The sequence below is a fragment of the Haliotis rufescens genome, unplaced genomic scaffold (genome assembly GCF_023055435.1).
Source record: "Haliotis rufescens isolate VD_foot unplaced genomic scaffold, xgHalRufe1.0.p SCAF_7, whole genome shotgun sequence".
Classification (NCBI taxonomy): domain Eukaryota; kingdom Metazoa; phylum Mollusca; class Gastropoda; order Lepetellida; family Haliotidae; genus Haliotis; species Haliotis rufescens.
In genome coordinates this window covers 20,244,466-20,529,138 of record NW_025964361.1, presented here as the reverse complement: position 1 = coordinate 20,529,138, position 284,673 = coordinate 20,244,466, and the positions used below count along the sequence as shown (strand labels likewise).

The window sequence follows — 284,673 nt, the reverse complement described above, 5'->3', positions numbered from 1 at the left end:
TAGTCGCCCCTTACGACAAGCATCTATAGTCGCCTTTTACGGACATGCATGTAGGACATGCGCGAAGGACATGCATGTTTCGCGCTTCTTTTGGTCTATACTGCACACGTGTACCCTGGTAGAACTTTCTAGATGGACTATGCACGTTGTACAAAGTGTTGTGTGAACACTTCGAATCAAAATTTCTTGAAATGCCAATTTGCCGGAAACAACCTCTTCCCCCTCGCTGCGAAAGTTACCTCCCTTTGGCCATAGTGCAGACTCTCTGAGACAACAATCACTATCTACAAGCAACACATGATCGATAGCCCGCAGCTAAACGCCTTTTCAAACATATACAATCTTTGCAAAATTACTTATGTAGATATTATATGACAGCCTTGACTTTGTAATATCAGACCCACGGAATCGTTTTGTCACTGAAGCTATTCAGTGTAGGAATAGACAAAGATCGATTAGACGATGATTGGAATGTATCTATGGAAATATCATGCATGCATTCATACAATTTACTACAGTGGCGCTATTTTGTTCTGGGTAGTACGGGTAAAAATCAGGAGCACCGTGTCTCGCAGTTATGTCCCCTTACTTATCAGCAGGAGCTTCTCGCACAGCAACATTATTTAGTATTCCTATTAGTTACCGCTGATAATAGCAGTACATAATGTTGATATTTGTATCTTACATTACAAAGTTGTTGACGGGATAATTGATAAGTATTCATCATTAATGTATAAAATGGTGTCTTAAATTTTTTTTAAAGGTGATAAAACCCCACCCGCTTCATAGGTTTTCACGTCTCCATTCTCTCACCTCTCAAATTTTGCTGACCCAACCCCCAACTGTAGCCCCCCCCCCCCCCCCCGCCCATGTAGCATTTCCACTGACTCCCCTCCTCACAACATCATAACACACACTGCATCCACATCAAGCCTTGGGTGGAAATTGGGTTTAAAATAATCTTTTCCGCTTTTAAGTACATTGCCTTAAAAAACCGTTTATACAGAATAATGTAGATATTGATTGATTTTATTATATCTGTGACGCTTTGATTAAATACAGCAACTCTGTGAGCCAAGGGTCTCTCATTGTTTGCTTGTTCATGTCAATGTGACCCGATCCGAAAGTCCCGACGCCAACTTTTGTCCCATCATGCAATACTGCCCATGTGAAACTGGACAAGATGGCGGCCAAGTTTAAAGTTGGAGATCTTGTGTGGTAAGTTTTCGCGAATTTTACAAATACGATATGAGAATCGCTTGTCATTTTATTTGCATATCAGAATATTTATGTTTCCCCTGATTTCGTTTCAGGGCAAAGATGAAGGGGTTCCCGGCCTGGCCAGGAAGGGTGAGTTTACAGCCATACCGGCAGCGGTTTGGGCTTTGCTGGCAAACGCATTGTGTGTCAAACACCTTTCACCGGAATACGCATATTTACACTCTGATCATCGAGTAGACTCATTTTTTCTTGTTGTATATGGTAATAGGGGTCTTTTTTCATTATCGCATAAGCAACATAATGTATATTTACATCTAGAAACAGCAAAAACGACACGAAAATATTTTGTCTTACACAGTTATCTCCCCTTAACCGACACACCAAGCACCTGCCAACAACCTGATGTCAAATGGGTTTCACTGTTATATTTTGATCTTTTTTCTCTTTGTATCTTGGTATTTTGATACAGTCAGTTCATATTAAGTTTGAATTATCTTTTCAGTTATTTTGAGAATAGTTTTCATTCATGTCTAGTTTACAATAATATATACGTTCTTACTATCTTTAATACTCTCAATATCACTGGTGTGTATATATAAAATATTTGTCATACAAAGACAGTCTACCTAAACTCAGCTTCTATTAGTACCTACTGTCCATGGTTTTTACCTAATGTAGGATGATGCGATTTTTTTGTTTTTTTGTTTTGAAATTACATATATGTATTTAAGACGTAGGCAATTCTATTTTACAAATGTGTGTGATTCTTCAAATTGAACTTAGTTTGGGGTTTTCTGCAGTTAGAGATTAGAGGTTATGGGGTAGCCTTGTGGTTGAAATGGTGGCAGACCCATCCTCTGTTATGATGTTTCTGGAATATGCTAAAAGTTTCATAAGTCCCAACTCTGACACTCATTACAAACTGACACTAATGTTAGTGTAGAAACCTCAATTGTCCCAAGATGAAAAGTTCTGACCAATAAAACATATGTGCAAATATGAAGACGGCCAATAAAGTAATATCCTGTATGTTAGAATCTACATTCTTGTTTCCTCTACACATAAACATAAATTTCCCACAGGAGTTATTACAATCAAGAGACTTGATGGAGAATTGTTCGGTAACAGACTGATCCTAGAAATCATTCAAAGAACTTAATTGTTGAAATTAACTGTACTCAGCTGCAACAGAACAGTAACTGAGCATCTCTGTATCTATGATCATTGAAGCTAAAAAATAACTGGAAATAACTGTTTATAATGCTGAGCACCAGTAAGTTTCTGGGGAGGAAGATGGCCATGGACCTCAGTCACATGTATCCACAGGTCCTTGAAGCATGTTAAGACAATTTATCAATTGTTCTTGTGTTTCAACCCTGACACATTTCTGAAAATAGGAGGATGAAGTTTTGTAGGTAATACATTACAGAGCCTGTTTTGAAATCATTTAGAAGAATTGTAAAATGGTAAACTATGAACCAAATATATTTGTGTATCATGAATGTGTTGGTTTTGTAATGGCTTCAGTTGATCCCCTTTAAAGGTCTCTTCGGGTTCATTTCATTTGAAATTCTAAAGGGAAATTCCCAAAATCAGTTTGTCATATAGATCCTGAAACTGTAAATACATGTTGTTTTGACATCTACAGATAGGAAAATGTGCCCAAACAGGAGTGGTATCAAAAGTTGAATGAAATAAAACATTGGGAGCAAGTTTTTAAAATAGTTTTCATGACAGAGAATGAGTTTGAAATGTTCGATGGACACTTTATATTGATAATGTTTACCATAATTTATTCTCCTAGTTTCCTGCACCAGGTATAAAAGACATTCATGGATTTCAACCCTATTTTCAGTACCCTCTATAGTTACATATCTCATTAGTGGTTGAAAAAAGGCTGACAAGCTCGTACAAATGTGAGTGTTGCTGTGATTGCTGTATCCGACTGCTGTGCTAAGATGGATCATACAGTCTGTAGGCTGCTTGTGTAGAGTTCAGCATCTTAGTTCAGTGTAAGAAGTGGTCCTTCGCAGGGATACCCAGCTTCAACTGATTGGGTCCATTTAATGAGACTGGTCAGAGATATCCTTCTGTATGTTATGTTCTGAGACCAGTAACAGATTTGAAGTGCTAAGTGTTTGACACTGTCGTGAACATCTTGGAAAAATGTATTTTGTTATTGTTATTGTTTTACATTATTTGAAATTCAGCTAAAAAAAATGTCCTGCAGATGTCTTAATTTGTATCATTGTTTAAATAGTTCTTGCTTTATCAACTACTCTAGAATGTAGTGGGTTTCAGCAGATTGTACTGTAGCTACAGTGTTGTGATACTGATGTCAAACAAAAACTGTGCCTGTAATACAGCTGAAAAACAGATGCAGAAAGATTTTCCTGCACTAATCATGGTGTGTTTTGTGTTTTGCAGGTCATCCAACCCAAGGATGAGGTGAAGCGTCCATCCAACAAGAAGCCACATCATTTTGTCTTTTTCTTTGGGTCTGAGAACTAGTATGTATTAATTGTATTGCTTGCTCATAGCATTGATTTGGATTGCTGTCTTTGGTTATGTTGGTCAATCACCAAGCCTTGTCAGTGTAAAATAGAAAATAGTATGCCAGCATGATATATTTATGGTGATACATTCTTCGGGAGTTTTCTAAGTGTGTCTCCTATGCTTGTCATGTCACATGAGGCAGCTAAATGAACATGGTGGTTGAGCTTGGAGACTTGGTTCATTGTGTACACCCCAACAATGGGGGATGCTGCTCATTATATCAATCACTACATTGTCTGGTTCAGACTATTAACAGGCCACAATCATATACCTGGTAGTTGGAATATTGGTGAGTAAAGTGTAGAGAACAAACAACCTACTGGTGACAAATGACAGACTGATTCACACATGTGCATGATGCTTGGCTCACACTGACATTGCAGCCCCTCATCTTCAACATACGCTGTCATACTGTAGTGGCAAGCAATGCAGCAGTGTTATCACACATAGCACCATATACAGGTCAAGATGCAATACACATTTATGTCAAAACATGTGGAAACTTGAATATAAATATTTCAGAGCAGGTTTATGAAACATTGTGTATCTAACTGTTTGACTGGCCTTCTAGAAGTTGGTGAGTAAATAAGAAAACATACAATCAAGACAACTTATGGTTTATTGCATTTAGCAATGTGTAATATGATGTTTTGGTGTAAGATACGATATTGATAACAGTGTAAGAATCTACATCGAAATGTTGCTAAATGCAATAAACCAGAAGTTGTTGTCCATAGAGTTGTATGTTTTCTTATTGTCATGCATCATTAATATTTATAATTCAGGTACCTCCTCACTGTTAAGAAAACAAGCAAAACAATTTTAGCAAGTGTATCATCTTGTATTGACACAGTAAAAATGTGCAGTGCACACGTCTTGTGTCACCAAATCATATTATGTGCACAGCAGGGATATAGATGTTGAAAACTGAACATATATTAGTCCAAGTGTCAGCAACTATGTTGTGTGATGTGATCATGTGGATTGTCTTTTGACAGAGGACTGTTATGGGTTTGACTTGGGATTGATCCTAGCTGTGTGAGTGTGGCCAGATGACCAGATAAGTTGCATATCAATGATATCATGCACTGAGTCAAACAGCAAAAATCACCTATATTACCAAATTCATTTTGAGTTATGACTGTGTCAAATCCCAATAGGATAACAATGCTGTGCTTATGATTTAATAAATGTAGACTTTTGGCAGGTGTATATGTTTTTCCTGTCTGATCTATACCGGGGTTTCCTTGATGCAGAAAACCTGCATATTTGATGCAGAGTAAATATAAAATACCGTATTCGATGTAATAAGCGCTCAGGGCCCTATTAGAAATAGGGGGCTGTTATTAGAATATAATTTTGGTGAGAGAAAAAAACAGAGTTGAAAGATTGTAAATTTCGTCTGTGCGTTATATATATTCCAGAATAGATATATTTTCCAGAATTTAATTGGCCATTCATATTATAAACAAATGAATAAGTCTTGTGTACATTGATCAACCGGAAAGGGTGCTAATTGGGATTGTTCACTAGCCAATATATTTGCCTATATCGCCATGGACGCTTATTAGAGTGGGGTACTTATTACATCGAATAGGATACACAATATCAATATTTCCATTCTGACAGTTGTGATGGAGATCATTCAGTTTATCAAAATCAATAACTTAATTGCTCTGTGCTGTTGGACTTTTTAAATTTAAAACAGATATATCCCATGGCAATAAAATACAACCGATATAAGCCTCTTCTAATACGGGAAAACCCAGTGTCGAAAAGTAGAACAGCCTTACTGGCAAGCTCTTGAATTAAGTTTCAATATTTACCTGGTTGGGTGCCTTATTTTGCTGTCAGCCACTGACAAGAATCGGTTACAACACATCTTGGCAAGTCATCATGATATTGTCAGGAAAAAAAAGGTGACACTGGTACATACGTCGATTCAACGGCAGTATCAGATGAATCAAATACTGATACCAGTCACTGTGACTAAAATTGCTTTAGCACTTAACTATTCACTATCATATGCCACAGCCATAGTAACAGAGGCATTCTAAAGAATATTCATGTCTATGTCAGTCTGAATGGCTTCATCACATGGAATTCCTCCTTCTAGCCTACTAAGAAAATATACTTTCAAGTCTTTCACGACCAAAGATATGCAGCATAAAAATAAAAAAACACAAGTATCTCTTCCCGTTTAATTGTAATTTATTTTCCTAAGGCATAATTACATTGACAAAACCCAGTTCTGATTTTAAATGTTAAACTGAAGCATCATAACTTCCGTGTGCAAGACAACAGGCTTACTTACCACTGGACTCCCAGAATGAAATATTGATGTTTACAAGTCATTGGAATTCTTTACTGTTCTAGATTATGTTTTGTGGTTAAGAATAATGAAACAAGTAGAGGCGTTGTTTATGCTTTATTGCATTCTGTACCGAGCCTGGCGAGTCACATGACGAGTTATAATACATGTATATACATAGCAGTTTGACAAATTGGAGCCAATAGTTTAATTGGATTAACAACTGCATAGATTGTAGATAAATACCTTAAACATTATTTAAAAGCAGGATTAGTGAAACAACATAGTACTTTTTAGATTATAAATTAAATATATTTCAAAGTTTTGTTAAAAGACCCCCTACAAAAGACCACAGTTCGGGAGTCATAATGACCCTCAGCTTTTATAGGCTAGGGCAAATGCTGCTTTATTTAAGAAATAAAGGATGAGTGGGAGTTGTTTATTGTTCAATAAAACACTGCAGGGAGATTAAAGTTAAGTTTGGTACTTTCCGGATATTTTCACATTTTTTACATTGATTATCTGTACCTTATCTCCTCATACTGATTGTCAAATCTCTTCCACTTTTGGATGCGATCCTTCGGCATTGTGTTTATCTACATTGCACAGCTACATCTATGTGCAACAACTCCCTACCCTCTCAAAAAACATCGTCAAAGATACAACTTCCATCAAGTTGCGAGCACATATTCAAATCTCCATATATGACGTCATGATAGAACAATGTTTTATCGTGAAATAAATTATGCTTTGTTCTTCATTGTTCTTTTTAATTGAACGCGTAGCTATGTTATATTTACTGATCGAATGGCCTCTGCTGCAGTGAGTAATGGTACAATTATTAACAGTTTCACTATTAGGGTTATTATTAGGTTTACTATAGGGAGCTCATAGGACTGCTGGTGGCCGTGTATAGGGTATATCCTTTGATGGATAAGCTTCTTTACACGTCCGTCATTTATCATGTCTCAAGTCTCTATCCATAGCATAGTTGATAAATAGAGGAGTTATCACATGTGTCTTTGTTTGGGAATTATCAGCTGAGTCTTAATCAGCATGTGCCCAAACCTTTCCTATTTTGGGAAGAAAGAAACTCCAGTCTTAAGTTACATAAGTGAAGAGATACATGTATTTATTTGCAATGTGAAGCAAAACAAACTAGCTACTAACTTCTTTTGGGAATTTTATCTGTTGAGATGTAAGTTCCTTAGGAATATAAATAATATTAAAACATTAAGTTGAACAGTGTTGTATCATATTTCAAAGTTCAATAACTGTATGAAACAACACTGCAGGATCATTCTATGACATTTGATCATGTCCATCTTATTTATCAAATTTATTGTGTTTTGATTGGAACCAGGGTTTAAAAAAAGACAGTATTGGCACAACCAGGAACATCAGCAAGGTCAGCAGTAGTAGCCTACCTAGGCACCAGCCAAGAGCAACTTTCAGAACTGTTGTTAATCCCATGACAAACTATGACCAATGTGTTTGCAGTGCATGGATCCCAGAAGAAAGCATTCACCTGTATGCCGACAATCGCAACAAGTACAGCCTCACGTCCAGAATCCCCCGCGGCTTTAAGGAGGCCATTGAAGCTATAGAGGATGCGCTCAAAGCTCTGCCCGCCAGTGTAAGCTGATGTAGAATTGTCCCCACCATTGTGGCCTTGTTTCAGACGTCTTGTATTTTGACATTAACAGACAGTTTGAGGAATCTCCTTCTGGATAAACTTCACGCTCACACAGTATGATGAGAATTGCTTCATCAAATTTAGGTTAGGCCCTCATCTGTCAAAGACTTTATGGTTCTGAAAGTTACAGTGGTGTGCAGCTTATTTTGTCACAACCACTTGGTCCAATTTCTTTGCCTGATGTTGAGTATGTGACCATACTATTTTGCTTGAAGTTGTATACTTTAGTTTGGAAAATAGATTTTTATGACTGCTTATAACAAAAACCCAAAAAGTGATTATGTCCAACAAAAAGAATATTGTTTAACAGAGGAGTATGTGTTTTATGGAGTGAATTAACACTTTCTGTAATGTCAGAATAGAAGTTTGATCAAGATGATTAGATTGAGTTAACACTGAAGATTTTGATCCTTTTGTTGCTTCAATACTTGGGCTACGAAAATCCCAAACAGACATATTTGGCCTGAGCGAAGTATGTAGCTACAATGCTATGTATATTCCCCTGTTTGACAAGTGTTATGTTGGACTACATGTGCAGCCTAGCAAGCACTGATAGTCGGGAACAAGGTATGTCCTCTTTCAGGTGGCTGTAAAGACCTGTGAACTGCCATCTATAGATGAAGAGCTGGCTCAGATATTCCCTACAACCGGCACGAAGAAAGACGGAGCAGCTCACAGAGACTACTCCAGGGAACCTCTTGCTGGCAAGAAGGTAAGTGCACTTGTAGGGACTACTTGCAGCATCAGCTGTGTTGTCTATAGACAAACAACGCACAAGGCAGCTCACAGGTCTGCTAGTTGATAAGTAGGATCTAACTGAAGTGAACCATCAGGCTCAAGGCAGCTCACAAGTCTGCAAGTTGATAAGTAGTATCTAACTGAAGTGAATCATCAGGCTCAAGGCAGCTCACAAGTCTGCTAGTTGATAAGTAGGATCTAACTGAAGTGAATCATCAGGCTCAAGGCAGCTCACAGGTCTGCTGGTTGATAAGTAGGATCTAACTGAAGTGAATCATCAGGCTCAAGGCAGCTCACAGGTCTGCTAGCTGATAAGTAGGATCTAACTGAAGTGAATCATCAGGCTCAAGGCAGCTCACAGGTCTGCTGGTTGATAAGTAGGATCTAACTGAAGTGAATCATCAGGCTCAAGGCAGCTCACAGGTCTGCTAGCTGATAAGTAGGATCTAACTGAAGTGAATCATCAGGCTCAAGGCAGCTCACAGGTCTGCTGGTTGATAAGTAGGATCTAACTGAAGTGAATCATCAGGCTCAAGGCAGCTCACAGGTCTGCTAGCTGATAAGTAGGATCTAACTGAAGTGAATCATCAGGCTCAAGGCAGCTCACAAGTCTGCAAGTTGATAAGTAGGATCTAACTGAAGTGAATCATCAGGCTCAAGGCAGCTCACAAGTCTGCTAGTTGATAAGGTGTCCTCCCATTAGTTAGACGTCCCAATAGTTAGACAGCTTATAACAACACTTTAAACGGTTGAGTGCACACTAACCCTTATGCTTGTTACCTCAGACTTTAAAATGGAATAGTCTAGATAAGATCTGACAAACAAAGCAAAGCAGCTTTAAATAGATACTTTAATATTATACTTAACATTTAATGACACTTTACATTTGATAAATTATATACAGTTTGGTGAAATGATGGCATCACTGGGATGCTGGCTTCATCTACTTGAGTGACTTGCTCCTCTAGAACAGAACAGAACTTTATTACGCTCAGCCCGAGATCCTCGGCATAGGAGGTACAAACTGACAGCAAAATACACATTATAATTGCGGATTGTGGTTAGCCGGAAGATTTTACAATTTGCATTACATATTTACAGAATTTACTAAGGTTTTTTAATACAGATATCTCTTTACAAGTGAAAAGTCTTTGAAATTTAATCATATTAGGTCTTTTAGAATATGTAGGTGGGATATACAAAATTCTTTCTTTAGTAAAATATGGACATTTAAAAATATAGTGAAATTCATCTCCAATATCATCAATAAAAGGCAGTTTACATTTTCTTTCACAAATAGGTATCCCATTCCATCTTCCTTTTTCAATTGGTAAGTGGTGGCATGAAGTACGAAATAAAAGTAGAGGGATAGCTTTATTTAGGGGTAGGGACGTCAGATAATTTTCTAATTCAAATTGTGGTTTCAAGAGAGAATAGACTACACTTTCCTCGTGCAATGCCTGCATCTGTGTGGTTTCTTCTCGCGCTCTTTTACGAAGATTGCTGACAAAGTTCACTCTGGTTTCATCTTCAGGCGGATGGTTATGTTCCGACTGATTGCAAAGAAAGTCACCGACAGTCGTACATTTCCCATTGCACGTCTTGACGACACATCTCGAATGTGAGCAGGTTTGCCTCTCGCGGTTTCTGTTGTAAATATATCCATCTAATATCAACTGCTCACTTCCACGCCGAGAGATGATGTACTCTACTTTCCTTAAACCATCCATATCGATACTGATAATGATACGTACCCCAAGATCATTTTTATTTCTTTGATGAGTACGTAATCTAAACTCAACTCCTTCAACTGATCATACAGTAAGACAATTAAGCTACTCCATAGTTTACACAGTTAATCTCATGCCTATTGAACCTGTGCTGAGAGTAAGGTAATTTAGGTTAATTAAACGAAATTATAACATTTATACTCCCTAAACTGTGAGTCCCCTATCCCTACTCAGTACTTTAATCTAATTAGGACTGATCCATTACACCTGTAGGTATATTCCCTCTTTGCCTAAATAGAAATGTCTAACAATTGGGACGTCTAACTAATGGGACGTCTAACTAATGGGATATAACCGTTGATAAGTAGGATCTAACTGAAGTGAATCATCAGGCTCAAGGCAGCTCAATGCTTGTTGATAATTAGTATCTAGCTGAATTCAATTGCCTGACTCAAGGTAGATCATAAAACTGCTAGGTAAGAGGCTTAAGATATTACTGAGAATCTTCTCTACCTAGTAGTAATATTTGTTGAATATTGAGGATCAAGATATTTAAATGTTCAGTCAGTCAACTGAAGACTCAGTAAAATAAAGTATACTTTTAACCAGGTTCTGTTACAAGTCAAGATTGTGCATAAAAGACAATTGAAATAATTTGTATTAAAATTCAAAACCAAGGAAGCAGCAGAGTGGCTGAACTCTGTTTTCAGATTTTTATTAAGTTGGAGTGTATTTTGCTTGGAAATCTACCTTTTCATACGATGTACCTGCACAAAACTGCATTCAGTCTTATTTGTGACACATTCATTGATCTGATACTTAAATTTATTTTACCTTCTAAGCTCTTGCCTTCTGCGTGTTCTCCATGCATCGCATGAAAGAAGGGAAGTGATAAAAAGAGGAAAATCTGTTATTGGACCATTTGCATTTAGGTTGCAGACCTTCAGAGTATATTTGATTGGTATACTTCTGCTCAAGGGGCATGACTGGTTTTGATTACACTGGGTAGGTTTGTTGACATGTGAAAATTCTGAGCCACGTAGAGGGCATGGATCAACTTGTGAATGTTGGCAGCTATGTACGCATCCAATCCTCCCACATGATCTTGTGTGTAGATGTTACTGTACAAACATGTCAGTAGGCAGCAGGTAATATGTTCCCGCCACCCTTAACCACTAAACTGTGGTTACACATGGTGAATGGGGTGCTGAGTGTGTGACTTTGTCATATGCCTGCAGTCTCCATCACCTACGTCCCCGTTTTCCTGAGATGCTGGCTGACCCGCAGTGCTAGATCTACACTCCTTCCCTCAACTTCTCAACCTTCTCTCTATCGCTGCAGTAGCTACTCCTCTGTACATCTTCATTTTGTTGATCACCCAGGATTTCTTCAAAGCAATTTTACATCATTTTACTTCTTAATTTGTTTGTTGGGAGATACACCCTTGTATGTTGTAAATTTATTTTGCGTAATCTGAGTTAATATTTAAAAAGAAAAGTTTGTTATTGTCAGAACACTGACCATATTACCAGGAAACTGAATTATTTTTTTTTGCCGATTGAAAATTGTTTTTTTTGTCACACCAACCTGACATTTGAAAGTTACTGGTGAATGTTCATGTTTGAAAAACAAAAGATTAACATCAAGGGCCACATTCATAGCATATACCATGTTTTAGTCTGTTTTCAGTCGTACAACTGGGTATCTCTCGTACCCTCACGTCTAGTCGCACGTTTAAAAGGAAGCCAGAAGCTGGAATGTAAACATTAAACTTGTTTCCGTCCGGTTGCGCACACACCTCCCTATGACATGTCACAAATCTCTCAGCGCGCCTCTTAGCTGGACGCTCAAGAAAGGCTTTTGCGGTAGACTGCTAGTTTGTATTCTGCTAGTACTTATCACTTGTCTACAGTTGTTGTTCTAATAAAGTAATGATAATATGTCTTCCCTGTAGACTCCTAGAATGTAATCCTTGGTAATCCATTGTTTGTGTTCAACACGTGTTTCACTGTTTGACTTGATTATACACGTGGCAACATGTCGGGCATTGGTGCCTTGTATCAAAGAAAACTGTCTTAAGTAGACCCTCACAAGTTTTGTCCTTTCTGCATCATTAAGGACGGGTTTCAACGTGTTCGTGGGATAAACGTTGTAAAGAATGTGAGCACCTGTCTTCAATAAACTTTAACTTGTATCTTCGTGCATTGGCGAAGCGGACTGCTGACCAGGGCTACAAGCAGAGAAGGTCATCGGGTGGATCCTTGGACTTTGCACCCTCCACATCAGGCCCTGGGGGTGGCTAGTCAGCCACACCCATGGCATCAGTTGATAAATACCCGCCTCACAACTTCTTTTTTCTACAAGACACTTGACCGTTCACCTGCTGATGATACTACCCGCACGACTGATCTTCGTCAATCGGTTGATCGAGAGTGTCACTCAGCCTCCCCAGTTACGATGGGACCGGGTGCTGACGAGGACCATGAGGGAACTACGGTCCCCAGTCTGTCTGTATCTCGTCCTACGAACGATGATAGGGACGTCGTGCGGGACGACAGTGGACACAGAAGTCGTTCCCGTTCAAGTCGGTACGACAGGTCGAGTGCCTCGTCGAGAGACAGTACACGACACGAGGGCGTTCATCGCCTTTGTGGTCGTCGGGAGTCCGATTCGGACGATAACTACGATGGGGATCGTAGTACTTCTACAGTTAGAGATCGTAGCCCTCGTCCCCACGGGGACGTGCAACGTTCTCGTTTGGATTTTCTGGAAGTTCAGCGTCGTAGTGAAGATAATGACAGAATGACGCCCTCGTCTCACTTTCCTATCGACCCGGCTTTGATAGCCAAGATCACGGCGGCGGTCCCCGCCTCGACGGCGTCGACCAAGAAGGATTTGACTGCGTCGGGGCTCCATGGACCGTCAACCAGTACACCAGCTCCTTCATTCAGCCTCCACAATCGATGTCGACAATGGATTGTGACGACAGCCTCTCGGATGTCCTCGCCTAGTCCCGATATGTATCGGGCCAGATTACTACGGCACGTCGCCATGGTAACATCAACTGCACTAAACTACCTGATCGTCATGGCCGGACACTGTAACGGGCCCCGTGGTCATCGCAACAGTTGTTTGACGGTCGTACCAACGAAGTTCTGGACAAGAACTCCAGGGAAGCCGAGCGTGACATCATCATTTCGGCTTCATACAACCTGTACCGGTTTCGAACGCCCCACGACGACGTTACCGAACGAGAATGTACGTGCCTTCATGGTTGAAGATCAGTCAAGTAAATTCCGACCGCCGGCCCGGGACCTCTGCGCAACCTGTCTAGCCAGACTTACGAGCCTCTAGATCAGGTCGCGTTTGACTTATGGTCTCAGAAAATGGCTTTCCTTCTCTCGCTGGCTATTGCTATGGCAGCGAGAGTATCGGAAATACAGGCCATTGACATCGGTCGAATAACGTTCGATCAGCGTAACCATGGCAACGTCCAATCTCGGGGGAAAGAGCCAGCGGGGGAAGAAGTGAGGACCCTTCCCTCGCCGTCTCCCTGGTTGCAGTCTCCCCCGGTGACACTACCTTTAGATGTGCTACCGGTAGGGGGGAGACTTCATCACTAAGCGTGGGGCGGTCAGGTAGCCTAGTGGTTAAAGCGTTCGCTCGTCACGCCGAAGACCCCGGTTCGATTCCCGACATGGGTACAATGTGTGAAGCCCATTTCTGGTGTCCCCCGCCGTGATATTGCTGGAATATTGCTAAAAGCGGCGATAAACCATACTCACTCACTCACTCATCACTAAGCGCACAAGTGGGCTTTCCTCAACGACCCTTACGTCAGAACATTTTGACAACAGGCTACGCCCAACGCCTGAGATCGACGCCACCACTGCCATCATCCCCGATATTCCACACTCAACCAACGGATCGGCTGACGGAGGCCATCGATTCGTTGGTGGAAAAGGCGGCCGTACTTCGCCTAGGGACATCGACACCATCGCCGGGGTACTACACGTCCATCTTTCTAGTATCCAAGAAAAACTCCACAAAGATGCGGCTTATTTTCTATCTCAAAAAGTTCAACGCAACATACCTCCAACAACCCGACACATTCACCATGATATCCCTCAGCTCTCTGCGTCGGATATTATTACCGAACGACTTCCTCATCTCGATAGACCTTCAGGACACGTATCTCCATGTACCAATAGCTTCCGAGTTCCAGAAGTACCTCCGATTTGAATACCAAGGTATTCAATATCAGTGGGCGGCCGTCCCGTTTGGACTTTCTACGGCCCCGTGCATTTTCACACGGATCATGAAGACGGTCGTAGAATGGCTCCATCGGCAGGCGATCAGTGTCGCCTTCTACCTAGACGACGGGCTCCAAGCTCACCAGTTCACAGAAGCCCTTCAAGGAGAGTTAGGGACCACCCTGAGTCTACTACGGTACCTCGGGCGGATTGTCAACCTTCAAAAGTCGGACTTGGTACCAACTCGGGATCTACAGTACATCGGGATACGCTTCCAGACGGGAGTCAATCTGGTCAAGGTACCACAAGACCGTTGGGACAAGATTGTCAGCAATGTTCCAAGACTTCTACATGCCCCGGCGTCGGTGCACACGTGGCAGGAAGTCCTTGGTCTGTTGACATCGGCCCAAGACCTGACTCGCTGATGTCGTCTCAACTTCGTCTGCTGCAGAGATTGCTGGAGTTTCCCAACCTCCTGGTTCCACTTTCGGCGCAGCTACGTTGTCATCTGGAGTGGTGGCTCCAGCCTTCGAACGTTTACGAAGACGTCTTTATTGAGCGAGCCTCCGTTCATACTACCCCTATTTGTAGACGCGTCATTGGATGGCTGGGGAGCTCAATTCGGGGACGACCACGCGGCTGGGCTGTGATCGATAGAAGAAAAGGTCCTCCACGTCAACTGCCTAGGGATGGAAGCAGTGATTCAGGCGGTCGAGTTCTGGAAACTTAGACTCCGTCGGAAACGGCTGATGATACAGTCGGACAACTCCACATCCCGGGGGCCAAGAATGTGATAGCCGACGCCCTGTCGAGACCATCGAGGCCATCGAGGCCGTCCCCACGGAGTGAATGATCCATCCGACAGTCTTTCACCTGCTGACAGATCGACTCTGGTTGCCCCAAGTAGATCTCTTCGCAACCCGTTACAACAACCGCCTCCCTTGATTCGAGTTGCCGGTTCCAGACCCACGGGCATGGGACCACGACGCACTAGCGATATCGTGGGAGGGTCTAGACGCTTACGCGTTTCCGCCAACAGTGCTTATACCATCGATACTGGAGACAGTTCGTCAAACGGACAACTTACGTCTGCTTTTGGTCAGGCCTCATTGGCTGACCAGAATGTGGTTCCCGGAACTTCTTCAGATCATCGATCCGCCACTGTTCCCGTTGCCAGATCGAGACGACCACCTTCTTCATCCTCACACCGACGACTTGCATCCGGGAATAAAGAACTTCCAGCTTCACGTCTGGGTTTGGTTAAGACCTCTTTAATGAAGAAAGGGTATTCGGCTAAAGGGGCAGCGCTTGTCTCGTTGGCACATCGAGTTACGTCTCGTAAGCTGTACGATGACAAGTGGACCACTTTCTCCATTTTCGCCAGGTCTCATGGCTTCAACCCGGCGGTAACAACCCCACCACAGGGGGCGGAGTTCCTAGTCTATCTCCGGTCATCTCACGTCGAAGACCCGGTTTCGATTCCCTACATGGGTACAATGTGTGAAGCCCATTTCTGGTGTCCCCCACCGTGATATTGCTGGAATATTGCTAAAAGTGTCGTAAACCATACTCACTCACTCACTCACTCCGGTCATTTCGGCCTCTGAAAGGGTCGACGATCTCAACTTATCTGGCAGCTTTGGCTTCAGTGGTGCCATCTCCTACGGGCGACAAGCTCACTAAAGTACTGGAGTTGCAGAAGATTCTACGTGCCTATATGGTTGAAGATCAGTAACGTTAATTCCGACCGCAGGCCTGGGACCTCGATATCGTTCTGCGCAACCTGTCTTGTCAGACTTACGAGCCTCTAGATCAGGTCATGTTCGACTTATTGTCTCAGAAAACAGCTTTCCTTCTCTCGCTGGCTACGGCAGCGAGAGTATCAGAAATACATGCCATTGACATCGGTCGGATTACGTTCAATCAGCGTAACCATGGCAACGTCCATCTTGGTCTCAGATGGGATTTTTTAGCAAAAAATCAACTTCCTGGCCAAGATTCGAGAATGTTCCACATTCCTTCCTTGTCTGCCATTATGGGCCCTCATGATCACGCTGATCTCACCCTGTGCCCAGTTCGTGTGCTTTGTATTTACCTGCAGTGATCTGAACAGCGACGACAACATTTTCGATGGCTGTTCATACCGCTCTCAACCAATGCAAAGAAAGAGATTACATGTAATACTCTCTCTTAGCGGTCATTCTCAGAGCTTGCGAGGCGCAAAGACTCGCACCTCCCACCTCCTCCTCACCCGCACGAAGTCTGAGCCATAGCTTCAGCATTAGCACTCCACAGTAATCGTTCGCTGCAAGCTATTATATGGAGGGCTGCTTTTGGAGATCTACTTCAGTGTTTGATTTGCATTATCTCAGAGATATCTCAACAGAAGATGTTGAAGGACTCAAACAGTTTGGCCCACTCGTGGTGGCACAACAGATCGCCCAGAAAAGACAGTGAATTTGTGCTTTATTCACTTTGGACTTTTTGATCGACACTTCGTGCCAGATAACAGGTTACAATAAAAACTGTTGGTGAATGTACGCATGCTTATGGTTTTTTGTTGTGTGCAGTACTTTGGCTTTTTTATTATGGTTATTTGGTGTATGCATCGTCTTCCCATACTTTATAGTACTGCTTGTATTTTTTAGTTACCTTGTATACTGCTCTGTAACTAAATTATGCGCCGACCACACTTCGATCGCAGTTCAACTGACGTGTGCAGTTGTCCTGTCGCATCGATATTTAGTTGTGTGTCGAAGAGCATTAACCATGGTATTTTTAGTTACCTTGTCTACGGCGAGTTCTGTAACTAAATTATACCCGACCACACTTCGATCGCAATTCAACTGACGTGTGCAGTTGTCCTGTCGCATCGATAGTTACTTGTGGGTCGAAGAGCATTAACCATGCTGTTTTAGTTACCTTGTATACTGCGAGTTGCTCTGGACCTTAACTATACGTCGACCACACTTCGATAGCAGTTCAACTGACGCGTGCAGTTGTCCTGTCGCATCGATAATTAGGTGTGTGTCCAAGAGCATTAACCATGCTCTGCGTTCGTGATAAACAACTTGTCTCGTCCGTGCATCTAGTAGAATGTTCTATTGTCACTACAGGGGTGAGGAACTTGGTACATTCGACGTGAAAGAGGTCACTTCCTGATTACTTTCCCGACCCTCCTTCCAGTGTTCCGTCGAATTCTACCCATTTGTACGACTGAAAACAGACTAAAACATGGGTTTTTCAGATTAAAAACGATGTTTTATTGGTCTGTTTTCAGTCGTACGTTCCCATCCTGCCATCCCCACTGGGAAGTAATCCAGTCCAGTCCTGCTTGATGGCTTATTCTTCGAGATTTGTGACATGTCATAGGGAGGTGCGTGCGCAACCGGACGGAAACAAGTTTAATGTTTACATTCCAGCTTCTGGCTTCCTTTTAAATGTGCGACTAGACGTATGAGAGATGAGAGATACCCATTTGTACGACTGAAAACAGACCAATAAAACATCGTTTTTTTAATCTGAAAAACCCATATTTTCTGGAGTGTAGTGCACATTATTTTCTCCCATAAAACACACCACAGTGAGTTTTGATGTTTTTTCCCCACCACACACTAAAGACATTACCGTGAGCATTACCATAACACCGGAAATACCATGTCAGCAAATCCGTATTGAATTACACAGTTTAATCCTGCATAACACTATCTGGTAATCAAAAGTGTTTATTGTATATATGGACTTATGTTTGTAATTTATTTTTTTTAAATTATTCAGAATTTCATTCGATATTGTTTACATTAATTTCAGCAAAAATGTTTGTGAAGTGACTCACCATTATTTACAGCAATCACGGTCAGATTACCGATATTGACACCTTGTAATAAACTTTAGTTGACAGAGAATGGATTAACAAATAAATTCCACACCTTGACTCATAAAAAGACATATTTGTTGTGGTTTGACTGACCGCCTCCGTGCACTAGGAGAGTGGAAGGTCATGGGTTTGAACCCCGGCCGCGTCATACCAAAAGATGTTACTTGTTGTTGCCCTGCCTGGCACTCAGTATTAAGGGGCCAAAACAAGGACTGGTCAGCTGGGAGTCAGTATACTGTGTCTGAGTGGGGTGCTCATGTTAAACTTTGGCATGGTATCTCAATGGGCAAGCATTGTAAAATCGGCATTAGTCCGGACAGGTAAAAGCAGCCACACACACAAATGCATGCCCGTCACTATATAACTGCAATAATCTTGGATGCAAAGTCACCTCACCTGTAGTCTGACTATTGTATGTCAAGATAGCGTTTTTGCAAGTCTGTGGGAAGTCTCAACAGCAACAAGTCAACTTGTTCCATACGGGGAAAAAATCTGTCGATATCAATCAGCTTTTCCAAAGTGGTACTCTTATGGTTTTTATTATATTTAATACACATGGTAAACGTTATGACTAAAATACATGATATTTGAATACATTGTTTTTTTGTACAACAGTATGCAATAATCCTTCTTGCTTCGATCATATAACAGTGTAGAAACATTGTGCAAACAATCCTCACCTCACGACCTCGCTCCCAGCATGCTACACTACTCATCACTTTTTCCTTCATCGCCCGTAGTTAACAGACTTGTTTTGCTTCCACTCTACATTTATGATTGGATTTGTTTTTCTTTTTGGTTGAGCTCAAGAGGTCATGATCCCTCCAGCCTTTGCCCTGACTGACTGGTCCCCTGCTCCTTGGACCAGCGATGCTCTGAGTGTACCCACTTATCCTCCGACCTTTTCTACATTACACCTTCGGACTCCGTCCTTCAGGCTACCTCACCTGCTTTGTCGCCTCTTTCACGGTCGTCCCCTCCTCGTATCTGTTTGCTACGGAGCTTGTCCAATGGGTACTACGATGGCTTTTACCTGTACTGCCTGTGCTCTTCAGCGACGTCACCTCGCCTTCTGTTGTCTGCTGCTGATGCCTATTGATGCCTTTAGACGCTCTTTAGGCTCAGGCGCCTCTTTAAGCGAACACCATCTGTATCTCTGGATTATTTGCAATGGTTATTGTTACCAGTGGAAAGTCCTACCTCTCTACAGGCCCTTTTCACTCGTATCAGCAAGCCCCTAGGGATGTTCCTACATCAGCAGTTCGTACATAGACGACTGCCTGATGAGTTCTCGTCTCGGATTTACCCACCGATTTCTTCACCATCTTGTTTGGCAAATCAACTTCGAGAAGTCAAGAGTTGATTCCCTCCCAGACCCTTCACTTCATCGGGGGAGGGGCTATTCAACTCACATCAAGGTCTCCTCCTCGCCTCTGGTCCAGACAGACCTGTCGACAGGACTCCTGATTCACAGTTGGCCTACTTGGCATGCTCACATCAGTGTAGGATTTGACTTGCCACGGACCCTGCAGTTATATCCTCTGCAGATTTTTCTTCAACCGTGGGTCGATCAGGACACGCCAGACCTGGTTGTAGCTCTCCCAGCCTCGCTTAAGTCTTACCTCCATTAGTGGACCCTTGGGTCGAACATCTACGAAAGGGTCTCTTTGACCGACTTTGTTCCCTCTCACCACCTGCTTTGAAAGAAGGGTTGGGGACCCATCTAAGGGACCTATGTGCCTCAGGATTGTGGACTGTCCCGTTTCTCCACTGGCACATCAACTGTCTGGTGTTTCAAGCAGACATATTGGCCATTCAGACATGGCGGACGATGTTGCGACGGAACTCGCCTCATGACAGCGACGGACAAGGTCTCGGTTGCTCATTACATCAACTGGATGGGATGAACTCACTCACAGTCTCCTGACCTCATGTTCACGGTCTATCATTTCAAAGACGGCGTCCCGTTGGAGGTGAGAGCTCGCCACATCCCGGTCATTTCTAACGTTCTCCATGATGCCCTATCTCAGTCCAATCAGGGCCGCCCAGACGGAGTGGCAGTTACAGCCAAATGTTTTCCAGATGCTTTGCCAGACCTTTGGCCACCCAAACGTTGACTTGTACGCCACACGTTACAACAACCAGCTGCAGACGTCTGTGTCTCCAATACCAGACGCTCTGGTTTTTTTTATCACGATGCACTCGCCATGGAGTGGAAGGACCCCCACGCAGATGCCTTTCCACCTCTGGCGCTCCTTCCCCGTGTTCTCCACAGGAAACATCCAGATTCTTTTGGTAGCGCCTAATTAGCCCAGTCGGACTCGCCGGAGAGCCAGACTTAAGACTTCCCGTATTTCCAGGTCTGCTCAGAAATCCATACATTTGTCAACCACACCTGTGTCCAGAGTTGTTGGATCACATTGACGTCTAGGGGTTTCTCTACAGCTGCGGCTCATGCTACGTGTCAGACGCACCACCCTTCTATGGCCTCCTTGTATGAGCAGAAATGGTTATCTTTTGAGACTTATTGTCGTTAACATGATATGGATCCTACTGTGGCTTCTACTCCATTCATAGCTGATTTTTTCGTCTACTTATGCGAGACCAAACATTTGTCAGACCGTTCCATTACCAGTTGTCTCGGCCATTAACTCGGTCCTCTGTGTATCCAGCTTGCCAATGCTTCTGAAATCGCCGCCATCCTTCGGAGTTATTGTAGAGCCGATCAGCTCATGATCCTCCCCAGCCTTTGCCCTGACTGACTGGTCCCCTGCTCCTTGGACCAGCGATGCTCTGAGTGTACCCACTTATCCTCCGACCTTTTCTACATTACACCTTCGGACTCCGTCCTTCAGGCTACCTCACCTGCTTTGTCGCCTCTTTCATGGTCGTCTCCTCCAACGTATCTGTTTGCTACGGAGCTTGTCAAATGGGTACTACGATGGCTCTAGCCATTACTGCCTGTGCCCCTTCGGCGATGTCACCTCGCCTTCTGTTGTCTGCTATTGATGCCGCAGGCGCCTCAAGCACCTCTTTTAGCGCACACCGTCTGTATCTCCAGATTATTTGCAATGGTTGTTGTTACCAGTGGAAAGTCCAACCTCTCTTCAGGCCCTTTTCACTCGTATCAGCAAGCCCCTAGGGATGTTCCTACATCAGTGGGGAATCCTCTTCAGTTCGTACATAGACAACTGCCTGATGAGCGATCCCTCGTCTCCGTTGTTCTGCCTTTTTGGTTACATTCAACCATTTTTCAGGCTTATGCCCATACTGCCATGGATCCGCCTAGGGCTTCCCATCCACAAGAAATTCTGGTGTTGGCACCCTAAATGGCACTCCACAACATCATCTCCGTCACAGACATCGTCCGAGGTTGTTTTTCGCCAACTTCTACTCCGAGATCTGTGCATTAAACTCTGTACCAAGGTTCCTACGTATTCTAGTACCTCCAGTTGCAACATAATTAAGACCCAGCCTTACCTGTAACCAGGCATAGTGGTGATGTATTACGGGACTAGTGAAGTTGAACATGACCATGGTTTGAAGACAAAATGGCAGTCTAGTCTAGTCTAGTCCGTGCTCTGGCCCGACAACTCAATTGCAAATGGGGATATGCAGTTGAGGTTTAAAAATATAGGGAATCAGAGTATTGTACTTATCCTGACACAACAGGTCATGACCCCCACCCGTCCACCCCCTAGCGTTGGATCCACTTGTCACCTGCCTACGGGTGATCATGGAAAAAGTGATGAGTAGAGCAGGAGCATGCTGGGAGCGAGGTAGTAGGAGGATGTGTTCTGGTGAGGATTGTTTTCACAATGTTCTACACTGGTATATGATGGAAGCAAGAAGGAATATTGCATACTGTTGTGTCAGGATAAGGATATAAATTAAGGGAATTCTCTGATTCCCTATATTTATGATAATATAATGGTTTCAATATAATTCTTTGGATCGTTGCATCAAAATTCTTGAAGTAATATTATTGTTTGTTTTTTAGCTGTTTTTTAATAGAAAATGAGTTGCTATTTCCAGCTTTGTTTACGTAAAATATAAACGGTAATCTTCATTTCTGCTTATTAAGCAATGTGAAGCAGAACTGGAAATACAATTTAAATGGTGAATCATCATATCTACTCATATTTTATCTCAAATTTCACTTTTCTATTAGCCAATTGAAGTTTGTTATCCCCTGAATACCCTGAAGGGATATTATGTAGTTTTTTACCATGCATAATATGATGTTGACCGATAGCGCTCGGTGACCCCTGCATGCTGTGTATACACTAATCAATAACAAAAACACATGTCAGTCTGGCTGCACCTCTTTATTTCATATCGTTAGTTATGATATCCAGTCTCAGATTGTAATGTCCAGCAAGTACTTTTTTGAAAATATCTAGTTGTCAAATTTCGAAATGTCTGGTTTGCATTTTTTCTAATAGGACATTTTGATTTCACAACTGGCCAAGTCCGGCGCACAGACCAGTTTCTGGATCCCTGCTTACAAGTGTAAACATTTACTAGAACATAGAATATAAATCTTTCAGAAATGTAGAAGGCATGAAAATGTGCTTAAAACCAGCAAAGGGGAACTCATATGTTTTTTTATTAATGACGTGAAGTGCTGCATCACAGGTTACTGAATGTATAATTGTGTGATCCTAATCATCAGCCTTTACCTGGCATTCTGCTTATAAAACCAGAGGTGTTGGCACACAATATTGTTGATCATCTTTCATGAGCTTCCATCCTTGGCTAAAATACCCTACACTTCATGTGTGACTCTTGAATGTTCTGTTAACCTCCGCCTCCACCCCTGTACTTGCATGATCTACCTCCCAGTTCACTCAGCAGGGATGCACTTGATATGGTTCTCAGCCAGCTGGGCACACTCAAACTTTTTGGATTGCCAATACTGTCATTCATGATACTAGCTTCACAACCTGCTCAACTGTTGTCTCTGATTGCAATAAGTGCATTCCTGCATGTGTGTCTGTCTGATATTTTATAATCTTTGTGTGCATGGCTCTAACCTCTTTAGTTGCTTTGCTTTGTCCCAACTAGTCAAAGAAAGGCGTAGAGGAGCGCCAGTCATCGGCTCCTGTCCGGAGTGGCCGGAGGAGCCTGGACAATAGGCGCAGATCAGGGGAGTCTGCAGAGAGACGCAGGTCGTCTAGCGTTATCAATGGCACAAGCAAATCACGTGATTCGTCAGTAGATAGCGTTGTCAAGAAGGTGAGAACCTTGGCAACAACATTGTCATAGTAATGATGAGCGTAATTTGGAAGGTTTGTTCTGTCTAGTGTTGCCTGTTAAACACATGGAAACCAGTAGCAGCTCAAGTGAGTGACTGGAAGGGTTAAATGTGAAGCATGTTTGAAACACAGCTCAATCATGTATAAGGAAGGATGATATGTGTTTAAACCTCACCTGCACCAAAGGTTCTTGTGAGCTTATGTATGGTCTATCGTCTGTTGTGCAGTACTTTTACCATGGCATTTTAGATGCTTTCTTTCTGAATCATCCCCTAAATCAACTCTGGTCAAATCTGTTAGGTTGGAAATTTGTAATTTAGAATGACAGAAAATGTCTTTGAAGGAACTTCTTCTTAAACCCAAGCAATGGACACTCACAAACACTGTTTTTCCTGACTGAGCAGTCTGAAATACTGCATAGCTGATCAAGAGGGAGTATTGTCAAATTTACAAACATTTGGTTCTACTTGTGTCACAATGCTTTGACTTTTATGTGTTGAATTTTATGACATCATTATAGTGAAAAGTACTTTAGGACAAAATATTTCAATGGCAGTTTCATTTGCTCTTAGGTAATCAGTATGAAGAGTAGCTGTGATAATTAATTATTTCTTTTCCTGTAGAAATTTCCTCCTTCACTTCGATCGTATAACACTTAACCCCAAACATGCCTCTTCTACATCCAGGGTGACCGTTGCCCTTGATCCCTATTTCCTTCTCATCTTTGAGCAAGCTGAGATCTGTCTATGGCATATCAAGCCGAGGAAGACCCAGCAAGCGTAGATGGAGAGTTTGTGGAGAGAGGCAGCAGCCATGGTTACAATCTCCGCATTGATGATTATGGCAACGACATCACTGACTGGTGCTGTTTCCTCCCCTGGACAGATGTTTCAACATCTACACTATACTATCTACAACCTTGAGCCAGGTGTTTGGCTCACTGGATGTCATTGCCACCAGGACTGTTTTGTACCAGCATCTGTATTGTCAATGATTTGTCCATGGCTGCAAATGTCTTTCTTGCCATGGAGACACAACCGTGATATGGCATTGGTGACTGGTTCTGTTCCCTGACTTGGACAGGCGCCTTCACTCTCCATGCACTCCAAGCACATTGGTGTCTCGGATGCTAGTGTACCAGGACTGTGCTACACCAGCACCACTCCTTTTCCTGTATCGTAGGACACCAAAGGGGATTCTACTGCAAGACAAGAGGATTGATCCTATGTTCATAGCTAACTACTTGCTGTGAGCAGTCAAGAAGTTACATGCGGTACCATAGGGATATTGTGAGCCATCACCCCCGTCCTAGCATCTCTGGGTCTAGCACAGTGATGGGGATAAGAGCCATGATGAAGCTTGAGGGTTGGAAGAAACACCTATGGCCAGGGACCTATGAGTAGGCCAACACCAACTGGTGTCACAGCCATACGAACTGATATAGAAGACAGTGGAACAGTCTCTAACCCAATAGACTGTTTTTCATATGCTTGGTTACGGCAGCTTGTATTGGGGGAAATGATGCCTTTGTGTAATGCCGATAAAGTTTAACAGGGGACCAGATGCCAAGTGTCACATAGGCCTCATGGGGCATGTTGTCATGAAACACTCACAACTAGGGGAGGATGCAACTGTCACCAGCACTGGGGCATGACATTGCTTAACTTGCATTATGTCCATTTCGTGGAAGACTTGGAAGATGTCATAAAGATGTCTTTGGTGAATGGACAGCTTCTTGGCCAACTATTAAAGCTCTTGTTGATATCCGATACACCTTGAGAATGCCAGCACAACACTTGTGAAAGCATTCAGATTGTCATTACAGTCTCCTGCTGAGTGCCAGATACTTCCCATGTGCCACAGTAAGTAATCAGGGACTGTTGGGCTCTTGTTGGTTGTTTGCAAAAACTTGAAGTTCTGATCCTCTGAGCGTCACATATCGGAAGCTGCACAGATACTTGACCATGGAGTATAACTTGGCATATTAGATTAAGGATGTATGATCTAGTCTAGTCCAGGCATAATCCGGCACCTGTTACCAATAACGCAAGCTGCAGATCCCACCTCCAACTGTGGGATAAACGTTGCAATGTGTTGTGTCAGGATAAAAATTTATCTACATTAATGCTGTATCCGTGATAATAGTACAATTATCCTGACACAACAAATCCCGTCCCTGTTCCGATATCAAACTATGTACTGATGAGAGTGTCATGAGGGATCAAGAACAGATAACTCTGATTGGTAAGCAGTGGTAACACGCACCTCAGATGTAGAAGAGGGACATTGTGGGTTCTGGTTTATATGAAATTGCAATGTGTTGCAATAAGTATTCTGATATCATGAATATCAAAATTCATGTAATATTACAACTTGTAAAATATTTTGTCTTTAGAGCCTCTATAAGAAATTAAAGTTGACCTCTGAAACGTTTTGCCCACTACTCAGCCATTTGTTTTTATATCAATGCTCAGATGACCATGAATTAAGTGTGTGGAATGTGCAAAGAATGTGTGATATCATATTGTCAGGTCCATTGCACAGAGGGTATTGGCTGTTTTTTTATGTATAAATGTGTCATTGACATGCAGTGAGAATGTTTATAATGAAGAAACATGGGATTGTGATTTGTCGTTTGATTTGTTACTTTTCTGTTGACTCTATTGATCTTTAAAAACAAAAAAAGAATTCTATCTGTGATAAGTGAGCTGCAGAGTCTTATGGCTATGAGTTGGTCTTTGACATGGACCGCTATTGTTAATGCTGAACTTGAACTCCAGGCCTTGTCTTGGTTCAGATGGTAGCAGGAGTCCATGACAGATAAACTGTGCCCATCAACACATATGCTCATTTCTTGTCTAAGATAGATTATTGCTCTACTATATATTATTCTCATGAATATCACTGGAAAATACCCATAGTTTTGGAAAATGTTTTTATATTATCCAAGTAGATATTTAACTCTTTCACAAACCACGTATGAAGATTTCACCATGTTGCGTGACCTGTGAGGCTTAGTATTGAAGATATTCTTAATGGGGAAAAGGGATGTGGCTTCTGTTGCAGTCAGTGTTTCACCAAGCTATTATGGAGCATTACAGCAAGGTTTGGTTATATGTCCAAGTATTGATAAATCACAATTCAGATATTCTTGAGATGTTAGCATGAAGCTTGACATCAGCATGTTTGTGTTCTTGCTTGTTTAAAATCTTCAGTGAAACTCATTTGTCATCTTTGTTTTATAAGTAGTTTGTCCACATTGTTATAACCAATGCCCTGGAACCATGTAAGACATGGCTGACACACAGCCTCATTGTCGAGGAACAGCATACATGTGACTCGTGTTTCCCAGGGTCCACATGGTCCAGGCTGTTAATTACAACAATGTGGAGGTACCGAGGGGGAAATGTTAGTCCAGATGGTGATGCAGGATTGCTTCATCAATAGTCAGGCTGGTATTTCAATGGTGTTCAATGTCTTATATTTGTGGGAGACGCACTGCTGTGATGGGCAGGTAAGCTCATCTCTCACATCAGACAATGGTCAAGCTAAACATGCATCCAAGGAAATGCAATCATACCTTTCCGGCCAGACACAGTATATAGTAAGCTGATAACATTTGCAGGTTTATTGAAAACATGTTCTAAAAATGATATGAGATACAAATGAACTGATTGCAACTGATGTTTTAAGAACATTCTCATTGGTGAAATACCAGCCTGACAATAACTACATGCTACAATGGTGTCCGAGAGTGCAGTGAGTCTGGGGACCATGGAAACACGGTGTAGAGAGTGTATGACATCAACATGTATGTGCTAACTGCTTCAGGTGACCGAGGAAGCTAGGACACATTCAGATAAACAGATGTACAGCTTGTTAGGAAATCATGCCCTGAAATTTGGCTGAAGATGACATAAGATTTCCTGCCTGCAATATTTATCAAAGTTGGCGGCACATCCAGTTCAGTGTGGCAAAAGGCTGTATCATGCCGCATATTCCATTATGTATAGCATAAGGCAGTGTCATGCAGTATATTCCATTATGTATAGCATAAGGCAGTGTCATGCAGTATATTCCATTATGTATGGCGTAAGGCAGTGTCATGCAGTATATTCCATTATGTATAGCAAAAGGCTGTATCATGCCGCATATTCCATTATGTATAGCATAAGGCAGTGTCATGCAGTATATTCCATTATGTATGGCGTAAGGCAGTGTCATGCTGCATATTCCATATATTTTTTACTTATCCTGCATTACTCCTTAATGCATTCACTGCTTACTTATGACAACTAGAAGGACAGCGCTGCGAAGGTCCTGGGTGAAGAAATTAAATTGTTGTTCTCAAGTCCCAATCAGTGGCCTTCCGTCGCTGTCCTGTGACCTTGATGACACCTAAGGTCATCTTCACATCACTGCTTGTTGCAGCACAGCTAGGACGTGTCCCAGCGGAGCTCTCCTTTAGGATTAATTTTAGACCTTCAGTTTTCGTCTACAATACAATGATCTGCGATGGGTTATGTATTCTTTTCATATTACTTTCACCATGTTGTGTAGTTTTATGTGAATTAATTAGGCGTGAAAAGACTCTTGTCTTTTTTCCTGCCACAATATTGTTAATCGCCGCCATTTTGAATTGTGTTACAATCGTTTGCCTGCCAAGGTAGTCATATTGTTTACAATTCTCAGCTACGTATGTATAACATATTCTTATGTTCTTAAATACTACTAGCTTTGGCGTAACAGTGAGTTGCATATACTCAAATTATTGTATACTTTTTCAACTCGTTAAAAATATGGTTGCCGATAGATTAATATCAAATCTACGGCTTTCTTCCAGTCCCGCTTCATCAACAATTCTTTTATTGCGTACCTATGTTTATGCGATTAAGTAGTTTTTTGTTGGTCTTTTTGGTTCACATTGAGTTGCGTACATATGTACTATTGTATACTCTTGCAACTCGTAGTTTTGCCGATAGATTATTGTTCAATTCTATGGCATTCTTCCAGTACCGCCTCATCAACAATGGCGTAACTGTGTAAACTTATGATTGAGCGTGGTACTAATTGTCGTGGGAAAAATCTTACAAAGATTATCATCCACGTTGTTTGGTCTGTACGCAGATGTGCTCTCCAAACCCTACATGAAAATATAAATACCCTTGGTTTACATTGAATTGCGCATACAAAAATATTGTATACCCTTGCAACTCATAATTTTGCCGATAGATTATTGTTCAATTCTTCGGCACTCTTCCAGTATTGTCTCATCAACAAGGGTTTAACTGCATAACAAACCTTTGAGCATTGTACTAATTGTCGTGGAAAAAACCTTACAAAGATTATCATCCACGTTGGTTGGTTTGCGTGCAGATGTGCTCTCCAATCTCTAAATGTAAATAGCCTTGGTTTACATTGAATTGCGCATATAAAAATATTGTATACCCTTGCAATTCGTATTTTTGCCGATAGATTATTGTTAAATTCTACGGCATTCTTCCAGTACCATTTCTTCAATGGTTTAATTGCGTAACTTATGTTTGCGTGGTGTACATATTGTCGTGGAATAATCGCCCAAAGATCTTTATCCACGGTCCTAGGCATGCACGTAGATGTGCTCGCCAAAATTCAAAATGTAATTTTTGTGTAAATCTCTAATCCAACGAGTTTACTATATGAAAGCAGGTTACTCACAATCATATTTTGCAGTTATTCCGTCGTGAGACGAGAGGAATGTCACTATCGCAGAATAGCGAAAGACATGGTTCGGTCATTACCACCCAACCGTTATTATCGGCAGTTATGACGCCTGTGACTGCAGAAGTACACGATCTACAGAAATCAACAATACCGGAGGATTTTGTGAGTATCATAACTGCTCCTATTTTTTCAGCCGCCGGACACTTCCAGATACATGTATGTTAATCTGCGACGTCGGCGACAGCACCAGCGTATCAAGATGCTATGATTGGGGTAGATTAGACGCAAGCCTTGATCCAGTCAATACCTTTGAGCTTTGTGTCTCATTTATCTGCGCCGAGCGCAGCACTTGACTACAACCCAAGCACTCCTATTACGCAAGCAACGCACAATCAGCTTAGCGCTGTTCCAATATATCCAGACCTGCGCTGAACGCAGCGTCTGCGTACCAATCAAGGTCCCTACAATGACGTTAGCCCAAAGGCTTACAGTGTACTCAGTTATGTAACCGGCACATGATCAGCTTAGCACATGTACCCGATTGGGTAGCAGACCATCTCAGTAATGCCCTCCCCTGATAACGGGGTAAATAAGAGGGACACCACGAGGTCATTGGAGGAAGACTTCTCCAAAACTCACATTTGCTCCGTCATTTAAGCGACCAATATTGTCAATGTTTGCAGTGGATCAGAATCTATTAGAGGATAACCCTATCTTCCAAACTATGGTGTTTTTCCTACAGCGTCAGTTTGACCACAGGAAAATTCATCTTGAGACCGTTCTGACGGAGATTACCGTTACACCCAAGACTTTATAGTGTTTCCAACTGAGATTCTGGTTTCAAGGGCAGTCTATTACGTCAACCTTGGTCATCTACTGCCCTGTTCAATGAACAGATCGCAGACACGCACGTCAAAGTTCCCAAAAAGCTTGGAAAGTCTAAGCGGGCTGGCAAGTCAGGAAATTATAAGCCTAGACGCGCGTTTCTCAGGGAAGACCAGCATTCCCTTACTGGGAAAGGGAGTGGCAGAGACAAGTCTCAAGGACCATTTCGTACTTATCGCACTATATCATGGTGTCCGTATAAGGGTAGAGATAACCCCACCGTTGACCACAGTTTGATTGGGAAAATCCAACATAGACATACTGTTAGTAAGAAGAGCTGTAGAGTGGGTTCACAACCCAGTCTTTACACCAGGGTTTTATCCTCACACCTACCTGGTACTCATGAAGGACCCAGACAAGATGAGAATGATCCACAATCTCTCTGTGTTCAACGAACGTTTGAGTCTTGATCAGTCTCGACTATCCATCCCATCCATAGACTTTTCAGGTCCAGTTCATTGGGGTTCACTACCAATGGTAGTATTTCCCATTTGACATGTCAGTGACACTTATGGCTATTTACAGGAGTAATGAAGCCAATAACTATCTACACTTGATGAACACTTGGTTCGAGTCGTAGATGGAGGGCGGTCTACTGTATCATCAACACATGTCAATAACTGGGATAGACAATCAACGAGGCGAAGTCGGGAGTATTCTCCTTCCTATTGACTTCAGTTCATAGGAGACCTGTTCTAGACAGACCAGGATATCTTATCTGTACCGAGGGACAGATGGCACAAGTTTCTACTTCTGTTGTCATCTACTCTACACCAACCACACACACTTTGCCAGTGGCAAGTGTTGCTAGGGTTAATCACCTCGGCACAGGAGTTAACTAGCATGGGCCGCTAACAAATGCGACCAATTCAATTTTTTCCTGAACCCTTACATCAGGAGTCAGGATCCACTCAAGGCCATCACTCTACCGACTAAGCTAGAGCCTTGCCTCAATTTGTGGCGTTGAATGTCTGCGGAGTCTCTTTATTCGGGTTTTCCCCGAATACACACCTGTTTGTGGACGTCCCCCTTCAGGGGTGGTGTCTTCACTTACAAGACCAGATAAGCTCAGGGCTATGGCCTGGCGCTCAATGGAAGTGGAGTTGGAAGCTTTAATTCTGGCTATATCACATTGGCAGAATCAACTACAGTAACCGACTCGCAATATCAACAGACAACAGCACTGCGGTGTGGTGCCTGTGCAATCGGGGAACAACACACTCCCACTCTCTACTTCTAAGGACATTCAGATTTGTTCCATGTAGTGGATCGGCTGTGACTAAAGTTAATATTTCAGCACATCCCCGGATGTAGAAACATACTGGCCGATACTTTATCACGTCCAGACAGGGTGGCTCCCACCGAGTGGAAATTTCTCACAGAAGCATTCCAGTTACTGCTTCAGGAATTCAGGCAACCAAATATTGACTTGTTTATTACTTGCCTAGGCCACCAACTCATGACGTATATCTCCCCGTTGCCGGATCCGCAGACTTGGGCGGTGGACGAGTTCAGTATCACTTGGGAAGGGCAAAAAACTTACACTTTTCTGCCACCACTTTTACTTCCCAAGGTGATACAGGGGATCAAGGAGACAAGGTATCTCGATCTCTCCTTTGGTCGCACCCTGGTAACCGGCGAGAGGGTAGTTCGTCAAGCTTGGAAAAATCTAGCCGAAAATGATTTACTACCCCTCTCACAGTCGTCCAACCTACTCATCCACCCTCAACAGAAAATTGCCTCACCTAACGTCTGCACGCATGGTTCGTCTTTAAAAGGCGTTTAAGTGCGAAGGGTTATTTCGACACGGGCAGCAAAGCTATAGCTTTAGTTCATTGTTACTCTCCCAGAGACTATACGATGACAAGTGGGGATCACTTGAGACTTTTTACAGGGAAGAAAAGAATCAAGACCCTACGATTGCGTCACAATTCCTAGAGGAATACCTCCTACTTTGCGTACCCCAAAACACTTGGAAGGTAGCACCATTGCTACGTAATTGGCTGCAATTATCTTAGTGTTGGCCGTTTCCGGAAAATCACAATGTGATTAAGGTCACGGAACTACAGGCCATATTATGCCCATTCAGGCTTGAGGATCAGAAGGCCAAGTTCCGCCCTGATTGGGACTTGAACGTGGTACTTCGAGGTTTGCGAGGGCCCCCTTCGAGCCCCTCATTGCATCCTCATTTTCAAGCTCCTTCCCAGCGAGTGACACCTTCGTTACACTCTCGGTATAGTATAGAGAGCTCTGCGAACAGGCTATCGCTGTGAGGAGCTTGCCTCATTTCATGACTCTCACCAAAGGAACAATGGTTTCTCTTGGCATTAGCAATGGCGGTACGGGTGAGGGAACTACATGTGATCGACTCAACCCGGATCCGTTTTGAGCATGGGACGCACGGAACGGGACATCTGGGGTTATGCTGGGATTTTATTGCTAAAATCTACTACCAGGCCAACCCGACCGTTCCTTCACCATCCCACCGATATCGACTAATGTGGGAATCGTACATGATGAAGTTCTCCTGGGCTCAGTGCGAGCAGTTCGAGTTTTCATTCGACGCTCCAAGACTATGCATGGTTCGAGGAAGCGGTCATTGATACCCCTATTTACTTCGTCCACGACCAAAGTTAGTCGCATAATCGCAAACACCATATCTCTATGGTTACGCGCAGTAATCCTTCAGGCCTACGAGATCGCCAAACGGAACTCGCCGAGAGCGAATTACCCTCAAGATCTCAAGGTGTCAGCCTTACCAGGGCTCAACACGGCAATTGTGGTTTTGGAACAATCACGGAAGGATATTTCTGGAGATTCGACACATATTTTCGTTAGTCATAACCTTCGCATTGGGGCTCTCGAGGATGAGACGTTCGAAGTTTGGCCCTCTGGTTGTTATCCTGCAGGTTGCCAACCCCTGACGCAAATAATGAACTCGCCCTATACAGAGCCAGTCAACTTCCATGTGCAGTCACTCAGTCGCCACCAGTGGAAGAATATTAGACAATCTTGTTTGTCAGCGACGGCTCTATGACGTAGTTAGTAAAGAATTAGCTGAAAAGTTATTATTTTCTTTATTACTAAGCGTGTATAGGGAATTTCTCTTTAATGCCTATGTTCAATCTTTTTGATTTTTGAACAACCCTACCGTAATGGCTTTTTTTTCTGAACTTTTCCGCTTCACGGTTTATCGACCAACTGGTGTCGTATTGCAGGGTGTGAATTATTGAGGTTTCTGTATTCTGAAGTTTACCCACCTCCAAACCGTCCGATACAGATGCATTAAGGAGTAATGCAGGATAAGTAAAAAATTTAGTAAAATCTAAATATTTTTTACATTTGTATACTTATCCTGCATTACTACGTTAAAGGCCCACCCGTCGTAAGACTTGCCTCCCCACTTTGGCTTCAGAAACCTCAAAAGTATGTTTTTCTAAGAGCTTGGGCGACAGGCAGTGATGTGAAGATGACCTTAGGTGTCATCAAGGTCACAGGACAGCGACGGAAGGTCACTGATTGGGACTTGAGAACAACAACTTTATTTCTTCACCCTGGACCTTTTCAGCGCTGTCCTTCTAGTTGTCGTAAGTAAGCAGTGAATGCATTAAGGAGTAATGCAGGATAAGTATACAAATGTAAAAAATATTTAGATTTTACTAGGTATGGCATAAGGCAGTGTCGTGCCACATTCCATTATATATGCCATAAGGCAGTGTCGTGCCGTTCATTGCAAACACTTTGTCACCCTTTGTGTAATGGTTAAGATTACCAAGCTGCTTCCTCTCTCAGCCACTGAAGCTGTGGTGGCATCCTGCTGTAGCCATGACAACTGTGGTGGATCCTGTACTCAGGAAGATGGGTTCACAGCCTCGGTTATTGACATGCATTCCTTGTGTTTAAATCTATGGATTTCCTTTTGCAGCCGGCTGAGTCCACAACCAAAGGAAAAAATAAAGATTCAGCTAAGAAGGTAAATATGCAGGGAACGCAAATATTTGTCAAGTTAAACTTCCAATAGAAAATAAGGGGAGATGAATTTCACTTGAGTCCTTTACTGGCTACTAAGTCCAGTGCTGGCCCACCAACCAAACCAACGTCATAAGCACTATGCAACTAAATTATTATTCACATGCTTTGCAAATGGTACAACTGACCTTAAAATTTGATCAGTTCATTTTGATGGGTCAAAGCAACAGAATCTCTCTCCCACTTCTGATGCTTTGTCTCACCTGCCAGTAGTCATGTGATGTGTCAAAAGCTCCTTGCTTTCTGTCGGTCGTGTCTTGTGTATTTCTTGTGTGTAGATTGACAGTCTCCCTTGTACCTTTCTGGTGTCCCCCGCCGTGATATTGCTGGAACATTGCTAAAAGCAGCGTAAAATGATACTCACTCACTCACTCTAATGACTACTACACAAAAATTATGGACACTAGAGATTATTCTTACATTGACTTCTTCCAAATGGCCAAGTTAACAGGGATGTGAAATCTCCGCAGAAACGCGGAAAATCACATTTTATAAAGCAGTAGTGCTCGAAAAAATCATCTGTTAAGGTCTCAAGTTAATACAAACTGATTATGGGTACACTTTCTTCAAAAGTATTTATACATATATCATTAAACTTAGAATGTACCAGCATTTGGATATGGACCTGGTTTAGAAAGGTCAAGGTCAGATTAAGGTTCATGTAATACTTGTAGTATTGTCTGTCCTCCAGTATATACACACACAGATACAGGTAGTGTGAAGTCCTCCAGTATATACACACACAGATACAGGTAGTGTGAAGTCCTCCAGTATATACACACAGATCCAGGTAGTGTGAAGTCCTCCAGTACTGACACACACAGATACAGGTAGTGTGAAGTCCTCCAGTATATACACACAGATCCAGGTAGTGTGAAGTCCTCCAGTATATACACACAGATACAGGTAGTGTGAAGTCCTCCAGTACTGACACACACAGATCCAGGCAGTGTGAAGTCCTCCAGTATATACACACAGATACAGGTAGTGTGAAGTCCTCCAGTATATACACACAGATACAGGCAGTGTGAAGTCCTCCAGTATATACACACAGATACAGGTAGTGTGAAGTCCTCCAGTATATACACACAGATACAGGCAGTGTGAAGTCCTCCAGTATTGACACACACAGATACAGGCAGTGTGAAGTCCTCCAGTATTGACACACAGATACAGGTAGTGTGAAGTCCTCCAGTATATACACACAGATACAGGTAGTGTGAAGTCCTCCAGTATTGACACACACAGATACAGGTAGTGTGAAGTCCTCCAGTATATACACACAGATACAGGTAGTGTGAAGTCCTCCAGTATATACACACAGATCCAGGTAGTGTGAAGTCCTCCAGTACTGACACACACAGATACAGGTAGTGTGAAGTCCTCCAGTATATACACACAGATACAGGTAGTGTGAAGTCCTCCAGTATATACACACAGATACAGGTAGTGTGAAGTCCTCCAGTATATACACACAGATCCAGGTAGTGTGAAGTCCTCCAGTACTGACACACACAGATCCAGGCAGTCTGAAGTCCTCCAGTATATACACACAGATCCAGGTAGTGTGAAGTCCTCCAGTATTGACACACAGAGATCCAGGCAGTGTGAAGTCCTCCAGTATATACACACAGATCCAGGTAGTGTGAAGTCCTCCAGTACTGACACACACAGATACAGGTAGTGTGAAGTCCTCCAGTATATACACACAGATACAGGTAGTGTGAAGTCCTCCAGTATATACACACAGATACAGGTAGTGTGAAGTCCTCCAGTATATACACACAGATACAGGTAGTGTGAAGTCCTCCAGTACTGACACACACAGATCCAGGCAGTGTGAAGTCCTCCAGTATATACACACAGATACAGGTAGTGTGAAGTCCTCCAGTATATACACACAGATACAGGCAGTGTGAAGTCCTCCAGTATATACACACAGATACAGGTAGTGTGAAGTCCTCCAGTATATACACACAGATACAGGCAGTGTGAAGTCCTCCAGTATTGACACACACAGATACAGGCAGTGTGAAGTCCTCCAGTATTGACACACAGATACAGGTAGTGTGAAGTCCTCCAGTATATACACACAGATACAGGTAGTGTGAAGTCCTCCAGTATTGACACACACAGATACAGGTAGTGTGAAGTCCTCCAGTATATACACACAGATACAGGCAGTGTGAAGTCCTCCAGTATATACACACAGATCCAGGTAGTGTGAAGTCCTCCAGTACTGACACACACAGATACAGGTAGTGTGAAGTCCTCCAGTATATACACACAGATACAGGTAGTGTGAAGTCCTCCAGTATATACACACAGATACAGGTAGTGTGAAGTCCTCCAGTATATACACACAGATCCAGGTAGTGTGAAGTCCTCCAGTACTGACACACACAGATCCAGGCAGTGTGAAGTCCTCCAGTATATACACACAGATCCAGGTAGTGTGAAGTCCTCCAGTATTGACACACACAGATCCAGGCAGTGTGAAGTCCTCCAGTATATACACACAGATCCAGGTAGTGTGAAGTCCTCCAGTACTGACACACACAGATACAGGTAGTGTGAAGTCCTCCAGTATATACACACAGATCCAGGTAGTGTGAAGTCCTCCAGTATATACACACAGATACAGGTAGTGTGAAGTCCTCCAGTATATACACACAGATACAGGTAGTGTGAAGTCCTCCAGTATTGACACACACAGATACAGGTAGTGTGAAGTCCTCCAGTATATACACACAGATACAGGTAGTGTGAAGTTCTCCAGTATTGACACACACAGATACAGGTAGTGTGAAGTCCTCCAGTATATACACACAGATACAGGTAGTGTGAAGTCCTCCAGTATATACACACAGATACAGGTAGTGTGAAGTCCTCCAGTATTGACACACACAGATACAGGCAGTGTGAAGTCCTCCAGTATATACACACAGATACAGGTAGTGTGAAGTCCTCCAGTATTGACACACACAGATACAGGTAGTGTGAAGTCCTCCAGTATATACACACAGATACAGGTAGTGTGAAGTCCTCCAGTATTGACACACACAGATACAGGTAGTGTGAAGTCCTCCAGTATTGACACACACAGATACAGGTAGTGTTTAGTCCTCTAGTGTTGACACACACAGATACAGGCAGTGTGAAGTCCTCCAGTATTGACACACACAGATACAGGTAGTGTGAAGTCCTCCAGTATTGACACACACAGATACAGGTAGTGTTTAGTCCTCTAGTGTTGACACACACAGATACAGGCAGTGTGAAGTCCTCCAGTATTGACACACACAGATACAGGCAGTGTGAAGTCCTCCAGTATATACACACAGATACAGGTAGTGTGAAGTCCTCCAGTATATACACACAGATACAGGTAGTGTGAAGTCCTCCAGTATTGACACACACAGATACAGGTAGTGTGAAGTCCTCCAGTACTGACACACTCAGATACAGGCAGTATGGAGTCCTCCAGTATTGACACGCACGCAGATACAGGCAGTGTGGAGTCCTCCAGTATTGACACACACAGGTTCATGTAGTGTGAAGTCCTCCAGTACTGACACACACAGATCCAGGCAGTGTGAAGTCCTCCAGTACTGACACACACAGATACAGGTAGTGTGAAGTCCTCCAGTACTGACACACTCAGATACAGGCAGTATGGAGTCCTCCAGTATATACACACAGATACAGGTAGTGTGAAGTCCTCCAGTATTGACACACAGATACAGGTAGTGTGAAGTCCTCCAGTATTGACACACAGATACAGGCAGTGTGAAGTCCTCCAGTATATACACACAGATCCAGGCAGTGTGAAGTCCTCCAGTATTGACACACACAGATAAGGTAGTGTGAAGTCCTCCAGTATTGACACACAGATACAGGTAGTGTGAAGTCCTCCAGTATATACACACAGATACAGGTAGTGTGAAGTCCTCCAGTATTGACACACACAGATACAGGTAGTGTGAAGTCCTCCAGTACTGACACACTCAGATGCAGGCAGTATGGAGTCCTCCAGTATTGACACACACGCAGTTACAGGTAGTGTATCACGCGCATCATGAACCGCCTACCTGCATCTGAGGAGTGTCCAGTTCAAGGCGTACATCGACGCCTCCCTCCTGAACCACCAGGACACGGCCACACTGATCCGCCACAGAAACTTCACTCAGCGTCTTCTCCATCAGTTGGACTGGATCATCAATGTCCAGAAGTCAGAGTGACTGCCCTGGTACGATCTTGAATACATTGGAGGCTGCTTTCAGACCGGCCCAGACCTCCTCTCTGTACCCAGGGACAGGTGGCGCCTAATCCAACACCACTTTGTTGCTCTACAACAACCCCGCACTCTCCGCCAATGGCAGGCGCTCCTGGGTCTTCTCATGTCAGCACAGGACCTGACATCCAGAGGAAGGCTTCATCTATGCCCTATCCAAATGTTCCTTGCTCCCTACATCAGGTGCCATGTCCACGCCATCGTCCTCCTGGACCACCTCAAGCCACATGTCCAGTGGTGGACGATGGAGTCGAATGTCTCCATGACAGAGATCACAAGCACACTTGACCTGGTTGTAGACACCTCACTCCAAGTCTGGGGAGCACATCTAGAGGGTCAAGTCGCCTCAGGGCTGTGGTCCGCCGCTCAACAACAGGGGCACATCAACAACCTAGAACTGGAGGCGCTCATCCTGGCTCTATCTCACTGGAAGCAGACGCTTCAACATGCTTGGATCACCATATCCACAGACAACATCACCATGGTATGGTGCCTCAAGAACCAGGACGTGAATCACTCCTCCCATGTTACGGCAGACTTTCAGGCTCTTCCATTTGATCATTCAACTGGACCTCCAGTTTTAGATTCAACACATCCCAGGTTGACATAACATCCTTGTGGACGCCCTCTCCAGACTGGACAGGGTAGCCGCCACAGAATGGAAACTCCATCCTGACACCTTCGGTGTTATCTGTTCACACCTTGGAGATCCTAACATACTAACATAGACCTGTTTGCCCCCAAACCTGGGATCTGAACGTGGTCCTGACTCTGCTGAGAGGTGTGCCCTTTGAACCACTCCACTCAGCGTCATATAACAACCTCACCAAAAAGACCATTTTCCTCTTGGCTCTGGCAACAGCGGCATAAGTAGGTGAACTACACACCTAAGGCATCACCCATGTCAGATTTGAGCGCAGAGTGCATGGAGTTGTTCATTTTGGGCTAAACTGGGGACTTCATCGCCACGACTATGTCTGGTACGGGCCCTGCGATACTTCATCCGATGCTCCAAGAATAGTCGTGGAAAATGTCATCACCTCTTCATACCGATATCTCCAATGTCGCAGACAGAAGTTAGTCGCAACACTATCGCCCTGTGGCTTCACGCCCTTGTTCTCCAGGCCTACAAACCCGGGGTCCGGAAACCGTCATATGCGCCGGACATGTCCGATTGGGAATCTCAAATGTCCGTTTTAAAATATTGCTTACCGGACATTTTAAAAAGTATTGTCCGTACATTCTTAAATTTTGACCGGACATGATCAACAGTTATGACTGAGCAGTTTCTGTCTGCAGTTGCAACACAATGAAGATTAACTACACTGACAAGCTTTGTTTGTTTTGATTGCTGTAAATACATCGTACCTACATGATAGTCCAATCGGTCAATCACTGTAATAGGCAATAAACTGAGTTGACACTGATTAATCGAGGATTAATTACTGAGAACATCTTGTTAATTTGAGTGAAAGGTGTTTACATCTGTACATTAATACCTTGCATCATCGATGTACCTCATTATCCTCACAATGCTACGATACGTAACCTCAGACAAGAAGCGAAAGCGCGACGACAGCCAGTCGACCGATGCAGATCAGTCGAGCGGATCTGCCAAACCCTCAAAGTCTGGACGATCATTTTGTAAGTCGTGGCTAACGACTTTCACTTGGTTGACATACAATGAGGATTTGCAGATTTTATTGTTTTCAGTAGCTAGTCGTATATTGAATCTTGATTGACCGCCATGTTGCTTTCTCGGACAATCGATATCCAATTTTTTTATGGTCAATGATTAAGTACAGATGAAAAAAGTATTCAAATAACTATTGCTATCAACGATATTTTAGTATTTTTGATTAAATTATCTGTCTTGTTTTTTAAAAAAATCTTTTGTTTAAAAAAAACACTTTTCCCGTGAGGTCACGTGATAACCAAATATGGGATAATATTCTCGATCCAAATGTTACAACGCGTACACTTGAGCAGACTCATGAATATAACTCATGAATATTAATAAGACCGTTCACTACGTTAACAGATCGTTATTATAACAGAAACAAACGTATGTTTTCCATGTAAATCTAAAATAATATTATTTGTTATTAATTGTCCAGTGAATTAAACAATTTAAATTGAAACAATTCATAATTCATCATATTATGAATACGTAAACTTGTAATGTGTGTGAAAAGTTGTACTAAAATACACTATTTGAAGGGGGCGTGGCCTACATGCAAATGTCCGATTGGGATTTTAAATTTTCCGGACCCCTGCTACAAACCCGTGGGACTGATTTCACATCTGATTTCATGTTGTTTTTTCATTCTCACAATATTTTTTTAGAATTATGCCAAATGAAAATCTACCATGCATCCAACAACCAATCAGTTACTCAGTTGCCATATACCCACCTGTCATCTTAGTTTGAAATACAAAAAATACCCATATTATTCTGCCATTTATAAAATGTGTCCCATCATTTATTTTGAGTGCTTATCATAGGTGTTAATTCATTGATCCACTATTTCTTATGTAATTATGATACTCCTGCCCTTAAGATAGTAGTAAATTACAGATATTAGTCGCAAGAAACAACAAATCCACCTGACTACCCCTCAAGATGTGTATGACACATAAATAGATGTAAACAAAAGTTGTATCTTCATATATTATATTGACAAGTTATGGTGCCCCCAACTACATGGGTGGGGGTATATAGTTATACCAAGGAATTCTGTCCGTCTGTCCTTCCTTCCGAAGACATTTGTTTGTGTGTGTGTGACGTATAACTTGAAAATTGCAGGATACATGATTTCCAAACTTGGTGAACTGCAGTGCGAAGTTTGATTTCAATATTTGGATTTTATGAAAAAATACAGCTTGTTTTCTACTTAGACTTTTTTTACTTAAACATTTGTGCGACCTATAACTTGAAAACTACTGCATGGATTGCTTACAAATATAGGGAACAGTTTCCATACTAATAGGACATGTGAAGTTCCAGGGTAGAATAGGTCTTCAGCAACCCATGCTTGCTGTAAAAGGCGACTATGCTTGTCATAAGAGGAGACTAACGGGATTGGGTGGTCAGGCTCGCTGACTTGTTTGATGTCATTGTATCCCAATTGTGTGGATCGATGCACATGATGTCAATCACTGGATTGTCTGGTCCAGACTTGATTATTTACAGACCGCAGTCATATAGCTGGAATATTGCTGAGTGCGGCGTTAAACAACAAACAAAAAAAAACATACTAAGAGAAGTGGGGCACTACACAGATTGATTTTGATATGTGTATTTTCTGAAAAAATATGTTTTTCATGTTGTGAACTTATGAAACATTTAACTTCAACATATGTAATCTAATACAAGTACACATGTACAATTATAAAAGATATCAAATATAATTATGACATTGTGCAATAGAGATATCTATTGATGTTAAGAGAAAAAAGAATAACATTATTTATTTGTGTGTGCAAGGCTATTTGAAACATGAGTTTAGAATGTGTATGTAAAACATAAAAAGCGAAGTCTAAAGAAATGAAGAATGGGCTCTCTCAGTTATATACCTGATAAGTACTTGTGTTGCTGTCAAATGTCACAATATTTACTGATGAACTTTAATTGACATTGCATAAGACCTTTACATTTTGTGTACCACATCGCCTGTACTCAACTGCATGCATATTGCCTGATCGGCGATTATACAACATAGATGTGGGTACCCATACAATGAAACTATACTTCATTTTTAAAAGCATGACATTCAGACATCAAATGCAGGGCTTTAAGTACTGATAGCAAAACGTCAACAGAGGGACCTGGACTGAACGGTCAGCTGATCGGATCCATTTGTGCTCAGATTACTGTGGCCATATTTCCCATGTGTGCTCAGATTACAGTGGCCATATTTCCCATGTGTGCTCAGATTACAGTGGCCATATTTCCCATGTGTGCTCAAATTATAGTGGCCATATTTCCCATGTGTGCTCAAATTACAGTGGCCACATTTCCCATGTGTGCTCAAATTACTGTGGCCATATTTCCCATGTGTACTCAGATTACTGTGGCCATATTTCCCATGTGTGCTCAGATTACAGTGGTCATATTTCCCATGTGTGCTCAGATTACAGTGGCCATATTTCCCATGCACCCATGAGTTATTCAGGGCCTTATTTCATTACTGTACTACAAGAAGATACTGGTCTCTACGACACCTCATTCCTGCCCTGGAATGTAGTGTACATACACACATGTCATGTATTGACGACAAGTGTGTATATCCAGCAGTACTTTGAGATGTCATTGCCTAAATAGTGTGTTTACATATATTTATAAATGAAGAAAAGCAGAGACGTACAAAATGCCATTGTTTTGTTCAAAGAGTTTTAATCTGTTGAGAATTACCAGCAATTCATGAAAGCAGTAACACTCCTTCATGATGTCACAGTTGAAAAGAGACGTTATGTAACATTCCTGAGAATCACTTGTTAGATTAAAGCCTCAAGCTAATGCTCTTGTTGAGTGTTAAGGAAATGATTTTCTCTTTGGAGATGTGGACCCAAGTTATGTCTCCTGTGGGAACCAATATTTAAAAATACAAGGAAAATAAAGCCAGTATTGATGTTGTGAAGTCAGTAATTCCTACTAGACATAAGGTATGTGAAAATAATCACAGTTGATATGCTTCCTGCTTCTATGCTGTTGTACTATTCATTTATCTGGGTATATTTTCAGCCAACACCAGTTCGCAAACCAACTCTCAAGCGACCCCTGTCAGCATCCAAAGACGAACCCCGGCCTTCAACATCTAAAACACCTCCAACAAAGAGACAAAAGATTCTTGTTAATACACAAACAGTCAAGTCGCCTGTGAAATCACCAGAAACTCCCAAATCCTCAGAATCCATTGTGATTCCGGACTATTCTAAGACACCAAACATTTCAAAAGATGAATTTTACCAAGAAATAGGCCTTTCACCAGAGCCCACCAAAATCAAATCCAAAGATGTTTATGATATGCCGGATGATGAAGAAATGGATAAGGTGCGCACTGATGTCCTTTTTCATTTCCATGCTCTTAGAAAGTTCAGACCTAGAAACAGAAGAAAATGTTGAATGAAGTTGTGGTACAGACAGGTAGTCCTATCCTGAACCCATGTGTACAGGCAACTGGGGGGACATTCTTGTGCTTCAACCATTTGGAATACACACATTTTGTGACATGTACAGGGCTCGATTTAGCTTTATAAAACTTGCACCAGTGCAACCTATCATTGAAAAACACAACCTAATATTTATGTCAACATGCACCAGGTGCATGTGAAAACAATTTGTCTGCCTTACTTTTACTTTTCCACACTACAATGATCTTGGAACACATTCAGTACCTCTGAGGTATACTTCCCGTACTACATCAATAGTCTCTGCGTTATGTGTAACTTTTTATGCTTTCGTGGGTTTGACATCATCACACTGTGGGTGCTTCAAGATTACAGTTCACATGTTCCTATTACGTTTTACAGCAATACCTCATTAGTGTATGCAACACTGGCGGCAGACCCACCTATGTTTCAACTTTGACACATTCATGGGACCAGGGTGCAACCTGGTGTTGTTTGGTGCAACTAGTTTTTCATGTCAACATGCACCTGGTGCAAGTAAAATCAAGTTCCTTAAATCGAGCCCTGATATATAATTTCTTGAAATTTCTTACTTTGATTAAGATTGCTTCCCAAAGATATGCTTTGGCAATGATTAGTAATGTTTTCTTTGAAAAGAAATACTAATGAACTCTCAAGAGTGATGACAGGTGTGTTAGTTGAAGTGGTATGTCTGATAAGTGTGTTTAATGTCAATAGCAAGGAAGAACTTTAACAATGATTCTCTTTCATGTGCTTGTTTGAAAGTTTTTTTCCCTGAGCTTTTTACAACCCAACTATGGAGGAGAAAGTGGCCTCTAGCTTTGACCTCTAATTTTCTGTGAATTCTCTCTCGCTTCATGTGGATACACTCTTCCTGTTGATGTAGTTACTTGTGTAAGCAAGGTATGTATCCTTAGTAACAGAGCGCTAATGGTTTGGGGAAAGTTTGCCATCTTCATGGAGTAAAATATTCAAAATAATGTGATGAACTTGAGAAAATTGTATGTAGGAGTTAATCCATTCTCATCAGGAACACTTTATAGAAAACTGACACTTCGCCCTGTGATGTCCCACATCCTCCAGGGTAATGTACCCAGTGTCCCTCAATACACAGTGTCCCTCTAAACAGTGTCCCTCCATACACAGTGTCCCTCCATACAGTGTCCCTCCATACACAGTGTCCCTCCATACACAGTGTCCCTCTAAACAGTGTCCCTCCATACACAGTGTCCCTCCATACAGTGTCCCTCCATACACAGTGTCCCTCCATACACAGTGTCCCTCTAAACAGTGTCCCTCCATACACAGTGTCCCTCCATACACAGTGTCCCTCTAAACAGTGTCCCTCCATACACAGTGTCCCTCCATACAGTGTCCCTCCATACACAGTGTCCCTCCATACACAGTGTCCCTCCATACCCAGTGTCCCTCCATACACAGTGTCCCTCCATACACAGTGTCCCTCCATACCCAGTGTCCCTCCATACAGTGTCCCTCCATACCCAGTGTCCCTCCATACAGTGTCCCTCCATACACAGTGTCCCTCCATACCCAGTGTCCCTCCATACACAGTGTCCCTCCATACACAGTGTCCCTCTAAACAGTGTCCCTCCATACACAGTGTCCCTCCATACAGTGTCCCTCCATACACAGTGTCCCTCCATACACAGTGTCCCTCCATACCCAGTGTCCCTCCATACACAGTGTCCCTCCATACACAGTGTCCCTCCATACCCAGTGTCCCTCCATACAGTGTGTCTCCATACCCAGTGTCCCTCCATACAGTGTCCCTCCATACACAGTGTCCCTCCATACCCAGTGTCCCTCCATACACAGTGTCCCTCAATACACTGTGTCCCTCCATACACAGTGTCCCTCAATACACTGTGTCCCTCCATACACTGTGTCCCTCCATACCCAGTGTCCCTCCATACAGTGTCCCTCCATACACAGTATCCCTCCATACAGTGTCCCTCCATACACAGTGTCCCTCCATACACTGTGTCCCTCAAAACACTGTGTCCCTCCATACACAGTGTCCCTCCATACACAGTGTCCCTCCATACACAGTGTCCCTCCATACACAGTGTCCCTCCATACCCAGTGTCCCTCCATACAGTGTCCCTCCATACACAGTGTCCCTCCATACACAGTGTCCCTCCATACACAGTGTCCCTCCATACACAGTGTCCCTCAATACACTGTGTCCCTCCATACACAGTGTCCCTCAATACAGTGTCCCTCCATACACAGTGTCCCTCAATACACTGTGTCCCTCCATACACAGTGTCCCTCAATACAGTGTCCCTCCATACACAGTGTCCCTCCATACACAGTGTCCCTCCATACAGTGTCCCTCCATACAGTGTCCCTCCATACAGTGTCCCTCCATACAATGTCCCTCCATACACAGTATCCCTCCATACAGTGTCCCTCCATACAGTGTCCCTCCATACAGTGTCCCTCCATACAATGTCCCTCCATACACAGTGTCCCTCCATACAGTGTCCCTCCAAACAGTGTCCCTCCATACAATGTCCCTCCATACACAGTGTCCCTCCATACAGTGTCCCTCCATACAGTGTCCCTCCATACAGTGTGTCCCTCCATACACAGTGTCCCTCCATACAGTGTCCCTCCATACAGTGTCCCTCCATACAATGTCCCTCCATACACAGTGTCCCTCCAAACAGTGTCCCTCCATACACAGTGTCCCTCCATACACAATGTCCCTCCATACAGTGTCCCTCCATACAGTGTCCCTCCATACAATGTCCCTCCATACACAGTGCCCCTCCATACACAGTTTCCCTCCATACAGTGTCCCTCCAAACAGTGTCCCTCAAAACACTGTGTCCCTCCATACAATGTCCCTCCAAACAGTGTCCCTCCATACAGTGTCCCTCCATACTGTGTCCCTCCATACAGTGTCCCTCCATACACAGTGTCCCTCCATACACAGTGTCCCTCCATACAGTGTCCCTCCATACACAGTGTCCCTCCATACACTGTGTCCCTCCATACAGTGTCCCTCCATACACAGTGTCCCTCCATACACAGTGTCCCTCCATACAGTGTCCCTCCATACACTGGGTCCCTCCATACACTGGGTCCCTCCATACAGTGTCCCTCCATACACAGTGTCCCTCCATACACAGTGTCCCTCCATACAGTGTCCCTCCATACACAGTGTCCCTCCATACAGTGTCCCTCCATACAATGTCCCTCCAAACAGTGTCCCTCCATACTGTGTCCCTCCATACAGTGTCCCTCCATACACAGTGTCCCTCCATACACAGTGTCCCTCCATACAGTGTCCCTCCATACACTGGGTCCCTCCATACACTGGGTCCCTCCATACAGTGTCCCTCCATACACAGTGTCCCTCCATACACAGTGTCCCTCCATACAGTGTCCCTCCATACACTGGGTCCCTCCATACACAGTGTCCCTCCATACAGTGTCCCTCCATACAGTGTCCCTCAAAACACTGTGTCCCTCCATACACAGTGTCTCTCCATACACAGTATCCCTCCAAACAGTGTCCCTCAAAACACTGTGTCCCTCCATACACAGTCAGGTATCAGTATTGTCAGGTTCCAGTATTGTCAGGTTCCAGTATTGTCAGGTAACAGTACGATCAGATATCAGTACGGACAGGTACCAGTATGGGAAGGCTCCAGTATGGGAAGGTTCAGTTGCTTGTTTTGTTTATATGTTACATCAGTTAACAGCCCAGTTAAATATTGACTACCTTGATAATGGTGATTAGTACAGACTCTGATATGAGACCCAACATGCAGACACTTGACACTGCCCATCACTTCGGCAATGGGAGGGGTAGGCACAGTGACCCAACCAGCCGGCCTATTACAGTTACTAGTCCTTCTTTTGTATTAAATGGGATTTGTGTGTTGTTTATGTTAGAGATCTTAAGAAGATACGTGTTTCTGATTCCTATTAATGCCAGATTTATGGTGTAAGTGATGATTGCCCACATCCAGTCCAGCCTGCCAATCTAGCACAGCACATCTTTCTTGCCTCCACAGGATTTGGTTCATTGTCAGATATTTTAGCAAATTTCCTGTTGCAACTTTGCTCAGGTTAGCTGGCTGTCTATGACAATGTCTCTACAAGTGAAGGGAAGGCAGGGGACCTCAGGCAAATCTCAAGGATATCAACATAAGGTCAGGGGCTTTTGAAAAGTCATGGATTTTGGACAGGAGGTTCCAGGAACAGTGTTCAATTGGGCTGATCTCTGTTGGGGAAGGACAAAGGCTTCATACTTCTTGCAGGGGCATAGAAACTACACTGTCCAGTAGCTTGAAGTATGACAAACATAAATGTCCCTAGGGACCTCAATGATTGGCTAAGAAGCATTAAATATTTTCACTTCATCATGAGATTTCTGTCCTGAATTGAATCATCGTGAATCCAATTCCTGTTTTAAAAAATAAGAAATCATTTGAGAAGTAGCATGGTGATTTAAAGTTGTCATGTACGTACTCAATGTGTGCTCATGCCATTGCACAGACAGCTGGTACTGGTTCTACTGAACACCATTTTACATTAACCAAAGGGGAGGTTACTCTTTCTTCTACATAAGTTGTATGTCCTTAAGCATGCCTCCTGTGATGATGGTGTGACAGTGTAGTTGGAGTTGTAAGCAGGAGTTGTGTATTTCAGGACCTGGGGGTCCCATCTACCACCACCGGTACAGCTGTCTCCTCCTCCACACAGATAGACGACGCTCTCCTCACACGCAACTCCGCCAAGTCTGTCATACCCACACCCCTGCGCATCGGCTTCCTGGGACTGGGCATTATGGGCCAGGGTATGGTCATGAATCTGCTCAGGTCAGGCCACGAAGTCACAGTCTGGAATCGAACTGCATCAAAGGTATGTCTATATTTCTCAGTATTGATTCATAGTCTAACACATTTAAGGGTTGTTGTTTTTACTTGCTGGAAATTATTGTTGAATTCTTTACAGATTTATTTCCTCTTTTTACCAGTCCTCAGTGCAGCTCCATTATTGATGTCAGTGCCCTGTTCCACAAGACAGTTTTTCATCTAGTCCTGTCTTAAGGATCATTGCTGGATTGTTTTCAGAGTATTTAACACTTTAGGTAGTTAGAAAACCCAGATGATTTAGTACGCTTTTCAAATGAAAAATGGAAGGGTGTTAGTGTACATTTTGTTGCTAAATACCACACTAAGTTCACACTGTACTATAGAGGCATACTGCATGTCACTCTCCTGTTTTGCTTAAAAGTATCATTGATAGTTTATAACCTTAAAAAAACATTTGTCCACAAATGGGGAAAATGTTCATCTATAAAAAAAAATGCTTTCAATAGATTAGTGTGCTAAATCTTGTGCAAATGGACACAAATGTTTGCGTGGAATGATTTCCCTCAATGTTTGAAGTGCAGCACTGGTTTACTAATGCCATCATACAGCGCCATGACATCATGCGGCAGAGTTAGGGTGCAATGAAGTCACAGTCAGAGGAATGTTGTCTTGCTACCCTCATTCACATTGGTTGAAACCAGGAAACTACCTGTCTAAAATAGATTTAATTACATTTTTATTTCTGATCATACATCATATCATATCTTTGATTTGTCTATTAGTCTGTGATTCTTGTCTCCATATGATACATCACTCGACTGGATATGCATCCATTTGTATCAGTGATGGATTGATTTAAGCTTTGTTGTTAGAACACTCCAAAAATTGTCCGTTTTGCCTTTGTACGAGTTGCGTAGTGATTACAAAAGCACGCCAACTTGCATCCTTATTTTGCATTGGCTGTGGACACTTGTAGGGCAAGGCCGACGCACACCCAGGATTAGAGCGGGAACACCTATGCCTGTAATCCTACACGTCCTGTCTCAGACAGACATGCTGATTCAACCCTGCTCAATGCTTAAACTCATGATGCCTTTTACTGAGTTAAGTTTGTTATGAATAATAATAATAACACCGTACAAACACAGGCACTTTATGTAATCAGGGGCTACTGTCAGATTTTTAACTACAACTACAACCCTTTCTGACAGGGACATGTTTCCATGTCTGCATCAGTGATGGAGTTGTGTCCCCTGGTGATCATTTGCATGCGAGGGGGAGTATATGACAGAGCAGGGTGCTCCATCCGTACTGTATGGAGTGGTGTACTCAACCATGTTACATCACCGTCACAATACACTGTACTGTCTACTTGATACTACACCATCACAATACACTGTACTGTCTACTTGATACTACACCATCACAATACACTGTACTGTCTACTTGATACTACACCATCACAATACACTGTACTGTCTACTTGATACTACACCATCACAATATACTGTACTGTCTACTTGATACTACACCATCACAATACACTGTACTGTCTACTTGATACTACACCATCACTTGATACTGTACTGTCTACTTGATACTACACCATCACAATACACTGTACTGTCTACTTGATACTACACCATCACAATACACTGTACTGTCTACTTGATACTACACCATCACAATACACTGTACTGTCTACTTGATACTACACCATCACTTGATACTGTACTGTCTACTTGATACTACACCGTCACAATACACTGTACTGTCTACTTGATACTACATCATCACAATATACTGTACTGTCTTCTTGATACTACACCATCACAATACACTGTACTGTCTACTTGATACTCCACCATCACTTGATACTGTACTGTCTACTTGATACTACACCGTCACAATACACTGTACTGTCTACTTGATACTACACCATCACAATACACTGTACTGTCTACTTGATACTACACCATCACAATACACTGTACTGTCTACTTGATACTCCACCATCACTTGATACTGTACTGTCTTCTTGATACTACACCATCACTTGATACTGTACTGTCTACTTGATACTACACCGTCACAATACACTGTACTGTCTTCTTGATACTACACCATCACTTGATACTGTACTGTCTACTTGATACTACACCATCACTTGATACTGTACTGTCTTCTTGATACTACACCATCACTTGATACTGTACTGTCTACTTGATACTCCACCATCACTTGATACTGTACTGTCTTCTTGATACTACACCATCACTTGATACTGTACTGTCTTCTTGATACTACACCATCACTTGATACTGTACTGTCTACTTGATACTCCACCATCACTTGATACTGTACTGTCTACTTGATACTACACCATCACTTGATACTGTACTGTCTACTTGATACTACACCATCACAATACACTGTACTGTCTACTTGATACTACACCATCACTTGATACTGTACTGTCTACTTGATACTACACCGTCACAATACACTGTACTGTCTACTTGATACTCCACCATCACTTGATACTGTACTGTCTACTTGATACTACACCATCACAATACACTGTACTGTCTTCTTGATACTACACCATCACTTGATACTGTACTGTCTACTTGATACTACACCATCACAATACACTGTACTGTCTACTTGATACTACACCATCACAATACACTGTACTGTCTACTTGATACTACACCATCACTTGATACTGTACTGTCTACTTGATACTCCACCATCACAATACACTGTACTGTCTACTTGATACTACACCATCACTTGATACTGTACTGTCTACTTGATACTCCACCATCACAATACACTGTACTGTCTACTTGATACTACACCATCACTTGATACTGTACTGTCTACTTGATACTACACCATCACAATACACTGTACTGTCTACTTGATACTACACCATCACTTGATACTGTACTGTCTACTTGATACTACACCATCACAATACACTGTACTATCTACTTGATACTACACCATCACAATACACTGTACTGTCTACTTGATACTACACCATCACTTGATACTGTACTGTCTACTTGATACTACACCATCACTTGATACTGTACTGTCTACTTGATACTCCACCATCACAATACACTGTACTGTCTACTTGATACTACACCATCACTTGATACTGTACTGTCTACTTGATACTACACCATCACAATACACTGTACTGTCTACTTGATACTACACCATCACAATACACTGTACTGTCTACTTGATACTACACCATCACTTCATACTGTACTGTCTACTTGATACTACACCATCACAATACACTGTACTGTCTACTTGATACTACACCATCACTTGATACTGTACTGTCTACTTGATACTACACCATCACAATACACTGTACTATCTACTTGATACTACACCATCACAATACACTGTACTATCTACTTGATACTACACCATCACAATACACTGTACTGTCTACTTGATACTACACCATCACTTGATACTGTACTGTCTACTTGATACTACACCATCACAATACACTGTACTGTCTACTTGATACTACACCATCACTTGATACTGTACTGTCTACTTGATACTACACCATCACAATACACTGTACTGTCTACTTGATACTACACCATCACTTGATACTGTACTGTCTACTTGATACTACACCATCACTTGATACTGTACTGTCTACTTGATACTACACCATCACAATACACTGTACTGTCTACTTGATACTACACCATCACAATACACTGTACTGTCTACTTGATACTACACCATCACAATACACTGTACTGTCTACTTGATACTACACCATCACAATACACTGTACTATCTACTTGATACTACACCATCACAATATACTGTACTGTCTACTTGATACTACACCATCACAAAACACTGTACTGTCTACTTGATACTACACCATCACAATACACTGTACTGTCTACTTGATACTACACAATCACAATACACTGTACTGTCTACTTGATACTACACCATAACAATACACTGTACTGTCTACTTGATACTACACCATCACAATATACTGTACTGTCTACTTGATACTACACCATCACAATACACTGCACTGTCTACTTGATACTACATCATCACAATATACTGTACTGTCTACTTGATACTACACCATCACAATACACTGTACTATCTACTTGTTACCAGTGTCACAATACACTGTACTGTCTACTTGATACTACACCATCACAATATACTGTACTGTCTACTTGATACTACACCATCACAATACACTGTACTATCTACTTGATACTACACCATCACAATACACTGTACTGTCTACTTGATACTACACCATCACAATACACTGTACTGTCTACTTGATACTCCACCATCAAAATATACTGTACTGTCTACTTGATACTACACCATCACAATACACTGTACTGTCTTCTTGTTACCAGTGTCACAATACACTGTACTGTCTTCTTGATACTACACCATCACAATATACTGTACTGTCTACTTGATACTACACCATCACAATACACTGTACTATCTACTTGATACTACACCATCACAATATACTGTACTGTCTACTTGATACTACACCATCACAAAACACTGTACTGTCTACTTGATACTACACCATCACAATACACTGTACTGTCTACTTGATACTACACAATCACAATACACTGTACTGTCTACTTGATACTACACCATAACAATACACTGTACTGTCTACTTGATACTACACCATCACAATATACTGTACTGTCTACTTGATACTACACCATCACAATACACTGCACTGTCTACTTGATACTACATCATCACAATATACTGTACTGTCTACTTGATACTACACCATCACAATACACTGTACTATCTACTTGTTACCAGTGTCACAATACACTGTACTGTCTACTTGATACTACACCATCACAATATACTGTACTGTCTACTTGATACTACACCATCACAATACACTGTACTATCTACTTGATACTACACCATCACAATACACTGTACTGTCTACTTGATACTACACCATCACAATACACTGTACTGTCTACTTGATACTCCACCATCAAAATATACTGTACTGTCTACTTGATACTACACCATCACAATACACTGTACTGTCTTCTTGTTACCAGTGTCACAATACACTGTACTGTCTTCTTGATACTACACCATCACAATATACTGTACTGTCTACTTGATACTACACAATCACAATATACTGTACTGTCTACTTGATACTACACCATCGCAATACACTGTACTGTCTTCTTGATACTACACCATCACAATACACTGTACTGTCTACTTGATACTACACCATCACAATACACTGTACTATCTACTTGATACTACACCATCACAATACACTGTACTGTCTACTTGATACTACACCATCACTTGATACTGTACTGTCTACTTGATACTACACCATCACAATACACTGTACTGTCTACTTGATACTTCACCATCACTTGATACTGTACTGTCTACTTGATACTACACCATCACAATATACTCTACTGTCTACTTGATACTACACCATCCCAATACACTGTACTGTCTACTTGATACTACACCATCACTTGATACTGTACTGTCTACTTGATACTACACCATCACAATACACTGTACTGTCTACTTGATACTACACCATCACAATATACTGTACTGTCTACTTGATACTACACCATCACAATACACTGTACTGTCTACTTGATACTACACCATCACAATATACTGTACTGTCTACTTGATACTACACCATCACAATATACTGTACTGTCTACTTGATACTACACCATCACAATACACTGTACTGTCTTCTTGATACTACACCATCACAATATACTGTACTGTCTACTTGATACCACACCATCACAATATACTGTACTGTCTACTTGATACTCCACCATCACAATATACTGTACTGTCTACTTGATACTACACCATCACAATACACTGTACTGTCTACTTGATACTACACCATCACAATATACTGTACTGTCTACTTGATACCACACCATCACAATACACTGTACTGTCTACTTGATACTACACCATCACAATACACTGTACTGTCTACTTGATACTACACCATCACAATACACTGTACTGTCTACTTGATACTACACCATCACAATACACTGTACTGTCTACTTGATACTACACCATCACAATACACTGTACTGTCTACTTGATACTACACCATCACTTGATACTGTACTGTCTACTTGATACTACACCATCACAATTTACTCTACTGTCTACTTGATACTACACCATCACAATACACTGTACTGTCTACTTGATACTACACCATCACTTGATACTGTACTGTCTACTTGATACTACACCATCACAATACACTTTACTGTCTACTTGATACTACACCATCACAATATACTGTACTGTCTACTTGATACTACACCATCACTTGATACTGTACTGTCTACTTGATACTACACCATCACAATACACTGTACTGTCTACTTGATACTACACCATCACTTGATACTGTACTGTCTACTTGATACTACACCATCACAATACACTGTACTATCTACTTGATACTACACCATCACAATACACTGTACTATCTACTTGATACTACACCATCACAATACACTGTACTGTCTACTTGATACTACACCATCACTTGATACTGTACTGTCTACTTGATACTACACCATCACAATACACTGTACTGTCTACTTGATACTACACCATCACTTGATACTGTACTGTCTACTTGATACTACACCATCACTTGATACTGTACTGTCTACTTGATACTACACCATCACAATACACTGTACTGTCTACTTGATACTACACCATCACTTGATACTGTACTGTCTACTTGATACTACACCATCACTTGATACTGTACTGTCTACTTGATACTACACCATCACAATACACTGTACTGTCTACTTGATACTACATCATCACAATACACTGTACTGTCTACTTGATACTACACCATCACAATACACTGTACTGTCTACTTGATACTACACCATCACAATACACTGTACTATCTACTTGATACTACACCATCACTTGATACTGTACTGTCTACTTGATACTACACCATCACAAAACACTGTACTGTCTACTTGATACTACACCATCACAATACACTGTACTGTCTACTTGATACTACACAATCACAATACACTGTACTGTCTACTTGATACTACACCATAACAATACACTGTACTGTCTACTTGATACTACACCATCACAATATACTGTACTGTCTACTTGATACTACACCATCACAATACACTGCACTGTCTACTTGATACTACATCATCACAATATACTGTACTGTCTACTTGATACTACACCATCACAATACACTGTACTATCTACTTGTTACCAGTGTCACAATACACTGTACTGTCTACTTGATACTACACCATCACAATATACTGTACTGTCTACTTGATACTACACCATCACAATACACTGTACTATCTACTTGATACTACACCATCACAATACACTGTACTGTCTACTTGATACTACACCATCACAATACACTGTACTGTCTACTTGATACTCCACCATCAAAATATACTGTACTGTCTACTTGATACTACACCATCACAATACACTGTACTGTCTTCTTGTTACCAGTGTCACAATACACTGTACTGTCTTCTTGATACTACACCATCACAATATACTGTACTGTCTACTTGATACTACACCATCACAATATACTGTACTGTCTACTTGATACTACATCATCACAATATACTGTACTGTCTACTTGATACTACACCATCACAATACACTGTACTGTCTTCTTGTTACCAGTGTCACAATACACTGTACTGTCTTCTTGATACTACACCATCACAATATACTGTACTGTCTACTTGATACTACACCATCACAATATACTGTACTGTCTACTTGATACTACATCATCACAATATACTGTACTGTCTACTTGATACTACACCATCACAATACACTGTACTGTCTACTTGATACTACACCATCACAATACACTGTACTATCTACTTGATACTACACCATCACAATACACTGTACTGTCTACTTGATACTACACCATCACTTGATACTGTACTGTCTACTTGATACTACACCATCACAATTTACTCTACTGTCTACTTGATACTACACCATCACAATACACTGTACTGTCTACTTGATACTACACCATCACTTGATACTGTACTGTCTACTTGATACTACACCATCACAATACACTGTACTGTCTACTTGATACTACACCATCACAATATACTGTACTGTCTACTTGATACTACACCATCACAATACACTGTACTGTCTTCTTGTTACCAGTGTCACAATACACTGTACTGTCTTCTTGATACTACACCATCACAATATACTGTACTGTCTACTTGATACTACACCATCACAATATACTGTACTGTCTACTTGATACTACATCATCACAATATACTGTACTGTCTACTTGATACTACACCATCACAATACACTGTACTGTCTACTTGATACTACACCATCACAATACACTGTACTATCTACTTGATACTACACCATCACAATACACTGTACTGTCTACTTGATACTACACCATCACTTGATACTGTACTGTCTACTTGATACTACACCATCACAATTTACTCTACTGTCTACTTGATACTACACCATCACAATACACTGTACTGTCTACTTGATACTACACCATCACTTGATACTGTACTGTCTACTTGATACTACACCATCACAATACACTGTACTGTCTACTTGATACTACACCATCACAATATACTGTACTGTCTACTTGATACTACACCATCACAATACACTGTACTGTCTACTTGATACTACACCATCACAATATACTGTACTGTCTACTTGATACTACACCATCACAATATACTGTACTGTCTACTTGATACTACACCATCACAATACACTGTACTGTCTTCTTGATACTACACCATCACAATATACTGTACTGTCTACTTGATACCACACCATCACAATATACTGTACTGTCTACTTGATACTCCACCATCACAATATACTGTACTGTCTACTTGATACTACACCATCACAATACACTGTACTGTCTACTTGATACTACACCATCACAATACACTGTACTGTCTACTTGATACCACACCATCACAATACACTGTACTGTCTACTTGATACTACACCATCACAATACACTGTACTATCTACTTGATACTACACCATCGCAATACACTGTACTGTCTACTTGATACTACACCATCGCAATACACTGTACTGTCTACTTGATACTCCACCATCACAATATACTGTACTGTCTACTTGATACTACACCATCACAATACACTGTACTGTCTACTTGATACTACACCATCACAATATACTGTACTATCTACTTGATACTACACCATCGCAATACACTGTACTGTCTACTTGATACTACACCATCGCAATACACTGTACTGTCTACTTGATACTACACCATCACAATACACTGTACTGTCTACTTGTTACCAGTGTCACAATACACTGTACTGTCTACTTGATACTACACCATCATAATATACTGTACTATCTACTTGATACTACACCATCGCAATACACTGTACTGTCTACTTGATACTACACCATCGCAATACACTGTACTGTCTACTTGATACTACACCATCACAATACACTGTACTGTCTACTTGATACTACACCATCACAATACACTGTACTGTCTACTTGATACTCCACCATCACAATACACTGTACTGTCTACTTGATACTACACCATCACAATACACTGTACTGTCTACTTGATACTACACCATCACAATACACTGTACTGTCTACTTGATACTCCACCATCACAATACACTGTTCTGTCTACTTGATACACAGACATTCCTCACCCAGCCCAGTGTGTTGTTCAGACATTCCTCACCCAGCCCAGTGTGTTGTTCAGACGTTCATCACTAATCTCAGTTCAGTGTGTTGTTCAGACATTCCTCACCAAGCCCAGTGTGTTGTTCAGACATTCCTCACCCAGCCCAGTGTGTTGTTCAGACATTCCTCACCCAGCCCAGTGTGTTGTTCAGACGTTCCTTACCCAGCCAAGGGTGTTGTTCAGACGTTCCTCACCCAGCCCAGTGTGTTGTTCAGACATTCCTCACCCAGCCCAGTGTGTTGTTCAGACATTCCTCATCCAGCCCAGTGTGTTGTTCAGACATTCCTCACCCAGCCCAGTGTGTTGTTCAGACATTCCTCACCCAGCCCAGTGTGTTGTTCAGACGTTCCTTACCCAGCCCAGTGTGTTGTTCAGACGTTCCTCACCCAGCCCAGTGTGTTGTTCAGACATTCCTCACCCAGCCCAGTGTGTTGTTCAGACATTCCTCACCCATCTCAGCCCAGTGTGTTGTTCATACGTTGTCACCAATCTCAGCCCAGTGTGTTGTTCAGACATTCCTCCCCCAGCCCAGTGTGTTGTTCAGACATTCCTCACCCATCTCAGCCCAGTGTGTTGTTCAGACATTCCTCACCCAGCCGAGTGTTTTGTTCACAGACATTCCTCACCCATCTCAGCCCAGTGTGTTGTTCACAGACATTCCTCAACCATCTCAGCCCAGTGTGTTGTTCATATATTCTTCACCCAGCCCAGTGTGTTGTTCACAGACATTCCTCAACCATCTCAGCCCAGTGTGTTGTTCATATCTTCTTCACCCAGCCCAGTGTGTTGTTCACAGACATTCCTGACCTAGCCCAGTGTGTTGTTCAGATGTTCCTCACCAATCTCAGCCCAGTGTGTTGTTCAGACATTCTTCACCCAGCCAAGTGTGTTGTTCAGACATTCCTCACCCATCTCAGCCCAGTGTGTTGTTCACATTCCTCACCCATCTCAGCCCAGTGTGTTGTTCACAGACATTCCTCAACCATCTCAGCCCAGTGTGTTGTTCAGACATTCCTCACCCAGCCCAGTGCGTTGTTCAGACATTCCTCACCCATCTCAGCCCAGTGTGTTGTTCACATTCCTGCCCAATCTCAGCCCAGTGTGTTGTTCAGACATTCCTCACCCAGCCCAGTGTGTTGTTCAGACGTTCATCACTAATCTCAGCCCAGTGTGTTGTTCAGACATTCCTCACCCAGCCCAGTGTGTTGTTCAGATGTTCGTCACCCAGCCAAGGGTGTTGTTTAGACGTTCCTCACCCAGCCAAGGGTGTTGTTCAGACATTCATCACCCAGCCAAGGGTGTTGTTTAGACGTTCCTCACCCAGCCCAGTGTGTTGTTCAGACATTCCTCACCTCGCCCAGTGTGTTGTTCAGACATTCCTCACCCAGCCCAGTGTGTTGTTCAGACATTCCTCACCCATCTCAGCCCAGTGTGTTGTTCAGACATTCCTCACCCAGCCCAGTGTGTTGTTCAGACATTCCTCACCCATCTCAGCCCAGTGTGTTGTTCAGACATTCTTCACCCATCTCAGCCCAGTGTGTTGTTCAGACATTCCTCACCCATCTCAGCCCAGTGTGTTGTTCAGACATTCCTCACCCATCTCAGCCCAGTGTGTTGTTCAGACATTCCTCACCCATCTCAGCCCAGTGTGTTGTTCAGACATTCCTCACCCATCTTAGCCCAGTGTGTTGTTCAGACATTCCTCACCCAGCCAAGGGTGTTGTTTAGACGTTCCTCACCCAGCCAAGGGTGTTGTTTCAACATTCCTCACCCATCACGGTCCAGTGTGTTCTGCTTCACAGAAAACAAAACACTTGTGTCGTTTTTGTGATATTTACTAATATCTGTAACATACTCTTTAACATTGGAATAAAATGACAAATCTTACACTTTCAAACATCTATCGTCTAACCAGTAAAGAAATCCATGTTGGACAAGACCTAACTGATGCCATATCCAATGACAATGTAGTGCAGTGTCATGTGTGAAGAATGGAATAATAACTGATCCTATTTATTCAGGGTATCTTTCAGGGGGACCTTAGGGTTAGAGTCAGGAAGTTTACACAAGATAAAAACAGCAACATTTCAATGGTTGTGATTATCAAACATGAACTTGCATACAATGTGTGAAAGTGTCAGAGGCTACAGGCAACCCTACTTATCATCTTATGTTTGGGATAACAACTTTCTGAAGACAATATGAAATCAACACACATTACACACAACAAGAGAAAGTAAATTTCCAGCTTCATAATTTGTTACCTCTTTTTGTCCTGCCTAAATGTAACAAGTGTGATTTGATACATCTGAAGAGCTTTCGTCAATTACCAGTGGCTGTTAACAATTTGATGTTTAGTGCAAACTTGAAACATGTCGTCGGATGGAAGTTGCAATCAGCCAACCTTTGATGAACGTCAGGGACACCGTTGTACATGTTAATGTGATTACCACAGCCAGAGCTTTATCACTTACCAGTAGATGGCATGTCAAAGGTGTATCAGTAAAAGGTGCATTAAGTGAATAAAGTTGTTCAAGTGCAAAGGACAATAAAGTAATTCACAATACAAATAACATTGAATCAAATTGTATTGGAAGTGTTTTTTAACACACTAGAATTTCGACTTCAACTTGTTGAACTGGAATATATACTGAAGTTGACAGGCCAACAAGACAAGAGGGAGTCAGAGCAAACTTGGAAATAACATCTCCATGTAATACAAAACTCATCTTGTATACGCTTCACTCCTTTGTATCTAGGAAATGAGGAGTGTTTACAATCATCTGTAGCTATGTGTTCCTGAACTATAATATATGGCGCAGGGAATTCTGTATGCCATATGTATGAAAACATAATGTGATTACTTAATGACATTGTAGTTAAAGATAAATGTTACATGAGTTTCAAGATTTCCTATCAAATCAGGTCACTCTTCAAACTGATTCTGAACTCAGTCTCAAGGAATTTATAGTGTTCACAAAATTAAGATTGAACTCTTCAGCTGTAACATCATGAGTATCTTCGATATCAAGCATTTGTCAGAATGAATAATTTTGATGATCTTAAACCTTGACTAACATTGTTTTAATAATGTTCAGTTTGTGTTGAAATTTTTGAAATGATCTCTGTAAATACCAAAATTGATACAGCTACCTCTTTTTGTGTAAGTGTGTCATTCGCTGATGTTCTGGTGTGAGGAGTTATGCCTTCTCCACAACAGCACAGCAGCCCCACAAGCCTACCCAAATCAATCGGAGCCCATTGATCTTACAATCAATACAGTGCTCACAAAAGTGGGCCATTTCTTGCTATCCTAGAATAAGTCAGGTCTAAATCAGTCAAATTGGGAGAAATCTTCTCGACATAATTCTAGGTTGTATGCATGTGAACAACTTGCGCAGGATTCTTGCATCCACTAATTGATCTGTGTGTCAGCTTATGTGAACTTCAGAGTCTAAACACAATAGTGTAACGAGAAGTGGTAGCAATATTGGTGCTTGATCTCCAAGGACTGTCTGTGTTGGCAACTCCTAATGAAACTATGCAGACAGGAAGCCATATTAGCTTAGTCGCTGTACATTTATTGGCAGTGCCATGTTACACTTACATCAGAACAAATATGGATAATTTAGATGGAGAATATTTTGAAAAAGGTATTCAATGAACTAGACACAGGCCAAGTAAACGAGTACAATAAACGTATGATTAACATTGATCCTGTGCTCCATTTGTTGTGGGGCTGTTTGTTCTGATGTGTGTCGCCTGGCAATCAAAGTAGGCAAGTTGGACAAGCACAAGAACAACACCAAACATAGGAGCATCTTGAAACAAGGAAACAGTAGTAGTGAAACAAATACCAAAGTGACAAATGTTCTGAATATTGCATATATTTCATTGTTTAAAATATTGTAAACTGAGTGTTTGCCATGAGGTCTGTTCATGCATTACACAGTTTTGGTCTCTGGATTAGAATTTGTATGTCTCTTGACTATATACATTCAGCCCTCCACAGTCAGTCCTGCTCCCTCCGGTAAACACATATCCACACTGTCTGCAGGTGCTCATCACACAATTACAAGTTCCTCCAGCAGAGGCAGAGAACTTCTGATTTTACCACAGATACCGAGATCGGTTATTGTATAGGAAGTAACAAGCACAGACAGTTTGGAGAAATGTTTACTGGTGGACACTTGTTGACCAGACCCAGTGGGTCCTGGACTCTGCAACATTTATACCGGATTTAGTCACACTCATACTATAGATTCCGTGACGTTGTCCCCTTCTTCCACATTCATATCTATCACAAAAGAGACATTGTCATGGTCCTGTAAGCTACTTAACTGTGCTGAAACTACCTGAGGTTCTTCTACATCGGGTAGATGACTGTTGAATTCCTGAGTATTTAAATGTCTTTCAAAGTCATCATCATCAAGACATGGTGACATTCGTAAACTGTCCTGACTAGAATTTTCCGAACTAGATGCAGTGATATATTCTGAGTCGCTTCCAGAGAGAGGTGGGAGGGAGCTGTCCTCTGTATCCTTCAGTATGTCCACATCAAAGATCATGCTCTCAGTCCTCAAGCACTCAGTCTCTATCACAGTCTTGCAGTTGTCCAGGTTCATGGTCTCCAGGAGCTTTATGACATGCTGCTGCTGGAGCTTGTACTTTTCATGCAGACGGACCATCTGCAGAGACCCATAGTCCCGCATCTTCAACAGCTGGTTGTTATACCTCTCGCGGATCTGCTCAATCTGATGTGAGCTGTAGTTGCGCAGCCGCCCCACCTGCGTGGTGTAGTTGTCCCTGATGCGGACCACCTGGTACGTGCAGCCCCGCCTCACCCGCTTCAGCTGGGAGTTGTAGTTGTCACTCAGACGGTGGAACTGATTATGATACTGGTCTCTGATGCGGTTCAGTTGACCACTGTAATTTTCACGCAGTCTTGCAAATTGTGTTGTCTTGTAAAGATCAAGGTTTTCAAGGAGTTTTCTGATTGCTTCCCTGCGACGTTTGTTGACTAGACGTCGAGCTATTGCTCTGATGATTGAGTATATGATGTTTAGTAGAAGTAAGGAAACAGCACAGCCTGAACCCACAATAATACTCATGACTTTGACATTGAATAAGACACTGTAGTCAAGTCTGATCAGGATTACATCTGAAGAATTGTAGTTTGCATTCATCACTAAGCACTTGTAAGGACCGTTGTCAAGGCGGAGGACATAGTCGATGTAGAGTGAGCCGTCATTGAGCAGGACGATCCTGTCCTTGTAGCTGCTGAGACTGGCTTGGTAGGTGGAGCTGTTGTGCCAGTAGTGGGAGGCATGGTAGGAGCTGTTGAGAAGGGTGTCCTCCTTGCTCAGCATGTGGGATATCACCTCGGGGTGGAAGGCATGGTAGGTTAGGATCTGGTGACGGGGCGTGGTCCATATCACCACACTATCAGGATCTGGCTCAAACTCACATGTGATGCGAGCAGGAGATCCAATTGCAAAGTATAACAGTTCTGTTGTATTAACCTGTGGAATTTCTTTACACATTTCATGGAGAGTTGTAGCTTTGGTAAGATGTATTCGTTTACCATCTGAAAGACAGTGTAGGTCCCTACTGAAAACAGTAGAATGGTTGGTGACATATTGTGCTAACCAGGCCAAGCCACAGTTACATGTAAAGTGATTGCCATCTAGCTTTGCTGTTTGCAGGTTGTGATTGTTGTGGAATGTCAGTACTGATAGGCTGGATAGGTTGTTGTGACTGAGATCAATGGATGCCAACTTAGGAAGTTGATCAAATAGGTGTGAATGCACCAATGTTAGGCGTGGATTGTGACTGAGGTTAAGGTGTTTGAGTGATGGAAGACCGTGGAAAGCGTCAAAGGCTACATTGGTCAGTGAAGGCATTCTGCTGAGACTGAGCTCCTCCATCTTGTCAAGTCCCCGGAACACTGGAATGCTTATGTTGGGGAATTGGTTATCATCTAGGCTCAGCTCCTGGAGCTTTTCATTTGTACCAGTGAAAGTTAGAGTTACTTCTTGAAGTTTGTTGCCCTCGAAAGAAAGAGAGATGAGATTTGGCATGCTGAAGTATGTGAGAGTATCAATAGCAGTGAGTGAGTTGTGGCTCAGGTCTAGTACCTGAAGACTTCTGAGAGATAAGAATGTACCCTTCTCAATATATCTAAGTTTGTTGTGCTGAAGGTTAAGTTTCTCCAGAGTTTGCAGGCCAAGGAAAGAGAAAGCGAGTAGCTCTGACAGGTCATTGTGGCTTAGATCCAGGACTCGAATCTGTCCCAGATACAGAAACGTGTCATTGTCAATGCTGGCAATGTTATTATGGCCTAAGTTCAGCTTCTCCATTGTGGTCAAACCTGACAGCATATCACTGTACAAGTGTGTTAGATTGTTGCTGGACAGATTCAACTCTTTCAAAAGTCCTAAAGCTTCAAAGACATTTGGCTGGATGGTAGAAATTGCATTTTGACTTAAGTCAACCGTTTGTAAGTTGTAGAGGTGGTCAAAGACACTAGTATTCAAAGACTGCTGTAAGTTAAAGCTCATGTTGACCTCTTCATGAGAGCTTACTCCTAGCAACACAATTCTGTTGCCGCTGAGGTTGAGAGATGTAACTTCATGGGGCAAATCTTTTGGCACTGTGGTAAGGTTTCCTTGAGCACATACGACCGAGGTGATGTTTGTGATAATGTTTGTAGAGTTTTGGCACACACAGTATTGTGGGCATGAGGCAGAGAGCTGCACCACAGTCCACAGGATGCTTAGTGCTACAGGGACTCTCCTGAACACCCATGATTCCACCTCCCCCATCCCTGGTCCACAGAGGTTGCTACTGCTGCTTCTGCTGCATGGTCACATGCCTGTCTCTCCACACATCAATGGCTGGGCTGGCTGTCTTGGAGGGGCTGAAAGTGGACACAAACAATCATTTAATCATATCTATCAATGCCTTAACGAGAAATATCTTATATATCGCTATGGAAATATTTGGGTTGTTTAGTACTCAATAATTCTAAATTAGTTTTACCTGAAACATCCCACTTTAAGAACTGACTTATAATTAACCAGCAATTATAGATCTTTTTTCATGGAGACATATACCCTGTTGAACATTATCACAGATTTAAGTGAATTTCAGTATTTCAGTTATGGTGTGAAGCTCATACATTAATTACCTGCCATATTGTCACCTGGACCAGAAATCCCTACCTAGTGTAGTAGTATCTTGTGTGTCAGTATTACATTTGAATGCTAAGTATAAAATGGATTGCTAAGTATAAAATGGATTGCAAAGTCGGATGCTGGCAACTCACACCATCTAAAACCCTACGCTCTTGGCCGACAACAAGCACAGTGTACTGCATCAGTAAATACCAAATATTTTGTGATTGAAAAGAATCTAATGAGTTGATAGGAACTCTCTGAACACTTGTCTGTGTCGTCAGGCCAGCTAGCACATAGCACATACATGTGCTGTTGCATGAAGCTGAAGGACTGGAGTAGTCTCCCCAGAACCAGTTTGTACATGTAGCATGATCTCAAAGAAAGTCTGCTTCAGCATGTTAGCAGTGGTAACTGGGCTCCCCACTTGCCACCACACATGGCAGAAGGCTCACCGCACTCAGTGTCCCACTCCACTGCCATATGCTCACATTGTGTCTGCTGCTGTTAGCTATTGTTCTCTGCACCAGTTGCTGTTGTGTTTATTACATACAGAATCAGGTCCTGAAACATTTCCGTGGCACTAGTTTATGTGTGTACTGTTGCAGTATCTTACAATTAACCAAGGTACAGTGTTACTCAATCTTATTAAAACCAGATCTTAGTTCTTGCTATCGCTAAACAAAGATCTGAGGACATCCCATTACGGGTCACGTCAGACCGACCTTGTGCGAACTTTGATCGACCAATGGAATGACCAATCAGAAGGCAGCTTTCTCGTGCTTTACGGCACAAATTTCAAATTGGCAACTATGCTTCGAAACATATTTTGACAAATTCTCGATTACAAATTTGAAACCTGAACAAAAAAACATTCTGGAATGGCTAATAGATGGTCTAGATTGTAAGGATTCAGTCGTTAAACCTGTAACTATTGTTCGGAATACCCCATGTTAAAGTTTTCGTGATTGCATGATTAGAAGTCACATTCCGACTGTCACTTTCATAATCTGGTAAGCGACGCACTGATTGGTCGGATGAAAGGTCATTCTGACGTGACCCTTAATGGGATGTCTTCAGATCTTTGTTTAGCAGTAGCGAGAACTAACGTCTGATTTTAATGAGATTGAGTGTTACTTGGTATTGGAATTATAAAACACAATTAAAAGGGAAAACATCTCTCAGACATACAGAAGGTTACAGTGTATTAAAGATTACAAATAGATATGGTAGAGTATAGATTCCAGCTATATGACGGCGGCCTGTAAATAATCAAGTCTTGATCAGACAATACAGTAATTGACATCATGAACATAGATCTTTGCAATTTGGATACAATAACATGCATTAAGTCAGTGAGCCTTACAACCCAATCACGTTAGTTGCATCTTGCGACAAGCAGCTGTGGAGGCAGCAAAAATTGCAAAAGCAGTTTGGTTTTAAATAACCATGTGAAATTTACCAGTATTGATTTCCTGAACTTGAAATTTAATTGAAAGGCAATCTCCTTTATCACAATGATTGGTTGAGCTATTCTGTCTTTCAAGATATTTGCGTACTAAGTCTTAAGTAACTATCCTTGACGGAGGCTGGGACAGCGGCATGTGGTCAGGAAGCAGGGTCGGCTGGGGTATTACAAGTTCAGTAATGTCACTGTTAACTTGGGATTGACAGTATTGCCAGTTGCTACTGCTGTGAACAGTACTGCCTCCATGCTAAATGATACTAAATCAACACTAATTGTCTATGCAATTACCAGATAGGTCAGATGTTGAATGTAGTGGACACCAGGGGTGAAAGGCCTTCATGAGTGCCAATGTTGTGTAGTGTATTGATTCGCAATGGGAAGATAGGCTGGGAAATATTCACATGATGAATAAAACATTTCAGTGCAGATGTTCTATGTCAGGGGGAGAACATGGTGGTAATTGTAGCCTTCCTCAGATTGTTTACCAACGTTGTATGTTTATGAATGCTATTTCACCATTATGAGGTTAGACTAATACACAATAATATTTAATGGACCAACTCCATCGGGGAGGCATGGAAGCATTACATGATGCACCAGTTGAAATAGTATTAGGCTTGTATGATGGCTAAACTGAGGGGAAAATAGAACTGTAAGACCTTATGTAATAGTTCCTTCTGTTGGCTCATCGTCGGGAGTCGTTTCTAATAGTAGGGAGCCTCTTAGATACATTACTACCTTTTCATCCTTTTCAACAAACAACTGAAGTATGAGGAGTAGAATATATGTTCTAGCTATTTCCCAGTGTTATGTAGGTTGAACTTGTGGGTGTATAGAGTCACCCTCCCACACAATAGTATGGTTAGTATACATGTGACCTCAGATTTAACATTGGTTATCAAGTGACACTTTCTGAGATTTCTCATAGAGAATCCATTACCGCCACACTTTTCTCCATATATGTTACACAAGTGGAATACAGTCGATAGAACGAATAACTATCCTAATTATTCTACTGCATTTGCCTTTTAGAACGGAGTCAAGTATTCATACTTTTTAAAAATATTACACTGTAAATTTTGAAATATGTCATGTTTATTTGTCCCAAAACCAGCTGTCTGTGGTAAAGTCGGTTAGATACTAATAAACTGACAGTTGAAGGACAATATTTAAGATTGATCCTACTTAGAGCATGTGTAATCTCAATTGACCTATGAGCTGTGGCCTGTTGAGATTGGGTGAAAGAGAATGATATCACAGATAAGAGATGGCTGATTGTTTATGAAATGGTGTTCCTCGCTTCATATTTGATATAAACAGGCATGAATTAAGTACAGAATTTCACTGTGCAGAAGCATGTCTAATGCAAATTATTGATCTTCACAGTGACATTACTCTCTGGTACTGTAAAACTGAAACAGATCCTCAAGCACATCTAATTCTTCCTTCTGATAGTGAAAGTGGCGAATATTGAATGATGGGGAAGTAATTATTCAGTGTGGTAGTGAACGAGGACATGTCATGTTGAGGGGATATTGCCTACTACATTGACTGGGTACTGGGAATCAGAAGAGCTGTGGTGGAAGACAGAATAGCCAAAGCATAAGAAGGTAAAACAATGGGTGGAGGACAGAACAGCCTGGACACAACAGGGCACAGATATGGGTGGAGGACAGAAGAGCCTGGATACAACAGGGCACAGATATGGGTGGAGGACAGAAGAGCCTGGATACAACAGGGCACAGATATGGGTGGAGGACAGAAGAGCCTGGACACAACAGGGCACAGATATGGGTGGAGGACAGAAGAACCTGGATACAACAGGGCACAGATATGGGTGGAGGACAGAAGAACCTGGATACAACAGGGCACAGATATGGGTGGAGGACAGAAGAACCTGGATACAACAGGGCACAGATATGGGTGGAGGACAGAAGAACCTGGATACAACAGGGCACAGATATGGGTGGAGGACAGAAGAGCCTGGACACAACAGGGCACAGATATGGGTGGAGGACAGAAGAACCTGGATACAACAGGGCACAGATATGGGTGGAGGACAGAAGAACCTGGACACAACAGGGCACAGATATGGGTGGAGGACAGAAGAACCTGGATACAACAGGGCACAGATATGGGTGGAGGACAGAAGAACCTGGATACAACAGGGCACAGATATGGGTGGAGGACAGAACAACCTGGACACAACAGGGCACAGATATGGGTGGAGGACAGAAGAACCTGGACACAACAGGGCACAGATGTGGGTGGAGGACAGAAGAGCCTGGACACAACAGGGCACAGATATGGGTGGAGGACAGAAGAGCCTGGACACAACAGGGCACAGATATGGGTGGAGGACAGAAGAACCTGGATACAACAGGGCACAGATATGGGTGGAGGACAGAAGAACCTGGATACAACAGGGCACAGATATGGGTGGAGGACAGAAGAACCTGGATACAACAGGGCGCAGATATGGGTGGAGGACAGAAGAACCTGGATACAACAGGGCACAGATATGGGTGGAGGACAGAAGAGCCTGGACACAACAGGGCACAGATATGGGTGGAGGACAGAAGAACCTGGATACAACAGGGCACAGATATGGGTGGAGGACAGAAGAACCTGGATACAACAGGGCACAGATATGGGTGGAGGACAGAAGAACCTGGATACAACAGGGCACAGATATGGGTGGAGGACAGAAGAACCTGGATACAACAGGGCACAGATATGGGTGGAGGACAGAAGAGCCTGGACACAACAGGGCACAGATATGGGTGGAGGACAGAAGAACCTGGATACAACAGGGCACAGATATGGGTGGAGGACAGAAGAACCTGGATACAACAGGGCACAGATATGGGTGGAGGACAGAAGAACCTGGATACAACAGGGCACAGATATGGGTGGAGGACAGAAGAGCCTGGACACAACAGGGCACAGATATGGGTGGAGGACAGAAGAACCTGGATACAACAGGGCACAGATGTGGGTGGAGGACAGAAGAGCCTGGACACAACAGGGCACAGATATGGGTGGAGGACAGAACAGCCTGGACACAACAGGGCACAGATATGGGTGGAGGACAGAAGAACCTGGATACAACAGGGCACAGATATGGGTGGAGGACAGAAGAACCTGGACACAACAGGGCACAGATATGGGTGGAGGACAGAAGAACCTGGATACAACAGGGCACAGATATGGGTGGAGGACAGAAGAGCCTGGACACAACAGGGCACAGATATGGGTGGAGGACAGAAGAGCCTGGACACAACAGGGCACAGATATGGGTGGAGGACAGAAGAACCTGGATACAACAGGGCACAGATATGGGTGGAGGACAGAAGAACCTGGACACAACAGGGCACAGATATGGGTGGAGGACAGAAGAACCTGGATACAACAGGGCACAGATATGGGTGGAGGACAGAAGAGCCTGGACACAACAGGGCACAGATATGGGTGGAGGACAGAAGAGCCTGGACACAACAGGGCACAGATATGGGTGGAGGACAGAAGAACCTGGATACAACAGGGCACAGATATGGGTGGAGGACAGAAGAGCCTGGACACAACAGGGCACAGATGTGGGTGGAGGACAGAAGAACCTGGATACAACAGGGCACAGATATGGGTGGAGGACAGAAGAACCTGGATACAACAGGGCACAGATGTGGGTGGAGGACAGAAGAGCCTTGACACAGGATATGGCAGATATGAACACAATAACATTTCTTTTCTCACATCAATAAAAACAAACCTGAAAGTATTTCTGAAGTAGTATTCCAATCCAGAGCCTATCATGTATGTTATGTACAGCAGAACTCACTCTCTTGCTCAGGGGTTGTATGTCGTATTTCATTCATATAGCATTATATGGCAGGGAAAGTAGCTCCCCCACTTTTATGGTGATTAGCTTAGGAGATTTAGGATGTAGACGCTTCAGACATAACACTTGGTTCACACCAGCTGGGACACAGCAGACATATCTCCAATACGCTAAGGTTACTGTTGCTATATTTGTAGTAATGTCAAAATAAACCACTATCAGCTTTGACTGAGATGTGAGAGCTAATTAGCGGTAGTTAGTTTTAAGGAATGCAGCTGGTTGGAAGATTGGGCCATAATTAGGGGTAGACACTGCTTGTCAAATCCAACTCCTCCTCAGGTCATTTCAGACTGGTGGTTCATGTAAAATTGTTCCTCTCAAATTTCACTAGTCCTGGACTAACAGACGAGTGGCCGTGTCTATCCCTGATAATCTGTATGAGAGACATGCTTGGTGTAGCAACACAAAACACATGCAGCCATGGAAGTATAACATTAGCATAGCTGTGTTGTTTGTTATAGAGTGTCTGCACATGCAGTTAAGCCTTGTGCAAAATGTTGCGACTTGCTCACTCTGTAAATATATCCAGCAGGAACTGAATTGCAGAGAAGTGTTGTGTAGGAGTTGTTTAACTGGAATCTGCAGGGAAACCTTGATCAGGATTTGTAACACTCTCCCTCATGTCATGATTGACAACTGGTTCTACTACTACTACTACTACTACTGATAATAATAATAGTGAGTGAGTATGACTTTACGCTGCTTTTAGCGATATTCCAGCAATATCACGGCAGGGGACGCTAGAAATGGACTTCACACATTGTACCCATGTCGGGAACCGAACCTGGGTCTTCGGCATGACGAGCGAACGCTTTAACTACTAGGCTTCCCAACAGTACACTTATATAGCACATGATTCCACATAAAAACGTTATATTTAGGTCAGTGTGAATATGCAGTCAAATGAAGTGAGGCAATAAAGAAAAGAGGTTTCCGATGGAGTTGGACAGGCATGGATACCATATGCTGTGACCCCCAACTTACAGCCTGGTGTTTAGTAGGGCAGCAGGGGTGAAGCGTTGCCTCCCCAGTAGTGAGCAGAAATAACATCCCCACCAGGAGGGAGATGGCAGCAGGGCTCAACAATCACAGTACTGTGGTATGAGGGCACACACATTAAAAACATCCATATACTTCAATGAGCTGCCTTCTTTTTATCACAAGGTTATGTGTATACATCACTATCACTATTATTGTATGGCTAATAGCAAGGTAACCCACCAGTTCAAAGGACATAGTATGATAAAGGCCCTTTCTTGGCACACATCATAAGCATAATTTAGGAAGTGAGACAAACTTTTAGAACTTGGCATGAAAGTTATCATGTTTGTCCATAAGAGTGAGAATTTTTTTTTGTTCAACACTGGCATCTGTTGAACTTGAAAATTTATTCTAAATGACAGACGTGTGTACTTGGACATGTCAGAAGTCCAAAAGTGCAAGTGAAATAAAGAAAAAGGGCTGTTAGTCAGCTATTAATCCATGTCTGATAATTTCAAACTTGTGTGTATCGTTGAGATGTACTGAATGAAACCACAGCACCATCTTTTGGTTTACTACACGTTCAGATGTTTGAGAAGTGAGGGATAGCCTGTGGATGAAGGAGTGTACAGTAACATGATCAGCACATTTACAAGCAGTCGCTCACACTGCTGGCTACACAGAAGCTACCACACCCAGACAATGATATAGCCATGCCCCAGTAGCTGCTTACACACCTGCCTCCTGCCATTGATCAGAACTAGGCTGTTAATGGCACTTATTGAACTGGGCTATCATGCAGCTATCGATGAAAGCCAGATGTAGTACAGTTTAGTAGACCTATTCGCAGCAGTAGTCACTGAAAGTCAGCTTAAACTAAGCATTATGGTCAAAACTGAATAAGTTAAACTTTACTTCCACTACATTTGATGAATGGTCCTGAATTCTGGTACAGCTTGTTGTCAGATCAATCAGCTAAAGTAGTGTTGTGTCTTGGATAGATTCTGTCTACACATAGTCAATGTGTCCATCACCTCTATTTACCCTCTTTGTTCACTGTGAGCATACAATGCATTACCTGGCAAGAGAGAGCTGTCTCCACACAGGGTCCTCATGTGTGACTGTACAATGTTGAGAGAGGCAGAGAGAGGCCCCGTTATGTTGTCACTGATGCTGTCCTATCTGGCCTCATTAATAGCTCCTCGTGCTATCTGTGACACATCTTTATCAGGGGTCAAATGATTGTTTGCTACATAACTGCACAAACAAAATGTATTTGATGGTGATTCTTTCAAGGAGAAATATTAATATCATGGAGATATTTCAATTTCCTTGTGACATTTCATGTCCGTTTGTGCAGTGAGAAAGGAAAAAGCTTAGCCTGTGTATGGAATCATGTGAAAGTGTTAATATTGATGTTGAATACCCACAACACAATTGGCTCCTATCTAGAGCATGTCCTGATTACCTGAATGTTAATGTGCTAACGACCGACCCTTCAGCTGAAACTTATCTTTGACAGTTTGTGATAAGAAAGTCAGTTTATTTAGAAATCGGATAGTTAATACAACCCAAGATTAGACTGATGATTGATTCCACCATTAGACCATGATAGTCCAGACTCGATTATTTACCGACCGCCATCATATAGCTGGAATATTGCTGAGTGCGGCGTTAAACAACAAACCAACAACAACAACCATGATGATTGATACAACCCAAGATTAGACTGATGATTGATACAACCCAAGATTAGACTGATGATTGATACAACCCAAGATTAGACTGATGATTGATACAACCCAAGATTAGACTGATGATTGATACAACACAAGATTAGACTGATGATTGATACAACACAAGATTAGACTGATGATTGATACAACCCAAGATTAGACTGATGATTGATACAACACAAGATTAGACTGATGATTAATTCCACCTTTGGATCATGATGATTGATACAACCAAAGATTAGACTGATGATTAATTCCACCTTTAGACCATGATGATTGATACAACCCAAGATTAGACTGATGATTAATTCCACCATTAGACCATGATTGATTCCAACATTAGACCATGACAGATGATTCCTCCATTAGACCATGATGATTGATTCCACCATTAGACCATGATGATTGATTCCACCATTAGACCATGATGATTGATTCCACCATTAGACCACGGTGATTAATACAACCCAAGATTAGACTGATGATTGATACAACCCAAGATAAGACTGATGATTGATACAACCCAAGATTAGACTGATGATTGATTCCACCATTAGACCACGGTGATTAATACAACCCAAGATTAGACTGATGATTAATACAACCCAAGATTAGACTGATGATTGATACAACCCAAGATTAGACTGATGATTGATTCCACCATTACACCATGATGATTAATTTCACCATTAGACCACAATGATTGATTCCACCATTAGACCATGATGATTGATTCCACCATTAGACCATGATGATTGATTCCACCATTAGACCATGATGATTGATTCCACCATTAGACCATGATGATTAATTTCACCATTAGACCACAATGATTGATTCCACCATTAGACAACGATGATTGATTCCACCATTAGACCATGATGATTGATTCCACCATTAGACAACGATGATTGATTCCACCATTAGACCATGATGATTGATTCCACCATTAGACCATGATGATTAATTCCACCACTAGACCATGATGATTAATTCCACCACTAGACCATGATGATTGATACAACCCAAGATTAGACTGATGATTGATTCCACCATTAGATCATGATGATTAATTCCACCATTAGACCATGATGATTGATTCCATCATTAGACCATGATGATTTTGTACGAAGTCCATAAGCACTGGGAAGTATTGACCATTAGTTAGGATCTGTGTGTGAGTCCTCCTACAAATTGTAAATGATAATCAGATGTCCGCCACATCTGTAGCATGTGTAGACCACAAACTGTATTTGATGGTGTCCACCTAGACAGGCCATCTCTCAGCTTTCAAGTGACTCCTTGTCCTAACAGGTTTGCGTTATATGGTTGCACCTTAGCCCTAATGAGGAATGGTAAAGCGTCCGCTCAGAGAGTGGAAGGTCCAGGGTTCGTTCCCAAAAAGACGTTAAAAGATGGTACTTGTTGTTACTCAGTCTGGCATTAGCATTAAGGGGCTAAAACAAGGACTTGTTGGCTCGGAGTCAGTGCGTCTGAGTGGGGTGTCCATGTTAAACTGCGGCATGGTATCTCAATGTGCTAGCACTATAAATCAGCATCAGTCCGGACTAGTACAATAAGCCACACAGACACACCTCACCTCAACTCACCTCATGAGGACCAAACTACTGTAGGTCTTGCTCATGAAGCATATGATATTCATGATGAGTATTATTGTTTGTGAGGGATAAGTCATTATTGATTTCATGCCAGTTACACACTAAAGCAAGCTGATGAGAAAGGTAAGGTAATTACCGTGAGTAGTAATTCTATTTGTGTGCCCCCCCCACAAGTGCCTCCTCCCCATGGTCGGAACACGAGTTGTTAGGCAGCATGAAGCTACATGGACAGTGCACTTAGTGTATGCAGTAATTTCCGGTTGTGTCTGATTAGTGAAGGTATTTTACACACACTGCTGCCAGTTGGGGAGTTTGGGAGGCTGGATATTGATACTGGACAACAGCCAAGGGAGGGGGGTGTCTAGGGAGGGCAGGGCTGGGGTCTAGGGAGGGGAGGCCCAGGTAGGGGAGGGCTGGGGTCCCTAGGGAGGGGAGGCCTAGGTAGGGGAGGGCTGGGGTCTAGGGAGGGCAGGGCTGGGGTCTAGGGAGGGGAGGCCCAGGTAGGGGAGGGCTTGGGAGGATGGACATGGAGATGTGACCCACTAGGGTGTACATTGATCACCATGAATATATGAAAGATGTGGCAGCATGCAGGTTTTTCTTCAAGAAGGTCTCAATTCTTATACCTGGATTTAAAAATGATGCCCATCAGACTGAAGAGTATATTAAACATTATGGTTTAGAAGAGAAACTTGTAATTGCTATGTTAAAGTGAGTACTGAAGAATTATTGATTGCATGAAATAGCATTACGAGGAGATTATGGTGGATAGAGTGCAAAACCTAATTACTACCATCTGCTGGTGGTGGTGTCACTCACAGCTGTGTACATGGTAGAACTGGAGATGACCTGTTGGTTCAATATGTCAGGGGGATGTGTATAGGGTTACTTATGTGTTGTGAAGTCGGGATGCAGTGGGGGATGCAGACCTGGTGTGTGGGGGATGCAGTACTGGTGTGTGGGGGATGCAGTACTGGTGTGTGGGGGATGCAGTACTGATGTGTGGACGATGCGGTACTGATGCATTACTGGTGTGTGGGGAATGTGGTACTGATGTGTGGGGATGCAGTACTGGTATGTGGGGGATGCAGTACTGATGCATTACTGATGTGTGGGGGATGCAGTACTGATGTGTGGGGGATGCAGTACTGATGTGTGGGGGATGCAGTACTGATGTGTGGGGATGCAGTACTGATGTGTGGGGATGCAGTACTGGTGTGTGGGGGATGCAGTACTGGTGTGTGTGGGGGATGCAGTACTGATGTGTGGAGGATGCAGTACTGGTGTGTGGGGGATGCAGTACTGATGTGTGGGGGATGCAGTACTGGTGTGTGGGGGATGCGGTACTGATGTGTGGGGATGCAGTACTGGTGTGTGGGGGATGCAGTACTGATGTGTGGGGGATGCAGTACTGGTGTGTGGGGGATGCAGTACTGATGTGTGGGGGATGCAGTACTGGTGTGTGGGGGATGCGGTACTGATGTGTGGGGGATGCGGTACTGATGTGTGGGGGATGCAGTACTGGTTTTTGGGGGATGTAGTACTGATGTGTGGGGATGCAGTACTGATGTGTGGGGGATGCGGTACTGATGTGTGGGGGATGCAGTACTGGTGTGTGGGGGATGCGGTACTGATGTGTGGGGATGCAGTACTGATGTGTGGGGGATGCAGTACTGGTGTGTGGGGGATGCGGTACTGATGTGTGGGGATGCAGTACTGATGTGTGGGGGATGCAGTACTGGTGTGTGGGGGATGCAGTACTGATGTGTGGGGATGCAGTCCTGATGTGTGGGGGATGCGGTACTGGTTTGTGGGGGATGCATTGATTGTGGGGGATGCTGTTGATTTATGGGTGTTAAAGTCTCAGTGATCATGGCATGACAGGGAATTGATGTGCGAAATTAAGACTACTCCACACAACAAGCTGACAGACATCTGCAGGAAATACAGTCCTACTGAGGATGTTCTACACTGCCTGTTATGTGGTGACGTCAGGACCTGACTTTGTATGTGGCAGACAGAAATAGTCTGGATAGCTATAGACTGTCTGCCACAAGGGCGGGCACTCCTGGTGCTAGGACATTGCTAGGAGCAATCGCATGGAATAACTGTTATGTTGATAACGCCAGCTGTAGGTGATAGGGAGCTTGGAAAACAATGCCCTACCAGTTTGTCAAGTGTTACAAATACTGATATATTTGTCCTGTTGACTCAAAAAAATAGAAAGAAAGAAATGTTTGTGTGCATCCTACTCTTGATATAAGACATATTCTACCATGAATTTGAAATTTACTCGATTCTGATTGGTCAATCAGAGGCTGTTAAATCAAAATTAACCCCCTCTGATTGAAACAGCTGGTTTGACGGCCGCATCACCGCAGAAGCTTATATTCATAGAATAGTACTATTTTCAGTCATTGTCATACACCTATACTACTTCGGTAGGCATATTTTAATAATTGTATCTACAATTACAGGTTACAAAATGCACAGATGCAGTTACTAAAATATTCAAAGGATGTGTGGCAATACATTTCAAGCACAAAACACGACAGAAATCTACAAAGGGAATGTATTTACATTTTGGAGACAACAGAGAGATTGGAATTTTGGCGCTTTTCTATATACGACTGTGATGTCATATCTTTTGCGGCACAATGACCGATATGACGTCATAACAGTGACATGGGATGTAGAGCGAAAGCCTTGCAAAGCTTGCTAAGTTTGTTTAGTTTGCTTAGATTTAACTGCTCTAAATTTAACAAATTCAATTTAGCGCGGTTAAATCGACAGGTAACCTAGCTCTACATTGAAAACACAGTAGGTTTATCTCCTAAATGAGGTAGATGTTGGAGCAGTAGGATCTGAGAAGTGTGTTGAAATGTGAATATTATTAGTTACCCACAGTTGACATGTATATGCAAATTAACCTTGTTCATAACATATGGTAATTACATCAAATTACCAACAGGATCTGAGGCCAGGTTACTCGGTCGCTTGTGGTTTTTTATTTTATTTTTTTGCTACAACTGAAATATCAAATGTCAAACCGTTTGCGTCAATGATGTGAAACAGTTTGCCCCATTTTCCCTTCACTACATTGCACCCTCTAACTCAGCCTCTTTGAAGGTCACTGGACACACTGGAAGAATCCACACGATGGAGGGCATGAACAATGACTAACTTTGATTACTGTCACATATAGCTGCAGTAGTGTTACATACTTGTTCATGTCGAGGGTTGTGTAGATATGATGGACAGCCTTCAAGGTACTCACTGGCACACAGCAGATACAACACTAGACACTATCAGTCTATATGTCAGGCTTATCATCTGACAACAGTCGCCAGGTCAAACTGGGTGTTGTGTGATGTGTGCAGGACACTTGGTGTTGTGTGATGTGTGCAGGACACTTGGTGTTGTGTGATGTTTGTAGGAAACTGGGTGTTGTGTGATGTGTGCAGGAAACTGGGTGTCGTATGATGTGTGCAGGACACTTGGTGTTGTGTGATGTGTGCAGGAAACTGGGTGTTGTGTGATGTGTGCAGGAAACTGGGTGTTGTGTGATGTGTGCAGGAAACTGGGTGTTGTGTGATGTGTGCAGGAAACTGGGTGTTGTGTGATGTGTGCAGGACACTTGGTGTTGTGTGATGTGTGCAGGAAACTGGGTGTTGTGTGATGTGTGCAGGAAACTGGGTGTTGTGTGATGTGTGCAGGACACTTGGTGTTGTGTGATGTGTGTTGGAAACTGGGTGTTGTGTGATGTGTGCAGGAAACTGGGTGTTGTGTGATGTGTGCAGGAAACTGGGTGTTGTGTGATGTGTGCAGGACACTTGGTGTTGTGTGATGTTTGTAGGAAACTGGGTGTTGTGTGATGTGTGTTGGAAACTGGGTGTTGTGTGATGTGTGCAGGACACTGGGTGTTGTGTGATGTGTGCAGGAAACTGGGTGTTGTGTGATGTGTGCAGGAAACTGGGTGTTGTGTGATGTGTGCAGGAAACTGATTGTTGTATGATTTGTGCAGGAAACTGGTTGTTGATATGCTGTGTTGTGTGTAAGAGGCTGGTTGTTAATATGCTGTGTTGTGTGTAAGGGGATGGTTGTTAATATGCTGTGTTGTGTGTAAGGGGATGGTTGTTAATATGCTGTGTTGTGTGTAAGAGGATGGTTGTTAATATGCTGTGTTGTGTGTAAGAGGATGGTTTTTAATATGCTGTGTTGAGTCTTAATATGCTGTGTTGTGTGTAAGGGGATGGTTGTTAATATGCTGTGTTGTGTGTAAGGGGATGGTTGTTAATATGCTGTGTTGTGTGTAAGGGGGTGGTTGTTAATATGCTGTGTTGTGTGTAAGGGGATGGTTGTTAATATGCTGTGTTGTGTGTAAGGGGATGGTTGTTAATATGCTGTGTTGTGTGTAAGGGGGTGGTTGTTAATATGCTGTGTTGTGTGTAAGGGGATGTTTGTTAATATGCTGTGTTGTGTGTAAGGGGATGGTTGTTAATATGCTGTGTTGTGTGTAAGGGGATGGTTGTTAATATGCTGTGTTGTGTGTAAGAGGATGGTTGTTAATATGCTGTGTTGTGTGTAAGAGGATGGTTTTTAATATGCTGTGTTGAGTCACAATGTCAAGTTACTAATCAGATCACAGGGGCCAGTCCTGTCAGCCTGACACTGAGATTATAACCAAGCCTGTGTTCAGACACTGTCACCAAAGCCACACCTCCGACATAGGGGCCTCGATATTATTACATTAACTGAAATCTAGTTCAGTATACTGACTACACATCTGTGGGACAAATCAACAACCTGAAGACAAGAGCTAGCTGCAAGCCTTTGCATTGTGCAATCTATATTGTGATGCCATTGCATTGCATTATTAAAGTTCATCAGCATGCCATAAAAACAAACAAACAAACCAGGGGTCACTGCTTCATACCAGACTGCTGATGCTACAGTTGGGATATGACATCACATCCCATCAGACAGACAATGGGGTACTGCGGTGCGGGACCAGGGTTCACTGCTTCATACCAGACTGCTGATTCTACAGTTGGGATATGACATCCCATCCCATCAGACAATGGGGTACTGCGGTGCGGGACCAGGGGTCACTGCTTCATACCAGACTGCTGATACTACAGTTGGGATATGACATCCCATCCCATCAGGCAATGGGGTACTGTGGTGCGGGACCAGGGGTCACTGCTTCATACCAGACTGCTGATTCTACAGTTGGGATATGACATCACATCCCATCAGACAGACAATGGGGTACTGCGGTGCGGGACCAGGGGTCACTGCTTCATACCAGACTGCTGATGCTACAGTTGGGATATGACATCACATCCCATCAGACAATGGGGTACTGCGGTGCGGGACCAGGGGTCACTGCTTCATACCAGACTGCTGATGCTACAGTTGGGATATGACATCACATCCCATCAGACAGACAATGGGCTATGGGACCAAGAAGCTCAAACAGTGGAAGAAGTTGCTTTTGAAGTGATGATAAAAGGGTTAATTTTGTTGATCAGCAAGCAAAGTAGTCTGTGTCAAAGTCACAGTGAAAGTCACGAGTGCCTGTGGGCCACAAGAAGCTGCTCATTTCAAGTTGACAGCTATATTAGAGGTCACTCCAAGTGTAGTCACGTGCCAGGTAAAATATGTATTGTCAGTCCTTGTCAGTCGCTCAAGAAGTGTCAACAGAATTATGAGACAGAATTGTAAGACAAAATTAGGTATGCCTGCTGACACTTGATTTGAAGGTAAGATGATACAAAGAAGGATGTCCTGAAAATCCTTGTTTAGATCATGAAATTGGCCTGAAATGACCGGGTGTTGTGGGATCATTTTCAATTTCGACCAGCTGTTTTAAACTGCACAACATAGACTAACTTTGGATTAAAACTGTATGCAGAATTACCATAGTAACAATGATGACATTCCAAATCTAGGATTTAAAGTTAATTTTTTCTAAAGGTAAACATTAAAACCCCTTAGGTCCTTGTTTTTGGCCTTGTTATCAGGGAAATACAAGTCACATCTACAAAGCAATAGGTGTTACATCGATGGTTACAACGACATCCAAGTTGCATTTGTACTGACATTCGCTGCAGACTTGGGGTGAGTATCAGTCTCCCCACGCATGTATTTGATACCAGATGTGAGTGGTGTGTTGAACTTGGCCTTTGAGGAAGTCTCTATGTTTACTGATATAAACAAGGTTGTGTGACCTGACCCTTCCTTTCCTGACTGGGGTCACGCTTCTAGGGTGCATGTTAGCGGGAGGGTTCTTCTATTTTAAGCAGTGTTAAGACTTGTAACATGAAACGGTGTTAAGATCTTGTACGGATGTGGTTTTATGTGGCAAGTTATAGTTGTGTATCACATTGAAGATATATCAGTATCCAATGTGACGGGTCTTGCAAAATATACCAGGTAATGATTTAGTCTGCAAGGATAACCTTAGGGAAACAGCCTGAAGCTGGATGATGTATGGAGTTATACTTCTGAAACTGATCACTTTTGACATTAGAGTTATAACAGAGTACCTGAATAGTTAGTCCAATTTTGCTAGAAACAAGTCTGACACATAAAGGGTTGCCTTGGTGTTGCTTGTGTCCTGACGGTGATCCAGCCTTCCTCACACACTGTAAGTCAGTTGGTGCCTGCATCTTAGAAGACTATGACTCATAACAACTAAAGCATGGATGTATAGAGATTAGCACTAAGACAGGATTCAGAAATGTTCAGCTGCAGAGTAGCCAGAACACACAACAGCGTGAGCTGCCTGCTGGTCACAGACAGATCACAAAGTAAGAGCCCAACTGACACCCCCCATCACTTACCCACAAGCTGTGGAGAACCCTGATGGCCCACATTGTCTTCATTTCACACAACCATAAAAAATTCCGTCCAAATTTTAATTGTGGCTGTGCATGTGTAAGGAGAGAAGGAATGAGCAAGTACAGGCTCTGATGCTCCTGGCTGCTCAAACCTATTGATTCTGGTAGTGTGCTTGCTTGGGCATCTCCACTGCCTTTGTGGGGGTGGCAGCTTGCAAGCTCAGTCTGGATGCAGTAAGAGAGAAAGGCTAGTCCATTATCACTGCTCTCCCGGTTATGCTGCGAGGTGAAATGAATACATCCTGTTAACTAGGTTTCTAGGTTTATTGTTCTCAGTCAAAGTAGGAACATTTGTTATGAATAAAAGCAAGGGGAAGACATTTTTCAGCATGACACTGTTGTGATAAATCTTAAAAACATTTCCAGAATAACTGTTGGAAGGTATGATTCATTTGGAATAAATGTTTGTCTTTTTTGTATGGTTTCTCATTGTTATTTAGTGATCAATTCATGAAACTGAGCATAATTCTTAAATAGAGATGCAACTGGTTTATGATGGCACAGTTACCTAGCAACTACTTCCAACACCTGAACACAGGTAACACCGGGACATTGATACAAAACTGTTTTACTCTCATTTATGCAAATATGGCACATTGAAAACCCATCAGTGATGCTTGCAACGGTTGATGGGGATTCACTGTTGCAACTATAGCAGAAAGATTTGATTGAATAATTTGTTATCATTGGGTTAGTGGTAACTGATTTCTCCCAAACCTATTCACGTAATCCAGTATTGATACGATGGAGCTGGTGTAAGCTGACTAAAAGAATGTGTTTGTTCAGCGCTGTCCGTGATCCCCAGGGCCCAGGCAGAGAGCCCAGTAATGGTTTAGCAATAAAGCGACTGCATGTGGCATTATTAGCGATTGATCCTGTAAGGGAATTGCTATCGCTACTTTGTCTGTTATGTTATGCCCTTGATCACGTGATATAGATAAGCAGCAGAGACATGACAGCACAGCCTCACACTCCTTGACTGTACTGGCCTATAGGGGTAACACTGGTGGCAGTGCGGGTTGACATGCAGGCAGGGTGTTGGGTAACATAGCCAGCCCTGTGTGTGCTGGCAGTATGGCTGTTGTGCAGTGGGTAACTCAACTCTTTAAATTCCTGCTGACCTGTCACCACTAACCCTAACTGGGACTAGAATTATTGTGACACAATGTTTATGAGTTTGGCAGCATGAGCTTCAAACTGTGAGCTACCTTACTTTCCTGCTTAAACAATAGGAAAGTATTCTGCATGTGGATCTCTTTTCACTTTCACAGGTCTTTCCTGCCCAAAATACTCACCAGATTTACAGCATTTATTAACAGTCATCTTGGTTACATATCAGAACAGCTGAAATGGCTCCCATCTTGATTCAACATGGGTAAATGGTTTAGTCACTGGGTATTGGCAATGGGGTTGATTGTTTATATGGAAGGTCTGGTTTCAACTTCCATATTGTTACAATGAGAACCGACATAACATAAATTCCACATTCAATATGAGGTTCTTTATCAGAAATGTGAATATTGCAGCTTTGTAAGAATTAATGAAAGACAGGTGAAATTTGCACGGGTATCTGTTCCATGGCAAGGGATGAGCAGGATCACAACCCTGCATGCCTTGGTCCACATCCTCAATGTACAGGGTTTAACACGACACAGATATGTATGTCCAATAACAAATGTATGGTATGGATGCAGATAAAAACAATTACCCAATTCTTGACAAAAGTCCTGCAATTACAGTAATTAGCAAATTGTACACTACATTACATTATTTCATTACTATACAGGAACTCGTGAAGATGCGGGGTAGAATAGGTCGTCAGCAACCCATGCTTGCTGTAAAAAGTGATTATATGCTTGTCTTAAGAGACGTCTAATGGGATCGAGTGGTCAGCTCTCTGGCTTGGTTGATGCATGTCATCGTATCCTAATTGCGTAGATCAATGCTCATGATGTCAATCACTGGATTATCTGGAGCAGACTTGATTATTTACAGATATTTGGAATATTGCTGAGTGCTGTGTTAAACAATAAACAAAACCTTCACCGGGCTCTGATGTTTCCTGTTTGTATCTTGAAATTAATGATTGGGGGTCCCCTGTAATCCTAGATTTGTAGGGCAAAGTAAAACACTGAATGTATTTTGTATAGGATTCTAGGATTCAAACCCAATGTACTTTCAAAGAGGAGGTTATATGTCAGTGGGAGTTTGTTTACAAAGTGAACTGGCAGTTTTGATATGTTATTGATTGCAGGATAATTACTGCAATGTCTCGGCCTGCTAAAGTAATACTTGGTACATGCTGATCGATAGGCAGTAGACATACATCCTAATGCTACAGCACCTGGAGCACTGACTACCAGCGGGAGCATGCTAGTTTAACCAGGGCAGTGTCATCAGTCATATGATACAGGACTCTTCTCATGCATTGTAACATTATACAAATGATTACTCTTCACCAGGTCAGTATGCAAACACAAGGACCTGACCCTTCGCCAGTCTGTACCAAGATTAATTGTTTGTTTTGTTATTCTGAAATTCACTTAAAAGTTTATGAAGCCATTAAACTGTCCTCTGTTTCATTACAGAAACTTATCTGCGAACCTTGAAATGTTAGTACCAGACGCCAATATTCAGAGTCAATATTCATCTTGGATGACTCATTATTCGAAGTCTGCCAGTCACATGATTTGGGGATCACCATTGAAATATCTTTCCAAGGACATTTTGTTTGCGACCTATACCTTGAAAACTACTAGTCTACATGGATTCTTTTCAAACTTGGTGAAACTTTATATACCTATAGGAGAGATGCAGTGCAAACTTTGATTTCAAAATTTGGATTTTCTAAAACAAATACAGTTCTTTAGGGGAAAAGTGATATGATATTTTTCATGTTGTGAAATTAGAATATGTTTTTCCTTCAACATTTGAGACTTAAATTCTAATTCTAATTTTTTTCCAATTGGGGGATACAGTTTCTATACCAATTGGAGAGGTGCAGTGCTAAGTTTGATTTCGATAAATGGATTTTCTTACAAAATATTGCTTTTTTAATGTTTTGAACTTAGGAATATGTTTGACTCGAAGTCGGGGTTTTAGTGAGCTCTGTTAGTTATTGGAAGATATGGTCCTAACTTAAATGGTTTGTGCATTTTGTGTTAGTATAGTGAGACACATCAGCTCCTGTTTGGGTCAGGGGGAGAGTAACAGTCAGCTATATGACGGTGATCTGAAAATAATTGAGTCTGTATCAGATAATCCGGTGATTGATATCATCAGCATTGATCCATGCAATTAGTTGCCTTAGACAACAAATAAACAAATAGTAGATTGTGACTTTTCAATAAATTTAGCATGAAGCTTCCTATCAGTCTGTTCTAGAAATTTAAAAATCTTCTTTTAATTAACTTTAAGGCCCCAAGGACTGAAACTTGGTTGTGATATGGTCACCTTGTGCAGTGTCAAGTTTGTTCAAGACATCTTGATCAGAAATCAAACATGACTGTCAATGACCATATTGTAGAATGAGTCATTCGTCCAGCATGCATCTTACGTCGTGAGTCTCCTTCTCAGCACTGCACCAATGAAGCTGAAACTTCATGTTTGTTCCCACAATTTGTTTAGGGGGTCTGAATCCAATGTTTAATGTGGCAGCCGCGGCTAGACATATTTAAAAAAACTAGTTTTGGACATTACCTTTGCAAAATGTACACGTGTAGTAGGGCTCAGCTGTATGTTCTGTTTCTTGCAATGTTTTGAGTTTTGACATTTTTACTTGTCCGTTGCGCTTTGGCCACACTGAAAGCTGAATTTTCTTATGGCCATTACCCGACCATTTTGTTGGCGATATTTAAAATTTTGACCTATTTTTTATCGTTGCTCCTAAATTTTCTCAAAATGCATTTCCTGACACTGAAAACATCTCCTGCTCAGAAGCTACTGAACCATTTCTGCTCTAAATGCTCTTAAATTCTTTTCTTTCATAATGCAGTTTTGAGGCTGATATTTTTGCCAAACTGAGGAAGCAGGACTTTGGCATATGATTCTCCCTATGATGACATCATGTTGTGTTCAAATCATCATTGGGGTCACGGATGGCCCAGTCGTCTAAGGCACCGCGTTTCGCTGTGCAGAGTTGCGTCCCTTGGGCACGCCATAAACCTATGATTGTGGGTTCGAATCCCGGTTCGCCCCGATTGTGTTTGTAGATTTGTCAGCACCATACCCGTGATCGTGGGTTTTGCTGAAGTGGTAAACATCTGATTCCTGCGTCATTTTGGGCTTTTCTCCCACATTAAGCTGACACGCCGCGATATAACTGGAATACTGTTCAAAGCGGCGTATAACCCAACTCACTCACTCACTCACTCAAATCATCAGTGTTTTACTGTGTACTTTGGGAAACAAGTGGGACATCTGTATGGCTTGGGACAAAATATTCTGTTTGGAATGTTTAGGAGGCTCAAGAGTTGATACTTGGTGTTATTATAGATTTAACCGTTGTGTATTGCAACAATGTTTTGCAATAGTACATTCATTTTTACAGATTTAGAAACATTAGTGTTTCATCTTCGTTAATACTAGGCAGACAACTTGTTCTAAGAATTCTGTGACATATTGTTTTCATTTTTCTATAAATTTTCTTCATCCTTGGGATTTGACCTCTGAAAAGATCCTCTCCTCTGATGAGAACATAGAATTTGTAGAAATTCAAGTGGAGGAACCCAGAGAGACATTAGTCTAGTGATGCTCAGTGTCCCTCTGCTCGCGTCACTCACTGCGAGGAGTTTCCTGCATATCCAGCCTTGGTACAGTGTCAACAAACACACTAAATTAATGGATTTGTTTAGCTCAGATAATACTTTATATTTTCAGTGTCGAGAGTTTGTGAAGGCAGGGGCATTGCGTGGTACGTCCCCAAATGATGTTGTCCAGAACTGTGACATCACCTTCACCTGTGTGGCCGACTCTGGAGCTGTCCGAGATGTGAGTAGCAGCACTATCAGCACTATCAGCACTATCAGCACTATCAGCACTAGTGTATAACGCTTCACTCAACAATATTCCATCTATATGTCAATGGCAGTCTGTAAATAATCGAAGCAACACCAGACATTCAGCGATTGACATCATGAGCATTGATCGATGCCATAGGGATACGATGACATGCAATCAACACAGTCAGTGAGCCTGACCACCTGATCCCATTCGTCGCTTCTTGTGACAAGCATGGTGTCGTTCCTTGTTGCAGATAAAGAAATAATCCGTTGCTTGTTTCATATTTGTAAATTTGTTTTCAGTATTAATGCGGAAAGATTCGAATATCAATGCTGATAGCAATTTTGGTTAAATCTGCTGTTTTGTACATTTTAGTCTTTTGACAACACATCTAGGCGTCCAAATGCTGTGGCACATGTTTTGTGTTTGCCAGTACAACAGTAGATAAGAAAACATAAATTTCTGCTTTGGACAACAGATGACTTTACATATTCTGTTATAGTAACCATCTGAAAATTCTGTTGCAGATTGTGTTTGGTAACTCTGGTGTGCTACAAGGAATCTCACGAGGGAAGTGTTATGTGGAGATGTCCACAGTGGATGAGGAGACTGTGGAAGATGTAGCAGAGGTAGGTGGCTGTGATCAGGGCATGTTCCTATATATGGGGGATTGATACATTCAATGCCAAGGTCCAGGATAGATCTATAGGGCATCACTTGTCACTTACAAAGCATTTAGTGACAACTTGTGCTAAGTGGGCCCAGTTGTCTAAGACACTGCAATTAGCTAGCAGAATCTAAAGGTCAAAGGTTTGAAGAGATTTGTTGTCATATTTGTTTTGGACATGTAAGCAAAATACCCAAAATGGTAAACATCTGAAACCTGCCTCAGTGGTATTAAACCAAACTTATTCACCATTGGAGAGTAAGGATGCTTGGTATTACTGATAGTTGAGGTTCATTATTTCCACGATACGTATCACAATATCTTTTTTAATATGGGGTTTATCTGGTGATTTCAGAATAGCATTTTTTATCATGTTATTAATGTTAGACACTTGCCAAATACCTTCAAAATGTGGTGTATAAGCCATCTTTTTCATAGACAGGTTGGCCAAATACATTTGGCAGTGTCAAGTATGGCACAATGGATGAAAGTATTTACATTTTTGCTACCAATAACACTTATTAAAGCAAACATTTAAGGTCAGAATCAATGTTTTTTACTTAGAGTGCTACTGTGATCGATACTTGTATCAAGAAGTAAAAAATTGTGCTCCACCGATGCATCAGTGCTTCATCCTGCTACTATTCAGCACCATATGAGTGTATTGTGTTGGGACATTTGGTAAGGGAATTATGTGTTGCGACACTGCTGTGATGATGTGTTTGGATGCACTGGTATGTGTGTGTTGCAGGCAATCATGGCAAGGGGTGGCGTGTTCCTGGAAGCGCCTGTTGTTGGGAGTCGGGTGCCAGCCCTAGAGGGACGATTGGTTATCCTCACATCAGGAGACAGGAAGCTCTACGATGACTGTTTCTCATGCTTTGAAGCCATGGGCAAAAAGTCATTTTACTTAGGAAGTAAGACATTTTCCTTGCTTATTTTGATCAGTAGGTTTTCAGCTTGTCCAATTTTTCTTGAAATTGATGTTGTGGCACTAAGCTTCCATGTTTGTCGTAAAAAGCAAATTTGCTTGTTGGAAGAGGTGACTAACAGGATCGGGTTGCCAGGCTTGCTGACTTGGTTGATGCATCGTATCCCAAAATTGCGTAGATTGATGCTCATGATGACAATCACAGGGTTGTCTGGTCCACACTCAATTATTTACAGACTGCCGTTATGTAGCTGTTATATTGCTGAGAGCTGCTAGCTTTAAGCAACAAAGTATGCAAGTTACCTGTTATCTTGTTATAAAAAGTGTTCTTTGTATACAGGGGTTTATGTTTGTAATCTGTTTTATTAAATGTATTCACAACACACACACACACGCACACGCACACGCACACACACACACACACATACACACACACACACACACACACACACATTGAATTTGTCTCACTGTCACTCCTTCCTTTAAGATGAAGTAGGCACTGCCACGCGGATGAAGCTCATCCACAATATGCTACTGGGCACCGTCATGGCAGGGCTGGCAGAGGCAATGGCACTCGCAGAGAAAGTGGGCATAGACATGGAGGATCTGTCAGAAGTTCTCTCCCTTGGCTCACTCTCCTGTCCTACCATTAATCATAAGAGTCAAGGTAGGCCCAATGGCACTGTAGTTAGCTGGTTCATGGGACATAGACTGATGGCAATATAACCCAAAGGCTGTTACTCGGAATTCTGAAATTTTGAAGTTAGCAAATGTCCTAAAATGAGTAGAAACTGCCAACATCCAAATCCTTATTTCACTTTCACTTTGACCTCATAAAATGTGTCTATCTGTCAAAACTTTCATTTTTGCTAAAACTAGTGAAAATGTCCAAAATTGAAAGTACATAAAAGAAAAAAAATCGTCATTTATTAAATTGGAAATGCTTTCCAAACAAACTATTTTCTGAATCTCATAAAGCACTTATTAATTGTTCTTTTTTTAATATTAATTGTTTGCATGCCTTCTTTTTTTTGTCTTTTCAGCAATTGTTAATGGCAAGTATCTTCTGCATAAACACTATCCGCGTTCTATAAACTGTTGAATATTTGGCTTGATAGTGCATGTTCCTGTTTGCACACTCAGTCCATAGTCTATGTTCACACAGTCCCTTGTTTCTGTTGTAACAGTAGTAACTTCTGTTATGATCCCTTATATCCATGTGGTTGTCTGATGCAGACTGGATTACTTATCCACAGACGTGCTTGTATAACAGTAATATTGCAGCTCACTCACTCACTCACTCACTCACTCACTCACTATCTCACTTACTATCATAGTTTTATTCACTCACTCACTCACTATCTCACTCACTGTTTCATTCACTCACTCACTATCTCACTCACTGTTTCATTCACTCACTCACTATCTCACTCACTATCTCAGTTACTACCTCACTTACTATCTCACTCACTGCTTCATTCACTGACTGACTGACTCACTCACTCACTATCTCACTCACTAAATATCTTACTTTTTTAAATCACTCACTATCTCACTCACTGCTTCATTCACTGACTGCCTGACTGACTCACTCACTCACTCACTATCTTACTTACTACCTCACTCACTATCTCACTCACTGTTTCATTCACTGACTCACTCACTATCTTACTTACTATCTCACTCACTGTTTCATTCACTGACTCACTATATCACTTACTCACTCACTATCTTACTATCTCACTCACTATCTCACTCACTCACTCACTATCTAACTATCTCACTCACTGTTTCATTCACTGACTCACTATCTTACTCACTGCTTCATTCACTGACCGACTCACTCACTCACTCTCTATCTAACTCACTCATTATCTCTCTCACTGTTTCATTCACTGACTGACTGACTCACTGACTCACTATCTCACTGACTCACTACCTCACTTACTATCTCACTCACTGTTTCATTCACTGACTCACTATCTCACTCACTGTTTCATTCACTGAGTGACTCACTCACTCACTGACTCACTATCTCACTGACTCACTTACTATCTCACTCACTATCTCACTACCTCACTTACTATCTCACTCACTGTTTCATTCACTGACTCACTATCTCACTCACTGTTTCATTCACTGAGTGACTCACTCACTCACTCACTCACTATCTCACTGACTCACTCACTATCTCACTCACTACCTCACTCTCGTCACGATATGGCTGAAATATTGCCGATGTGACGTAAAGCATAAACTCACTCACTCACTACCTCACTCACTATCTCACTTTTTCATTCACTCACTATCTTACTCACTCACTCTCTTACTCACTATCTCACTCACTCACTCACTATCTCACTCACTGTTTCATTCACTGACTGACTCACTCACTGACTATCTCACTACCTCACTTACTATCTCACTCACTGTTTCCTTCACTGACTCACTATCTCACTCACTCACTTACTATCTCACTCACTATCTTACTCACTATCTCACTACCCCACTTACTATCTCACTCACTGTTTCATTCACTGACTCACAATCTCACTCACTGTTTCATTCACTGAGTGACTCACTCACTCACTGACTCACTGTCTCACTCACTGACTCACTTACTCACTCACTATCTCACTCACTACCTCACTCACTACCTCACTCACTATCTCACTCACTATATTACTCACAACCTCATTCACTATCTCACTCACTGTTTCATTCACTCACTAACTATCTTACTATATTACTCACTCACTCTCTTACTCACTCACTATCTCACTCACTCACTATCTCACTCACTATCTTACTCACTCACTATCTCACTACCTCACTTACTATCTCACTCACTTTTTCCTTTCACTGACTCACTATCTCACTTCATTCACTGACTGACTGACTCACTCACTCTCTATCTAACTCACTCATTATCTCACTCACTCGCTATCTCACTCACTATCTTACTCACTACCTGACTGACTCACTGTTTCATTGACTAACTTACTATCTTACTCACTCACTCACTCACTATCTCACTCACTCACTCACTATCTTACTTACTATCTCACTCACTATCTCACTCACTGTCTTACTCACTACCTCATCCACTATCTTACTCACTGTTTCATTCACTCACTATCTCACTCACTCACTCACTATCTCACTCACTATCTTACTCACTGTCCTACTCACAGTCTTACTCACTATCTCACTCACTATCTTACTCACTATCTCACTCACTATCTCACTCACTGTTTCATTCACTCACTATCTCACTCACTCACTCACTATCTCACTCACTATCTTACTCATTGTTTCATTGACTAACTTACTATCTTACTCACTCACTCACTCACTATCTCACTCACTCACTCACTATCTTACTTACTATCTCACTCACTATCTCACTCACTGTCTTACTCACTACCTCATCCACTATCGTACTCACTGTTTCATTCACTCACTATCTCACTCACTCACTCACTATCTCACTCACTATCTCACTCACTGTTTCATTCACTCACTATCTCACTCACTCACTCACTATCTTACTCACTATCTCACTCACTATCTTACTCACTGTTTCATTCACTCACTATCTCACTCACTCACTCACTCACTATCTCACTCACTATCTTACTCACTGTCCTACTCACTGTCTTACTCACTATCTTACTCACTATCTCACTCACTGTCTTACTCACTGTCCTACTCACTATCTCACTCACTCACTATCTCACTCACTCACTATCTTACTCACTATCTCACTCACTATCTTACTCACTGTCCTACTCACTATCTCACTCACTGTCTTACTCACTATCTTACTCACTATCTCACTCACTGTCTTACTCACTATCTCACTCACTATCTTACTCACTATCTTACTCACTATCTTACTCACTATCTCACTCACTGTCTTACTCACTATCTTACTCACTATCTTACTCACTATCTTACTCACTCACTCACTATCTCACTCACTATCTTACTCACTGTCTCACTCACTGTCTTACTCACTATCTCACTCACTATCTTACTCACTGTCCTACTCACTATCTCACTCACTGTCTTACTCACTATCTTACTCACTATCTCACTCACTGTCTTACTCACTATCTCACTCACTATCTTACTCACTATCTTACTCACTATCTTACTCACTATCTTACTCACTATCTCACTCACTGTCTTACTCACTATCTTATTCACTATCTTACTCACTATCTTACTCACTATCTTACTCACTATCTCACTCACTATCTTACTCACTGTCCTACTCACTATCTTACTCACTGTCTTACTCACTATCTCACTCACTATCTCACTCACTATCTTACTCACTATCTCACTCACTATCTTACTCACTATCTCACTCACTGTCTTACTCTCTATCTTACTCACTATCTCACTCACTATCTTACTCACTGTCCTACTCACTATCTCACTCACTGTCTTACTCACTATCTTACTCACTATCTCACTCACTGTCTTACTCACTATCTCACTCACTATCTTACTCACTGTCCTACTCACTATCTCACTCACTGTCTTACTCACTATCTTACTCACTATCTCACTCACTGTCTTACTCACTATCTCACTCACTATCTGACTCACTGTCCTACTCACTATCTCACTCACTGTCTTACTCACTATCTTACTCACTATCTCACTCACTGTCTTACTCACTATCTCATTATCTTACTCACTGTCTTACTCACTATCGGGGCAGTCAGGTAGCCTAGTGGTTAAAGCGTTCGCTCGTGAGTAAGATCGCTCGCCACGCCGAAGACCCGGGTTCGATTCCCGACATGGGTACAATGTGTGAAGCCCATTTCTGGTGTCCCCCGCCTTGATGTTGCTGGAATATTGCTAAAAGCGGCGTAAAACCATACTCACTCACTCACTCACTCACTCACTCACTATCTCACTATCTCACTCACTATCTTACTGTTTCATTCACTCACTATCTCACTCACTATCTCACTAACTCACTATCTCACTCACTATCTTACTCACTATCTCACTATCTTACTCACTGTCTTACTCACTATCTCACTATATTACTCACTGTTTCATTCACTCACTCACTCCCTCACTATCTTACTATCTTACTCACTGTTTCATTCACTCACTCACTATCTCACTCACTCACTATCTCACTCACTCACTATCTTACTATCTTACTCACTGTTTCATTCACTGACTCACTATCTCACTCACTCACTATCTTACTCACTGTTTCATTCACTCACTCACTATCTCACTCACTCACTATCTTACTCACTGTTTCATTCACTGACTCACTATCTCACTGACACTCTCACTATCTTACTCACTGTTTCATTCACTGACTCACTATCTCACTCACTCACTATCTCACTCACTCACTATCTTACTCACTGTTTCATTCACTCACTCACTATCTCACTGACACTCTCACTATCTTACTCACTGTTTCATTCACTGACTCACTATCTCACTGACACTCTAACTATCTTACTCACTGTTTCATTCACTGAATCACTATCTCACTAACTCACTATCTCACTTACTCACTCACTCACTGTTTCATTCACTGACTCACTCACTCACTCACTATCTTACTATCTTACTCACTGTTTCATTCACTGACTCACTATCTCACTAACTCACTATCTCACTTACTCACTCACTCACTGTTTCATTCACTCACTCACTTTCTCACTCACTCACTATCTCACTCACTGTTTCATTCACTGTTTCATTCACTCACTCACTGACTATCTCACTCACACACTATCTCCCTAAACCATCCAGCCACCCACCAGTTGATGACAGTGGACATTTGAGTGAAACCGAATACTTTTGGTGTCACTTTACTCTACTTCCCAGTGCAATGAAGGTTGTTTGTTTTGCTTGTCCCAGAGGACCATACGCCAGATGAAATTTTGCTCTGAGGGCCATAAGTTTGTCATTATATTGTGAGTGATATGTGTTGCTTTCCCTGACAGCTTCTAGAAGACATTGTCTGTGACCTCCCTGGTGGTGTGGTGCATGTGTGTCTTGTAGGAGTTACCTCCCTCTCTCACCTTATTTACCTGTCCCCCTAGCTTCTTGACTTTGTCTCACTATCTCACTTATTAACTCTCTAAATGCAAGAAATAACAGAAAAAATAAGAAAACCTCAAGCTATTTTATAGTGAAACAATACAGTGTGTCGCGGTAAAAAAGAAATGCGATCAAAGCGTGCGAGAGAAGAAACATGTGCAGCATAGACAACTTAAACATTCCTAAATATTCTCTCATTACCTGTCCGGGTGGCTCAGTGGGACACCAGTGGGCTACAAAACTTCACATGATATGTGAGGTATCAGATTTGATTTCAGTCATCCATAATGAAAAAGTTTCATTTCTTGTCTTCGATTTTAGAACATTGGACATATGAAACACATAGTCCAAGTGTCATCTGTTACTCAGTCATCGGGTATCACCAGGAAACATATGAAACACATAGTCCAAGTGTCATCTGTTACTCAGTCATCGGGTATCACCAGGAAACATATGAAACACATAGTCCAAGTGTCATCTGTTACTCAGTCATCGGGTATCACCAGGAAACATATGAAACACATAGTCCAAGTGTCATCTGCTACTCAGTCATTGGGTATCACCAGGAAACATATGAAACACATAGTCCAAGTGACATCTGTTACTCAGTCATCGGGTATCACCAGGAAACATATGAAACACATAGTCCAAGTGTCATCTGCTACTCAGTCATCGGGTATCACCAGGAAACATATGAAACACATAGTCCAAGTGTCATCTGTTACTCAGTCATCGGGTATCACCAGGAAAAAGTAAAATCTCATACCAGGTCTTACTAGGAAAAAGTAAAACCTCCCAAGAGGTTATGAGATAGAAAGATACCTACAAATCTATAGGCAAAGGTGGCAGTATCAAACCTAGAGACTTGAGGTTTGATATAAGGAAACCTGTCACAGACACACCTTGGTTGAGGAGCTAATATGGACAGTCTTAACAATGCAAGGTCTATGGCAACCTTGGGACACTCGATTAATGCATGCTGGGGCAGCTCAACATCTTGCAGACATTTATTCTGCCAGGGGAGGATAGTGGCTACAGAAAGGTCTCCCCAATGTTGGATAACATTGGTGTTGGACACACCTCATCTGGACTTGTCTGGCACATGCCATAACAACAAGTTTCCAGTGTATGTCAGTCTGCTGTCGGATCTCCAAGCTCATTGAGCAGATGTTGATCATGGTATGGATGGGGATATTGGCATATGACTGTCGACCTTGTTCCTTCATAGACGGGGTTCTGAGGAAGATCGAGGACACAGACTGCGCCCAAATGGCCAGCCTAGCTGGGGTTTCCGCAGACTGTTTCCATTATTCTTGGACAAACCCCTGAGACTTCCGTAACACTGACATCTCCTACTCCAGCCCAGATCAGACATCATGTTCGGCAGCCTACTTCCACGGCACCTTCATACCTTCATGCTTGGAAGTTATCATACAAAGATGTAGACAAACTCCATCTACTCCAAACCTGCCTCAGCAACAGTTGCTCCATCTTCACCAGGATGCTAAGTTCTGCCACGGCATCATGGAAAGATACAGTTCGGCCCGATATACAGTTCTCCAGCCCAATGGGATATCTGTAGGAGATTATCCTGTCCACAACAGAACGATGAAATCGTTCCTGTTGGAGGACGTGTAAAACCCATGCTTCATTCTCAAATGTAACTGATCATTTTTTTTTATCTGATTGGGTCTTACCCGAGTTCGTGGCAAAGATCCAGTCTCCAGCTCTGGGATGATTAGGGCATAGACAATACATGAGTCGTGCCCTTTGCAAAGAGCTTGTATCCACCGGAGTGGTATCTCTGTTCTGTTCTGGCTTGCAGATTCTACTAACCAGCCACTCAACTGCATCGGAAATACAGAAAATATCTGTTAATCTTCTATACAAAAGATGTCTTGCATTTATTCTGAAAATTGGGCCTTTAGGTGATTTTGGGATGATGTATGCCTAATATTGGTCAAAGCACCTAGAATAGTGTTGTTTGGAACAATTAGGACCCAAATTTGATGAAAATCACGAAGTTTAATTTCAGTAGAACTGTTGACTATTGGCGTTTGGGTAGCCTAGTAGTTAAAACGTTCGCTGGCACACTGAAGACCCAGGTTCGATCCCCCACATGAGTACAATGTGTGAAGCCCATTTCTGGTGTCCCTGGCCGTGATGTTGCTGGAATATTGCTAAAAGCGGCATAAAACCATACTCACTCACTGACTCACTGTTGACTATCCAGGGCATAACTAGATGTCAGAACCTTTCGATCAGTCAGGGGTATTCAGGCAATGATGTAATAGAGGTTTTGTATTTGTAGGAATTATCAAACAATAGCCATCATTGTTAACAAGATAACTCTGATCCAAAGAATCAACATGGTGCAAAAATTTTTTGAATCATACCTACCTATTGATTCAAGTACCAATACTGACATAACCCTTTGGTAAGACAAATTGCAATTTGCATTTGGTATCTTCAGAAACAGGAATGAGAATATGGCACATTTCAGTTTAAATATTAATGTAATAATAAACATTTAAATATGAAAACAAAACTTTCAACAAGGAACAGGGGGTATTAAGTTGAAACAATCATAGTGGTAAACATGATTTTGTTGACATTGATATATCTCCAGTGGTAAAGTTATTAATATTTTTTTCATAATTGATCTTTTCAAAGAAGTAGTTACATTGTTGTTATATTATGTTTTAATGAACAGGATCAGTGGAGACATGAAGATATTGGTAAAACTGAAGCCCACAACCTTGTGAACCATGCTTCTTTGAGAGTTACCTCTCTAATGCTAATATGATTACTCCTGTAGCCTGACACGTCAATTATTCACGCTGTCCAAAACTTGGTCAATGTTTCACTGCAGCGAAAGTCTGTATGGGGATAGAGCTTGACTGGTTACCTGCTCTTCGCCTCCTAGTGGCTGCAGGCGAGGAGCACAAGTGCTCTAGAACAGAACCTGGCTTCCTCTCATGATCGGGCTGATTAAAACAAATATGTTTAGTGTAATAATTCACAGTTAGGAATGTTTTAAAAATATTTTCATAATTATTTACGCATATCATTATGCATATGTGAGACAAAGAAAAGGATTGTTGCAAAAGGTTTGTTTACATCTTTCCAACTATTACTCCTCTCCATGTAACTTTCTCAATCCAAAAACAAATAAAGCAACAAATAATTCAAAGAATATGACCTCTATTACATCAGGAGCTATCACACCTGCCTCCCCAGTAATCTGCATGCAGTTACTGATCATGATGTTAGAAACAAGTGAGGTTTTCCCCATGGCACATGTGCAAGAGATATAGGAAGAGAGATAATATTAGCGTCACAACATATTATAGGTAGTTGACAGTGAAGAGGACTTCTGGTGAAAATATTAAGAATTTTATAAGGTGATTACAACCAAAATACAGGATTTAGGTAATAATTTATTAGAGGTATAGTATTCTTTGAATACAGAGAGGACTAAAAATGGGATTCCCAGTGGTTGGATTATTGCTTTTTTTGTATGTGACCCACCTCAAAAAGTGCTTGACTTAGTCCATGATTAAGACCACTGCAGAACAAAATAACCCGTGATATATTGACAACCTGTGTGTGATGTGTGTACTGAGATGTGTGATATATATATCACACATATATGGTGGCTTCTGAACTTTGTATGTGTGTACTGAAGCATGTGATGTATGGAGTACTGACTAGTGTTCTCTCTTGCAGCAATGGTGAATGGCAAGTTTGACCCACACTTTCCCCTACAGCACCAGCAGAAAGATCTACGACTAGTCCTGGGCCTTGGGGATCGTGTGGAACAGCCGTTGTATGTCGCCTCTGCAGCTAATGAGGTAACTAACTGTAGTACTGTATGTCGTCTCCTCAGCTACTGAGGTAACTGACTGTAGTGCTGTATGTCATGTCCACAGCTACTGAGGTAACTGACTGTAGTACTGTATGTCATGTCCACAGCTACTGAGGTAACTGACTGTAGTGCTGTATGTCATGTCCACAGCTACTGAGGTAACTGACTGTAGTACTGTATGTCATGTCCACAGCTACTGAGGTAACTGACTGTAGTACTGTATGTCATGTCCACAGCTACTGAGGTAACTGACTGTAGTGCTGTATGTCATGTCCACAGCTACTGAGGTAACTAACTGTAGTACTGTATGTCATGTCCACAGCTACTGAGGTAACTGACTGTAGTGCTGTATGTCATGTCCACAGCTACTGAGGTAACTGACTGTAGTACTGTATGTCATGTCCACAGCTACTGAGGTAACTAACTGTAGTGCTGTATGTCATGTCCACAGCTACTGAGGTAACTGACTGTAGTACTGTATGTCATGTCCACAGCTACTGAGGTAACTGACTGTAGTACTGTATGTCATGTCCACAGCTACTGAGGTAACTGACTGTAGTGCTGTATGTCGTCACCTCAGCTACTGAGGTAACTGACTGTAGTACTGTATGTCGTCTCAATAGTTACTGAGGTAACTGACTGTAGTACTGTACCTTGTCAGCAAATGAGGTAACTGTTGTACAGTTAGTTACCATGTCAGCTAATGAGGTAACTGTCATACCGTTTGTAACCTTGTCAGCTAATGAGGTAACTGTAGTACTGTTTGTTACCTTGTCAGCTAATGAGTTAACTGTTTTTATCCCCCACCCAACAAAGTTGGCGGGGGATATAGAAACAGGTTCCGTCCGTCCGTCCGTCTGTCCGTCACGTTTCGTTTCCGGAGCATAACTCATAAATCGTTCAATATTTTTTCATCAAACTTTGCAGGTCTGTCAGGTACATGCTGAACTGGTGCCTTTTGCTATTTAGAAATTTTAGAAATTTTTATATTTTACGTTTCCATGGCAACAAGATGGACTTAGGTTCTGTGAGGGTAGGGTTCGTTTCCGGAGCATAACTCATCAACCGTTCAATATTTTTACATCAAACTTTGCAGGTCTGTCAGGTACATGCTGAACTGGTGCCTTTTGCTATTTAGAAATTTTAGAATTTTATATTTTTTACGTTTCCATGCCAACAAGATGGACTTAGGTTCCAAACTCTTCTTTTTTTATCCCCCCGGCATATAATGCAGGGGGATATAGCGATCAGCCAGTCTGTCCGTCCGTCCGTCTGTCCGTCCGTAATCATTTCCTTTTCCGGGACAGAATTCGAAAACCATTCAGTGTATTTGATCGAAACTTGGCAAGGCTATCAGGCACATACTGAAGTGGTGCCTTTTGATATTTTGGGATTTTTTTAATTTTAATTTTTTAAAATTTTTATGGAATGAAGTTGGACATGGACTCAATTGGGGATGGGGTTTGTTTCCGGGTCAGAATACGAAAACCATTCAGTGTATTTAATTGAAACTTGGCAAATCTATCAGGCACATACTGAAGTGGTGCCTTTTGATATTTATTTTTTTATGAATTTTTATTTTTTACAATTTTTATGGAAAGAACGGGTTCATTTCCGGGCCAGAATTTGAAAACCATTCAGTGGGTAAACAATGTATGCTTCTTAAAGAACATTCAACTGTTGACTCATTACATACAGAATTGCACATTAACTAGTGGTTACTTTACAGACAGCTGCCGGGGGGAAATGTCATCTTTCTGATGACTCTTGTTTTACAATTTCCATGACAAGTTCCACCGCTAAAAAAGGTTAGGGTTTGTTTAGATTTAATTATGTCATAAATTCTGCAACAGGGGCGGGGGATATAGCCATGTTAGTGGCAAACTCTTGTACTATTTTTTACCTTGTCAGCAAATAAGATTACTGTTGTACCGTTTGTTACCTTGTCAGCTAATGAGGTAACTGTTGTACCGTTTGTTACCTTGTCAGCTAACGAGGTAACTGTTGTACCGTTTGTTTCCTTGTCAGCTAACGAGGTAACTGTTGTACAGTTAGTTACCTTGTCAGCTAATGAGGTAACTGTTGTACCGTTTGTTTCCTTGTCAGCTAATGAGGTAACTGTTGTACAGTTAGTTACCATGTCAGCTAATGAGGTAACTGTTGTACCGTTTGTTACCTTGTCAGCTAATGAGGTAACTGTTGTACCGTTTGTTACCTTGTCAGCTAATGAGGTAACTGTTGTACCGTTTGTTACCTTGTCAGCTAATGACGTAACTGTTGTACCGTTTGTTACCTTGTCAGCTAATGAGGTTACTGTTGTACCGTTTGTTACCTTGTCAGCTAATGAGGTAACTGTTGTACCGTTTGTTACCTTGTCAGCTAATGAGGTTACTGTTGTACCGTTTGTTACCTTGTCAGCTAATGAGGTTACTGTTGTATACATTTGTTACCTTGTCAGCTAATGATGTTACTGTTGTACCGTTTGTTACCTTGTCAGCTAATGAGGTAACTGTTGTACCGTTTGTTACCTTGTCAGCTAATGAGGTTACTGTTGTACCGTTTGTTACCTTGTCAGCTAATGAGGTAACTGTTGTACCGTTTGTTACATTGTCAGCTAATGAGGTAACTGTTGTACCGTTTGTTACCTTGTCAGCTAATGAGGTTACTGTTGTACCGTTTGTTACCTTGTCAGCTAATGAGGTTACTGTTGTACCGTTTGTTACCTTGTCAGCTAATGAGGTTACTGTTGTACCGTTTGTTACCTTGTCAGCTAATGAGGTAACTGTTGTACCGTTTGTTACCTTGTCAGCTAATGAGGTAACTGTTGTACCGTTTGTTACCTTGTCAGCTAATGAGGTTACTGTTGTACCGTTTGTTACCTTGTCAGCTAATGAGGTTACTGTTGTACCGTTTGTTACCTTGTCAGCTAATGAGGTAACTGTTGTACCGTTTGTTACCTTGTCAGCTAATGAGGTAAATGTTGTACCGTTTGTTACCTTGTCAGCTAATGAGGTTACTGTTGTATACGTTTGTTACCTTGTCAGCTAATGAGGTAACTGTTGTACCGTTTGTTACCTTGTCAGCTAACGAGGTAACTGTTGTACCGTTTGTTACCTTGTCAGCTAATGAGGTTACTGTTGTACCGTTTGTTACCTTGTCAGCTAATGAGGTAACTGTTGTACCGTTTGTTACCTTGTCAGCTAATGAGGTTACTGTTGTACCGTTTGTTACCTTGTCAGCTAATGAGGTTACTGTTGTACCGTTTGTTACCTTGTCAGCTAATGACAATACTGTCATACCGTTTGTTACCTTGTCAGCTAATGAGGTTACTGTTGTACCGTTTGTTACCTTGTCAGCTAATGAGGTTACTGTTGTACCGTTTGTTTCCTTGTCAGCTAATGAGGTAACTGTTGTACCGTTTGTTACCTTGTCAGCTAATGAGGTAACTGTTGTACCGTTTGTTACCTTGTCAGCTAATGAGGTTACTGTTGTACCGTTTGTTACCTTGTCAGCTAATGAGGTTACTGTTGTACCGTTTGTTACCTTGTCAGCTAATGAGGTAACTGTTGTACCGTTTGTTACCTTGTCAGCTAATGAGGTAACTGTTGTACCGTTTGTTTCCTTGTCAGCTAATGATGTAACTGTTGTACCGTTTGTTACCTTGTCAGCTAATGATGTAACTGTTGTACCGTTTGTTTCCTTGTCAGCTAATGAGGTAACTGTTGTACCGTTTGTTACCTTGTCAGCTAATGATGTAACTGTTGTACCGTTTGTTACCTTGTCAGCTAATGATGTAACTGTTGTACCGTTTGTTACCTTGTCAGCTAATGAGGTAACTGTTGTACCGTTTGTTACCTTGTCAGCTAATGAGGTAACTGTTGTACCGTTTGTTTCCTTGTCAGCTAATGAGGTAACTGTTGTACCGTTTGTTTCCTTGTCAGCTAATGAGGTAACTGTTGTACCGTTTGTTTCCTTGTCAGCTAATGAGGTAACTGTTGTACCGTTTGTTACCTTGTCAGCTAATGATGTTACTGTTGTACCGTTTGTTACCTTGTCAGCTAATGAGGTAACTGTTGTACCGTTTGTTACCTTGTCAGCTAATGAGGTTACTGTTGTACCGTTTGTTACCTTGTCAGCTAATGATGTAACTGTTGTACCGTTTGTTACCTTGTCAGCTAATGATGTAACTGTTGTACCGTTTGTTACCTTGTCAGCTAATGAGGTAACTGTTGTACCGTTTGTTACCTTGTCAGCTAATGAGGTTACTGTTGTACCGTTTGTTTCCTTGTCAGCTAATGAGGTTACTGTTGTACCGTTTGTTTCCTTGTCAGCTAATGATGTTACTGTTGTACCGTTTGTTTCCTTGTCAGCTAATGAGGTAACTGTTGTACCGTTTGTTACCTTGTCAGCTAATGAGGTAACTGTTGTACCGTTTGTTACCTTGTCAGCTAATGAGGTAACTGTTGTACCGTTTGTTACCTTGTCAGCTAATGAGGTTACTGTTGTACCGTTTGTTTCCTTGTCAGCTAATGAGGTTACTGTTGTACCGTTTGTTTCCTTGTCAGCTAATGATGTTACTGTTGTACCGTTTGTTTCCTTGTCAGCTAATGAGGTAACTGTTGTACCGTTTGTTACCTTGTCAGCTAATGAGGTAACTGTTGTACCGTTTGTTACCTTGTCAGCTAATAAGGTAACTGTTGTACCGTTTGTTACCTTGTCAGCTAATGAGGTTACTGTTGTACCGTTTGTTACCTTGTCAGCTAATGAGGTAACTGTTGTACCGTTTGTTTCCTTGTCAGCTAATGAGGTAACTGTTGTACCGTTTGTTACCTTGTCAGCTAATGATGTTACTGTTGTACCGTTTGTTACCTTGTCAGCTAATGAGGTAACTGTTGTACCGTTTGTTACCTTGTCAGCTAATGAGGTAACTGTTGTACCTTTTGTTACCTTGTCAGCTAATGATGTAACTGTTGTACCGTTTGTTACCTTGTCAGCTAATGAGGTAACTGTTGTACCGTTTGTTACCTTGTCAGCTAATGAGGTTACTGTTGTACCGTTTGTTTCCTTGTCAGCTAATGACAATACTGTCATACCGTTTGTTACCTTGTCAGCTAATGAGGTTACTGTTGTACCGTTTGTTACCTTGTCAGCTAATGAGGTAACTGTTGTACCGTTTGTTACCTTGTCAGCTAATGAGGTAACTGTTGTACCGTTTGTTACCTTGTCAGCTAATGAGGTAACTGTTGTACTGTTTGTTACCTTGTCAGCTAATGAGGTAACTGTTGTACCGTTTGTTACCTTGCCAGCTAATGAGGTTACTGTTGTACCGTTTGTTACCTTGTCAGCTAATGAGGTTACTGTTGTACCGTTTGTTACCTTGTCAGCTAATGAGGTAACTGTTGTACCGTTTGTTACCTTGTCAGCTAATGAGGTAACTGTTATACCGTTTGTTACCTTGTCAGCTAATGACAATACTGTCATACCGTTTGTTACCTTGTCAGCTAATGAGGTAACTGTTGTACCGTTTGTTACCTTGTCAGCTAATGAGGTAACTGTTGTACCGTTTGTTACCTTGTCAGCTAATGAGGTAACTGTTGTACTGTTTGTTACCTTGTCAGCTAATGAGGTAACTGTTGTACCGTTTGTTACCTTGTCAGCTAATGAGGTAACTGTTGTACCGTTTGTTACCTTGTCAGCTAATGAGGTTACTGTTGTACCGTTTGTTACCTTGTCAGCTAATGAGGTAACTGTTGTACCGTTTGTTACCTTGTCAGCTAATGAGGTAACTGTTGTACCGTTTGTTACCTTGTCAGCTAATGAGGTAACTGTTGTACCGTTTGGCGTTTGTTACCTTGTCAGCTAATGATGTAACTGTTGTACCGTTTGTTACCTTGTCAGCTAATGAGGTAACTGTTGTACCGTTTGTTTCCTTGTCAGCTAATGAGGTAACTGTTGTACCGTTTGTTTCCTTGTCAGCTAATGAGGTAACTGTTGTACCGTTTGTTTCCTTGTCAGCTAATGAGGTAACTGTTGTACCGTTTGTTACCTTGTCAGCTAATGAGGTAACTGTTGTACCGTTTTTTACCTTGTCAGCTAATGAGATAACTGTTGTACCGTTTGTTACCTTGTCAGCTAATGAGGTAACTGTTGTACCGTTTGTTACCTTGTCAGCTAATGAGGTAACTGTTGTACCGTTTGTTACCTTGTCAGCGAATGAGGTAACTGTTGTACCGTTTGTTTCCTTGTCAGCTAATGAGGTAACTGTTGTACCGTTTGTTACCTTGTCAGCTAATGATGTAACTGTTGTACCGTTTGTTACCTTGTCAGCTAATGAGGTAACTGTTGTACCGTTTGTTACCTTGTCAGCTAATGAGGTTACTGTTGTACCGTTTGTTACCTTGTCAGCTAATGAGGTTACTGTTGTACCGTTTGTTACCTTGTTAGCTAATGAGGTAACTGTTGTACCGTTTGTTACCTTGTCAGCTAATGATGTATATCATTACCAGTTACCTGTCCCATTGTTTGTGGGAACACCCACAACACCCACACATGGGGAGAACCCTATCTATTGGTATGAGGAAAGTTTGGCAACAGTTTGATGGGCAGCAAGTAGGCACCACATCATTGTGATCAATGAATGTATGGAGCTTATTACTAGACTCTCCTGCTCGGTGACCTCAACAAGTGTATCAATGGTTTATTGTGTGGATAACACTCTCTATGGGATCAGGAACACTCTTAAAGTTTCCTAACAGTCATTTCTATTTTCAGATGTTCAAGAAAGCTCGCAGCCTTGGATTCAGCGAGAGTGACATTTCAGCAGTGGTTCGAGCTGCAAATGCATGATGAGAACCTTGAGATCAGCCAATCACTACATGTGTTTCAGAACAATTAAATGAAACAGTTTCCTCAGAAAAGTGTTGGAGTTTATGTAGAAGAAACTTGGTAGGACGACCAAGACAAGGACTGCAAGAAAGGGTCATTGTAAATGTCCATCTTTAACAATGTGCAGGCGTTCTCCTGTCAGCAGTGGCATTGCATGGAAAGAACTTGATGTGACAAGATTTTATTTATGTATTTTAGAAGTCTCAGCATTGATGCAAGCATTAAAGGGAAAGCCATTTTCCCAATTACTTAAGGTCTCTGAAACCAGCAAGACAGAACAAGTGCTTGCAAGCTAACATTACTGTTCATCACTTATGCCAATACCATAAGTTTCTGTCTGAGGAAGTAACATTCAGGATGTAAATGAAATTTTCATTTGATTGTATAGAAAAAAATTGTAGATGAGAAGTTTGTATAGATTTCTATTTTTAGCTTTAAGAAAGCCCAGTGCATAACAGCAATGGAGCAAAAGGGAAATGAGATGAAAGTGTGTTGATAATGTAGAAGATGTTAATATAAATATTATGTAGCAGAACTTATTTATTTGGAGAAATCCCCAAACTTGTTAAGAAAGGTATTTTTTGTCCTAATTTTCAAAACTGAACAGCTGTGGAACATTTGTTGTTGCTTTAATTCAGTTGTGTGAAGGCGCCTCAAAGTGTTCATTTGGGAGTCTGTACTAACATTTCTTACAAGTTATGTTAACGTTTTTAGATGGGTCTTTTAATATTAATTTTATGTTTTACATGAACTTAATTAACTTGTTTGTTTAATCTAAGAACCAAGCTGTGGTGATTTCATTTTAATATTTTTTGTTTTTTTTGCACTGCCAGACAACCATGATTGCAAAACAAGGATATTGACCGATTAATTTTACCTGATGGAGTCACTGATTGGTGGGCTTTTGCAGAGGAGAGATCTGGGCAAATGGTAGAAACCTGGCACAGTCTCTGATTCATAGGCTCTCGCAGAGGAGAGATCTGGGCAAATGGTAGAAAGACAAGATTTCTTCTTCTTTTTTTAAATTTCTGGTAGGAAATAATCAGTAGAATAAAAGAGTGATTGAAATGGCCAGTAGAAGTTGAAACTGCATTGACTGGTTAGCTGAAATAAAAGGGATAGTAACTATACCAAGACAAGTTTGTCCAAATGAATATCTTCTTGTCAAATATACATGGAGTCTGCAGCAGCAGATTTGGCAAGTATTGCCAGACATTGTTTGAATATCCCAAAGTAGAAATTGTTGCTACGTTTTTAGACTTAATGGGAATTACAGATATTCAGTCGTACTAGCCTCATTGTAATTTGACACTCCAACATTTTGTTATCATTTCACTTCACCCAATATACATACGTACCACATTCAACTGTAATGGTGTTAGCTAGCAAATATCAAATATATTTTTTACTCATACCAAATATGAATTCTCTGTCATGTGAAGAGACTGGTTTGGTAAGGTATCAGGTAGGGTTAAGTTCAGATACCAGTAAATGCTGTATGCATGAGTCAGTCTGTGACTTTAGCTGCTAATCCTAAGTCCAAGTGCAGTGAAATTCTGTTCGGGCTAGTAAGGTCAGCTAATAATAATCCACATGATAACACAACATCCTAACTGAAAAGGATGCCAAGAGCCAAGTTTGGGCTAGTAGCCTCCAAAGTATTTGGTACAGACTGATATGTATGGAGACTTATCATCCTGCCTGAATTTTACGAATGGACTGGTTGTTTTTCGTTAAGCAGAGATGGTCATGTAAATATCATTCCTATATTTGTAATCATACTTTCTGTTCAGCTGTGTGTATATGCATGATACAACTGTGGTCTTTTGTCACATAATTATACTACTGACTTTGTGAGGCAGAGTATTGTCCCACAACATCTATGGATTCACAAGTCAAAATAATAATCTTAGATTGAAAGGCATACTGAGTTTGGTGTTGACATAGTTTTAGTATATTTTGTGTATTGAGTAGAACTATGATACAATTAATTGTAGATAGGTGTGATTGAATCCTGATTTTGTATGATATAGAAAACTTTCAATCATGACCACAGATTTTTACAGAAAAAGTTTTCTGTTTGATCTTTGCCTCAAGTTGAGGCCCTCAGGCAGATCTAAAGCAAACTATCAGTGCGTAGCAGTGTGGTAGAAATGTGATTGCTTTGGTTTTGTTTTGTTTTTTTACTGTATCAAGAAATGGATATAGACATCATGACTTTGCCATGATTAGCTGTCAATTTTAACTTCTACCAAGATGTCAAATTGAAATGGATTTTAACTTGTTAGGAAGCAAGGGTAGAATGTTTCTGTTGCGAACAAATTGCTACTGTGTTTCTACTTGTGTTTGTTCCTGTGTTGGATTCCATGTGTTGTATGTCCTCATCACATTCATCGTTTGAACCATCAAGTCAACAGCCATTTAATAAATATCTCAATCTCAGTCTTGTGTGTACATTATTCAACTTTGAAGCATGCAAGTTTTTTACAGCTGTCGCAGGGTTCTACAAAAAGGCTGGTCCACTAAAACATTGCTTGTAAGGTGTAAAAAAATAAAAGAATTGGTTCTCAGGCAATAGCTTTTGAAAATATAGTGAGAGCGGGCAGTGTTTTGTGTGTGTTTCATTGAATTTCATTTACATTAACTTCGGCAAAATGGTGAATGAACACTGCACAGATCGGCAAATGACATTGACTCACCATAAACTCGCCTTTAGTCGTTAGAGATACATAGTGTTTGGTCTTCCGATCACTGTATTGAAATTTCTTTTCAGTTATGATATTGGCCATGACATTAAGTATTTTTTAAACTAAAAGACTCATAGGTTGGGGAAAAAATGTGTTATGAGACAAATACACATGTAATCTTAATCTCTGAGTATGAAAGATACAGTAAACAAGTACCATTTAATTTGTAAATCATTACGTCTTGCCATGTTTTATTGTAGATTTTTTTTTACCAAATTTGCAAACTTCTATTGCCGCCATGACCATAACACCAGACATGCAGTAAAGCAGTGCCCATGTAAAGGGAAGTAACTGCACGTGATATTGGATTGCATTGTTTTTAAATATTGTAGCATTTCCCTGACACACACCTCCCCCTCCCCGGGTTCTTATTAATTTTTAGGACTTTTCTTTTTTGAAAATGGAAAGAAAATGTGCGGCAGACTTGATAATGATGCGGGCGGTGCATGAGAACTAAGACTATTGGTTTGACTTGTTTTTAAGTTGTTGTATGGCACGCTCCACAGCTAGGTGTCAAGCCATCTGGCAGGGACAGGATACCCTCTCACGACTTGCCTTCGGATACTTTGTATCAGGATTATTCTTCTGCTTCAGCAGAGGTGGATACTGCACATTTTGTGCCAAAAGACGTTAAAAGATTTGTGCTTGGTACTTGTTGTTAGTCTGTCTGGCGCTCGGTATTAAGGAGCTAAAACAAGGACTGGTCAGCTGGGAGTCAGCATACTGTGTCTGAGTGGGGAATTCATGTATAAATGCGACATCAGTGCATGCACATCACTATATATGTGCAATAATCTTGAATGCAATGTTAAACCCAATTTCACCTCACCCCACCTCACCTCACCTCATCTGACCTGATAAACAGCAACCCATGATTGCAGTAAAAGGCAACTATGCTTGTCGTAAGATGTGACTAACGGGATCGGGTGGTCAGGCTAGCTGACTTGGTTGATGCATGTCATCGTACCCCAATTGCGTGGATCGATGCTCATGATGTCAATCACTGGATTGTCTGGTCCAGACTCGATTATTTACTGACCCCCATCACATAGCTGGAATATTGCTGAGTGCAGCATTAAACAACAAACAAACAAACAAACAGTATCTGGACAAGATGACCATGAGGATGAAGCTGCAGTAAAATACTTGTTTGAGCTGCTCTGCAGGTACTGCTGCAAGAGCAAAAGCCCTTGTAGAAGTAGTCTAGTCAGTCACAGGTAACCACACCCAGAGGTCTGTAAACAGAGACTCAGTACAGTCTACTCTAGTCAGTCATGGACTGTAAACAGGCTCAGTACAGACTATTTTGTATCTGCTTTCGTAATTTAACATTTCATTTACTTTCGAAAACATTTAATTACAGCCGTTGAGTGGGGGTCTTACCCCCCCAAAAAACGGTTATTTTAGGGAGGCAACAAAAATGGCATCTGAAAACCTTAGAAACCGTTAATAAGGAATGAGTGCACATCCCCAAACAAAATGGGGGAAGGTGTCAGGTATACTGCATTCTTGCGAAGACTTATCTCAGTCCACATTAAATTACTTCCTCAAATATTGTATTTGGCGATGAGGTGGCACAGGGAAATGCATCTTAAACTTGAATTATTTTTTAGAATGACATTATTTGCAGAGGTTAATATCCCTGTCTGTTTCCATATCATAATAAACGACGAAGTTGAAAGTTGTTTATCGTACAATAAAACACTGCAGGGAGAATATGCCATGAGGGACACTGCAGGGAGAATAAACCATGAGGTGAGCAGAGTGGTTTATTCTCCCTGCAATGTTTTATTGTACGATAAACAACAACCACAAGTTGTTTATTTCTTATTCGAGATATCAACATTTTGTACAGCCCCTTTAAGAATGTAAATAAAATGTACAAACTTTAAACATAATTACCCAGATTTTCATAATGATGACTCCCTGAATAGAATCCTACCGCAGCAATGTCAGACAGGTGAATTTTATGAAAATGTCCAATATACAACGTCATCAAGTTGCAAGCGCATGTTCAAATCTCAAGAAATGACGTCATGACAGAACGTTGTCTCATGAAATAAACCAGGCTTCGTTCTTCATTGTTCTTTGTCATTTATCGCATAACTATCTTACAATTTACAATACAGAAACACTTTTGGCTAATTATCTCTTTGTATATTTCAGTTAATTGATGAAATGTTAATATCTTTGAAACAAATTAAGTATGTTTGCTTCATTATAAATAAACTTAATATGCTGCTTACTTCCAATCACTAAGTGGCTGCTCATGGTGCCACATATATATATATATATATACTCTTCAAAAAAAGAAACTTGACACTGACTTTCAAAATGTAATATAATGCGATTGTTTCAAAATAGGACACAGAAACCATAATTGAAACACTGTTTGAAGATCAATGTACACAATGTTCAAAACATTAATCGTGTCACCTAGAGAGACACACTTACACGATACAGTAAATGTCACAGGGGTACAGAAAATGTCAGTATCGGTTGTGCCCACCACGTGCATCAATCACTGCTTGACACCAACGACCCATAGATGCAATCAAGTTGTCAATAACAAGCTGTTGGATGTGCTGCCATTCATGCTGAAGTGCATCAAGAAGCGCCGGAATTTTCAAGATGTTAGAGGCCGCCATTGGCCACGGCGTGGATCCAAATTACCAACCCATGGACCAGCCAGCAAGCCAGCTTGCTGGCCAGCCACCACTAGACCAGAGAACAATACGGTACGGGAGCCACACAGTATCCAGGGACATGCCGTCCAAGGCAACCAGCCAAATGCCTCCCACGGCATTCCAGCCGATTACAGCGACAACAGCTTCTATCCAGATTAGGTCAAGGCCATATCTAGACAGACCAAGTGGTTTTTGACATCACAACCACAACCTTCAACGGGAAACTCAGAAATGTGATAGATGAAGTGAAACAAGAAACAGCCGAGTGTTTCCAGACTTCAACCATGGACTCTGTGTCCAAACAACCTCCTGTGAAGAAGTTAGTTCCCTGCAGAGACGGAGGTATGACAACCCACAATCTTCACAGGACTCTTTTCACCAGCCAAGGGGATATAACTGCCATGGAAGATCAAGCAGCAGAGGGGAAAGAAAATTCTGACTTCCTTACAACCCCCTCCGACGTTATAGACCCTTTCGACCTGGTTACGTCTATGGATTGCGATTTACGCCTACTGTCTTTCAACATAATGCTGACTCCGGGCCCAGTGGGAGGGTGCCTTCTGACTACTGGATTCTTGACGTCATGGCTCACGGTTACAAGATACACTTCAGGAAACATCCGAGCCCGAACATACACGCTGTGGGTTGAAGGTTTCACCTGACCGGTGCCAAGTTAGCAGCTGCAGAATTGGCTGTCAGGAAACTACTAAAGAAGCGAGCCATTCGGGAACTAAAGGAGTCCAAATATCTACACTTCGCAATTAATGGCTGACGCTACGAATTCCAAGTCCTACCATTCAGGATAGCAATAGCACCTTGACTATTCACCAGAATTACAGCGCCAGTCATCAAGTTCGCCCATCTCCAGCTTGTTCGAATCAAGGGTTATCTGGACGACTTCTTAGCGGCAGACCAAGGGAAAAATCAGCTACAGCAGAACATGATATTCTTGGTCCAACTTATGACTTACTTGGGGTTCCTGGTCAACCAAGCCAAGTCAGAGATCACTCCGGTCAAAGACATTATATACATCAGAGCAAGATTCCAGCTAGACAGGGGATATCTATGTCACCAGAGGATCAATTCGACAAGACTATAAACATGATTCAATCCATCTCAAGTCAACCCAGCAAGTCACTGAGGTGGTGGATGTCTCTGCTAGGCAACTTGACATCTCTACAGGATATGACCTTCAGAGGAAGGCTGAGGCTACCTCCTCTACAGACATAGGTAAACTCAAAACGATTGAAGGGCCTACAGTTCCAGTCTCAGTTACCTTCCAGTTTGCTACAAGACCTCCATTGGTGGAATCGCAGAGAACATGTGATGAGTGGCATCCCTCTGACTTATCTGACGCCAGAACATCATCTATTCACAGACAGATTCAGATTAGAGCTCATATGGATGATCTCACAGTACAGGGATTGTGGAACACAGAAGAGAAAAACCTTCATATCAACTGCAGGGAAATGAAGGCCATATATTACGCCATCCTCGAATAGAGAACATAACTTCATCTATCATCAGTTCTCATAGCCACGGACAACACCACAGTAGTGGCCTATATTCAGAAGCAGGGAGGAACCAGATCCAACTCCCTGATGACAGAGAGTACTACACAATTGTTTGCCTTGGCAGACTCCTTCAACTGCCAGATTGAAGCAAGACATATACCCTTGAAACTGAACATACTGGCCGACAGCCTCACCTGTTGGGGAAGAATAGTGGCAACAGAATGGACATTACATCCACCGATCTTCAGCTGGATAACCAAGATATGGACATGCCACATATAGATCCATTCGTCACCTGCCAGAACAACCAACTTCCAGTTTATGTCAGTCCAGTTCCTGACCCAACAGCTCACCAGATCGACGCTCTTTGGATGGTTTGGACGACCCATTCGGCCATACATTCCGACCATGATCTCCCCTGGACAAGGTCATCCACAAGGTGGAGGAGACTGATTGCATAATTATACTGATAGCCCCAGTATGGCCCTGCAGGGCATGGTTCCCCAGGCTATTAAAGCTACCAATGGTAGCTTCATCTGGATCTGCTATGACAGCCCAGGTCCAGCAGATTCCACGAAAATCTGCCCAGCCTACATCTAAGCGCCTGGAAGCCATCGCGCAGAAGATTCAAACATCCGGTTACTCTGAGATTGCCTCGGATGCTGTGGCAAGATCGTGGCGTCCTTCATCCTCCCTTTTATATGACAACAGATGGGACAAGTTTGTCCAGTGGAGAAGACGACTAGGTATTATTGATAATGCTGTATCAATCCCTATGACAGCGGACTTCCTTCTTCATCTATGTCAAGACAATAAATTGAGACACGGGACGATAGAAGGTTACAGATCAGCCCTTCATTCTGTACTTAAACATGATGGATTATCCATCAGAAACCATCCCATCCTCAACAGACTAATGAAATCCTTTCTACTAGAAGATATTAGGACAACTCGTATCTCCCCAAGTTGAATCTATCTGTGGTATTATCAGCACTGTTAACGGAACCTTACGAACCCATGGCAAAGGCTACCCTACTTCAAAAAGTCAGGAAAACATTGTTTCTCCTAGCCATGGCTACAGCAGCAAGTGTTTCAGAGTTACATGGCTTAGACTATTCTAGCCTTACACATGATCAACACTGGACCTCAGTAACTCTAATCTAAGATCGCTCCCAGACTTCATAGTTTACCACAGTGTGACCGTTGGGTCATAGACGCTATACAATTCCTGCATTAGGGCCATCAGTGGATCACCCCGACAGACTCTGGGGACCTGGGGACCTGTCCTAATACAGACCCATGTGGGAAAGTAGCAAAAGAGTCCTGGGGACCTGTCCTAACACAGACCCATGTGGGAAAGTAGCAAAAGAGTCCTGGGGACCTGTCCTAACACAGACCCATGTGGGAAAGTAGCAAAAGAGTCCTTGGGACCTGTCCTAACACAGACCCATGTGGGAAAGTAGCAAAAGAGACCTGGGGACCTGTCCTAACACAGACCCACGTGGGAAAGTAGGCAAAAGAGTCCTGGGGACCTGTCCTAACACAGACCCATGTGGGAAAGTAGCAAAAGAGTCCTGGGGACCTGTCCTAACACAGACCCATGTGGGAAAGTAGCAAAAGAGTCCTGGGGACCTGTCCTAACACAGACCCATGTGGGAAAGTAGCAAAAGAGTCCTGGGGACCTGTCCTAACACAGACCCACGTGGGAAAGTAGCAAAAGAGTCCTGGGGACCTGTCCTAACACAGACCCATGTGGGAAAGTAGCAAAAGAGTCCTGGGGACATGTCCTAACACAGACCCATGTGGGCAAGTAGGCAAAAGAGACCTGGGGACCTGTCCTAACACAGACCCACGTGGGAAAGTAGGCAAAAGAGTCCTGGGGACCTGTCCTAACACAGACCCATGTGGGAAAGTAGCAAAAGAGTCCTGGGGACCTGTCCTAACACAGACCCATGTGGGAAAGTAGGCAAAAGAGTCCTGGGGACCTGTCCTAACACAGACCCATGTGGGAAAGTAGGCAAAAGAGACCTGGGGACCTGTCCTAACACAGACCCATGTGGGCAAGTAGGCAAAAGAGTCCTGGGGACCTGTCCTAACACAGACCCATGTGGGAAAGTAGCAAAAGAGTCCTGGGGACATGTCCTAACACAGACCCATGTGGGCAAGTAGGCAAAAGAGACCTGGGGACCTGTCCTAACACAGACCCACGTGGGAAAGTAGGCAAAAGAGTCCTGGGGACCTGTCCTAACACAGACCCATGTGGGAAAGTAGCAAAAGAGTCCTGGGGACCTGTCCTAACACAGACCCATGTGGGAAAGTAGCAAAAGAGTCCTGGGGACCTGTCCTAACACAGACCCATGTGGGAAAGTAGCAAAAGAGTCCTGGGGACCTGTCCTAACACAGACCCATGTGGGAAAGTAGCAAAAGAGTCCTGGGGACCTGTCCTAACACAGACCCATGTGGGAAAGTAGCAAAAGAATCCTGGGGACCTGTCCTAACACAGACCCACGTGGGAAAGTAGCAAAAGAGTCCTGGGGACCTGTAGGCAAAAGAGTCCTGGGGACCTGGCCTAACACAGTGTCATATGGAGGATCTAACATAAACGATTGAGAATATCCTACAAGTAATAAGGTATTACACATTAGCAGTTCAAAGTCAATTATTTCAACATCTTAATTAGCTAAACAGCATGAAGCAACATTAATGTTCAGTGAAAATTACTGAAAAACAACCAATATCAATATTTATATAACTGATATAAAGGATGGATACACCTATAACTGACATAGAGGATTGAGACACCTGTATCTGACAGGAGACACCTGTATCTGACATATAGGATTGAGACACCTGTATCTGACGGAGGAGACACCTGTATCTGACATATAGGATAGAGATACCTGTATCTGACAAAGAAGACTGAGACACCTGTATCTGACATAGAGGATAGAGATACCTGTATCTGACATAGAGAATGGAGACACGTGTATCTGGCATAGAGGATTGAGACACATGTAACTGACATAGAGAATGGGGAGACCTGTATCTGACATAGAGAATGGAGACACCTGTATCTGACACAGAGAATGGAGAGACCTGTATCTGACATAGAGAATGGAAAGACATGTATCTGACATAGAGAATGGAGACACCTTTATCAGATATAGAGAATGGAGACACCTGTAACTGACATAGAGGATTGAGACACATGTAACTGACATAGAGAATGGGAAGACCTGTATCTGACATAGAGAATGGAGAGACCTGTATCTGACATAGAGGATGGAGACACATGTTACTGACATAGAGAATGGAGAGACCTGTATCTGACATAGAGAATGGAGAGACCTGTATCTGACATAGAGAATGGAGACACCTGTATCTGACATAGAGAATGGGGAGACCTGTATCTGACATGGAGAATGGGGAGACCTGTATCTGACATGGAGAATGGAGAGACCTGTATCTGACATGGAGAATGGAGAGACCTGTAACTGACATAGAGGATGGAAACACATGTAACTGACATAGAGAATGGAGACACATGTAACTGACATAGAGAATGGGGAGACCTGTATCTGACATGGAGAATGGAGAGACCTGTATCTGACATAGAGAATGGAGACACCTGTGTCTGACATAGAGGATGGAAACACATGTAACTGACATAGAGAATGGAGACACATGTAACTGACATAGAGAATGGGGAGACCTGTATCTGACATGGAGAATGGAGAGACCTGTATCTGACATAGAGAATGGGGAGACCTGTATCTGACATGGAGAATGGAGAGACCTGTATCTGACATAGAAAATGGAGAGACCTGTATCTGACATAGAGAATGGAGAGACCTGTATCTGACATGGAGAATGGAGAGACCTGTAACTGACATAGAGAATTGAGAGACCTGTATCTGACATAGAGAATGGAGAGACCTGTATCTGACATAGAGAATGGAGAGACCTGTATCTGACATGGAGAATGGAGAGACCTGTAACTGACATAGAGAATGGAGAGACCTGTATCTGACATAGAGAATGGAGAGACCTGTAACTGACATAGAGGATGGAACCACATGTAACTGACATAGAGAATGGGGAGACCTGTATCTGACATAGAGAATGGAGAGACCTGTATCTGACATAGAGAATGGAGAGACCTGTATCTGACATGGAGAATGGAGAGACCTGTAACTGACATAGAGAATGGAGAGACCTGTATCTGACATAGAGAATGGAAAGACATGTATCTGACATAGAGAATGGAGACACCTTTATCAGATATAGAGAATGGAGACACCTGTATCTGACATAGAGGATTGAGACACATGTAACTGACATAGAGAATGGGAAGACCTGTATCTGACATAGAGAATGGGAGACCTGTATCTGACATAGAGGATGGAGACACATGTTACTGACATAGAGAATGGGGAGACCTGTATCTGACATAGAGAATGGAGACACCTGTATCTGACATAGAGAATGGGGAGACCTGTATCTGACATGGAGAATGGGGAGACCTGTATCTGACATGGAGAATGGAGAGACCTGTATCTGACATGGAGAATGGAGAGACCTGTAACTGACATAGAGGATGGAGACACATGTAACTTACATAGAGAATGGGGAGACCTGTATCTGACATGGAGAATGGAGAGACCTGTATCTGACATAGAGAATGGAGAGACCTGTAACTGACATAGAGAATGGAGAGACCTGTATCTCACATAGAGAATGGGGAGACCTGTATCTGACATGGAGAATGGAGAGACCTGTATCTGACATGGAGAATGGAGAGACCTGTAACTGACATAGAGAATGGAGAGACCTGTATCTGACATAGAGAATGGAGAGACCTGTATCTGACATAGAGAATGGAGAGACCTGTATCTGACATGGAGAATGGAGAGACCTGTAACTGACATAGAGGATGGAACCACATGTAACTGACATAGAGAATGGAGACACATGTAACTGACATAGAGAATGGGGAGACCTGTATCTGACATAGAGAATGGAGAGACCTGTATCTGACATAGAGAATGGAGAGACCTGTATCTGACATGGAGAATGGAGAGACCTGTAACTGACATAGAGGATGGAAACACATGTAACTGACATAGAGAATGGAGACACATGTAACTGACATAGAGAATGGGGAGACCTGTATCTGACATAGAGAATGGAGAGACCTGTAACTGACATAGAGGATGGAAACACATGTATCTGACATAGAGAATGGAGACACATGTAACTGACATAGAGAATGGGGAGACCTGTATCTGACATAGAGGATGGAGACACATGTTACTGACATAGAGAATGGAGAGACCTGTATCTGACATAGAGAATGGAGAGACCTGTATCTGACATAGAGAATGGAGACACATGTAACTGACATAGAGAATGGAGAGACCTGTATCTGACATAGAGAATGGAGACACATGTAACTGACATAGAGAATGGAGATACCTGTATCTGACATAGAGAATGGAGAGACCTGTATCTGACATAGAGGATTGAGAGACCTGTATCTGACATAGAGAATGGAGAGACCTGTGTCTGACATAGAGAATGGAGACACATGTATCTGACATAGAGAATGGGGAGACCTGTATCCGACATAGAGAATGGAGAGACCTGAAACTGACATAGAGAATGGAGAGACCTGTGTCTGACATACAGGATGGAGACACCTGTATCTGACATAGAGGATTGAGAGACCTGTATCTGACATAGAGAATGGAGAGACCTGTATCTGACATAGAGAATGGAGAGACCTGTGTCTGACATAGAGAATGGGGAGACCTGTATCTGACATAGAGAATGGAGAGACCTGTAACTGACATAGAGAATGGAGAGACCTGTGTCTGACATACAGGATGGAGACACCTGTATCTGACATAGAGGATTGAGAGACCTGTATCTGACATAGAGAATGGAGAGACCTGTATCTGACATAGAGAATGGAGAGACCTGTATCTGACATAGAGAATGGAGAGACCTGTGTCTGACATAGAGAATGGGGAGACCTGTATCTGACATAGAGAATGGAGAGACCTGTATCTGACATAGAGGATGGAAACACATGTATCTGACATAGAGAATGGAGATACCTGTGTATGACATAGAGAATGGGGAGACCTGTATCTGACATAGAGAATGGAGATACCTGTATCTGACATAGAGAATGGAGATACCTGTATCTGACATAGAGAATGGAGACACCTGTATCTGACATAGAGAATGGAGACACCTGTATCTGACATAGAGAATGGAGACACCTGTATCTGACATAGAGAATGGAGAGACCTGTATCTGACATAGAGAATGGAGAGACCTGTATCTGACATGGAGAATGGAGAGACCTGTAACTGACATAGAGGATGGAGACACATGTATCTGACATAGAGAATGGGGAGACCTGTATCTGACATAGAGAATGGAGAGACCTGAAACTGACATAGAGAATGGAGAGACCTGTGTCTGACATACAGGATGGAGACACCTGTATCTGACATAGAGGATTGAGAGACCTGTATCTGACATAGAGAATGGAGAGACCTGTATCTGACATAGAGAATGGAGAGACCTGTGTCTGACATAGAGAATGGGGAGACCTGTATCTGACATAGAGAATGGAGAGACCTGTAACTGATATAGAGAATGGAGAGACCTGTGTCTGACATACAGGATGGAGACACCTGTATCTGACATAGAGGATTGAGAGACCTGTATCTGACATAGAGAATGGAGAGACCTGTATCTGACATAGAGAATGGAGAGACCTGTATCTGACATGGAGAATGGAGAGACCTGTGTCTGACATAGAGAATGGGGAGACCTGTATCTGACATAGAGAATGGAGAGACCTGTATCTGACATAGAGGATGGAAACACATGTATCTGACATAGAGAATGGAGAGACCTGTGTCTGACATAGAGAATGGGGAGACCTGTATCTGACATAGAGAATGGAGAGACCTGTATCTGACATAGAGAATGGAGAGACCTGTATCTGACATAGAGAATGGAGACACCTGTATCTGACATAGAGAATGGACACACCTGTATCTGACATAGAGAATGGAGACACCTGTATCTGACATAGAGGATTGAGAGACCTGTATCTGACATAGAGAATGGAGAGACCTGTATCTGACATAGAGAATAGAGACACCTGTATCTGACATAGAGAATGGAGACACCTGTATCTGACAAAGAGAATGGAGACACATGTAACTGACATAGAGAATGGAGAGACCTGTATCTGACATAGAGAATGGAGAGACCTGTATCTGACATGGAGAATGGAGAGACCTGTAACTGACATAGAGGATGGAAACACATGTAACTGACATAGAGAATGGAGATACCTGTATCTGACATAGAGAATGGAGAGACCTGTGTCTGACATGGAGAATTGAGGGACCTGTATCTGACATAGAGAATGGAGAGACCTGTATGTGACATAGAGAATGGAGATACCTGTATCTGACATAGAGAATGGAGAGACCTGTATCTGACATAGAGAATGGAGAGACCTGTATCTGACATAGAGAATGGAGAGACATTTCAGGTTTTTTTGAGAATTACCGACATGAAAACAAAAAGATTAATTCATGAAGGACAGAGAATGCATACTTCTGAGCTGCAAGTAGGGTTATTCTTTATACTAACCATAGTCACTTTGTTCTGAGATTAAGTGGAAATATTAAGTTTTCCTGACTTCAAGTGGAGACATTAACCCTGGTGACCTAATTCTGGAATAATGTCACTTAACATAGTTTGTGGCATCATGAACAATGGATGACAGCATCTTTAATTAGTGTGACAATGTGTTCATATGATGTCATGTTGCAATGGGCTTGTTCACAAATAATGAAGACAACGGAACAGTTGAAACTAACTGGCCACTTAGCATGACACAAACATTATTATGCTCAGCGAGAAATACCATGCCGAAAGTCTGAGACTGTCTATTTTGCTTACGGACAGTCAGTTTTGAAAAGCTGCATGTCTGATGGTCAGACTATTATTGTATTCCCTAAATCTCCTGAGCATTCTAGTTTTTAATCCAATGTAAGTATTAAATGAACTGTCAACACTGAACACATTTGTGTACGATGATATCAAGTTTCTGTCCTAATACTATTCTTATGTTTACCTTTTTGTAACTTGTGTTTGATAGTCTAAAATAGTCAGAAATATTTTATCTGATCTGTAACTTTGCAAAGTTGCATGTCCAGTTGTCTAAGTGACATTTTGTGAAATTTTATACACTGCAACTACTGAAACAATTTCACCCATATCCCTAATGGGTATCATAGATAAACCACAACTTCAACAACCACTAGTCGTTTCCAGATACAGAGTCAGTATATCAATACTGTTCGTATCATCACACAAGAAACTGAATAATTGTGTGTACTGGAGTCAGTAGACTGTGAAAGGATATGAGGTATTTGTCCATGTGGAACAAAGACTGTGAAAGTGATGGATGAGATATTTATCTCAGGCGGAGCAGAAACTGTGAAAGGAGTTTTAAGTGTAACCAACACTACCAGCATAGATTTCCTTAGTTTGATCATGTCATGTCATTTCTACTACCTACAGACACAATTACTTCAAGAGTCCATGACAATTCCCTTTTTTCAATATGTAGGCTGATTGAGAACACAGGGACAGTACATGAATGACAGCCATGTCTATGATTCTACCAACCGGCTGATGAGCCCAAGATGAGTGCTGCCTGAGATAGATATGAGATCACTGCCATCGACACATTGTGTGATATATTGAATTATTGATTACAATTTGCTTCAGTCATGAAGCAATTGCCTTCCCTTCAAGCAGCAGTCATGTCTGAACAGGAAGACTACAATTTTACTCAAGACGCTGTCATCTTTCCAGCAAGTTAACTAAATCCCATGCTTTATTAGAAGAATTGATCTGACAGATGCAAGTAGTGGAACGTTTCTTCCTACTTAAACTGATTAATTCACTTTCTGATGGCAGACTTTAATTGTTGTCATCATCGATTTGGCTGTCAGGTCTACATGGCTGACATTTCCCTGATTTAATGTCCACATTTACAAAGTCAGATCTGAATGTGATGTGCTGTTTGATGTTTTCAGCATGAATTATCTGCTACCTACACAGAGGGATAATGTCTGTGCCAGGTTGTGACTATATCCCTGTAGGACTCGGCAACACAGCTGAGGTAGCGGACAACCAGGAGGGTTAACATCTTCATCTTCAACTCAGCCCATGCATTCATTTGCAGCTTCTGTACTATTTTACCAACACAAGATGGTTTAGAATTAAACACATGCAATAGCAGAATTAAACACATGCAATAGCAATGATTGTAGGTATTTCTGTATTCCATTTCCCACTAGGAACCCCTGATTGAAAACCTAGGTCGCTCACTGGAGACCAGGTGTCAGCGCACATCCTGTGTCAGTGTAGATCCTGTGTCAGTGTAGATCCTGTATCAGTGTACATCCCGTGTCAGCGAAGATCCCGTGTCAGCTTACATCCTATGTCAGTGTAGATCCCGTGTCACTGTAGATCCTGTGTCAGTGCAGATCCCGTGTCAGTGTAGATCCCATGTCAGTGCAGATCCCATGTCAGCTTACATCCTGTGTCAGTGTAAATTCTGTGTCAGTATAGATCCTGTGTCAGTGCAGATCCCGTGTCAGTGTAGATCCTGTGTCAGTGTAGATCCCGTGTCATTTATATCCTGTGTCAGTGCAGATCCCGTGTCAGTGCAGATCCCGTGTCACTGTAGATCCTGTGTCAGTGCAGATCCCATGTCAGTGCAGATCCCACATCAGTGTAGATCCCACATCAGTGTAGATCCCACATCAGTGTAGATCCCGTGTCACTGTAGATCCTGTGTCAGTGCAGATCCCACATCAGTGCAGATCCTGTGTCAGTGCAGATCCCACATCAGTGTAGATCCCACATCAGTGCAGATCCTGTGTCAGTGCAGATCCCACATCAGTGTAGATCCCACTTAAACTCATCATCATGCAATGCTTTCTTCACCACCTCAGTACCTCAGTTACATGATAATATGTTCCCTATCAATAAACTGCACTGTTCAAAATTGTATTTCTTCATTAAAGTCGCACATCAGCTTTCTCATGTTGTCTGATGCTTGGCTTTAGACTTAACCTGGACAATTATGATTGCAGTGTTTGATATCAGTGTAAAAACTTCTGTTCCATGTATTGCCTTGGAAAACATTGAAAAACACTTGAAAGAAACAACAAATCCTGCCTGTTAATGGATCCCTGAACGGCATAGAACAAGCACATTTGTGATACCAAAGACATAAAGAACACAGAATGCTTTCAGTTGACAGACAGTCCTCTTCAAATAAGAAAACTTACAAAACTGTAGTTCAAAGAATTCCCAAGCAATTATTACTGACTGTGTCAAGCTCTTCTCTCAGTGTTAATACAACTGCAGTTTGGGAAAATCAATGTGTACAAGCAATCTTGTTAACTTGTTGAGTGCTAGAACAATACTGATAGCTGTGTTTGACTTCAGGCTCAATACAGATTTGATAAACACCAGAAATCATTTATATTGACAATATGGCTTTCTGATAAATTCCCAATCAATTATGTTGATGGTTATATTATGCCTCTTTGTTAGCGTTAGCTGAAGTATGAAATCACAGCGACTCTAATACCAGCCTTGGTGCCAGGAGAACCTCCTTGAGTATGGCCAGTATGTAGCGGTCTGACTGGGTATTAGTGGGGACAAGTGGACAAGCCAGTCTGTCATATGAGGCAGGTGAGTTTGTGCAGATCCACCTTAAGAGACTCCCAATCTGGTTAAGACATATAATTACCAGTTTGTCACACATGTCTGCTACATCATTGTTGCCCTCTCTGTCTGCCGGTCTCATGTTTGACCATCAGACAGCAAGAGGTACATTTAGTGACTTGGGCAGTCGTCATGTTCTACTGCATGTTTGTCTATACACTTCATTATTTCAACATCATGCAGCATGCAGGATGACACTACTTCTAATCCAGCAACCCACAGGATCAGGTCAGGAGACCAATAATTGACTTCTGTTTGGTTTATGTTTCATAATGTAATTTCCAAATTAAAAATAGGTATATACAGAACTAAACTGTGAAATCAGTAAATGACCACAAAATATCAAGGATAAATCAATAAATTATATTTCAACACGTTTTAGGATGACAATCACAAAGGCAATACACTGGGTCAAGTTGTTGGCCCCACATAGAAGGAGTTGTGTAATAGTGACATTTGGTTGTGGACATTACCTGATGCCATAGAGGTATAGCCACAAGAGCTAAGTCCATTATGCAAATTGTTTTGCCGGGACAAATCAGTAAAATAATGGTTTGTATTATTGAAACATTTTCACTATTAACCTGCCGTCATGTTTACGTCATGTTCCAATATGTGTCTCTCCCCAAGCTCGGCCAAGGTAAGAAATCCTCTAATCTCAATAGATCCAAAGACAAACATCACTGTTGGTGTGTCATTTATATTTTAAGAGAACCTTGAATCAATCTGTATGTTTCTGTATGGTGCTGTTTCAATTAATTTATACTACTAATAATATGTTACTTATTATACGGTCCGATCAACTCCCTTTCAACATTAAGTTGATATACTAGTTGGGCATTTCCCTTAATCCTGCAGGTGAGTTATGCATACATATATCAGTGAGGTGTAGTCACTGGCTAGACTTGTCTTGTCTTGTGTTGATGGCCCAACAGTTAGAGGTATAGTCACTGGCTAGACTTGTCTTGTGCTGATGGCCCAACAGTTAGAGGTATAGTCACTGGCTAGACTTGTCTTGTGTTGATGGCCCAACAGTTAGAGGTATAGTCACTGGTTAGACTTGTCTTGTGCTGATGGACCAACAGTTAGAGGTATAGTCACTGGCTAGACTTGTCTTGTGTTTGTAGCCGGGGTAGTGGTATTTATCCGGCTCGGGCCGTTGGGAAACACAGACACAGGCAGATGGTGATAATGGATTTATTTCAAGGGGGGTGGCTGCTGTTGAAGAACTACCTGAAGAAAAGAAAATGTCCTTCCTCCTCAACAGCAGCACATGAAGTCATATATTTGCAAGTTTACAGGTATTATTTATCTTAAATATAAAAGTACAAAAGCCATTGATAAACTATACTAAAACTAACTTTAATGTTAAATTACTGTTATATGTTCATTATAGGATACTTGGAAAGCACATGGTCCAAAATGGACCATGTGGTTAATTATTTTACAAGCAAGTTTTATAATATCAATATTCCATTTACTAATTTAATATTACTTTAAATGATATTATATATATATTATTCAATTTAATTCAGCACCCTAATATAGATATTAATTTCTGACAGAAGCAGATGAAAACAGATTGAAATATGGCCATTCCATACCTGAAGAAAAGAAAATGTCCTTCCTCCTCAACAGCAGCACATGAAGTGAGGAGGAAGTCAGGTATGGAAGGAAGCTACCTGTAGAGGACCAGGGTGGCCAATTAGAAGACAGATTGCATTAAGCATCAAAGGAAGTGCTTAATGCAAGATATAAATAGACTGAGGGAAACCCTACAGGTGTAAAAAATGTCTAAAGATAGACAGAAGGTTGAAGGGGAAGATCTGGTGAGAGATTCCCAGAGACTGAAAATAAGGGTGTTGAGTTGTTTAAAGAGTTAGATACTGATATTCAACTGTAGACAAGACAAACATTGAACATATAGATGATTATGATGATGATGTATGAATAATGATATAACTATAGGAAGAATATAAGGTACCCTGCTACACGCACCCCCCTTTTGGGAATGGTGCCCTCACCATACGCAGCTGAAAACAGACGAACAGCCAAGGAAAGGAGCAGGATAACAAAAGGTTGCAGAAAATTAAACCTGAGAAAGCAATAACATGTGCTCAAACATATATACAATGGACTAAGTAGAGAACTATACCCAAACCATGTTCTGTTTCACCACCCATTGACCGTCAGTCATCCACTTTGGTTTCTGGCGTGACCTGCCAGGTCTTGTAACCACTGGTGGGGTGACAGAAGATAATTCTGGAACAACAGAAGTGGAAGGGCTGGAAGGCACTGGGGAAGTCGAAATTCCTCCAGGCAACTCGAGTGACGGCAACACCATAGATGGCGTCGTTGAAGAGGGAACACCAGATAATTGAGCTGGTGGTGACCTTGGAAACGAAGGAGTTTCAACCGGCTGACCCAATGGAGAACCCCCAGGCACTGGAGATAAAGGAATTTCCACATCCAGGTCGGTTGTAGAAATCTCCAAAGCGGTGTTGGAGGTATCACCAGGTACAGCGGAAGCTCCTAGAGAAGGCGGAGGGCTCCGAGGTTTAGGAATGGGACGGCCATCCGAACCAATGGGAAGGAGTAAATTGCGGTGAAGTACACGATGCTCCCTAGTGCCTTCCTTGCGGACTTTAAACACAGGAACATTAGAATTCGGCTGTGATTCCACCACATAGAAATCTTTCTCCCATCGGTCGGCAAGCTTCTGTTTCCCACGAATGTTGACATTGCGGACCAACACAACATCACCTACCTTAACAGTAGCACCACGAGCCTTCAGATTATAAGTCTTCCTCTGTTTGGCCCGGGCCTTGTCCATGTTTTGAGTAGCGAGCTCATACGCAGTTGTCAACTTGCGCTTCAAATCAGCAGCAAACTGCGTATAAGATGGCGATGAAGTGTTGGCGAGAGACGTGCCAAAGGCAACATCAACAGGCAGTCTAGGATGTCTGCCGAACATGAGAAAGTAGGGCGTGAACCCAGAAGACTCGTGCAAGGTACAGTTATAGGCATGGACCACATGAGCAATATGGTCCTTCCAACGTGCCTTTTCCTGATCCTGCAGAGTCCCGAGCATCCCAAGAAGTGTCCGGTTAAACCGTTCACATAACCCGTTCCCCATGGGGTGATAGGGAGTTGTCCTTGTTTTCTGTATCCCAAGTATGCTGCACATTTGTTTGATAACATCACTTTCGAAATTCCGTCCCTGATCTGAATGTAACCTTTCAGGGAGGCCATAGTGTACGATAAAGTGCTCAAACAAGGCCTTTGCTGTTGTTCGCGCTGTTTGATTACGAGTTGGAATCGCAACAGCATACTTGGTGAAGTGGTCAGTAATGACCAGAACATTTTCGTAACCACCAGATGAAGGTTCCAGACTGAGATAGTCAACACACACCATTTCCATGGGTTGAGTGGTCTGAATGTTGACCAATGGTGCGCGCTCAGTCTGATTAGGAGCTTTCCGAAGAATGCACCTCTGGCAGCTACGAATGTGGTTCTCGACATCTCCCATCATTCCTGGCCAATAAAACCTCGTCCGTAGGAGAGCCACAGTCCTGTCCCTACCCAGATGCCCCATCCCGTCATGAAGATGAGTAATGACGGATTCTCGTTGAGGCTCTGGGACAATGAGTTGAAAGTAGGGATAATCACCTTCTGTAGTCTTCTGTCTCCTATAAAGGAGATTGTTATTGATGGAGAGAGCATCCCACTGCCTGAGGATTGAAGCTGTGTCACGATCAAATGACCTAAGAGACTCCTTTGAAGGGCGCTGATCTTTACGGAGAAGGTCCACAATCGTGCAGATTGAGGGGTCCGCCTGCTGACAAGATAGCATCTGATGATCAGTCCCAACATTGGTAGACTCGAAATCATCAACTGCTAAAACACAGTTCAATACCTCATGACAAAGTGAGAGCGTCTCTACAACACTAGACGTCTGCTGACTGTTGCAAACTGCAGACACAGATTGGATATCCATGACCTCACGTGGCAACCTGGACAACGCATCAGCATCCTTGTTCCTTGCCCCTGGTACATACTCTACAGAAAAGTCGTAAGCAGCAAGGTCAGCGAGCCAACGATGTCCAGTTGCATCCAATTTCGCTGATGTTAAAACGTAAGTGAGGGGGTTGTTGTCGGTCTTAACGGTGAATGGGTTGCCATACAGGTAGTCATGGAACTTCCTGGTGACAGCCCATTTCAGAGCTAGAAACTCTAATTTGTGAGCTGGGTAGTTGCGCTCTGATTTGGAAAGCCCTCGGCTCGCATAGGCTATCACTCGTTTCTGGCTATTTTGGGTTTGGTAAAGTACCGCGCCTAAGCCATCGCCACTTGCATCAATGTGCAGTTCGAATGGCTGAGTGAAGTCTGCGAAAGCCAAAATGGGAGCGCTGATAAGTTTACCAACAAGCTCACTAAAAGCCGACTGCTGCTCCTCCCCCCATATCCAGTTCTGGTCGGGTTTGCTATTTTTCCTTTTCTTGCCGGATTGACCAACAAGTAAATTTGTCAAGGGCTTTGCAACTTTGGCATAATTAGGCACAAAGCGACGATAATATCCAGAGAAGCCAAGAAAACGACGAACATCATCCACATTCTGTGGAACTGGCCAGGTCTCCAGTGCCGCAATCTTCTCAGGGTCTGTCGTGATACCCTCCTCAGAGATTACGTGACCCAGATATTTCACAGAGGTCTGCAAGAACTGGCACTTAGAAGGCTTAAGTTTGAGGCCATTCTTGCGCAATCGAAGAAAGATTGCACGTAATCTCTCCAGATGCTCATCAAAGGTCTTTGAAAACACAATGATGTCATCAAGGTAAATGAGACACTGTAGGAGATGGATGTCGCCCATACATCTCTCCATAAGACGTTGAAAAGTTGCGGGAGCATTTGTGAGACCAAAAGGCATCGAGTTACACTCGTAAAATCCTAATGGACCAACCGTAAAAGCAGTACGGGCTTTATGTTCCTCAGCAACTTCGACCTGCCAATAGCCCGACTTCAGGTCAAGACAAGTGAAGTACTTGGCACCATGAAGTGCATCAAGGGTCTCCTCAATCCGTGGTAAAGCATAAGAGTCTCTAACTGTACGACTATTAAGTTGGCGATAGTCTATACAGAAACGTAAAGACGAGTCCCTTTTGCGAACAAGAACCACGGGAGAGGCATAAGGACTAGAAGAAGGACGAATAACCTTAGCATCCAACATGTTCTTCAGATGGTCCTTAACCTCTTGATACAATGCAGGTGGAATGCGCCTATGTCTTTCCCTGAAAGGACGTTCATCAGTTAGCTCAATCCTGTGAGTGACTAAGTCTGTGTGGCCCATATCCATATCAGACTTGCTGAAGATGTCATCAAACTCACTAAGAAGATCGCGAAGCTTTGCTATTTCCTCTGGAGTATGTATCTGACCCAGGGTTTCTAAATTGAAAATGTCTTTAGGCTCGGGGCCAGATGTGAAAGCCGGCTCATCCGTAGAGGAGAGACCATCTAAGACATCTACTTGCTCTAAACAACAAAGTACTGTCTTGGCTGGAATAGTAACAGCCTTGGTAGATGGATTGGCAACCTCAACCTTAATCCTATTTGTAGACTGTCCTGGTATAAAATTCACAACCCCATTAACAAGGTTAAGTGAACCAGGTAGTGTGGGGGCAGCTGTAGTACAAAACTGCATGCCAATCCGAGGTGGTTTACCCCTGCTTATACCTGCAATAATCTGATTACATAAAGCAGGGATAACAATTGGCTTGGTTGTCCGCACACACTCAGTCCGGTTAAGGTCTTCCCGACGCCTAATGAGCCATTGCTGAGCCTGACTCCAAGGTGATGCAGTGGCTGCTATTGGTGCACCATGCAGGCTTTCAGCAGCAGTCATGACATTTGTCCCTAATAGTAAAGGCACCTTGAAGTGGTAGTCAGTATTGGGCACTACAAGTATCGGTATAGTTACCTCAACTTCCTGACCTAAGAAGTCACTAGGGATTAGGATTATAGCTTCAACATACCCCAAGTAGGGTAGCTTAGCTTCCCCGGCTCCTTTTAACTTCAAGAGTGAACCTAGACTATGGAGTGTATGTTGAGGGAGGTTATTTGTGTAAAATGTCTCGGACATAGTGGTAACCTGGGACCCTGTGTCTACAAGAACATTACATAAGTGGCCTTCTACCCTAACAGATGTGACGTTTGCGGGACCAATCAAATTTGATGGCAACCCAGAATTGGAGCTAATGTCGGAGTCCAATGTTCGCCCCATAACATTGACTCCTAGGAGTTTAAAGCGGGGCACTGTGGGTGACGCCGCCTAACCCCTATCTTCCCGCAATCATAACAGTGTACCTCAGTTTTTGAGGCTAACTGTGATTGAGAAGCATATGGTGTACGTGATGTGCTACCTTGTGTAACTACATTTGTAGTGGTAGACCTAGGGGGTAGATTCTGAGCCTGAGATTGGGCCTTATTGGCTTGATTCTGGGCTGTATTTGAGGGCCTATGAGATTTATACTCCAGGGTGTTAACCCTATCCCCAACAGACCTAAGGTTCTTATCAATCACCTTTAGGCGGAATAGCACATCATCCAGTTGTCTGTTGCTAGTTGTAGTGGTAGTCAATTGACATGATTGTGCATCCCCAGGGGTGGCTAACTCCTCCTCAACCCTACGGACAGCAAGCAGCAGCTTGTTATAGTCCGTACCTGAATCAAAGTGATGGCGAGTCGCTTGCTTCAGGTCATCACGAGTGAGACCCATCCAGAACCGGCTTCGAAGCAAGCTAGGTGCAGCATTGTGTGGTAAAGTGCCAGATGCCTCTATCTTGGAGATCAAATCCCGGAGGCGGCAACTCCACACAGCGACAGACTCATTCTTTTCCTGGCGGGCAGTGTAAAAACGCTCCATAAGCGTCTCGCCAGGCATCACATTGCCAAACACTAAGTCCAACTGCTCAATAGCAGTGTCAAGGGTAACAGTTTCTGAAAGCCCACTAAGTAGGTCAGCAGCTGAACCCTTGGCGGACCTCCGCATGGCATTTAGAATTGAAGTGTCCGAGAATGCATTCTCCCTACGACACCCAACAATCTCTAAATGCCATTGCTTATACTTGACCTCACCCTTGGTCCCATCCCCAGAAAATGATGACAACCGTGGACTGGGAGAATTGATAATGGGCATGTAAGTAGGCTGAAAGGGTGTGACAAGTCTAGGAGGAGCACCTACACTATGGCTATAAAAGGTAGTTGGATTATAACCTGGATATGGTGTTGGAATAGTGCGGCTAGGCCAAGACTCATGCGGTGTGTGTGAAGGTTGTGATGGGTAACTATTCAGGTAAGGTGTAGAAGTTGCCCTAGGCTGAACAAAGTTGTAAATTGAACCATGAGGCCTAGGCAGTGAAGCTGGTAGGTCCATCATAGGACTAAGGTTCACAGTCGCCGGAGAAATCTGAAACAGATTCTCAGAACCTGTGGGCATAGGTGACCTTGATGGTGGCGTATGACTAAGCAGATGAGGTACCGGCCTAGGGGAGTGAACAGGTAATGCCACCCTAGGACTGGTATATATTGTAGGTGGAATAGTGTAAGTATTGGACAACCCAAGACCTGGTGCACCAGTACCAGTAACACGATATGTCGTATTGGGATGCTGCAGCTGATTTGCAATATCATCTGCTAGTCTATTTAGCACACCAGTGCGGACCGAAGGATGCAGATGCTGAAGGCAGCTAAGTACCACATCGACCTCCGGGTCCCCACTTACATTAGCTTCAGCCATGGTGATACAAACTAAAGTGCAAGGATGTTTGATATGAGAGGAATATGAACTATATGACACTATCAAAACTGAAGTACCTCCTAAAAGGCGACAAGAATCTCACAAGTTAAGATCCAACAAACATCTGAACATCAACAAACTATGAGCTCCTCACCAAAGGATACAAAATGGATGCGTCTGAAGTTCAGCATCTAGTGCACCACAAGGTACAAGAACAATGAACTGCAGCTAGCCAAAAATAGAAGTAAGGGAACCAAAAGTCCTCACTGAGCTAAACTGGAAAAGCAGAAACCAAATACCAAAATACGAAGTATCTGACAAAGTCTCCAGAACAAAAGGGAAAAATACAACTTTAGTTTGCTAAGGTAAGTAATACGAAAAAGGTAAGTGGCAAGGTAGGTGTAAGAACAACTGACCACTTGTTGTAATAAGAAATATTACATGACTAAGCTACCACAATCTGGTTACCAAGCAGATGTGTAGGATAAACTAAGTCAATTACGGCAAAGATCACAACAATCTTACCAAAATGTTGCGAGCAGGAATATATATAGGAAGAACTAAGTATGAAGCAATATATAAGTTGCGAACGAGAAGTAATCAACACAAGAGTAATGAATTTGTTTTGATTTGAATGATGAACTAAGATGATGAAATGGTATGAATGAATAGGACGGCACAAGGACAAGACATGATATGGCAAATGTTAGTTGAGCAGATAAGGAATTTCCCAGCAGTGAAAAATATTTCAGACAGGAAAGAAGAGTGAGAAATTTAAAGTAAGAAATATGAAATAACTATTTTAGGGTACTTACTTTGCCAAAAGGTATCCAAGTGACTTAACAAATTAAATGGCTTATCTTATACCAGTAAACTGCAAATTAATTTAATAAAATTCATTGAATGAAGATGAAAATTACAATATATCACAATTAGCTATCACAGTTAAAGGGCAGTATAAATAGAATTTATCAAAATTCTGTAAAGATATAGGTTGATTTTAAATAAGAATTTAATTAAATGAGAATTCTGCAATGATAACTCAGAATGGCAACAAGTGGGTCACACAGCTGTACAACTTTACAGTTGTCAACAGTGCTTCCTAAGTGGAAAATATGATGATCACAAGTGTGACAAGATAAAGTTTCAAAAATGTTCAAGTAATGGTGATGAACATATCAAGCATATATATATATACAATGAAACAGTCAACTAATGACATTCTGATAAAATTTAGTTCAGAATGTAAACAAAGTTCATGGTCACAGTTCACAGATCAAAAGTTCATGTGTGAACAAAATGACAAATACATGTAAATCAGTTAAAATAAAAGTCACACTTCCAGGAATTGGAGGAAGCACCTCAATTTTAGCACTGATGCAGACGAAAAGTTCAACGTCATAACAAAGTGTAGATCACTGACGATTGAGGATCAAGATTTAATTTTAGTCAGAGTTATAGCTCAACGCTACACACAAAACTTCCACAAGTTGCATGGAAGAAACATCCTGAATCTTCAATGAAGAATCCTTCAACAGTGATGAAGGATTACCCCCAGAACACGATGAAGTTGATGAAGCCTGTGTCCAGAGTGACAGCCACCGGCCCCACGTTGGGCGCCAAATTTGTAGCGGCCATAAAATTTCCGAGTCCCGTGATGGGATTCGAACCACGGACCTTCTGATCCGAGGTCGGACGCCTTGTCCACACGACCAAAGAGGTTAACCCCGTCAGCAAGTTGACAAGGTAAGGATGTCATCTATGGGATGACTCCACGCCCTGCTACATACTCCCCCGTCAACAGAAGGCACGTCCCGGGCCGCATAGTAGGGTACTGAGGCTTATTTTGCTCAAATTTAATATGAACGTGCTCAGCCCCACGTTGGGCGCCAAATTTGTAGCCGGGGTAGTGGTATTTATCCGGCTCGGGCCGTTGGGAAACACAGACACAGGCAGATGGTGATAATGGATTTATTTCAAGGGGGGTGGCTGCTGTTGAAGAACTACCTGAAGAAAAGAAAATGTCCTTCCTCCTCAACAGCAGCACATGAAGTCATATATTTGCAAGTTTACAGGTATTATTTATCTTAAATATAAAAGTACAAAAGCCATTGATAAACTATACTAAAACTAACTTTAATGTTAAATTACTGTTATATGTTCATTATAGGATACTTGGAAAGCACATGGTCCAAAATGGACCATGTGGTTAATTATTTTACAAGCAAGTTTTATAATATCAATATTCCATTTACTAATTTAATATTACTTTAAATGATATTATATATATATTATTCAATTTAATTCAGCACCCTAATATAGATATTAATTTCTGACAGAAGCAGATGAAAACAGATTGAAATATGGCCATTCCATACCTGAAGAAAAGAAAATGTCCTTCCTCCTCAACAGCAGCACATGAAGTGAGGAGGAAGTCAGGTATGGAAGGAAGCTACCTGTAGAGGACCAGGGTGGCCAATTAGAAGACAGATTGCATTAAGCATCAAAGGAAGTGCTTAATGCAAGATATAAATAGACTGAGGGAAACCCTACAGGTGTAAAAAATGTCTAAAGATAGACAGAAGGTTGAAGGGGAAGATCTGGTGAGAGATTCCCAGAGACTGAAAATAAGGGTGTTGAGTTGTTTAAAGAGTTAGATACTGATATTCAACTGTAGACAAGACAAACATTGAACATATAGATGATTATGATGATGATGTATGAATAATGATATAACTATAGGAAGAATATAAGGTACCCTGCTACACGCACCCCCCTTTTGGGAATGGTTGGGCGCCAATGTAGCGGCCATAAAATTTCCGAGTCCCGTGATGGGATTCGAACCACGGACCTTCTGATAAGAGGTCGGACGCCTTGTCCACATGACCAAAGAGGTTAACCCCGTCAGCAAGCTGACAAGGTAAGGATGTCATCTGTGGGATGACTCCACGCCCTGCTACATACTCCCCCGTCAACAGAAGGCACGTCCCGGGCCGCATAGTAGGGTACTGAGGCTTATTTTGCTCAAATTTAATATGAACGTGCTCAGCCCCACGTTGGGCGCCAATGTAGCGGCCATAAAATTTCCGAGTCCCGTGATGGGATTCGAACCACGGACCTTCTGATCGGAGGTCGGACGCCTTGTCCACATGACCAAAGAGGTTAACCCCGTCAGCAAGCTGACAAGGTAAGGATGTCATCTGTGGGATGACTCCACGCCCTGCTACATACTCCCCCGTCAACAGAAGGCACGTCCCGGGCCGCATAGTAGGGTACTGAGGCTTATTTTGCTCAAATTTAATATGAACGTGCTCAGCCCCACGTTGGGCGCCAATGTAGCGGCCATAAAATTTCCGAGTCCCGTGATGGGATTCGAACCACGGACCTTCTGACCGGAGGTCGGACGCCTTGTCCACATGACCAAAGAGGTTAACCCCGTCAGCAAGCTGACAAGGTAAGGATGTCATCTGTGGGATGACTCCACGCCCTGCTACATACTCCCCCGTCAACAGAAGGCACGTCCCGGGCCGCATAGTAGGGTACTGAGGCTTATTTTGCTCAAATTTAATATGAACGTGCTCAGCCCCACGTTGGGCGCCAATGTAGCGGCCATAAAATTTCCGAGTCCCGTGATGGGATTCGAACCACGGACCTTCTGATAAGAGGTCGGACGCCTTGTCCACATGACCAAAGAGGTTAACCCCGTCAGCAAGCTGACAAGGTAAGGATGTCATCTGTGGGATGACTCCACGCCCTGCTACATACTCCCCCGTCAACAGAAGGCACGTCCCGGGCCGCATAGTAGGGTACTGAGGCTTATTTTGCTCAAATTTAATATGAACGTGCTCAGCCCCACGTTGGGCGCCAAATTTGTAGCCGGGGTAGTGGAATTTATCCGGCTCGGGCCGTTGGGAAACACAGACACAGGCAGATGGTGATAATGGATTTATTTCAAGGGGGGTGGCTGCTGTTGAAGAACTACCTGAAGAAAAGAAAATGTCCTTCCTCCTCAACAGCAGCACATGAAGTCATATATTTGCAAGTTTACAGGTATTATTTATCTTAAATATAAAAGTACAAAAGCCATTGATAAACTAAAACTAACTTTAATGTTAAATTACTGTTATATGTTCATTATAGGATACTTGGAAAGCACATGGTCCAAAATGGACCATGTGGTTAATTATTTTACAAGCAAGTTTTATAATATCAATATTCCATTTACTAATTTAATATTACTTTAAATGATATTATATATATATTATTCAATTTAATTCAGCACCCTAATATAGATATTAATTTCTGACAGAAGCAGATGAAAACAGATTGAAATATGGCCATTCCATACCTGAAGAAAAGAAAATGTCCTTCCTCCTCAACAGCAGCACATGAAGTGAGGAGGAAGTCAGGTATGGAAGGAAGCTACCTGTAGAGGACCAGGGTGGCCAATTAGAAGACAGATTGCATTAAGCATCAAAGGAAGTGCTTAATGCAAGATATAAATAGACTGAGGGAAACCCTACAGGTGTAAAAAATGTCTAAAGATAGACAGAAGGTTGAAGGGGAAGATCTGGTGAGAGATTCCCAGAGACTGAAAATAAGGGTGTTGAGTTGTTTAAAGAGTTAGATACTGATATTCAACTGTAGACAAGACAAACATTGAACATATAGATGATTATGATGATGATGTATGAATAATGATATAACTATAGGAAGAATATAAGGTTAACAACAGTTAGAGGTATAGTCACCGGCTAGACTTGTGTTGATGGCCCAACAGTTAGAGGTATAGTCACTGGCTAGACTTGTCATGTGTTGATGGCCCAACAGTTAGAGGTATAGTCACTGGCCAGACTTGTCTTGTGCTGATGGCCCAACAGTTAGAGGTATAGTCACTGGCTAGACTTGTCATGTGCTGATGGCCCAACAGTTAGAGGTATAGTCACTGGCTAGACTTGTCATGTGTTGATGGCCCAACAGTTAGAGGTATAGTCACTGGCTAGACTTGTCTTGTGCTGATGGCCCAACAGTTAGAGGTATAGTCACTGGCTAGACTTGTCATGTGCTGATGGCCCAACAGTTAGAGGTATAGTCACTGGCTAGACTTGTCTTGTGCTGATGGCCAAACAGTTAGAGGTATAGTCACTGGCTAGACTTGTCATGTGCTGATGGCCCAACAGTTAGAGGTATAGTCACTGGCTAGACTTGTCATGTGTTGATGGCCCAACAGTTAGAGGTATAGTCACTGGCAAGACTTGTCATGTGCTGATGGCCCAACAGTTAGAGGTATAGTCACTGGCTAGACTTGTCATGTGTTGATGGCCCAACAGTTAGAGGTATAGTCACTGGCTAGACTTGTCTTGTGCTGATGGCCCAACAGTTAGAGGTATAGTCACTGGCTAGACTTGTCTTGTGCTGATGGCCCAACAGTTAGAGGTATAGTCACTGGCTAGACTTGTCATGTGCTGATGGCCCAACAGTTAGAGGTATAGTCACTGGCTAGACTTGTCATGTGCTGATGGCCCAACAGTTAGAGGTATAGTCACTGGCTAGACTTGTCATGTGCTGATGGCCCAACAGTTAGAGGTATAGTCACTGGCTAGACTTGTCATGTGCTGATGGCCCAACAGTTAGAGGTATAGTCACTGGCTAGACTTGTCATGTGTTGATGGCCCAACAGTTAGAGGTATAGTCACTGGCTAGACTTGTCTTGTGTTGATGGACCAACAGTTAGAGGTATAGTCACTGGCTAGACTTGTGTTGATCGCTCAACAGTTAGAGGTATAGTCACTGGCTAGACTTGTCATGTGCTGATGGCCCAACAGTTAGAGGTATAGTCACTGGCAAGACTTGTCATGTGCTGATGGCTCAACAGTTAGAGGTATAGTCACTGGCAAGACTTGTGTTGATGGCCCAACAGTTAGAGGTATAGTCACTGGCTAGACTTGTCATGTGCTGATGGCCCAACAGTTAGAGGTATAGTCACTGGCTAGACTTGTCTTGTGTTGATGGCCCAACAGTTAGAGGTATAGTCACTGGCTAGACTTGTCTTGTGCTGATGGCCCAACAGTTAGAGGTATAGTCACTGGCTAGACTTGTCATGTGCTGATGGCCCAACAGTTAGAGGTATAGTCACTGGCTAGACTTGTCTTGTGCTGATGGCCCAACAGTTAGAGGTATAGCCACTGGCTAGACTTGTCATGTGTTGATGGCCGAACAGTTAGAGGTATAGTCACTGGCTAGACTTGTCATGTGTTGATGGCCCATTAGTTAGAGGTATAGTCACTGGCTAGACTTGTGTTGATGGCCCAACAGTTAGAGGTATAGTCACTGGCTAGACTTGTCTTGTGTTGATGGCCCAACAGTTAGAGGTATAGTCACTGGCTAGACTTGTCTTGTGCTGATGGCCCAACAGTTAGAGGTATAGTCACTGGCTAGACTTGTCTTGTGCTGATGGCCAAACAGTTAGAGGTATAGTCACTGGCTAGACTTGTCTTGTGCTGATGGCCCAACAGTTAGAGGTATAGTCACTGGCTAGACTTGTCATGTGCTGATGGCCCAACAGTTAGAGGTATAGTCACTGGCTAGACTTGTCTTGTGCTGATGGCCCAACAGTTAAAGGTATAGTCACTGGCTAGACTTGTCTTGTGCTGATGGCGTAACAGTTAGAGGTATAGTCACTGGCTAGACTTGTCTTGTGTTGATGGCCCAACAGTTAGAGGTATAGTCACTGGTTAGACTTGTCTTGTGCTGATGGACCAACAGTTAGAGGTATAGTCACTGGCTAGACTTGTCTTGTGTTGATGGCCCAACAGTTAGAGGTATAGTCACTGGCTAGACTTGTGTTGATGGCCCAACAGTTAGAGGTATAGTCACTGGCTAGACTTGTGTTGATGGCTCAACAGTTAGAGGTATAGTCACTGGCTAGACTTGTCTTGTGCTGATGGCCCAACAGTTAGAGGTATAGTCACTGGCTAGACTTGTCATGTGCTGATGGCCCAACAGTTAGAGGTATAGTCACTGGCAAGACTTGTCATGTGCTGATGGCTCAACAGTTAGAGGTATAGTCACTGGCTAGACTTGTGTTGATGGCCCAACAGTTAGAGGTATAGTCACTGGCTAGACTTGTCATGTGCTGATGGCCCAACAGTTAGAGGTATAGTCACTGGCAAGACTTGTCATGTGCTGATGGCTCAACAGTTAGAGGTATAGTCACTGGCAAGACTTGTGTTGATGGCCCAACAGTTAGAGGTATAGTCACTGGCTAGACTTGTCATGTGCTGATGGCCCAACAGTTAGAGGTATAGTCACTGGCTAGACTTGTCTTGTGCTGATGGCCCAACAGTTAGAGGTATAGTCACTGGCTAGACTTGTCATGTGCTGATGGCTCAACAGTAAGAGGTATAGTCACTGGCTAGACTTGTGTTGATGGCCCAACAGTTAGAGGTATAGTCACTGGCTAGACTTGTCATGTGCTGATGGCCCAACAGTTAGAGGTATAGTCACTGGCTAGACTTGTCATGTGCTGATGGCCCAACAGTTAGAGGTATAGTCACTGGCTAGACTTGTCATGTGCTGATGGCCCAACAGTTAGAGGTATAGTCACTGGCTAGACTTGTCATGTGCTGATGGCCCAACAGTTAGAGGTATAGTCACTGGCTAGACTTGTCATGTGCTGATGGCCCAACAGTTGGCCGCAATTCCCTGTGAAGAGTTGCATCCCTTGGGTATGCCAGAAACCTATGATTGTGGGTTCGAATCCTGGTTAGCCCCGATGATGTTTGTAGGTTTGTCAGCACCATACCCGTGCTCATGGGTTTCACTGGAGTGGTAGTCGTCTGAGACCTGCATCACTTTGGGCTTTCCTTCCACACTAAGCTGATATGCCGTGATATAACTGGAATACTGTTAAAAGTGGCGTTAAACCCAACTCACTCACTCACTCTTGTGCTGATGGCCCAACAGTTAGGGGTATAGCCTGGTCAACATCTGACGCTGTCATGGCTTTGTATGTACGACAAATGTGCAACTCACCAGTTTTCAATGATTTAATTCAAATATCTTTATTTTAACTGGCTGAGATTGTCAGATCAGTACAACAGAACCTCTGATTTTATCTTTCATATGTAATGCTGGATGTTGCCACACTCACACTAATGGTGCATTTGTTATATCATTGTTCACCACCTTAATTAAACTTCTACAGATTTTACCACAAATACAAAGTAACATAATGAGTTAATCATTGATTCTCATGTTTTTGTGTTGCATTTGTAATAACATACATCAGAGACACTCAGTCTTCAGGAGAATTGTTCTTATGAAACTTTCTTCTTGTTGAGTTGTGATGACATTTTCTTCTGCTAGACCTGACATAATGGTCTGCATTGACACATTACAACTGCGGGCTGCAAAACCTGTCTGCTCAACAATCTCCCTGATGAATAAAGGAAGGCAACTGCACTGTTTTTAGTGCTATTTCCTGACCTGGCTTTACAGGAAGCTTTGTATTGCAGGATCTGGGCAGAGGGTCAGTCTGTCACTTGCAGTCTTTGATGTATGGGAATGGGTTTGGGGAGAGACCAAATTAGCCAACTGTCAACTGCACCTTTTATAATGTAGCAGTATTACTGTGTGACACACACAGGGGACTATCCAACACTATACGCCATCCTATCACTCCCACTGCTTATCCTCAATGTTGAAAAAAATATTTAAGAAAATAACATGTTCTTAGGAATCTTCTTCAAGATGATGAAGAGTTGCCATTGGACAGGTACTTACAATCAAATGGGAATCAATTTCTCTTCACATGTATACAGGGAGATGTTTTCAATAGAACCTGTTAACAATGTTTCCATTTCCATCACAAACACTGCAGATAGACTCTCCAGAAGGCACAGACTGCTCCCCAATAGAACACAGTGCAGATTAAGGAACTTATACCTTTTACATTAATCAGTACTATTTGACATGTATCAGACTTCTTTACTCCTGCATTTAAACTGTGATGCATGTTATTACATTGTCAGGTAAGGGAAAGCCCCATTCCAAAACAGTGGAAGTGTCTGTGGTGACAGTTGAAAACAGGTTAATACCTGTACCAGCAACATGCACAAGTCTACACAGGTCTGGAGGAGGCCTCATGTTCACACATTCAAATACATTCTGGGATTCTGCCCCTGATACTCACACAACCAGTCTCCACAGCTGGTCCCTGATGCCACATGCCACCTCCCATACTGGTCCCTGATGCCACATACCACCTCCCATACTGGTTCCTGATGCTACATACCACCTCCCACACTGGTCCCTGATGACATGCCACCTCCCATACTGGTCCCTGATGATATACCACCTCCCATACTGGTCCCTGATGACATACCACCTCCCATACTGGTCCCTGATGCCACATACCACCTCCAATACTGGTCCCTGATGACATGCCACCTCCCATACTGGTCCCTGATGCCACATACCACCTCCCATACTGGTCCCTGATGCCACATACCACCTCCCATACTGGTCCCTGATGACATACCACCACCATACTGGTCCCTGATGACATACCACCTCCCATACTGGTCCCTGATGCTACATACCACCTCCCATACTGGTCCCTGATGACATACCACCTCCCATACTGGTCCCTGATGCCACATACCACCTCCCATACTGGTCCCTGATGACATGCCACCTCCCATACTGGTCCCTGATGCTACATACCACCTCCCATACTGGTCCCTGATGACATACCACCTCCCATACTGGTCCCTGATGACATGCCACCTCCCATACTGGTCCCTGATGACATACCACCTCCCATACTGGTCCCTGATGCTTCATACCACCTCCCATACTGGTCCCTGATGATATACCACCTCCCATACTGGTCCCTGATGCTACATACCACCTCCCATACTGGTCCCTGATGCCACAAACCACCTCCCATACTGGTCCCTGATGACATACCACCTCCCATACTGGTCCCTGATGACATGCCACCTCCCATACTGGTCCCTGATGACATGCCACCTCCCATACTGGTCCCTGATGACATACCACCTCCCATACTGGTCCCTGATGCCACATACCACCTCCCATACTGGTCCCTGATGACATGCCACCTCCCATACTGGTCCCTGATGCCACATACCACCTCCCATACTGGTCCCTGATGACATACCACCACCATACTGGTCCCTGATGACATACCACCTCCCATACTGGTCCCTGATGCCACATACCACCTCCCATACTGGTCCCTGATGACATACCACCTCCCATACTGGTCCCTGATGCCACATACCACCTCCCATACTGGTCCCTGGTGACATACCACCTCCCATACTGGTCCCTGATGCCACATACCACCTCCCATACTGGTCCCTGATGCCACATACCACCTCCCATACTGGTCCCTGATGCCACATACCACCTCCCATACTGGTCCCTGGTGACATACCACCTCCCATACTGGTCCCTGATGCCACATACCACCTCCCATACTGGTCCCTGATGCCACATACCACCTCCCATACTGGTCCCTGATGCTACATACCACCTCCCATACTGGTCCCTGATGACATACCACCTCCCATACTGGTCCCTGATGCCACATACCACCTCCCATACTGGTCCCTGGTGATATACCACCTCCCATACTGGTCCCTGATGCCACATACCACCTCCCATACTGGTCCCTGGTGACATACCACCTCCCATACTGGTCCCTGATGCCACATACCACCTCCCATACTGGTCCCTGATGCCACATACCACCTCCCATACTGGTCCCTGATGCCACATACCACCTCCCATACTGGTCCCTGATGCCACATACCACCTCCCATACTGGTCCCTGGTGACATACCACCTCCCATACTGGTCCCTGATGCCACATACCACCTCCCATACTGGTCCCTGATGCCACATACCACCTCCCATACTGGTCCCTGATGACATACCACCTCCCATACTGGTCCCTGATGCCACATACCACCTCCCATACTGGTCCCTGATGCCACATACCACCTCCCATACTGGTCCCTGGTGACATACCACCTGCCATACTGGTCCCTGATGACATACCACCTCCCATACTGGTCCCTGATGCCACATACCACCTCCCATACTGGTCCCTGATGCCACATACCACCTCCCATACTGGTCCCTGATGACATACCACCTCCCATACTGGTCCCTGATGCCACATACCACCTCCCATACTGGTCCCTGATGACATGCCACCTTCCATGCTGGTCCCTGATGACATACCACCTCCCATACTGGTCCCTGATGACATACCACCTCCCATACTGGTCCCTGATGCCACATACCACCTCCCATACTGGTCCCTGGTGACATACCACCTCCCATACTGGTCCCTGGTGACATGCCACCTCCCATACTGGTCCCTGATGCCACATACCACCTCCCATACTGGTCCCTGATGACATACCACCTCCCATACTGGTCCCTGATGACATGCCACCTTCCATGCTGGTCCCTGATGACATACCACCTCCCATACTGGTCCCTGATGCCACATACCACCTCCCATACTGGTCCCTGATGCCACATACCACCTCCCATACTGGTCCCTGATGCCACATACCACCTCCCATACTGGTCCCTGGTGACATGCCACCTCCCATACTGGTCCCTGATGCCACATACCACCTCCCATACTGGTCCCTGATGACATACCACCTCCCATACTGGTCCCTGATGCCACATACCACCTCCCATACTGGTCCCTGATGCCACATACCACCTCCCATACTGGTCCCTGATGCCACATACCACCTCCCATACTGGTCCCTGATGCCACATACCACCACCCATACTGGTCCCTGATGCCACATACCACCTGCCATACTGGTCCCTGATGCCACATACCACCTGATGGCACGTGCTCCTCAGACCTCCCATGAGTGTAGTCCTTCCTTCCTCCTCCAGCCATTGATTTAATCAACCAGCTATGTCCTATGTAATCACTCTCATAGTAAGTGCATTTAATGCTGAAGGAAGTTTCTATTTTGGAGCAATGCTTTGCTGATCCTTGTCGGGCTCTGCCTTCAAGGCAGTTCCTCTTATATCCAGCAACAGACTGCCCACTTAGCAGACTAATTTCATTGATGACACACGAAAATGGGGCTTTTACTATACTCAGGATTCCGGATTGCCAATAAGCTGAACAAACACATTACTGAAGAGAATATTGCATGAAAATACTTCTCATATATTTATAATCTATCTTGACCATTTCGCAGGAAATTACATAGGGCATAATATGGTACTACATATGCTTGTGATGTGGCAAAACCTACTTATGTGTGACCTCTTATCTGACATCCATAAAATCCAACTAGGAGAGGAAAGTAACACAAAATCTGACACCAAATGCAACCAGTGAGTTTACCCCAATATTCATACACACTGTTTACCTGCAAGAGAGACCAGCATAGTCTGTATTGCTCACATGGCTATGTATTCAAACATTCTTTTGAAAAGAATTATCTTTGTATGTTGTTGTCCCCATCTACCAACCTGTATCTTCACTTTTTACCAACTAAAGCACCTTATAAGGCACACTATTGGAGGTCAGTGAGGTGAAAAATATCATTCGATATGTGCACACTTTATGCACCATCTATTGATTTTGCATCTATGAACGTACACCGGTCTAGCATTGTTGTCCTGTCCTGAACCAGTTGATGGTTTTAATAGTGTGAGGTTGATGGTTTTAATAGTGTGAGGTTGATGGTTTTAATAGTGTGTAGTTGATGGTTTTAATAGTGTGAGGTTGATGGTTTTAATAGTGTGTAGTTGATGGTTTTAATAGTTGGTAGTTGATGGTTTTAATAGTGTGAGGTTGATGGTTTTAATAGTGTGTAGTTGATGGTTTTAATAGTTGGTAGTTGATGGTTTTAATAGTGTGTAGTTGATGGTTTTCATTGTGTGTAGTTGATGGTTTTAACAGTTGGTAGTTGATGGTTTTAATATACCGCAAAAGAAACATCACCCCAAGTAACAATGCAAGAAAAGTTGTCATTCAACAAGATTAAAGTTGTGTGACAACATCTTCAAGATCGCTTTGTCACTGCTGTGGAAACTGCTCAACAGACCATTGGGACACACCAGTGACACATTAGTATGGACACCTTGCGTCGATAATTGTCGAGCAGACACCTCCACTGTCACAGGCCACACCGATGGCCCATTCTGACACCACATCATCGCCGGGACCATCTTCAGTGGGCAACACAGAACCAGCATTGGCGCCACCAGCAGTGGAGAAGAGTCCTCTTCTCAGATGAGAGCTGTTACTGTATCTCAACAGCAGATGTCAGACAGAGAGAGAGAGAGAGAGTCTGGCGACGCCGTGGGGAATTTCATTCGGATGCTTGTGTTGTCCAAGCATCATGGTGTGGGCTGGAATTGGTCTTGCACAGAGGGTCGGCCCTGTGGTCTTCCAGAACATTGGTCCAGGGAGAGGCAATGGTGTCACAGCAGCTCGGTACATTGATCAAGTCTTTGAGACCACACGCCATACCTCATTTGGCACGTCGCCGCAACCACGAGTTTCAGCATGATAACGCCCATGCCCACACTGCAAGAGCAACAAGAGACCTCCTCCAGCAGAATGGCATCAGAACCATGCAGTGGCCTGCCCTCAGTCCCGATTTAAATCCCATTGAGCACCTGTGGGACGAGATTCAAAGACGGCTGAATGACTACTGACCAAGGCCGACAACTGCAGCTGAACTGCATCAGGCGTTCCTCAGAGTGTGGGCTCCAGTGCCTATGGCCTTCATCCATTCCATGTATCAACATTGGACGGCAGTCATCAATGCACATGGCGGACACACAAGATACTGACTTGTGATGCCATGTTCTCAGAGACTAATGTTGTGTTTCACTTTAAGAACATTTGACACTTTAATTTCAACCATGATGATCAGTTTTGCCAAGTTTCATTGCATTAAGTATCAAAGCAAGTGCTTTAGGCAAGATATAAATAGACTGAGGGAAACCCTGCAGGTGTGGAAAAATGTCTTAAGATAGACGGTTGAAGGGGAAGATCTGGTGAGAGATTCCCAGAGACTTTAAATCAAACAACTTTGCAGTCAAAAACAAAACTAGGAAGTGTTGTGTATGAAAGAAATATTTTTGTAAATCTCATCTGGCGCCATTACGTGAATGATTTTATGATTTGTCATAAATTTAGCAAATATGTCAATGTTAAAATTAAGTGGTCCAAACCATGCTAAAATCAATAAAGCAGCGATAGAAACTAACAATTTTAGTCCACTGGTCCTTATAATGATAACATATAGCAAAATCATAAAAATGTCATTTCAACTAGTGATACCTTAACTACTGGGTAGTTTGGCAAGGACTACAGGACTTGTGCCAATTTCTATCACAGAAGAAAGGGTGCCTGCATGTAATGTCGTTTAAAATTGCAGTCAGAAAGATGCTACTGAGATCATGGAAACAATTCCAGGTGTGAATATATAGCAATACCAGGAATGTATGCAGATCTTGCCTGGAACTTACAATCTGCAGAATCTGTTGTTGTGCCAGTTCAAGACACTGAATATATGTTGCCAAGACATTGTCATGCAGCAGAGTAATTTCACAGTGACACTGGTAGAATAACCAAACCATGCTGCATTGCCCTTTATTCTATGAAGAATTGCTACAATGTTACATGGAGGAGAAGCAGTTGTGTGCATGACAAGCATGGTGGGCAGGGTTCCGACCTGTAGCCAAATGCCAGTGACTTTAAATTGGGCTTGTAACATATACTTAACGCTGGCCGACCGTCTAGTTCAAAACTATAGTCAATACATATTCATTTCTCCGAATCATCAAGTCAGTTATGCATCATGTAATGTCAAAGTCTGCCGACATTTGTTTTCATTTCACAGTTTATCGGAAGTGTCTGGGCTAGCAAAATTAAATAAGGGCTTGCAACATTTCAGGTAACAAGCCCTCCTGGCCTGTGAACTTTGGCAACTAATTCGTACACTGATGGCAAGTGTTGTGTTATATTCATTGTCCAACAGCAAAGAATTACACAAATATGTTGGACTAAAGTCAGTGACTACAGATTAGGTTCATGGAGGTGATGGGATTCCACTCTTTCCAGATATAGTACAAGTATTAATGTTGTTATTTGCTGATGATGTATTTATGGTTTCTGATACTACATGTGGTTTACAGAGTCAGATAAATATTCAAGATTCATATGCAGAAAAGTGGGGAATAACTGTTAGCTTCCACAAATCAAATGTTTATAGAAGAGGAGAAGATGAAGCTAAAGAAGGATGGTATTATAGAGGACAGGTTTTAGAGGTTGTCAATACTTATAGATACGTGGTATTAGTCTTCACTTGTAAGTTTAGCCTGTAAGTTAATCTGTTGCTGATCTTACTCGACATGCCAAAAGGATTTATTTGAGTTACCTACTACAGCAAGAAAAAATGTTTATTACTGCCTCAAAAGTGTTCTTTAGGCTATTTGATTATCAGATTAATCAGAATCTTTTGTACGCATCTGAAATTTGGGGATCAATAGATTTGAAAGTATAGAGAAAATCCACCTACAGGCTTGTAAAAACTTCTTACAAACAGGACCACAAACACCTAATGCTATAGTTTATGGTGAATGTGGCTGATATCCGATGTATATTAACTCACTTGTTCGAAGTGTTGGATACTGGTGTAAAATATTATCAATGCACAAGGACCCCCTCCCCTCCAAAAGCATTCAATGTGTTACTTTATTTGGATAATGTGGGGTATAAAGTTGAGCTTCAAGTATATTATATCTACCATTTTCTCATGGTTTTGGTTTTGTTTGGCTGTCACAAACAGTTGGAGACAAAAAATGTTTGATAAATATGTTGAAGGATTGTGCTAGTAATATGTTTCATCAAAACTTTATACCTACTATCAATAACAGTTCAAGATTTAACCTTCAAAGAGAATATAAAAGTTTGTTGGAACCAGAAAAGTACCTTTATACAATTAGCAAATTTAAGCTTTGAAATGTTTCAATGAAGTTTAGGAGGTGTTACCGTTATGGTTGAGAAATAATAAAGGTAGATGGCAAAACGTGATATATGCATGAGTAACTGTCTCTTATGTGATCAAGGCATAGAGGACGAATTCTACTTCATTAAATATTGACCAAAGACATGTTGACTAATGTAAATATGCATACATTTGAAAAGATAATTGTCACAAACCATACAGAACAAATAAAATCACTATGCCGGTTTATTTATCATGCGTATGAAAGAAGAAAGTATTTGTTAAACAATGTTTAAAATTCTGTATTTTGCCACTACCATACTTGTTAATTGTTATTTGTACATGGGCCTATGGCCTTCATACTGAATAAACTATTGATTGATGGATATTGGTGAGCAAGTGCCAATTATTTATTATTTGATGTTGGTAAACAAAGCTAGTGATATGTAACTTATTTATTACTCGGATCTTTGAGATATCTACATTGAAGGGGAATCCGGTTTCTATATAAATGTGACACATCACAAATAATATCAAAGAACTAGACTATGTATGACAGCCTTCACTGCATACACATTTGCTAGGCTTGTAGTAGGGTACAAGGTAGTGCAGGGAGAATCCGTGTACACACAAAGCAGTGATGTCACAATCAGAGGCACTTGTCAGTGGAGCACAGTGCTGACACTGAAACAGAAAGTTATGTGGGCTGATGTGCATACACTGTACGTAAAACAACATCATAGAAAACAGTTCCTACCTTGAACTTCTTAAACCAATTGCGCTTGCACTGACACTGGGGCACTGACACAGGCGCAGGTCATGAACTCAACATGACGACAACACTGCCACATCTATACTACATCAGAAGGCATGACAAGACCATATGGTGATATATTCCCAAGTTCCTATTTCATCTTAAAAATCAATACTAGTATCCAACTGGTCATTTAAGAGTTTATTGTACAGTGTCCTCATCAATGACATACCAGAAGACTGACATCACCACAACCCTTGGTATTTCTTCCAGGCTTCAAAGCTTCTGTGCTTTCAGTTTGCATATTATTGCTGTTTTGTAGAAATGCTTATTTCAGAGGTCAGGTAAAGCTAATGTATAAATGTTTGGTAGTAAATCACCCCCCTTGCATGATACTTTAGATTTCAATCAGTTCTCTGGGTAGTAAGATTATGCTCCAAATGAATGTTGATAGAAAATAAATAAAACATAATATAGATAACATAATGACATAGCTACCAAAACATTCTTCTAGATTTCAAATGAATCCTACCAATAATCTGTTGACATTGTCTGAAGATGTCAGGGTGACAGATTCCAGGCATCCTGGGAACCAAGAAACGCATCTGCTGCCACTCACTGTCATAGAACATGCTGTCCTTGGATTGTGAAAAAGATTTTTTGTAACCAGTTTTATATCATACAATGGAAAGCACAAGAACCACTCAGAACGAACCTATCTTATTATGCCATTAATGCTGTCAGAGAGAAACTAACCACCATTTATTATGTCAATACAGCTTCAAACTATCCACTACAAAGTCACCTGGTATATGTTTACCACTCAAAATTATAATGAAGCTGATTACAGAGAGTGGACATGAAGACACTGCCAGAGCTAGAGCACATCACTCCTGGTGCTGTCACTATGTATATAATTGTGTATCTGGAGATAGTTAAACACCATGTCTTTTATGTGGTTGTGACAGTAGGTAATTCCTAAAGCATGTAATTCTCTATCTGTGGCAAGTTAAATCAATGATGTGTATTAGTTCTGCAGTATGTTACATTGTTCACAGAGACAGTAATTAACTTCAACAGTTCAGGGTCCAGACATCTCCTGGTGCTCTTGTTAGTAATATCTCATAATGACCTTAGCACTTCACATGGGCCAATTGGTTTTACAAACGTGGATGAGAAAAGGGTACCACTGAGACTACATGGCCAACATAAATAATTGCCATCCAAGAAGCTCTATCAGATCTCCTACACTGGTGTCGGCCAGGCCCCTTGAGTGTCTGGATCTTTAGTCTCCTTGTCTCAGCCAGCATAGACATCAACCTCTGCCAAGGCCTCGGCCTCCATGACTCAACCTATGCGTAAGTCTCTCAACTACGACGTCTCATTCTTGCCTTCCTGTCTCAGTTTTCCAGTCTGGGTGGAGACCTCGGAACAGTGTTGTCCTGTCATACATGACATATAGACTGTCATTGTAAAACTTACCGTATTTCCAAATTTTACATTACCGTCTATCCATGTCATCAATCTGCCTAGAATGGAACTTTCACTTCATTCATTTAATTGCCATTAAATTACAGCCATCTGCTAATCCCAACTCACTGTTTCTGACAATTGCGAAGATCTACAACTCTATTTTCCCAGGGTTGAGTGTGCTACATAATGCTACTACTTTGGGAAGTCTTATAAACTTTCACTTATATCATAATAATGTCAATAGAAAGAATAAATCTCAGTGAGTGCAACAATGCTTTTAATATCAATTTCAAGGGACAGGTCCACATCGCCACTAATACTTGGTTTTTTTTGTGTATACTGGTTCTATTATGTTTCATTTCTGTCAAAATGTATTTAATAAATCCTTCATGGCTTGATATGTTTAGTATATCTTCTTAATTTAACTGTTTTACATTTCTCAAATCGCCTGAATGGTCATGTTTGCGGATGGATACCGTATATGATCGCAGATAAGCTTTCAAGTTGTGGGTGCTTAGCGGTTGTGTTTGGAGTAGGGGCTTAATTCCTTTGTTTTTGAGAGATTAGTTTAATAAACTGGAGAAGCCTGTGAGTAAGTGATGGTCATTTAATTTGTTCATAGTGTATTTAATTCAATTGGATTAACATACAATAGTGGCGGCAATGTTTGCAGTTGAAATGAAGCAAATTGGTGAGTTACTGCATAGGTGTATAAAAGGGAATATTTTTATTGACTGGCATTCTCATCATGAGTTCAAAACTCCAACTAATTTGTTGGTACATTTTCTCACGGGTTTATAATTCTATATACACCGATTCACAAAATGGCGCTTCGTTGTTGATGGAACAAAAAACGATCATAATGAGATTAAAAAAAGACAAGAGAAACAGCTTCCCACATTATGAAAGTGGATGACTGGTTTGTTAAAACCTCATTAGAAATAATAATTACTTTTTCAATATATTACGTTTTTCACCTTATATTATTGAATATCTGCGAGTACTGGCACATGTCTTGCAGTCCCACTTTTTTGCCTTTCACTTCCTGGTTCGGCTTATCTGCGGGTCATATCATTTTCTTTCGTATTTCAATGGTCAAGTTAACACCTCGGCTTATCTACGGGGTCGGCTTATCCGTGGTCATATACGGTACATAAAGTCTAATAAACCCAATTCTGTGACATTCTAATGACAAGGCCATAGTTAACATTTTTTTACAGGGGGTGCAAATAAGATTATTCATTTCTTATTCAAGTTAACTTTCACAAGGAAAACTGTTTTCTATAAAAAATCCAGGGGGGGCAACTGCCCTCCCTGCCCCCCCCCCCCCCCCCCCCCCCCCCCAAATCGATGATGGTTAGTCCTTGAAGTGATATAACGTTGCTTCATTTGATTTATTAATTGGAGCAAGCTCAGTCTGTGACAGTAGGAGTGGTGAATTAATTAGATTGTACCGGTATGCACTCACAGGGCTTGTTTGTCAATAGGAACAAAGAGTTACTGTTTGTGATTTATTTGTGTGTGTGTGTGTGTGTGTGTGTGTGTGTGTGTGTGTGTGTGTGTGTGTGTGTGTGTGTGTGTGTGTGTGTGTGTGTGTGTGTGTGTGTGTGAGAGAGAGAGAGAGAGAGAGAGAGAGAGATGTCTTTGTACGATGGGATGAAGGAAAAATTAAACTTATAAATGGTTTACCGCTATCTGTCTGAAGTGTAAGGAACTTGTACATTGGAGTCCAGTACAGACTCCATGTAGTGTACCATGGCTATGGCTATGCAAGTGTATATGTAATATGCACCGTCATTTAGTGTTATTATTTAAGATGCACATCTAGAATTTTCTTTAAATGATTTTTGTGTGTGGACTAAATGCTTCGTGAAGACTACATTATTATCATTATAACGAGAGTCACATGCACATATTTCCATTGTCTGTTTTAGACTTCCATCAGTGGACTTAAAATAAATCTGAGTGAGTGAGTGAGTTGGGTTTAACGCCGCTTTTAACAGTATTTCAGTTATATCACGGCGTGTCAGCTTAATGTGAGAGGAAAGCCAGAAGTGATGCAGGTCTCAGACGTTTACCACTTCGGTGAAACCCACGAGCACGGGTATGGTGCTGACAAACCTAGAAACATAATCAGGGCGAACCGGGATGCGAACCGGGATTCGAACCCACAATCATAGGTTTCACAACGAATCGCGGCGCCTTGGATGACTGGGCCACCCGTGCCCCCAAAATAAATCTGAACTTGTTGTTTTTGTAAGAATTTTTCTCCTGTAAAATTGTTGATAGGACTCCTTGTGACTGAAATACCTCAAACCACAGACCGATCGGTAGTTACTTGATATTTCAATAGCAACAGTCTGTGAAAAATTACATCCTTTTTTCACGGACACAAAGCATTTTTTCTAGCATTTCTGACAGTACTTTATATTAAGATGTTGACTCTTGCACACACAGGAAAGAAGTGAGGATTTTTCCACCTTTGCACATGGAAGAGGTAATCCAAGGTGCCATAACGGATACGACTAGTGATGTATAGTTGACAGTGAAGAGGACTTCTGTTGCGAATGTGAAAGTTTTAGTGTGATATACAGGATTATAGCTCAGTTAGTCTACTGTTGGAATGACATCAAGTTGCTTGGAGACTAAGCAACCAATCATATCAATGGAACAATGAATGAACTAGCCAATCAGCAGGAACAAAAAATTGTAATGCTCCGTGACAATTTCTGACAATAATTTCCCTGCAGGGAATATTATATAATAATGCTAAAATGTAACATGTGATATTGTAACACATTTTTGGAATACACAACAAATATTCTATCAAACAAATTTCAACAATGAACTATGGTTATTTTTTTTTTAAAAAGCAGTAGTATAGTTAATGTGGGTTCTGGCTCACTTTAACTGGAGCCAGATTTATATACCTATACTACCACTACAGGGGGAATTTTTTATGCAAAAATGATGATTCAACAGTCGTCATGATTCATATTAAAAGAAACATCAATATTAATTAATAATGAATAAAATTTACTATAGCCCACGAGGATATTGGAAAGGTATAGGAGCAATAAAAAAATTAGCCACCGCGGCTAAGGTATCTAAAGATGTGGCCAAGGATTGGTTAAAGAAACAAGCGATGTGGCAAATATACTTACCAGCAGCGCGTTATATACCGATCCGATTTGGTCCCTTAAGTTATAAAACATTAGTCGATTGGTTATGAAAGAAGGAGAGCCTATTCTTTATTATTTTAAAGATGGACCGGGCAGGGCATTTGTACGAGAAGAGTAACCATAAGCATAGGTAGTCACACCATCCTTATCAATCCATCTCTTTGTATCTAAGGGGGATAATGATGTCTTGTTCTTCTGAATCCATATATCCTATGATCGTAACTTCTTAAAGAGTTCATCTCTTGTTTGAACATTCTACCGTTGAATAATGATTCTTTATACTGTTCGTGTTTGATATGCTTTTTTACCACATACTTCTTAACACCCTTAGCTTTTCTTATCTCTCCATTATCGGACTTCTTTATAGAATACATCTTAGGTCTTAATCCGACATACTCTGCTATAGGAGTCCCAGCACATTCATCCTTCATCTTACCTAACACCTTTTTATTTACTACGCTGTGCAGTGGATTATCTTTTGGGTAATCGCTCGTGTCGTACATATCTATTTTTTCTGCCATATCTTTATACACATCCTCAGTTTGTATTTCCTTCAACAAAGAATCTGTGTCGGTATATAACACCTCACATCTATCGCCGTACTGCTTCTTAAGTTCGTTGTAATAAAAGTCATACATTAAGTGTTTTTGACAAGTCAAGAATACTCATACCAACGTACACTGGTCTGCTGAATTTTATATTAATCTTCTGCATATGCAACGCGGCTAAGTTGTTATCGAATATCTTGCTTCTGTTAAAAGCCGGACTGGCTATAAGTTTCCTGAGTCGTTCTTCCTCATTAGATCTGACTAATATGACATCAACACGCTTCCTTAGATTCGCCATAGTTTAACCAAATACTGAGTTATTCATGAGCTTATATAGATTCTTTTCAAAATCGCTGGTAGCCATCTTTCTTAAATCTGTGTTCATCCTTATATAGGGCTCCATGCAAGGGCTTTGATCAAACTTAATATAACTGGAGATTTCTGTAGTGAACTATATATTTTGTCTTATCCATCAAATTTGGTACAAGTTTTTCTACATTAGCTAACCTTGTATTACCCATCAAGGAGTGTTGATATTCTGACATCCAATCTTTATTAACCATTAATCTTTCGGGAGCTAGCGGATAACTGTTATGATCTTTATGTAACAAATTTGGATATTCCAAGTCAACTTCTAGTATGTATCCTTTATTCACATTGATATTATGGATATCATTCACTTTGACCCAATCAAAACCACCCGTGGGTAAAGGTTGATTCATAGCCCATCCGTACAAATTGTTGGCGTCTAGATATAATATATGCGTGTCGGGTTTACTCGGATCATATCCTTCCACTAATTTATTATTAGCCTTAGAATACCTTTTCGCTGCCATTGATATACCACCTATTAATCCTTAATAAACAAGTGCATATCGTAATCAGTGAGTGGTTTTAGTTCATGCCGGTCTTCTTCAACAATGCATCCCACGATAGTCCAGGACTGGAAAAGTACCATGCTGGGTCCAAGCCATATTGTTTTAAACATGTCTTTCTTAATATCTCGAATATATCGGCGAGTAACAGTACATCGGTTTTTAAGTACAGATCGTGATAATCACCTAAATTCTTACAACCCAATTTATCCCAGACCGTCAGAGCGTGTTCATAATCAGCATCGGTTATTTTAGATTCTGTTAAGTTACTATAGAATGATTCAAGGGGTGGTAATTTAATTTCGTCGAATCTAGACCAATCATCCATATATTCGTAAGGATATACACCTTATCTCAGCAACAAATGACGGCACCGATCGGTATATTGATTTGTTATTGCAAAGTCATCGGGATTGTTCGCATTAGCTAATTTGTCTAGGGGAGATAACAGAAACTGTACGAAGTCTATGAATCTAAGCCCATTACTTTGCTTTATTCTGGCTTTCCCATCCTTGTCCGTATAATGTATAGTTTTAGTCAACGAGAATGATATGTATTTTTCCGTATTATTAGGAATGCACGTTAAGCCGCCGTCGGTCTTTGAGATAGCTTGCATAATGAGATGAGAATCGTATTCTCTAAGGTTATGAAACACAACTGGGATGGGTATTGTTTGAGAATTCATTTTTAGTTTCAAGTTACACTCGTTATGCGCGGCTCCCCGATAATTATCCGTGACCTGGCAATGATCTCTTACGGAATCCCCATTCAGGGGTTTATTACAAACATGACAACTAGTTGACTTCTTATAGGCCCTCCAATCATCCCTCGTCATACACATTGGTTTCCCTGATTATTCTCTCTTCATTTTGTAGATATTCTAGGAACTTTTCCGCTGCATCGGGACCTCTGTAAATCACGGGCGGGTTTGTTTTCCCATCATACCTTACAACTCTATATCTAAACCCACAAGGAATATGTTCTTGAGTTTTGTACGTAAAACTACTATCTTGATTATTGCGTTCAGTATTTTCTATAGGTTTGATAAGCGCTTCGAAGTCGGCGTAAATTACATACGGTACTGGCATTTGATTTCCATAATGTTCAAATTTTAATATATTTTTCCCCTCTTTAGGCATATCAATCCTGATAGCAGTCTGTCCAACACCTCTGCAGTCTTCTTTATGCGCTTCTAATAGATCTTGTCTGCTGTACCCATGTAGGCATCTTTCGCAGAAATATTTCTTTTCCTTATGGGTTGTTTGATCGTATAATAGTCTGCTTAAACTCTTTATCCACGTATAATGATATTTACCATCTTTTTTTTATCAGAAATGAATTGATTCTGGGAATATGTTCCGGAGCGGAGCTTATCCTTTGTACAACAATTCCTTGAGAAGAGAATGTCCGAAAACATTTATAGCTAAATTATTTTGCTTTTCCACCTTATCAATTTGTGATATTGGTGTAGGTTTGTCTATACCATTGAGGTTTATTCCAAGGTTTTGGGGATAGCTAGAAGGTCTATCCGGATTTTTGTCTATGGGGAACAATGCAGATCTTGTCATCATTCTGAAACAGTCATCGCCTTTATTTTTTACATTAATTATGGCTTTTTTCTTTTTATAATACGGGGGTAAATCTATATAAGATCCACCTTTGAAGGGCATATAATTTGCTAAATATAAACTATCGATTTTATCCACACCCCAACCCAAACCTCTATTAGTCCAGCGTTCTAAAGTTTCCTGTATCCTCTGAATTGATGAATCTAATGATGTGTTTATAGTATCGGATTCGGTTATAACTTCTTGATTGCTACGGAAATATGGTTCGGTATATTCAATGCTATCGTCTGCGCTACTTTTACTCAATAACATTTTAATCGTCAGCTGGTATTTTATACTATGTAAATCATCTAACTCCTCGTTAATTTTACTCGATACGATAGGCTTAACATCATTAACATCCATGTTGGAATCAATATCCATCTTCCAACCGGCTGTGGGTACAAATTTTAACTCATTATTTTTTTCAACATCGTCGATTTATTATCAACATCATCGGATTGGTTATTATCTAGTAAAGGGATCAATTCAGCTTTTCTCATTCGAGAATAACCTCTCAGCCCACTGTTTTTTGCTTGAGCTTTGAGTTCTCTAACAGTCTTGGGTTTGTTGTATTCCAAACCAAGTAAATCGATCAATTCAGCTTTTCTCATTCGAGAATATCCATGTAGACCACATTGTTTTGCTAAAGCCTTCAACTCTCTCACAAAAACCATTGTGATTTAATGGTATATGCAAAATGAGTCAAATGTCTAATTGCTTTTTTTCATATATCTAAATACGTATTCTCCCCAACCTATTCTTCTCATTGATGTAATCTCTCTTCCTGGCGTAAATAATCTGGTTCCTGACCCTATCAGCACCGTGTTTCTTACATAAACAATAATGACCTTTGACCCCTATCCCACATACAGAACATGTATAGTTAATGTTTCCCTGCCTGATGTAATAAGAGTGGATGCCACAGTAAATAGCAACCGAACGGCGGTTGGATTGAGTCGGCTTCCCCATGAGTAATTCTGCACAGATTCATGGTTATACATCTATCATATCATTTGTCTTAATGCAAATCACATCTCCACTGGTGAGTCAGGGTGACATGGCTGATAAGACTCACCTGCCCTAACTAGGTCATGGTTTATGTGTAGTTATTGTGTAGCAATGACTGATAACCCAAACATTATGAATACTATTCTCGCGGTGTATAAAACTGACTTATTGTTGGTCTCTGTATTGGGTCAAGTTTTTTTCCATAAACGAGGAAGTATTCGTGCATGGCAGATTCAACATCCTTAAACGTTTGAATTGAATGTTCCTGCTTACGCAGTTCTTCATTAATAAAATCTAATCTTAATATCCTCTGTCTGGTCCATTGTGACTGGGCTGCTTCGAGTTTTTCTAATGCTTTATTATGTCGTTTACGCTCCTCTCCTCTCATACTAGAAAATAAAAAATTACTACCCGAAAAAGCTAGAGCATTAACAACAGCTCCAACGACCATCATCGCAATTGTTGCCATATGTTTAATAATATAATATATTCAAATGTTTAATTAATTACTTCATTATGTCTTCTGGGATAAGCCCTTGTTTGATGAGCATATCTTTTGTAGCCATAGCCAATCCAATATCAAGAATCATCATACCAATATCATAACCATTAAAATCTAGCTTGGGTGGTGTGGCTTTAGTAATCATTTTAGCTATACGGGCATAGCCAATGGCCAAGCCGCTGACCACTGCTGAATGATACGTTGCGTTTACCAACATTTTACCGTCTGTAACTGGAGTAGTCATGCTTCTTAAAGCATTATATGAGGGCTAACCTCTAATTGAACTTCTTGTTGTGTAATCAGGGGTGACGTTTTCTCTTCTCCAGTCTTATAAAACAACCATACCACCGCTATAGCAACAACACCTAGTGCCCAAGTTTTAATCGGACGACTATGTTCAATATTTGAATTATGCATTATTTTCGCTTTCCTCGCCAGCCCACCCTTCCTACCGGCTGCGATTTTTCTGGGGTTCTTTTTAGTAACTCTGACTTGTGATATTGCTGGTATTTCCTCATTCACAATCTGTTGTGCATCCTCGTTCACTTGTTGTACAATCTGTGGTGTCACTTGTTGTACAATCTGTGGTGGTGTCACTTGAGTCTCCATTATTATTATTAAGTGGGCACGTATGTTTAAATTGACAATACCTATATACCGTTATTAAAGCGGTGGTCAATGGAGCTAAGAACATTCCGTATCTATGTTAAAACTCACAGCTTACTGAGCTTATAGTGTGTCCGATGAATGGGTCTTTCTCGAGAGATTCGCATAAATACGGGCGATGTTCTGCCGGGATAGGAAGAAATGTACTAGCTACGACTGTGTATAGTTGTAACATAGCCGACCCTATTGTTTTAGTCATGGTAGCTCCCAGTCTAGACTCGTAACGCGTGTACAGTTTTTTAATTTCTTCATTTGTCATGTTATCATTTTTCAATGTTATAATTTTCCCCCAAATATTGGGAACATTTTCCTACGGCTACCAAAGCGGCGAGTCTTTCTCTATGTTTATCTAAAGATTTATCTACAGCTTGATCTGATTCTTTGAGCATTTGTTCGATGAGTTCGTCGCATTCCATAATGTAATACCTAAGGAGATATTTAAGTCTAACATAATATAATATGGCATATCCAATACAGCCCGTAATAATAAACTGTTGCAAAAGAATGAGGATTTCAAGCCACATTATATCATAATAACCACTAATGTTCAATTTATTGTATTTTTTGCTATTTTTGCTATAATTTTGCTTAGCAGTTGCTGTAATTTTGCTTTAATTTGCTATAATTTTGCTATTTTTGCTATAATTTTGCTATTTTTGCTAAGCAATTGCATAAGCAGCTGTTTGATCGGTTTTTAATACGAGTTTACAGTGCTTTGTTGAAGCTAACAGTTTTTTTACTTTATCTCACTCGAGCTTGGTATAAATAACATCATTTTCACGTAAACATTCCTCGAATGAATCTCGGTCTTTGCAATGAAAGAGTGCTACCCATTTGGTCTGCTCTCTGAGATCTTTCAGGACAGAGTTGTATTTTTGAGTAAGTACCCAAACGCTATGCAGAGTTCCTCCGGGGAAATGCTAAATATGAAAGCATATCTTTCTTTTTGGTTAGTTCTTTACTCGCACTGCAATCGTCTATTATGAAAAGGGTTGATTCTCCTTTGTATTTTTCGTGACATACTCGTAAACAGTCTTGTAAACGATCGCCCGGATCAACTCTGTGTACCCCATCATCATTCATTACCCAATCTCTCGATAGGTATGTTTTATTAACTCTTATAGTCGGGCACAGAATAATAATATGATCGAAAACGTCCTGATAATGACTTTCTAAAATATCTAGAATAAAAGCTGTTTTTCCACAACCCGTTTGCCCGCAGATGATAGCGCAGTGCTGTTCTGTAGGGAAAAGATTATTAATAGATTGCTTGCAAGAATCGTCCATTCTGTATATTAAGTTGCGCATCCATAATCACGTACAAATATATGTTTAATTTACCAGCCGATTCCTGGAGCTTCGTTATCTGTATAGTAACACCCTCACTGGCATTTTCTATTCTCCGCCCACTGCCGTGTAGGTGGTCATCGTCCGTGGTTCGCATGTCGAGCCATAGCGCGTACTTCGTGGTGAGGTATTCACCCATCGATACATCCCAGAGAGACAGATCTTTCACGACCGCGTTAACTTCTGGGCTTCGTTTTATAGAAGGAAGTTTTTTAATCTCATCACATTGTTGATACGCTAGCATTCCTTGACTATATAGTTGATTAGGCACACCCTTGATAGTCAATTCTACTTTTGTAATCTTGGGACTGTAGATTTTCTCGGTATTTCTTTTAAATGCATCAGAGGGGTCCTCGAACAACATTAAAATACCCTTCAACGATCTCGTGGGGACGTTTAGATTGATATTCCACATCGTATCTTTTTTGTTCCTTGTGATCTTTCGATGTCGAAGCACGCGGTCGTACAAAATGGCTAAACCTCCGGTATACTGGTTACGAATTTGTCTGGCTAATTCAGGATCTGTTATCATATCATACTCCAGCCAATATTGTCAATGGAATAGCTAGCATCTTCAGCAGCTCTGATTACTCTGCCGTAGTCATTAAAAGTGAGTTCGTATTCTAACCTATCGCCTACGGATGCTTGATAAAAGGGCATGTGGGAATCTAGTAATTCAAAGTCTAGCGGAATATAGAATCGGTTACCTAATGCGCCGGCAACAGCGAGATCTTTTACGATGGTAGTATCACCATCATCAGCACCCACACGCAGTCTCAATGTGTTCCAATTACAAATACCTTGGTACTGTAAGTTTTCCCGCTCTTTATCCGTTCTCCAGAGATCCATGTAACAATAGTATACATCGCTATCGTCGATACTCAAAACCTCATAACCGCAAATTTTAATCGCAATTATCTTAACGATAGCACGACCTATGTTCTGAACAGGCTCCCTGTTAAGGTCGGTAGAAGTCAAACTAATTGTAAATGCTAGTCGGACAGTTCCCGGAACTAACACATCGTGTGCGCCGAGATTAGGAAAGCGAACCAGAAGTGTTTGATTCTGATCGATGGTACTAGGGTTATTAGTTATAATTACAGACTGGCCAATTGCTTTGATCCCTAATGGATCTCAAAGTCTACCTTGTGAGTTTAACTTGCGTCCGTATTGCGAAGACATTGTTATATTGAAATTATGTAACCTTATGTTTGATATAAAAATGGATGATATTAATCTAGATAACATAACTGATACTAGTACAATCGAAGAGGGTACTGATGAAACCAGCTTTCCGAATCTTAACGATGAACTTTTGAAACCAGCCGTTAATGATTATTACGATACCTTTACAGATGTTAGCCCAATTGGTCGTGACTATTCAAAGTTTACGATAGATAATAAAGGAATATTGCGACTACGCGGTGAACCTGATATGGACCTTCTGCATTATCGTACTCGTAAGCCCCTAGCTTTGTCTATGAAGGCAGCTAAACTTGGCATCAACATTGTTTGTAATGAATTAGGTTTTGTAGACTACTTAAGAGAAAAACTTTCCGCTAAGTTTACTAAGGTTCTTCGGACTGTGCGTACTGAACTCGGTAACATAGATAATTTGGAAGAAAGCTCGAAGGTGGCCTCGGACGGACTCAGAGAAATCTTGGATACCTACTACGATAATTCCACGGTCAGTGTACCATCCTCGGAGTTCAGTATAAGGGAATTATGAGGTCTTGACAAGGCAATGCAAACAATGCGGGGAGAATTCATCAATAATATAGCCAAGCTATCCGAACTCAACAAGCATATAGCTTATGAGAAAACAAAACTTGAACAGGCAGGTGATGAATTCAGTAGACGCCGTGTTGCAGAAAGATTGCGTAACTTAGAAGATGAAAGATCGGCCCGCCTTGAAGCGGCTTCTAGTAATAGAAAGGCACTTCTTTCACAAATCAGTTGAATTCGAGAAACTATCGATCAAGTCCTCAACGATGATACTACACTGGCCGATAAAATTAAAACATAGTTCAGAGAACAGGGAATAACCATTGCCAGTATTTTAACCGCATTGGGATTTATTATATCAGCTTTGACTCTCGCGTTAACCGGAGGTACAGGTGGTGGTGCACCGCCTAGTGATAGGGGTGGTATAAAAGAGTGGATAAAAAAGCATTTAAAAGCATTAGGTTCAGCACTGGGAAAGCTCGCTGGGAAAGCCGCATCTGCACTTCCGGGTATAATAGGGAGTATAGTTTCCTGGCTCTTGAATTTATTAGCTAAGACCACCACTTGGCTTAGTCAAAACTTGTGGGCACTGATCGTAGCAATTGCAGGGCTATTGTATGTATCCGCTAAGAACTATTTAACCAAATCATGAGTAAACCAGCCGCGACTCCACCTACTATTAGCGCTGTTTTTTCATTGATATGTTGTTGATTTTTAGCTGCAATATGTGGTGGTACTTGTGGTTGTGCGTTAGAAGATGGTTGAGCGTTAGTAGATATCTGTGGCTTGACTATTCCCGTTTCGCCTGTGTTTGTTTGCATTATTAAATCGGTGTTAATATCTGAATTTATACTTGTTTTTTGTTGTTTGGTAGCAATAACAATTTTATTATTATAACCTATCACTTGACCGATCTTAAGTTCCATATTACTCGGAGACATGTATTGTCCCGGCGCACAAACGTAGTCTACTTTGGATTGAGTGTACTGTAATACATCTTGATAACATTTTATAGAAGATGGTATGTCAACTGGTGAATTAATAGCATCCTCCACGTTTGCGACAAACTGTTTTTGCGCATCGAGCGCCGTCCCAGAACCGATGATTCCCGTTCGTGTTTGTGATTGTGCACCAAGAATTGCCCATACATAAGTTCTTATTGATTCATTAACTCTCATTAAGAAATTCATTCCAAGCGTTTGCGGTATCGTTCAGTTGCACAAAGTTTGTAACAATATAAGCTAAACCACCCTTAAATCTCATCAGATCTCCTCTCCAATCGTTACTCAAAAGTTCCCAGCCATGATTAAGATTATGTAATCTTACAAAAAGATTGTTTTTCTGTAACAACTTAAATGGATTGAATAGTTGATTAGTTTTTTTAACTAAATCATCGTTTTCTTCTTTAACAGTTCTTTTTCAGCTGTACGGAACACCTAGACCATGGTTAAGTCCTTTATTACGCCAATCTTTACTCGTAGAAATATTAAATTCCTGACAAATACGTTCATACGCGAACCTATTGTATGGATTATTTGATGCATTCCATGCTCGATACTGCGGTAATGGGGCACTAATTTCTTTAAGTATACGTCTAATCTGATAGTACACGTGAAATGATAAAACAGACTTATTTAGTTCAAATCCTGGGGCATAAAGAGATACACCACATTCTGTTGTTGTACACCATATGGCAAAGTTTAACTGATTCTGTCAAAACTGCATTGGATTGTGGAACCAATCGTGCACCATTTTATCGCTAGTTGCCGTGACCCTGTATTTTTCAAAGATATCAGGGAATTCAACAACAAAATTAGCACCAGAGGCACTTACTAAAATCGACTGATTAGTAATGTAAGTTGATTTCATATTTAAGTTATGATATAGTATCATTGTATATTTAATATGTCTGTCACACTCCCGGGAATAACAAATGGTCAGTCTATTGAACTGCTTCATACTATCGATAACTCGGATGGACAACTTGAAGTCGCTCTCTGCAATGTAATGTATTACCCGCGGTGGACCAATATAAATGCTGCAAGAGAAAATAATAGGTTATTAATAGGTGAAAAAATTATTGGTCACACTCGCATTGTTATACCTGATGGGTATTACAGCGTATACTTACTCAATGATGAAATTTTTAAGCCTAATGGAATTAGTCTCACACAAAATGAGTCGAATGGGATGCTGAAATTAAGCGTTGGAGAAAAGCTTGTAATTCTATGTACAAGCTTAGCAGATACACTTGGATTATCAACGTTGACAATACCACCTAACGATATAGTGCATGGAGTTAAATTACCCGATTTAGTTCCCTATAAAGAGTTGTGCATCCATCTTGATCAGATCAGTACAACGGTTAATATTCAACTCGAAAGTCCTTCAACTCTACTCAGATCTATTCCAGTCAAAGATGAAAAATACAATAGCGGTAGAACGGAATCTTTCTCATCATTACAATATAAAAAATTAAAGCGTGGTATTATTTCAGATCTCAAAATTTCTGTATTAGATGTAAAACATCAACCTGTACATATAGGATACTTGAGTGTAACACTCCATATTATAAATAATGGTTGATTCATCAGGCCCTGGAACGCATAACCTTAGACAATGTAATACAATTGCGCTTTCCGATCTAGGAGACACAGAAGGATTCGGTAAACCCGGTACCAATGGTAAGTTATACGCTTTACACTTACACGATAATGTATACAAGCCGAAAGAAGTTACATTCACAGGTAATCTAGGAGATTTAACCGATGTCGACGTTAGTAGACTCCATAAAAACACTTAGTATAATCTTACTCGCAAAGATGATAATAAATGGACTATGGTCGAAGCAAACATCAAGTGGCTACTGAATATCGTCATTACCCCACTTTATGTGATGATGGGTAAGGCACATAATTTAACTAAGATCATAAATAGTGGGGTCAAACTCGGGGCTTATATCCCGTCAAAACGAAAAAGTGTGTTAGTCACCCCCCTGCCAGAAACCCCAGGTCATATGTTATATAGTCGTCCAGCAGTAAAAAATGTTAGTTTAAATTTGGTTACTGAATTCAATGATATTAAACAGAACTTGAGTGCAATATCTAATCTTTCTACGCTTATTATTGAAGTCTTGTTCGGAGATGCACCGGAAGATGCCTTTGAAATATTACCAAGTCTATCGATTAAATGGCTAAAGAAACACCAATGTCAACGTTGCAGTATTATTCATATTGGAGCATCACCCGTTAAAAAACCCTTGAGGGGGTCCAAATTATTGAAAGTGACAGCATTTCTCTTACTAAGATATTCATGCTGTATAATATACATTTGATAAGGTTGATGTATACTCTCAAAACATTTAAGCAAGACCAATTAAAGACTATTATATGATCGTAATATACACTATGAGTTTATATCCAGTGCTCAATGAGGCATCTGAAGAGATGGATACTGTTGATGGATTTCGATTACATCAAATAAGCGACATAAAACATCGAATAGATAAGGAAAGGGAGTTAGATTGTATAAAAAGTATCGCAGAGCCGTGAATACTCTCGGCAGAGTTGACACCGCACTTGTAACGGCTAGCATGGGACTTGGTGTAGCCGGTGTTGGTTTATTATCAACTATAATCGCCGCGCCTATCGTACTTGGCATGGAAATAGCGGCCAGAGTCTCAGGACTGGCAGGAATAGCGATAAAATTCATTTCTCGTAGGTTGCAAAAGAAAGCATTAAAACATGATAATATTCGGATACTCGCCGAAGCAAAGTTGAACAGCATTGAGGATCATATTTCGACAGCAATGGCTGATTGCAAGATATCTGAGGAGGAGTTTCGTTTAGTGTTGTCAGAACTCACCAAATACAACGTAATGAAACAGGAGATTCGATCCAATTCTCTTAAGACCAGTGGTAATATCGAAGACGAGAAAAAAAAGTTCATAGAACAGGGGAGACAACAAGCGCGTCAATTATTCCGTGCCAAAACCAAAGAACTGGTTGGAGATTAAAAATAGATTGCTTACTATCATTAGATCACATTTAGAAGAACGTTTACATAAATATATAATAATGGAGAATTACAAACCAACAAAGGAAGAACTCGAAAAAGCTATCGAAACATTTATGCTCAGGGACAAAATTATCAAATGGAGAGAATTACCACAAGGTATATATTATATCAGTGATGTCAAACCAACCAAATACGGTCATCAATTGTTTCTTTCCAATTATCAAGAAGAGTATATAGTCTGGTCTCCTAGTAAAATCGCATCGTCATTTACACATAAAAAATTCCATCTGTAGTAGCAGTATAGGTATATAAATCTGACTCCAGTTGAAGTGAGCCAGAACCCCCATTACCTATAAAAATTATATCATAGAAGCATGGATATGGTTCTAAAATGGTTCAGGTAGTGGTGAGTTAGAGCCTTGTTCATTACAATTTAGCTTAGTCTCATGACGATTATTTGTGTGCATCATCATTTACACATAAGAAAATTCCCCCTGTAGTAGCAGTATAGGTATATAAATCTGGCTCCAGTTGAAGTGAGCCAGAACCCCCATTACCTATACTACTAAAGCAACAAAAAGAAGTATGGTTAATTTTCCCAGTTGGCTACTGGTATACATCTATTCACCTTGGTTTGCAAAAGAGAAACTTTCAATCCAATGTTTTTCACGAATGTGTAGTCCATAATGGAGAAAATCACAAAGCTATAACTGAACAAGAAATTCTTGCACTGTATGGAAGTAGTGCCTCATGGCGTTTCTTAGGATTGTATGTGTTGAAAGTCAAACTTTCAGTCAGGTGAGCTAAAACTGATTGATAGGATTGATGAAACTTGCAAAGAGGAGAGGTGTGATGGTAACTGACAGTTTACATTAACTGACAACAATTTTCTAAATTATCTTTGTCATATAACTGGGTTAATTTACCAGGCAAAATAATATATGGTTTACTAATAATTTGTTATTAATCAATGACTTACAGTGACCAAAACTAATTTCCCTTGTAACGGTGACAGTGAAAAAGGGGGAACATTCCAACTGAATTACCCTGCCTCCAGCTGCTGGGCACAGGGAGGATCTGTGGTCACTCATCAATGCAGGACTATCAGAAGCAAGTCATGTAAAGTCATCTGTGGTTACTGCTGTGGATTTAGTGTAATCGTTTCAGGTGATAGTATTTAGTCAGCTCCACAGAGTAATGGGACTCATTAATCCTGATATCCATCCAGACCGCCCACAGAGTCAGTGTCAGGGCCAAACTCAATAACTGAAGTTGATCTGCTGCAGTGACAACATATCAATAACATCTGTTTACTGCCAGACAATTGTAGACAGCATGCGGAGTGCACCTCTGTCACACAAACATTTTCTTCTGGCAGTGGTGAATAAATATATGTTATCACAATTTATTTCTTACCAAATGTACAAGGATGGTGTTGTTGCCTTTGTTATTGTTTTTTCCCCGTGAGTACCCGGATGATACGCAACGCAACTGAGCGTGACATCATCGGATGTGGTCATTTGGAAATACCCGATTGTTATAGTTTAATAATAAAAAAAAGTATCCATGCACTGAAAGCATTTTCGGATTTCGGATTGCGTCGATATTACGATTACTACTCCCTTGTTGTCATCCATGTTTTCTGGTATAACCCTACACTTGTGTATTTGTCGTCATTCACTTGATGCTCAGTTAATGAATTTATTACAGGTACAATTAGTGGTAGCACCACTCAGAATATCTGACAAAGGTTCCCATTTGGCATTTATTGTGTCTGGGGTAATTATTCAATCTAAATCCAGGTTTGAAGTGAGGTGAAATGTGTGTTACATTATATGCACTTGGCAGCCAAGCAAGAGATGAATGATCAGTTGATTTACTTTTTGGTAAATCAACGGATCGTTCCTAGTCAAAGGATTAACAGAAAATACATTGATTGATTAATCACTGTTATCTTGCACAGTGGATATGTCAAAATTAAGTGTTTTCATGTCTAGGTTTACTAAAACAAAGGGAATACACTCATATCATGGCATATAGTGCCCATGTAAAAACAACATACTTTGTTCAAAGGGTTAGCCGATTGTACGTTAATTGATTGTTCATTGTTATCTAACTCAGTGGGGTTTTTTTTAGGAACCGAGGAAGTTATGAAAATAGTTGTCACGTGGGCTTTCTCAGCCGACCTTTGAGACTTGACACCTAGGTGAAACACCTGAAACAAACTAAGTGATCAGTTGAGAAACGAACATGGGTTATAATATCCCTAAACGATATATATATTTTTTAAAATATTTGATTGTTACAGAGACATGTGACATCGAATAAGTTTCTTTGTACAGCTGCAGATGTGTGGGATATTATTCCTTTGTGTGGATATTCATGGATACATTCCTCGGACAAGGAAACTGCCTGAAATTATACACATAAATTTGGTAGGTTGTAATTATGATATTTGCATTTTGTTTTCCTTCATTTGCTGTAGCATTGGACAGGTTCATTCTTGTTCCTCTATGTCTTGGTTGGGAAATTTTTCGATGCGCAATAAACGTTGTTTTCACAAGTCTTTTCCTTTGTAAGCGTGTATATATTACAGTCAATTTGTAAAATGTGATTCTCTCATGCAATTTATAAAATGTGTAAATATTTCAGTCATTTAGACTGAAAAATCTGTCCATTTCTTTAACAGATTGACTAAAATTGATTAAGACGATCAAAAGGGCCTAAAAACATCACAATAGATTATTATGGAGGAGTAGAAGCCAAATAATAAAGAAATGTACTTTTCATCGTAACATTTTCAGTCTCTTGGTGATGATATTAAACATAAAAATGTTTGGAATAATAATACAGATGGGCATATTTTTCAGTCAATTTGTAAAATAACTGAATATTCAGGCGTTTTACTTAGAAAATTTTGCAATTTTTCACTGTAAAAATATAAACATGATAAAATAAGCAATCCTCAGGAGAAATATTTACTTTTTGTTGCAAGTCAAAATAGTGTAAATGAAAATCGCACAATTACCCAGCAAGTGACTTATCAAAACTTCGTCACAGGGTACTCACAGGAAAAAACAAAAACAAAGGCAACAACCAGTCCCGGGGAATTGCTTTAGATCAGTGCCCCTTTAACATAAAATTGTTTGAGATAGTTTGAATATTTAAGCTTGAAGTAGCATGTTCAACACATATGTGACTGTTGGAATGCCAGTATTTAGAAAAGGTTACATTCAATGAGTGTTTATTGAAGGTTGTTTACAAAATACATGTACAAAGAGGTAGATGTCAGATTACACAGTATACTATATTTATGAAACGGCCCTTGACCGGTGAAGATGCTTAAATGCAATATGTATATACACACAATGTATACATTATACATACAGACAGTGAGTGCATAAGGAATGAAGTAATACATTTTCAACCTCGTCATGCAGTTGTCATATACACGGCAGAACTAGCCGATTATACTCAGAATGTTTTACAAATTGCAGCGCCATCTGGCGTTCTTTATTGTAAACGTCCTTTGGTGCTCACTGACGTTCTTTATTGTAAATGTCCTTTTGTGCTCACTGACGTTCTTTCATACACATTGTTCTTTCTTTTCTCATGACGTCTTTTCCTAACATTTGACTGTTAATATTGCATACTTTTGTCCTTTTTTTCAACTTTGTATTTTTTGACTGAAGGGCTACCCACAGACATACTCTTGCAAATGAAATTACAAAACCAAACCAGTCAGCCAGAAGCTTCAGTGCTATGACACCGAGTTCCCCGTGACTGGTGAGAGATGAAGCCTACATTCATACAGGAAATCACAAGCCTGTAAAACATCTTTGCTACTTCATGTCATACACCATGTGCAAGGTCAAATCCTACTGTTTATAAATGTGTATGACAGTAATGTTTATCACATGATTTAAATAATAACTTTAAAACTTTATTAAGTTCAATTTTAATAATTTTTAATAAAAATTTAAGCTAACACATGCATTCGTGTTAAGATTTGTTCATTGTTTGGTATGGTATAGGCTGGCTTCCGGCCGTCACAGTGTCATGTAGACTGGCTTCCGGCCGTCACAGTGTCATGTAGACTGGCTTCCGGCCGTCACAGTGTCATGTAGACTGGCTTCCGGCCGTCACAGTGTCTTGTAGGCTGGCTTCCGGCCGTCACAGTGTCATGTAGGCTGGCTTCCGGCCGTCACAGTGTCATATAGACTGGCTTCCGGCCGTCACAGTGTCATATAGACTGGCTTCTAGCCGTAACAGTGTCATGTAGGCTGGCTTCCGGCCGTCACAGTGTCATGTAGACTGGCTTCTGGCTGTGGATGGTATAAAACTGAAGGACACATGGAACCACATATAGCCTAAGTGATACTACCACAATGAATTTATGTTTCAATCTGACATTGTTAAACAACTAAAACAAATTGAAAATTGATAGAAAACATTTGTTTGAATGATATTATGTTAACTTGCGGTGTCAGGTGTCTTTCACTGCCACCATCCCTCCATCCCATGTCCCATCACTGCCACCATCCCTCCATCCAATGTCCCATCACTAACACCATCCTTCCATCCCATGTCCCATCACTGCCACCATCCCTCCATCCAATGTCCCATCACTGCCACCATCCAATGTCCCATCACTGCCACCATCCCTCCATCCCATGTCCCATCACTACCACCATCCCTTTATCCCATGTCCCATCACTGCCACCATCCCTCCATCCCATGTCTAATCACAACCACCATCCCTTCATCCCATGTCCCATCACAACCACCATCCCTTCATCCCATGTCCCATCACTGCCACCATCCCTCCATCCCATGTCTCATCACTGCAACCATCCCTCCATCCCATGTCCCATCACTGCCACCATCCCTTCATCCCATGTCTCATCACTGCCACCATCCCTTCATCCCATGTCCCATCACTGCAACCATCCCTCCATCCCATGTCCCATCACAACCACCATCCCTTCATCCCATGTCTCATCACTGCCACCATCCCTTCATCCCATGTCCCATCACTGCAACCATCCCTCCATCCCATGTCCCATCACTGCCACCATCCCTTCATCCCATGTCCCATCACTGCCACCATCCCTCCATCCCATGTCTCATCACTGCCACCATCCCATGTCCCATCCCATGTCCCATCACTGCCACCATCCCTCCATCCCATGTCCCATCACTGCCACCATCCCTCCATCCCATGTCCCATCACTGCCACCATCCCATGTCCCATCACTGCCACCATCCCTCCATCCCATGTCTCATCACTGCCACCATCCCATGTCCCATCACTGCCACCATCCCTTCATCCCATGTCCCATCACTGCCACCATCCCTTCATCCCATGTCCCATCACTGCCACCCCATCTCCATCCCATGTCCCATCACTGCCACCATCCTTTCATCCCATGTCCCATCACTGCAACCATCCCTCCATCCCATGTCCCATCACTGCAACCATCCCTCTATCCCATGTCCCATCACTGCCACCATCCCTCCATCCCATGTCCCATCACTGCCACCATCCCTCCATCCCATGTCCCATCACTGCCACCATCCCTCCATCCCATGTCTCATCACTGCCACCATCCCTCCATCCCATGTCCCATCACTAACACCATCCCTCCATCCCATGTCTCATCACTGCCACCATCCCTCCATCCCATGTCCCATCACTGCCACCATCCCTTCATCCCATGTCCCATCACTGCAACCATCCCTCCATCCCATGTCCCATCACTGCCACCATCCCTCCATCCCATGTCCCATCACTGCCACCATCCCTCCATCCCATGTCTCATCACTGCCACCATCCCTCCATCCCATGTCCCATCACTGCCACCATCCCTCCATCCCATGTCCCATCACTAACACCATCCCTTCATCCCATGTCCCATCACTGCCACCATCCCTCCATCCCATGTCCCATCACTGCCACCATCCCTTCATCCCATGTCCCATCACTGCCACCATCCCATGTCCCATCACTGCCACCATCCCTTCATCCCATGTCCCATCACTAACACCATCCCTCCATCCCATCTCCCATCACTACCACCATCCCTCCATCCCATGTCCCATCACTAACACCATCCCTCCATCCCATGTCCAATCACTGCCACCATCCCTTCATCCCATGTCCCATCACTGCCACCATCCCTCCATCCCATGTCCCATCACTGCCACCATCCCTCCATCCCATGTCCTATCACTGCCACCATCCTTTCATCCCATGTCCCATCACTGCCACCATCCCTCCATCCCATGTCCCATCACTGCCACCATCCCTTCATCCCATGTCCTATCACTGCCACCATCCCTTCATCCCATGTCCCATCACTGCCACCATCCCTCCATCCCATGTCCCATCACTGCCACCATCCCTCCATCCCATGTCCCATCACTGCCACCATCCCTTCATCCCATGTCCCATCACTGCCACCATCCCTGCATCCCATGTCCCATCACTAACACCATCCCTCCATCCCATGTCCCATCACTGCCACCATCCCTCCATCCCATGTCCCATCACTGCCACCATCCAATGTCCCATCACTGCCACCATCCCTCCATCCCATGTCCCATCACTAACACCATCCCTCCATCCCATGTCCAGTCACTGCCACCATCCCTTCATCCCATCACTAACACCATCCCTTCATCCCATGTCCCATCACTGCCACCATCCCATGTCCCATCACTGCCACCATTCCTCCATCCCATGTCCCATCACTGCAACCATCCCTCCATCCCATGTCCCATCACTGCAACCATCCCTCTATCCCATGTCCCATCACTGCCACCATCCCTCCATCCCATGTTAAGCAAGCAGATTCCACCCCCCCCCCCAACCACCAGATCCATCCCCATTTCCAAAATAAATTCCCTGTCCCCTGTCAGGATAACCTTTTACACATGGAAGTTCACCTAATCCATTTCAGATTCATAGCCATGAAATGATCTTGATGAACTGATTGATTACAATCCCGCTGAGCGACACCAAGTCAGTCAAGGGTTCAGGACAGATTAATACAAGCAGAAATTCAGGCAAAGATGAACTGAAGATTTCATCTGCCCTGTCACAGAATGAGCCTGGAGACAATCAATAGTCACTTGGCCTGTGCCTCTGCTGTACATGACCACTCGTACATCTCCAGCATCAAGTCACAAACAGTACACACACTCCAGCATCAAGTCACAAACAGTACACACACTCCAGCATCAAGTCACAAACAGTACACACACTCCAGCATCAAGTCACAAACAGTACACACACTCCAGCATCAAGTCACAAACAGTACACACGCTCCAGCATCAAGTCACAAACAGTACACACGCTCCAGCATCAAGTCACAAACAGCACACATGCTCCAGCATCAAGTCACAAACAGCACACACGCTCTAGCATCAAGTCACAAACAGTACACACGCTCCAGCATCAAGTCACAAACAGTACACACACTCCAGCATCAAGTCACAAACAGTACACACGCTCCAGCATCAAGTCACAAACAGTACACACACTCCAGCATCAAGTCACAAACAGCACACATGCTCCAGCATCAAGTCACAAACAGTACACACACCCCAGCATCAAGTCACAAACAGTACACACACTCCAGTATCAAGTCACAAACAGCACACACACTCCAGCATCAAGTCACAAACAGCACACACGCTCTAGCATCAAGTCACAAACAGTACACACACTCCAGCATCAAGTCACAAACAGTACACACACTCCAGCATCAAGTCACAAACAGCACACACACTCCAGCATCAAGTCACAAACAGCACACACGCTCTAGCATCAAGTCACAAACAGCACACACGCTCTAGCATCAAGTCACAAACAGTACACACACTCCAGCATCAAGTCACAAACAGCACACACACTCCAGCATCAAGTCACAAACAGCACACACACTCTAGCATCAAGTCACAAACAGCACACACGCTCCAGCATAGATGTTTTTTTGTCCGTCTGAAGATTAACTAGATCTGAATGTTCAGAAAAAAACTGGCCCTGAAGCTCACCTGCAATATGAAGAGGTAGTGATGATGATGTTAAACATCAGATCGGAATTCTGTGAGCCAATTTGAGACCATAACTGGGATATTTCATATCAAGTTTCAGCACCATAGGCCTTGAAGTTTCAAGGAAATGTGGATATGTGAAATGGACAATGGACAACCGGATGGACTAACGACAAACAACATAAGCTCACTTGACTTGAGTCAGATGAGCTAAATATATTTCCAGGAGAACATGAGATCCCAACAGGAAGAATATTTTCATATCTAGTATAGGTGAAGGGCTGTGTAGTCCTAGGTGGGGTCAAATTGACATGTTGGACTTTGACCCAAAACAAAGAAATATTGGCTCTAAAACTGATCTTATTTGTAAGTATCTCATATTGACTGACCTCAATAATTTATTGTATTTGTATGCATCACATATACCACTGCGGAGCTCCATAACTGATTGTATTTGTATGCATCACATATACCACAGAGGAGCTCCGTAACTGATTGTATTTGTATGCATCACATATACCACTGAGGAGCTCCGTAACTGATTGTATTTGTATGCATCACATATACCACTGTGGAGCTCCGTAACTGATTGTATTTGTATGCATCACATATACCACTGTGGAGCACCAAAACTGATTGTATTTGTATGAAGGAAACAACTTACTGTAATCCTTTATAGTGTTTCATGACAGATAATTTAGCCTCAGAGATGGGGTGATAACTGAATGCATTTTTACTACTGCAATAGTATCACAACAGTTGAAAAACATAGTGATACTTTTGTCCTAGAATTGTGAATGTGAATGCCAAGTACATACACCTGACAACAACATAGATTTCATTTCTTTTTTCTGCTTGATGAACCCTTACATGTCAGTTAACATTGTCAGGGTTAAGGAGATACCTCTAATTGTTTTCTAAATTAATTCTGAATGAACAAACAAGATGTATTGTGGATTATTACAAACTGACAATTTAATGAGGAACCTTATTTTGTTCATTTTATTTCTTGGCGTCATTTTCGTTAATGATGTTCTACCTTGTCATCTATTTATTACCATGGACAATTATGCTGCTTCTGGAGTTGGATGAATGATCCCTCTCCTACTCAGAGATACATTACAGCCTGCCCATGGTGACCATTACTCCTTGTGATGCAGGCCTACTTGTCATCAAGTGGTGAGTCGAGGAAGGCGACAATGGAGCTGCTGTTGTATTATTGCTGCCTCACTTGCTGCCAGTTGCCCTTACCAGCTCATTAACCAGGAAATTACACTTGAACTTATTGCGCAAGACCTCTCTAGCATACCTACAGCTCTTCCTTCTGGTGTCAATGCAACTGATGTTTCAACCAAGTTTCCAGCTCAAATTCCTCAGTATGAAACTATAATGTCTGGCAGACTGCCAAATGTGTACACACGAAATGCATGTTGGTGTGGGATGCCCACTGCTCCCCCCACAGTATACACACAGTATTCATACTGCTCCCCCCCCCCCCCCCCAGTGTACACACGGTATTCGTACTCCTCCCCCCCACAGTATACACACAGTATACGCAATGCTCCCCCCCCCCCCCCCACAGTATACACAGAGTTTTCCCACTGCTCCCCCCACAGTATACACAAGGTTTGCACACTGCTCCCCCCACAGTATACACAAGGTTTGCACACTGCTCCCCCACAGTATACACATGGTATTCACACTGCTTCCCCCACAGTATACACAAGGTTTGCACACTGCTCCCCCTACAGTATACACATGGTCTTCTCACTGCACCCCCCACAGTATACACATGGTATTCACACTGCTTCCCCCCCAGTATATACATTGTATTCACACTGCTTCCCCCATAGTATACACATGGTATTCACACTGCTTCCCCCCCAGTATATACATTGTATTCACACTGCTTCCCCCACAGTATACACATGGTATTCACACTGCTTCCCCCACAGTATACACATGGTATTCACACTGCTTCCCCCACAGTATACACATGGTATTCACATTGCTCCCCCCACAGTGTAAACATGGTATTAACACTACTTCCCCCACAGTATACACATGGTATTCGTACTGCTTCCTCCACAGTATACACACAGTATTCACACTGCACCCCCCAGAAGTATACACACAGTATTCTCACTGCACCCCCAACAGTATACACATGGTATTCACACTGCTTCCCCCATAGTGTAGACACAGTATACACATGGTATTCTCACTGCACCCCCAACAGTATACACATGGTATTCACACTGCTTCCCCCATAGTGTAGACACAGTATACACATGGTATTCACACTGCTTCCCCCATAGTGTAGACACAGTATACACATGGTATTAACACTGCTTCCCCCACAGTATACACATGGTATTCGTACTGCTTCCTCCACAGTATACACACAGTATTCACACTGCACCCCCCCAAAGTATACACACAGTATTCTCACTGCACCCCCAACAGTATACACATGGTATTCACACTGCTTCCCCCATAGTGTAGACAAAGTATACACATGGTATTCTCACTGCACCCCCAACAGTATACACATGGTATTCACACTGCTTCCCCCATAGTGTAGACACAGTATACACATGGTATTCACACTGCTTCCCCCATAGTGTAGACACAGTATACACATGGTATTAACACTGCTTCCCCCACAGTATACACATGGTATTAACACTGCTTCCCCCACAGTATACACACGGTATTCACACTGCACCCCCCCCACAGTATACACACGGTATTCTCACTGCACCCCCAACAGTATACACAAGGTTTTCACAATGCTCCCCTGACAGTATACTGACGGTATTCACACTGCTCCCCCCACAGTATACACACAGTATTCTCACTGCACCCCCCAGAGTATACACACGGTATTCACACTGCTCCCCCCACAGTATACACAAGGTATTCACACTGCTTCCCCCATAGTATACACATGGTATTCTCACTGCACCCCCCACAGTATACACATGGTATTCTCACTGCACCCCCCACAGTATACACACAGTATTCTCACTGCACCTCCCACAGTATACACACAGTATTCTCACTGCACCCCCCCACAGTATTCTCACTGCACCCCCCCACAGTATATACACGGTATTCACACTGCTTCCCCAACAGTATACACACGGTATTCACACTGCTTCCCCCAGTATACACATGGTATTCTCACTGCACCCCCCACAGTATACACAAGGTATTCACACTGTATTCACACTGCTTCCCCCACAGTATACACATGGTATTCTCACTGCTTCCCCCACAGTATACACACAGTATTCTCACTGCACCCCCCACAGTATACACACAGTATTCTCACTGCACCCCCCACAGTATACACACAGTATTCTCACTGCACCCCCCACAGTATACACACAGTATTCTCACTGCACCCCCCACAGTATATACACGGTATTCACACTGCTTCCCCAACAGTATACACACGGTATTCACACTGCTTCCCCCAGTATACACATGGTATTCACACTGCTTCTCCCACAGTATACACAAGGTATTCACACTGTATTCACACTGCTTCCCCCACAGTATACACATAGTATACCCCACAATATACACATGGTATTCACACTGTATTCACATTGTTTCCCCCACAGTATACACATAGTATACCCCACAGTATACACATGGTATTCACACTGCTCCCCCCCCCCCCCCCCCCCCCCCACAGTATACACACGGTATTCACACTGCTTCCCCCACAGTATACACATGGTATTCTCATTTTATTCACACTGCTTCCCCCACAGTATACACACGGTATTCACACTGCTTCCCCACAGTATACACATGGTATTCTCACTGCACCCCCCCCACAGTGTACACATGGTATTCGTACTGCTTCCTCCACAGTATACAGATACAGTAAAGACGTAAAGTAAAGTATGCTAGATATATCTTGGACGACAACTTTACTCTTTTATGATGTGACATTTCGGAATAGATCCTTATATCGTGGTCAAGAAAGAGTTCACCTTTAAGTGCCACCTTCATAAGAATTCAACACTCCAGACCTTTTGGTTTCTCAATGAGAAGATTCATCGAGTTTGCATTACAAATTTTGACAAACTGTTTTTCTTTTTTTCTTTTGTTATTGGCATGAATAAAACTGAATCCCAAAGTGTTGCTAAACATCTTTTCAATATTTAGCATCTGAGACCTTTGAGTTTGTTTAGAAGATGATTCCTAAATATACTGAACAAAAAAAGTTCCTGTGACATTGAATACAATTTAATTCAAAGTTATGTTCTTTACCAAATCTGAAACAATTTCGGTTTGCAACAGATGAAAGACTCCTGTAAGTGTTCAAATGGTTTAATTTGCCTTACTGACTTCAGAAAATACATGATTTCATAAAAAAACATGAACATGCCAAAATGTCAATTTACAATTCAATAGCGTGTGTCCACCTCTGGTTGCGATGCAAGCAACACATCTTCGTCTCATAGAATGGACCAGGCGTCGCACAAAGTCCTGTGGGATATCTGTCCATATCTGCTGGAGCATGTTTCGAAGTTCCTGGAGTGTCTGTGGAACATATGGTTGACGTCGAAGGCGCCAATCCATCTCATCCCACATGTACTCGATTGGTGAGAGATCAAAGGAGCAGGCCGGCCATGGGATGACATTCACGTTGTTTTGTTGAAGAGAATCCTGAACAAGTCGAGCAATATGAGGCCGGGCGTTGTCATGTTGAAAGGTAATGCCTGGGCCATGACAACGCAAAAACGGTAGAACAACAGGGCCGATGATCTCATCGCGGAAGCGCTGTCCATTGAGATTTCCCTCCACCACTATCAAACGGGTCCTCTGTCTTGCTGTAATCCCACCCCATACCATAACGCTGCCGCCTCCGAACCGATCTTCTTCCATGACACAGTGACTGATGTAACGTTCACCTCGACGTCTGTTCACTCGAATCCGTCCACTGCTGTGGCTGAGGTGAAAACGAGACTCTTCAGTGAATAGAACTGGTCCCCACTGCATGGCCGTCCAGCGTAGACGCTGTCTGCACCACTGTAGACGTGCTTGACGGTGGTTTCCTGTCAAAATGGGACGTCTGGCGGGTCTTCCGGTGACAATCCCTGCACATCTGATGCGGCAAGTAAGGTTTGTGAAGATATTTATTGAAGGCCAGGGATGCTTCTTGCAGTCACTGTTGCTGACTGGAATCGATTTTGTAGGTGTGTTGTTCGAATCCAGTTGTCTTTTTGATTATTGGTTACGCATGGCCTGCCACCCCGAGGATGGTCTCTGACTGCATTCATCTGTTGCCAACGTTGCCAGAAACACCATATGGTGTTTCTGTGGACGTTAAATTGTCTTGAAACATCACGTTGACTCGATCCTGCTTCAAGCATACCAATGGCTCGCAAGCGCTCATTTTCGGACAGGCGTGGCATTTCATGATGTTGAACAATTGCTGAGTGGTTGTTGTCAGTACAATGTATATGGAATCCCTTTAACGCACGTTTTTATACACATTCTTGGGTAATGAAAAGCATGGGGCTTTTTTTGCATGGAATGCATGTTTTTCTGTAGTTTTTCAGTTGCGTTTTTGGGACTTGATTCCATACATGTACTACAATATTGAAAACCAAACTTCACTTGTTTGAAAAATACACTAAAATATTGGTGTCACAGGAACTGTTGTTGTTGAGTATATGTTTACAACAAGATTAATAAATAAACTAAGCGGCAAAAGAAATAAAGGTTGGCAATTTGTAATTTTCCTAAAAAACAGCGATAACTAGTGGAAAGTGGGTATTGGGAATATGACTGCCCAGGAACATGTACCCAAAAACACCTCACCCGAACGCGCCACCTTTGACGGCGCTCTTGCGGTGACAAAAAAAATGGTGAAACAGGTTCCCCGCCTATGGCATAAACTGCACGTGCATGTTAGCTGTATAAATGTGTTCGTCTGCAGGGTATAACCACACGTGCTGAAAGGACACAAAAGAAATGCCACGACTGTCACAGGAGCAGAGAGAGAGAGCCATCGGTATGGCCGAAATGGGGGCAACACAGGTCCAAATTGCCAGAAGGTTTGGCTGTACACCATTGACAGTAGCCAGGCTGATTCAACGGTACAGGCAGACAGGGAGGAGACAGGACAGGCCTAGAACCAGACGACCCCGAGTGACAACACCACTGGAAGACGGTCAGATACGGCTCCTTCACCTGCGAAACAGATTCATAAGGGCGACAGCGACGGCAGCATTAGCGTTGGGACATCCCATTAGCCAACATACAGTACTACTATGACTTCATGCTGCTGGAATCTGAGTGTATCGTCCTTTCCGAGGAATGGTACTGACTGCTCAACATCGACGCCTGAGACTGCGATGGGCGAGGCAGTTTCGACGCTGGCAAGTGAGAAATTGGCGTCGAGTGCTGTTTACTGATGAAAGTCTGTTTAACTTGTTTTGAAATGACGGCAGAGAACGAGTTTATCAACGCAGAGGGGAACATTTGGCTCCGGCGTGTATTTGAGAGGTCCATCCATTCGGCGGGGGAGGTGTCATGGTGTGGGGCGGTATTTGTGGAGATCAGAAGACTGATTTGGTGATTATACAGGGAAACCTGAATGCTGTGCAGTACAGAGACCAAGTGTTGCAGCCAGTTGTGCTTCGGTTCTTACAAAAGCAACAGCAGGGGACATTGTTTCAACACCGCAATGCCAGGCCCCATACTGCAAGACTGACTCGAAACTTTCTAAACCAGCAGAACGTTGACGTTTTGCCCTGGCCTGCCCACTCACCCGATATGAATCCTATTGAACATCTGTGGGATCATCTTGACAGACAGATTAGAGCACGCCATCAGCCTCCCGTCAACAGACAAGAATTGCAGCAGGCCCTGAGAGACGAGTGTCAACGGATTCCAGTCCACATCATCAGGAGACTGACGTCACCGATGAGTGGCGTGTCACAGCATGCATTGAGGCAGCTGGAGGTCATACACACTATTGAAGGCAACTGTGTCGACAATAAACTTGTAGTGTGTCCGACAATTTTTTGGTGACATTTCTGACAACTTTTGAAAATGAAATTCCTTACCCCACCATTGTTTACCTTGAGCTTACATTACCTGAGAGAGCACAATTTCATTCAAACTGTGGCTGATCAATCATTTGTTACCCCTCCCTAGATTATATTATAATTTACAACAAAACCTCTTCTTGTTATTTTTTTATCGATCATGGAACTCAACCTATACTTTCTTTTGCTGCCAAGTTTATTTTTGTTTACAACAGTAATATTTGTAATGTTATTGTGAACAAATCCCAGATTCAGGCTCACCCCTTATAAGCTAAGAAAGGAAATAGAAAAGAATGTGGCATCAATACTCCATTATCACGTAATATCTTTGTGCATATATCTTAAATTGTATTTAATATTATTATTGCTGTTTGTTTGAAACATGTGCTTCATTGGCTGTAATACCTTTATTTTAAAACAAGAACTTGGGTTTTCTGACCTTTTCTGCAAACTGATTACACCCAAACTGAACCCAATACCTGAAGAAGTGGTCTACACACATCATACTGAAGTTTTCCATAGCAAGAATTTGTGAAGAGGTCATGAAAGTTCCAAAAATATTTTAAAATGCTGTTAATAATGAAAACTATTAAACATACTTCCAGCATGAACAAAAATACTAATGAGACAGGATTCAAAGCAAACATACTATTACATAAGATCTCATTATTTACTTTGAACTTTTGAAAATATTTTGGGAGATTCATACATTAAACTAGCGGTAAACATTGGTTTAGCCTTTAATTTCTGAGTCTAAAACAATAACATGGTGTGTTTTCATCAGCTGACAGAAAGCCGAATGTTGACTCCGTGGGAACAGCAACAGTGCACCAGTCCTTGAAGCTACGTGTGCCAGCCATGCAGGACTAATGGGAAGACATCAGCACCAATATTAGATACACGTTATGTGAAACAGGAAAGCCTGCATGTAAAGGTTAAACGCAGCTGCCACTCACTCTTCTTGAACATCTATTCAAGGTCAGTAGTTTTGCCATTTCAATCTTCATAAAAAATGTCCGGTTGATCTTGTATTTCACACCAGTGTTTGGCTCTACAAGGACCATCTTGACAATCCTTCACAGCTTAAATGGTTTGAAAATGTCTGTTGTATATACCCCTGCACTTCTAGCCTGTCCATATTGATTCTCTGTCCTGCATGAGCTGGTACTACCTCAGGTCACACACATCTTGTATTTCTACTGGGCCTACCATGAATGGTACTTTTCAATTCCAAATCTTTGTGTTTTGAAACTTTTAGAATTTTCATCAACAAAGATATATGTACATGGTATGTCACCAGTGTATCCAGGCCATACTTTCACTCAGGAGGTAATCTCCACACAGAGATGTGCCATGATGTACTGACTTGTGGGTGTAGCATGCACTGTGAGAGACTGAATATACACAGGAACATCACTTGTAGTGGTCTGTTTTGGGTAACAGGTATGTCTATATGTTATATCTTATTTACCAAAACATCAACAATAGATCAGTTGGGGAAATAAAGAGAATATTTGTGTGTAAGAATCCTGGATGCTTTATGCCATTGATAGTTCCTTGCATACAGTTTAGTACTGAGCTGCAACAACAACAGACAAGGAATTAGGGTTGTGTGTAATGATTAGTGCCCTGCAAGTTTACATGTATCTCGGAGGCAGTTATTAGGAGAGGATGCTCATGACGCCAACTATTTAATGTGCAATCAGAATCCTTGACAGTTTGCCAAACTGAATATAAATATCGATCATTACAATACAGTTACATTTATTTCTGTGCAATGTAAATAATGAGTTTATCATGCCAGTAGCTGAGTGGTATTTTCTGTTTGTGATGCAATGTGATTATTACAGATGGCCAAAAGTAGCTGTATCAAATTGAAAATAGAATGGTCCAAAACAAGTACAATTTAACGTAACCAGTACCAGAACCATTTACCCCCATACAACCACACTGTTGTCTGATCATTCAACTGTGAAATGCATTAAGAATTAGAATTTCTAAACCATGACTACAAAAATGCTTGAATTGCACATGAACTGGGAGTATAACAAGGTATGGTGGTACCATCAAGTATTCATATTGACAAAAATATCAGAACCAGCTGATAGGTATGATATGAATGGAAGCAACCCACACCTATGCAGTACCGGCCTTGTGTTGCCGTTACTGATGCAGCAGTACAGATAGGTCAGACATCAGACAAGCCAAAAGTGGGTAGACCACATGTCACAATGCCCAATGATGACCAGTATCTGCTTACACTGTAATCACTTCCTGACAGGGACATCATCAGAAGCAAATGCAGAACATCAAACTATAAAATACTCCTCGGACTTGGCAGTGGGTCCTAGGTGTTCAACAATCAGGAACCAGGAGACTGTAGGCAGTGGGTCCTAGGTGGCCACACAATCAGGAACCAGGAGACTGGGCAGTGGGTCCTAGGTGGCCAACAATCAGGAACCAGGAGACTGGGCAGTGGGTCCTAGGTGGCCAACAATCAGGAACCAGCAGGCTGTGGGCAGTGGGTCATAGATGGCCAACAATCAGGAACCAGCAGGCTGTGGGCAGTGGGTCCTAGGTGGCCAACAATCAGGAACCAGGAGACTGTGGGCAGTGGGTCCTAGGTGGCCAACAATCAGGAACCAGCAGGCTGTGGGCAGTGGGTCCTAGGTGGCCAACAATCAGGAACCAGGAGACTGGGCAGTGGGTCCTAGGTGGCCAACAATCAGGAACCAGGAGACTGTGGGCAGTGGGTCCTAGGTGGCCAACAATCAGGAACCAGGAGACTGGGCAGTGGGTCCTAGGTGGCCAACAATCAGGAACCAGCAGGCTGTGGGGAATGGGTCCTAGGTGGCCAACAATCAGGAACCAGGAGACTGTGGGCAGTGGGTCCTAGGTGGCCAACAATCAGGAACCAGCAGGCTGTGGGCAGTGGGTCCTAGGTGGCCAACAATCAGGAACCAGGAGACTGGGCAGTGGGTCCTAGGTGGCCAACAATCAGGAACCAGGAGACTTGGCAGTGGGTCCTAGGTGGCCAACAATCAGGTACCAGGAGACTGGGCAGTGGGTCCTAGGTGGCCAACAATCAGGTACCAGGAGACTGGGCAGTGGGTCCTAGGTGGCCAACAATCAGGAACCAGCAGGCTGTGGGCAGTGGGTCCTAGGTGGCCAACAATCAGGAACCAGGAGACTGTAGACAGTGGGTCCTAGGTGGCCAACAATCAGGAACCAGGAGACTGTGGGCAGTGGGTTGTAGGTGCTCAACAATCATGAACCAGCAGGCTGTGGGCAGTGGGTTGTAGGTGCTCAACAATCATGAACCAGCAGGCTGTGGGCAGTGGGTTGTAGGTGCTCAACAATCATGAACCAGCAGGCTGTGGGCAGTGGGTCCTAGGTGCTCAACAATCAGGAACCAGCAAGCTGTGGGCAGTGGGTCCTAGGTGGCCAACAAACAGGAACCAGCAGGCTGTGGGCAGTGGGTCCTTGGTGGCCAACAATCAGGAACCAGCAGGCTGTGGGCAGTGGGTTGTAGGTGCTCAACAATCAGGAACCAGGAGACTGTGGGCAGTGGGTTGTAGGTGCTCAACAATCATAAACCAGCAGGCTGTGGGCAGTGGGTTGTAGGTGCTCAACAATCATGAACCAGCAGGCTGTGGGCAGTGGGTTGTAGGTGCTCAACAATCATGAACCAGCAGGCTGTGGGCAGTGGGTCCTAGGTGCTCAACAATCAGGAACCAGCAAGCTGTGGGCAGTGGGTCCTAGGTGGCCAACAATAAGGAACCAGGAGACTGGACAGTGGGTCCTAGGTGGCCAACAAACAGGAACCAGCAGGCTGTGGGCAGTGGGTCCTTGGTGGCCAACAATCAGGAACCAGCAGGCTGTGGGCAGTGGGTTGTAGGTGCTCAACAATCAGGAACCAGGAGACTGTGGGCAGTGGGTCCTAGGTGGCCAACAATCAGGAACCAGCAGGCTGTGGGCAGTGGGTTGTAGGAGCTCAACAATCAGGAACCAGCAGGCTGTTGGCAGTGGGTCCTAGGTGCTCAACAATCAGGAACCAGGAGACTGTGGGCAGTGGGTTGTAGGTGCTCAACAATCAGGAACCAGGAGACTGTGGGCAGTGGGTATCACTGCCTACACACCATATGTCCTTACATCCATTTGTTTAAGACAAAGGGTACATAATTCCAGCATGATAATGCCAGACCTCACACTGGAACCAACAATATCCACATGTTACTTTGGTATGGACTGGATAAGCTTGTTCATCACAGCAGAAGCTGCATCAGGCTCTCAATGAGAAATGACAACCCACATGAGACCAAGGGTCAACCTCCAGGGTCAGGATCGTCAGATTGTGCGACAGCATCTTCAAGATCACTTTGTTACTGCCGCGGAAACTGCCCGACAGACCAGGAAGACACACCAGTGACACATTAGTGCGGACACCGTGCGTTGACATTTGATGAGCAGACACCTCCACTGTCACAAGCCACACCGAGGACCCATTCTGACACCACGTCATCACCGGGACCGTCTTCAGTGGGCAACACAGCACCAGCATTGGCGCTACCAGCAGTGGAGAAGAGTCCTCTTCTCAGACGAGAGCCGTTACTGTATCTCAACAGCAGATAAAAGAGAGAGAGTCTGGCGACCATGTGGGGGAACGTTATTCGGGTGCTTGTGTTGAGAGAGACTCATAGGGGGGTCTGAGCATCATGGTGTGGGGTGGAATTGGTCTTGCACAGAGGGTCGGCCCTGTGGTCTTCCAGAACATCAAACTATCAAATACTCCTCGGAAAGGAAAGGAAAGGAAAGCGAGAACAGAAAGAAAACGACTTACAAAAACATACAGAAGTATTGCAAATCAATCTAGATACCTCAAAAGGATATAGAAATAAAAAATGAAATGCTAAAGAAACTTTAAAGAGGTAAACACTGAACTGGAAAGATTAAATAACATAAAAATAGAAGGAATAATCATGTGATCTCGGGCAGAATGAAGAGAAATGGGCAAAAAAACAACAGAATACTTCTTATCCTTAGAAAAAAGGAACTGAATAAGGCTATAAATAAGCTAGAAACAAAGAATGGACATACCATAACTGAAACAAACGATATCATCAACGAAGTTATTACTAACAGTTGCACACTAAACAGACCGAGAGAAGAGTAGACCTAGATGATATGTTTAAAGACCTTAATATTCTAAAACTAAGCACACCACAACATTCCCAGGATTGTTATTACTTATAGACTTTGAAAAGACGTTCGATTCAGTAGATTGAATTTTCATCCAAAAAGCTAGGACTTTATTTTTAACTTTGGACCTTCAGTTAAGCACTGAATAACAACCTTCTATCACAATATCTAATGTTTTAGTTAATGGTTTTGCTTCAGGCAAACTTAAAAAAGGCAAAGGCAAACTTAAAACTAGAAAAAATCATCATGAACTCTTGGTTAGCACGTGACCTGACCCCATTAGGTAGAATTACTGTACTAAAAAGTCTTATTTTACGTAAACTAACCCATCTTTTCTCAACCCTACCTAATCCAAGTGAAAGATTTATAGAAGAACTGGAAACGCTGTGTTTTCATTTTATGTGGAAAAATAAACCAGACAAAATCAGTAGAAATATTATAATAAAACCTTAAGAGGGAGGTATAAGAGTGCCCGATATTGAAAATACAGTCAATGCCCAAAAGATATCTTGGATTAAACATTTGTTCCATTCACATCCACACTCTAAACTTACCACTCTTTTGATTAATATATATACTGAACAACAAAAGTTCCTGTGACACTGAATAAGATTTAATGCAAAGTTGTGTCTGTGGAACACGTGGTTGACGTCGAAGGCGCCGATCCATCTCATCCCACATGCGCTCGATTGGTGAGAGATCAGGGGAGCGAGCCGGCCAGGGGATGACATTCACATTGTCTGTTGAAGAGAATCCTGAACAAGTAGAGCAATATGAGGCCGGGCGTTGTCATGTTGAAAGGTAATGCCTGGGCCATGACAACGCAAAAGCGGTAGAACAACAGGGCCGATGATCTCGTCGCGGTAGCACTGTCCATTGAGATTTCCCTCTACCACTATCAAACGGGTCCTCCGTCTTGCTGTAATCCCATCCCATACCATAACGCTGCCGCCCGGAACCGATCTTCTTCCATGACACAATGATTGACGTAACATTCACCTCGACGTTGATACACTCGAATCCGTCCGCTGCTGTGGCGGAGGTGAAAACGAGACTCTTCAGTGAATAGAACTCGTCCCCACTGCATGGCTGTCCAGCGTAGAAGCTGTCTGCGCCACTGTAGATGTGCTTGACGGTGGTTTCCTGTCAAAATGGGACGTCTGGCGGATCTTCTGGCGACAATCCCTACACATCTGAGGCGACGACGTACGGTTTGTGAAGATATTCGTCGAAGGCCAGGGATGCTTTTTGCCACTGTTGCTGGCTGGAATCGATTTTGTAGGTGTGTTGTTCGAATCTGGTGTCTTTTTGATTATTGGTTACGCGTGGCCTGCCACTCCGAGGATGGTCTCTGACTGCATTCATCTGTTGCCAACGCTGCTATAAACACCAAATTGTGTTTCTGTGGACGTTAAATTGTCTTGCAACATCACGTTGACTCGATCCTGCTTCAAGCATACCAATGGCTCACAGACACACATTTTCGGACAGGCGTGGTATTTCGTGATGTTGAATAATTGCGTAATTTTGTTGTTTTTCTGAGTGGTTGTTGTCAGCACGATGCTATAGAATGCATATGGAATCCTGTTAACGCACATGTTTTTATACCGATTCTTGGGTAGTGAAATGCATGGGGCTTGCATAAAAGTCAACTTTTGCATGGAATGCTTGCTTTTCTGTAGCAGTTGCAGTTTTTTTACTTGATTCCACACATGTACTACAATATTGAAAACCGAACTTTACCGAAATATACTAAAATATTGGTGTCACAGGAACTTTTGTTGTTGAGTATATATTCCCAACACAAGTTGAATTTCTGCACAAAAATGCCAATTCTACATTTCGGAAAAGGTTATTAATGATAGAACCAATGCATTCTTGGAAAGATGTTCTGTGCGCATGGGGAAGCTTAATAGAAAAAAAAGGGAAATTCCATCAAAGAGGAAAAAGATATATTATCACAACCTTTTAAATATGGCAAAATACGAATATAAATTCAGGAACACTCCGGTATATTATAAACATTACTCGGGGAAAAGGTATTAATCTTGTAAATGATTTGATAGACGAGAGTGGAAATTTTCTAGATCTTAGATCAAAGACAAGTAACATCTGCCCTTAATACCATATTTCCTTGGAAACTTAGTGGAGGGGGGGGGGGGGGGGGGAGATATAGAATATATTACATAAGGTTTCCAACAAAATGCTATCCCAATACTACATTCAGAGATAGGAACTAGATCTTGGCCTTAACATGACGGAAAAAGATTGGCAAATGATTAATCATAGCCCCCACAGATATAATGTGTCCTCAAAACAAAAATGGTTCCAATACAGTACTATTCATAGAATTATACCAACAAACGAGTTACTGTTCAAAATGTGATATAAAGAATAATTTCTTTGCAATTTTTGCAAATGAGTAAAACAAACCTTAATGCACATGTTCTTTGAGTGTGAAATTGTAAAACATGTCTGGAACAACCTTGCAAAATGGGTCAAAGACAAAGCTGAAACAGAAGTAGAATTTTCAAAATTGACAATTTTATTAGGATATCAACAAAAACGAAATGATGTATCAAATCATGTTATAACTGTAACAAAGCAAAACATATTCAAATCAAACATTTCCGACTCCATTCCAAATTTCCAACACATCAAACAAGAAATAACCAATTCATATTACATCGACAGAAATATATCATATTCACAATGTAAATACACACAGTTCATGAAATTTTGGTCACTTTGTCACCACCAATTCGTGTAAACCCACGAACTTGCACAATCCAACGAAGATGTCTTAGCATCCTGACACTGGAATAGTTTTATTTGTTATTATCCATCGATATACACTGAAACTTGTATGTATTTAAGATTGCATGTGAACTATATTCTGTAAACTTACTGGTTGTGTACTCCAAACAGAAATAAAATCATAAAATTGTTTTTTGTAAATCAACAGAATCAATCTCAAAGTCCTATACACCTTTAAATTAATCAATTCTAATTGTTTTAGATGTATGTTTATTTTGAAATGAAAGGTTGTATTTCTGTCAAACATTTTTTCATTCAACATATTTAACCTGTCCTTGGCAAGCACTATGGCTAGGACGGGTACTCAAGTACCAATAACGGGTCAGGTACAACAGGTCAGGTACAAAGGGACTCTGTTTCAAGGACTCAACTAACCTAGGAAGTTAGATAACTCTAAATAAAATTTGTGAACAAGAACAGATAAGTTTTGTTAGCTATACACCTGGCCATGGCAGACCAACAAAATAGAAGAAAAATATTCCAGCACTGTGTGGTCACACTTTTCCCTTGAAACGGCTACAAAGAAACTACCAAGATACACAGCATGTTCATCCAACCTAGTGCACAAAGAAACATTTTAGTATTCAGCACAAATCGACCTCAACTCTCGGTCAAAATAAAACATGGTTTTGGTACAGAAAACAGAAACTATTGGACAGGAAATCCTCCTAAGTTTCAACCAGCAGAGCAATGCATATATAACGTAGGATTTACAAATGTATGGATAAGAACTTCTTTATTTTACTCTTTTGCCAACGTTTCAGTATAGATCCTTATACTGTTGTCAAGATAAGGCTGAATGATAAACTTGGTGCAGAATATATATTGTAGGTGGAGGATTAACAATGGAGGATTAACAATAGAGGTTTAACAGTAGCAACAATTGCATTCATGAGAGAGATTAACATGAGTAGGTTAAGTAATGATAACAGAAGGATAATACTGGAACAAATACGATGGACAGAGAACACATAAGGAGGAAGCCAATAAAACAGGATTAAGTATATTAAGGCTGGGTGATTATTGCTTAATGAGTTCAAAGTAGGTGGATGGGATGAAATGGCCTTGGTCTGTTGACTAATGGCTTGTGGAGGCCAATGTGGACAGTGTTTCTGTTTCTTTAAGTGAAAGTCATGAAGATTGTTGGAGAGGGTGTGGACATTGTCCCAGTTCATGTTGTGATTGGGGCTGGTGCTGATATGGTCTGAGTAGCTGATTTAATTACTGTCTGATTTGATGGTGGAAGTTTTATGCTCTTGGTTTCTGGTTTTGATGGGGCAGGATGTATCACCTTCATAGGATTGGCTAAACTCAATCCAAATTACATGATGCTATGTCTGAAAACCATTCATACCTATTGGATAAAATAATAGATATGTTATTTCATAAGATGAATTAAAAACCCATCCATATTCATGCTGTAAGCATAAATAATAATAAAGATTGTGGAAGTAACAAACATTATCTTTGGGCTAGATTGTGGAAGGCTGGAGGTGTCTGGCTGTAAACTATTCTCCTGCATCTCAGTTTCTCATACTAGTAAATATAACAGTATGCCTCTTAAAGATAACTGTCATCCAGACCAAATTGTCACATATTGTCAAACTTACCACTGAGGTTAGATAACAGAAATTGAAATTTGTTTCACGTTGTCTTTGAGATGATATTGTCATTCTTCAGATTCTTATACAGTATAAGAAAAGAGAAGTTATTAGGATAGTTTTAACATTTGCTAAATTAAGTTTGATACTTGTCAGAAACAGGTACTCTAGTGTTCTACCCGTCAGCCCCAGCAAGCAAGAGGCAGATTATCAACCTTGTTTACATTTTCACACTTTCGTAAGTTTATACACATATTTTTCACAATACATGAATTAAAAAGAACGGATTATTTATAATCATTTTATTGAAGGTCTGTAATGATATTTCTTTCAACTTCTTTGTTAACAGCTGTTGCTACTTAATGGTTGTGAGAAGAGATCAATGAAATGTTAGCATAATATTATACAATGTAAAGTATAGACTTTTCTGAATGTCAATGATATTAAGTTATTACATTGGTGTTTTCATAGTCGCCATGTTACAGATTCAAGGTCAAGTCATACTATTGTGCTTCCAGCAAATACTGCCTGCTTCAAGCCGAGACCTATAACAAGGCCAATATGAAATTATACACCCACTTAATGACATTTATCAATTGACTACCTAAACTATATGTTTCCAAGTAGAAATTGACTATCTAAACTGTGTGTTTCCAAGAAAACTGGATTCACAGTCTAACGAAGTGTGATGGCAGCATTCTATTGCCTTGTTATGATATTGCAGTGTCGGGAATGCAAACACACGCAAAAGTCGTACTGGCTTGGCACAGCAGCTGGTCATAACAGGCACAGGTATTTGAAACATGGAACTGTTTCTTGCATGATTTTGAACATGAAAACCTTTGATGGTAGCTGTCTCAAGAATCGGCACACACTTCAAAATGTCATGTAAGTTAATATCCCTAAAGAAGTCAGTAAGTACATCATGGACCAGTATAGGATGTTCCACAGTGTGTGGCAGAACATCTCGGCATGACTTGTCATTGATAATATACTGGATAGATATACCATGGATAAATATTTGAAAAAACGCATGTGCATTTCAATTTGCACAGAACTCGAGTTCATCGGGTTACCATGGCCGTTGTGGTGATGCGTTTGGGTGATCGGTTTTTATTGTCATCCGCCTTTGTTTTTTTATCATCAAATTTTATTTAAATTTTAGAAACTGACAAAAATTACCCAGATATTTAAATGACAACTTTTCATGCAATGTTACGTGGGGTGATGTTTCTTTTGCAGTTCAGTATACATGTATTACAAAATATAAGTGTTGAGAGTTCTCCTTTGTTTTACACAGACAAGCAGTATAGTCACTACAGACACTGTTCCTACTGTTCCGTGCAAATTGAAATGCACATGCGTTCCCCCATTTCTTGCCCTATACAAATCTACCCAGATCGGATAACATTCATTTGTTATTGAATTGCTACCACATGCCAAGATTGACAAGAAATCAGCGACACCAAGCCCTTGGACGATTGCAAGCTGGACAAATGGCCCGGCAAGTAGCCAATGCATTTCAAGTCCAGGGTCCAGGCTCCAGGCTCCAGGCTCCAGGCTCCAGGCTCCAGGCTCCAGCAACGGTACCAGACCACAACACTACAGATGACCAAATACGTAATGAAAGACCAAGGGTCACCACCCGACGTCAGGATTGTCAGATTCTGCGACTGCATCTTCAAGATCGCTTTGTTACTGCAGCGGAAACTGCCCGACAGACCATCTGGACATACCAGAGACACATTAGTGCGGACACCGTGCGTCGACGATTGACGAGCAGACACCTCCACTGTCACAGGCCACACCGAGGACCCATTCTGACACCACGTCATCTTCTCAGACAAGTGCCATTACTGTATCTCAACAGCAGATAAAAGAGAGAGTCTGGCGAAGCCGTGGGGAACGTTATTCGGATGCTTGTGTTGTTGAGAGAGACTCGTGGGGTGGTCTGAGCATCATGGTGTGGGGTGGAATCTGTCTTGCACAGAGGGTTGGCACTGTGGTCTTCCAGAACATAGGTCCAGGGAGGTGCAATGGTGTCACAGCAGCTCGGTACATCAATCAAGTCTTGAGACCACACACCATACCTCATTTGGCACGTCGCTGCAACCAGGAGTTTCAGCATGATAACGCCCACACTGCGAGAGCAACAAGAGACTTCCTCCAGCAGAATGGCATCAGAACCATGCAGTGGCTTGCCCACAGTCCCCGATTTAAATCCCACTGAGCACCTGTGAGACGAGATAAAAAGACGGCTGAACGACGTCCAACCAAGGACGACAACTGCAGCTGAACTGCGTCAGGCGTTCCTCGGAGTGTGGGCTCAAGTGCCTATGGCCTTCATCAACCGCCTCATCCATTCCATGTATCGATGTTGCACGGCAGTCATCAATGCACATGGCGGACACCTGAGATACTGACTTGTGATGCCATTTTCATAGAGACTGGTGTTGTGTTTCACTTTTAGAACATTTGAGACTTTAATTTCAATCTTGATGATCAGTTTTGCCAAGTTTCATCTTTTTAATATGTCTCAAAGTGTTTACAGTGTTTGGACAAATAAGGTTTCTCATATATCTATCCATGGTGATGTTTCTTTTGCGGTTCAGTATATATAAGAGGCTACATTTCCATGACGGACAATCTTTTTGGCAAACCAACCCTTATTTACAATTAAACAGGAAGAAACCATTCCACATATTTATCCTTAAAATAACACTATATTATACTCACAAAAGCCTTTCTCCTAGACAGGTCTCACGAAGTGAAAGATCAACTGTGTCTTTAAACTTCTATGACATGGCGTTATATAATAAAGTCAGAGACAAGATGCATGCTTTTCACATGTCAAAATGGTGTGTTTGGGCGACCCGTTCCAGTATTAAGGTTGACATCTACCCCTACCAAAATACACCCCCAAAGTAATGATAAAAGAGCACATGATGTGACAGTCCTTGTTCACTTCTTTTCCCATGCCTTTGATAGTTTTTGATGATTCCTTGCATCCACTTCCTCGAAAAAATTCTATATCTTAAATGTCTTGCATGTGCAAGGTGTTGTTGATTACCATGTCGACAGGCTACCAGAGTGACTTTCTAGTAATAATCGCCTTCCTGGGTTCTCGTTTCACTAGTGTTCTGTCCAGTTCTTCGATTGAAATTTTTTCAAAGTTTCTGAGCTTTCTCTCTGAGCTAAATACTCCCTACAGATCTTCACCACAGTTGAAGTAGATCTTCACCACAGTTGAAGTAGATCTTCACCACAGTTGAAGTAGATCTTCACCACAGTTGAAGTAGATCATTTGTTATTGTTCACTCTAATATTATCCATTACAACACATTAATAGGATATACATCAGCGTAACGGTTAGGATTGATATTCGATGCAGACACCATGTTTTCGTTCTTAGGAACGTCAAGCCCAGGGGTCTCTACTAAAGGTTGAAAATCAAGGGCTACCTGAGTCCTGGGGTTTTCCTGCTATTTTTAGTAACTCAAGTCAATATCGTAACCTGGGAGGAGTCAAAATGCACATCTTTCAGCAGTCATGTGATTACTTCTTGGCCAATGAAAACAGTGGGAATTCACCATTATATCTTAGTAATAATGAACAGTCATATGACGTATGATCGGAGGAGAGATTAGAAAGGGTTTGAACCATCATAATTGAAATTTCTCTAAATCTGTTTTGCTTCCAATATTTGCCCAGGCCTGTCTGTGTCATGCTCTTTAACTACCGTAATATCACCCGACTAATTGCTCATCCCTTTTATAGAGAAAACTGTCCTCTAATAATCACTGTGCTATTAGCCAAGTGTTGCTCAGCGTTCACGGTACGATATTGATATATATATAATAGTTCTGAAAAAGGGTCCAGTGCTAATGGATGGATGGGAGATGGATGGATGGAAGATGGATGACAGATGATCATGCATGACATATGCTCACTTTGACATTGTCAAAAAGAAATACAAAAGAATGTTACAATTTGACATACGTACCTTACATTTTCTGTTTTCAACATATTCAACCCACATGAATCATTTTGGGATCAATAAAGTCCTTGCACACATGATGAATGAGCGTGCTAATTGTAGGCAACTGTGCATGCTTGGCAAGAATTGTTTGTGATTGTTTGTCAAGTTCAATACAGCAGATCATTCTAAACATTAGTGTTCATACACTGGATATCATCATGACAGTAGCAGTGTATAGTTCTGCATCGATGTATCACCAATCGAGTGCAATCACCAACATTCCTCAAGCACAATCACCAACATTCCTCAAGCACAATCACCAACATTCCTCAAGCACAATCACCAACATTCCTCAAGCATAATCACCAACATTCCTCAAGCATAATCACCAACATTCCTCAAGCACAATCACCAACATTCCTCAAGCACAATCACCAACATTCCTCAAGCATAATTGCCAACATTCCTCAAGCACAATCACCAACATTCTTCAAACATAATTGCCAACGTTCCTCAAGCACAATCACCAACATTCTTCAAGCACAACCATCAACATTCTCCACACACAATCACCTAAAAATTCTTCACACATAATCACCAACATTTTTTTAAGCACAATCACCAACATTCCTCAAACATAATTGCCAACATTCTCCGCACACAATAAACAACATTCTTCAAGCACAATTGCTAAGATTCTTCAAGCACAATCATTGATATTCTTCACACATGACATTCTTCATGCACAATCATGACATTCTTCATGCACAATCATGACATTCTTCATGCACAATCATGACATTCTTCATGCACAATCATGACATTCTTCAAGCACAATCACAATAACAGCTAAAGGTGTTGTTCCCACTGCTCATCGCTGTATCACTTACACGATTGCTTTGTGTGCAAAAACCAATATTCACAGAGATTGTATAATGCAGTTATTGCATGCATGCAACTCGCTAATAGGGTCTTCCTTGTGTGGCCACGAGCAAGGGAAGGAGGGAGACACCAGTGCAGAGCCTGGCAGTGGGCGAGGGAACAGGGTCTAACGAGGAGGTTTACGCTGTAGCTCGTACTGAGAAGGAGCAAGCTGTTGTGTGGGGACATCCTAGATTGTTACACGCCAGCACTGTGAGTACAACTGAGTATGTGCCTCATGGTAGTCAACCTAGCTGTACACAGATGTCATACACTTGTCATAAGTCATATACTAGCTTAGGAAAGGGGCGGATTTATTTGGCATTTACTGTCTGCTGTGCTTTTCTAATATCAAACAATAGAATACGGCATTGATAAAGCCTTGTATGTCAAAGTTTCACACATTGAAGTTAGCTAATGCCATCTCTATGTAGTAGACAATGTCTCTTTTTGAGTAAATACAACACGCAAACATATAGTGAAGTACGTTGGTCATTATCAACGGCCATATTCCAAAGGAGGACAGTGATATCTATCAAGTATCAACAAATGAATTCAGAGTGATGATAGTCCTTGTTCCTTGATAATTCTAGGAATGGTGTATAGGTACTGTACAGGCATATAATCTGGTTCTGAATATATGTACGGGGTGTATGTGGCACAGGGAGTTTAGAGTCTTAGATAGGCTGATTTATGTATGGGTTGTGAGTGGCACAGGGAGTTTAGGGTCTTAGATAGACTGATGTATGGTTAGTGTGTTTGTGTGCCACGGGGAGTTTAGAGTCTTAGATAGACTGATATATGTATGGGGTGTGAGTGGCACAGGGAGTTTAGGGTCTTAGATAGACTGATTTATGTTTGGGGTGTGAGTGGCATAGGGAGTTTAGAGTCTTAGATAGACTGATTTATGTATGGGTTGTGAGTGGCACAGGGAGTTTAGAGTCTTAGATAGACTGATATATCTTTTGGGTGTGTGGGGCACAAGGAGTTGAGACTGATATATGTATGGGGTGTGTGTGGCACTGGGAGTTTAGAGTCTTAGATGAACTGATATCTTTGGGGTGTAAGTGGCATAGGGAGTTTAGATTCTTTGATAGATTGATGTATGTATGGGGTGTGTGTGGCACAAGGAGTTTAGAGTCTTAGATAGACTGATATAAGCATAGGGTGTGTGTGGCACAAGGAGTTTAGGGTCTTAGATAGACTGATGTATGGTTGGTGTGTGTGTGGCACAGAGAGTTTCGAGTCTTAGATAGACTGATATATGTATGGGGTGTGAGTGGCATAGGAAGTTTAGAATCTTAGATAAACTGATATATGTATGGGGTGTAAGTTCCACAGTGAGTTTAGACTGATATATGTATGGGGTGTGTGTGGCACAGGGAGATTAGACTGATATATGTATGGGGTGTGTGTGCCACAAGGGTTTAGACTGATATATGTATGGGTTGTGAGTGGCACAGGGAGTTTAGGGTCTTAGATAGACTGATCTATGTATGGGGTGTGTGTTGCACAGGGAGTTTAGGGTCTTAGATAGACTGATGAATTTAGGGGGTGTGAGTGGCACGGGGAGTTTAGACTGATATATGTATGGGGTGTGTGTGGCACAAGGGTTTAGACTGATATATGTATGGGTTGTGAGTGGCACAGGGAGTTTAGGGTCTTAGATACACTGATGTATGGTTGGTGTGTGTGTGGCACAGAGAGTTTCGAGTCTTAGATAGACTGATGTATGTATGGGGTTTGTGTGGCACAGGGAGTTTAGGGTCTGAGATAAACTGATGTATGGTTGGTGTGTGTGTGTTGCACAGGGAGTTTAGGGTCTTAGATAGACTGATGTATGTATGGGGTGTGTGTTGCACAGGGAGTTTAGGGTCTTAGATAGACTGATCTATGTATGGGGTGTGTGTTGCACAGGGAGTTTAGGGTCTTAGATAGACTGATCTATGTATGGGGTGTGTGTGGCACAGGGAGTTTAGAGTCTTAGATAGACTGATATATGTATGGGGTGTGAGTGGCACAGGGAGTTTAGGGTCTTAGATAGACTGATTTATGTTTGGGGTGTGAGTGGCACAGGGAGTTTAGGGTCTTAGATAGACTGATTTATGTTTGGGGTGTGAGTGGCATAGGGAGTTTAGAGTCTTAGATAGACTGATTTATGTATGGGTTGTGAGTGGCACAGGGAGTTTAGAGTCTTAGATAGACTGATATATCTTTTGGGTGTGTGGGGCACAAGGAGTTGAGACTGATATATGTATGGGGTGTGTATGGCACTGGGAGTTTAGAGTCTTAGATGAACTGATATCTTTGGGGTGTAAGTGGCAAAGGGAGTTTAGATTCTTTGATAGACTGATGTATGTATGGGGTTTGAGTGGCACAGGGAGTTTAGACTGAAATATGTATGGGGTGTGTGTGGCACTGGGAGTTTAGAGTCTTAGATGAACTGATATCTTTGGGGTGTAAGTGGCATAGGGAGTTTAGATTCTTTGATAGACTGATGTATGTATGGGGGGTGTGTGGCACAAGGAGTTTAGTGTCTTAGATAGACTGATATAAGCATAGGGTGTGTGTGGCACAAGGAGTTTAGGGTCTTAGATAGACTGATGTATGGTTGGTGTGTGTGTGGCACAGAGAGTTTCGAGTCTTAGATAGACTGATATATGTATGGGGTGTAAGTTCCACAGCGAGTTTAGACTGATATATGTATGGGGTGTGTGTGGCACAGGGAGATTAGAGGTGAGGTGAGGTGAAATTGGGTTTAACGTCGCGTCCAAGATTATTGCACTTATATAGCGACGTGCATGCACGTGTATGTGTGTGTGTGGCTGCTTGTACTAGTCCGGACTGATGCCGATTTATAGTGCTAGCTCACTGAGATACCATGCCGCAGTTTAACATGAATACCTCACTCAGACACAGTATACTGACTCCGAGCCGACCAGTCCTTGTTTTAGCCCCTTAATGCCGAGCGCCAGACAGGGTAACAACAAGTACAATCTTTTAACGTCTTTTTGTATGACGCGGCCCGGGATCGAACCCACAGGGAGATTAGACTGATATATGTATGGGGTGTGTGTGCCACAAGGGTTTAGACTGATATATGTATGGGTTGTGAGTGGCACAGGGAGTTTAGGGTCTTAGATAGACTGATCTATGTATGGGGTGTGTGTTGCACAGGGAGTTTAGGGTCTTAGATAGACTGATGAATTTAGGGGGTGTGAGTGGCACAAGGAGTTTAGACTGATATATGTATGGGGTGTGTGTGGCACAAGGGTTTAGACTGATATATGTATGGGTTGTGAGTGGCACAGGGAGTTTAGGGTCTTAGATACACTGATGTATGGTTGTCGTGTGTGTGGCACAGAGAGTTTCGAGTCTTAGATAGACTGATGTATGTATGGGGTTTGTGTGGCACAGGCAGTTTAGGGTCTGAGATAAACTGATGTATGGTTGGTGTGTGTGTTGCACAGGGAGTTTAGGGTCTCAGATAGACTGATGTATGTATGGGGTGTGAGTGGCACAGGGAGTTTAGGGTCTTAGATAGACTGATGTATGTATGGGGTGAGTGTTGCACAGGGAGTTTAGGGTCTTAGATAGACTGATGTATGTATGGGGTGTGTGTTGCACAGGGAGTTTAGGGTCTTAGATAGACTGATGTATGTATGGGGTGTGTGTTGCACAGGGAGTTTAGGGTCTTAGATAGACTGATGTATGTATGGGGTGTGTGTTGCACAGGGAGTTTAGGGTCTTAGATAGACTGATCTATGTATGGGGTGTGTGTTGCACAGGGAGTTTAGGGTCTTAGATAGACTGATGTATGTATGGGGTGTGTGTTGCACAGGGAGTTTAGGGTCTTAGATAGACTGATGTATGTATGGGGTGTGTGTTGCACAGGGAGTTTAGGGTCTTAGATAGACTGATCTATGTATGGGGTGTGTGTTGCACAGGGAGTTTAGGGTCTTAGATAGACTGATCTATGTATGGGGTGTGTGTTGCACAGGGAGTTTAGGGTCCTAGATAAACTGATATGTATGGGGTGTGTCAAGGTTGTCAAGGTTGCTGGGGTCATCGAGTGTGCATAAGCTCCTCTCAGTGATCTATCAACTCCACACGCAATGTCGTTGAATAAGCCAAGAGATGTTGAGAGCTTTCAATATTTGTTCGTGAAACGTGTTCCGAGAGTACATAAGCACGCGTTTTGGTATTACACAATGTGTAATAAAGCTATATGTTTATTAAACGGGTGATCTCTTCACGGGCAAGTAATAAACTGATGTATGTATTGGGTGTGTGTGGCACAGGGAGTTTATTGTCTTAGATACACTGATGTATGTATGGGGTGTGTGTGGCACAGGGAGTTTAGTGTCTTAGATAGACTGATGTATGTATGGGGTGTGTGTGGCACAGGGAGTTTAGAGTCTTAGATAGACTGATGTATGTATGGGGTGTGTGTGGCACAGGGAGTTTATTGTCTTACATAGACTGATGTATGTATGGGGTGTGTGTGGCACAGGGAGTTTATTGTCTTAGATACACTGATGTATGTATGGGGTGTGTGTGGCACAGGGAGTTTATTGTCTTAGATACACTGATGTATGTATGGGGTGTGTGTGGCACAGGGAGTTTATTGTCTTAGATAGACTGATGTATGTATGGGGTGTGTGTGGCACAGGGAGTTTATTGTCTTAGATACACTGATGTATGTATTGGGTGTGTGTGGCACAGGGAGTTTATTGTCTTAGATAGACTGATGTATGTATGGGGTGTGTGTGGCACAGGGAGTTTATTGTCTTAGATAGACTGATATATGTATGGGGTGTGTGTGTGGCACAGGGAGTTTAGGGTCCTAGATAGACTGGTGTATGTATGGGGTGTGTGTGGCACAGGGAGTTTAGAGTCTTAGATAGACTGATGTATGTATGGGGTGTGTGTGGCACAGGGAGTTTAGAGTCTTAGATAGACTGATGTATGTATGGGGTGTGTGTGGCACAGGGAGTTTATTGTCTTACATAGACTGATGTATGTATGGGGTGTGTGTGGCACAGGGAGTTTATTGTCTTAGATACACTGATGTATGTATGGGGTGTGTGTGGCACAGGGAGTTTATTGTCTTAGATACACTGATGTATGTATGGGGTGTGTGTGGCACAGGGAGTTTATTGTCTTAGATAGACTGATGTATGTATGGGGTGTGTGTGGCACAGGGAGTTTATTGTCTTAGATACACTGATGTATGTATTGGGTGTGTGTGGCACAGGGAGTTTAGTGTCTTAGATAGACTGATGTATGTATGGGGTGTGTGTGGCACAGGGAGTTTAGTGTCTTAGATAGACTGATGTATGTATTGGGTGTGTGTGGCCCAGGGAGTTTTGAGTCTTAGATAAACTGATATATGTACAGGGAGTTTAGAGTCTTAGATACACTGATGTATGTATTGGGTGTGTGTGGCACAGGGAGTTTAGAGTCTTAGATAAACTGATGTATGTATGGGGTGTGTGTGGCACAGGGAGTTTATTGTCTTAGATACACTGATGTATGTATGGGGTGTGTGTGGCACAGGGAGTTTAGTGTCTTAGATAGTCTGATGTATGTATGGGGTGTGTGTGGCACAGGGAGTTTATTGTCTTAGATACACTGATGTATGTATGGGGTGTGAGTGGCACAGGGAGTTTAGTGTCTTAGATAGACTGATGTATGTATGGGGTGTGTGTGGCACAGGGAGTTTATTGTCTTAGATAGAATGATATATGTATGGGGTGTGTGTGGTGCAGGGAGTTTAGTGCCTTAGATAGACTGATGTATGTATGGGGTGTGTGTGTGGCACAGGGAGTTTAGGGTCTTAGATAGACTGATGTATGTATGGGGTGTGTGTGTGGCACAGGGAGTTTAGAGTCTTAGATACACTGATGTATGTATGGGGTGTGTGTGGCACAGGGAGTTTAGTGCCTTAGATAGACTCATGTATGTATGGGGTGTGTGTGTGGCACAGGGAGTTTAGTGCCTTAAATAGACTGATGTATGTATTGGGTGTGTGTGTGGCACAGGGAGTTTAGTGCCTTAGATAGACTGATGTATGTATGGGGTGTGTGTGTGGCACAGGGAGTTTAGAGTCTTAGATACCCTGATGTATGTATAGGGTGTGTGTGGCACAGGGAGTTTAGAGTCTTAGATAGACTGATCTATGCATGGGGTTTGAGTGGCACAGGGAGTTTAGAGTCTTAGATAGACTGATGTATGTATGGGTTGTGAGTGGCACAGGGAGTTTAGAGTCTTAGATAGACTGATATATGTATGGGGTGTGAGTGGCACAGGGAGTTTAGTTTCTTAGATAGACTGATATATGTATGGGGTTTGAGTGGCACAGGGAGTTTAGAGTCTTAGAAAGACCGATGTATGGTTGGTGTGTGTGTGTGGCACAGGGAGTTTAGAATCTTTGATAGACTGATATATGTATGGGGTGTGTGGCACGGGGAGTTTAGTGTCTTAGATAGACTGATGTATGTATGGGGTTTGTGTGGCACAGAGTGTTTAGAGTCTTAGATACTCTGATGTATGTATGGGGTGTGTGTGGCACAGGGAGTTTAGTGTCTTAGATAGACTGATGTATGTATGGGGTTGGAGTGGAAGAGGGAGTTTAGTGTCTTACATAGACTGATGTATGTATGGGGTGTGTGTGGCACAGGGAGTTTTTTGTCTTAGATACACTGATGTATGTATGGGGTGTGTGTGGCACAGGGAGTTTATTGTCTTAGATACACTGATGTATGTATGGGGTGTGTGTTGCACAGGAAGTTTAGAGTCTTAGATACACTGATGTATGTATGGGGTGTGTGTGGCACAGGGAGTTTATTGTCTTAGATACACTGATGTATGTATGGGGTGTGTGTTGCACAGGGAGTTTAGAGTCTTAGATACACTGATGTATGTATGGGGTGTGTGTGGCACAGGGAGTTTATTGTCTTAGATACATTGATATATGTATGGGGTGTGTGTGGCACAGGGAGTTTATTGTCTTAGATACACTGATGTATGTATGTATGGGGTGTGTGTGGCCCAGGCAGTTTTTTGTCTTAGATAGACTGATGTATGTATGGGGTGTGAGTGGCACAGGGAGTTTATTGTCTTAGATACACTGATATATGTATGGGGTGTGTGTGGCACAGGGAGTTTAGTGTCTTAGATAGACTGATGTATGTATGGGGTGTGTGTGGCACAGGGAGTTTAGAGTCTTAGATAGACTGATGTATGTATGGGTTGTGAGTGGCACAGAGAGTTTAGAGTCTTAGAAAGACCGATGTATGAATGGGGTGTGTGTGGCCCAGGCAGTTTATTGTCTTAGATAGACTGATATATATATGGGGTGTGTGTGGCCCAGGCAGTTTATTGTCTTAGATAGACTGATGTATGTATGGGGTTTGTGTGGCACAGAGTGTTTAGAGTCTTAGATACACTGATGTATGTATAGGGTGTGTGTGGCACAGGGAGTTTAGAGTCTTAGATAGACTGATGTATGTATGGGGTGTGTGTGGCACAGGGAGTTTAGTGTCTTAGATAGACTGATGTATATATGGTGTGTGTGGCACAGGGAGTTTAATGTCTTACATAGTCTGATGTATGTATATATGGTGTGTGTGTGGCACAGGGAGCTTAGTTGGTTGGTTGGTCGTTTAACTGACTGACTGATATATGTCAGGGGTTTGAGGGGTATGGGGAGTTTTTACAGATGTAGGAAATACATGACCAATAGTGTTGGTCACTGTTGTCATACAAACATGCAGTTAATACAAATAACCTGCAAGGTTCTTTTTCCTATAGTATCTTGGAGAGATGTTGAAACGTAAATGGATTAATAAAGACATTATGAATAATAGCAGAAACCAAAGTTGATAAATGGACAAAGAAAGAATGTATGAAGATGTTTACAAAGGTTCCATGCATCTGACTGGGTGGTGTGCTGGAAACACTGGACCAGGAGGACTATGTTCAGGTCAACTTGGTCCTACACTTGTTCTTAAAACTACTGCAGCTGTGATTATTTGTCCTGATGATTCAAAGCTAGTTTGTTAGGTTAAAGTATGTGTTACTCAAGAGCAGTGCAAATTGTGGTAGATATTGATTGTAAGTGAGCCAGAGGCGTCGTAGTGACCAATGCTGATTGCAGGCCTACAGCTTCCTTGCTGATGACAGAGGCGCACTTGATCAGGGGGATGGGAAAAAAAGACCATCTTCTCCTCATAGTGTGGTATTTGGAGATGGCCAGTTTAGGCACATAGTAAGACTTTTATACTAGGGAGATTAAGTAGATAGCAGAAGTGCTTCACATTTACTTGGCTATGCTGATGGAGCAGGTGTTGAGGCGGTTGCTCAAGACATACTTGGCTCACTGAAGAAGTATCATGACCATAACTCTGAACAGTCAAGAAGGGATGAAATGGATGTAGTGACAGGTCATGTGTCTGCCAGGTCCGGCAAACCACCGAGACAAAGCCTGTCTGAACAGTGGCAGCAGTAGAGGCAGTGTGCACCCCCAACAGTGTAGATTACCGACAGCCCTGATTTGTTTGTCCTGTGTACTACCATGTGTCTTGTTGGAGTGAGTGAGTGACCCAGCCAGACATGAGTGAGGGAGGGAGGGAGGGAGGGAGGGGGAAGAGAACCTATTATGCTGGTCTCAAGCTTATCACTTTATTGCTGATAAATCTGGGAACATAATCACGGCAAATCTGGGATTCAAACCCATGGTCACTGAGACCGGTCACAACATAGGTTTGGAACTCTGCACAACAACATGCAGCATACACTGCCCATGCCGTCTTAAAGATAAATACTGTTGACAACAGTGTATTGAATCCCACCAAGCCTGGGTAATCAAGTAAAGATGCTATTATCATGTTCTTGCTGACAACTGGTGCTCATGAAGAGGAGAGTCACTGGACCAGTGAGATCCATTCAGGCGTGACCTGCAGAGAAGTCCAGCATGTTATCACTTATCAGCTCCACTGAATACATAGAGAATACTACACTCATTCTCTGTAGATACCATAGAAAGATCACGAGTTTCATAAAAATGACGAGAATGAGTGTGGTATTTTATTTATTACCCATGTTAAATATATATTTAAGTGTAAATACATAACTTTCGCTCGTTGACAGACCAGACTGAAAAGCGGTTGCAAAATCTGGTTGCCCATGAATATTGATATATGCCCAAATATGGGCATTGTTGACATTTCTATGCATACGCATTAACAACATGCGCCTGCAGCTGTGTTTGCAAACAAAAAAAGCACCGACGCTCAAGATTCTTTAGGGAGAATTTCTTCAACTTATGGTAATTCAAGCGCCATGTTAGTACGCAGGACACCTATAAGAAAATTTCGAAAGCCACATTAGAGCTGCGCTTTTAATATCGGACCAACAGTGTTCGGGTGGTCATGCTCATAGGGACCCAAGATCTATTGATTGGTAGTCGTACATTGTAAATAGATATAGCATATAATGTCTGTAGAAGCTCTATGCATAACTTATTCAGAATGCAAACAGAATTTGATGTTTGTGACTATCTTGTTTAGTTTAATAAAGTGTTTGTAAACATCTCTTGCTCTCATGAGATTGCTTCAGTTCTGCCATGCAGTTGAAAAATGAATGACGTCTTGCGATTTTTTATGAATGAAAAAAGAAGTCCCAGTGTGACAGAGGTTACGGTTATCCAATCAAAACAAATAAAACAAGGTCAACCTTGTTCGACACATGTGTGACGTTATAAATGCAGGTGCATGTCCAGACAGGACCTGCATTTATAACACAAGCATTTAGAATGGGGAATATCCTATTGAGAATCCAGTACTCTGGTTTCTCTCTGTGCAAGAGCTAATGTTGCTAATGGGTGCATCCTGACACTTAGACCTAGGAGTGTTTACATTTCAAGAGAAATGAGTATCATGAACTGCCTTGATTTGTTTTTGTTTGTTTGTTGTTTAACACCGCACCAGCTATATGACAGGGGCTGTAAATAATTGAGCCTGGACCAGAAAATCCAGTGATTGACATGAGCATCCATCAGCGCAATTGGGATATGATGGCATGGAACAACCAAGTCAGCGAGCCTGACCACCCCATCCCTTTAGTCGCCTCTTACAATAAGCATGGGTTGCTGAAGACTGATTCCAGCCCAGATCTTCATAGGTAGCCTTAATTTACAGCTCTTAAATGAACAATCGCTATATTGGACAAGGTTATATTGAACAATATTGTCTGCCTGGTGAGATGGATGAACTTGTAATTGCCTTTATTGACTTTCTATCTGTGTAATTAACAAGGCAAATTAGAACTCTGTTCCCCTGGTGTGAGTGAATCAAGAGGGTAACTTAATTAAAGGCTGCAAATCATTCCTTATCACCCCAACATTGGCTTACTATATATCCCAGATATAATACCCTTGGCTTAAGTCACAAAACACCTGCATCCAGGTACATCACAGTCACAAAACACCTGCATCCAGGTACATCACAGACACAATACACCTGCATCCAGGTACATCACAGACACAATACACCTGCATCCAGGTACATCACAGACACAATACACCTGCATCCAGGTACATCACAGACACAATACACCTGCATCCAGGTACATCACAGACACAATACACCTGCATCCAGGTACATCACAGTCACAATACACCTGCATCCAGGTACATCACAGTCACAATACACCTGCATCCAGGTACATCACAGGCACAATACACCTGCATCCAGGTACATCACAGGCACAATACACCTGCATCCAGGTACATCACAGACACAATACCTTGCATCCAGGTACATCACAGTCATAATACACCTGCATCCAGGTACATCACAGACACTACACACCTGCATCCAGGTACATCACAGGCACAATACACCTGCATCCAGGTACATCACAGACACTACACACCTGCATCCAGGTACATCACAGGCACAATACACCTGCATCCAGGTACATCACAGACACAATACCTTGCATCCAGGTACATCACAGTCATAATACACCTGCATCCAGGTACATCAGACACTACACACCTGCATCCAGGTACATCACAGACACAATACACCTGCATCCAGGTACATCACAGACACAATACACCTGCATCCAGGTACATCACAGGCACAATACACCTGCATCCAGGTAAATCACAGACACAATACCTTGCATCCAGGTACATCACAGTCATAATACACCTGCATCCAGGTACATCACAGACACTACACACCTGCATCCAGGTACATCACAGTCACAATACACCTGCATCCAGGTACATCACAGACACAATACCTTGCATCCAGGTACATCACAGTCATAATACACCTGCATCCAGGTACATCACAGACACTACACACCTGCATCCAGGTACATCACAGTCACAATACACCTGCATCCAGGTACATCACAGACACTACACACCTGCATCCAGGTACATCACAGACACAATACCTTGCATCCAGGTACATCACAGGCACAATACACCTGCATCCAGGTACATCACAGACACAATACACCTGCATCCAGGTACATCACAGGCACAATACACCTGCATCCAGGTACATCACAGGCACAATACACCTGCATCCAGGTACATCACAGGATGGAGTGTCCATCAGATATATGAGACTTCCAGATGGCATGCAGTGTCCATCAGATATATGAGACTTTAAGACGGAATGCACTGCCCATCAGATATATGGGACTTCCAGACAGCATGTAGTGTCCATCAGATATATGAGACTTCCAGACGACATGCAGTGTCCTTCAGATATATGAGACTTCCAGACGACATGCAGTGTCCATCAGATATATGAGGCTTCCAGACAGCATGCAGTGTCCATCAGATATATGAGACTCCCAGATGGCATGCAGTGTCCATCAGATACATGACACTTCCAGACGACATGCAGTGTCTATCAGATATATGGGACTTCCAGTTGGCATGTAGTGAGTGAGTGAGTGAGTGAGTGAGTGAGTGAGTGAGTGAGTGAGTGAGTGAGTGAGTGAGAGCGCGCAAGCGAGTGATTTGGGTTTAATGAGGCTTTGAATAGTATTCCAGTTATATTACGGCATGTCATTTTCATGTTGGAGGAAAGCCTGAAGTAATGCCACTTTGGTGAAATCCACCAGAACGGATACGGTGCTGACAAACCTAAAAACATAATCAAGGCAAACTGGGATTTGATCCCTCAATCACAGGTTTGTGGTATGCCCAAGGGATGCAATTCTGCTCAGTGAATTGCAGCGCCTAAGACGACTGGGTCCCCCATGACCCCTGTAGTACAGCGAGTGTTGGGATATGTTACAGTCGGTCTGTTAGGATGTGGAAATGTGAAGGGATAATGTTGTAGAATGTGGAGGCAGTTATCATATTTTGACATGTGAAAGCAGTGCTCTTTCAAATGTGAAGACAGTACATTATGACATTTGAATGTTGTATGTGTGGTGTATTGCCATTGTGATTAGTGCTATAGTAAATAATACCAGCTAGTTCACGCTATGATGTAGCTCATGACGTCATGACTGACTGCATGTACTGCTGCCATAAGAATTAAACCCATGTCTTCATGGTTTATTGATACAGAGACAGTTCCCAATATGAGAACTCCAGGGGAAGCAATCGCAAGGTTTTGTAGTAAGTGAGAAAAATATCATTTCTGTGTGATAAATGTATAATCATTTATATCTGTAATAATATCATCTATATGCAACCATTTGGTATCATATACCACACGACGGGCAGACAAACTGCTATTTTATACGTGAGGGTCTGTTTTTTTACATGAGTACAGCCATAGTTTCTGGAGAATATTACCAATAAGTTGGGTTCTAAATTTCCCATCAATATTTTAAACAAGTATTGATTTGCAAAGCCAGGTGAATGAGTAGCTGCATATACATGTAAGTCTTATCACCACGTGTGTCTAGTCCATTTACCAATCAATACCCAGTAATAACATAAACCAAGTTTACATGGTTGGGGAGATGTGTTGAAGTATTGCCTAGCAACGCGAGGATTACTTCAACAGCAAGGGTTCGGCTAGCCTCTGGCCAACTTAGTTCTCATAGTGATGGTCTATGTTGGGTATGCATTTGATGTGCATCCCTTAAACTGTCATTGACATTATATGGATCATTACTTATCTGAACTGGGTTGGTCAATACTACGAAGGAATAGCTAATGTAGACTGTGACAGTAGTTTGAAACAGGTGAGTTATACAGTGTCGAGGGGTTACTCTCTAAAGTGATCTCAAAGTGCCTTGCATTTGTAGCCGGGTGTGGTGTGATGTGTCCAGCCACTGGGCTGCTAGTCAAAACATGAGGCAGTTCTTGGATGATGATATTTATTTCTTTGTAGCGGATGGTGGGAGGGAAGCTGTAAAGAAGAGTCCTCGCTCCATAAAGAGTTCATGCAGAATTGTTATGATTTAATTTAAGCCAAAAAGGAAAAAGATTAATTTATATGGATAGGTGGGGTAGCACATGGTTGAAGCACATGGTTGAAGACCCTGTGCTCAATTAATGTAACACAACATGTGTGAACTGGCAAATATTTAGATATAACAAATTGAATAATAATGCAATTAAATATATTTTACTTTGATGAAAAGCTGTGATACCCTTTCTGTGAATATATTTGTTTCCAAAGCAGGATGGAAAGAGATAAGAATATTGAAATGTTTCTCACCTGTAAAGAAGAGTCCTCCCTCCATAAAGAGTTCATGCAGAATGCATGAGGAGGGCAGGCGAGAAAGGAAGTTTAAAGAAGTGGACCAAAGGGCCAATCAGAACAAAGGTAGCATCTGACAGGTATTAAAGGAAGTCAAGATGCTTCACAGTGACATGAAGTGGTGGACATATCTAAACATAGATAGGGGGAAGTCCAGGTGAAGCTGGAGAAATCACAGAGGCTGCAAAAGGGTATCAAGGTTGATGTTAGTTGGCTGACATTCAACTGCAGACAAGGACAACATATAATGAACACAAAATGAAGTGATGGTGATAATAGATGAAAATGTATATATGTATATAATGAATACTAGTTATAGGGGGTTATAAGTGGGTGGTACTTATGTGGCTATAACTCATTTGGAGTTAGAACCACTACCCGGCTACACATTGTTTACAACTGAGTTATGAAAGAGGTTGAGTGGAGACTGGTGTGTAGAGCAATGAGACCTCCATATTGAATGGCATTTGGGAGCCCATTCTTATAGACATTTATCAGTCTTGTCTGAAACATACTTCCTCCAGATGCAATCGCAGAGGATGGCATTCAAATAATATGATCAATCTATTGACATGATGACCCTGTGATCACCAAGGACTGTCCATATTCTGGACGTCCACTAGTAACACCAAGGACACCATATTCTGGACGTCCACAAGTCACACCAGGGACTGTCCATATTCTGGATGTCCATGAGTAACACCAAGGACACAATATTCTGGACGTCCATGAGTAACACCAAGGAAACCATATTTTGGACGCCCACTAGTCACACCAGGGACTGTCCATATTTTGGACGCCCACTAGTCACACCAGGGACTGTCCATATTTTGGATGTCCACTAGTAACACCAGGGACTGTCCATATTTTGGACGCCCACTAGTCACACCAGGGACTGTCCATATTTTGGACGCCCACTAGTCACACCAGGGACTGTCCATATTCTGGATGTCCATGAGTAACATCAGGGACCGACCATATTCTGGACCTCCACAAGTAACACCAAGGACTGTCCTTGTTCTGGTTGCTACGAGTAACATCAGGGACAGACTATATTCTGGATGTTCATAAGTAACACCAAGGAAACCATATTTTGGACGTCCACAAGTAACACAAGGGACTGTCCATATTTTGGATGTCCACTAGTAACACCAGGGACTGTCCATATTTTGGACGCCCACTAGTAACACCAGGGACTGTCCATATTTTAGATGTCCACTAGTAACACCAGGGACTGTCCATATTTTGGACGCCCACTAGTCACACCAGGGACTGTCCATATTTTGGACGCCCACTAGTCACACCAGGGACTGTCCATATTTTGGACGCCCACTAGTCACACCAGGGACTGTCCATATTTTGGACGCCCACTAGTAACACCAGGGACTGTCCATATTCTGGATGTCCATGAGTAACATCAGGGACCGACCATATTCTGGACCTCCACGAGTAACACCAAGGACTGTCCTTGTTCTGGACGCCCACGAGTAACACCAGGAACTGTCCATGTTCTGGTCATCCATGAGCAACATCAGAGACTATCTATATTCTTGAATTCCATAAGTAACATCAGGGACTGTCCATTTTCTGGGTGTCCACAAGTAACACCAGGGGTCAACCATGTTCTGGATGTCCATGAGTAACAGGAGGGACCAGAAATATTCTGGACGTCCACGAGTAACACCAGGGACTGTTCATATTCTTGACTTCCACAAGTAACACCATGGACTGTCCATGTTCTGGATGTCCACAAGTAAAGTTTATTTATTAATTCCCATGAGAGTCAGTGATGCACGGGAACATTTTTCTGCTGGTAATAATGAATGTAGTTGACTTTAAATTTTATGACCATTACATATCCACAAACATGGCCCTTCAACTGATTTAAGGAATGTAACAGCCAGTGGCCCTCATGTTCCATTTCCTCATTGTTGGTAAGACCTGTTTTCAGTGAGGATGGTTTTACACAGCTTTTAACAATATTCCAGCAATATCATGGCTTCACACATTGTACCCATGTGGGGAATCAAACCCGGGTCTTCGGTGTGACTAGGCTACCCCACCACCCCTTTTGAATAAGACTTAAGTTGGATAGAAATAAACACTAAATACATCAGTTTGTGAGGTATTTATTCAATTTCTTTTTGACACAAACAAAACTATACAGGTTCCTGAAAACACACTACATGCAACTGCTGTCAGGGGTAATGTTTACATCTTGTCGCTGCATGACCTTGACCTTTGCCTGATGTGGTGTCTTGTATTCCAACTGAAGGGCCACCTCCAACAGCCATCCATGCAGGCATGATATCACCTGTAGGGGGTGATGCTCCTTCCTTTGCCATTGTTAAGAGGAGGGCAGCAGAGATCAAGAGAGAAAGGGAGAGCCTTGAAGAGGATCCAAGATCAGGAAGACCTTCAACCACCACCCACAAAAGGAAAATGTTGATAAATCACATAATATGATAATGGATGATGTGGACCCTACCACATGTCATGAGATAGCTGAGAACCTTCTGAGGTATGAATTGGGCATGACAAAGGTTTCACCACACTAGATTCCAAGGATTCTGACTCTGTCCTTGTAGCATAAGTTTGATCATTTCTGTGGCCAGTGACTAAACTTCAAATGAAGTAGCCCAGACACAATGATGTGTGTACCATCCAAACAACCCTGCTCTTACCAAGGGGGGTGGTTCACATGACAACATACAGCACTGTCTGTAGTCTGTTACATGATGGGCAGTGCTTTTGATGTCATCTCCAACCATGATAAAGGAGCTGACATCAGGTCTCCTGGGCCTTAAGTTTAACAAGGGCCAACATTTCAGTAGTTTCCTTGAGTAGACTTATTATTTGAGCTGACGCACTAGTTAACTACCTTTCATAAATGAACACATAACATCAACATGAAAGCAAAAACATTTCTCCCAATAATGAAACACATTAGAAGTATTTTGTTCGGTTATCTGTAGAGTTAACCAGGGAAAACTGAATTTGGAATTAAATGTGCAGCATTGAAAACAAAGGCTTTTCTCCATTAGATTACATACAAACTCTTTGGTTTTTGTGAAGATATTAAGTGAAGTGTGATGGGTTGAGTCTTTAGTTCTGCAATTTCAGAATTGTCTGGATCTGAATTAAATAATCCCATAGTACTGCTCCTTCATGAGCCAAAATGGGCACGCCAAAGAGAACATTCAGCAAGCCTTGCAAGGTTTGGTTCAACATAACCTGTCACTAACATGATGTCACACAGCTCACTGTTATTAAAAAAATATGACAGTGGGAGTTAAATGTAAATTATCAGGCATTTATAAAAGCTGATTAATTTAAAGTAATCTGAAAGGTACTTTCATATTGTTATTTGATGTACTGAAAATATACTATACTAGGTATACTATAAATAGACATACACATGACCAATACAATTCTACGGCACAAGGTCATTTGCCCTATCAACATGGCAGAAATTCTGCATGATCAGAATAATATGATTATGGATGATGACGACCCTACCACATGTCAGGAGATACCTGAGAACATTCTGAGGTATGAATTGGGCATGACAAAGGTTTCACCAAACTGGGTTCCAAGGATTCTGATACCTGATTAGAAAATAGCCTTGAAAGAACTCACATTCATATATCCTATCTTCCCTTCTGTATACAGAGAGCAGCCTTCACATTATCCCTGTGAATGTGGCCTATCTTCCCTTCTGTATACAGAGAGCAGCCATCACATTATCCCTGTGAATGTGGCCTATCTTCCCTTCTGTGTACAGAGAGCAGCCATCACATTACCCCTGTGAATGTGGCCTATCTTCCCTTCTGTATACAGAGAGCAGCCATCACATTATCCCTGTGAGGCCTATCTTCCCTTCTGTATACAGAGAGCAGCCATCACATTATCCCTGTGAGGCCTATCTTCCCTTCTGTATACAGAGAGCAGCCATCACATTATCCCTGTGAGGCCTATCTTCCCTTCTGTTTTCAGAGAGCAGCCATCACATTATCCCTGTGAGGCCTATCTTCCCTTCTCGTATACAGAGAGCAGCCATCACATTATCCCTGTGAGGCCTATCTTCCCTTCTGTATACAGAGAGCAGCCTTCACATTATCCCTGTGAATGTGGCCTATCTTCCCTTCTGTATACAGAGAGCAGCCATCACATTATCCCTGTGAGGCCTATCTTCCCTTCTGTATACAGAGAGCAGCCATCACATTATCCCTGTGAGGCCTATCTTCCCTTCTCGTTAACAGAGAGCAGCCATCACATTATCCCTGTGAGGCCTATCTTCCCTTCTGTATACAGAGAGCAGCCTTCACATTATCCCTGTGAATGTGGCCTATCTTCCCTTCTGTATACAGAGAGCAGCCATCACATTATCCCTGTGAGGCCTATCTTCCCTTCTGTATACAGAGAGCAGCCTTCACATTATCCCTGTGAGGCCTATCTTCCCTTCTGTATACAGAGAGCAGCCATCACATTATCCCTGTGAATGTGGCCTATCTTCCCTTCTGTATACAGAGAGCAGCCTTCACATTATCCCTGTGAGGCCTATCTTCCCTTCTGTATACAGAGAGCAGCCATCACATTATCCCTGTGAATGTGGCCTATCTTCCCTTCTGTATACAGAGAGCAGCCATCACATTATCCCTGTGAGGCCTATCTTCCCTTCTGTATACAGAGAGCAGCCATCACATTATCCCTGTGAGGCCTATCTTCCCTTCTGTATACAGAGAGCAGCCATCACATTATCCCTGTGAATGTGGCCTATCTTCCCTTCTGTATACAGAGAGCAGCCTTCACATTATCCCTGTGAGGCCTATCTTCCCTTCTGTATACAGAGAGCAGCCTTCACATTATCCCTGTGAATGTGGCCTATCTTCCCTTCTGTATACAGAGAGCAGCCATCACATTATCCCTGTGAGGCCTATCTTCCCTTCTGTATACAGAGAGCAGCCATCACATTATCCCTGTGAATGTGGCCTATCTTCCCTTCTGTATACAGAGAGCAGCCATCACATTAAGTCAGTAAGTGTGGCCTATCTTCCGTTCTGTATACAGAGAGCAGCCATCACATTATCCCTGTGAATGTGGCCTATCTTCCCTTCTATATACAGAGAGCAGCCATCACATTATCCCTGTGAATGTGGCCTATCTTCCCTTCTGTATACAGAGAGCAGCCATCACATTATCCCTGTGAGGCCTATCTTCCCTTCTATATACAGAGAGCAGCCTTCACATTATCCCTGTGAGGCCTATCTTCCCTTCTGTATACAGAGAGCAGCCATCACATTATCCCTGTGAATGTGGCCTATCTTCCCTTCTGTATACAGAGAGCAGCCATCACATTATCCCTGTGAATGTGGCCTATCTTCCCTTCTATATACAGAGAGCAGCCATCACATTATCCCTGTGAGGCCTATCTTCCGTTCTGTATACAGAGAGCAGCCATCACATTATCCCTGTGAATGTGGCCTATCTTCCCTTCTATATACAGAGAGCAGCCATCACATTATCCCTGTGAATGTGGCCTATCTTCCCTTCTATATACAGAGAGCAGCCATCACATTAAGTCAGTAAGTGTGGCCTATCTTCCGTTCTGTATACAGAGAGCAGCCATCACATTATCCCTGTGAATGTGGCCTATCTTCCGTTCTGTATACAGAGAGCAGCCATCACATTAAGTCAGTAAGTGTGGCCTATCTTCCGTTCTGTATACAGAGAGCAGCCATCACATTATCCCTGTGAATGTGGCCTATCTTCCCTTCTGTATACAGAGAGCAGCCATCACATTAAGTCAGTAAGTGTGGCCTATCTTCCGTTCTGTATACAGAGAGCAGCCATCACATTATCCCTGTGAGGCCTATCTTCCCTTCTGTATACAGAGAGCAGCCATCACATTATCCCTGTGAGGCCTATCTTCCCTTCTGTATACAGAGAGCAGCCTTCACATTATCCCTGTGAGGCCTATCTTCCCTTCTGTATACAGAGAGCAGCCATCACATTATCCCTGTGAGGCCTATCTTCCCTTCTGTATACAGAGAGCAGCCTTCACATTATCCCTGTGAATGTGGCCTATCTTCCCTTCTGTATACAGAGAGCAGCCTTCACATTATCCCTGTGAGGCCTATCTTCCCTTCTGTATACAGAGAGCAGCCATCACATTATCCCTGTGAATGTGGCCTATCTTCCCTTCTGTATACAGAGAGCAGCCTTCACATTATCCCTGTGAATGTGGCCTATCTTCCCTTCTGTATACAGAGAGCAGCCATCACATTATCCCTGTGAGGCCTATCTTCCCTTCTGTATACAGAGAGCAGCCTTCACATTATCCCTGTGAGGCCTATCTTCCCTTCTGTATACAGAGAGCAGCCATCACATTATCCCTGTGAGGCCTATCTTCCCTTCTGTATACAGAGAGCAGCCTTCACATTATCCCTGTGAATGTGGCCTATCTTCCCTTCTGTATACAGAGAGCAGCCATCACATTATCCCTGTGAGGCCTATCTTCCCTTCTGTATACAGAGAGCAGCCATCACATTATCCCTGTGAGGCCTATCTTCCCTTCTGTATACAGAGAGCAGCCATCACATTAATTCAGTAAGTGTGGCCTACCTTTTCCTTCTGTACACAGAGTGATGTGTCAGTCGAACAGTGACAGTAGCCAATATAGTAGCCAACTGAAATCTGTTTCTTATACAGTGGTGAAGCAACTTATATGCAAAACAACAATTGTTTTTACTTGCATTTCGCGGCAATCCATCAGTCTGTCTGCTAAAGTAACTGTCCTTTGTCACAGGGAAGCGACTCTAACCCTTGTCTATGAGACATCACGGCCACGTTCAGACGTTGTTGACAGTCGGCCTGTTCTATCATAACGTTAAGAAGTGAAGTCAGACGTATACACAGCGCCAAAACGAAACAAGGTAACAATTCATACATTTTTTGCCTAAATCCAACTATTTTTATTTGTGGAAAAGGTTTCAAGCCGCCGAGGTCTACAAGCACAGATATGGCTACTGATCCCGCTTGGCTGGGCCTAGTGCCCTCGCAAAATTGTTTCGAAATTCATATCTCCAAAGTTGCCAAAACTTATAAAATGCCTTAGTTACTTCGCCGTTCAACACTGATTTTCAGTATATTAGACTGTCCTTGTGATAATTGTAGCAATTATCCCTGTAGTTTATCCAGATTCACGATGGTTAATTCCGACTTGATCGCCGAATGACAAGTGCGACGCCATGTTTGTTTATAAACACTGAAAGTAGTCCCTACTTGACCTTTGATATTTGCATCTCTATCCGCATTTGACCCCAACGGATATCGTTTTTATCCGTTGGCTTTATCCTGCCGAGAAACCTACCCATTATTTGATAAAACAGGCTATTTCCTCAAACATTTCTCATATTCCCCATATGTTCTGAAACTAGCAACTACATCATGAGACAAAGCTATTAAATTATTTCTGCTTCTTTTCGCTGACGATATAGTCATGTTCTCGAGCACAATACCTGGCCTGCAAAAGCAAATACATGTATTAGAGAGTTATTGTGACAGGTCAAAACTTACTGTAAATATGGATAAAACCAAAGTTGTAGTTTTTAAAAATGGTGGTAACATATCCAGAAAAGAAAAATGGCTTTACAGAGAGAAGCCTGTAGAAGTTGTTCCATTTTATAAATACTTAGTCTTGTGTTTTACAAGTAGATTAACTTGGTCAAGGAATGCACATAACATTTCATTGCAAGCCAAGACAATTTTTGTAGGCATATTAAAAAGTCTTAGAGTTCTGGACAATGTTACATATGATGTTTATTTTAAAATATTTAATACAAAAATAAGCCCGATTCTATTGTATGGATCAGAAATTTGGGGCCTAGAACATTTGGATGTTATTGAGAAAATACATTTATATGCATGTAAAAGGTTCTTGGGGGTAAAATCTAGCACAGAAAACGCAAGGGTGAATGCAGACGGTTTCCCATGTATATCAATAGTTATTTAAAGGTTATTAAATACTGCGTCAAGCTATTAAATATGCCATCTTCAAGATACCAGAGAAAATGTTATAATATGATGCTTTTCTACGACAGCCATGGGAAACAAAATTGGGCATCCAAAGTTAAAAACATGTTATACGAATGTGGATATGGTTATATTTGGTTACAGCAACATCTAGATATGCCACAACATTTTTCTCCCGTTTGACACAGACTTTAAAAGATATGTACATTCAAAAATGGCATGGTTCTTTTTCCAGTTCTAGAAAAGCAAATTACTACACTACATTTATGACTACTATTATACTAGAACTTTATCTATTAAGTGTAAATTTACATAAGTTTAGAACAGCTCTTTCTCGATTTCTTCGTGGTTCACATGATCTATTTATTGAAACAGGCAGATATGAAGGTATTGCAAGAGAACATAGACTTTGTAGGATTTGTAAAACTGATTGTATTGAAGATGAATATCACTTTTTATGTGTATGTCCAGTGTATAAAGATTTAAGAGCAAAATATCTAAATAACTATTTCTACCGCAACCCAAACGGTAACAAATTTTGTAAATTAATGACTTGTGATTGTACTGAAACTATTAGAAATTTATCAATGTTCATTTATCATGCCATGAAACTAAGAAAATGTATGAATTTGTAACACGCCCCACACATTGTACTATAGGCCTTTGGCCTCAGAAGTACCATGAATAAAGATTGATTGATTGAGACAAAGCATGTTGTGTGTACATGGTCTCTTTTTGTACCCAGCAATCAAGTCAGCTAAGAGGCAGCAATAAAATTCCACCCCTACTGACATGGCGAGGTGGACAGTCTGACCTACAGCTACAGGAACAACTGGGCATCCCCTGCAGTGCCTGCCAACATCAGCTGGTCTATATCAACTGCAAGTATATTTGCAGTTCTGATGGCGCCCAGATGACATTCTGCCCTGGTTATACATGTACAGAGAGGGATAAACAAACATATATTAGCATGCAAGAAACAGACATCATGTATGTATCAATTACACACAGGCATTTTATCTAGTATTTAAGGCCACATTGCCCATTGTACAGTTGACATTTTTAGTTTCATTTGTTTAGTCATGTGATGTACATGATATCAGAAACTATCTGACAGAGAAGATATGTTCAACAATATGGCTAGTGAACAAATAACAGCAGAGTTTTTGGATTTTATAAGACTGATCGTTAACATCTTGTTTTTATGCCTGTTGTTAAACTTTGGATTGTACTTTTCTCAAAGATGTTCATACTTATCACATACTTATAAAACATGAAATTCATCCTCAATCTCTCCTAATTGGCTGTTTTTACAGTATATAGATGTTATCACGCGAGTGTGTTTGGGGATGGTAAATATCCTGCATTAGGAATAAACATTGTATTTAGCGAGCCATGGCGAGCTTAATACATAGTGTTTATTCCTAATACAGGATATTTCCCATCCCCAAACACACAAGTGTGATAACCTCTTTATCATATAATGTGATTCTTTAAATTTGTGCTTGGAAATTGCTTTCCCTCTCTCACAAACATTACCTGAACATTGCAAGTTTTCCTGGAATGCGCGCATTAATATTTATTACGTCACAGGGTAAGTGATGTGTCAGTCGGACAGTGATAGTAGCCAATACAGTTCCAACTGAAATCTGTTTCTTATATAGTGGCGAAGCAACATATATGCAAAACAACAATTGTTTTTACTTGCATTTCGCGGCAATCCATCGGTCTGTCCGCTAGAGTAACTGCCCTTTGTCAAAGGAAAGCGACTCTAACCGTAGTCTATGAGACGTCACGGCCACATTCAGACGTTGTTGATATTCGGCCTGTCCTGTCATAACGTTAAGAAGTGATGTACACACAGGGACAAAACGAAACAAGGTAACAATTCAAACATATTTCGGCTAAATCCAACCTATAATTTGTGGAAAAGGTTTCAAGCCGCCGAGGTCTACAAGCACAGATATGGCTACTGATCCCGTTTGGTTAGAACTAGCCCCCTCGCAAAATTGTTTCGAAATTAATATCTCCAAAGTTGCCAAAACTTATAAAATGCCTTAGCGACGTCACAGTTAGACACTGATTTTAAGTATATTAGACTGTTCTTTTGATAATGATAGCAATTATCTCTGTAGTTTATCCAGATTCTCGATGGTTAATTCTGACTTGATTGCCGAAAGAAAAGGGAGATGCCATGTTTGTTTATAAACACTGAAAGTAGTCCCTACTTGACCTTTGATATTTGCATCTCTATCCGCATACTCCAACGGATATCGTTTTTAAACGTTGGCTTTATCCTGCCGAGAAATCTACTCATTATTTGATAAATATAGTATATCTTCTCGACGTTTCCACTACAATGATATCAAGTCTGCTATAGAACCAGAGTATATAAGTATATTAGAGGATAAATTGATAATTAGGGCATAATTCAGAGTGTCATTACACAATTAAAATGTAAATGTTAGGCATATATGTGAAAAAGAGAAGTTGAAATAGGTTTCTGTATCAATTACACTGACATTTAAGAAAGAATTTTTACAGCACAAATAGAACATGTGTACATCAGAACAGATGCAACAATGTAAAATCATATTTGTTTGGATTTTGTAATAAAATCCTTTTTTCTGACTTGATTATATAAGGATATACTAAAAGCAAATGTTATTTGTTTTTCATAATCATTTTCATTTTCACTGATCAAAAAAGAACAGACCGATCCTTGTCAAAAGTGTGTACAGCAAAGACAGTAAACATCCTCATCATCAGAACCATTTCTTTATCTTCCGCTTGACAACGATATACCTCAATAATATTAGGATTAATAAAGTAAAAATTATTCACATAAATATTTTTTTCAACCCAACCGAACATTTTGTGTGTAAACAATCCAAAAGCAATAATACATAATACTTGCCCAGCTTGAGAGAATGACAACAGGATAGAGTACATGTGGACTGACAAATTACCAGGCTGTTCTGAGAATTAGGACACTGATTGCTGTAGGAGACACTACAAACCTGAAATCCGTAATAGGTCAACAATGGCGTCCATGAATGCAAGTGTTTTCTGTATGGAGTTTTATTCATGTCACTTATTTTTCTGCATGTGGAAAACAGCTAGTCACAAGACTCCATCTCAAACATGGATGCTAGGACAAGGGGGATTGGCATTTCCTGTACAAACTAGACAAACTGTTACTGATTAGAGACCTAGCATATATCGGAGTCTTATGTGATAATTAAATAATAGAGTCTGCAGAATACCAGTACAGTAACAATTCGTTTGCTTAAAAGCCTTATGACCCCCCTTCAAATACATTGAGTTGTCCATAGATATGATAATGATCTTATTGGGACTGTGAGGTTACATCTACCTTTTTGGATATCTAAACATTCTTTTCTGGAGAACAATTGACTTGCCTTTGCATGTGTTTATGATGGTTGCCAACTGTTGGGCAGGATAAGCTCACCTTTTCATGAACACCTGGTATCATCACTATTCGATAGTGATTCATAAACACATGCTCATGATAAAGTCAGAATCATACAAACTGCATTTGGTAAATATATATATGAACATAGAAAGGGTTTTGTTGCTAATATTTATTAATATGCATGGCATGTTATAGGAATCACAGAGTGCAATAACTAATCATTGCTAGGTCAAATGAGGAATGACTGCTAAGAGAACAGGAACTTCAGACTGCTAGGTCAAATGGGGGAATGACTGCGAAGAAAGAAGGGGCTTAAGATTGTTAGGTCAATGGAGGAATGACTGCTAAGAGAACAGGGACTGAAGATTGCTAGTTCAAATAGGGGAATGACTGCGAAGAGAACAGGAACTTCAGACTGCTAGGTCAAATGGGGGAATGACTGCTAAGAGAACAGGGACTGAAGATTGTTAGGTCAATGGAGGAATGACTGATAAAAGAGCAGTGGCTTAAGATTGCTAGGTCAAATGGGGGAATGTCTGCTGAGAGAGAAGGGGCTTAAGATTACTAGGTCAAATTGGGGAATGTCTGCTAAGAGTGCAGGGACGTAAGATTGCTAGGTCAAATGGGGGAATGTCTGCTAAGAGAGAAGGGGCTTAAAGGGGCACTGATCTAACGCAATTCCCCGGACTGGTTGTTGCCTTTGTTATTGTTTTTTCCCCCGTGAGTACCCGGATGATACGCAACGCAACTGGGCGTGACCAGAGACTGGGCTACCGTCTGCAAGGACAGTTAAATAAACTTGGAGGCTGGATGCAATATTTGTTTTACGCATTTTTGCATAAACACTGATTGGTTAACTGTGATCTATAAAGATTTCGACAAAGGGCGCATGTTAATTAATTTCTTCAGCCCAAACAAACAGACAAAAAGAACGGCGGAGCTCATCGGATGTCGTCATTTGGAAATACCCCAGATGGTTATAGTTTAATACTAAAAATAGTATCCATGCATTGAAAGCATTTTCGGATTTCGGATTGCATCGATAATACGATTACTACTCCCTTGTCATCCACGTTTTCTCGTATAACCCCTACACTTGTGTATTTGTCGTCATTCACTTGATGCTCAGTTAATGAATTTATTACAGGTACAATTAGTGGTAGCATCACTTAGATTACCTGACAAAGGTTCCCATTTGGCATTTATTGTGTCGGGGGTAATTATTCAATCTAAATCCAGGTTTTAAGTGAGGTGAAATGTGTGTTATATAATATGCACGTGGCAACCCAGCAAGAGATGAATGATCAGTTGATTTACTTTTTTTTGTATATCAACGGATCGTTCCTAGTCATCAAAGGATTAACAGAAAATACGTTGATTGATTAATCACTGTTATCTTGCACAGTGGATATGTCAAAAGTGAGTGTTTGCATGTCTAGGTTTACTAAAACAAAGGGAATACACTCATATCATGGCGTGAGGTGCCCATGTAAAAACAACATACTTTGTTCAAAGGGTTAACTGATAATACATTGATTGATTGATCATTGTTATCTATCACTCTGGATGTTTTAGGAACCGTGGACGTTATGAAAATAGTTGTCACGTGGGCTTTCTCAGCCGACCCTTGAGACTTGACACCTATGTGAAACACCTGAAACAATCCAAGTGATCAGTTGAGAAACGAACACGTGTTATAATATCCCGAAACGATATATATCTTTTAAAATATTTGATTTTTACAGAGGCACGTGACATCGAATAAGTTTCTTTGTACAGCTGCAGACGAGTGGGATATTGTTCCTTTGTGTGGATATTCACGGATACATTCCTCGAACAAGGAAGCTGCCTAAAATTTATACACATAAATTTGGTAGGTTGTAATTATGGTATTGCATTTTGTTTCCCTTCATTTGAACCGATAATTCGTTATTGTTTCTCTACGTCTTGGTTGGGAAATTCTTCAATGCGCAAAAGACGTTGTTTTCACAGGTCTTTTCCTTTGTAAGCGTGTATATATTACCGTCAATTTGTAAAATGTGATTCTCTCAGGCAATATATAAAATGTGTAAATATTTCAGTCCTTTATTCCAAATTTAAAAATTCCAAAAATTCAATACAAGCAACCCCTAAAAGGTCCCCTCTTGGGTTGCACACACTGCTTTCACCCTTTTCGGAATATACTAAATGGTCCGGCCAGGGCCGTGTGCGAAATACGCTACAGTCGGAAAGCGCACGTTAAATCTTCTATATCAGTCAGTCAGTCAGTCATTTTGACTAAAAAAATCTGTCCAGATTGATTAAGACTATCAAAAGGGCCTACAAACACCACAACAGATTATTATGTAGGATTAGAAGCCAAACAACATAGAAATGTACTTTTCAACGTAACATTTTCAGTCTCATGGTGATGACATTAAACATCAAAATGTTTGGAATTCGTTATCATAATAATAGAGATGAAAATGTTTTTCAGTCAATTTGTAAAATAACTGAATATTTAGACGTTTAATAAATATGTTACACATTTTGACAGTAAAATAATATACACACTATAAAAAAAGCAATGCTCAGGTGAAATGTTTTACTTTATGTTGCAAGTAAAAATAGTGTAAACGAAAATCGCAAAATTACCAAGCAAGTGACTTATCAAAACTTTGTCACCATTACCAATGCTACCCACAAAGATACCTACATTTCCTTATTATCTCGAAAACTGTATTTCATTTTGTTGATCAGTGTGACCATACGCCTTTATTACTACCGGTATCCATAAAAGTGACTAATGCGCTTACGAATGGCGCAGCAGAGGTCGCGAACTAGTCTAGATTTCTGCTATACATCCGGGTACTCACTGGGAAAAAACAATAACAAAGCCAACAACCAGTCCCGGGGAATTGCGTTAGATCAGTGCCCCTTTAAGATTGTTAGGTCAATGGAGGAATGACTGCTAAGAGAACAGGGACTGAAGATTGCTAGGTCAAATGGGGGAATGACTGCGAAGAGAACAGGAACTTCAGACTGCTAGGTCAATTGGGGGAATGACTGCTAAGAGAACAGGGACTGAAGATTGCTAGGTCAAATGGGAGAATGTCTGTTAAGAGAGAAGTGGCTTAAGATTGTTAGGTCAATGGAGGAATGACTGATAAATGAGCAGGGGCTTAAGATTGCTAGGTCAAATGGGGGAATGTCTGCTGAGAGAGAAGGGACGTAAGATTGCTAGGTCAAATGGGGAAATGACTGCGAAGAGAGCAGGGACGTAAGATTGCTAGGTCAAATGGGGGAATGTCTGCTAAGAGAGCAGGGACTAATGAATTCTTGGTCGAATGAAAAGAGCAGAAATGATTCCAGTGATGAGTGAGTGAGTGAGTATGGTTTCACGCCGCTTTTAGCAATATTCCAGCAATATCACGGCGGGGGACACCAGAAATGGGCTTCCCACATTGTACCCATGTCGGGAATCAAACCCGGGTCTTCGGCGTGACGAGCAAACGCTTTAACCACTAGGCTACCTGACCGCCCCCGATTCCAGTGATGGAAGGAAGAGGTGATTCCTTTGATGCAATGACATCTAATTATGATGTTTGACAGTTATTCTGAACCATTAAGTCTGGCTTAGTGCTACTGTCATGGAACATATGTTCTGAATGCTTAATTTCAGGTGACCTACAAGGCTGTGTTTATAAGGCAGCAGTTGAAAACTGCTCTGTGATCTGGTTCCAACTTACCATTACTGGTTTTAGTCCCTCTATGTTTGGTAGATAATAGAGAAACGCTGGATCCATATATTTCTGTATGACATGAGTGTGGGGCCCCTGTGGGGCACCGAGAGGGAGGCCATTGACTTGAGTTGATGAATGAGATTGGAAGCACACTTTGATGTAAGACCACCTATGTAATTGAACTTATTTAATGATCACAACTAGAGATGTCAAAGGAGTAAATTACCCATTGACATTGGACTATTCTCTCATGTGAATAGCCCATTTGCTTATATATTAGCATCACATGAACGCACAATACATCAATTCATTCCAAGTTATCACTGTTCAGAAACCAATGTTGGCCATTCATGAACTGGAATTGACTTTTTTGAGGAACAGAAGGCAGAGGAGGAATGTATAGTCCATGTTTTATCACTGGTTGATGTACACCTGAGGCATCTGACAGTGTTAGGTATAGTCCATGTTCTATCACTGGACAATGTTTGTTTGTTTGTTTGTTTGTTTGTTTGTTTGTTTGTTTGTTTGTTTGTTGTTTAACACCGCACTCAGCAATATTCCAGGTATATGACAGCGGTCTGTAAATATTCGAGTGTGGACCAGACAATCCAGTGATTGACATCAAGAGCATCAATCTAGGCAACTGGAATACGATGACATGCATCAACCATATCAGCGAGCCTGACCACCCGGTCCTGTTATATTAGTTGCCTTTTACGACAAGCATGGTTGACTGAAGGCCAATTCTACCCTGGATCATCACGGGTCCACACTTGCCAATGAACACATGGGACATCTGACAGTGTTAGGTATGGCCAGTGTTTCATCACTGACCCAACCGTGACACAGAGACTGGGTCTACCATGGAGGAGACTGGGCCTACCATGACACAGAGACTGGGTGTACAATGTCACAGAGACTGGGTGTACCATGTCACAGAGACTGGGCCAACCATGACACAGAGACTGGGTGTACCATGTCACAGAGACTGGGCCAACCAGGACACAGAGACTGGGCCAACCATGACACAGAGACTGGGCCTACCATTACACAAAGACTGGGCCTACCATGACACAGAGACTGGGTTTACCATGACACAGAGACTGGGCCTACCATGACACAGAGACTGGGTCTACCATGTCACAGAGACTGCTACCATGACACAGAGACTGGGCCAATCATGACACAGAGACTGGGTCTACCATGACACAGAGACTGCTACCATGACACAGAGACTGGGTCTACCATGACGTAGAGACTGCTACCATGGCACAGAGACTGGGTTTACCATGACACAGAGACTGGGCCTACCATGTCACAGAGACTGGGTCTACCATGACACAGAGACTGGGCCTACCATGACACAGAGACTGGGCCTACCATGACACAGAGACTGGGTTTACCCTGACACAAAGACTGGGCCTACCATGACACAGAGACTGGGTCTACCATGTCACAGAGACTGCTACCATAACACAGAGACTGGGCCAACCATGACACAGAGACTGGGACTACCATGACACAGAGACTGGGACTACCATGACACAGAGACTGGGCCTAGCATGTCACAGAGACATGGCCCCTACCATGACACAGAGACTGGGCCAACCATGACACAGAGACTGGGCCAACCATGATACAGAGACTGCTACCATGACACAGAGACTAGGTCTTCCATGACACAGAGACTGCTACCATGACACAGACACTGGGCCTACCATGACACAGAGACTGGGCCTAGCATGTCACAGAGACTTGGCCTACCATGACACAGAGACTGGGTCTACCATGAAACAGAGAATGATACCATGACACAGAGACTGGGTCTACCATGAAACAGAGAATGATACCATGACACAGAGACTGGGTTTACCATGACACAGAGACTTCTACCATGACACAGAGACTGGGCCTACCATGACACAGAGACTGGGCCTAGCATGTCACAGAGACTTGGCCTACCATGACACAGAGACTGGGTCTACCATGAAACAGAGAATGATACCATGACACAGAGACTGGGTTTACCATGACACAGAGACTGCTACCATGACACAGAGACTGCAACCATGACACAGAGACTGGGTCTACCATGTCACAGAGACTGGGCCTAGCATGACACAGAGAGTTGGCCTACCATGACAAAAAGACAGCCTACCATGACACAGAGACTTGGCCTACCATGACACAGAGACTGGGTCTACCATGTCAGAGAGACTGGGTCTACCATGACACAGAGACTGGGTCTACCATGACAAAAAGACGGCCTAGCATGACACAGAGACTGGGCCTAGCATGACACAGAGACTGGGCCTACCATGACAAAAAGACGGCCTACCATGACACAGGGACTGGGTCTGCCAGGACACAGAGACTGGGCCTACCATGACACAGAGACTGGGTGTACCATGTCACAGAGACTGGGCCTAGCTTGACACAGAGAGTTGGCCTACCATGACAAAAAGACGGCCTACCATGACACAGAGACTCTGCCTACCATGACACAGAGACTGGGCCTACCATGACACGGAGACTGGGCCTACCATGACACAGAGACTGCAGTGGTTTACCATGAGACAGAGTCTGGGCCTACCATGAGACAGAGTCTGGGCCTACCATGACAAAAAGACGGCCTACCATGACACAGAGACTGGGCCTACCATGACACGGAGACTGGGCCTACCATGACACAGAGACTGCAGTGGTTTACCATGACACAGAGGCTGGACCTACCATGAGACAGAGTCTGGGCCTACCATGACAAAAAGACAGCCTACCATGACACAGAGACTGGGCCTACCATGACAAAAAGACGGCCTACCATGATGACTGGGCCTACCATGTCACAAAGACTGCTACCATAACGCAGAGACTGGGCCAACTATGACACAGAGACTGGGCCTACCATGACACAGAGACTGGGCCTACCATGTCACAGAGACTGGGTGTACCATGTCACAGAGACTGGGTCTACCATGACACAGAGACTGGGTGTACCATATCACAGAGACTGGGCCTAGCTTGACACAGAGAGTTGGCCTACCATGACAAAAAGACGGCCTACCATGACACAGAGACTCTGCCTACCATGACACAGAGACTGGGCCTACCATGACACGGAGACTGGGCCTACCATGACACAGAGACTGCAGTGGTTTACCATGACACAGAGGCTGGACCTACCATGAGACAGAGTCTGGGCCTACCATGACAAAAAGACGGCCTACCATGACACAGAGACTGGGCCTACCATGACACGGAGACTGGGCCTACCATGACACAGAGACTGCAGTGGTTTACCATGACACAGAGGCTGGACCTACCATGAGACAGAGTCTGGGCCTACCATGACAAAAAGACAGCCTACCATGACACAGAGACTGGGCCTACCATGACAAAAAGACGGCCTACCATGACGACTGGGCCTACCATGTCACAAAGACTGCTACCATAACGCAGAGACTGGGCCAACTATGACACAGAGACTGGGCCTATTATGACACAGAGACTGGGCCTACCATGTCACAGAGACTGGGTGTACCATGTCACAGAGACTGGGCCTACCATGACATAGAGACTGGGTGTACAATGTCACAGAGACTGGGTGTACCATGTCACAGAGACTGGGCCTACCATGACACAGAGACTGGGTGTACCATGTCACAGAGACTGGGCCTACCATAACGCAGAGACTGGGACAACTATGACACAGAGACTTGGACGACCATAACACAGTCAAAGCATTTTTATGTTGATAATCATTAAGGCATTTTGTCTGTGCAGGTAGAATGTGAAGGAGTCCACCAACCTCTCCCATGGGGTGTGCCTCCTCCAATACTGTCAGCCGCAAGGAAATGACCAAGTCAGAAAAAGGTAGCTTAGATGCATGCAGGGTCAGACACTTTGACGAGCCACTAGAAGCTGGGATACTGTCAACATTAGATGCATGCAGGGTTAGACACTTTGACGAGCCACTAGAAGCTGGGATACTGTCAACATTAGATGCATGCAGGGTTAGACACTTTGACGAGCCACTAGAAGCTGGGATACTGTCAACATTAGATACATGTAGGGTTAAACACTTTGACCAGCCACTAGAAGCTGGGATACTGTCAACATTAGATACATGCTTGGTTAGACACTTTGACGAGCCACTAGAAGCTGGGATACTGTCAACATTAGATGCGTGCAGGGTTAGACACTTTGACGAGCCACTAGAAGCTGGGATACTGTCAACATTAGATACATGCAGGGTTAGACACTTTGACGAGCCACTAGAAGCTGGGATACTGTCAACATTAGATACATGCAGGGTTAGACACTTTGACGAGCCACTAGAAGCTGGGATACTGTCAACATTAGATACATGCAGGGTTAGACACTTTGACGAGCCACTAGAAGCTGGGATACTGTCAACATTAGATACATGCAGGGTTAGACACTTTGACGAGCCACTAGAAGCTGGGATACTGTCAACATTAGATGCATGCAGGGTTAGACACTTTGACAAGCCACTAGAAGCTGGGATACTGTCAACATTAGATACATGCTAGGTGAGACACTTTGACGAGCCACTAGAAGCTGGGATACTGTCAACATTAGATGCATGCAGGGTTAGACACTTTGACGAGCCACTAGAAGCTGGGATACTGTCAACATTAGATACATGCAGGGTTAGACACTTTGACGAGCCACTAGAAGCTGGGATACTGTCAACATTAGATGCATGCAGGGTTAGACACTTTGACGAGCCACTAGAAGTAGCATCTCATCATCTCCTCCAGCAAACAATATAAATTATGTCTAACAACATTCTGTTTTTTAATTAAATGGATTTCTGAGAAAAAAATAAAGGTCAAGCTTCAAGATGTGAATAAATGCAAATGAAACTTATACAAAATGTGACATTCATTCTCTGGATCCACAAAAGCATCCCGATTAACTTCTTAATGAAATCATTTTTAAAACTCATGGGCTTAGCTATTGATTGGAAATATTACTGTCTACTATTTATTCCAGATATTCCAGATATATGTATAGTTATCTGTTCTGCAGCGATCAAGGCAGCCATCTTGATACAGAAGTGGTACCGGCTGTACACAGCTCGACTGGAGGCTCGCAGGAGATGCACCTGGAACATCTTCCAGAACATAGAGTATTATGGGGAACAGAACCAGCTGAAGGTGAGCGCTAACATCTTCCAGAACATATCTCGTCTGCTCACTGTCCTGTGGCCACCAAGGTTAGAAATGATATAAGGGTGACGCTATTTTTCAGGGCATTATCATTTACAGAAGCCCAAGGTCTTCCATTAATTGATGTACTGCATTGATGTTTCTTGTAAATAGGGACAGAAGTTTGGTAAAACGATATGGATGCTTGTTCACGTGCCTAACAGTGAGAGCAATACACCTAGAACAAGAGTGCTCTGAGAGCACAACATCCCCCGCATGAATTTTTTTAACGAGTTTATATTTTCTTTGTATTTTATGAAATAACAACAGTAGAACATTTTGTTGGGAGTAATCCAGTCTGAATGCTAATGCCATAAGGATGTAGCTCACCCACAAAAGCCATATACAAGGAAACTATCTATAGTTATAGTTATAGTTTATTTATTGTGATATTCTCTGGAAACTGGAGGAGGAGTAGATCTCATATATAGTATATGATATCGGTAAATAGTACACCTTAGAAAAAAATGTTCTTGCATGTATAAGACAATAGGATTTATGTAAGTTCATCAATTTTCAATTTAAATTGAAAAAAGAAAAAAAAAGAAAAAAATCTGTTAATAGCAAAGGCACCACTACATAACCTGCTTGATAGGTGTAAAAACGTTTGAGATGCTAAGTTGTATGGTTCGGGAGATATGGTGTGGACAAGAGCACTACCCTCAAATTCCCTAAGTTCATCATATTTCCATGGAAACGACAAAAATATAAAATTCTAAAAATCTCTAAATAGCAAAAGGCACTTCCACTGAGAATGATTGTTAAGTGTACCAAGTTTTGTGAAGCTAGGTTGTACGGTTTAGAAAATATGCTCTGGACAAGAGCAGTACCCTTAAATTTCCTAAGTTCATCATATTTCCATGGAAACGACAAAAATAAAAAATTCTAAAAATCTCTAAATAGCAAAAGGCACTACTACTGAGCCTGATTGGTAAGTGTACCAAGTTTTGTGAAGCTAGGTTGTACGGTTTAGGAAATATGCTCCGGATAAACAATGATTACAGATGGACAGATGGACATACTGATGGCTATAACAAGTAATAACCAGTGACATTTAGCATACACTAGAGTTGTGTTCATAACCCTGACATTATTGCAGGGTCTTAGCTCATTCTGAACAGTTATGATAATCAAAGACAACTTTTCAAAAATATCTTATAATAATTTCATGGTGTATTTTCTGAAATAATTAAACTTCAGTGAGCTTTTTGATAATTTATTTTAAACTCAGTTTTGTCTAGTCACTTAAATCAATACAATATCAGAATTAGACCCCCTTTCATGAAAGTGTGTAACTACATCTTTCAAGGTTTTCAGTATAATGGGTACAATGATGGGCACGAAGCACCCATTTCCTCTGCAATCAGTGGAACATTTGTGACATCCCAGAGGGCATGTAATGGGGCCTTTACACAGGAAGGTTGGTTGCTCAAAGGTGGCTCAAAGGAGGCAGAAGGGAGGCACAAGCATTGCCGTTGTTGCAAAATGAAGGCACAGTGGTCGCCCAATGGTCGCAAGGTAGAAGATGCGTTCTGCTGCAGATGTATTCCGTTAATCTGGGCGATGCTTCTGCCTCCCTTGTGCCTCCTTTGGGCAACCAACAGCGTGCACTGAACAATGACTCCATTCGGCAACCACGACAACCCTTGAGACACCACGGCAAGTCTTCTGCCTCCTTCGATATACCTGTAGTGCCTTGTCAGCCTGACTATAAATGGAGGGCTTGTACCTGCAGTGTTTTATTGTGGTTGCAGACACTGAACAACTCGAGCAGTTAATGCTGAACAACTGCTGGAGCTGGGTTTAGGCGACCATTGAGCGTCCTGGCCAGTTTTTGATCGCTCAAAGGTGGCACAAAGGTCGCAGCCCTGTGTAAAAGGGGCTTAATCTTGGGGTCACACTCTTTAAGGTGAAAGTTTCCAGCACTGGTACAGTCGAACTCAAATTCATGGGGACCTGGAAACAGTGTGAGTTATCTGGGGTTCGAGACAACTAACAAAGTGAATTTTCGAAATTCAAACATTATGATATGAGAGATTATTACCAATTCCGGATGCAACACTAGATTTCAAGGTGTACGTAAAGTTCAGTTCAGGCTGCTGGAAGTAAAGGGGGCGGCATCTCAGGGGTATCATCCATCTCACGACCCCCATCTGGATTCATGTTCATCATTGTTCATGTCCTATCTCACTATTATAATCTTGATCCGTTTTACTTATTTCTCAATTGTCATTTGTCATCGGCAGTCACGTGTGAACACTTAAGTAGCATGCTGCCGAATTGTATACAGTAATCAGCTTGCACCATCCGCCAGTTAAACCGTTATCACCCAATGCGACAGAGGATCAAGGGAGATAACTCTGGTGACTTGCCATTATAATAACCACAAACAATAATGTTGGCGTGACAACCTTTTCTCCTTCTCTACGGGAGGATAATGAGGTTAAACCAATGGTTGGACAATCATTGACATTTATCGTAGTAAAAATTGCGAAATAACTGCCTGTTTTATAAAGTCCAGGATTATTGAATTTATGAAATACTTATTCATTAAGCACTATAAGTCCCTTTTTGTTCATAAAGTCACAAGAAAAGTCAATTTTTTTAAATAAACTGAAAAAGAAGAGTACTGATGAACCATCATTGGACAGACTTACCTCAGGTTCATGGGGATTATTCTGCCCCTTTTGGCGTACTCGCAAACACAAGTATTTATGTTTTAATCCGCTGACATTGTAAGCAAACACAACACAGTATTAGAACCATCATAGGACAGACTAACATCAGGTTCTAGGGTATTATTTTGCCCCAATGAAAAAAAACATTTAAAAAATCTAACTCAAAATCTTGAAGATGTGAGGGTCTCCTTCTTTCCCGTTTTGGGCGGCTAGGTGTAAGTGGTTGGCTACTGCCCTGTATGGGTTCTGGAGGCTGGACTATCTCTGAGGGAGGATCTGGGTATTGTGGAGGTTCGCTTCCATTTTGATTGAACAGGGGTTGAACCATGACACGTTCTGGCAGAGCCTCTAAAGGTTGATGTGGACTCTTGTCTGTGTTCTCAATGTCTACCATGACTGACTCGTTGGACTCATCTTTGTCAATTTGGCTGACTTGGGGTTCTGGAAGGGTTGGCGAGACATGATAGCAATCTAAAGACTGGACACGATATGCAGTGTCTCTCAGTTGTGTTCCAACAAACTTGCGTATATCACACCATGGGCCATCAACACTGGTGACGAGATACTGTGAACGAGAGCAAGCTTTGTTCCGATCTGATTTCAAATACACAATGTCCCCGACCTTTAAGACCTGGTGTGCTGGTAAGTTGCCATTTCCAGCTTTGGCTTTAACACTATGAGGGTGGTTTTTCACACGAGATTCGTGTTGAGAGGATATTAATGTTCTGTCTAACATAGGAATCTGTAAGTGAGAAAATTGGTCTCGTTAGGTCAAAACTTCTCGAGCTGAGAGACCACCTTGACGAATGCATGTGTTTAATGAGGCAACAGCAACAGCCAGGGTTGTTGATGAGATCGGTCCCCTTGACGGATCTGTTCGTAGAATTTCAAGTTCCAATTCTTGAATAGCTTTCTCAGCCACTCGATTTTTATTAACGTTTCTAACATGGCCTATCTCAAGTGACAATCTGTGCTTCAGCAGGAAGGGGTTGTTTTGCAAGGAGAGAAATCCTGGGGCATGATCAACACGAATGACTCTTCTAGGGCCTTCAAGTGGACACATGCCTACACACAAGCGAATAAGAGCATCACGCAGGGTACATGCCTCCTCATCTTTAATGAGACATGATTCTGTATATGATGATATACACTCTCTGGGTACAAAAATCATTTGTCGCTCTCGGCGCATCACATCAGCTGCATAGGCAATTCCTATCACTTCTGGTGGTTCGGATGTTGATTGTTCGACTCTTACTGTTGGTGTCTGTCTGTTGAAATTGTTCAATTGTTTTGTCAAAATCGAGGGCATAAAAGTATCTATGCAGAACCTTCTTTAGTTGATATGCTGAGGGATGGTTTAACTTGAGGTGTAAAGCAGTTACAACACCGTCAATAACCCTACGGGGGATAATGACACACTCTCTTGGCGGTTGCAAGGGATCAGCATACTTTACGACCAATAATCCGTCTTTAGCCATAGTGGCAACAGCTAGATAACGTTTGATATCTTTGATATTGGTCAGTTTCTTGGAGGGGCGTGTGCCTTGAACTAGGTGAGCATGAGTATGCCTCAAATCATTACATTCCCCCTGTAATGATCGCCATGTACTGCGAGTCATAAATGGCAAACAGGTTTTCCCGGACATTATATCCTCAACTGTGGTGCTTCATACGACAGAGTCTTCCATGGTTTCAATGAAGGAGCATATTTGACAAGATTGGTCAGAACACTCAGGTGCATTTCTGCTGGCAATATCTGAAGGAATGTTAGACGTTCCTGCTAGGTGATCTATTGTGGATTGATACTGACTTACAACAGAGAGAAAAAGTTGATACCCTTGGACTTGCTGAGAACTCTCCCTTGCACAATTTCCGAAAGGCAAGTACACAAGGTTTACTATCTGTGAGGACGTGTGTTTTGTGGCATGATTGTATCAAGTATGGGCTGAAGTGCCTGATGGCAGCAGCAGCAATCGACAATGCTTCAACCTCACATGGGATCCAAGATATCTGAAGTGGTTTCAACTTTGCACTGAAAAATCTGGCTAATTTCGTTTTTCCATCTCGGACAAGGTACATTGTAGTGCCAATACCTGGTTTTCTTAAAGTCCCATCTGTAACAATCCAAAGCTAATCATCAGGATGTGGAAGAGTGATTGTTTTATTCATGGCTGAGGATTTTTGAGCATAACATAACATAACAAGTCCATTTATAATGCGCCAGATTCCATTCACCAAGTTAATGCTCATAGCGCTACATAGTTTTAGCAAATATTGCTAATGAAAGGGGAGTAGAGATGATAGTGTTGTCTGAAAAGGTGTGTTTTCAGATGAGCCTTAAAGGATGAAAGCGATGGCGACAGCTTAAGATCAGATGGTAGTTTGTTCCATAGCGAGGAAGCGCAGAACTGGAAAGATCTCTGACCAAATGTTTTGAGAAGGATTTCTGGGACTTGTAACAGGTGGTTATTCTGAGAACGGAGAGATCTGGAAGGCTTGTATTTAGGCAGTAGTTCGGTGAGATATAATGGGGCTGTTTCCATGAAGCATTTATAGGCCAGGGTTAGAATACTGAATTCAATTCTGGCTTTAAGTGGTAACCAGTGCAGCGACATCAGAGCAGGTGTTAAATTGGAGCCTGTGGAGTTGATCATTTGTGATTTACTCATGAGACTGTTGCAATAGTTAAGCCGTGATATAACTAAAGATCTAGCCAAAGTGTGTGCAGCTTCTTTTGTGAGTAGATGTCGAACACTTCCGGTGTTGCAGAGATGAAAGAAGCAGGACTTTGAGACATGGCTTACATGTTGTTCCATAGTTAGTCCACTGTCCAGATAAACGCCAAGATATTTCACAGATTTTGAGAATTCGATATTGGAATCACCAACTAGAATCTTGTTAACTTGTCGTTTATTTTCAGTTTGTTCTAAGTCATCCACGACTGGATGGCTCTGGTGCAATCTTCGACATTTTGAAGCTCTGTTTCAGTTTCAGATGGCATGAAAGTCTTCATCAGTTGCGTATCATTGGCATAGCAATGATAGTTCAGTAGCTGCTTAGAGATGATATGACCCAAACTTTTAGTGTACAGTGTGAAAAGAATGGGGCCCAGAACTGACCCTTGGAGAACCCCACAAGAGAGAACATCTAAGTATGATGTAAACCATTTGAGAGCATTTCCTTCTAGTCCTATCTGATGGTGTAAACAGCAGAGTGAAAGGCATCCACTAGGTCATCAGTCCATGCAACTTTATCACTGGACTGCGTCCTGCAGTTAAAGAATCAAGAGAACCTATTGTTGCCACACAGTGTGGGAGTACCCGTGACAAAATTTTGTAGGCTCCAATGAATTATCGTAATCCAGAAACAGTTGTTGGAAGCACGCAGGACAGAGTGGCAATGCGATGAGGACTTGTTTTGATAGACCCGTCTTGCCACTTCCATCCTAAAATAGTAACTGAACGTGGAGCAATGAATGTCTTGTTGGGGGACAGTTTCAAGTTGTTTTTATCCATAGCCTGTAGAACCAACTGCCAGTTTTCAAACAACTCAGAGGGTGATGATCCACAATATAAATTGTCAGCAAGCTTCGCTACTATACCCTTTTCAATAAGATCGCTGAGAACACGGCACATGAGTTCCTCCAAGGCAGTCTATCGGGCATTCCCATCGCTGATCGTACATAAACCCTCACTCCACCGAATGGCGTTGCCACCCCACAATACTTCAAAGAATCCTTCGACAGAGGAATTTGTTAGAAGGCACTGGACAGGTCAGTGGTGATGAGGTACTTCCATTGGCTGATTTGTCGACGGGTAGAATCAATGGAGCAATGATGGTTGGGTTTGCTGTAGCGTCCTTCATCCCCATATGAAGTTACAAGACGGTATCCTCCAGATGGCCTTTTGACTAATGATGAGGCGAACGCACCGGTGGTGGAAGAAGGCATCCATGTATGGAGATTCCTCAACATGGACTACCCTTGCTAATGTGTTATTATCTGTCACATCAGTATTTGAGCACAAATCCTGCTCATCACTTGAGGGTGTATCATCAAAAATGTGTGCGATCTGCCTTGTCTTCATCATATACTTGCGCTCCCTCTCCGGTAAAAATTTGGATTCACTCAAAAAGTAGTTTACATTTGACCGTTTTGCTGCTGTGCAGATCGGACAAGATTTTGAATTCTAAAAATATCACTTTGGATACTGGCTACGCGACTCGGCCTGAGATCCCATAACCTTTACATCTTCTGATGTGCATATTTCCTCTAACAATGAGTCCAAAGCCTGAGAGATTTCAGGTTTGATTTAGGCAAGTGTGTGTGAACGTAACTCGGTCCCGTACCGTTGCTTAACTAAGCTAGGGAGGTCATTGTGTAGAAGTCGTAGCCATGTCAGTACTATGAGATTCTCTACAGTAGGTGAGACTTCCTCATCTTCTGGGATCTCCCCGCCGTGATGAGTAATACCTGAGTCGCCCTGAAGCAAGTTGTCCTCAATAAATGCTGTTAAACCCTGGTATAAGTCCTCTGGTCTCTCATCTACCCATAATGAAGGCAAATTGATTGCCATATGTACGGTAATGAAGTTGAACTTCTCACTATTGTACCCCTTGATATGACAGGACAATAGCTGGCAATCTGGCCTAACATTAGTTCTAAAGTACTAACTTTCTGAACGGCAGTTTTACGCCATGCCTCGGCAACACCCTCGCCATCGTCAGTGAACGCCCTGTTTGGGTTTGCACGAGATTTCTTTAGCCAACTACTAACACCTACTTCTAATAAAGGGGTAAATGCGGTATCTGTTGATAAGGTGTACAACAAATTTTGTTTCCATCCCTCAAAGGAATTGTCTCATTCTTTGTGAGAATCCACTGTTTTGGAGCCCTGTGTGTTTATGCCATTGTGGTAACACGTGGAGTTACTAGCACGAAATAATCAAAACATCAATGCGTTTACCTATCCTAGTGAGAGCGTGATGCTACGATATCGCCTTGGAGACGTTCACCAGTCTCATCAGTTGCTACTGAAGGTTGAATACGCTTCCACGCTGTCACCACACCAGTTAAATCTTTACTTATCACCCAATGCGATAACTACAAACCAGGAACACGCTTGTTAAACTTCAGTGTTTATTGGCAGATGTTACAGATGAAGGGGGCAAGGGAGATAACTCTGGTGACTTGCCATTATAATAACCACAAACAATAATGTTGGCGATAGACATAAGGTGTGCTTGTTAATTAGGCTTGATTGGCTGATGTCATATTGTTAGAAGGTATCCTGCCTTTTATGTAACTCCATTAGTCGCAATGAGTTCACTCCATTGTGAAGTGAGTTGAAAGTTGAATGTTTGGCGTGTGCGTTGTGTGGATGTTATGAATTATTTTGAACTGTTTGAGTCATGAGGAGAAATTTAAATGAGGTCGAGACAACCGGGCATTCAACACATCCAGATTGACAGATCCAAGTATAAATGATGATAAATATAAAAGGGAAGGTGAGTTTGAGACTACCTGAAATTTAACACATCCAAGTTCAACACAGAGGGGTTCAAGTGTATGTTTAAGGGCTGTATTTATTTAATCCTTAGTAAAAGCATACAGCCCAACACATTTTGGATAAACAGAATGTAAACAACTTAAAGCAGTTTGCCTTGAACTACCAAAATATAAATCCAATCATGGAAAGAATCTCAAGAGAAAAATGAAACGAAACACGCTTATCATACATTTCTGGATGGTGACGATTTTCTTTGTATATAGCAGATGATCAGGTTACAATTCTCAGACATGGTTAACTATGCTGGTGTCAGTCATGTACTATGAACATCCTGCATTATTTAATTTACTACATATATCTTACACTCTTATTGTATACTTGAATTACTTCTAATCAGATATTAGCCCTACTTTCATTGGCATTCACACATTTTAAAGTCGCAGTACTTATTTATGAATTGATGTTAAATGGGGAATTTTAAAATTAATTGCTAATGCTTTGGTGCTTACATATCTAATAATAGTTTTGTCCAAAGAGTCATTTTCAATTAAACCTGTTATCAATTTTGGCTTATTTTTTTAACAAAATGATTTGTGTGAAAGGAGAGGAAAAGTTGGCATATATACAGATTTTACTACATTATGCTGTATTAATCATAACATTCCCAAAGGACTGAACAGAAGACTAATGTTTACACAAGTTTGAATGCTCCTTTTAGCAAGCAATGTTTAAATTTTGTAGTTATTTCATCAAGTCACATTGAACTTCTCACAGCTGGATATTTACTAGACCGTCATCAAAAGACTTCAAAGGAAATGACTGACCAAACTAAACCCCACTCCTTGTCTTGCAGTTGTACAACTTCTTCAACAGCATGCTGTCAGAATTTGATGGGAAAGACACGATTCAGCCTAAGATACTACATGCCTTCAGTCCAACCCATCATCCAACCATATATGGTGAGTAAGCAGACATGTTCATGGACCTGTATATATATATACTTACACACAAAAGAAACGCAAGTCGAGTATGCAGTATACATGTTATTTATTTTCAACAGTAAAGACAAGAAATACTAATAGGGCAAGATTGACAAAAATTTGACTGAAGACAGTTTAATGGATTAAAAAGCAGATGACATAATTGTTTTTTTCAAATGTTAAGGGCTTACACAGTTTCGGGTCAATACCCAAAATGTCAGTCAATACCTAGTGTGACCACCATTAGCATTGATCACTGCCACACATCTCCTGTACACTGAGTGGATCAGACGATTTGTGAAGGCCCTAGGGATCCTCCTGCACACATCCAGAGCAGCTGTGCATAGTTCATCGGCAGTTTTAGGGACTGGGCGCACATTGTGCAGACGCCTTTGAACCTCATCCCACAAGTGTTCGATGGGGTTCAGATCAGGGCTGAGGGCTGGCCACGGTAGAACATGGATGATGTGTTGTTGCAGAAAGGCCATGGTAGCTCTGGCAACATGGGGACGAGCTTTGTCCTGTTGGAAAATGTGTTGTTGATGTTGTGCAAAAAATGGAACAATGTGGGGTCTGATCACTTGGTCGATATACCGCTGAGCAGTGACGCCGTGTCCCCGACCTTGACCAACATTCAGAAAGCACATGGGTCCAAGTCTGGCATTAAGTCCAATCCCTGCCCATATCATGACGCCAGGTCCACCCCATGGATCCCTTTCCACAACGTTTCTGTCAGCAAAACGATCACCTCGACACCGCCAAATTCTGACTCTTCCGTCTGCATGGGATACACAAAAGCGACTTTCATCAGAGAAGATGACACACCTCCACTCCAATTGCGATGACCCTGTGCCCACTGAAGTTGTGCTTGTCGATGCCATGGTTGGAGAACAGAACGACGTGCTGGTCGGCGACATCTGAGGTTGTTGGATCAGAGACGTCGGATCACAGTGTCCCGGCTAATGTGTCGATTATGTGTTCCTATGGTCTGTCGAGCACTTTCACTTGCAGTTAGGAATGGATGTCGCTGGTGTTGACGGGTAATCTGCCGATCTTGTCGAGGTGTGGTGACCCTAGGATGACCGCTTCGAGGAAGGTCATCTGTAGTCTGTGTAGCATTGTGTCGATGCAGGAGACGGTAAATTGTGGTTATGTTAAAGTTGAAATGACGGGCAACATCTTGGACAGACTCTCCAGCTTCCAAACATCCGATAGCCTGGTTTCTCTGAATTTGAGTTAGTCGTGGCATTGTTGACCAAGGAGTGGTAGGTCCAAGAATCAGCCAGTTTTATACCAACTACAGTTCGTGCATTTTAGATTTTGCGTGAAATGGGTGCATGATACCCACATATTCATTGAAATGGTGCGTTTTGGCGATTTGTTTTTTATGTTGGGTTTTTACTCAGGGCTTCCAAAATGCAACCAAAAATATTGATAACACCACTGGCTTCACTACATGCTAAAACTCGTATCAATTTATGGTTCCATGTTTGTTACCTATTTGCTTAAAACCACTTGCGTTTCTTTTGCGTGTGAGTATACCTTATAGGTTTTTCACATTTAAAGATGCCAAAGTACTACATAAAATAATGTTATCACACCTGTATCTTAACCATATGGGATAACAATCAGCATGGTTACTGTGCCTGGCGCCAGTACGGTCAGCCAGGGTGGCCAGTACATCAAGCCAAAGGCTACATCATTCCTCATTCTCCCATGTCACTGTCACCATACTTGGATAACACATGTCACTTAGAAGAAAAATAATGATGCTGTTCTACAGACACTTACAAAGAGATTGTGATGAATCCTGATTTGTTTTTATGCTTATCATATGATTGACATGCCAGTTTGACATTGATCCAATAGAACTCTATGATTGTGTTAACTTGCATCCGTGTAGCAATGTCCATTCCAGTAATGTTGAGATATGCCAATAACACAAGCTAACAGTAATCAACTGCAACAAATATTGTGATGAATAAGGGCTGATGTTTGTTTTCCCAATGGTCCTAGTTCTGTCACAAGCTCTAGTCGTTCGTGCGCATGATGACAGAGAAGGGTATAACATTAATCATATGTCAAGGCATTATTGATCCTCACAGAGCAAACGACAGCTACTTCTACATCATCACAACATGGGCCTGGTGGCTTCATCACAACATCCTAATGCCAGTAATTTAATCCACTCCACTGATATGTATGCTCCGAGTATACTAGATGGCAAGGACGATGATATATTGATATCCTGGTTGTTGACCATCAGGAAATGCCCCTCGTTACTTATACTAATTACCACAAACCTGTAGATGGGAGGGCTCCACTCGTCAATTCCCATGCTGGATCATCAACTGCTGCTGCATCATATCCCTGCAGTTAATAACCATCGACAAAACAAACCATGGCCATCATGATATAGAGCAAAGCTTGAAGACCAAGCTTACAGAGTAAATAAGAATTATACTGAAACAATATCCTAACTGTAAACTATATATTGACAGAAACACATTCACACGTACTCTACCATGTTGTAGTAAATCATGCTGATCATGTTTCACATTTAATACTATTATCTCACACTGATATGTTTCACATGCCATACAAGTATTTCACACTGATCGTGTTTCACATGCCACACAAGTATATTACACTGATCATGTTTCACATGCCACACAAGTTTATATCACACTGGTCATGTTTCAAGATAGACACAATATTATGGATAACAACTTCTTTAATACTGTGAAAAGCGACGTTTCGGTATAGATCCTTTTACCGTTGTCAAGCAAGACTGAATGAGGGACATAGTACAGAATATATATAGTAGGTGGAGGATAAACAGTAACAACAATTGCATACATGAGTGGGATAACATTGGTAGGTGTTGACAACAAAGGGATGCTGCTGTCACAACACGATGGACAGTGAACACATAGGTGGTAGATCTCTGTTGATTCATGGCTTGTGGCGGCGAATGTGGACTGCTTCTGTTAGTTTTCTTTTAGTGAAATCATGGAGGTTGTTGGCGAGGATTTGGACGTTGTCCCAGTTGATGATGTGATTGGGACAGTTGCTGATATGGTCCGAGATGGCTAATTTGCTGTCGGATTTAATGGTGGAGGTTTTATGCACTTTCATTCTGGTGTTGATTGGGCGGAATGTTTCACCTACGTAAGATTGTCCACAGTTGCAGTCAATTTTGTAAACTACACCTTTAGGCTCTTGGAGTTTGGTTGTGTTCCTGCTGTTGGCTCTTAGCAGGGTGTTGAGGGAGTTGGAGCTGGTGAAGTGGGTGTCGATGTTGGCTTGCTGTTTGAGGAGGCGGCTGATAATGTGAGAGGCTTTTCCTATGAACGGGAGGGCGATGCAGAAGGGCGCTGATTCGGGTTTAAGGGTCGCAGGTCTGGGTGTGGGATGTAGCACAGAGGCGATGACTTTGTCGACGAGATTGGGTGGATAATTGTTGAGGTGAGTGAAGACTTGGCGGAGGTGTTCGATCTCAGGTTTGGGGTCAGCAGAGGAAAGGTTGATGGCCTGTTTGGTGAGGGTGGAGATGATGCCAGTCTTGGTTCTAAGAGGGTGGTTAGAGTTGTGGATATACTGGTCGGTGTGGGTGGGCTACCGGTAGACACTGGTCTGGATTCTGTTTGTTGGGCTTCTGCAGACAAGGACATCAAGGAAGGGCAGTTGGTTGTCCTTTTCTATTTCGATGGTGAACTGTACTGGGGGGTGTTGTTGGTTGTTAAGATGAAGTAGCAGGGTTGGGTTTTGGTCTTGTTTTAGGATGACAAAGGTGTCGTCAACTTTCCTGTACCAGCAAATAGGATCACTGATCAAATTTCACATACCATACAAGTATGTATCACACTGATCATGTTTCACATGCCATACAAGTATATCACACTGATCATGTTTCACATGCCACACAAGTATTTCACACTGATCATGTTTCACATGCCACACAAATATATCACACTGATCATGTTTCACATGACATACAAATATATCACACTGATCATGTTTCACATGCCATACAAGTTTATCACACTGATCATGTTTCACATGCCATACAAGTATATCACACACTGATCATGTTTCACATGCCATACAAGTATATCACACTGATCATGTTTCACATGCCACACAAGTATATACATGTATCACACTGATCATGTTTCACATGCCATACAAGTATATCACACTGATCATGTTTCACATGCCATACAAGTATATCGGACTGATCATGTTTCACATGCCATACAAGTATGTATCACACTGATTATGTTTCACATGCCACACAAGTATATCACACTGATCATTTTTCACATGCCATACAAGTATATCACACTGATCATGTTTCACATGCCACACAAGTATATATCACACTGATCATGTTTCACATGCCATACAAATATATCACACTGATCATGTTTCACATGCCATACAAGTATGTCACACTGATCATGTTTCACATGCCAGACAAGAATATATCACACTGATCATGTTTCACGTGCCACGCAAGTATATCACACTGATCATGTTTCACATGCCACACAAGTATATCACACTGATCATGTTTCACATGCCACACAAGAATATCACACTGATCATGTTTCACATGACATACAAATATATCACACTGATCTTGTTTCACATGCCATACAAGTATATCACACTGATTATGTTTCACATGCCACACAAGTATATACATGTATCACACTGATCATGTTTCACATGCCATACAAGTATATCACACTGATCATGTTTCACATGCCATACAAGTATATCACACTGATCATGTTTCACATGCCACACAAGTATATCACACTGATCATGTTTCACATGCCACACAAGTATATACCTGTATCACACTGATCATGTTTCACATACCATACAAGTATATCACACTGATCATGTTTCACATGCCATACAAGTATATCACACTGATCATGTTTCACATGCCACACAAGAATATCACACTGATCATGTTTCACATGCCATACAAGTATATCACACTGATCATGTTTCACATGCCACACAAGTATATGACACTGATTATGTTTCACATGCCATACAAGTATGTATCACACTGATCATGTTTCACATGCCATACAAGTATATCACACTGATCATGTTTCACATGCCACACAAGTATTTCACACTGATCATGTTTCACATGCCACACAAATATATCACACTGATCATGTTTCACATGACATACAAATATATCACACTGATCATGTTTCACATGCCATACAAGTTTATCACACTGATCATGTTTCACATGCCATACAAGTATATCACACACTGATCATGTTTCACATGCCATACAAGTATATCACACTGATCATGTTTCACATGCCACACAAGTATATACATGTATCACACTGATCATGTTTCACATGCCATACAAGTATATCACACTGATCATGTTTCACATGCCATACAAGTATATCGGACTGATCATGTTTCACATGCCATACAAGTATGTATCACACTGATTATGTTTCACATGCCACACAAGTATATCACACTGATCATTTTTCACATGCCATACAAGTATATCACACTGATCATGTTTCACATGCCACACAAGTATATATCACACTGATCATGTTTCACATGCCATACAAATATATCACACTGATCATGTTTCACATGCCATACAAGTATGTCACACTGATCATGTTTCACATGCCAGACAAGAATATATCACACTGATCATGTTTCACGTGCCACGCAAGTATATCACACTGATCATGTTTCACATGCCACACAAGTATATCACACTGATCATGTTTCACATGCCACACAAGAATATCACACTGATCATGTTTCACATGACATACAAATATATCACACTGATCTTGTTTCACATGCCATACAAGTATATCACACTGATTATGTTTCACATGCCACACAAGTATATACATGTATCACACTGATCATGTTTCACATGCCATACAAGTATATCACACTGATCATGTTTCACATGCCATACAAGTATATCACACTGATCATGTTTCACATGCCACACAAGTATATCACACTGATCATGTTTCACATGCCACACAAGTATATACATGTATCACACTGATCATGTTTCACATACCATACAAGTATATCACACTGATCATGTTTCACATGCCATACAAGTATATCACACTGATCATGTTTCACATGCCACACAAGAATATCACACTGATCATGTTTCACATGCCATACAAGTATATCACACTGATCATGTTTCACATGCCACACAAGTATATGACACTGATTATGTTTCACATGCCATACAAGTATGTATCACACTGATCATGTTTCACATGCCATACAAGTATATCACACTGATCATGTTTCACATGCCACACAAGTATTTCACACTGATCATGTTTCACATGCCACACAAATATATCACACTGATCATGTTTCACATGACATACAAATATATCACACTGATCATGTTTCACATGCCATACAAGTTTATCACACTGATCATGTTTCACATGCCATACAAGTATATCACACACTGATCATGTTTCACATGCCATACAAGTATATCACACTGATCATGTTTCACATGCCACACAAGTATATACATGTATCACACTGATCATGTTTCACATGCCATACAAGTATATCACACTGATCATGTTTCACATGCCATACAAGTATATCGGACTGATCATGTTTCACATGCCATACAAGTATGTATCACACTGATTATGTTTCACATGCCACACAAGTATATCACACTGATCATTTTTCACATGCCATACAAGTATATCACACTGATCATGTTTCACATGCCACACAAGTATATATCACACTGATCATGTTTCACATGCCATACAAATATATCACACTGATCATGTTTCACATGCCATACAAGTATGTCACACTGATCATGTTTCACATGCCAGACAAGAATATATCACACTGATCATGTTTCACATGCCACGCAAGTATATCACACTGATCATGTTTCACATGCCACACAAGTATATCACACTGATCATGTTTCACATGCCACACAAGAATATCACACTGATCATGTTTCACATGACATACAAATATATCACACTGATCTTGTTTCACATGCCATACAAGTATATCACACTGATTATGTTTCACATGCCACACAAGTATATACATGTATCACACTGATCATGTTTCACATGCCATACAAGTATATCACACTGATCATGTTTCACATGCCATACAAGTATATCACACTGATCATGTTTCACATGCCACACAAGTATATCACACTGATCATGTTTCACATGCCACACAAGAATATCACACTGATCATGTTTCACATGCCATACAAGTATATCACACTGATCATGTTTCACATGCCACACAAGTATATGACACTGATTATGTTTCACATGCCACACAAGTATATCACACTGATCATGTTTCACATGCCATACAAGTATATCACACTGATCATGTTTCACATGCCATACAAGTATATCACACTGATCATGTTTCACATGCCACACAAGTATATACATGTATCACACTGATCATGTTTCACATACCATACAAGTATATCACACTGATCATGTTTCACATGCCATACAAGTATGTATCACACTGATTATGTTTCACATGCCACACAAGTATATGACACTGATTATGTTTCACATGTCACACAAGTATATCACACTGATCATGTTTCACATGCCATACAAGTATATCACACTGATCATGTTTCACATGCCATACAAGTATATCACACTGATCATGTTTCACATGCCACACAAGTATATACATGTATCACACTGATCATGTTTCACATACCATACAAGTATATCACACTGATCATGTTTCACATGCCATACAAGTATGTATCACACTGATTATGTTTCACATGCCATACAAGTATATCACACTGATCATGTTTCACATGCCACACAAGTATTTCACACTGATCATGTTTCACATGCCACACAAATATATCACACTGATCATGTTTCACATGACATACAAATATATCACACTGATCATGTTTCACATGCCATACAAGTTTATCACACTGATCATGTTTCACATGCCATACAAGTATATCACACACTGATCATGTTTCACATGCCATACAAGTATATCACACTGATCATGTTTCACATGCCACACAAGTATATACATGTATCACACTGATCATGTTTCACATGCCATACAAGTATATCACACTGATCATGTTTCACATGCCATACAAGTATATCGGACTGATCATGTTTCACATGCCATACAAGTATGTATCACACTGATTATGTTTCACATGCCACACAAGTATATCACACTGATCATTTTTCACATGCCATACAAGTATATCACACTGATCATGTTTCACATGCCACACAAGTATATATCACACTGATCATGTTTCACATGCCATACAAATATATCACACTGATCATGTTTCACATGCCATACAAGTATGTCACACTGATCATGTTTCACATGCCAGACAAGAATATATCACACTGATCATGTTTCACGTGCCACGCAAGTATATCACACTGATCATGTTTCACATGCCACACAAGTATATCACACTGATCATGTTTCACATGCCACACAAGAATATCACACTGATCATGTTTCACATGACATACAAATATATCACACTGATCTTGTTTCACATGCCATACAAGTATATCACACTGATTATGTTTCACATGCCACACAAGTATATACATGTATCACACTGATCATGTTTCACATGGCATACAAGTATATCACACTGATCATGTTTCACATGCCATACAAGTATATCACACTGATCATGTTTCACATGCCACACAAGTATATCACACTGATCATGTTTCACATGCCACACAAGTATATACATGTATCACACTGATCATGTTTCACATACCATACAAGTATATCACACTGATCATGTTTCACATGCCATACAAGTATATCACACTGATCATGTTTCACATGCCACACAAGAATATCACACTGATCATGTTTCACATGCCATACAAGTATATCACACTGATCATGTTTCACATGCCACACAAGTATATCACACTGATTATGTTTCACATGCCACACAAGTATATACATGTATCACACTGATCATGTTTCACATACCATACAAGTATATCACACTGATCATGTTTCACATGCCATACAAGTATGTATCACACTGATTATGTTTCACATGCCACACAAGTATATCACACTGATCATGTTTCACATGCCATACAAGTATATCACACTGATCATGTTTCACATGCCATACAAGTATGTATCACACTGATTATGTTTCACATGCCACACAAGTATATCACACTGATTATGTTTCACATGCCATACAAGTATATCACACTGATTATGTTTCACATGCCATACAAGTATGTATCACACTGATTATGTTTCACATGCCACACAAGTATATCACACTGATTATGTTTCACATGCCATACAAGTATATCACACTGATTATGTTTCACATGCCATACAAGTATATCACACTGATCATGTTTCACATGCCACACAAGTATATACATGTATCACACTGATCATGTTTCACATACCATACAAGTATATCACACTGATCATGTTTCACATGCCATACAAGTATATCACACTGATCATGTTTCACATGCCACACAAGAATATCACACTGATCATGTTTCACATGCCATACAAGTATGTCACACTGATCATGTTTCACATGCCACAGAAGTATATGACACTGATTATGTTTCACATGCCACACAAGTATATCACACTGATCATTTTTCACATGCCATACAAGTATATCACACTGATCATGTTTCACATGCCATACAAGTATATCACACTGATCATGTTTCACATGCCACACAAGTATATACATGTATCACACTGATCATGTTTCACATACCATACAAGTATATCACACTGATCATGTTTCACATGCCATACAAGTATGTATCACACTGATTATGTTTCACATGCCACACAAGTATATGACACTGATTATGTTTCACATGTCACACAAGTATATCACACTGATCATGTTTCACATGCCATACAAGTATATCACACTGATCATGTTTCACATGCCATACAAGTATATCACACTAATCATGTTTCACATGCCACACAAGTATATACATGTATCACACTGATCATGTTTCACATACCATACAAGTATATCACACTGATCATGTTTCACATGCCATACAAGTATGTATCACACTGATTATGTTTCACATGCCACACAAGTATATCACACTGATCATGTTTCACATGCCATACAAGTATATCACACTGATCATGTTTCACATGCCACACAAGAATATCACACTGATCATGTTTCACATGCCATACAAGTATATCACACTGATCATGTTTCACATGCCACACAAGTATATGACACTGATTATGTTTCACATGCCACACAAGTATATCACACTGATCATGTTTCACATGCCATACAAGTATATCACACTGATCATGTTTCACATGCCATACAAGTATATCACACTGATCATGTTTCACATGCCACACAAGTATATCACACTGATCATGTTTCACATGCCACACAAGTATATACATGTATCACACTGATCATGTTTCACATACCATACAAGTATATCACTGATCATGTTTCACATGCCATACAAGTATGTATCACACTGATCATGTTTCACATGCCACACAAGTATATCACACTGATCATGTTTCACATGCCATACAAGTATATACATGTATCACACTGATCATGTTTCACATGCCATACAAGTATATCACACTGATCATGTTTCACATGCCATACAAGTATGTATCACACTGATTATGTTTCACATGCCACACAAGTATATCACACTGATTATGTTTCACATGCCACACAAGTATATCACACTGATCATGTTTCACATGCCACACAAGTATATCACACTGATCATGTTTACCATGCCACACAAGTATATCACACTGATAATGTTTCACATGCCACACAAGTATATCACACTGATCATGTTTACCATGCCACACAAGTATATCACACTGATCATGTTTCACATGCCACACAAGTATATCACACTGATCATGTTTACCATGCCACACAAGTATATCACACTGATAATGTTTCACATGCCACACAAGTATATCACACTAATCATGTTTCACATGCCACACAAGTATATCACACTGATCATGTTTACCATGCCACACAAGTATATCACACTGATCATGTTTCACATGTAATACTATTATCTCACACTGATATGTTTCACATGCCATACAATTATTCCACACTGATCATATTCACATGCCACACAAGTATATCACACTGATCATGTTTGGAAGATGTGTGTTGATGCAGTTGACTGTTTATTCCAGACACAACTGCTGAGGAAGACGATGAGCTGCATGAGCTGACAAACCCTGACACCATCGCCATTGAGCCCAACTACAATGGCCCTCATTTGTTCTTTCCACTCACAAGTATCCAAGTTAAAGGACTCATAAAGGCATTCAAGACAAAACAGGTGGGTTGGAGTGTTGGTTCACTTCAACAGGTGGCTCGAAGTGTTGGTTCACTTCAACAGGTGGCTCGAAGTGTTGATTCACTTCAACAGGTGGGTCGAAGTGTTGGTTCACTTCAACAGGTGGGTTGGAGTGTTGGGTCACTTCAACAGGTGGGTTGGAGTGTTGGTTCACTTCAACAGGTGGCTCGAAGTGTTGGTTCACTTCAACAGGTGGCTCGAAGTGTTGGTTCACTTCAACAGGTGGGTCGAAGTGTTGGTTCACTTCAACAGGTGGGTTGGAGTGTTGGGTCACATCAACAGGTGGGTCGAAGTGTTGGTTTACTTCAACAGGTGGGTCGAAGTGTTGGTTTACTTCAACAGGTGGGTCGAAGTGTTGGTTCACTTCAACAGGTGGGTTGAAGTGTTGATTCACTTCAACAGGTGGGTCGAAGTGTTGGTTTACTTCAACAGGTGGGTTGAAGTGTTGGTTTACTTCAACAGGTGGGTTGAAGTGTTGGTTTACTTCAACAGGTGGGTCGAAGAGTTGATTCACTTCAACAGGTGGGTAGAACGTTGTAAGTACCTGCTTATGTTGTCACATGTCTTCTGTTGTTAGCAACTCCATGTGAAGTACCTGCTTATTTTGTCACATGATATCTTCTGTTGTTAGCAACTCCATGTGAAGTACCAGCTTATGTTGTCACATGATACCTTATGTTGTTAGCAACTCAGCGTGAAGTACCTGCTAATGTTGTCACATGATATCTTCTGTTGTATACCAGCTTATGTTGTCACATGTCTTCTGTTGTTATCAACTCCATGTAAAGTACCTGCTTATCTTGTCACATGATATCTTCTGTTGTTAGCAACTCCACGTCAAGTACCAGCTTATGTTGTCACATGATATCTTCTGTTGTTAGCAACTCCACGTCAAGTACCAGCTTATGTTGTCACATGATATCTTCTGTTGTTAGCAACTCCACCTGAAGTACCTGCTTATGTTGTCACATGATATCGTCTGTTGTTAGCAACTCCATATGAAGTACCTGCTTATGTTGTCACATGATATCTTCTGTTGTTAGCAACTCCACGTGAAGTTACTGCTAATGTTGTCACATGATATCTTCTGTTGTTAGCCACTCCACGTGAAGTACCAGCTTATGTTGTCATATGATATCTTCTGTTGTTAGCAACTCCGTGTGAAGTACCAGCTTATGTTGTCACATGATATCTTCTGTTGTTAGCAACTCCACGTGAAGTACCAGCTTATGTTGTCACATGATATCTTCTGTTGTTAGCAACTCCACGTGAAGGACCAGCTTATGTTGTCACATGATATCTTCTGTTGTTAGCAACTCCACGTGAAGTACCAGCTTATGTTGTCACATGATATCTCCTGTTGTTAGCAAATCCATGTGAAGTACCAGCTTATGTTGTCACATGATATCTTCTGTTGTTAGCAACTCCATGTGAAGTATCTGCTTGTGTTGTCACATGATATCTTCTGTTGTTAGCAACTCCATGTGAAGTATCTGCTTGTGTTGTCACATGATATCTTCTGTTGTTAGCAAATCCATGTGATGTACCTGCTTATGTTGTCACATGATATCTTCTGTTGTTAGCAACTCCATGTGAAGTACCAGCTTATGTTGTCACATGATATCTTCTGTTGTTAGCAACTCCATGTGAAGTACCAGCTTATGTTGTCACATGATATCTTCTGTTGTTAGCAACTCCATGTGAAGTACCAGCTTATGTTGTCACATGATATCTTCTGTTGTTAGCAACTCCATGTGAAGTACCTGCTTATGTTGTCACATGATATCTTCTGTTGTTAGCAACTCCATGTGAAGTACCAGCTTATGTTGTCACATGATATCTTCTGTTGTTAGCAACTCCATGTGAAGTATCTGCTAATGTTGTCACATGATATCTTCTGTTGTTAGCAACTCCATGTGAAGTATCTGCTTGTGTTGTCACATGATATCTTCTGTTGTTAGCAAATCCATGTGAAGTACCAGCTTATGTTGTCACATGATATCTTCTGTTGTTAGCAAATCCATGTGAAGTACCAGCTTATGTTGTCACATGATATCTTCTGTTGTTAGCAACTCCATATGAAGTACCTGCTTATGTTGTCACATTATATCTTCTGTTGTTAGCAACTCCACCTGAAGTACCTGCTTATGTTGTCACATGATATCTTCTGTTGTTAGCAACTCCATATGAAGTACCTGCTTATGTTGTCACATGATATCTTCTGTTGTTAGCAACTCCACCTGAAGTACCTGCTTATGTTGTCACATGATATCTTCTGTTGTTAGCAAATCCATGTGAAGTATCTGCTTGTGTTGTCACATGTCTTCTGTTGTTAGCAACTCCATGTGAAGTACCTGCTGATGTTGTCACATGATATATTCTGTTGTTAGCAACTCCATATGAAGTACCTGCTTATGTTGTCACATGATATCTTCTGTTGTTAGCAACTCCACCTGAAGTACCTGCTTATGTTGTCACATGATATCTTCTGTTGTTAGCAAATCCATGTGAAGTATCTGCTTGTGTTGTCACATGATATCTTCTGTTGTTAGCAACTCCACGTGAAGGACCAGCTTATGTTGTCACATGATATCTTCTGTTGTTAGCAACTCCACGTGAAGGACCAGCTTATGTTGTCACATGATATCTTCTGTTGTTAGCAAATCCATGTGAAGTAACAGCTTATGTTGTCACATGTCTTCTGTTGTTAGCAACTCCACGTGAAGTACCAGCTTATGTTGTCACATGATATCTTCTGTTGTTAGCAACTCCACGTGAAGTACCAGCTTATGTTGTCACATGATATCTTCTGTTGTTAGCAACTCCACGTGAAGTACCAGCTTATGTTGTCACATGTCTTCTGTTGTTAGCAACTCGACGTGAAGTACCAGCTTATGTTGTCACATGATATCTTCTGTTGTTAGCAACTCCACGTGAAGGACCAGCTTATGTTGTCACATGATATCTTCTGTTGTTAGCAACTCCACGTGAAGGACCAGCTTATGTTGTCACATGATATCTTCTGTTGTTAGCCACTCCACGTGAAGTACCAGCTTATGTTGTCACATGTCTTCTGTTGTTAGCAACTCGACGTGAAGTACCAGCTTATGTTGTCACATGATATCTTCTGTTGTTAGCAACTCCACGTGAAGGACCAGCTTATGTTGTCACATGATATCTTCTGTTGTTAGCAACTCCATGTGAAGTACCAGCTTATGTTGTCACATGATATCTTCTGTTGTTAGCAAATCCATGTGAAGTACCAGCTTATGTTGTCACATGATATCTTCTGTTGTTAGCAACTCCATGTGAAGTACCTGCTGATGTTGTTGCACGAGGCCAGAAAGATCCTCAAGAAGAGAGGGAATATCAACTATGCAACCACATCTATCTCCAAGCAGATCACAGTGTGTGGAGATCTCCATGGCAAGCTGGATGACCTGTACATGATATTCCATAAGGTATGGCACAAGGGTCCCCAAGGGCTACTATCATGACTATAGCAGATATTGTGAGAGTAAACTTGTTTCCCCTGAACATTTGTTCTAGGGGAATCGATATGTTCCTGTGGATTAATATACCATGGATTAGGACACTCTCCTTCTCTCGGTCAATTTCTACATAACATATTCATACCTAGGACTGATAAATTGCACACAATATCACCCGGTACAGAAAAGCATTTTAGAGAAATCCTCTATTATCCAGCTTATCATATCTCTATTGTATTATGAAAACTATCCTGGACCTATTCGCCACCATAGCCCTATTTAGGATGTGACATCACCAGTGCCATGCATCTGCATCACTAAGTTCGCACAGAATGTGTCTCGCTCATGAGCTTGAAATTAATATCTCTTTGGAACACAAGTTAGGCATAGAGGTATATTCAAAATCATCCTAACAAGCCCTCAGAATTCAAACGAATAAAAAGATTGCCATTTATGATTTTTATCTGGAAAAGATGTTTTCTTGAGTACAAAGACAGGGAAGGAAGTCCCTACACTACAAGACGTTTCAGTTGTAATTGCGACGGCACGCCAAAGGCAAGACAAGTACTTGTGGTATCGCTACTTGTTAGAATTTAAATCATTCAAACCAGCCTCAAAAGGAAGCTTCAGTGGAGAATGGGTCAATGGTACTGATCATGACAGAATGAAGATACAATACACTGGAGCATCTTGGATGTGGGGAAGCATCTTTCTAATTCATTTAGCAATTCTAAGTTGATCAATGCTGCTTTTCTGAAGAGGCATTTTTAAAGAGTGAGTGAGTTAGCTTTAATGCGGCTTTGAGCATAATTTCAGTTATATCACAGCATGTCAGCTTAATGTGGGAGGAAGCCCGAAGTGATGAAGGTCTCAAACATTTACCTTTCTGGTGAAACCCACGAGAGTGGGTGTGGTGCTGAAAAACCTAGAAACATAAAAGGGGTGAACCGAGATTCGAACCCACAATCATAGGAACAATAGACATCATTGTAATTAATTCAGAGAATACTACTTCTATTACATCATTGGCATGATCCCGAATTTTGGCTGCAATCACACAAAACTAATCTTCAGCATTTAAAACAGAAGTCCTCTTAACTATCAACTACACACAACCAGTTGTCAAGACAATAGAACCGGCAATCAGCATCCTGCTCTTTAGCTTGCCAAGGCGGGAAAACCTCTGTACTTTCCAAAACATCTTTCCAAATCATCTAGAGACAGAAGAATGAGGAGGAGGGTGGGAGTACGTCAGATGTAATAGAGGTTGTATTCTTAGAATTATTAACAATGATGTCTATAATTCTTACAAATTCTGAACCTCTATTATATCATTACCAGAATATACCAGAGGGTTAGGCGGGTTCTGGCTCTGGTATACTCCCAGCATAGTTGACAGTAGAATAACATTTTGTGATTTCATCCGATGATAGTTGTTTCCAATCCTGAAGGTGAAAAACAATCACCTCAAGAGGACAAAAAACTTTATGTGCAAAACACAAATATGTTGTATCATCACTAGAACTACCATGATATTTGTTATTCTGTGTATAAATAATGTCGTTGATACTCTAAAGCCATCTCTTTTATTGTCATTTCTGGTTTGGTGACATCACTTCCGCCTTTTTTAATTTAATATGACATCATTCTTACATCATTTCCGGTTTGATGTCACTTCTAGTTATATTTCTCCCTCTGATTGAGATGCCAATTCCGATTTTTAAGTGTCATTTCCAGTTTTGTGACATCACTTCTGGCTATGTCCGGTCTATGATGTCACTTCTGGTGACTTCTGGTTATGACGACACTTCATTAGTGACGTCATTTCTAATACTGACATCACTTCTGGTCTTAATCTACCGTGACATCGTTTCCAGTAAATCTGCTTCTAAGTAGCCTGTAGCCTATGCACCCACCTTTAAGAAGGCAGGTTCCGGCCCCCAAATCTCCCTTTTTTCCATAGAAGGAAGGAATATTATTGGCTTATGATAGATTGCCCTGCGGCAATCGGACCTAGTGAGTGTGTCGTGTGTCCCTCCCATGTGCAGCTGAACATTACGCAAGTAAACGTTGTTGAAGGAGTCCCATTGACAGCTGGATATAAGTTGTTCTATGGAAACTGTATTCCGCGATGCGATACTTGATGGACAGAGCAGCATGCGGGTATAGGCAAGGAGTCTTAGGCTCGTTTATAGCTTTAAGCTATTGTCGATACTTAATTGCCATCCGTAGCTTTAGGAATGTCTTTTTCCGAGAATGCACAAGATAAATAGTCTCTTCCTATGTCTCCTATGAGGTTCTGTAGCTTTCAGACAGAACTTTAAGTCATGCATTTGACACAGTAATTGATCTGGGTGGTCCATTGGGTCCACTGACGGTGCTGATGCAGGAATCGTAAAAAAAGAGTTGTGCAAAAGATGTGGCTTGGTTCTTGGCGACAAAGTCTGATAGTGATCTGACTGAAATTGAGCTTCAGACTTCGGCTTTTGTCAGAGTTGAAAAATCTAGAGCATGGATCTCTTATACTCTAGCCGCTGTGACCATTGCAAGTAAAAAGTCTGTTTTCCTTGATATCTGGATCAAAGTGGATTTGTCGAGGGGTTCAAATGTTGCCGCTAAAGAGTGCTGAAAGAACCACTGAAAGATTCCAATTCTGGAAGATTCTTGGAGCTCTGATGTCTTCCATAAGAAAAGACCTCACAAGTCTATTGATAGAGGGATGAACACTTATAGACAATCTATCAGAAGGTAGTACGGAATAAGTTTTCTATCTTGCCGAAGATGGAGTAAACGTCTGCTTCCATGGGGATAGTCACAGTTCTGTCTCCCAGGTTATGTCGTCTTCTCTACTGGACAAATGATTCCATCCATTGTCATAAAGTATTGAAGATGGTCTCCATGACTAAGCCACGGCTGCAGAGACGGATTTAGAGAAACCTGCATCTTGCATTTTTGTGGAGTGGTCAGATGAAGCATATGCAGATTGTTGTGAAAGAATAAGGGAGCACATTGTTTTAAACACTGTAAAATGACATGCTATCATGCAATCCCACAGGAAACAATTCACACAAACCCATCAAAACATTTGATTCTGACATGTGTTGCATTTGTATGCATGCTATTTCAAATGTACTACCAATATTGCTTTTTTTGCTATATTTTTCATTGTTCCCTTAAATATTTCCATCGGTCTCGGACTGGTTGACGTAGGGGATCTTGTCTTCAAGGAGGATGGATTGGTTCTTCCATGCGTAGTGGCAACAGTCTGGGAAACCATGGTCTGCTTGGCTGTAAGGGCAATATCAGGAGGAGGATGCAATCTGTCATCTCTGTCTTCCGGAATACTTTGTCTGGTAGAGTCCATGGAGGAACACATAGGTGAACAACCGGTCCAATCCATCAATAGGGCGTCCACTTCAAGAACCATCGGGTCTGGTACCGTCATACATAGACTGGAAGACGGTTGTTTAGACAAGTCGCATTATAATATCCCATAATGACACTATCCATATACGTCTGGGTGTAAGGACCATTCGATTGTCACTTTCCTCCCCTTGGTGAGAAAAGGCTGTCCACTAGGGAATATGTCTCGCTTCCATCTGGCAATTGATGGAGTCTGTCAAGGCAAACAATCATTTCATCACCGTCATCAGGGAGCTGGACTTTGTTCCTCATGGCTTCTGAATGTAAGCTACCATTGTGGTGTTGTCTGTGGCTATGAGGAGTGAGATAGTTGGACTTTTCAGTTCATGATTGCCTTCATTTTTAGGCAGTTTATGTGCAAGTTCCTTTCAGAAGAGTTCCAAAGACCTTGAACCTTGAGATTGTCTATATGGGTTCCTTATCCCAAGTTGGATGCATCCGTGAATAGGTGATGCTCGAGTGCCGGATCTACTAGGGGAATGCAAAAGGAGGTTCTGAATCAAATCTCCTGGAATCTGGAGTGTGTCCAGGGATCTCCCTCTGCATGTCAAATCTTTAAGGTATGTTAGCCTCCCCAATAGAGACATCCACCAATGGAGAGATGGTACTGTGTGTAACATCATCAAGGTCTTGGTGTAACAATCCTCCGTGGGGCATAGACAGCGGAAGATGTAGCCATCTTCCCGATGCAAAAGAATCAACTGACTTTATATGTCCAGTTTCCACCCTTGCCAAACAATGCTAGAATTCCTGGACTCGATTGTAGCGCCACCAGTGGCTATTACGAGTCATGTCCCTTCTATGCCTCTCCTATGGACCAATCAGATTCCACCTCTCGTATCACATGCATTGGCTTCAAACAAAATGGTGGCGCCTAGTTAAGACGATCTGATCGATAATCAAGATCTATATTGTGATAAAGCAGGTCTTACATAGCGAGGTGCATCAAATCACATGAGCACCTTAATTAAAAACATGAATTTTTTGGGAAAATATCTGTTGACAACGAGTTGGCAGTGCACATGCTTTGCAATCCTGCAATCAACCCAAATCTGCATGACAATTTACGAACCGGATTTCTATTTTGTTGCGTGATTGTGATTGGATTATGCTACTCTAGCCAAAATGTAATTCCATAATACCAGCCTAGTTTGGCAAGGGTGGAAACTGGACTTTCATAGTGAGTTAACTCACTTGCCTCGGGAAGGTGATATGTATGAATTTGGTCCAAAAGTAAACTATGTCTTGTGTTGGGATGGTCTCTGACTTAGTTTGATGTACCAAGAAACCCAGGTAAGACATTAGTTGAATCAGGAAGATCGTGCGCTGTAGTAACCTTGATCTGTCTTGATCTGGTGGCAAAAAATTGTCTTGGAAGACAAACTAGTTGCAGATGGGTGAAGTTGATAATCGCAGTTGTGACTCTTGTGCCAAGGTGCTAATGATATCCCGAATTGAAGAACATGGAATTCATATCTTCTTCTCTTCATAATTTGTGATGGATGTATGGGTACACGAAGATGTGCATCTTGCAGATCTATACTGATAAGCCAGTCTCTCGTTCTGAGGCTTGAATGCAACTTTAGTATTGATTCCATCTGGAACTTGGGTGGCAGTATGAGAAAAAAATTGTTGAGGATCTTGAGATCTATTACAATCCTCATGTCTGGGGAGTTCTTCTTTGGTACACGAAATACTGGGGATTAAAATCAAGACATCTGTTTCTTTAAGTTCCCATATGGCCTTCCTTTCTAGTAGTGCCCCAATAGCAATGACAGCTGCTAGTTGCTTGGCCCCTTCCAGATGGAAATAGAGAATACTACACTCATTCTCGTTAAATACCATTTTTACAAAATGAGTATCTTACCGAACAAAAGCGAGGTCAGATACTTTAGAAAGTTCACGTGTTTCGTAAAAATGGTATTTTATTTATTACCTGTGTTAAATATATATTTAAGTGTAAATACATAACAACTTTCGTTCGTTGAGAGACCAAACTGAAAAATCTTGTTGTGCATGAATATTGATAAATGACATTTTGACATTTCTATGCATACGCATTAACAACACGCTCCTGCAGTTGTGTTTGCAAACATAACAGCACGGATGCTCAAGATCCTTTTGGAAGAATTTCTTCAACTTATGGTCATTCAAGCGCCATGTTGTTGGTACGCAGGACACCTATAAGAAAATTTGAAAAATCGCATTAGCGCCAGGCTTTGAACATCGGACTAACAGTCGGTCACTCACACTGAAGGGGTCCCGCCTGTGCAATCAAACTGGTTCGGTGTCCTTGACCTATCAGCTGAATTTATATCATGTCCGTACCATTTTGGAAGAGGGAAATCAGAGTGTTCACCAAAGACGTTCATGTTAACTGTAAGACCCTATATTAAAGATGTGAAAATCAACAAACTCAAGTCTGCTTGCATGTCAGTGACAGCTTCGAATGAAAGGCAAGGTCACCACTGAAATAAGAAAAGACAACTGTCATCTACTCACAGCGTTTGACGCTGGAGATAGGGAATGTTATTGTTTACATTTGGGATAAATTTGGGCCACATAATCAGAAGTCAGGCACACTTCTACGGAATTTTCGATTGATTTGTATCGGAAATGTTCAGTTTGGGTGATCTGGTCGTGCAGTCGTGAACAAACAACTCCCTAAACAGTGCCACAAAATATGCTTTGAAGAGGACACAGATGGCACAACCAGACCATCCCAAGTAAGTCTAGATATCTGTCCAGATAGTTTAAACTGACTTCATTTCACCACACTTATCCTTTTACGTTAAATCAAATTGAAAGTTGCGAAATTTGATGCATGTGACTATCTTATTTGGTTTAATAAAGTGTTTGTAAACATCTCTCACTCTCATGAGATTGCTTCTACTCCTTGTGAATGAAGTCTCGCGATTTTTATGAATGAAAAAAGTAGCCCCGGTGTGACTGAGGTCATGATTATCAAATCAAAAAGAATAAAACAAGGTCAACCTTGTACGACACACGTGTGACGTACAGATTTAATATCTTCACCCCGTGGGTAATAAATCAAGTTTTACCCTTTTGATACCATGCTGAGGATCCAGCACGGGATCAGCTTCCAGTTCTGGGAGTATGACAAGAGATGTGCCTTACTGGACCTTGAGTCGGCGTTATATTGAAAGTCAGCAATCTTAAATTGTAGTCCATTGGATTCCCCGGCGCTTATAGTCAGATTGGTGTGGTGACTTCACTGGTCATTGCGCTCTATCCCTTCTCTGAAATAGTTGAAAAAAATCCTTCTCAAGAGGAAGGAATTTTTTCCTAGCGGCTTCGTTTAATTCTGTGTTATGGGTAGAAACTCAAGAACGTTGGCTGGGAAGGAAGAACCATGGGCCTCAACCTTAGGTTGATAGTAGAAACCTGAAAACGTTCAGTAGTACCTTGTTTCACTTCTTCAATAACTTCACTAGGTTTATCATTGAAGATCTTGGGTGCTGTGATGTGCTGAGACAAGACCATTCTCCTCGTATGATCTGAAACAGCTCTGGGGCATGTCTGGGACAATAGGTGGTGCCGTTGAGTTCACAAAATCAGGCCACAAAACAATTAATGTCCGATGTCCATGGAGTATTTATCAGCAGCCGCCACATCTAGCTGAAGGAAGCTTAACTATGGTGTTTGGAGACTGGACCAGTTTCTGAAAGTCCTCATCCAAAACTTGAGAAGGGGAGACGATTGGCCTGTCTCAACTGATGCAAGGTCAGTGATCTTGTGAGCATAGCTTGGCCACGGGAGAGTATGATAATGGGTGGAACTGGGGCCTGAGATCCCACATACCCTGCCATCTGTGGCAATTCAAATTCCTCCGACTTCGGTTGTAACAAAGGTATAAGATAAAACAACTGTTTGATCTGTCCTGAGGTAGAGAAATAAGGGTCAAAATCTACCAATGGAGAATAATCAGATCGATCAAAAGTATCTTCAACTTCCTCCGAGTCCATAGTATCAGGGGTAATCCTTGGGGGTGGTAAAGCCTGGCATATGGCAGCCAGATCAGTCAATGGCTTCACATGATCATCACCTGTCTCATCGTCCAAGGGTGACCACGACTCGGGGACGATAAAGGCCCAGGAAGTGTGAGACTTTAATACATATGAAACGGTTATTGGACAGTCAGCTTGGTCTTGATTGCCTTCTCTACTGTCCTTATCTGAGTGCTTCAGAGACGCCCGAGGGTCCAGGGCCTTGTGTTCAGAAGAACCCATATGGGAACTGTGTGGAGACTGAGACCATGATGACCTGGTACAATGACGGTGGCTCAGCTTCTCCCGGGTCTGTGCAGGTACCGTATGGTGATGACCTGCTGTGTTTAGGCAGCTTGGTGCTTGTCTGGTCCATGCAGGAGGTGGATGGTTGGTTTCCCTTGCAATGGTCCTGGTTACTGTGCCAGCTGTCATTCTTGGGGAGGTAAAGCTTACTGGCATCTACCTCCCTGGTCAATTAGTGACAATCTAGGTGCTCCTACAGACGGTGGTAGAGGTTTATCCAGTGGCTGTCCTCCTAGTGGCCTATTCTTGGATCTTTCCGTTTGTAGTTGTTTCAGCTGTTCAAACTTGGTATATAAGGCCTCTAGGTGAGAATCAAACATAGATTCCATTGCCATCTTCTACAGATCCAAGGGCATTGTCAGTGTTGTCACTGGTGGAGTAGGAATCTTAGGCGTTCCCGATCTCAAAGGTGTCTCAACTGGAGTAGCAGTAGAGGTAAAGGAAATAACATCAGTCATCTTCTTGGCTGCCTCTTTCTCCCTTGGCTTCTTGATGGGTTCAAAAAGCTTGTTGAAAACTGTCTTAGGGACACGACTCACTGCGAGTCTCTTCTGTGCATGAGGTGTCTCTAGATGGGCATCCCCTGTAATCATAGACTTTCCACATGATTTACAGGCTGGAGCTTGAGGATGCCGTCTGGACTCACACACACACCAAGCACACTAATACTTGAGTGAGTATCATCTGATCAGGACCTTTACTAAAACGGGCTTCTAAGAGTTGAATAAGTTGAAAAATTGATATCAACTAATTATCTGAAGTTTAGATATCTAGTGTGACTACATAGCCCTAAGTGCTCGAGATTAGACTCAGTTGAAATGCTGATGTTGGCTCTAGAACACAAGGAAACAAGTTTTCCCATCTTGGCAAGCTAGAGAGCTGGATGCTGATTGGTGGTCCTATTGTCCTGACAACTAGCTGTGTGCAGTTGACAGTAAAGAGGACTTCTGTTGAAAATTGATTATTAGACTCAGATGACTGGGCCACCTGTGCCCCCGACATACACTAAGCAATTTAAATAATGAGTCATGGACTTACTCCATCAGATAACTTGTCTCCATTTTGGAAGTTTGGTCTTTAATCCTATTTTGCACAAGGAAGAGTGAGTGAGTGAGTGAGTATGGTTTTACGCCGCTTTTAGCAATATTCCAGCAATATCACAGCGGGGGACACAAATAATGGGCTTCCCACATTGTACCCATGTCGGGAATCGAACCCGGGTCTTCGGCGTGACGAGCGAACGCCTTAACCACTAGGCTACCCGACCGCCCTGCACAAGGAAGATGTTACAGGTCTACATAAAAGAAATTATAAGACACATTCATGCTTGATAATTGTACTATTTCTAATCTCTGCATAAACTACTCTCACTATAAATAAAGGTTGAATACTACAGTGATGCTTTTAACATTTCAGAATGGCCTACCATCAGTTGACAATCCATATGTATTTAATGGAGATTTTGTTGACCGTGGGCCCACATCAGTAGAAGTGGCAACAATTCTGTTTGCAAGTTTCGTTGTGTATCCGAACGAGGTGTATTTGAACAGAGGCAACCATGAAGACCACATCATGAACATGAGGTACACATCCATTCAGTCACCTCCGACATGTGTCATTGTTAGTGACATGGTAGCAAGTAAATTAGACAATCTTGCTTCCCACAATATTTTTCCTCATAAATGAAATCTTCACGCCTTCTTGCACCAAAACATACCTCATGTTATTCATGAATGTTTTAAAGAACTAATTTCAAAGAAGTCATACATGTTGCAATAATTGTATTCATTTTTCAGATACGGTTTTATAAAAGAAGTCATGAGAAAATACAAAGTATGTTACTTTTTTTCTTTTTCACAATCATCATTTAAATAATCAAGAAAAACTTGTATAATAACTCCCAATCACTATTATTTCTCACAACTCCTTCAGTGCATCTTCATTCATGGCCAGTTGAATTATGCTTCACAGCAAATAACAAGCAAATCCCACTTGATGGATATGCACATAGTTATAGCTAGTTTCTGCACTAACATTGGAATGATGAATTGTCACCTGTCTCACCAGCAGCAGCATCTCAAACAAGACTTCTGTCATAACATTTGTGTATCATTAAATAACTTTTAGCATATCTTTATTTCTCACTTCATCCAGTCAGGCATTTGATGAGTTGGTCATAAATATATATTCCAGCACCATGCAGACAAAGCAATCAAAATGTTTGAAGAGATCTTCAGCTGGCTGCCATTGGCGACAGTGATTGATGATAAAGTTTTAGTGGTGCATGGTGGGATATCCGAGCAAGTCAACTTGGAGGCCCTTGACCAAATTGACAGACACAAGGTACACTACTACTTATCGTGATTATGTATACCATTCATTTCATCAACTAAATTGAAATATTCTCTGTAGTCTCCTAAATATATCTCTCTTGTCTATTTACTAAAGTAATAGGTGATTACTCTAGATATGTTTATAAAAACAGTGATACATTTTCCAACATGAAACTATTCAAAGTGGAAACCTATCTGGACAAAAATATTCTTTTCAAAATTGTCCAAATAATTGATTTATTATCAAACAATAGATAACCACTCTAAAGTTAACTCAGTGTCACTGCAATACACATTTCAGATATTGTAATATGGACTAATGACAGAGTAGTGCGACAACCATCGTATCTCCCATTCTATAACTTGGACTAATGACAGAGTAGTGCGACAACCATCGTAACTCCCATTCTATAACATGGACTAATGAGAGAAGTAATGCGACAACCATCATATCTCCTATTCTAAAACATGGACTAATGACAGAGTAGTGCGACAACCATCGTATCTCCCATTCTATAACATGGACTAATGACAGAGTAGTGCTACAACCATCGTAACTCCCATTCTATAACATGGACTAATGACAGAGGTAATGCGACAACCATCGTATCTCCCATTCTATAACATTGACTAATGACAGAGTAGTGCGACAACCATCATATCTCCCATTCTATAACATGGACTAATGACAGAAGTAATGCGACAACCATCGTATCTCCCATTCTATAACATGGACAAATGACAGAGTAGTGCGACAAGCATCGTATCTCCCATTCTATAACACGGACTAATGACAGTAGTAATGCGACAACCATCGTATCTTCCATTCTATAACATGGACTAATGACAGGGTAGTACGACAACCATCATTACTCCCATGCTATAACATGGACTAATGACAGAATTAATGCTACAACCATCGTAACTCCCATTCTATAACATGGACTAATGTCAAAAATAATGCTACAACCATCGTATCTCCCATTCTATAACATGGACTAATGACAGAGTAGTGCGATAAAAATCGTAACTCCCATTCTATAACATGGACTAATGACAGAGTAGTGCGATAAAAATCGTAACTCCCATTCTATAACATGGACTAATGACAGAAGTAATGCTACAACCATCGTAACTCCCATTCTATAACATGGACCAATGTCAGAAATAATGCTACAACCATCGTATCTCCCATTCTATAACATGGACTAATGACAGAGTAGTGCGACAACCATCGTAACTCCCATTCTATAACATGGACCAATGTCAGAAATAATGCTACAACCATCGTATCTCCCATTCTATAACATGGACTAATGACAGAGTAGTGCGACAACCATCGTAACTCCCATTCTATAACAAGGACTAATGACAGAAGTAATGCTACAACCATCGTAACTCCCATTCTATAACATGGACTAATGTCAGAAATAATGCTACAACCATCGTATCTCCCATTCTATAACATGGACTAATGACAGTAGTAGTGCTACCACCATCGTAACTCCCATTCTATAACATGGACTAATGACAGATGACAGAAGTAATACGACAACCATCGTAACTACCTTTCTATAACATGGACTAATGACAGAAGTAATGCTACAACCATCGTAACTCCCATTCTATAACATGGACTAATGACAGAAATAATGCTACAACCGTCGTAACTCCCATTCTATAACATGGACTTATGACAGAAGTAATGCTACAACCATCGTAACTCCTATTCTATAACATTGACTTATGACAGAAGTAATGCTATAACCATTGTAACTCCCATTCTATAACATGGACTTATGACAGAAGTAATGCTACAACCATCGTAACTCCTTTCTATAACATAGACTAATGACAGAAGTAGTGTTACAACCATCGTCACTCCCATTCTACAACATGGCCTTATGACAGAAGTAATACTTCAACCATCGTAACTCCTATTCTATAACATAGTCTAATGACAGAAGTAATGCTACAACCATCATAACTCCCATTCTATAACATGGACTAATGACAGAAGTAATGCTACAACCATCGTAACTGCTATTCTATAACATAGACGTATGTCAGAAGTAATGCTACAACCATCGTAACTCCTATTCTATAACATAGACTTATGTCAGAAGTAATGCTACAACCATCGTAACTCCCATTCTATAACATGGACTGATGACAGAAGTAGTGTTACAACCTTTGTAACTTCCATTCTATAACATAGACTTATGTCAGAAGTAATGCTACAACCATCGTAACTCCCATTCTATAACATGGACTGATGACAGAAGTAGTGTTACAACCTTTGTAACTCCCATTCTATAACGTGGACTTATGAGAGAAGTAGTGTTACAACCATCTTAACTCCCATTCCATAACATTGACAAATGACAGAAGTAAAGCTATAACCATCGTAAATCCCATTCTATAACATGGACTAATGACAGAAGTAGTGCTACAACCATCGTAACTCCCATTCTATAACATGGACTTATGACAGAAGTGGTGTTACAACCATAGTAAATCCAATTCTATAACATGGACTAATGACAAAAGTAGTGCTACAACCATCATAAATCCCATTCTATAACATTGACTAATGACAGAAGTAGTGCTACCACCATCGTAACTCCCACACTCTAACATGGACTAATGACAAAAGTAGTGCTAAAACCATCATAAATCCCATTCTATAACATTGACTAATGACAGAAGTAGTGCTACCACCATCGTAACTCCCACACTCTAACATGGACTAATGACAGTAGTAGTGCTACCACCATCGTTACTCCCATTCTATAACATGGACTAATGACAGATGACAGAAGTAATATGACAACCATCGTAACTCCCTTTCTATAACATGGACTAATGACAGAAGTAATGCTACAACCATCGTATCTCCCATTCTATAACATGGACTAATGACAGAAATAATGCTACAACCGTCGTAACTCCTATTCTATAACATAGACTTATGACAGAAGTAGTGTTACAACCATCTTAACTCCCATTCCATAACATTGACAAATGACAGAAGTAAAGCTATAACCATCGTAACTCCCATTCTATAACATGGACTAATGACAAAAGTAATGGTACAACTATCATAATTCCCATTCTATAACATGGACTTATGACAGAAGTAGTGCTACAACCATTGTAACTCACACACTCTAACATGGACTTTTTAGAATGGGACAAGGGAAATATAAAAAATAAAATAAGAGATAAGACTACAATCAAAATTCTATAAGGTTTTGAGATGAACTTCTGTTAAATGCTGTTTCTGTGTGTCCAGTTTTTGTCTGTGCTGCGTCCACCCGGTCCCACTGACCTCCACAGCGTGGACAGTATGACCCTGGAGCTGAAGGAACTCGAGGAGTGGAAGCAGGTGACTGCATCAGGGCAACCTGTGACAATGTGTGGTTATGTAGGGCAGCCTGAGGCAATGTGTGGTTATGTAGGGCAACCTGTGGCAATGTGTGGTTATGTAGGGAAGCCTGTGACAATGTGTGGTTATGTAGGGCAACCTGAGGCAATGTGTGGTTATGTAGGGCAACCTGAGGCAATGTGTGGTTATGTAGGGAAGCCTGTGACAATGTGTGGTTATGTAGGGCAACCTGAGGCAATGTGTGGTTATGTAGGGCAACCTGTGAGAATGTTTGGTTATGTAGGGGAACCTGTGACAATGTTTGGTTATGTTGGGGAACCTGTGACAATGTGTGGTTATTTAGGGCAACCTGTGGCAATGTGTGGTTATGTAGGGCAACCTGAGGCAATGTGTGGTTATGTAGGGAAGCCTGTGACAGTGTGTGGTTATGTAGGGCAACCTGAGGCAATGAGTGGTTATTTAGGGCAACCTGTGACAATGTGTGGTTATGTAGGGCAACCTGAGGCAATGTGTGGTTATGTAGGGCAACCTGTGACAATGTGTGGTTATGTAGGGCAACCTGTGACAATGTGTGGTTATGTAGGGGAACCTGTGACAATGTGTGTTTTTTAGGGAAACCTGAGGCAATGTGTGGTTATGTAGGGCAACCTGAGGCAATGTGTGGTTATTTAGGGCAACCTGAGGCAATGTGTGGTTATGTAGGGCAAACTGAGGCAATGTGTGGTTATTTAGGGCAACCTGAGGCAATGTGTGGTTATGTAGGGCAGCCTGAGGCAATGTGTGGTTATTTAGGGCAACCTGAGGCAATGTGTGGTTATGTAGGGCAACCTGAGGCAATGTGAGGTTATTTAGGGCAACCTGTGACAATGTGTGGTTATGTAGGGCAACCTGAGGCAATGTGTGGTTATGTAGGGCAACCTGAGGCAATGTGTGGTTATGTAGGGCAACCTGAGGCAATGTGTGGTTATGTAGGGAAGCCTGTGACAATGTGTGGTTATTTAAGGCAACCTGTGACAATGTGTGGTTATGTAGGGCAACCTGAGGCAATGTGTGGTTATGTAGGGCAACCTGAGACAATGTGTGGTTATGTAGGGCAACCTGTGACAATGTGTGATCATGTAGGTAAACCTGAGGCAATGTGTGGTTATGTAGGGCAACCTGTGGCAATGTGTGGTCATGTAGGTAAACCTGAGGCAATGTGTGACAAAAGGTGACAATTTCTGGCAATGAGTTGTAATGAGTGCCTATGTGTTGTAGTGTGTGACAGTTGGAGGGGCAGTCTATGTCAGGTCTTGTGTGGCAATTTGGGGTAATGGCATGTCATCATATCCCAATACCATGGAGCAATGCCAATGATATGAATCACTGGATTGTCTGTTTCAGACTTGATCATTTACAGACCGCCATCATATAGCTGGAATATTGCTGAGTGTGGCATTGAACAACAAACAAACAAACAAACAATATGGGATAATGCATAGCTCCAAATAAGCCCTGTATTAGCATAAAATATACAATACACAATACAAATCACCATTTTCAAATTAATTTTGAGTTGCTTACATACAAATATGCATGAAAAAATTGAAGTGTCCTAATAGTATAACAACACTTCCAATGTCCATCCTCATACCTCCATGTCAGAATGATGAGATCTGATGGTTCACTCCTGCCTGGGAGGGAAGTAAATGTCTGAGCGGGAGAAGAACTCAGCACTTTGATTTTTCTGAGTCATGGAAAGTACTGTGACATAGAACATGATGTGATGATGATGTGATGTGAAAGTGTAAATTAGCATAGTTACCATGAACACAAAGCCTTGACACTTTTCAGAGGGGTACACAAAGTATGTGATCTAGAGTACCAGCTCTTGGACTTCCATTTTGTCTAAGCCTCAGTGGCTGAGTGGGTTAGGTCACTGACTTTCTGTGTGCTGGCGAGTAGGTGCCTGATTCTGAGACTGTGGTTCAAATCCAGGATGGGAATCAACCTAAACAATGTACTAGAATCTGTACTTTACTTAAAAAGTTTAATCCCAAATATAACATTTGTTATGTTTATAGATGTAGCTGGGAAATAGTTTCTGATTGTGTTTGCATATTCAGGTTTTGGATCTTTTGTGGAGTGACCCTCGCCCCCTCCCAGGCTGCCTGCCGAACACATTCCGGGGAGGGGGATGCTACTTCGGCCCAGACACGACACGCAGCGTGCTGGACAAACACAACCTCCAGATGCTCATACGAAGTCATGAATGCAAGATTGAAGGGTTTGAGTATATGCATAATGGAAGGGTAGGTGCTGCATACCTCCTGGTATAGCATATTTAATTATACAATTTAACAAACTTACCTGTATTCACAAAGCTGAATCTGTAAGATTCTCTAGGGTGATATTATTACCCAAGTGAGGTCAGACTATCCCTTGTTATCCCCCCTGAACCTTGGTTCACCTGGCAGCACATCTCATGCCAGGACATGTTTGTCCCAGTGGCCACATAAAACACATAAACATCAAATTCAATAGTTACAAAATGTGTTCAACAACCTCTTCTAAATGTTTCTCGGCAGTGAGTAGTTTCAAGTTTATTCATGGCATTAGGATGTGAACTAAACTTTCAGGCATGTTAGAAACATATCTCCCCAAAATGTGTTAAAAAGCTACAGGGATACATGTGCATTTGTCATCATAAGGAGGTTTTTTTTAAGGAAATCCTCAAAATTGAAAAATGTTCTGACAATAATAAGGTGTTGTTTTTTCATAAGATCTGTTGCTCAGCAACTGAAGAGCCCAGGCAGGGAAAAGCCTGTTTCAGACATTACTATCTCGTTCAAATGGCAGGGATAAAACACATTTCTGTTGGAGAAAAACAGTACCAGGAACCAATCTGCATAACAAGGGTTTTGTTTTTTTGTTTTACTGATTAAAAACAAATCAGGTTCCTTAAATATCTAGCATCAAAATATATTTTCCTCCAATGATAAACATATACAGGGCACTTAATGACAAAATAACAGCTTTAGCTTACACAAGCAATACACCTTCACTTCTCTTTTATACCTGTATGCATTACAAATCAACAGCTAACCCTGACTAAATCCTGACAAAAGTCAACAACAAATAAGGATTTAACAGTAAATAGTTTTTGATATTATTTTCACTTGTACAGCCCGAGAAGATCTGGGTTAGAATTGGTCTTCAGCAAACGTAAGAGGCACACCCACTTGGTTGATGCATCGTATACCAATTGCATAGATCACTGCTCATTTGTCAATCACTGGATCAGACACGATTATTTCCAGATCTCTGTCATATAGCTTGAATATTAATAAGTGCTGTGTTAAAGAACAAACAAACAATTTACACTAGGTGCTGACAATAGTTTCACCTGTAAACCAGGTGTTGACAATATTTTTTTTGGTAAACCAGGTGCTGACAATATTTTCTGCTTCCAACTACTATGACATCGGCAGCAACAAAGGAGCGTATGTGAAGCTGGTGGGCGACAGCCTCCAGTGTCACATCAGCCAGTATGTCAGCACAGCGTCAACAGGACTTCGCAAGATCACATTCACTCAGAGGTATTGCCATTGCACTGACATTGTTGCAAACATCAAGAATATTGCCAGAAATGTCAAATATTTGCTGAGAAGTCAAATCCTGACAGTTTTTTAATTTGTTCTATCCTATTATAGCTCTTGTTACATAATCAACTAAAACAGAGAATCAAAACACAGAGTTTCTGGTGATCCCATTGTTCAGTCAAAAGTAAATCACATAGATATAAAGAATGAACCATACTTGAGTAAGATAGTGTAAGACATAACGATGAGGTGTTATCATATCAGTCCCTGTCTTACTTCTGCCCAAACCATAAAACAGTACTGTCAACTTTTGACTTGACTCTAAAACCTGAAGACATGTCTATTCCTGTTTGTACTGGATTCCAAAGCTCCATAGAAATCTGTACAATATATATTGCTGGGTCCTACAAATGTACCACCAAATCCCTGTCTCAAAGACTAACCATAATCCATAATGCAATCAAGGAAGGACTTTCTTTACATTCACAGAAAGTATTTGAGACAAGTGGAATTAATACCATGTGGATTCTCAAAAACTCAAAGGATTTGCTTGACTTTGTACAATCCTAGAAAAGAACCAAGTTCCATTCTGTCAAAACATTTGATTTTTCAACTTTGTTCACAACTATCCCCCATGGCAAACTTAGGGAAAAACTTCATTCCTTGATCCATGGTGAACACAAATACTGTTACGTATCTCTATTCAGAGGTTCAGGACATTTTGTGAACAAGAGGCCCATAGGGCCTGTATCACTCACCTGGATATTTACACAATCATGACAAAATATACATTTGCATTGTACATATATAATACTGCAAATATCTCATAATTTTGACTCTGTCAGCATCTAAAATAGGTGGATGGCAAATCTGACAGCATAAAGATCTGAACCATTTCCATGCTATGATCCAGGATCTAAGTTTCCATTTTGATTGCATAAAATGGCATAAATTGGCATAAATGTATTAGTCATAACAAACAAATGTATACTATGTATCTGTTTATTATAGGGTTGGGATAATATTGGTTTGCATGTTATGGTCAAGGTTCTTACTCCTTTGGGAGTGCCAGACAGATGAACTGAAGGGCAAGTCCTGGCATTCCTCTCATTATACTCTCAATTGTACATATGGTTATATCGCCGCAAATAGCTGCAAAATTGCTGATGCAGCGTTAAGCAATATTCACTCACTCACATATGGTTATACGGTGGGGATCTTAACTGTGTCCAAATTAAAAACTCTTTTTAGCCCCGCCCCTTAGTCCCCGGAGGTCGGGGGAGGGTTCAGCCCCTCCATTTCTTCAATTTGAATCCCCAACATTGTAAGTGCTTCCAACCAAATATGGTTGATAAATATCTCTTAGGTCCAGAGAAGAAGTCGTTTAAAACAAAAACGCCAAAGTACTTCTATTTGGTCGCCCCGCCCCTCAGCCCCTTGGGGGAGAAGGCCCCTCAATTTGTACAATTTTGAATTCTCCACCAGAGAATGCTTCTAACCAAATATGGTTGATATCTATCTCTAAGTTCCAGAGAAGAAGTCATTTAAAGCAATATAGCCAATCATTATTATTTATAGTCATTCAAAAACACATGCTCATGATATAGTCGGAATCGTACAATCGACTCTGCTTTATGTAGAGATTTCTATTGAATATGGAAATGGTTTTGTCGCTTTATTTACTGGAAGGCTTCAACCTCCATAAAACAAAACAAACCTCCAAAAGACAAGAATAAGACAAGCAATAAGGCTTGCAACAAACTGCTTGTCATCTTCATAGCCTTGTCCAGCAAATCATGTTAGTTTCACTATCAGTTGGTCACCAACCTCTGCATGTTCTACACTGCATGTGTCACATCATGTCACGCCAGGATCAGCTCACTGGAGGCCTCTGCCCTGCATGACCTGAGAGAGAAGTTCCTTGCCCTCAGATCAGACTTGATGGAACAGTTCCAGAAGCATGACATGAAACTCACAGGTAACAGTATGAATCTCAGGAAATATAGGAATAGAATGGGTAGGGCTTGTTAGTTTAAACACTGTTGTAAAGTGCCAGTCTTACAGCAGTAAGAGCCATTATTATCACAGGGTGCATGCCTTCATACATACATTTCATGACCTTCTAAAATTCATTTTATTACTTTCACACACACAGTTCATGTCCTTCAAACACACAGCAAGTTGTTGTGCACACCATGATCTTCACACTAACAGTTCATGACTTTCACACACACAGTTCATGACTTTCACACACGCAGTTCATGACTTTCACACACACAGTTCATGACTTTCACACATAGAGTTCATGACTTTCACACACACAGTTCATGACTTTCACACACGCAGTTCATGACTTTCACACACACAGTTCATGACTTTCACACATAGAGTTCATGACTTTCACACACACAGTTCATGACTTTCACACATGCAGCAAGTTTTCATGCATACCATGATCTTCACACATAGAGTTCATGATCTTCACACATAGAGTTCATGACTTTCACACATAGAGTTCATGACTTTCACACATAGAGTTCATGACTTTCACACATAGAGTTCATGACTTTCACACATAGAGTTCATGACTTTCACACATGCAGCAAGTTTTCATGCATACCATGATCTTCACACATAGAGTTCATGACTTTCACACATAGAGTTCATGACTTTCACACATAGAGTTCATGACTTTCACACATGCAGCAAGTTTTCATGCATAGCATGATCTTCACACATAGAGTTCATGATCTTCACACATAGAGTTCATGACTTTCACACATAGAGTTCATGACTTTCACACATAGAGTTCATGACTTTCACACATAGAGTTCATGACTTTCACACATAGAGTTCATGACTTTCACACATAGAGTTCATGATCTTCACACATAGAGTTCATGACTTTCACACATAGAGTTCATGACTTTCACACATAGAGTTCATGACTTTCACACATAGAGTTCATGACTTTCACACAGAGTTCATGATCTTCACACATAGAGTTCATGACTTTCACACATAGAGTTCATGACTTTCACACATAGAGTTCATGACTTTCACACATAGAGTTCATGGCTTTCACACATGCAGCAAGTTTTCATGCATACCATGATCTTCACACATGGAGTTCATGACTTTCACACATAGAGTTCATGACTTTCACACATAGAGTTCATGACTTTCACACATGGAGTTCATGACTTTCACACATAGTGTTCATGACTTTCACACATAGAGTTCATGATCTTCACACATAGAGTTCATGACTTTCACACATAGAGTTCATGACTTTCACACATAGAGTTCATGACTTTCACACATGAAGCAAGTTTTCATGCATACTGTTAATGACCTTCACACAATGTCATGCTGCTCTTGACCTTCATAAATACAGCACCACCTTCCCTCGGCAAGGGACTTAACTGACTATGAAAGTCCAGTTTCCACCTTTGCCAAACTAGGCTGGTACTTTGTGTTATTTCGAGTTATGCCCCTTCTTTATCCCTCCTACCTATCCACCAATCACATCACTTGCTTTTGCTTCAAATATAATATATATAATATATATATACGTCGATGCCCAGTTGATGTTGCAAATCCTGCAATCAACCAAAATCTGCACAGCATGGCCATGATGTCAAATGCCTGATGTCATATTGACTCACGATTTTTTATTTGACTATGCATAGACTTGTTAGGCCAGACAACATAAATCAGAAATTCCAGCCTAGTTCGGCAAGGATGGAAACTAAACATTTATAGTCAGCTAACTCCCTTGCCTCAGGAAGATGATACAGCACATGCCTTCACACATGTTATGTGGCCATAAGTTATCAGGCAGTATATATTTTTGTAGTGATATGGCAGAAAAATGAGGTGTTCAAAAACTCTTAAACTGCCTTTGTAAATGATTCATTCCCTACCTCACTTCTGTGACAGAATACCTCATTCTAGAAGTTTCCAGAAGGTTGACAACGTATAATACTGCAAGACGTGGGCGATTCAATGCCTGTTATGACTTGCCTAGTGCAAACAAGATACAAGATACAAGATACACATAAGATATTACATGTATTTATTATTTTTTACCCATACGGGATACCTATCTGAAAACATCCGGTCAGATTTCAATACTGTCGTTAAGATTCAAGAGCAGAGCACATGCCTCATTCAAGACATTTGGCTGTGACAACTTCTGGACATACATAAGTGCACCGACATATAACATATGGCCTATAATATTGCTGCTGCTTCATATTTGACCCATGGTATTGCCTTTTGTGACTGTAAACCTAATCCTGTGTGTTTCAATATAATTTGTTTATTATTTATTGATCATGTTTGGTTATTTACCTACTTCACCAATTTCTGGTTTAACCTTCGTGTTTCAATTTGGCAATACAAACACCATACATGTGTTGAAAAGATATGATCAAAAACTTGAATTTGAAATAGTAATATCATACTTCTCTAAAGAAGGAATCATTACAATCCACAGCATGAAAGAGACGTACCTGAAATTTGATTCCACCAACATGTAAAATACAGCGGAGTCACATGATTTCCTGTGTACATACACAAGGGTTGATTCATATGTTTTGAGCCACATACAGAAAAACTTGACCTAAAGACATTAAACTGATACATAATCAACATAATCCTCTTTCACTTTGATACACTTTGACCAACAATGTTGGGAGGATTTCATCCCAGTATTGTGAAAGTCCTTCTCTTGGGAGTCCATGATGTCCTCCACAACTGCTATGACATTATCGTTCAATTCGAAATGTGTTCCATCTGGAGCTTCTTCATTAACCGATGGAGTCTGAAAGAGCCTGATCGGGGGAATAGGGTGGCTGCATGTGGAGTTCAAATCTACACTTATGGATTGTACCCTAGACAGTGACTGATTTGTGCACTGGCCCATTGTCCTGATGGAAGAGCAAGCCATCAGCTCCCACATCTCTCAAAAGTTCAGCCTAATATGCTCTGTTTATTGCCTGGCCTTTTGGAAGGTAGGGCCCCACCATGACTCGCTCGGCATCCCAGAATAAGGATACCATAACCTTTCCTGCTGATGGGAACCCATGGAGCTGATACTTTCTTCATTGCCAAAGTTTCTGTGGTAATGGAACGTACTCTCCCCTGGGAAATCCATGCTGAACTACCAAACTGGTGATAAGTCACTTGCCAGTCGGTCATAACCGTATCATGGATTCTCTGGTGTCTTCATGGCTCTCCCTGCCACTTACACTCTGCTGGCCACATTCTTATCATGGCCTAGGAAAGGGCATCCTTTCCTACTGTTCTATTCATTATATTCATGCATGGCTTTTGGTGTTAAGCCATTTTTTCTGCAATTATGTGATCACTGCATGTTCAAGTTTGTCCATTTTCTGACGATCACAGACCCCTGCTTATATTATGGACTTGTCACAACGAAACAAAATGCTCCACTGACTCAAGTGTTTGTGAATATAGCTCTATGACATCATGTGATGTCCACAACACATCATTTCACTATTATGCAATTCTTTCTGTGTGAGGCTCAGAACTTAGAGTCAGCCCTTGTAAGAAAACACATACACACTTTGGTCGAATTCATCTACATCTGTTTCAAAACTTTATGGTCTCAGAGTGTTAACTAAATGTTGTTTGATCTCTCTAGGATGCATTATCATCATTGCATTGATCCTCTTGAAACACTGTTGTGAAGGTCACACTAGGTAGGACTAGTAACCTGTGAGCCAGAATAGTCATTCATGGCCGTTGTGTTATGTATTAGTGCACAACTGAGTTTAAGAGAATATGCAAAATATGCATCAATTCAATGATAAAATGGAGCGAGATTGGGGGGGGGGAGAGTATTCATGCTGTCTTACTGCTCATTTCAGATCCTATGTAATTCCTTTTTTGTTACATTTTAAATACAAATCGTTAAATGATGGGGTGACGGGGTGTTACCTGTGATTGTTACAGGTAGGATATCCAGGTGTGACTGGGTGTTACCTGTGATTGTTACAGGTAGGATATCCAGGTGGGACTGGGTGTCACCTGTGATTGTTACAGGTAGGATATCCAGGTGTGACTGGGTGTCACCTGTGATTGTTACAGGTAGGATATCCAGGTGTGACTGGTTGTTACCTGTGATTGTTACAGGTAGGATATCCAGGTGTGACTGGTTGTTACCTGTGATTGTTTACAGGTAGGATATCCAGGTGTGACTGGGTGTTACCTGTGATTGTTACAGGTAGGATATCCAGGTGTGACTGGGTGTCACCTGTGATTGTTACAGGTAGGATATCCAGGTCGGACTGGGTGTCACCTGTGATTGTTACAGGTAGGATATCCAGGTGTGACTGGGTGTTACCTGTGATTGTTACAGGTAGGATATCCATGTGTGACTGGGTGTTACCTGTGATTGTTACAGGTAGGATATCCAGGTGGGACTGGGTGTCACCTGTGATTGTTACAGGTAGGATATCCAGGTGTGACTGGGTGTTACCTGTGATTGTTACAGGTAGGATATCCATGTGTGACTGGGTGTTACCTGTGATTGTTACAGGTAGGATATCCATGTGTGACTGGGTGTTACCTGTGATTGTTACAGGTAGGGTATCCAGGTGTGACTGGGTGTTACCTGTGATTGTTACAGGTAGGATATCCATGTGTGACTGGGTGTTACCTGTGATTGTTACAGGTAGGGTATCCAGGTGTGACTGGGTGTTACCTGTGATTGTTTACAGGTAGGATATCCTGGTGTGACTGGGTGTTACCTGTGATTGTTACAGGTAGGATATCCATGTGTGACTGGGTGTTACCTGTGATTGTTACAGGTAGGATATCCATGTGTGACTGGTGTTCTGCCATGGAGGAGGTGGTGGAAGTGGACGTACCCTGGCGGATGCTCAAGCCCAAGATGGTCAAGTCTGACCAGGACGGCATGGTGCTGTACAAGTCCATGTTTGAGGAGGTGTATGTACAACACAGATACAGCAATGTGAGTCTTCAGTTACACAGTGGCTTTGAGGCTTAACCTTTAAACATGCAAAATCAGGCGTTAAGTATTTGTTTTCTTCATTTGATTTCCCAAACTATGTTCAATATCACCGTGACAAGATTGAGAGCATTGAAGAAAACAGAAATCCAGAGAATGGTGCCGGATAACATAGACTGATCCCAACATATTAGATAAGGAAACCACCAGCAGAACTGTTTACACATATTCTCTACAGAAAAAGTAGGGCATATATGCAAAAAACAGATGATAAAAAAAGTTTCAAATAGCTATCAAGTGATGGAATTAGATGGATAAGAAAAAGGCAAGGTTAGGTGTAACATGTCAATCAACAGAACATGTTGATGTTGTATTGTAAGGGTGCAAACAATCAAGAAAGACAACAGGGGTGTGTAAATAAAATTAACATCTGGGCTGAATTGATCAATAATTGGTCATGCCCCCGTGAGTGGTCGAACATTCATTTATAATATAATATGGCACTGCATGGTCTGAATCAGTTTCACAATGACAATTTGAGGGAATCTTGTCCACTCCTCTTGTAGCACGTCGACCAGTTTGTCTTAACATAGCAGATGGGTTTTTAGGTTGGCGTACACGTCTCTCCATCATGTCCAATTCTGACGTTTGGCTGCTGGAGGTTGTCAGTTATGATACATGCACAATGGGCATGAATGTTATCATCTTGAAAGACAAAGCATGGAGCAGCATGGCCCACAAACCACACAACCATAGGTGTCAGATTGTCATCTCGGTAGTACTGTCCAGTGACCCTTTAACGGAAAATATGCTTTGGCATTCTGACAGTCATAATGATCCTGTCCCATATTATTACAGACCAGCTGTCATGTTGCCTTATATTGATATTCACATGACGTTCGTTAAGACACCTCCAAACCACCATGTCCACGCCTAACCAGAAAGTCAGGAGTGAATCATGGGAAAACATTAAACGGGACCATTGGCGACTCTCAGCACTACTGGCATCTGGCTAGAATGTGAAGACTTATGTCACAACACATGGTCGCCGAGCATGCAGATTTGATGCAAGCAGACAATTACTACTTGTCAGTAACTTGTACGCTGGTGCCTTGTGCAAGTGATTAACATGAGCAAGTTAATATTTGATAAATGTGCTGAGTTGGTCTTGCGTAAAATGTATCCATCACCAAAGAGTGAGGTACCTGTGTGTAAGACTCGAGGAACACATTTCACACGCATCACACAGGGCCGACTCAAACAGTGTTCTCACAGTTAAGCATAGAACTCTTGAATTTCAATTAAAATACTGCTATCAAATTAATGTTGTTAAATATTTTGGGTACTAGAGACCATTGAATGCATATTGGCCATGGTCTAAACGTTGAAATAGTGTCCTCAATGATTAGGCACCAGGTCCGAGTCCTCTTACCTACACTAAATATAATAATCAAAACAAGTTCATTCCCATGTGTTGGCTCGATTGATATAAATATGGAAATGTTTATACTTCAATTTCATTGATGACATTACACAAGGCTACAGTATGTTGATGTAATAGTTCAAGAAGGTTATGGAACAACATACATTCACTGTTGCTGTAAACTCTTAGTGACGGGTAGTAAAGTTGGAACAAATTCACTTGGTGTTTGATGTGAAACGGGTCATCTTTGATGATTTGACATTTAGTCAGTGAATGTTGGATGTGCTGCTACATGGGATGCAGAGTGTTCCACTCACACACACACATTGATATACTTGTAGCACAACAGCCCCACCTTGACAGAGATGCTGTATCGCCACAAGGACAGCTTGGAGACTATCTTCCGAATGTTTGATCGAGACAACTCTGGTTTTATCTCAATGGAGGAGTTTGAGGAAGCCTGCAATATCCTCACTCGACACACCAGCATGCAGTTGCAGCCTCAACATATTGCTGACATCGCCAAAAGTCTGGATCTTAACGGTGATGGAAAAATAGACTTTAATGAGTTTCTAGAAGCATTTCGAATTGTTGATGCACATGGGAAAGAGAAGAATATGGCTCGACGACCAAGTTTAAATGGTGACGAAATCAGTGAAGAGCTCTTGAGTGACCAGGATGAAATCAGCTTGATCAGTAAAACAGACTCCCAGATGAACCTTAGAGTCTCGAGGAAGACTGACTCTCAGATAACCCTGAACAGTGCCATGGGAATCAAGAGACTGTCTAGGTAGACCTGTCTCAATGATTGCTGTTTGATGTCAGTAGACACTGGCAGCAGTGCAGTCAGAGTGTGCTACAACATGGCACCGGGCCTAGAAGGGGTACAATCATTAGGAAACATTAGGAATCATTATGAAAACACTCAGGTCCTTAAGCCATCTGTAAACACAGGTTTGATTGAGCCATCCCTCTCTGACAATATATATTGCAATCTTTTCAGTGTCAGTAATGATAGTATCTTTCAAAAATGTTCCAAGCTAGTCTTCCAACATTTTTACACTTATATATATATATGAAAATATAAATATATTGTTCTGTACTATATATTTTTCTGATGTGGGTGCATAAACACATTTGAGAAAAGAGGTATGAAATAATGTGAATCTCTGTGGATTGTTATGTTGACTTGGTTTGAAATAACAAAAAGACCCTTGTATTTGAAATGTCTACACCATGCCACATGATACCAATGACTTCTTATCCTAATGGCTCATTCTGGTTCAGCTTCTTAACGTTACCCTACATCTTAGGTTCCTATGTAAGTGTCAGTGTGTTTGCAAGATGCACTTGCTCACAGCTGACTGTGAAGTCTATATATCAGTCCAACTTCGGCCATATGTATTGGCTGGGTGGGACACAGACACCTACACAATATACATTTAACTCAGAAAGTAACTTCATAGAAAAGAACCAAGACTGAGGTTTTGAGGTAGACATATTACTTACTATTATTGCTAAATCTATTTGTACATGATATGATATATGATAGAGAAATTACTCTTTTGTTCAAATAACTTTAAACAAGAATTATTCCTAAACACGAACATGATGTCAAAATATGACAAATGAGATCAACAGCAGAAAAGAAACAATGCTGAAGGTCATATCTTGTTTGTAAATTAATTTTCACTACTTAGGCCTACCTAAAGATAGTTTATAAAGCTTGGTTTATGACATTTGACATGAACCCTCCCCAGGGCCTTCAAAGTAATCTTGTATGAACTTGTATCACTTTCAAAATTGTGGATTATTTGTATTAGATTTTTATCCAAATCTTTCACAGCTATGAGGCATAAGGTGTTTTATTTCTATATTTTATTTATTTCTAAACAAACTGTCCTAGAGAACTGGCCGATCCAGAGCGTGTGCCCTTTATTTTTCCAGCCACCTTACACCTCAACCACATCCGCAGGCAAATGACTTGATGACTTGGGCGTTATGCTCACACACCTTTATCAAAATCCTGGCCCCGCCTCTGTGTTTGTATGAAGGTAGACACTGAAATCATATGAGGCAGGGTGTTTGGTAGTGAGACAGGCAGGTATGAATCTAAAGAAGAAATTTATAGAAATACATTTAATAGTATCATACAGATATATTTACTTAAGGTTTACTTTAGGTGTGGGTAAACAATTCCATCTGCTTATTTCAAGTATGTCAAAATGTAATACCATATGTATCTTTATCATTTAACTGCAGCATTTATCCATGGAATTAGCCTTGGTCTTAAATTGAGATTCCGAGCTGAGTGTGTTTCAGTATCATAAATATGATATAGAAGGCATAATAAATGTACTACGAAAGCAATTGGCGAGGATAAGACATATTTGTTATTCCTCATATTTGATTATTACAATATACAGAAACACACGAGGGTAATAAACTCTATCATAAAATCACAAAGAAAACTCTCAGAAGCCTTAGAAATCTGCTGTCACAACCTATCTGCCTTTGAAGATCTAATCAAGCAATGGACTCTTTTTAATTAGTATCCAATCAGCTTGTTACAACTTTTTAATCTGTACCGGTACTTTTTTTTACTGTACATCAGGCTTCATTACCTGTGTGCTATTTGTTATGTTACTGTACATATGGCTCATCCAATTATCTGTGTGCTACTTGTTATCCATTGCCTGTTGTTGATAATGTAGATTTTAATCTGGTGTACCACAACATATCATGTATATATACCTCTCATCACTTCGTTGTTGTCACTCCAGCTTCATAACGGTGTAAGAATCTACATCGAAACATTGTTAAATGCAATAAAAACAGAAGTAGTTATCAATAAAGTTGTATATAATGTTAATCTTAAAATAATCAAATTTAAGACATAGGCTATAATTTCGCTCAAAGAACTACATTTTAGAAAGCATGCAGTGTTTCAGTAAACTGCCCCATTAATCACATATGGCAAAATGATTTGCAGCCATGTTCGTCTACATAATCACCAAGACATCAGATAAACCCTATCTAAACCTATTGGGAATGATAGTCCGTAGTTTATTGAGTAAGCAGAGATTGAATTGATGCATATAATTCTCAAAGAGATTGGTAGTTGTCCTCATTTGAATATTTATTGGATCGTGATATACCAAGTTTATTCAAGGGTAAATTGACTGTCACAGACACAGTCTGTACATAACATTACCTATTTCTTTATGAATGGTGATGACCTGTGTCACTTTGACACACGTGCCTAAATCTTGTCACAAATGGTATATTAGAAATTGCAGAGAGAAAATCAAACCATCCACTGTCATGAATGAAACATGTGTAAAACAGCCAGGCTCTAGGCATCAAAATTACTTACAAATCACATTTTTTACGAAAGTGTTTGACAAAACTTTGACTTGATATATAACCTTGTCCCAAAGTAGAATGACAACAATGGTCCACCAAAACAAAACATGTTTGACCCCTCTATTTCTGTCTTTAATCAAATGTAATTTGAGCACACTGAAATAAAAAGTGTGCACAAACAAGTCACAATAAACTGCAGCAAATATCCTCCCAATACGACAAGGGAGACTTTCAGAATAGGAACCATCAGCTCTGTCTGTATTGTGAAGGAACGTTTTCTAATTATCCTTTGGCATTTTTTATCGTAATGTAAAGTGATATATCCACTTCCCAAAGAAGCCCCTGTTATGACCTGTAGCCTCGGTTTGTAGTCCTACTGAGCTACGTAACAGTATTGACATGTGTACATGTACTTACACTTTGAAGTCTTCCTTCCCCAACTTGTGTATGTTGTGCTTCAACTAATGTACACAGACACTTGCTGTCAAGATGAACTACTGTCTTTAGTGAATAAAACACAGTTCACATCATTGGCTTCTGTGGTTTTTTTATGTTCTCATTTTCTTTCACGTGTCCAGACAGTTGGTCCGACCTGATGAAGCATGAAGTCGGCGGTGCTGCTGTCATGGGTCTGGGCGAGGAAGAGTGTCCACCCGGACCGTCCCTCACGCCTTCATTTGACGGCCATATGTTTGCCATGCGTCACATTTGTTTCTACAAGTAGATAAGTAGGGCCTAAAGATTTGAAATTCAGGAACTGCCCCTTCTTTGCTCAGGCTCCTAGCTGCATTAGTACAAATCCGGGACAATCCACTGATTACGGAAAGATGCGAGTGGTGACGAGGGTTCCAAACAAATGAACGAAGACCGCAGGTATAGTGTTAGAAGCACCCATAAAATACCCCAACAAGTCGGAGTTGTAACGCATGTTGGAGACCATCATGATAGTATCATTGGGTCAGCATCATTTCTGTACGTCAATGCTATTTAACCAGTAACAGTGTACATGTCAGTGGGGGTTTCAACCCAGCGGGAATAGATAAAGAATGCTTTGAGTAGTATAGGGAATGGGGGTTCTAGCTCACTGCCACCTAGACCAGATTCATACCCAATAATGCTACTACAGAGGACATTTTTATACAAATAATGCAATGCGATCCAGTGATCGTCATGGATCAAGATTCATATCGAGGAAACAATTTATTCTTAATCTCCAACCAGTTCTCTGGTTTTGTTACGGAATACTTGGCGCGCTTGTTGTCTCCCCTCTTCTTTGAATTTTGGTTTTCACTAATCATGCCACTGGTCTTACGAGAATTTGATCGATTCTCCTGCTTCATTGCGTTGTATTTTGTGAGTTCTGACAACACTAAACGAAACTCCTCCTCAGATATCTTGCAATCAGCCAGTGCAGTTGAAATATGATCCTCAATGCTATTTAACTTTGCTTCAGCAAGTACACGAATACTGTCATGTTTTAATGCTTTCTTTTGCAACTTACGAGAAATATATTTAAGAGCTATTCCTGCCAAGTCCAGAGATTCCGGCTGCTACTTCCATGCCAAGTACGACAGGCGTGGTGATTATTGTTGATAATAAACACCGGCTACACCAAGTCACATCCTAGCTGCTGCAAGTGCAGTGTCAACTCCATCAAGAGCATTCGCAGCTCTGCGATACTTTTTATATAATCCAAATCTAGAATCACGCTCCTTCTCTATTTGATGTTTTATGTCACTTATTTGATGTAATTGAAATCCATCAACAGTATCCATCTTTTCAGATGTTTCATCGAGCGCTGGATATAAACCCATTATATATATTATTATATTATATGAGTCTTTAATTGGTCAGTTGAGAATTCCTTGAGAGTATACATCAGCCTTATTAGGTGTATATTATATGGCATAAGGATCTAAGTAAGCGAAATGTTCCTCCTATTAGCGTGGATGTCCATGAGGTTTGTATTAATGAAATTGTTTCCCGCGCTGAAAATACAACATTGACGTTCATGTCTTTTAAACCATTTAATTCTTAGGCCCGGTAATATCTCGAAGGCTTCCTCTGGCGCATCCCCAGTGTAGCGCTTGGGGGTATATTCTTCAAGTTATTAAATACACCACTGAATTCAGTAACAAACTTTAAACTAACATCTTTTAATGCTGGGCGACTCAATAACATATGACCCGGTTCATCTGGCAGGGGAGCGACTAACACACTCTTTTGTTTTGAGGGAATATTAGCCCCGAGTATGATCCCACTATTTATTATCTTAGTTAAATGATGCGCCTTGTAGTTATAAATGCTGGTAATGCTGCTGTCAACATTACGTCTACCAGACGAGTACTAATTTCCTGGCCCCGAGGTTATTAACGAATGACACTCGCGCATTAATCCACACACCTCTTTGCAATACCATGGAAAAAGAACTAGAATGAATTAGCCAAACCGTTCAACGTCTATGGGACGTGGAGATCTTCACGAGTCAGTAGACATGAATGAGGGATTAACCTGAATCTTTCTATAAGAGTCCGCAAGTCTTGGGGGACCTAGGCATGAAAAAGGGAATGCCAAGATTACACCTGACCCCAAAACCAATAAGATAATTACGCATGTCCAAAGCCTTGCCCTAATCACAGATGCACTTGTGGAGGTAGGTCCCCACTGACTGAATCGATGGTCAGGATCCGTGACTTGGTGGATTGCGTGTGATCGGTCCCCCTTCAGCATGGAACGTGTCTCATAATACCAATCA

General features: G+C 41.7%; 3 protein-coding genes and 1 long non-coding RNA gene across 16 annotated transcripts; 2 read left to right on the top strand and 2 right to left on the bottom strand.

Annotated features, from left to right (window-relative positions):
• The first annotated feature begins 1,159 nt into the window (after nucleotides 1-1,159).
• Nucleotides 1,160-108,182, top strand: LOC124139819 (putative oxidoreductase GLYR1). Of its 6 annotated transcripts, XM_046507166.2 has the most exons (17): nucleotides 1,160-1,218; nucleotides 1,314-1,350; nucleotides 3,649-3,731; nucleotides 7,589-7,724; nucleotides 8,368-8,496; nucleotides 23,450-23,620; nucleotides 34,154-34,201; nucleotides 43,296-43,604; nucleotides 47,806-47,889; nucleotides 48,389-48,601; nucleotides 87,174-87,284; nucleotides 87,824-87,925; nucleotides 88,715-88,880; nucleotides 89,382-89,561; nucleotides 89,938-89,949; nucleotides 98,717-98,841; nucleotides 105,627-108,182. In XM_046507166.2, exons 1-17 carry the CDS (start codon nucleotides 1,184-1,186, stop codon nucleotides 105,699-105,701), a joined length of 2,016 nt encoding a protein of 671 aa, XP_046363122.1. In that variant the 5' UTR covers nucleotides 1,160-1,183; the 3' UTR covers nucleotides 105,702-108,182. The 6 variants fall into 6 exon arrangements, with proteins under 6 accessions (XP_046363122.1, XP_046363126.1, XP_046363125.1 ...); XM_046507170.2 differs by lacking the exon at nucleotides 23,450-23,620 and having other exon boundaries at nucleotides 1,175-1,218; XM_046507169.2 differs by lacking the exon at nucleotides 47,806-47,889 and having other exon boundaries at nucleotides 1,175-1,218; nucleotides 48,443-48,601.
• On the bottom strand, nucleotides 60,333-82,434 carry LOC124139818 (leucine-rich repeat and immunoglobulin-like domain-containing nogo receptor-interacting protein 2). Of its 3 annotated transcripts, none has more exons than XM_046507163.2 (2): nucleotides 82,239-82,434; nucleotides 60,333-65,432 (listed from the first exon to the last, which is right to left on the bottom strand). In XM_046507163.2, the coding sequence occupies exon 2, from the start codon at nucleotides 65,335-65,337 to the stop codon at nucleotides 62,764-62,766; it is 2,574 nt and encodes an 857-aa protein (XP_046363119.1). In that variant the 5' UTR covers nucleotides 65,338-65,432; nucleotides 82,239-82,434; the 3' UTR covers nucleotides 60,333-62,763. The 3 variants fall into 3 exon arrangements, with proteins under 3 accessions (XP_046363119.1, XP_046363120.1, XP_046363121.1); XM_046507164.2 differs by lacking the exon at nucleotides 82,239-82,434 and adding an exon at nucleotides 73,114-73,349; XM_046507165.2 differs by lacking the exon at nucleotides 82,239-82,434 and adding an exon at nucleotides 66,144-66,395.
• A 60,054-nt stretch (nucleotides 108,183-168,236) lies between the features above and the next one.
• LOC124139817 lies at nucleotides 168,237-192,672 on the bottom strand. The gene is made up of 3 exons (XR_006861817.2): nucleotides 192,568-192,672; nucleotides 187,847-187,923; nucleotides 168,237-169,402 (listed from the first exon to the last, which is right to left on the bottom strand). It is a non-coding gene; the product is annotated as an uncharacterized LOC124139817 (long non-coding RNA).
• On the top strand, nucleotides 180,933-282,448 carry LOC124139815 (serine/threonine-protein phosphatase with EF-hands 2-like). 6 transcript variants are annotated; one of them, XM_048387649.1, is made up of 17 exons: nucleotides 194,787-194,944; nucleotides 215,297-215,423; nucleotides 217,268-217,407; nucleotides 227,464-227,553; nucleotides 228,736-228,863; nucleotides 237,952-238,057; nucleotides 249,434-249,582; nucleotides 252,900-253,061; nucleotides 262,244-262,410; nucleotides 262,624-262,660; nucleotides 263,021-263,170; nucleotides 266,456-266,548; nucleotides 268,654-268,839; nucleotides 269,975-270,126; nucleotides 272,001-272,107; nucleotides 276,969-277,132; nucleotides 278,894-282,448. In XM_048387649.1, exons 4-17 carry the CDS (start codon nucleotides 227,496-227,498, stop codon nucleotides 279,344-279,346), a joined length of 2,112 nt encoding a protein of 703 aa, XP_048243606.1. In that variant the 5' UTR covers nucleotides 194,787-194,944; nucleotides 215,297-215,423; nucleotides 217,268-217,407; nucleotides 227,464-227,495; the 3' UTR covers nucleotides 279,347-282,448. The 6 variants fall into 6 exon arrangements, with proteins under 6 accessions (XP_048243607.1, XP_048243606.1, XP_048243605.1 ...); XM_048387650.1 differs by lacking the exons at nucleotides 194,787-194,944; nucleotides 215,297-215,423 and adding an exon at nucleotides 180,933-181,192; XM_048387648.1 differs by lacking the exon at nucleotides 215,297-215,423.
• Nucleotides 282,449-284,673: the final 2,225 nt, after the last annotated feature.

Coding starts and splice junctions, on each gene's coding strand:
- LOC124139815 (XM_048387650.1), top strand. CDS start 227,496: ATGGGGTGTGCCTCCTCCAATACTGTCAGCCGCAAGGAAATGACCAAG. Junction 263,171..266,455: donor ACCAAATTGACAGACACAAG/GTACACTACTAC, acceptor CTGTGTGTCCAG/TTTTTGTCTGTGCTGCGTCC. Junction 272,108..276,968: donor GCATGACATGAAACTCACAG/GTAACAGTATGA, acceptor TGATTGTTACAG/GTAGGATATCCATGTGTGAC.
- LOC124139819 (XM_046507166.2), top strand. CDS start 1,184: ATGGCGGCCAAGTTTAAAGTTGGAGATCTTGTGTG. Junction 34,202..43,295: donor ATAAAGATTCAGCTAAGAAG/GTAAATATGCAG, acceptor GTATATTTTCAG/CCAACACCAGTTCGCAAACC. Junction 98,842..105,626: donor TCGCCTCTGCAGCTAATGAG/GTAACTAACTGT, acceptor TTCTATTTTCAG/ATGTTCAAGAAAGCTCGCAG.
- LOC124139818 (XM_046507163.2), bottom strand. CDS start 65,337: ATGGGGGAGGTGGAATCATGGGTGTTCAGGAGAGTCCCTGTAGCACTA.